Source organism: Daldinia decipiens (genome assembly GCF_022478715.1).
Source record: "Daldinia decipiens strain CBS 113046 unplaced genomic scaffold F4813scaffold_34, whole genome shotgun sequence".
Classification (NCBI taxonomy): domain Eukaryota; kingdom Fungi; phylum Ascomycota; class Sordariomycetes; order Xylariales; family Hypoxylaceae; genus Daldinia; species Daldinia decipiens.
The window spans coordinates 1-206,997 of record NW_026054577.1 but is presented as its reverse complement, the minus strand read 5'-3'; the positions used below and the strand labels follow the sequence as shown (position 1 = coordinate 206,997).

Below are 206,997 nucleotides of genomic sequence, written 5' to 3'. Positions count from 1 at the left end.
GCCCCCCCCCGCCCCCCCCCCCGCCCCCCCGCCCCCCGCCCCCCCCCCCCCCCCCCCCCCCCCCCCCGCCCCCCCCCCCCCCCGCCGCCCCCCCCCCCCCCCCCCCCCCTTTTTTAATAAGAGGAGTTGCGGTTGTAGGCATACTTGTTGATTTTCACCGAGCTGGACCTTGTAGGAATTTTTACCTGGGACGTAGATATGGTATACAAAAGGATTTATCTGTTTAAGAGACGTTGAGCCTCTTTGGCTAGGTACCTTTGATATAATAGGTTCTTCTAATATCCCATTACCTGGTCGGCAACAGTTAGAATGGCTGGTAAATGCGCTTGCTGTTTTTTTTTTTTTTTTCTTTCGTTTGCTGGAGGAGAAATCAGAGAGAAGGGGTGGGGAGGGTTCCTAGATGCGCATGTGCTACCGTCGCACGGCATGAATCACGACGCAGCTGTCACGGGTGATCTCAAGCTCGTTGGTCGCCGGGCGGAATTCGACCCGGGTTGCCTTAGCATGCAACGCGTGGTGCTGGATCTTGGGTGAGTCTTATACATAACTAGGTACCTAGCTGAAGAGAACGTTCTATCTACCTAGGGGAGGTTGGTATACGGGGTTAGCTTTGGAGAATGTCCTGTGATGATAACTGGAAAGAAGGAAATGTAAATATGGGTTTCGGAGAATAGGTACGGATGTCCTGGGTGTTAATAGGGCGGAACGTGCATGTATATGTATATGTATATGATAATATATATGATAATATATTGGACAATTAGGGGGGGGCTGCGCACTGCCTCTGCGTTGTGCGACGGCGAGCAGGCTCTTGTATGTAGCGATACGTAATTCTAAATCATGCGATTGTTACTGGGCGTCCGGAGGAATTTCTCGGGGGGTGGCAAGAGGGAATATCGTATGTATGTATGTATGTAACCCTTTAAATTGAAGGAGATTCGACGGGCTGTGGTTGATCTGTTAAGAAAGGGGGTTGTTTCTTGATGATGACTCTTAAGTATGCGATACTTCTGATAAACGCATAGCATAAAAACATGAAGATTTGAAGATAACTCTACCAGATCGTATTGAACTAACTAGTAATTAATCTCCAAGTCATGATCTCTCTGTCTGTGGTATGATGTTGTTATTCATTCCGTTTATTTCTGCAACGAGGATTTGTATTGACTTGGGTACGTCTCTGTTACATTTAGTCAAACATGATAGCGAATACACACGCATTAACTGACCGACTATCAGCTACTTCAGGCAGGGAGTTGAAAACAAGGTGATATTTTCACGACAATCAAAGCTGCGAACCAGGATTAGGCACCAACCATGGATTTTTCTCTAGTGGTGTCAGACTGAGCCAGGCCTTGGGTCGAGATGGATAGATGATGACGGTATGTAATAGATAGCATGGGCATGGTTTGGGAACTTTAGACTTTGAAGACTCTAAAAGGAGACAACCTAATGATGGCGATTGTTAGCATTGGATTTTCTGCTCGGAACCACGTTAAGCGAAAATGAATTCGAGGTGATGAATTCTCCCGCTCGTTGCGAATTACTTGGGTTCTCGGTTGCTGGCGGTGGATGGCAACTACATATCAATCAGTCTTAGGTGTTAGGGTCAAACGATGGATGGCATGGCATTGTTCACGACTAGCTTCTTGAGGTAAATTGAGATTGTGGGGTAGCATATCTGCTGATTCCCTTACCACGTGGCGCCCGTCTGATCCTCTATCGTTATATTTATTATATATATATATATATATATATATATATATATTTATTATTATTATTATTATTATTATCACCATCATTATTTTGCGCTCAAGGCATTACCTCTTCTCGAGATTGCCTCATACATACCTCCCCAGATTACAGACAGTTGAACAAATTTCCTAATTAGGCAACTCGTAGAAACTTGGGGTTTTTGGTAATGGTAAGCGTAAAGTACAGCCAGTAGCAGCATAGAACTGCATAGCGAATGAAGATGGATTTTTAAGGCAGAAGCAGAATAATTGTGTGCGATGGGTCGCGATAGAATACTAACCCAGTAACAAGAGTTATACTAGCGGTAATTAGATTTACATCTGTGACCTTCGCCGCGGGGGTTTTCAAACAGGTAAGGCCTAGAATCCTCCTCGCGGTGGCATCGAAACTTACAAACGACATATTCAGAGTAGGTACCTTAGGTAGGTATTCAGCAATAATCCGTAGCATGGTTGGTTTGATAGAAAATTAATTTTCTTGTTTTATGATTGGAACACGGAGCGCAATTTGAATTGTATAATAGGCGGGAATCGGTATTAATAGATGAGAGTTATCCGGAGTTGCGGGAACTTAAGAGTCTTGGCATACCTCGGGCTTTCATCGAAGGACTTGGAATTATGTTCCCCCATCTTTCCCGGGCCGTAGCGATGAATCGGATGAATATAGCGCCTGTGTTTCTACTATGTAAGTGACTACGATGGGAATATGACTCTATGAATGGTAGTCTAATAGGACGGATACACAATTCGCCTCGGATGATAGTTACCTACCTTCATAGACGACTAGTGACCGAGGAGACAGGGCAAACATTTAGGTTAACCTAGTACACTATGTACAAGCCTCGACATTGTGGACATTGTGGACATTGTGGACATTGTGGGAAATGTGGGAAATGCGGCAAACAAGCAAGAATTAGGTAGACAGAGTAAAGATAACTAGAGCAAAATAGAGAACAGGATTAAAAATAATTAAAAATAAAAAGAGGGAAAGTATTTTAAAAACCCCCCGTTCTAGACCGGAGTGAGAGATGGCCCCCCCTATCATACTCTTACAATTAATATGGGTGGCACACTGTCCCCTTGTAGCCTATCAGCATCTTCGCTTAGTACTAGACTTTATCATTCTTGAAGTTTCAAACTCATCGGTTTTCATCGTTTTTTCCCTCCTTCTCTTTCTTACGCATGGTGACTATCTCCTTGTCGCATCTTTCCCTAGCTTTTAATTTTCTTTACACGACTTTCTGCTCTTCCCTCACCTTACCTCACCTCACCTCCCCTCCCCTCCCCTACCCAACCTGCATCGATAATTATAAGAGGGAATTAAGTTCCTCAAAACTACTACGTCGATATTTTAACTTGTGCGGGTCTTCTTCTTGTACGGAACAATAAATTTCTTAAATTCGTACCGAGTAGTTAAGGTCCCTTACGAAATTCGGAAATTCCAAGAAGCGCCCAGTCCTTCATGAATCATAGTGGTTGGTACGTTAGGTTAGGTTAGGTACGCTTTTGGTATGTAGGTGGTTTCTTATTTTCTTATTTTCTCATTTTCTTATTTTCTTATTTTCTCATTTTCTTATTTTCTTATTACCTCTACAGCTAACCACTGCTACCTGTTCTAATTCCCCCCCCCCCCCCCCGACCCGAATTCCCAAATTCCCAAATTCCCAAATTCCCAAATTCCCAGATTCTCAAATTCCCAAATAACACCACACAATATACCACAACACATAACACACACAAGACGCGTTGACCATCCCCGGCACCTAGTATCTGGCTAGGATAGGTAGTTTCTCAAACCATATTTCCTCCAGGGTTAAACTTGTCTTGTTTCTTCTTTCTCTTTTACCTCATCCCTTCCCACTAATCATTTTTCTTCTTCTCGTTCCTCTTGTTCCTCTTGTTCTTCCCCCCTCCAAAGACATTTCACGGAACCAATTTACTTCGTCATTCAACCGCGCAAAATTCCTGTTGATTGATTAATTACTAGGCAGTCGATCAATTAGGCCCGCCTAATCTTATTAAACCGACTCATTAGACAGACCCAGATTCCGATTTGCCCATTTGGTCGTCGGTCATCAGTTATCATATGCAATTGACTCTTTCTCGCTATTAGTTGCTATTTGATTTGATTTGATTTTATCTCATCTCATCTCATCTCATCACTCAACGCCCACTTATCCCAACAGCAACTATAACAAACGCGATGAAAGCAAAGCGTCCTGTCGGCCGACCTCGTAAGAATTGGCCCGTGAAGGAGTCGGAACCTCCCAAAGTCCGAGTTGAAGTTGCCGATGACCAAGTCGTCGGCCATCTTAACGTGAGACCGCATGGCCATGCACGCAACGAGCTCGAGGAGCGAATCAACGATCTCAGCGATTCGTGGGAGACCGAGTCGCTTTTTGAAGATGTCATCGAAGACATCTCTGAGGATAGGTTCACTAACGATGGTAATTACATATTTACTTTACTTTCCCCTTTTTACTTTCTCTTATTACTGTCTCTTATTACTTAACTCTCTCGGTTGTTTTACAATTTATTCTAACGTGGCCTTATAGTTGACGCTGTCACGCCAGAACAGGCTGTGCAGTACCGCCAACAGTTACGAGCTGTTGGACCGCAAGAGTTCTGCAAGCGCACAGTTGACTCTGGTACAATTACAGTCAAGAAATTACTGACGGCCTTTGGGATACGGCCGCCTGCATTCCTCGATGGGCTTCCAGATCATGCTTACTTCGGGTTACTTACTTTGGCCATGACGCGCGAGTTGGTTAAGCGTGCCAAGCTTCCCACGTATAACACAATCGACGACGCTGTGGCTCTGCTAAAAGCATCGCGAAACATCGTCGTCTTGACCGGAGCTGGAATTTCTACGTCGCTCGGAATTCCCGATTTTCGCTCAAAAGAAACTGGTCTCTATTCGCAACTCGAGAAGCTCGGTTTAGGGATCAGCGACCCTCAAGAAGTCTTTAACATAGATATCTTCCGCGAAGACCCGACCATCTTTTACTCGGTGGCAAAGGATATTCTTCCCGAGACTAAGGGGTTGTACTCACCAACTCACGCTTTCATCGCTAAGCTCCAGGACGAAGGCAAGCTTCTGACGAATTACTCGCAAAACATTGATAACATCGAAGCAAACGCGGGTATTAGACCAGACAAGCTCGTCCAGTGCCACGGCTCATTCGCAACTGCTACCTGTCAGAAATGTGGCTACAAAGTCCAAGGTGATAGCCTCTTTGCCGACATCAAAGCTGGAAATATACCACGATGCATCAAGTGTATCAATGCGCTCCGGACTAACGGTTCGATGAAGCGCAAACGATCTTACAACAAATCTACCGGCAAGAAGACCCGGCGTAGGAGCACGGACGACGATGACGACGACGACGGCCAATACGATATCCCCGCCGCTGGCGTCATGAAACCAGACATTACTTTCTTTGGCGAGGAGCTGCCGGATGAGTTCAGCCAGCGGTTAGTTAAGCACGACCGTGACCGCGTCGATCTGGTCATCGTAATTGGCACCTCGCTCAAAGTTGCACCTGTCTCTGAAGTTGTGCCTTACCTGCCGCCGCATATCCCGCAAATATATATCTCGCGCACGCCTGTCAGCCACATCAATTTCGATATCGACCTCCTCGGCGACTGCGACGTCATCGTTGCAGAACTATGTCGTCGCGCGGGTTGGAATCTTACCCACCCTATGGTGAATCCTGATCAAAAGATCGACGTCAAGCTAGAAGAGGGCTACAAGAGTCGACACGTTTTTACGGTGGTTAAGCCTGAAGATTCATCAAAACTAGAACCGAAACTGAAACCGAAACCAGAGCCATGACAACATCTCTGAGACTATGAAGCAAATCCACTCGCCTTCACAACCATAATCACGACTAACTACTTGATGTCAACTAATCACACTGATCACATTCGCGGCACAAGGGTGGCATATCCCTGGGGGATGGCATTTAATTCCTTTACAGCAAGGCGTTTCTGGGCTTTTCTCTTTTGACCCTCTTTTTTTTCTCCATTTCCATCTCTTGTCTTTAAAATGGGTTTTATTTCCGGAATTTCCGTCGTCCAACCTACAATACCAATAACACTTCCCGTGCATACCTGGCAGACGATACCGAGTAAAATTTGCGCTTGAATCACCGCCAGATAGAGTAATAGATGCAGGTATACGACGGGGGAAGATCGCATAACGCACTCCGATTTTCGGTCTCACAGCATTATGCAGACGGACCGTCGAGGAGAGGACGTGCCGTCGAGGTATACCTCGGCACGGTCCAGGTTAATTGTGCAATTTCGCTATTGAGAAGATGGCGTTTTTTAATCGACGCTGCAATTTCACGGTACGTTGCCTTTGACAAGGGAGGGGGAGGAAGGAGATGGGAAACTACATGATAGGTCAAGTCTGCAGAGGGGTTTGCCTGTCGACAGCAAGGGGAATTAATCTACTACATAGAAATGAGGTAGACAGGTACCTAGTCGGTCAGTTAGGCACGTCTATAACATCGCGATGACTTCTAATAAAATTTACCATGACACACACACACATATATACAATACAGTATGAACGTAGGTACTGACTGACATACGTACGTACATGTTGGTGCGCGGCGAGATGTGATGGATGGATGGATGTGCTCGTATTATCAAGTAATAAAGTAATATTATTGAGCAATGGCTCAACTATGACAGCCAAATGACTGAACTATTCCTATAGTCTATTCCCACTCGACGCCAATTGTCTCAACGGGGCTTTCAATGGGTCCAGAGACTCTAGACCAAGCCGCCTTTTCTTTTTCTTTTCTTTTTCTTTTTCCTTTTCTGCTCCTAGACATTGGCGCTGCTGCGGTGTAAACCAAGCCAAGCCACGTCACGCCGTCTGCCTGCCTGCCTGCCTGCCAGCACGGCCCGTCTTCTCCAATTTACCAGCTTGCCGTGGGAGTTGCTGAAACATGGCCTGTCGTGGATCTGCGACATCAACCCGCCGTTCTTAGGTTTAGTCGCTGGCCATCGTCCCATTGAGCGTGCTATCTAACGGTGGGTGACTCGGTAGGTCTGACTTGCTCCCTTGCTGTATAGGTAGGTAGGTACCTACTCCTAAAACATCGAATATGTGTCTAGATTAGACCGTTGTTTATTTAGCTAAAGTTGGATAGGATAGGTATGTAGTTCCTGTCTCGTTTGCATGGGCTACCTGCATAGGTAGTTAGTTGTCTTGAACGACCAGATCCTGAGGGGCAAGACTTAGCATTGGAGCTCTTTTGGGAAGCCAAGTTGAGGGGAGGGAATGATATCCATACTGTAAGTAGTATGCAATTAGTACCCGCGTGGAACTTCCATAAGGAAGGGGGATGCATCGTACATAGCGGCGCGTGCTGTAAGCCTTTTATTTTGCTATGCTTAGCCTGTCGCGCTCAACTGATCTATCGTCATAATTAGTCCAACCGGCTCGTATAGCTGGGCATTTCATTTTAAACTAGCTAGGTTCACTTCTCTCCTCCTATTGTCATCGAGTTAACAGCGACCTTGCTAACAAGGCATCTGGTAAATCATAGAAAGACTATTTATTGATGGCTTAGGTACCCAATGAGTTCAAATACTGAATAGGAGCAACGTGGTAACTGGAGAGGTGGGATAAAAAGCGCTTAACTTGACTTATATGCGGGTTTCAGTATAGGCTCAAGAGGCATTCACTGTAGAATTTCTTTTGTCTGTATATAAGTAGATAATGTACGCTATGCAACTCTAAGTCTGGAGTGAATGAAGGGCTACCGAAATGTGCCTAAGTTAATAGTGCATATTATCAAGTTTATCTCTGGAAGAGACTTATAGAACGGGCTGCTTATTGTCTAATATTTCGCTGGTAATTTATATCCGTGACACGGTCATGACTATCATTAGCCGTACCCCTCAAGCATAAACCATTGACTAGACACCATTCTTTCCACAAACACTACTACGAGTAAGACGGCTTAAATAGCTATATCCCAGAACGAAATTACTATGATTCCTGTATCCAGTCTTCGAAAGCCGCCGCCCATCACATTAATATAAGACTGTATTGGATGCCCTTGAAATAGATCAATTATCCGGGTATCCGCGCCGACACATCTAATTACGGGATTTGCATTCTGGTCCGAACGCTACATATATGACCAACCTGACATAAAACGTAGAGCGCTCCTACTGATAGCGCGGATGGTATGAGTTACATTTCCTTCTAGTGTGCCTATATTAAACTCTCGTACTTATCCAAACCCGACCCCTGGGATTGTTGCTGTTGCTGCTGTGGTTGCGAGGTGGACTGGCTTGGTGCCATAGGCTTCATAGTGCCCATCATACTGCTCATGTTGCTCGTACTTCTGTTCATGCCTCCTGATCCCGAGTTCATCATACTGTTCATGCTTCCAGCTGGCTGATGAGATAAGCCCCCGAAACCACCGGACGGTTGGGCAAATGACGATAGTGTCGAACTCTGCCTCTGGGGACCTCCTGGCGGCGGAGGTAGGCTGAACCCCGAGGGCGTACTGCCTCCACTAGACGGTGGTGGAGGAAGAGAGAATGAAGATTGGCTCGTCGTCGGCCTTGGTTGACCAAGGTTCAAATTTGACATCCCTGTGGCCACATTGCCGAAAGATGAAGCAGACGGAGATATGGGATTGGATGAGGCTGAAGCCCAAGGATTAGGTGTCGCTGCTGTCGAGGTGGACCAGTTGACTGTGGTAGAAGGATTCTGGGGTATAGTTGACGTGGTCTTGGTTGCACTACCCATAGACGGTTGTAAAGGCTGAGAATATTGGGTAGATGAAGGTGTTAGAGTGCCAAATGAATTGAGATCTGGCGTAACTGTTCGGAAAGAAGGTTGGGGTTTGGGAGGTCCGAAGTGACTGGACCCATTACCACCACTAGAAGTAGGACTTGGTGTCGACCAAGAAAATTGTGGTGATTTGATCGGTGGTGAGATGACTGTTGCTGCCGCTGGGGTCGCGTCCCAATTTGCATCCATTGTGTCATTCGTACTCGTGCTCGGTCCAGATTTCCCTTTCACCAGCCGCTCGAAATCATCCTCCGTGGCCCCGTTCGTTGAATCAAACGTTGTTCCACTAACGCCCCCAAATCCCATGAAATCGTCAGTAGGAGTCACCGCTCTTCCTCCGTTCACGACGTTAAGCTCCTGTAACTTCTTCATTTGCTCTTCTTCAACCTTCCTTGAAAGCGACTTGATTAAGTCCATGAAAGACCGAAATTGTTTGAGGTCTAACAAGGGTCCTAAACTCATTCCCCACAAGATGGGCAAGATGTCCATGGCTACGAAGTCAGCATCCGCGTTTTCACCCACAACTCGTAGTACGTCTAGCGCGGCCATCATAACTGCGGGTTCTTTGGTTTTGATAGCTTTGATAAGCGGAATGATCTTTTCTTGCATTGTGTACTTGTCTAGAGCGCTGGATGAAGACGCCTTTTTCTTCTCGGGGCTTATCCCGTCAAGCCCGTCGTCCGCTGACGACGATTCGTTCGTGCCGCCGCAAAGAATGACGAAAGCTCGACATCCGCGGACCTTGATGGCTAAGCTGCTGGTTTTGCTGAAGACGGCAGCGACTATAGGGAACAACTCATTCTTAATAGTACTAAAGTCTAAAACTGGTAATATGACTGGCAAACCACGTAGGGCAGCATCGACGAGCGAAGGCGTCGGGGACTCGATAGCTACTAAAACAATCGGTAGGACATCTATGTAACATTGTTAGCTTGACAACAAACGTACGACTCTAATATATACACCTAAATAACATCAATGTTGTCTCAAAACCTCGCTATACTTAATCATGCGAAGGTATTCTATACTCATCACATAACGCGTTGTGGGCATTGAATCGTGGTACGTAACAACATAAGCAGGAATGGTATGGCAAATATAAGGTTATGTCGGCCGACTATGACAATTGATAAAGGAAATACAGGCTTACCGTCTTTAAACTCTTTGCCAGAAGAGTTCCCAGCAATTTGGTTGAGATTTTCCAAAACAACCATCAATCCAGCGTCCCTAGCTGGATCCTTCTCTTGTAATTGCTTAGCATTGACGACGAATATCTCTTTAATCCTTGGCCGTATCTTCTCCGAGAAGGCTCGCCTCGACGATGGCAGCAGATCCATAATCTTGAAGACATTCTGAAGGATGAGAGACAACAAGTCCTTGTCTTTGAGTTCTTCCAATAGTGCTGGTAGTACTTTCTTCTCCATAACCGACTTGGGGAAGGACGGTAGGACTTTATTAAGACCTCTCATGAATTGAGCTTTCTCGTTCGGAGTTTTAGCCGGGAAAGCGTCGAGGAATCGGATCGTGGAAACGAGGATGTTGTCAAAATATTCGCTCTCTTGAAATTCTCGGGCTGTCATGCGCTGCGCGGGACGCCGTGCAATTAATCGGGGTAGTACGTGGGCCGAAAGGTCCCTTGGTAGCGGTCTCTTAGACAAGAAGCCATTCCCAGATGACGGAACCGTCGAAGATGATGTGAACAGTCTCTTATATGCAGATATACTCCCACTACTTTCTATGGGAGATCGATGAGGTGAATTGTATAATGCGACACATAGAAGGCCCAATGAGAACATGTCAGCTGATGTGGTGAGATTATTATCGAGGACAAAATCAGGCGAAGTATAATCAAGATTGATCTGTACGTGTCGTGGTAGCCTGGGATCTAAGTTGAGAGCTTCCGAGAGGCTGATAGGCTGAACTGAAGTAGGCTTTGATGAGCCTTCTGGTGGGCTACAGAAAGCAAGCCCGCTGACTTTCCAATCGGACTATCGTCTCGTTAGCAAGATACACCTTGAATATCGTTTCATGATTCATAAGGAAGCACGACGATAACTTCGGTTAGAGGGACCGAGACAGGGTTTGAAAGACTGTCCAAGGCTGTTCTCAGAGCCAATGAGAAGTGTCCGAACTGACCTTAGAATTGATTAGTACAGCATCCGGGGTGAGATTGGCATGGACGAGTCCGGCATTCTCGTGTAGGAACTCTAAGGCCTTGCTGATTTGGAGCAATCCCTTCTGTATCTCAAGCTCGTCGATTTCTAGATCCCGCCTCCGTCTAGTACCGCCCGAGTCTTCAGTAACATATCGGCTCGACCGGCCCCCTACGCCGCTCACTCTCTCCTGTTCATCCTTCTCTTGTAAGAGGCTTGCTAACGACGTAGTCACCGGCTCGGTAACGAACTGAAGACCTCCCCTAGTTTCCTCCACGGGCTCGACTAGTTCCAGGACGCTCGGGTGGCGCAGTCTAGCAAGCGACGAAGCTTCTTTCTTCAGGCGCTCCACCACCTCGTCTACGGAGCGCTTAAAGGCGGCTGCACCCGACCGGCCGAGCGAGCCCCCGTGCGACTCAAGCGACTTCCTCTCGAAGACAAAGACGGAATACGTCTTGCCTGTCGATTTCTTCTTCGCATCGTATATCTTCCACGGGCCGGCTGTGGAGGTTATGGTTTGCGAAATGGAATAGTTGGAGTTGATATGAGAAGTGAAGCTCTTCAGCGAGGAGAACATGGTTGGCGACGGCGTGCTATGCGACGACTAGCAACCATCATATTGTAGCGCCGCGCATAGAGATAAACATGCGTCTGCGATCCCACGCTCCCCCAATACCTAATCCCTCCAGGATGGCGATCGTGTTCCTCCTCCAGCTAATCGGCAATGGGTTCGACGGGTCGTATGAGATAGAATGGACGAGATGTTCCCCCTTTCCTAAGTTAGTTTGGATGAAAGAACCTCGTTGCTGTCTGTACTTAAAAATGACGTACGTGGGCGGTTGTAAACACGAGGCTGTTTCTTATATTTATTCGATAGAGTTTATCTGCATGTGTAAAATCTACAAATTCAAATGCCAAGCCTACATATGTAAGCTCTTGTCTAACACTACCTAGGTCAGGGGTCCCTTGCTGCCTCAGTGGCGGTGCTAGGTGCGATTATTTCCCATCTAGACCCGACCCTTCCCTTTTACCTTTTACGCCACAAATACATACTATGTACCAAAGAGACAACAGCTGTAAATCGGATTTAAAAACGCGCTTGCCATTGGTCCCGTCTTGTCCGTTAATGCATTATTTATTATTTAGGGCGTACATGTAACTACGCTAGACTCCTCCGAGATCGCTTACATCTCTTACCGTACATTCTTTTTTTCTTCCCATTGAGTCGGGTCATGGTTGTTGTTAGTTTGCAAGGTTATAAAGGGAAACTGGGGTTATTTTAGCTGCTATCGTTCGGGTCCGTCCATAGAGCATTGAGTCAAAGGAAGCAGATTATACAATCGGATCTAACTGATCCCATTTTCAAGATACATAATCTTTCTCTGTTCCTGTCTCTTTTCTGTTTCCTGTTTCCTGTCTCCTGTTTCGTAGCAACACCAGGTCTGATCTAGAAATTCGGCTACAAACCAAGGTCCAAACCTGGATTATCGTATACTAACTAGGTACTCTCTATTCGCCAATGCTTCGACAACTTCTTCCGCGGTGCGGGAGAGCTCTAAGAACTCCCCCCACGCGCTCTTCCTATGCATTGCCCGCATGGCAGCGCCCATCCAGGTGGTACAGCATCCAGCCCGAGGCAGCCTCAGTAGCAAAACCTCTGGATATAGATCCTACAAAGTTATCTATTACTAAGACGCAGTCGCCCAAGACTCCCAAGGACCCCTCAGAACTCGTCTTCGGAAGGGAGTTTACAGGTACGCCTAACTCCTCGTCCTGCTGATCTCTGTATCTCCCTATACTATACTACGACTCAGATGGACAGTATGCTAACTTGTGCCATTGTCAACGCTCGCAGATCATATGTTGACGATAGAATGGGATAAGAATGGCGGCTGGCTTGCGCCCACCATTCAGCCCTACCAAAACCTCTCCCTCGATCCCGCCACTTGCGTCTTCCACTATGCTTTCGAGTGCTTCGAGGGTATGAAGGCGTATCGCGATAATAAGGGCCAGATACGATTGTTCCGCCCCGACAAGAACATGGAGCGCTTCAACAAGTCCGCCGCCCGCATCGCTCTTCCCACCTTCGGCCCTACTGGCCTGATCGATCTGATTGCTAAGTTCGTTAAGCTTGATGAGCGTTTCATTCCCGACGGTCGCGGCTACTCCCTATACCTACGCCCGACGCTCATCGGCACGCAGAAGACCCTGGGCATCGGCGCGCCGGGCTCGGCTCTACTTTTCGTCATAGCGTCGCCCGTGGGTCCCTACTACCCCACCGGCTTCAAGGCCGTGTCGCTCGAGGCCACCGACTACGCCGTACGAGCTTGGCCCGGCGGCGTAGGCGACAAGAAGCTTGGCGCCAACTACGCGCCTTGCATTGTGCCTCAAATGGAAGCTGCTTCCCGCGGATTCCAACAGAACCTATGGCTATTCGGACCCGAGGAATACGTGACCGAAGTTGGTACTATGAACCTATTCGTGGCCATCCGCAATAAGGAGACGGGCCAGAAGGAGCTTATCACCGCGCCCCTAGACGGCACCATCCTAGGCGGCATAACGCGCGACTCCATCCTAAGCCTTGCGCACGAGAAGCTTGCACCTGAAGGGTGGTTGATCTCGGAACGCAAGATCACGATGCCGCAGCTGCACGAGGCGTCGCTAGACGGGCGCTTGATCGAAGTCTTCGGTGCAGGCACGGCAGCCGTCGTTAGCCCCGTGCGAAAGATCAGCTGGAAGGGCAAGATGGTTGACTGCGGCTTAGCTGATAATGAAGAGTCAGGTGAGGTCGCCAATAAGATGAAGAGCTGGATAGAAGCTAGGCAATACGGAGACGAGGAGCATGAGTGGAGTTACATATGTTAGAGAAAAAGCGAGCTTAGGAATTTTTGTCTTGTCACGAACTGTTCTATATCCGCATAGATGGTATAGATCCGGCGCAATGGCGTACTCACTTACCTGGCCTGTTAAAAATAAAAAATATCGTTAAAAATAAAACCGATTTGAACAGGGGTGACCAGACGTTCTAGAGTAGACCGGTATGATGCTAGGTTAGACGAGAATTGCACAGCAGAAGAAATTGAATTGTAGCTTATAGGTAGCTAGCCCCCCTCCCCAGCTCGGGAGGCGATCCGTCTATGATGGGTTTCTCTAATCGAAGCTTCACCGTCGCGAGAAAGGCGAGGCAGCACGAGAGTAAAAAGGAAAGCCGGGTTTCATGTACAAATAGAGCCTCGAACTAGTATCGCAGTTCCATTCCCGTCAATCGCACTCTATATGGTTATGGTTGGGATCCGTCACTTCTTCTCGGGGTCCTCGAGGATGCCCTCGGCTTCTAATCTCCGTCGCGCCTCTTCTAGAGCCCATGTTTGTATTCTAAAAGCAGTTATATTAGCCAATGATATCAGACTGTCGCTGGCAGCCGTATTGGATAGAACAGGATAGAACAGAGCATGGTGAATGCCATATCCCACGAACAGCGGGACAGCATACCAGCCGCCTAGCCCCTTCATCCTCCCTCTTATATTCCATCCAAGACCGAAAGTGTAAAACTCACGAGGTATCAGGCTTGAAGCCGTAGGCGACAGCGGCAAGAGCCAAGCTACCGCAGAATCCGTAGATGAAGGGAGTCTCCCACCCCTCTTTCTGGTACTTCTCGCCGGGCTTGACGCCGAACAACCAACCGGTCGGGGGGTCGTATTGAGGACCGTGGGAGGCCGCGGCGCGCGGAGTGGCCGAGAAGGGTCTGGCTGTGGTCTTTTGATTTTGCTGCAGGGCGCGTGTGGCCCGCACGGCGGCGTTTGGTCGAACGGCGGGCATGATCTTGCTCGTTTTCTTGTTTGATGTGACTTTGAGAGGTCCCCTCTAGTTTGGACCTTGCTCCTTTTCTTCTGTCTCTTTTTTTTCTTCTTTTTTTCTTTCTCCTTTTCCTTATCTGGTGTTCGTAGCACTTCCTCGAGGATAATCGTAGGTGTCTTAGGGTAGGGAATAGGTGAGCGGGTGGTGGCGTATATTAGGATGTCGTGGTAGAGTGGAGATTGGAACTCGTTCTCTGTCGAGATTCGATGGGTGAAGTCAGTTAGCAAGCTGAGCGACTTTAGCAGCCGAGCAGTAGCCAATGGATTAACCACTGATAGTGGGTCACCAAAGCTTTCACGTGAGCTGTAGCCGGACAGCCGGGAAAACCCTTCTAGTCTTTCGGCTCGGTAATTCCGATCTATTTATTCCCACTTGCACCCGAATTCTTTTTTTCGATTCTTTGTTAATAAAGCAACAACGCTTCTTCCCGACACCACGCTGTATGTCGCCGCGCAAGTGTAAGTTTTATTGCTTTTCATTTTCTATTTTCTATTGCTTTCTTTGTGATGATCCAAACTTCTAAGAACAGCCAACTGAATATTCATGTGGATTAAAATTCATCAAGCTCAACAGTCTGACTCATTAAGCATATATGCATTACTTGTTTACCATTTCTAGCTTTGTTCTAGTGTTGCTAACTTGTATTAGGTTGCCGCCTTCGCATTTATCAGGCGTATGGATGTATGGATCGGCAGCTTCTGATGCCATATTTAATTCTTTATCGCCAGCGAGCAGATTTGGTAGGTGGTTTTGGTGTATGAGAAATAGCATAGGGGTCTATCGCCCCGATTGCCCAGCATCGCTTGGTTCTAGGTTATAGATATAGCCGAGTATATAAATGAATAAATTAAACATCGATTTCTTCTCATTATGCTATCTACACCCGAATGTGAATAGTCGTCATGTCATTAATCACACCAATAAGTAGGATCATGAGGCCGCTTCATTATCGAATGTATTTTTCAATATACCATACCATATCGTCTCAAGCTATGTACGATATCTCACGCAACCCTATCAAATACAATAACCCCCTCGCTCCCATCCTCTAAAAACTCCATCTTTAGCTTATCCACAGTCCCCTTAACACCGAGTTCAAACTGAGCCCGAGCCCGCTGCCCGTTGAGCAAGTTGGGCGTGTTAAGCATATCGATGACCACCGCCCAGAACTCGCCCGAGACGTGGTGGAAGTCGAACGTCATCTGCCACTCCATATCATCCCGCAGAGCTCGAAGTTCCCCTTTCGTACTTACCGAGTCCTCATCGGTCAGTTGTAGCGTGATGTTCTGATACGCCGGGTGGGAGTAGACTCCGACGTATTTCTCAAGTGGCAGCGTCCGAGGCAGTGCCAGGTCTGCGCGTTCCGGATATAAGTCATGAACAGCTGTCTCGGCGAGCTTGAGCTGGGTGTTAAGTATTTTCTCTCCTCTGTTTATCCCCATCAGTTCAAAACCCCCTCTTCCTATCCCTCTAAACGACGAGATAGCAAGACAATGTCTGGCTTTCAGAAAACGAGGGACGAAACTCACCGGCTAACCCAGTCAAACCGCTCTTCCTCCGGGACTCCCAACTTATCATCAATCAACTTCCACGCAAGCTCAAAGCCCACGAAATTACTCGTCTGCGCCGTGTTCCCCAGCGTAACTACTCCGTACTCTAGATCCGGCAAGAAGTAAACCTCGGCGCCGTATGCCTCCATGCCCCCGCTATGCGTGAATACCCGCCAGCCTTTATACGTGCTGAGCTCCCAGCCGAGCGCGTACGCCGGCGGGGCATCGAAGTTCATCTGCACCTCGGGCGGCATCGCAATACGGGCTAGTTTAAGCTCGCGATGTGCCTCCTTAGGCAAGACCGGACAACCGTTGTCGTTGTCGTCGCTCCTATCGCCGCGGATCAAGCACCGGATCCATCGCGTATAGTCCAGCACATTGCTCACGATGCCACCAGCGCCGCTCGCGAGATTAAGGCTTCCGTACGGAACTGAGACGAAGCCCTGCCCGTTCCCCTTCCCTTCCCCTTCCCCTTGATAATCCCAATAATACCCACGCGCCACCTCCCTCCCCGCCTCCAGCGCATCCTCCACGCTCAAATACGTAGCCTCCATGCCCAGGGGATCCCAGATCCGCTCGCGCATCACAGCACCCAGCCATGTTCCAGTGAGAGTCTGGATCACGTGCGCGGCCACCATGTACATGAGGTTGCAGTAGCGCCAGGCGACGCGCGGCTCCGAGACCATGGGCAAGTACCTCAGGCTGCGGACGACGTCGCGCACGGTGCCCTGGCCGCGGCCCGGCCCGTACTGTCGCGCGAGCGCCTTGTCGTGCCGCGGGAACCCCGTGCGGTGCGAGAGCGCGTCCTCGAGCGTCAGGTGCGCGGCCGCCCACTCGTATTCTGGGCCCAGGACGAAGTCGTCCCGGATTATGTGCGAGATGGGCGTCTGCCAGCTGAGCGGGGAGGACTGCTCATCGGAGGACGAGAAGTTTCCCGATGCGATGAGGAGGGATAGGATGGCTGCTGTGAATGCTTTGGTCGTGCTGCCGGTGTAGTATAGCGTTGACGGGGTCGCGGGCGTTGAGGGGAAGCTGGCGATACCGTAGCCCTGTGTATATCATCAGCTTGAAGTTTGTATTAATATGGTATTCTAGTATTGTAAATATAAGGGGTAGCCTCCGTGAAGACCTCGGTTTTCAGAAGCAGTATAGGCCATCTATCCGTTTGACATGCTGTCTAATATACCAATAAAAGCTATCCGGTATGGCCTTTGACTATTAATCCCCTCACATTCAGATTCTCTCTCTCCCCCGCTCTCTCAACAATTTTATCTCCTTACCTCACTACATACCGCTCCGACGCAACATCTCAAAGCTCACCACATCCTCCATCGCAAACAAACCACCATTTAAAACCAGCTAGACGAAAAAAAAAAAAGAAACACATATCACAAACCTCAGCCCACGTATCCTCCCCGTCAACAACAGCAACCGACACCCCCGGGACTTTCCAGCGGTCGAGCGCCGCCTTGGCAAAAGCCTCGAAACCGGAATCAAGCGGGCTTTCCCTCATCTCCCCTTCCTTTCCCCCGACAGACAGGACCTTCTGCCCAGTCTGCGGCTGCCCTAGCAGCGCAAGCGCGACAGTCGCCGCCGCTATGCAGAGTCCGGGTCTCATCTCAGGTCTGGGCTGCTGTGGTGCGTTGGTTTACGTCAAGTACTTCTATGCTTACTGCCCAACTACCTATGTAGTAAATGAATATTTCCACATCCGGCTGTTCCGGAAAATATGATCAAACGAGAATCAATTAGTTATATGTACCTAGTTATAGGTTATCTGGGTAAGGTATAGACATGTTCGTCTTATAGGTATTTAACTTCAGGGGTGTTAAGAACCCCGCCTTGCGATTGACGCTTCTCATGCATTCGTACGGCGTTCCGTTTACTCGCTTCCAACGCCGAAAATAATATATGAATGCCGAAAGATGCTTATTGATTAAACTCTTGTATGCAATAACCGGCTCACCATATATACCTAGGTACCTAAAGTATCCAAAGCTGCTTGTACACAAGCGTGTTAGCAAGAAATACGTACTAACTATGCAGAAAACAACTGTTCATCATAAGTTTAGGGCATTATCATGACCAGGCCAGTAATACACATACATAGCCGCGTAACTCATTAACCTAGTCGAATGAAGAAAAGTCCCATGCAACCTTGCAGCTGCTCTCTGAACTCTTTTCTTATTCGGGTATTTTCTCTATAAAAGAACCGCACCTAGAAATAAAGCCACCACTACCGCCAACACGCCATTCCATCCGCCTTGTCATAATCATCTCACATCAAACGCAGTCGTTGCACATGTAGCTAACGAACACGACCTCGTTATGTCCAAGTAAAACTCTCCTGTAGAGAGGATTTGCCATATGCAACTGGAATACCTCGACCTTTGTACACTGGCTAAATATCTAAATAGCTAGCTCCAGCATGTAGTAACGAGTCTCTTCTTAACACGACAGCAAATAAAGTCGACGTGTTCATAGAATAAAGTCTTCGCTACACGAGTCACCGCTATCTAAGTTTCACCCGTTTCTTTCCCCTGTAATAATCATATACTCTCGGTTGTTTGATAGTATAAGATTACCTTTTGCTAAGAGCCCTCGTTACTCGGCTTGTCTCTCGGCTCCGGTAAATATTTAAAGCAGCAAATTAAGTTAACTGGTCTTGCGGCTGGCGAGGTTTAAGTGGTACCTCAAAACAGTCAATAGGGTCGTGAAATTGGTAGCCCTTTCAAAGCTCTTCATCTTCGTCGAACTGGAGTTGAACTTTAACCTGCTCTTCTTTTATCCTCTTCTCCTGATCCGCAGTAGCCCTGCCCAGCACATCACCTAAAGCCGACGGGAAATTAATGGAGCGATCCGGTGTCTCGTCATCTGCACGTTGCTTTTTTAGAGGACTTCCTACGGTTGTTTCGCCATTGAAAGCATTCGCAAGCAGATTCGCAACCGAGTTGGGCATAGGTTGATTGCTTGACGTAGAATCCGTAGGCGTCGATTCTCCGCCGGTGGGACCTGCGCTAGGTGACTTTTGAGAACCCGACGCACCTGCAGCAACTGGCTCTGTAGAGTGCTGTCGCTTAAGCTATCGTATGCTTGTTAATGACACTATACATAAAATTAAAAGGTGGCAACTCACGCGAATGCGGTCAATACCGGCTTGTAGCTCCCCAGTAATCCTGGCATCTTCTGGTGCTAGGTGAGTCTTGACGTCCTTATCGTCAGACTCTGCCATCTTAGCCAGGGGGTCGTCATCGTTATCATCGTCGTCATCACTATCTTCATCCATGAGGTTGCCGTTGGCACCGTTACTCTTCCTGCGAGCCTTTCTCCTCTTTGCAGCTTCAGCCTCCTGGTCTCTGAAGGCCGAAAAGCCTACTGTACCAGTAGTTTTGAGAGGACCAAGCCCTGAAAAGTCGAGTTGGGTAGACCGCCGCTTTGTACCCGGTGCTTTCTGGTCGGCTTTTGAACTAGGGAACAACCCCATCTTGCTGAGTTGACCTGATAACGTGTTAGTGGGGAATAAACGTTAAGCTCGAACAAGAGTTGCTTACGTTGGCCACGATAGAAGAATGTAAATACTGCATAGGGCTTATCCGGACCATCTATGCCAGTCACGGTCTGAGTACTAATTGTCTTAGGATCGAGCGTCTTGGGCTTAGCAAAACTAGTGGTATGCTCAACATCGGCATCGATCGCTCCATTATTACCCCCCTTGGTCCCACTGTCGCTCTCGTCATCATCATCGTGGGCATCAAACTGTGGTGAATATTCCCCCTTCTTAATTTCCCCAGAAGCAATCACACGGAACATAGCCACTTTGATTTGACCAGTAGCCTCGGGGGGTTCGTCGTCGTCAGACATAGAGGAGTCGTCCGAATCATCAGGGGTTGCTAGCGGTGACTGGTCCTCCCCCCCATACGCCAGGGTATCGCGGGGACGAGGGGCCTTCCCCGTTTCTGCGTCACCGCCGTGAGGGGTGGACCTGTGGCGGCGATGACGTCGCTCGAACTTCTGTCTTCGCTTCTCGACCTTCTCTGCGGCATCGTGGCCCTTGAGATCTAGACCATTAAGCCATCGTTCTAAGCCGACCTCTCGGAATAAAAATTCACGTTCGGCAAGGCCACCGCCTTCGCTCTCGGGAACTTGAACCCAACGACTATTTACCCATGTTTCTTCTCCCGGTCGCAATAGAGTGGCGACTTCTTCCTTAGCTCGTCCGTCGAAGTAGATGTATGCAGCAATGGTCTCGTTCTCCGAGTTCGTCATGGGAATATATGGTGTGACCGTGTTGGCATGCTTGGAAGGATCAGAGCTTGTGGACATCAGAGGTCCCGCGTAGAGGGGCTTCGGGTAGGGATTGGCTGCAGTCGGTTTCGGAGCCGTATAGGGGATAGGATGACCGGGTGTTAAGAGCGTTATTGAAATGGCGAACTTGGCTGCCTCATGTTTAGAGGTATCCGGGTTTAGCTGAGGTTGAGGAACAGGTATATATGTGCTGATGCGAGATAGACGAGACTGCTTTTGCATGCCATATTCTGGGAGCGGGGCAGAATTCGCATGGATGCTCACGGCGATGCCCTTGAAGCAGGGCATCGTTACTAGATATAAACCGTAGTATCGGACAAAGTAACAGAGGGGCTTAAGAAGAGACACGAGGGTTATCGCTGTCGTGTCCGAAGGAAGGGTAGTCGAGGGGTGGTGGAGAATATAGAGCCCTGGTCGGAAGAAAAAAGTCTGCGAGCTGTTTGTGGACAAAGACTCGATAAGATACTGTGCGAGCTGGGGGATCGTTGGATCGCCAGTTTGTGTAATTGTCGGTCTAGGTTTTGTAGAGAGCTGTGGTTAAGGAAGTGGGAGGTGGGAAGTGAGAAATGGGAAAATGGTAGGGGTAAGGAAATGGAGGTTAAGAAGTTAAGAGGTTGCTTGTTGAGAGAAGTGCTTGGGTCAGGTAGGAAGAGGAACAGGAACAATTTGCAAGTCCTCCGGCGGTGTGCAAGTTGCAAGCTGCTGTTCACGAAGCTATAAGAGCCAACGTAACCTATTAAACTGCGAGACCGAACCCCGAATATTTCTTTAATTCTTACGGGCAGATGCTTTTTTTAAAAGGGTTGTTTCTTATAATGAAAAAAGAAGAAGAATAATATGCAAATGCTTGGTTTTTGGTTTTTGGTTTGGACGTTTTTATCGAGGTCGAATTAATTTATTTGGTTAGAGGCCAATGAGGACGAGTAAGAGGAAAAGAATTCACTGTGCAAACCAGGGACTCAAGACTATTAATGTAGGTACCATACAGTACCGAGGTCTTGAATAAAAAATAAAAAAAGGTCTTGGGATCGATGAAACTGTGTGCATGTGTATATGTCTTGCAAGTTTTAAAGCTGCAATGTATTTATACGTAGAATTCGTAATGTAGTGTAGAAAGCGTAGAAAGCTATCGTGGGTAAAAAAGAAAAGAAAAAAGGGTAGGGTAAGTTTTGGATTAAGGTCAAAGCAAATGAATGGCCTAGGCCTTAGGTATCTAGTTCGCCCTATTGCTGCGCATCTGGTGGGCAGTAGCAGCAGTAGCAGCAGTAGCAGCAGCAGTAATAGCAGTAAGGTAGTGGCAGAAAAAGCGAAGATTTGTTACATGTTGCAATGAGAAAAAAAGGTTTAGGTCGAGTCCTGGTTCGGCTGTTAAGCCATGGCCCAATGGCGGGGGAGACTAGAAATCAATTGATTGGTTAACCGCGATTCTGGGACCACCCTCGTCACCTGAACACGTCAAAGCTGCTACGAAGCTGCGCTACGCTGTCTTAAGCTGACTTACATGCAACAGATGCAACAGATGCATCCCTTCACCTCCGTCTTGGACTTATATGCAATGTATCGGTCCGCTATAAACCTTACTATGCACCTAACTAAGTAATGTACCTAACTACTGTGACTATGTAATGTACATGTACCCAACTGTACATATAGTCTACGTTGATGTATTCAGCCACCTCCGTATTTAATATATTACTTTTATGTAGGAGTAGTTTATATATCTAGGTACCTAGGTAGGCTACCCAGATATACAGATAGATATCTTGCATCGCCAAATAGATTACTGAGATGCGGGTGTTACGGTTAGGCTAGTATGTATTTGGAGAATGTGGAGAAAACAACAATTAGAAATCGAGTAACTAGTTAACAGGTAATTAATTGTATGTACATAACTTTAGCAACACAGTACATAGTTAGGTACATTACCTAGATTAGGTAGATTATTATCGTTGAAACTACCCAACTTCGACTATCGTGTGGCACCCTTGGACTAGTGAAGCAGCGACTCGGCTTTTCTATAATTTAAACTGGATAACTCGCCATGATACGTGGCGAACATGCTTGTGTTAAGTAGGCTCGAGAGGGGCATCTTAGTCTACACTAACAAATTCTTCCCTTATCAAGATCTACCCCCTCGCGATGATCGTCTGCGTATGCTACCCCCTTTCTCATAACTAGAACTAGTTCCGGCACCCTTCTCCCTCCAAACATCTTCTCCGTCTTCCTCATCGTCCGCTGGTTGATCTGCCAATGTTTCTCGTTCTGGACTCTCCTCCTTGATATCCACATCATCATCGTCGTCGTCCTCTTCTTTCTTAACCATTTCCTCTCCCTCGCTATGAGAGTCTCCCGCTCCATCGTGTAAAAATGCCGTAGGTGCGGGAGGTGGCCCCAGCCAAGGATTACCTCCAGGTCTGGCATTGAGTTTATCTTCTGGGCCTCTAGGCATTTGGTTAGAGATCAAGGAGCTCAGGATAAGCCACGCTAGTCCCGTCGATAGCATCTCGGCTATCCAGAAAACGACTGTGCAGACTACAAACGAGATGATGCGGTGATTATACATGGCCCAGCGGATCCCCGTTAGACGGGCGACAAGCGTGATAGTAGCTGAGTACACCTGGAGCGTCTGTCCGGCTTGAATTTCCACTAGTATGCTCATCGGGAGGATTTGGTTGAACTCGACGAGTTCGCCCATTGGAATGATAAGTGTTGTTGTCTCCGATGCGCTAGGATACAGGATATGGTATGGTAGAAAGAGGACACGCGACACTGTTTTCACGAGGGGGTCTGCATACGGGATCAGGGCCGGCCGGCGGCTCGTGAAGACTACGGTATCTTCCTTCACATGCGAGAAGGGGTCCTCCCCTGAGAAATAGTAAGCGAACGCTGGGTTGCCAGGCTGAGTCTTCATCCCGAACAGAGTGACCATGAAATTTCCCTTGTCAAGATTCGTAGGCGATCGTGGTAATGTTAATTCTACTGATATATCATAGGCCTGCTCGAGCATGAGGTTCGACGAGACTGATGTGACGCCATAAGGGTTCAGGCCGGAGCTATTGGAATAATACCGCATATTAATTTCTGTAGTCGCAATAGAGAGGAAATGCCCTTACTCATATTGCAGGTAGATAGGGAGAGATATAACCTTCTTAGGTACGTAGTTATAGTAGAAAACGGGATAGGCCAAAGCAGCAATAAATAAAAGCGCCAGGGACGCGGAGAAGAATAGTGCAACGCTGAGATATGTCCTCTTGGCAACTGGAGATGTTGCAGCTCTATAAGAGCCTGTTACATATTCCTATGTATATAATCAGCGAAACAAATATTTATTTTATAGCAAGAAGTTACACTCTTCGGTTTGAATGTTTGAAGCCTCTCATATATGTAGGTAGGTAGTATGAGCGTGCAACTAACCATTTTTCTAAATAAGGTAGAAGCGCCATGCGTCGCTGGACCTCGTAATGCTCCTGGATTCGCGTCGTTGAAATAGGCAGCACAAATAATTAAGAGTAGAAAAGTTGCAATAGGATCATATGTAATAGACTAAAATTGAGAGAGTTGAGGCATGTGATGGTGTTTGGGTTTATGTACCGTTATTAGCGGCTTGTGGCACGTTAGGTACGATCGATGTAGAGCTTAACGGAGTTAGGTCTTGGCGGCCGACATGCCTTCTATGTACCTTAGGTACACCTTAGGTTAGGTAGGTTAGGCTACGTACCTCTTTGGTAGAGTTCTAGCTGCCCCTCCGCAACGGGTTATCGACGTCATGCTGATGACTAACCTCATCGTAGATTGCAGAGAGCAACATCACCTATGTATGTACCTAGGTTAGGTACCTTTAAGCTTCAATCATTAGAAGTTTTATGAATTTCTCATTTGGAAATGATGATAATGGTAATTAATCAAAAAAAAAAGTCAAAATGCAATCTCGTCTTAACTCCCCGTTCTTTAACGGCCCTAGATAGCCTAACTGGCAATGAATAACAACTTGCATCGAACGCTCCCCCGAACGCGCGAAAGCCTGCTCTCCCAAGAACAGACGACCGATAATTCAACCCAACCAAATAGTCGCCTGCCTGCTTGCTGCTCAATATGTGCTCATCACACCCCATAACATACGTATTCACATTAAGCAACGTGTAGATACCAACTTTCGTGAGCCTCGTCAGTCTTTATCTCGTCAACCAAGAGCAGAACCAAGAGCCCCTTAAATGCTGGCCTTAACAAGGCTGTAGATAATTACTAGGTACCAGTCCGCCTCTACCAACACCTTGTCCCGAATGAATTTCAGCTTCCCACCATCCATCATCCTGGTGTCGGAGAACGGCTAGGATATCTCCCTTGGCGAATCCAAGCTCCTCGGGGATTGCTGCTTGGTACATATACAACGCTCGAGCTATAAAACCATTAGTATCTGCATAGTAGTTATTGCCGAGAAAAAAGAAAAAAAAGAAAAGAAACATACCGTAGTGTAAAATGGCACGGCCCTCTGGCGTATACTGCCGGCTCGGATCTGCTACGCTCTGGCTTCGCTGTCTCGAATTCTCTACTACGGGATCTCGTCCGTCATAGAAAGTCATGGCCCGTGAGCTCGAACTTGTACCAGGCCTACCATTGCTTCTTCCACGCATTGATCCGTACACGGACCCATCTCCAACTGGAGCAAGTTGCATAGCCATCTCTTCAGCTCTACTAGTTGGGCGGTTGTAATCGCCATTATAGATGGATGGAGACTTCGCCCTCATGGAATTGCTCGGCGACTGATGCCCGAAGTATCCTTGTTCTGACCCGCGCTTCACTGACATACTAGGTTGTGGTGAGTTTCGTTGCTGAGAACCACCAAACGACATTGGTGATGCTGGTTGAGGCGAGTTTCCTCGTCGCTGAGTCGCACTATACGACAACGGCGAAGCCGGTTGTGGTGAATTTCCTCGCCGTTGAGTTGCACTATATGAGATGGGTGACGCCGGTTGTGGCGAGTTGCCTCGCCGTTGGGTTGAACTATATGAAATTGATGATGCTGGTTGCGGCGAATTTCCCTGTCTTTGGGTTGAACTATAAGAGACTGATGGTGCTGGTTGTGGTGAATTTCCCCGTCGCTGAGTTGCGCTATATGAGATCGGGGATGCCGTCTGTGGCGAATTCTGCTGCTGGGTACTGCCATACGTGCTAGGTGAAGCTGCCTGTGGCGAGTTACGGTATTGGCTACTACTGTACGGGTTTGGCGATGCCGACCGTTGGCTTTGGCGTGCCTCTGGCTGACGCGTCTCGGGGTGCATCCCAGGCCGAGGAGAAGCGCCCCGTGGAGGCGCCGGTGATGCTGCACGAGGCATTTCGCTGCCTCTCGTCGTGGGTCGAGTAGGAGTACCGCTGAAAGATTGCGCCCCGCCGTATGCTCCAGACCCAGGACGCTTCGCGCTGAACATATCCCTGGTCTGCTCCACATATTTTCGTGACGCCTCCTGCATTGCTTTAGATGTAACAGCTGGCGGCGGAACTCCAAGTCTTTGTATCTGCATATCGTATGACGGCGGTGGGGTACCTCTCATACCAGAGGCCATATCGCTACTTTCCCTGGATAAGGGTACGGAACGGGACGGCGCTTGGGATCTGTCGGGTACAGGCGTAGCGATACCATGGTAGTGATCGGCTGAGATTCGCCCAGCAGCTTGCTTGTTACTAGCAACACCCTTCAGCTCCGCTAGGGCTTGAGCGATCGGGTCTTGCTCCTCTTGTGGAGTTGTATTATCATCGTTGGTCTGTTTTCTCTTATCAGTATTGGCCACAGGGAATACGTTTTGCCCAATATTCAGGGCTAGGCTTGCATTCGCTTCAATAGGTTCGGGACTCGCTGTCTTTTCGACTCTATCTGCAATAGGGTTCTGAGACACTGGGTTCTGGGGTTCTGGCGGTTTAAAAGCTTGGTTGCGCCGAGAGCTGACCGTACCGTGAGTACTCATCGCGCTCTGAGAAGACACAGGCCCCCAAGTGTTCCTGTTCGACGCCTTCACGTCCTTGATGCTTTTTCTACGGAATGGACTGTGATTCTGAAAGAATCCACTCTTCTTCTTTTGCATTTGCTTTTCTGGCTGTGCCACTACCACGGGCTCTTGCTTCACTGGTGACACTTTACCGCTTTGTGGCTCTTGACTAGAGAAAGATGTTGGGTTCGAGTATTCGCTATTATCATCACCGCTTGATGGCCGTGCTGACAAATTCGAGCTCGTCGCCGAATTCATGCCATCTGTACGACATAACATTGTCATGCCATCCATAGGATACGGATCGTGGGGCACAGGCGCGAATTTGGAAGTATCATATGACTGTACCCCATTGCTTCCTTTCCGACGATCTTGTGGAGCCATAATGGCCACTGAGGTGTTCTGTGGTGATATAACTGACTCCCTATTGGAAGGTGGCGGCGGCTCATTGCGTGGTGGATCTCGTGGAGTAGGAGGATTAGTATCGTGACGTTGGATGTCCCTAGTAAAGGAGGCATTTGGTTCATGACGTTGTATATCCCGAAGAAATGAGGGACTAGGATCGTTACGCTGTACATCTCGAGGAACAGGAGGATTAGGGTCGCGGCGTTGAATCTCTCTTGTGAGAGAAAGATCAGGTTCGAAGCGCTGTACTTCTCGGGGCGCTTCTCGAGGTACCTCTTGGGGAACTTCACGAGGAATTTCTCGCGGCACTTCCCGAGGTATTTCGCGTGGTATTTCTCGAGGCATCTCTCGGGGTATTTCTCGGGGAATGGGAGGATTGGGGTCACGACGTTGGATTTCTCTTGTCATAGAGGGATCAGGTTCACGACGCTGCACTTCCCGAGTATATGAAGGGACAGGGTCGTGGCGTTGAATCTCTCTGGTAAGGGAGATGTCGGGCTCACGACGCTGCGTGTCTCGAGGAAATGAAGGAGGAGGCTCATTCCGCTGTATATCCCGCGTAGTAGGGGGATTTGGGTCTCGGCGTTGGAGATCTCGAGCGAGTGCCGAGTTGGGATCATGATGAGATTCGTACGTGGATGGCTGAGGTGAGGGAGCACGGAAGCCCGGGTTAATGCTTTGAGGATATTGCTGCGGCTGTATGACACTTCCTCGCCGCCTATCCTGCTGAGCCATGGCATAACTCTGGGTTTTTGGCGGAGGCATAATCAAATCCCTACTAGAGGGCGGAGGAGGTTCATGATGTGCCAGATCTCGAGCAAGAGCGGAATTGGGATCATGATGCGATTCGAAGGTAGATGGCTGGGGGGAAGACGTGCGAAACGCAGGATTGATACTCCGCGGAAACTGTGCTACTGAATAGTTCTCGTCTTCGGAGACTTCTGAATGAGCGTCTTCCACGTCCCCACGGCAGAAGTTGATATACTTGGGTGGATCTGGGATTTCTTGGCCGGTACCCCTCTCGGTGATGAAGTGCATGATGTCCTTTTCTACATCCATCTTTTCTAGAGATAAACGAATCTTCTCGCAAGAAGCATCATCGCTAACGCAGACTGTGGAGGCAATGTTGGCGAAAGTCCATAGACTGCTCTTGGTGAAGTCCAATCTCTCCTCCTCGAGGTCCTGGAATTTGTCGGCGGCCGCTTTCCACTCCCTATTCCACCTAGCAGTCGTCTCCTCGAGAACTTTGACTGCGTTCTCATATTCAGTGTTTGTTGTGGCAAGGCTGATCTGTGTCTTCTCTAGCCTGGCCTTGTTTTTCCTTTCTTCCTGACCCATAACCATATGTCCCTGAGCAAGGTAGCCTTTGATTTTCAAACAGTCCTGCTCATAGCGATCACGGGTCTGGGTGGGGTTGTTAGTTATCAGGGGTTATTATTGGAATGCATGGGTGGCACTGACCTTATTCACCATGTTCGTTTGTTGTATCTTGATTTTGAGAAGTTTCTCTACCGTATTTTGGACGATCTTGCGTCTCTCTTTCATTCCTCCAGCAAAGGCGGCCAGCGGTTCCTCCAACTCGGTCTTCATCTGAGCAGCGATGCTAGCATGCTGCTTTGCCATGGATTCAACTTCTCCTCGCATAGTATCAAGTGAAACTTTCAGGCTTCCCATTTCGTGTGTACCCAACGATTTTCGACTTAACGACATAAGCTTGCGTGCGTATTCATCTTCGATAGAGGCCCGGGCTGGCAACACGGACCAATTAGCCTGATGGAGGGGTAAAAATAGGCAGGAAAGACTTACCACTATAGAAAGATCTAAGCTCATCGCTGGTTTGCTTCGCAGAGGCCATGCGATCAAGCAATGGCCCTACACCAGCGTCATCTTTGCCCCAGAAGTTATTGGCAACTATTCATACAATATTAGTATCTTGGGCTTCTAATCCGGCTTCAGGAGTAGATTTCGTACACGACAGGGAAACTGTCGGGCCATCTGTAGCCGTAGGCATCCTCCCCGATTCCCTCACAAAAGGCAATAATGTTCTCTATATTTTCGGTCGAAATGTCGGTGAACCTGACGTGCGCTCGCTTGGAGCGATAAGATGGTTAACCGGTTCAAAATGTCTTGAAATTAGATTATCAGTGATCGGCGAGAACGCGGTTCTGCCACGAAAAAAAAAAAAAGGCAATGGTTAGTATTAAGGTTTTTAGGAATGTGCAGACGTTGAAATTGTAAAATGCATAGCACATGGTTTCAAGATAGAGGTTGCAGACCTGCAGGAGTTGTTTACAAGTGGTAACGTTGTTGCCCTAGGGATGGGATAAAGTACTTAGGTACATGTAGGTAGCGGCCTGAAACTGGGAAATCGTAGGTTAGCTGAACGTATAAATGTGGGGTACATAGGCTATCTACTGACACATCACAGCGCTAAACTTGATAGATTATCTGATTACAAGGGCCAATTACAGGGGTATATTTCTAGACCCTTTCAATATTTCTTGCGATTATTGACAGAATGAATAACATTGAAACATTGCGCTCAAAGAAATGCACACTTTGCTAAATTGTTTCTAAAAATAGTTCATTCCACATTAAAGGTCATTGAATATCGTTGAAAAAAAAAAGCTTCACGATCTGGGAAATTATTACATATTGAAGTCGATATTAGGAGACGCGCACTTCCGTACTCTGATGGCCATGACGAGACGTGTTTGCGCCGTCAAAGAAACTTCTTCACTTAATCCCATTTATCTAACTTGTAAGCTCCTCCTACTCCCTTTTGATGGATCAATTGGTTTATACACTCAACCTTTATTCTCAGTCCTTGAAATCATCTGTTGTTGATCCAAGCCGATCCTCTGCTCCGGATGCGGGGAATACTCTAGCGGGCTCAGCGATGCCGACCCCCATTGCATCACGCAGCGTCGGCACTTGATACCGGAGGGTATCTTGCTGCTGTTGTACTCGTGCGGAACCTATTAGCCCGGCAAGGTAAGTATAGATCCAGCACGACATAAATCTAATAAGTAAGTTGTCTACCCGGAAACTCTCGAAGATTGCTATCTTGAATATTACCAGTGTCGGGGAGTTGGTACGAGTAACTTCTGTTCGCTATAAATATTTCTATATTCCAGTATTATAACATAATATCGAACATGGATAATTTCGAATACAATTCCAGTCCCGCTCGTATCGTCTTCGGGAGTGGCACTATCAAAAAGGTTCCAGAAGAGCTTCGACGAGCAAATGTATCTAAGCCTTTTCTTCTCAGCACGCCTCAGCAGGTGAGCCATATCGACTTACTCAAAGGTGTTCTCGGGGATGTCGTCTCTGGGGTGTTTACTGAAGCAACAATGCATACTCCAGTCGAAGTGACTGAGAGGGCGCTTGAGCAAGTTAAGTCCTCAGGGGCCGACTCTATCATTTCTATCGGAGGTGGTAGTACAGTGGGCTTAGGAAAAGCACTCAGCATCCGGACAGGTATCTTTCACTTAACTATTCCGACAACCTACGCTGGTAGTGAGGTTACGCCAATTTTGGGTGAGACGGATGCTGGAAGGAAGACAGCAAGATCCGATCCGAAGATATTGCCTAGCACAGTCGTCTATGATGTTGATCTCACCATGACCCTTCCGGTTGGTCTTACCGCTACAAGTGGCGTCAACGCCATCGCGCATGCTGTGGAAGCGTTGTATGCTCGCAATACCAATCCGGTCATTAATCTCCTTGCTCAAGAAGGGGTAAAAGCTCTTGCAAGCTCTCTCCCTGTCCTAATCTCCGATCCGTCGTCGCAAGAAGCACGCTCATCTGCTTTATATGGCGCATGGCTTTGCGGTACTTGTCTCGGCAGTGTCGGGATGTCTATCCATCACAAGCTATGCCACACCCTAGGAGGCAGTTTTAACCTTTCGCATTCTGAGACTCATACCATAGTCCTACCACACGCATTATCATATAATGCCCCAAAGATCCCTGGGGCAATGGAAGCGCTGGCTGCTGTATTGCCGGAGAGTGAAGGCGACGCTACAAGGGGACTAAATATTCTGTTACAGAAGTTGAAAGTAGAGAGGGGACTGAAGGCTTTAGGGATGCAAGAGAGCGACATAGATAAGGCAGCAGACATAGCAGTGAGCAACCCTTATTGGAACCCTCGGCCTATCGAAAGGGGGCCGATAAGAGAGCTGATCCGACGAGCTTGGGCTGGAGAAGAGGCAAGAGCTGATTTGTAATACGAAAAATAGGATGGTATTGTGCCACTATTTCGTATAAATATGCTGAATATAGTTATCACTCAGATCTTGCGAGATGTTATCGGGAAATATTAGAGCTATTTAAATTCATCAATTACCCTGACGTTCTACGGGATGTATAGGATTCCTTACGCCGGACCTATTCTTTCCCATCCCGCTCCCTTACAACCTCCGTCCTGAAATCCAGGCCCGCGTCCTCCCCCACGACACCGTGTCCTACGTCCTTAAGCGCGAGATCTAGATCCGACCATGGCGCCTGGTCTTTCTCCGGAATGTATACCCCCGTAGTCATACGCACTGAATCAGAGTGCGCGACGGTGCCAAAGCTGAGCGCTAGGAGACGTTCTAAGGTGGTTGAGCCTGGCCCCGTTTTCTCGGCGAAGACGTGCGCTTCTGCTATGAGTTCCATGGGGCCGGCCATGAGGAAGTTTCTGTTTAGGAAGGAAGGGTTAGTTGAGTTAGCAAGGCCGGTTATTCTGGCTAGGCTGGTAATGTGAAGAGGGAAGGGGCTGACCTTCTCGTAGACAGCTTTTGAACCTCTAAATGCGACAAGCAGTTGTCCAGCTTCAGCCACCGGTGTCGCACCGAACACAGGTGCAGCAACGAACTCAGCACCTTTACCTTTCAACTTCGCGGCCAGCGCCTTGGTGGTATCTGGGTGGATAGTAGTAGTATCAACCACGATCTTGCCCGTTATACCCCCCGAATCTAGGGCCTGTGCTATAATTGACTCTACGACTTTATCCTCACTTATCTACTCAGTCTCCCGCCTCCTGGCTACCTACCGGTTAGTAAACTATACTGAATATGTAGTACTTGGGTGAAATACAGGTAAGACTCGCTGATATGAATATCACATCGCTTTCGCTGGCAACCTGCACTACATCCTGGCACCGAATTCCCCCAAGCGCCGCGAGCGTATCCCCACGGGAAATTGTCCAGTTGAAAAATCGTAACGGCTGACGTCCCTGAGATGAAAGGTATTTGGTATTTATGGATATTCTTTGCCATAGCACACTACTCATGCTGCCAAGGCCGATCCATCCTAAAATTGGATTTAAGTAGTAAAAATTAAATCACACAATAATAGGTATTTCATTGTAATGATCTGATACAGATTACCTACCTAGGTATATAACAGAAGCGGCTAACCTAGTGATATATTAGAGGTGACTATGCATGGCCGAGGCGGAGACTAGTTGACTGCTAGCATTGCCAAATAGGATCGTAGGATTAAACTAGCTCGTAACTAGCAATAACTATTTCGAACTTATTTCTACTTCTCCACTTACATGTAATTGAGCTACTGGTCATAGAGCTTGAAAAAGTTATATTATGCAGGCAAAAATATTTTAGTTCCACCGAGACGAGGTCAAACAAACATAGTGACGCCGATCAATATACAGGGGAGCGATCAAAATAACTCCTTTAACTACTAGTCTTAACTAAAGATGGCCTTCTATACCTATGATTCTATTCATTAATACACGAAGCTCCTAGCTTCTACTATATCGTCGCCTATAATATTCACATACTTAGATGAGGGATCGCAACCGCCTAGCTTTGCGCTCTTCGGCTTACCGTCTAGGATAATTTCACTGACGAGCTTCCCTGTCGCAGGCGCATTCTGTATACCCCAGCACGTATGCCCTGCGGCAACGATGAGCCCCTTGGTGGGGCCCACTTCGCCTATATAAGGACCGCCTTGAGGTAGATAGCACGCCTGCTTCGCAAGGACCTCGCCGTCCTTGCCTAGCTCGTCGCTTATGCCGCCGAGTTGATATATGATGTCCTCGCACCGGGCCACGTCGACTTCGACCTCGGCGGCCGTTAGTGGTAGTTCGACTATATCATCGGTAGGCCCACAGGCATATGCGGTGCCGTCTGGTCGCGCGTATATTTCAGGTTCGACAATTTGTTGCCCCCTCAGTGGCCGCTGCGCACCCGGGGCTCCCCTAGAATCTCTGGGTGTCGGGGTGGGGAACCCGTTTGGGAGCATGATCGAAGTGAAGAGCGCGTATGCGGATACGAGTTTTGGCGTCTTAATAACGACGCTGTGAGCCCGGGCTGCGTTAATGGGGATCTCGGGCAGTAGACGCGGTGTCCACGGGCCAGCAGCTACCACACAATCTGTTGTCGGCAATATCTCTTCCTTTCCGTCTTTCTCGTATGTCACGCTCTCCACGCTTTTATCATCTGGCGTCTTGTTAATGGCCGTGACCCTTGCGCCCGTCACGATCTTGACCCCCTTTTCTTCAGCCAATTGAGCCATGCTTCTGGTGAACAGTTCAGGATGTACCTGGGCTGTATTATCTGGGGTACCCATCCCCTCGTAAGCAGTGAGCGACTCCTCAATATCTAGCCAGTCCAGATCTTCAGGGGCGCCAAGTTTCTCTAACTCCTTGATTCCTTTCTTGTGGTTTTTATGTAATCCCTTTGAAACCCGCTCCGCACCATTGCTGACAGGTTCCGCTTCGCCTATATTCTTCTTATCCGCCATCCTACTACTGAAACCGGGTGGGAGACGCGCCTGGCAATCAATCTGACTTGCATAACATCGTCTATACCCCCACCTCTTATCACCGCCGTATTCTGTCGCAAGCTCATCGTGTAGTTTAAAGCTTAAGGGTACGATGCTTCGAGGGAAAGCCCATAGAGCAAGTAAGCCACCTGCCTTACCGCTTGCGCCTCCGGCAATTCCGTCGTGCGCGGGGTTCCTCTTCGATGCGGTCTCGGGATCAGCTAACGTAGCTGGGTCGGTGATGCTGTCAGGAGTTCGTCCTCCGGCATTACTATTAGAAGCCTCGAGGAGTGTTATGCGATGCGTTTCTGGAGAATAGGAAGGATGTCGGGTGAGGAAGTAGGCGGTACAGCAGCCAATGATGCCGCCTCCTATTATCGTGATTTCTTTTGGTGAGGATGACATCTTGCACCTGGAATGATTGCTAAGGAGATAAATCGGCGCGGGACTAAGCATTCATTCGAGTTGCGTGTATGTCTTAGTCCTTGCACTTATATATAGTATTATAATTTGACGGACTGGAAATTCGAAGGCGGCTTTTAGCGGATTAGAATATAGAATGTGTTTTTGGTTTGTAATATAGATGGAAATATATAATGATGCATGGTAGGTATCTTCTTAAAGTTGCCTAGTCCAGGTACCATGTTATGTAACGGGGGAGCTCCGGTGGGCTACGGTGGGGTCGACGATGTTACGTCATTAACCACTAAGGAGACACTAAATGAGGTTGTTATATGGAGATATGTAAATCTTTGAACTAATAACTTTATTTTTATTCGACTAATAATAACTACGGTACTTAAACATACTTTTAAACATATTAACAGGTGACAATTATAACTTATAAGCATCGAAGCCATCAATGGTCTGAACACCTAACCACTCTGCTTGGGCTTCTTATTATCATGGTTAAAAGGAAAGGTCCACCTCCGTATACCTACTATCTTCCTTGAATCTTTTTTTCCGATTCTAACAGTTAGACCTAGTGTAGAGCCTTCTTGGGTGAGATAGTCTTAAAGCCGCGGGTGAGCTTTTGCTTCACCTTCTGGAACGTTCTGTTCACTCTTGAACTCAAAATGTAAAGGAAATCAAGTCTTGAGGTGCCCCTCATTTCTGTCTCGTCATGATTTCCTTCAATGGTATCATATAACATAGTGATGTCTTCTGTGCTGCTGATTTCCCTGGCCTCTTCGGCACTTATTAGGGATGGAATTTCTGTAATGTCGAAAGGAGTATATGCCGGAAGAATTTCAGGGGAGTATGGAGGAAGGTACTCGCTTTCAAATTCAGGTTCGATTTCGGATTCGATTTCAAAATCCCCTTCGGTGATTCTAATATCGGGTTGCGACATAGATCTAACATGGCTTTCTTGGTTATTGCCCATAATTGACTGCGTATTTTCCACATTCAACTCTTCACTCGTGTTGAGCTCATTCCTAGGAGGCGAGAGCTCAACCAACCCTGACTCCATGGCGTTGAGCTCTTCGTCAGTGTATATATTTATTGCACTAGGAAGCCTTACGTTACTTGTCCTAGACACTGGTTGTCCAAAGTTCGCTTGTATCACTTTAATAATAAATGTCAATGTGTGTTCTTTATAAGAAGATATATATAGGCCAGAAAGGAGAGAGAGAGGGGGGGGGGGTTAATGTTACATACTATAAATACAAAAAGCGTCAACATCGTCCCAATATGGTTTCGTCAAAATCTCCTCGGCTTCTTTAGGGGTCATGACATATTTGTAATTTGAAAAAGCATAGTCAATCATGAGGGCTTTTATATAGACGTCGCTGTTTGCTGGATTATGAGAGGAGATAACCGGTATAGCCATAGTGACAATAATCCTCGACAGGGTTCTTCGTTAATATATGGCTGAGAATAGATCCTAGAGGAGCTGGACAGTAAATACCCCCCTATTCTAGTGATACCTATCCACAAGCACCCAGAACAACTACGACGTGCTTCTGAGATATTGCATCTGAATTCGTAGGGAGTAAACTGGTTAATATGAATTTTCCGTCGCTTTGTCATAGTAGAACATTTGTATCGAAAATACAATGAAATCTTGAGAATAGAATAATAATTGCCAAGACATCTCCCTTTGTTCTCGAGATGAAAGCCTATTTATATATCTTGATACATGTAATGCACCTATATATAGAATACTCGAGGACGAATTATCTCGATGTATCTTTTCATGAACTTCTCTTCTCCCTTGCCGATCACGACTTGACATAGGTACACAGTAGTTAACTTCAAATGATATAATTACGGGGGACTGGACTTGAAATTGTGGCAACGTTTTCATACTGGAATTGGAAGATAAGATTACGGTGCGCTTTTTTAAAATAGATATTTTACGTACGTAATATTTCGAGCAAGGAAGATGAGCCGAGCTCTTAAAGAAAGGAGGTAGCTATGGTGGTAATACCGTATAAGACGTATACTATGACATACATAACACTGCCTCTAACACTAGAAGCTACTAAGTATAAACGCCTGTCATGAATCCTGCCATTTGCCTCTGCTTTTTAGATACACAAAATAACAGAAGCATGGAATATGTAGGATTTTCTTAACACCATCGTTACTCATGAAGCTTTCACTATTGCTCAAAACTATATTCTGGTTCTGGAGAAGGGTTGTAACAGCATATTTGCGGGTGTCATAAATATGAATCATTTGTACTCTATCTCGAAGTACCTAAGAAACATAATGCACTCCTTGAGAATCTCTCCGTACGTAGATATCAATGGCGATAGGCATAAGCTGGGAAGTCGTCTTGTATTCTGAGAACCTGAAAACACCAGGTCTCAAACGCAGTCATAAGAGCCATGTACCCGAACTGTCGACCCAATTCGCCGGTCTTGCCGCTCCCAAGGAGCTCGAACTTGAAGGGACTGCGGCCCATAGGCACTAGAACTCTTTCGGTTGCCCAAACGGCGACTACCTCCTTGCCATCGCTGGTCTCCCCCAGCTGTCTCGATTGTCTTTTCCCGCCTCGTCCGTCACCAGGTCCTTTGGCCCCTACTCGTACCAGCTTAAACCCTTTTGCGTGGTTGAACATGGCTTGAATTTCCTTGCCTTGGGTAGGTCGCCATTCGAATTTCTCGCTGTGTAACTTCTCGCCCTCGCCCACTTTCATTGAGAACTGGTACCAACAACGAGTAAAATCTTGCTCGGGGTTCATAGTTGAAGTGAAAGTGTTAGGGTATTCTCCTACGAGGGAAGGAGGGGTGATATTGTTGACCATCTTATATCCCTGTGGGTCCCAGCCTATCTCTTTCCCAATTGCCGAGACCTGGCCGTCTGTGGTCGATCCTTCGTGAAGAATGAGAGTTGTGTTTGATTCGATAGGCCCCCTCGATACTGTGAAGCGGAGGTCGTGAGCGTGTTGACCGAGTCCGAACTTCATCTGATAAGTATTGGTATATAAAACCTTCAGAGAATGGGGGAATTCCTCAGCCATGTTGGAATTTCTTTATATCGTTGTTAGTTTTGTGACCAATTTCGCTATTTGCGGTAAAAACTTACTGTAACCTCGGGTGACAAGGCGTGTAAACGTAGACAGCAGTGTCGAAAAATAGAAGATTCGAAGATTTGGAATAGGTATGATAAATCTAAGGCCCGAATCCCGACTTAGAGAAGTGTTGAGATGATCACGTCCCTGAAGTAATGCTGGAATGATGGTTCCAGTACCTAGGTATTTATCCGGATGGAAAACACTCAATGTTGAAGTTGGGGAGAACTGAGTTATTGACCTTTTGAATCGTATATTGAAACGAATATCAACTAGACGAACCAATGAAGATGGATTGTGGAAGTAAAGATGAGGCTGAGAATCCTGAGGGGGGATTTTGCCGGATACCTGATTGGTAGAAGGTGTGCAAATTGAATAAAGGTTCGTAAATATTTTGCACATGGGCAACTAAAATAGGACCGTCTAATAACACTAGTATTTGTTTGTATATCTATATGAGCTGTACTGGGTGGGTCGTATGACGAGGTTGACAACTGGTTACCACCTAAGGAATCTACATAATACGAAGGAGCTCCAAGAAAGCATGACTTAAAACCCCCATCATTCTATCTATTATTTTTAGAACCACATATGCTTACGCAGGAGCTAATATTTTACTCAAAGTAAATCTTAACATGAATCATTCTTTACCTAACAGCTGGTAAGTCATAGCCCGATATTAAAGCCACAAGTAGAACTGCCTTCAGGAGCCCCTATCTTATTCCCCAAAGAGTCATAATCTACAAATGAATACTGAAGCCGGATATGCCTTGAGCCTCGTAAGACCAGATCTTCAGTGCGGTAGCTATGGCGAAATAACCAAATTGGCTACCCAATTCCCCAGACTTGCCACTTGCACGTAACTCAAATTTGAATGGTTTGTTAGTTGGTATCAAGGTCAACGGCATCCAGTCCTTCTCAGTGGCCCAAACAGCGACGACCTCTTTCCCATCGCTAGTCTCATCCATATGCCGGTATTCTCTTTTGCCGCCCTTTCCGTTTCCGGGACCGTTACTTTTAAGTCGTACCAACTTGAATCCCTTGGCGTGTCTGAACATATTACACACCTCGTTTCCTTGAGTGGGTCTCCATTCAAATCTCTCGCGGCATGACTCTAGTTGTAAAGAGAATTTATACAGATGACGAATATCAGTCTTGTGGTTAGCTATGATAATGGCAGTATCGTCAACCTGGACTTTGGTGTTGTATGTGCCTTGAACGTCCTTTGGCCTACCGACTGTTGCTAAGACGCTACCATCGTCGGTAGAACCATCATATAGAACCATAAGTGGGCTCTCATTACAGAACGTATTCATGGTAACCGTGAAGCGCAAATCATGAGCGTGTGCGCCGAGGTTGAATATGGGAAAAGTGAATCGGTTCGAAAAGAATGCCTTGAGGTAGCTGGGGAACTCATTATCCGTTGCCGACGACATCGCGAGATACAGTTGGAACTGTCTAGAATTGGTCAATAAATTGATTGCATTTTTTCTCCTGCTAGTATAACTGACGGTGAACTTGAATGCACAAGAGTATTTGCCTTGGGGAGATACTGGGTTGAATTGATGGTTTCCTGACGATCCAATGTCTAACGAAGGCTGAAAAGGTAATCTGGAAAGGAGAGGTATAGAGAGAGGAAGAGCTTTAGGCATGGAGGAAGTATTATTATACGAATCTTTTCTGGAGTTGAATGGGGGTACGTATATATTATTTTCCTCCATGTTGTAAGTCAGAATCATTCGCCTAATCGTACCTTACCTCGTCATTTACGTACCTGCTGTAGTTTCTTGAATACTTTTATCTTAGTCACTAGGTAGCAAGGGGGTTTGGTAACTGGGGGAACTGAGATGGAAGTAGGCCTGAATAATAGATATATATACGTGTAAGACCGGTATCAGGTCTGAATCATGGAATTGACAAGCTCCAGATACCTAAGTGATTTGTAGTGTCAAGTCCTAGGTGAATAAATCACTCGAGTTTATTACAATGATTGCATCGATAAGGTCCACCTTGGCTACAGGTTGCGAGTTAATAGTTCATGAAATATATTCGGGTGGGATACAAATGGCTACAGTCAAGGTCATATGAATTATTCCGCATGGTTGGTACCAGTTGTCAATGCTCATGTGGTAGAGGTTTGCCACGGACCTCATTGTACCTTTGTATATCTTCCTGAATAATATGAGAGCGGGTTTACGAAACTGTCTCCTGACCTCTACTTTATAGCTTTCAACCTCATCGGCCTGCGTTGGTTATTTGCTAGCCTTGAAACACTAGACTTCAAATTACGTGATTGTTTATCTACAGTTTGATTTACCTTACGCTCTAGTATCAAATAAAATAGACCAAGCAATTGCCTTCTGATTGTAAATAAGATAAACATCATCAAAAATATATTAACTAGTTCATCATATATGATAGAGTATACCACTTTATGCTTTTGAAAATTGATCGAAGAAACTGCATTTCTAACAAATAGTAGAAGGATATTTCCGACCACGTAAAAGCTAAGGAAGACCCCAGCGTGGCTATCAAAGATTATGCTTCCTGTAGGGCTACGAGGGCTATAACCTACCTAGGCATACGCAACTAGGACACCTCAAAGGCAATGTGTGATAGAGATTTAGAGGATACTGGATGATACTGAATATATAAGAGGCGGGTTATGAGCCGGCAAACTATCGGGCCTAGGGTAGCTAGTAGCATCCGAGTTGGGAAGGAATCTCAGGTATAATTTGGATAATCAACGAACTTTGAAATGATCAACATGTGGCTTGCCATGCAAGTACCGATGGGTTGTACCATGCCCCGCTGCTGATGATAGGTCTGATTATCATGAATAGGTAGGTAGGGTTGGTACGTTGGAAAAAGAGGAACCCCTTACCCCTCATCTCTCATCCTGAGTTTATAGTTATTAATGTGGCATGATAGACTAGAACTTATGTATAACAACAAATTCCGATTTGGATCACCACCAGAGAGGCTCCAAAATGCTAAATAAGAAAGTTAAAGCAGCTGCTGTACATGCCGCCCCAGTATACATGGATAAGGCTGCCAGCCTACGTAAAGTGATTGACACCATTTCCGATGCATCACACAAGTCCGTCAAGCTTCTTGCTTTCCCCGAAGTTTTCGTACCTGGATTTCCCTACTTCACGAACTGCTATGCGCCCAACGCTTCGACGGTAGCGCTATACGCGGCGCAGAGTGTCGTAGTACCAGATGACCTCGGCGAAGTACAAGCCGTATGTGCGAAACACGAAATGGTGGTCGTCTTGGGTATTTCCGAGCGTATGCGTAATGGATACACGTTATTCAACAGCATCGTGACTATCGACGCAGACGGTACCATCTTAGGAGTCCATCGCAAGGTTCAACCTACATGGGCCGAACGACTTGTATGGGGACAGGGGTCTGGCTATACGCTCAAAAGCTACGAGCCCAAAGGTACTGGTTATAAAATCGGTGCGCTTGCGTGCTGGGAGCATACCATAAATGGGGCTCGGCAAGCCCTTATCGACCAGGGCGAGCACATCCATGTTGGCTGTTGGCCGGCCCTCGATACTCTCGAGGGTTTCGAGGATGTGGCGTGTTTACAAATTGAAGCATTGATGAAGACGCACGCTTTGACTGCGCAAGTGTTCGTACTTTGTCCTAGTAGCTACGTTGACAAGACATGTCTACAGTGGATGGAAAAGAATCTAGGTCCACAGGACAAGGTGAAGGCTGGCGGTGGTTGGACTACTATTATACACCCCTTTTGCTCGATCATCAAAGGCCCCTATACGGGCGGTAAAGATATGATAATCGCTGCAGAGATTGATCTATCTGAGTTAAATCTGGTGAAGGCGTATGTTGATGGAGCAGGCCATTATAAGCGCCCCGAGCTCTTCAGATTGGATGTTAATACGGAACAAATATGGAAAGACGAGCCAGATATTGTCGGTCCTATCCCGTGGAATGCATCATAACTTCTACATGCCACCGATAATGGTTCTACAAGTTTATCTTACTATATCTGTTTGGTGTTAGGTATAGTTCCGGTAGGTATAAGTTGGTGGGTCTTTCGTGAGTCAATTGAGAACTTGATTGTTTTCCGTGATCGGCCGGGTATAGTAGCGAATTGAAGGCTTACGATACGGACTTTCGTGGCATTCCCTTGCGATAGTCTAGTGTGTATTTTTAGTTTAAATATCGTAGAAATTCTGACATATTGACCCCGTTTTCTTTTCTTTTACTGTATTAGACTTCATCCTGTATTCCATCATCATAATGGCGGATAGTAAATCGAAGACAGACTACACTCTTCATGTGTACTTTACCCGATATTCAAGTATGTCAATCACTATGAGGAACTTAACATACTTGACGAACTTGAAAACTGATCACCAATACTAGGTTGGGGATCGCGGGTTGAACTTATCCTTTCATACTTCCACATACCCTGTGATATTAAGCTGTATGGCATGAATAATCCGGCCGCCGCACCGCCGGCACGTTTCGCGAAAGGCCTACTCCCTGCCTTACAGGTTGGTGCGGAAGATGAAGATTTTGTAATCGCCGACTCTCTTGCTATAAGCGAGTTTTTAGCAGAGCAGCACCCAGAGCTTCACTTATGGCCAAAGGACCTTAAGTTAAGGGCATTAGCAAGAACGGCAGTAGCGCAGATGCATTCCGGTTTCAGTGAGATCCGCAATACATATGCGACCAACTTCCTCGGCAAGTATACTGGTAATATTCCCCTCAGCGAATCTGTTACCATGGAGATAAGGGGAATGGTTGAACTTTGGAGCAAGGCGCGAGCAGATACTAAGAAAAGGCTGCAAGAGCTGGGCGAAGAGGATGAAGGATTTTTATTCGGCGGCTTCACTATTGCCGATGCTTTTTTCTGGCCTGTTCTATGGGTGAGTGCCTGGAAGACTTGAATCCCTATATTTACTATTACTCACTATTACTTATGCCCGAATGTAGCGCTTTCGCAGCTACCAACTACCCCTGACTGGGATTAGTGAAGACGGGTTGAAGTGGATGGCGAAGATGTGGAATGACCCAACCATAAAACTCCAGATCCAGGAGTACTTCCGACAAGCAAGAAATCCGTTAAGCAAGATTGAGAAGTATGAGGATATTTTCAGGAGCAACTTTGATATTGAGTATGGCCAATTCACTGAGGACTGGATCTTTGAGTCATAATTCGGAGGTCCAGACCCAATATTTTGACTGTCACCCCGCTGAGTACCTAACCTATGATGTAGGTGTCAGATTGACTACATGGCTCGGTATCGTTAAAGCAGCCGTTAACGATACCGAGCCAATGTGGTCAATCTGACACCTAGAAGTCTTCCTCAGGGGCGGGGTGAAGATTGAAGGGCTACTACTGGCCGGACCTTACCATATACTTGTGTAGTGTGTACGCAAGCTCCCCAACACCCTAGGTTAGGTTAAAGGGTTAGCGGTCGTCGAGTTTACGTAGACAGCACAAGTACAACTATATCTAATAATGATCTGACAATGATCTATCTGGCAATGATCTAATAATAGGGATCTATGTATTTCAAAGCCACACCAGCTGAATAGTACCCAGGCAACAACCCGGGTTCTCGGGAAGATAATCTTTCCCGAAGCTGAGATCAATCTGGATTATACGATATTTTCCATATAAGGCATTATTAGGTACGTATTTTATATTTTATCTCTCGGTAGATATTGCATCACTAAATTCTCGTTGTCAGTATTATTTATAGCCTTAGGTACCTAAAATGCCTTCTTTCAACCCGGAAAAAGATATACCTGATTGATCGGGAAAAGTTGTATTTGTCACAGGAGGCGAGTCTATATACTCAACGTATAGTTAAATGAGTTTTAACTAATTTCCTATGCTCCAGGTACCTCAGGCATCGGGAAAGAAATAGTTCTCTTTCTGGCCTCGCACAATCCCGCTCATATTTACTTCACTGGTCGGAATGAAGAAGCCGGTGCTGCAGTTCTCGCTGCCGCTAAAGCGAAGGGTCCTAGCACTGAGATCACCTTCGTCAAGTGTGATCTCTGCTCACCCCGCGCCAAGATCCGACAAGCTATTGCCGAGAGCTTCAAGTCAGATCGTCTTGATATATTCATTGCTAACGCCGGCATGATGGCTACACCTCCTGGCCTGACGGAAGAGGGATTCGAGCTTCAATGGGGCAGCAACTACTTCGGGCACGCTGTGATGCTACAGCTTTTACGTCCCATCCTGCTGCGCACAGCTGAGAGCGGAGCTGATGTAAGACACGTTGAAGTCACATCGTACGGTCACAACTACGCTCCGCCCGGAGGTATTCAATTCGAGAACTTGAGGGAACCCGGAGCCACCGGCGAATTCGCGCGGTATGGTCAGAGCAAGTTAGCGCAGATCCTGTATTGCAAGGCGATGGCGAAGCGCTATCCGCAAATCACCAGCATCCCCGTGCACCCGGGCGTTGGTAATACGGGCTTGCTAGAGCATACGAAGCAGTCTATAGTAAAGCGACTTATTTCAGCCGCCAGATTTCTGTTGAAGAGCGCAGCCGAATGTGCGTATAACCCGCTATGGGCGGCTACGGCTCCGCTCCAGAAACTAGAGAATGGGCAATACTATGAGCCAGTCGGGAAGAAGGCGGCAGCGTCGAAGCTGGCTGTAGATGAGGCGCTGGCTGATAAACTTTGGGAATGGACTGCTAATGAGCTGAAAGATGTAGAGGCATTATGATTGGGATTGGGATGACTGACGACTTATGAGTGCATAGGTAGCGTTAAAGGGTAATCTGATGTTTATGTAGTAGGAATGTATTTTTAGAGCGCAGCGTGTCGATGGTTTAATTTTTAAAGGGGGTGGGGACCTGAAGATGTCCCTGTAAATGGGTTTACTTTAGGCCGGTCACTACAAGTTATTGCGCTGTATCTCGCTATAATATACTATGTACCTCACAATTGTTAGTACAGTTATTAGTAATATTTTAACTTCACTTATCCAAATAATCTCATCTTATTATAATTTCTTCACCTACTCAGTGCAATTAGGAAATGTCTGGATAGGCTTCTAATTAATCTTAGCTTTTGCCATGTTCTTCACCTTTGCGTCAACACCTTCTAGTAGCCGCTCATCTCGGCGGAATCCCAGACGATCTAAAGTGGCACGAGCATGCAACTATTGCCGTGTACACCGGGTGCGTTGTGACGTTGAATTGCCCTGCTCGCGGTGTCTGGCCAACAATATAGAATGCGTCTCTTCACCTCCCGGTCAACAATCCTCTGAGAATGCCCAAAATCCTCAGGACGAGTTCGTAACCGCCCAGGAGGCGGCCGACCAATGTTCGCAGCCTACTCCATCTAGTCCCATCTTATCAAGGCCTGATGGAATGGATTCAACAGTTGGCTTCATGTCTAAAATCAACGCCTTCTGCTCTACTATTTCCCAATTGTCGTCTGATTCTGTAGGTGACTCGCCACCGCCCCCCTATTCATCTCCGGATGGACAATCGCTACTAAATGATGAGAGTAACGGGCTTAGTACTGTGCTCTCTCGGTCACAGGTAAAACACCTGTTGGATATCTACTGGGCACGATGTCATCCTCTTAAACCTATTGTCAATCGTGCCCACGTTGATACACTTTTTGAAACTTTATGGACTCCTGATGGTTCCGAGTTGAAGACTATCCCTGTGGTAGATGGTATCATTGCTCTCTGCTTGAACTACCTTAACAATTCAGGTTTAAATCATCGTTTGCTAAGTCTACGCTTTGAGAAAGGATGTCCTTCTCTTGCGTACTTCAAGCGTTGCCTGGCCGCCACCAGTCAGTATGCTATTTTTGCAGAGCCATCATTGGAATGTTTACAGTGCTATGTCCTTATGACTTTATATCTGCTTGATGCGGGTGAACACCAGCCTGCGTATAATATGATCGGGTTAGCCTTGCGCATTGCACAGGCGCTTGATTTTCATCATGGGCTACCGGATTCTGACCCGAACGTCTATCTAGCCCGGCGCATCTGGTGGACTATTATTCATATTAATTTCCGGTGTGCACGGTTACTGGGGCGTCCGGTTGGAGTACAACTTGCTGATACACCCTGCCCTTCACCACCTACAGATGAGTTTACCTATCATACCCGGGCGATTACTCTTACTAGGGCTACGCTAGCTGTGACTGAGGCCCTTACTCGGCATCCAGGTATTCCAACTGAGGATCGCCTCGCGCAAGTTGTGTCACGCGCATCCTCCCTCTCCATAGAAGTTTACCGGCTACATGAGTGGAGAGATCAACAGCTACGCCCGGCTCTTGGGCGTCCACTTCATGTGGATAGCAAATGGGATAGCAAGGAAGCTTATAGTTGGATCTCTTCTGTAGCCGACATGAGCCCGTCTCGAGCCTTAGGCGAAGTTTTCCTGGAGCTTCAGTACTATGACGAGATAATTGGGTTGCATCGACCGTTTATTTGTTTCCCTACTGGGCTATTAATTCCAAAAAGCAATCCCCAGAGAGATGCTCATGCGACAACAGCATTACAACATGCTATAGCTACAGTAGACCTCACTCATCGCATCATGTCTACTACCGATGTGCTCTGTGGGCATGGTGAAATATGGCAGTGGCAATGGAATGCCTTACTCACCTTGGTTGGTTTCCTTATGGGATATCCGTTTTGCATATATGCGCCTGCTGCTCGCCACCATGTCCAGCTAGCCTTGGAGATTTTCAGCGCAGCGGACCCGAAGAATTCCATAGCCGTTCGGGCAGCAGCCGTGACCCGCTCACTTTGTGCCAAAGTAGACAATTTGGTGCATATATTGAAATCGAAAGACGGGCGGCCAGCATCCCCCAACACGGAGAGGCAATGCATCATGAGATGGAATAACCCTGACGCCCCTCTCGATCTTTCACGCCCAAGTAGCGACGAATTGTGGTCATGGGTAGATACCACAGACCCTGATGCGTGGTTGACCTACACCGATGGGATCACAGGAGTTCTGGCCGATTTTCCGAATCTTCCGTTTGGCAGTGAAGGTTTCTCTCCTCTCCGTTAAAAGCTATTGATGATTTAGCTGCCTTTACTAGGTTAGGTACCTACTCTGCCTATAGTATATCCAAATTGTATCTCTATTATCAATAGGCCGGTTCGGCTTCACTGATAACTATAAAGACCAAAAGCCGACCCTCGTCATCATATTCTCAGAAGGGTATGCTGTCAATAAAACCTTAAGCTCTAAAAGTCACTTCAATCAATATTAAGTGAATCAATACAATACCCTTATATATTGATATAACACACGGCCCATCCACTGGTAGTATTTTGAGAACCATAGTGGCAGATAACCCGCAAAGGTTATACAATCTACTTTGTGAGCACTTGGAAAAGAGAGATATAAATCACCTACAATTTTGTAAAGTCTTCAGTATATCCATCTGCGATATGTTGACATTAGAATTTATGTCATCGGATTTAGGGGGCGAATAGGGGGTGATATAGCCCATCGTACCCCTAGAAAATAGGCACGATTTATTTCTAAGGCCCCCTTCAAGGAATTTTACAGTCGACCAACTCTTCCTCCAGTTATTACAGGCTGAAAAGGTGGCAATAAGCTCTTAAGAATCTTAAAAAGGCACTACTCCTTCTGATTAGCTTCTGGGATACTATGGATCTACATACTGCCCCGAAATACTAAATTTGGTATAGCCGGAGTTAATTTCGCCTTTTTCAGCAATTATTTTTACACCCCTATCCGGAGAGTATCCCTATGAAGTAACCGCAGGCTCAAGGACGCGAATAAGTCTTGCGGGATAAAACTGGAAGAAGAGAGTTCCGTAAATTTTAATCAGTCTGTGACCCCAGTGAATAGTTGATTCTGCTAACGATGCAATTGTTGATTCCTAATAAGGTACCTAGATATCCCATCAATTAGCTTACCCGAGCATTAGTTACCAAAAAGGGGAATATGAGAGTCAATATATATGAAGTTAGCATTATTAGCTACTTCTATTAATGATAGGTCTTATAAAATGTCGATGAAGCTGTTGATTTTGTCTTAACATCTTTCAATTCAACCAGAAGATTGTTGTGATGGAGTTGGACCCCTTTAACCAAGGCGAGCCCAAGCTTAGCCATGAGGAGGTGGCTAGTAACGAGAACACAACCCCTAGATTAATTCAATTATTTCTACGCAATCGCCCCGGGGGGAACAAAGAGAAGCAAGACGTAGTGTTTCGAAACCTTACGGTCTGAGGAGCTGGAATTGGTCTAAGTCCAATCTATTCCCTGCCCATAGGATGAAGTATTGGAAGAAACCATTTTTCGTGCTTTCAAGATATGAAATTCACTTCCTATAGCACCAAGAAGCTCCAACAATCCCAACAGCTTTGCTTGATTTAGCTGGGAAGGTAAATTCAGCATCATATCTATCGAAAGAACCCAAGCCATCACGCACGCTCCTCCATTCGATGTCTGGTATAATCCGTGGAGGGGAGATGTTGATGGTTATTGGAAAACTAGGGAGTGGTTGTACGACATTCCTTAAGACTCTGGTAAACATGCGGGAAGAATATCAAGCAGTGGGTAGAGAAGTATGGTACAACGGCCGAAGCGCGACGGAAATGAAATCGCACCATCCAGCGGAGATGGTTTATGCTGGTGAGTCTTCCCATATATAAACTAGTAACTCTTCGGTTGTTGTGTTTCAATTATAATAACATTGAATGAATAGAGGAAGACGATATCCATTTCCATGGTCTCTCTGTGGGCACGACACTACGATTTGCATTAAATGCGCGGACCCCGATCGATATCCATAACCGCTCTCGACAGCTAGACGATAATGTACAGATTCTCCTCGACCTTTTCGATATCGCGCACGTCGCGAATGTTTCGGTGGGGAATGGTTATATTCGAGGTGTCAGTGGAGGTCAACGACATCGCGTGACTCTGGCTGAAGCATTCTGTACACAGGCTAGGTGAGAAACTTCATGCCAAAGCGAGCGATATATATGTGCCAACTGACCCCTTTTAGTGTTATGGCGTTTGACAATCCGACCCGCGGCCTTGATTCTTCCACTGCACTTCGGATCGCATTGATTCTTCGGGAGTATACTATTCAGAGTCAATGCTGCGCCATCGTGTCTCTATACTAAGCCAGCGATGTGATAGCTAATTGTTTTGACAAAGTATTGGTACTAAGCGAAGGCCGTGTAGTATACTTTGGACCTACTAGCGAATCGAAGCAGTACTTTCAGGACCTCGGTTTCGAATGCTCAACTCAAACGTCGCTAACAGACTTCCTGACCTCCATGTCAGGAAATCCCAAGTCTCGTCACGTCCACCCCAACCATAGCAGACGACCCGTACCGATTAGTTCACTTGATTTCGAACAAAGATACCGGGAAAGTAAGTACTACACACAGGAAATTTCGGTATTTCTGAATAATACAACGCCATCCCCGGCACGAGAGATATCAAGCTTCCAGTTACCGTTTTACAGACAAATATACGAATGTACTGTTCGTCACTACCGTATCCATTTCACGGATAGAAGTACTTGGGTGGCATAGGCCGCGGGGACCATCGCTAAAGCAATACTGCTGGGTACACTCTTTCGAGAATTAACAAGCGGTTACCCACGGAATTTATACGAGATCATCGGCGTTGTTTTTCTGTGTCCTTATTATGTGCCTTTAAGCTACCGCGGAGTTTGGAGACACTTTTGCGCAAAGACCTATTCTGCTTAAGCAGCGTGCGTTGTGTTTTTATAGGTCTAACATTCCTGCAGTTATCGAACAGCACGACCGACTTGCGGAATCGCATGTTATCCATTTTTGTTGGCATCATCACAGACCCTGTGCTTACTCTACAGATCGAGCCACGTTTCATTGCCTTTCGCGATCAGTTTCTTGCACGCGAAAAGGAGTCTCGTGTTTACCACTGGTCCGTCTTCGTCTTGAGCGCATTTATAGTAGAGATACCATTTACTCTTATAGTCGGACTCGTCTATTGGGTCTCGTGGTATTACATGACCGGGTACTTTTATTCATCTGAGCGCGCCGGCTACACATTCTTGGTGTACGAACTCTTCCACATTTTTACCGCCAGCGTCGCGCGACTGATAGCGTTGATTTTCCCAACCATCGGAGCTGCATAGATAGCAACCGGCTTCATCTAGCTTATGATTAATACCTTTAACGGACCTCTTTCACCGCCCCCGCTTACTCCCAGGGGCTGGCGGTGGTTCTACAATGTGTCGCCGCTCTACTACTTCGTTGAAAGTCTCGCCACAAACGCTATGCATGGACTTGCGATATCTCGTTCTGAGGCATAAGAGACTAACGAATTATTGAACATCACGTAGATAAAGCAATATGACTTCGATTATAGCGGCCGCGCTAATAATGTCGGTATATTCATTGGCTTCATCATTTTCAACTACACAGCACAGTAGCGACTATTGCAACATATCTCACATTTATCCACAAGTGGAAAATACCCCAGGTTCTGTCCCGGAAGCAGTAAATCATTAAAGACACTAGAGGAGCGGCCACTTAGAGAATTATACTTTAAACAAGCGCTAAAGACTAAGGACTAGTAAAGACTGATTGATGTGTTTCCTTTTTAGAAGTTGGAGGATGCAGCGGTAATATAATAGAGCATAAGTCTTATAATAGTATAAGCATGATCTATCAATCGTTGAGATAGTCTATAGTTGGTAGTTGAAATAGGATAAATAGGTAGGTAAGCATTTGCATGCTCGTAAAATAGACCATTGGCAGGCAAAACCACGAGACGGGGAGCAACGGCATTCAGATGTAGCCCAAGTTTACCCCCTTTTCGCCTAGATCTAATGAACTGCATGATAAAGCCTCAATATAAGCTGCCAAGCATGTGATTACTATACTAGTTCTTCGTCCCAACAAATTCGAATTCTAGCAATGATTGGAAAGCTCCGACTTCAGCGCCCGATGTGACGCCCACGAGCCGAAAACTTCCAGGGCTGACTTGATGGAACAGTGCCTCGAATTCAGCGACAGTACGTTCACGCGAATCATGCGCTCCGAGCATAAACGTATCTTCTACCCTGCATATACTCAACTTATTAGTATTTGAAGTAGCAATTGGGAAAGAAAAGCGTTGTTATGACGGAAAAACACAGCAACTCACCGGACCATTTTGCTTGCCAATGTGTTCAGTCTCTTTGCAGGCGGTTCCGGAACAATACCCTCGCTGATCAAAATCCTCGCCCCTGGCTTTAGGGCCGGAAGCAGCGAGGACAGGATTTTAACAGAATCCTCATCCTGCCAATCGTGTAGAATATGTCTGTATATATAGATATCGGCTTGAACTGTTTGTGGGTTGAAGAAATTATACACTTCAAAGCTAACGCGCGACTTCAGAGACGGATCTTCAGCAACGGCGCGTCGTCCCATCTCTAGCGAAGAGAGATTGTTATCCTGGACAACGAATGTTGCGTCAGGCATTAAGGGCGCCAATGCCAGGACTGTATGACCGCTAGAGCCACCAACCTAAATTTTATTAGTTCACGGGAGAATAGGCAAAGGCGAAGAAGGAAAATAGTGCCTTGATGAAAGGAAATGCTTACATCGACTACCTTAACCTTTCCCTTGGATTCCCACGGCCAGGCTGCACGCAGACGATCAACAGACCACATGGGTGTGTTTACTCTTGCCGCTAAATACTCATGGTATTTCTTATTTACGGTTTCATTTCTGTGGAAGTAGCTAAATAATGACTCCTCCGTGCCGTATGCCAAGTTGAATGCAGTGTCGGGGGCGTGCGCCGGATCGTCGCGCTTAAGCACAACTACATCCGGTATTTTTATCACGACTTTCCCAAGTTCTGCCGCTCCGAATCGTACGATATTAGTCAAGTGCGTGTTCCGCACCAGCGCAGCCGACGATGCTGAATGTCGAATGACGTTAGGCGATTCCTCGACAAACACACCGTTGGCAACCCCATATCGTACTATTCGAGCTAGTAACGGTTCAGGGATGCGTATAACAGCGGCGAGTTCCTGGATTGATATAGACGACCCTAGTGGCACATGTTCGGGGATCCTCAGCCGGGTAATCAAATCGATGTTTGCCGTGTCTGCGGTCTATAAGGTGGTCCGAAAGGTATAAGCAATATTCCTACCGAAGGGCAGAGGATAATAGGCAACTAAATGATCGGAATAATACTGACCGCCCAAGTTAAAGTCAGAATATGCTCGGTTGGACCCTGTACCAACCGTATGAGGTCATGGGCTGTGCCAAGTATTTTGTTGCGTGCTTCCCGCAATGCCTTTCCTGTTGGCGTGTCCGTTTCACGTTCGAAATCCCTGAATCCGGACTCTTCAAAGGTTGGAGAAGGCAAGCCCTCTCCTTGAAGCAAGGACGAGAGTCTCGAGACTTGTTCCGTGATGGACGATGCTAAACTTTCAATAGAGGACATACTTGTGGCGAATATCGAGATGGGTCTTTAGAAAGTACCTAAGTAAGCTGATAATAATTATCGAGCCCAGGCGCCCTCGACCTTTTCTATTAGGACCTTTTATACACATGATTTGAAGTGGGTCTTTATCGATCCAATATAAGGGATTGGTTTCCTTTGCTTGGCTATTCTAGGTCAGATAAAAGTAAGCAAGTAGAACGTAATTGGATTACACACTTGGAGTGTTGATTAAGTATGGATTCCGGGATGACATGTATGACGGCCGAGTGCTCCCCAACTACAGGCCGAGATAACATGGATAAAGAGGGTTTCTGATATCTCCTAGGATGGATAGGTGTACTTCCTCTTCTGGATGATCTTCATATTTAATGTCTGGATCTTATTATCATGCATGCATGACATGGATCCTATCTCGCAAGAGCTGGTAAGCGAACGTTAAGACTCTCGGGTTCACCTCTAACACCGAAATATACTAACCTCGTTGGATCAAAATCTTCATATCAACCAATAACCCTTTACCTACCTGCCTACTTAGTACCTACCTAGATATTTTGCCCCTCGTTTAGCCCTGGATCATGCACGTACGGCCTGTCGTGTCCGGCTAGTCGTTTACTATTGCTAATCATTTTACTCGTATGGCTAACAGGATGAGTCTTGGCAGGGTATAGTATTACCTAAGAATTTTTAGGATCACAACCAGAATAAGTATAGTAAACTCCTGTGACTATACGTCCACTTTCAATTATTGGCCTTTTAAAACCCTTGTATATAAATATATACTATTGCCACCGATGTTATAGAAATCAAAAGCAATATAATGTAAAAAAAAAAACGGCGTAATTGCTAACCAGCAACTATACCTTATATGTAAAACAATTGCATTTGCTCTTTTTAAAAATCGATTTTGAGGATATTTTAAGGTGGCTTTTCACAACTACGATATACATAGACCTGACAGAACGAAGCAATGTTATCTTTCATATAACTAGTCAATACTTTAATGTTTAAATATCTATGACAGTTAGTTTTAACAGAAATATTTTAACTACCTAACACTTTTTCCCCTTTCTCCCAATCAAGTAACCTAACCTAGCGATGTATAGAGACACTATTACCTGGTACATAACCGCTAAAAGCCACTCTTTTAGGATGTTAGCCATACGAAATCTCCACTTTTATAAATGGTAAATAGGTATCGTTGATCAGAACAAGCCAAGCCTTTCCGAGCGATATTTCCGATGGTCGCGGATGCAGTTTGTGACTATGTGACGCGAATTGGGCACTGTCAGGGTATGAGTGGGTTAGGGGTAGTTACAGGGGTAGATCTACTATTATATAAAGAGCGCGCAACGCCCTTATAAGAAGGCAGAAAGTAGGCGTTGATAATTCAGTACTATCTATCCTAACATTCACTTTATGTATGACTATAATATCTAACAAACATTTTGAATTAGTATAGAGTATCGTCTAAATGCTATATTGCATGTGCCCAGTCAAATACATAAGTAAAACGGCACGGAGTTAAGGACATAATCGTTGCATAGGCCCTTTAAATCCGACTATTATGATATCATTCGTTAGGCACTTATTTATGACATAACTTGGTGATCTTTGAAATAGTTATACTTAAACCATACAACGGTGCTTAAAGTCTGTTCTTTAGTACACATGCTATTATGGAAGACCCTGAAGGGTCATTATGTGCTACTTGCAAATCTAGTTTCGGTATGTTCAATGAAATGGAACACTGGGGGAAAATCGCGCATCACCAGAAGTACTCTGATTTAGTGACGAGTAAAGATATCGGCTGCTTCGTCTGTACCTGGATCTGGTCAAGGTGCCCGCCCCAAATGCACGAAGAGGGTGTCACAGAGGACCCTAATGAACAGTTTACAATTAACTACTTTCTTTTCGTTGGGATGTATGGGGAGGGCTACGAGTGTCGCGTAACATTTGGTATCTCATGTTCATGGGCTGCCGACTATGAACTTACTGGTACGTAATACCTATTCTACAAATCACGAACTATTTCTGGCTTTAGGCGCTCAGTAACATAGTACGCCTATCTACTAGCGATGAACAGCGAAACGCATATCATGGTATGGTGGCCCGGCCGTGGGAAAAGCTCGACCCTTATATAGGATCTTCTCAGTCCTTGGAAAATGTACAACGCTGGATTTCGTCGTGTGAGGAAAGTCACAAAGACCTTTGCAGATCCCCCACGGAAGCTGGAGCTTTCTTTCCAACTAGAATACTCGATGTCCAAAAGGCGTGCTTTGGTACTGTCTTCTTGAGGAATAGAGACGAAGCGATGGGCCAACGCGATTCTGGAAAGGAAGACTTGTGCTGCCATACGCCAACTTCTACTTCAGTACACGTGTATCCTGTATATTGGACTCTTTCTCATCGTTGGGGAGACCCGAGTAAAATTAACCAGCTCAATAAGGAAACGGAACACCAACTTCGCGCTGGCATACCCCTTGACGAGCTATCACCAACTTTTCGCGATGCGGTCCTTTTTGTCCATCGCTTAGGCTATAGATATCTCTGGATAGACTCGCTATGTATATTCCAAGACTCGGACGCTGATTGGCGAAGAGAAGCAGATACAATGGTTGACGTTTATCGCTACTCATTTTGTAATATATCGGCGATTTCACCATCGGTTGACCCATCACTTGGCGGTCTATTTCGCCAAAGAATGGACAACGTGAGGTTTTTATATCCATTCACAACTAATATTAGCATTCGTATACCTAAGCTATCGAAACTTGACTCCGGCCCATGGATAGGCTGGAATGACTCAATCTGGGCAGACGAGATCGAAGGTGCGGCTCTTCACACTCGAGGATGGGTTGTACAGGAGCGTTTCTTGTCTACTCGTACTATCTACTTCACACGAAATCAACTTTATTGGGAGTGCTTGGGAGGTACCCATTGCGAGGCCGATATTATGATCGGGTTGGTGAATTCCAGAAAGATCAATGATAAAGACTTTACGCAGCGAAAGCTAGGATATGGATATAAGGATTCGAGGAAGGAGATTATCAAAAAGAAAGCAACTATTAAAGCTCGAGGGGGGCGGATGGAGCTGTACTCTGACGGGGGAATAAGCCCTTTCTTTTGGCATACTATTCTCTCGACATACACGGCTTGTAATCTCACAAAAAATTCGGATAAACTCATCGCTCTGTCCGGTATTGCTAAAGAATTCCGAGCCGCCACCGGCGATACATATCTAGCTGGTCTGTGGAAGCAGTCACTACACTATGGTCTTTTGTGGAGAAGTGAGACTAAGGGAGGAACCCGGGTTCAACGAAACGAATCTTATGCTCCGTCCTGGAGTTGGGCTTCGGTGGCGGCCGTAGGGACGGGGAGTGGGGTCAAACTATATGATATTTATAGGAGACAGGTGGACTCGTTAATACAAGTGACTGACGAAAGGATCGTGGCAGAGCCTCCTGGTGGGGATACCACTGGTCTCCTTCGATCCGCAGAGATCGATATTAAATGCAGACTGATCTATTTTCAATACGAAAATAAGCCTATGCTTATGAAATTATACATTGACGAAGGGAAGACACAATGCTACGGCAGATTCACGTGGACGGACATATGTTTCGACATGTCAGATCGAGCAGAAAGATTGGCAGAAGCAGAAGTTATCGAAGGCACTTGTATACCGATATGTAAAGTGGAAGATGAATCTCTTTTTGTGCTCGTGCTAGAGAATGTGGAAGGAAAAAAGTTTCAACGAGTTGGCATCTCACAGTGTGACTGCAGAGGCTATGATATAGGGGGATTTTCGGATGAGTGGAAGGCTTGGTGGATTGATGGCGCTATGAACAATTTGGCTGGACTAATCACTCTTGTATAATACGATTGTCCATTCATTGACCGGGCATAGTCGGTTTGGAATTAAAAGCACGCATATTATGACTGCCCGGCCATTTTGAGCGTATTTGAATTATATGGCAATAATAATGATATATACCTACGACGAGAAGAATATTTATGTACTTAAGCTGTATAAGAAGATAACAAGTCACCAAAATTGGACCGTGCTTTTAATATCAATAATAGAAAGCAACTCGGATTGAAGGTAATCGTACCTAAAGCATCAAGTAAAAAAATGATACTTGCTATTACCGCTTTTTGAGCCTCACCTCGTCACCCTCTTCATCTTTATCTGCTATCGTGTGTTTAGGGCTTTAGTGAATGCTTATACTTGTCTGCGCGTTTCCTTTTCCCCTAAGGGCTTGGTGTTTTGTCGACTGTGAGGTTGTATGAATTGCCCATAATGACCTCCTCAAATATTACCAACGATCACGATGAATCCCGGCATGTGGACGAGTCTTCTCCCCTACTTCGGAGTAGCGTCGAGGTCGTTAGGGATGTACCTGTCCCCTCAGAACTACCGCACGCTGTGCCTATAAGGCATAAGCAGCGCATCATCGTCCTCCTGTGCGCTTTTGCCTTTACCATGATGCTTGGAGATAATTTACAGCCAGCGGCGCTGGTTCAAGTCTTCGAAAATGTCATTTGCGACGACTACTATAAGACAAACTCACTACCTCCGGCCTCTAATGGTACCTTACCCAATCCTTGCAAGGCGCAGCCTATACAGAAGGAACTTGCCCTCGTTCGCGGCTTTCAGCAACTGGTTCCCATCTTCCCGTCGCTGTTGTGCACTGTGCCTTATGGGCTGCTTGCGGAGCGTATTGGCCGTAAGCGCGTGCTCATCATGAGCGGTGCTGGTGTTTTTTCTGCGCTTTCTTGGGTACTCGCTGTGTGCTACTGGCGGTTTGCTTCTATCCGCTGGGCTCTACTGTCGGGTGCCTTTCTGTTCCTCGGCGGTGGAGATGCCGTTATTTCCACCATTTTGCATGTCATGGTTACTGACACTGCCGATGATGCTGAACGCGCCCAGATTTTCTTGTATCTTCACGCTGCCGACGTGATTTCGGGCTTCTTCGGGCCTGCTATCAGTGGCCCGCTGATGGAAAAAGGACATACTTGGATTGTTTTGCTACTAGCTGCGGGAACGCTTTTTTCTGGCGCGTTTTTGCTTACGATATTTATTCCGGAGACGCTGAACTTAAGGAAGGGGTCTACTGAGCACTCTGCACTACTATCTGACTCTACATCGCCGCAAACCACGGACTCGCTGCGTTCTGAATCACCGACACCTACGAAAGTGTCTAATTCTATCGTTGGAGAAGCATCTAACATACTAAGTCCTTTACTTAGTGTGCTAGCATCGAACCGACAAGCTCTGTTACTCCTTCTGATTTTCTCCCCCCAGACTGGAGCTCGGGAGCTTTTTACTCTAATCGGCTTGCAGTATACCAACGCTAAATTCTCACTCTCATACGCTCGTGGCAACGTACTTCTATCACTTTTTCAAGGTGCACAAGGCCTATTCGTTCTCACCATCCTCCCACTGATCACGCGTCTAATCGCTGATAAACGGGGCTGGTCCGCTTGGGCGCGCGACCGCCTATATGCCATCATGTCTATTGCCGCAACGGCATTGGGCTTGATGGTTATAGGTGTTGCGCCGGCTTTGGTTATCGAGGCCCTCGGCCTTCTGTTTGTGGCAGTTGGCAGCTGTTCTACGGGGCTACTGATGAGTTTGCTAGGTGGAGCGGTGCGGCCCAGCCAGGTGAGCGCAGTCTACAGTGCAGCGCATATGTTGAGTATCGTGGTCCGAAGCGTGATAGGACCAGTGCTGAGTGCGTTGTTGGTAACGGGTCTAGAGCTAGGATGGAGTTGGATGGGCCTACCATTTGTGACGATGGCGTTATTGATGGCGGGTGCAGCAGTAGCCAGTAGCTTCATTCGGGCAGAAAGGGTCACTGTTTTCGACGAAGAGTAATGCATACCCCCTCCCGTTCCTTCGACCAACTGTCTACTTGATGTTTTCAGGGGTGATTTATTGCTAGCTTACGCCCCCGGAGGGCCGGAGGGGTAACATTATGTACAGGGGTTGAAGATCAGGGGAACGAATCGGGGCTATTTCCATAATGATCTGCTGACATACGCCGCACTACCAGCCCGTGAGTCCACCTTGAGATACATAGACATTGAATGAGGATGACTGCATTGTAGCACGTTATTCGCCTACTGAATTGGCAAATGCCATCTAAGTTTTCATATCACCACCTCCCATGGACTTAATCTATATCAAGGATGAAGGTAAGACAACTCTGACGGTCCGCAAAAAATACTACCGTAGTATCATACAATATTACCTGAATAATGTGACATGTTATCTTCTTGTACTTTTACGACGAGTATATGCGGCGGCTGGGCCCGTTACGGTTCCCGAGATAGGTAGTGTACGGTCAGAACTGTGGATATTAGTTAGGAATCATCCTAACCATATATGTAAGTGCTTACATGCCTCAGAAGTCTAGGGTTAGCCTTATATGTCCATTCCCCAGAGGTCTACTCATACCGACGGCATTTCGCTATGTAGCGGTGGCGGTTATACTAACTACCTAGACACTCACTGCAGATATCCGTACCTATCTACCTATTATACATCCTACGAAGTACATACAAATTAACAGCAAAGGATTTCGAATCCACCGACCCACCCTCGCTACCCACAGGATCTATGCTTGATTGAAGGCGGTCCTTTATTGCGATTATGGTATGGGGCTGAACGAGCACTGGTCACCTGCCTTGCTTTGGTATGTACCAACATAATGGATTCTGGTGCGACGACGACGACCGATGGTTCTAGCGCGATAGGCAGCCAAAACCCTACGGGGCTAACATACCCTTCTATAGGGCATTTTGAGATATCGCGGGTCCTCGTAAGTTTAGATAGACAGTGAAGATACAATTTTTAGCTGACTTAAATGATCGATCAGCTAGCTTAAACGAATAATACATGTCGCTCAGGCACAGCTCTTCAGGTGTCTATTAAAATCGTGTCAGGGGTTTATGAAATACTCTCCTCGTTGATAAGTTTGGAGTTTTGCTTACGCTTGTCTCAAGTCATTTGGGATTTAGGTACATTTTCTAGTAAGACATATTTAAAATGAAAGTAATTTTCAGAAACCTTTGGTTCATTTAACGTAATTTATTTTTATAAGGTCTTTTACTTGACACTCGACGTTGCTATCTAATATTCTCCAGATCTTAGTTACCAAATGACTGGTTCACTAGATGGGACTATGGGCTTTAAAATTTCCATTGATTATACGTCCCCCTCCGAGTCGTATGAAATCGACCCTTAAACTTATTGGACTTTGATCTGCGTTCGAGCGCTCTAAATCTTGCCCTCTGCCTTGAGCTTATCGAAGAACTGTGCTGGTGGCTTGCCGTCGATCATGAGCGGTAACTCAGAATCGCCCTTCGCCCTAGCCCTCTTATACCCTTCGCGCTCGGTGGCGCGCTTGAGGTAATTCAGAATATTGGGGTACTCTGAGAGGTCGTACGGGAAGAAAGTTCTCATGGTCGTGAGGGGAAAGACGTTCATGATGTCAGCGGCTGTAAATTCAGTGCCAGCTAGCCACTCGTTATCCTTGACGTGGCTGTCAAAGAACTTGAGGAACTTCACTAGTTGCGAAAAATGGCGCTGAGCGTGAGGCTCGCTCTCGTCCACGTGGCAGTGCTTCAATACCATCACACGGCTCATTTGAGGGTGTAGGTTGCCGTTGGCGAAATGGAACCAGTAGAGATACTGCGCCCAGTCCTTGTGGTCAGGGCCTAGGGCCAGTCTACCATTGCCGTACTTTTGTATTATGTACTCTGTAATGGCACCGCTTTCTCCGAGCGTAAGAGATCCATCTTGGATTACTGGCGCCTGCCCGATGGGGTTGAGATCCTTGATAGACTGAGGACTGAGGAACGGATCGCGCTTGTGGATCACCAGTTCGTAGTCGATGCCCAGCTCTTCAGCGAGCCAGACTATCCTCTCAGATTGAGAGACTTGGAGGTGGTGAACTTTTAAAGTCATTGCTATGATGGTGTATGATAATGTAGGGATGTTTTTGAAAAAAAGGAGGAGTCAAGATTATATGGAAATATTATGGTTGAAGATAGATGGGAAGTCATACTTATGGGAATCGTCTCACAAGATATCCTACAAATTCACTCAGCGCTAGTAACGTTACCTTCTACCATTCGCTGGAGGGATTCTGCCATCGGGAATGCCCCTTGACCTCGGCCCTGGCCGAAGACGCTGTGCATAATGTATCCCGTGTGGAGAGGAGGTTCCTACCGGAGACGAGCTGCATGCCTACTGAGACTAGGGCTTATACGATGTATAGCGTGATATTCTACAAGTTTTATATATGCACGCCGGCAGGACTGAGCCAGATATCTCGACTTGAAAAGCTGCGGAAACGATATATGACGGGTGAAGAGTCTGGATATCATCACATCTACCGAAGGCGGAGGCAGCCATGGAACTATGCTTCACCGCGTAGAAGATGACAGAAAAGTAGTCCGTATCTAGTCATATTCGGATATTCTATGTTTCTATATACATAGAGAAAATGACCAGAATTAACTATCTCATTGGACAAATCTCTATGTACTGATTCCTCCGGGGAGCGTAGCCTGTTTTTAACGAATCTAGGGAACCCCGGAGCCCCTATTTTGGAGCGTGTAGCTGTATTTGCCTAGAACGGCATCAACAATAATACGACCCAGTACGGCCTCCTGGGGCAGTTCCTAGCTATATAGGTAAATATCTGAACATGGAATAATTTAAGAGCAATTTAGAAATTGCCATAATACATGTGTGCTATTGCACTTTGCTGGTGCAATGACCACAAATCTGTAGACTCCAGAAGCCTTCACAGGATCTGGCCTGTTCTGACTTGTAGTATCATGCATTCTATCCTCAGAATACATCCGTCAATTCCGAACAAACTCCTTCAATCAACTCGTTTATTACATTTTCCGTATATCCAGATCCTGCGATGAGTCTCACCGTGAGCGTGCCATCGCTGCTCGGGATTGCGAAGACCTCCAAGAAGTTGGCCGCAAACGGAATATGGTACATTTCTGGACTTCTTAATCCGCCCTTCGCTCCGGGAAGATCTAGTTCGGGGTTCTCGTCAATGTTCTGGTACTGCGACCAGCAGCCGAAATCTTTCGTGTCTTGCGGCCAGTCCGTGCAGTGCTTGACGATGTCCAATAGACCGGTAGTTTCGTGTGCAATGCTTTCAACATACTGCTTCTGTAGAGCTGCAAGCTGTTCGTGTTTGGTCTGACCCGGAGTAAACTGTACACGGACAGGTATTCGGTTCAGACAAGGACCAACGACATCCTGAAGGGAAGGAGGAACGGCTGCGCGTCCAGAGACAACACGGCCGAAAACAACGTCTTGGGATCCTGTTAGACGACTAAGTGCAGTGGCACAGGCTAACGTGAATAGGGAGGCTTGTGTAATTCCAGAGGGAGTTTTAGGTGTAGGAATAGAGCGCTTAAGCACAATAGGCGGACCGTCCTGAGCGGGCGACGTCGGGCCGTAAGGTAGTGTGGTAATCGAGGAGTTTTCAAGGGCCTTGCGCCAATAAGAGTAAGTCCGTGCCTTGTTTGATTGGGTATGGTTCACATATTGTCTGAAGTCTTTGATCTCCGGAATCGAGCCATTGTAGATATCGGTCAAAACTTTCAAGGTTTGACCAATGCTGATACCGTCATAAACCGCGTGTGACCTGCCAAAGGCGAGCTTGGATTTTCCAGTTTTCTCTTTGATAAGTGTGAATTGTATCAATGGAGCTCCTAGAGAAACGGGTGAGTTGGTCTCTTCTTCTATGACCTTGTCAAGAGCAATTTCGGCAGAATCCACATCACTGATAACGTTGATGGTAGGCTTCCACGAGTCAAAGACGGCCTGGAAGAAGGAATCCCCAGAGCGAATAAAGGCTGTTCGATAGATGTCACAGTGTTCAACCAGTTTTTCGATGCTCTGGATAAGGCGCTGTTCATCTGCAATTTGGTCAAAGTCAATATAGCTGTAGAACCAAGACCGTCGGGGTGTAACAAGGTTATCTTCGAGGTAGGCAGATTGCATATCTGTTGTTGGAAGAACATCAATAAGTTTTCCACGGCCCGGTAGAATATGTGGTATCACTTCTTCCTCAATGAAAGCTCTAAGATCTGGAACATCTAGCAAGCCAAAAAGCGATTGTTCAGTTTCACTAACAAGGGTGGCCTCGGGAACCGTTACGAGAAGATCAGCGATCCGGTCTTTGGTAAGGATATCTGCGACCGTCAGGGGGATTCCTTCGTCGCGGGCGATTGAGGCCAGTCTCATGGCGCTGATAGAATCGCCACCAAGCTGGATGAAGTTATTATCCATGCCAAAAGATTCTCCACTCCAAGAAAGTACTCGAGCAACGATAGCATGGAGCTTGACTTCATTAGGGGTTTCTGGTGCACGTCTTCCAATGCTGTCTACACGAAGGAGATCCTCCTTTCGCATGGCTAAAGCGGCTTCGCGCAGTTTGCCACGATCAACCTTTCCTGATGCTGTATTCGGAATATTATCCACGATCATATAACCATTCGGAATCATGTAACCTGGTACTGTGGCAGACAGGAGACGATTAGCAGAAGAGGCAAGCTCCTGCGCGTAGACGTACGCTTCCGGTGTGCTAGAAACAATTTCCCCCTGAGAGAGCTTGATGAAGGCAATTAGAGCAGCTTCAGTAGAACCAGATGACCTGATAATGTCCACAATGACTTGAGAAGCAATATCCTTTCCGATAGCATCGTGGACGTGATGCTCGATCTCTTCAAGCTCGACACGCTGTCCACGAATTTTGATCTGGGCATCCTTTCGTCCAATATACTCAACACTACCATCCTCTTCGTATCGAACAAGATCACCTGTACGGTACAGACGTCCACGATGGCCGGGGTATCCAGGGCAACCCTGTACAAGCCATTGCGGATCTTCTACAAATAATGCTTTCGTTTTCTCCGGCTCGTTAAGATAACCTTGGCCGACAGTAGGTCCTTCGATCCAAAGCTCGCCGATATCACCGACAGCTGCCAATGAGTGGCCACGCTCTGGTTCGACGATCCAAATCCGCGTCGCGAGGGCCTTGCCAATAACGATGCGTTCACGTGCGGGATCAAGTGTGGCATGGATCGCAATGGGCGTGCACTCAGATGGACCGTAAGAGTGAAGGAGGATAGCATGATCTTTCCAATAGTCAATCTCGTCACGCCCTAGTTTTTCACCACCGAAGTTGATAACTTTAAAGTCTACTCCGTGCATAAATCGGGAAACCGAGGGGATCATGAGCGCCGAGTTCGCACCCCTGCGAGCAACTGCTTCCTTGGGTTCGTTTTGAATTTCGTAGTTAGATGGGACGCAGAGACATCCACCCCCGCAAAGAGTGTATAGCACATTAAGCCAGGAGGCGTCGAAGGCGTAAGATGAGAAGTCATATGTGCGAGTTTCGGGGCTATATCTGAGCGCCTCTCGACCATATTTAATTGCGCTTGCGAAGTTGGAGTGGCTGACGATCGCACCCTTGGGAACACCCGTTGAACCGGAGGTGAAGACCACGTAGAGCCAGGTTTCCGGGTCTACATTGGGTAGAGATGGATCTTCGGGGACTTCAAAAGCAGGCACGTGGGTATCACTCACTACTATAATATGTGCGGTCGATGGGGCTACTTCTCGTGCTCGAGATTCCTGCTCAGCGGAAGTTATGATGACTTGGGGCGAAGTGAGGTCCATAACAGTCTGCAGACGAGCAACAGGAAGGGAAGCATCAAGCGTAACACAAGTTCCATTAGCTTTCATGACGGCAAGTTGGGAGGCAGATGTCCATTTTGACTTTTCGAAGAATAATGGCACGATACGCTGGCCGGATTGTGGAAGACCAGCCCGGAGTATTTCGTAGGCAATTCGCGTGGATATGCCATCTAGTTCAGCATAAGTGAAATCACCATCCCATGAGCAGACAGCTGGGGCATCAGGTTGTTGCGCGGCGATTTCTCCAAAGATGCCGTGAATCGTTTTCTCGGCTTTCTCTAGAAAAGTGTCGTTCCAGCTCCAGATCTGCTTCAAGTCCTCTAAGCTACTTGTGTCAAGTAGAGAAACAGGCTTGTCCTGGACTTCAGGTAAGGAGATTTGCCTCAAGATGTTCTCAAATCGGTCCGCGAGACGACGGAATTGGGATGGAGACACCACGTTGGAGTCGTAGTCAGCGCGAAGGAAAATGCTTTCTGGCTTAAGAAGGACCTCCAGGAGAATGGCATAGTTTCTGAAGGGGTCAAGGCCTTCAGCTTCGGGTTCTACGAAAGAAGATTCAAATAGAATATCTTCCGCATCCTGGTTGCGTCCGGTTTGGATAACCATAAGTGATTGGAACTGACACGCGAGATCACAGTTTTCGCTGATACGTCGTATTTGCTGAAGCCCGGTTTGTTCAAACGGCATCATATCTGCAGCCTGCAATTGTACTTGTTGAAGTAACTCTTCTACAGTCTTTGAGCGATCGATTGCCACTCTTAGCGGTACTGTGGCAATTGTCGGGCCACTAATATTCTCCATCCCGGGTACATTCGCTTGTCTACCAGATACCGTTGCACCAAACGAAGCATCTGCAGAGTTAGTGACTGTCGATAACAAGATGGCCCAGGCAAGCCTGATCTTCGTGGCTGCTGTGTAGTCGTCATCAGAAATGATGTCCTTGATGTCGATCTCCAAACGCTGGTCACATCTTGGCTTGTAAGTCTTCGAAGGAAGGATGGGGAAATTCTGCGCGTTAAAGTTCTGGAACTGATTTTCCCAGAATTCCTTCGCCCCGGCTCCGTTGGAGTCTTGGATATACTTTATAAAGGCCTGGAAAGGAACAGCATCTTCAATTGGCTCCGACCGGTAACTTCTGATCAAAGAGTCGAAGATGAGGGGCTCAGACCATCCATCATAGAGAGAGTGGTGAATACTCCACGAGAAAGAAGACTCCGATATTCTGTAGTTGACCAGGGGAGTGCCAAGTCCAAATTGCTGCGCTGGTACGCCGTCTTCAATGCCGCTGCTTTCGTGTCGGACAATGACCTGGACGAGGCCTTGTTGAGGAAGCTCGATGATCCTAGTTCTCAGAATAGGGTGTGCTCGAACGACATTTTCCCATGCAGCACGGAAACGACTAACATCGACGTCTTTTCTGAAGTTCCACGTCTCAGTTAGAATGTTATCGCCTGGTCTTCGGACAGTCTCGGCCAGCAATCCTGCTTGCAAGGGTGTGCTAGGGAAGACATCTTCAATATCGACTACCTTAAGACCTGTTAGTCGCGCTGCTTGATTTCTAGCCTCTTCTACTGAGATTTTGCCATCAATGAGCGAGAAAGGCTCAATGACAAACTCAGTTGATTCCAAAGTGGGTTTTTGCGATTCAATCAGCTCTGCCAAAGCGCTGAGCTTGGGCCTCCTGAAGATGTCAGCCACACTGAGAGAAACATTGCGCTTTCGGGCACAGCTAACAAGCCTCATAGCCCCAAGCGAATCTCCTCCAATGCGGAGAAAGCTGTCGTCAGCCGAAATTGTGGCTGGATCGATCTTCAGAATATCCGCCCAGAGACCCTGTAAGAACTTCTCGGATGGGGTTCTCGGAGCCCGATGAGCAGTTACGCGGAACACGTCTTGAGCGACAAGTTGTTCTAACGTCTTTTGCTCATAAGTTGCACGCAGAGCTCGACGGTGGATCTTGCCTGTAGCAGTCATGGGAAATTCCTCTAGGGCGATATAAGCGGTCGGAATCATGTATTGGGGTACCATTTCTGCGAGCCGCTCGTCCACACCGGCAAGCTTGTGCCAGGCGTCTGGTTCCTCGGCCTTTAAGAATGCAACGAGAATGGGATTGTCACCGTTAAGGGGTTTGAAGACGTCAGCAACGACTTGAGCCTTAAGATCACCAGCATGAAGGGCTCTCTTAAGACTATGCTCGACTTCACCAAGCTCTGTCCTTTGGCCGCGAATCTTGACCTGCGAGTCTATACGACTGACGAAAACAAGAGCGCCATCCGCGCCGTAACGAACCAGATCGCCAGTGCGGTAGAAACGACAAGGCGCATTGCTGTCGTCCGTCCACTTCGGTCTCGCCAAGAACGTGGCAGCCGTTCTTGTCTCGTCTCCTATATAACCACGTCCAACTTGGGGTCCTTCGAGCCAAAGCTCACCGATGGAGCCTAATGGAGCAAGCCTCTCTGAGCCATCCGTCCTCACGATCCATGTGTGAAGACCTATTCCAACGCCGATAGTGTTGGGGACCATGCCTCGGAATGCACGAATGAGACAGGACTTGATTGTACATTCGCCTGGGCCATAACTGTTGATCAGTTTCGTATTGTCGATCCAATCAAGGAAGTCTGCCTCGGCCCAGGCTTCTCCACCCATCAAAACCTGCTCAATGGCAGGGAGCTGCTTAGGGTCAAGATGGCGCAGAATGGAGGGAGTCGCGTTTAAAAGTGTAGCTTTGCTATCCCTAATGGATTCCAAAAGTGCGTTACTTCGCTGATGCTCTGATGGGATGCACAAGCAACTACCGGATGTAAGTGAGTGCAGTACGTTTGACCAACTAGCGTCGAAAGCATAAGAGGCAAAATCGTAGACTCTCTGACCAGCTCTAAATCCGAGAGCTTTTTGTTGGTTACGAATAGAGGCTGCAAAATTGGAATGTGTAATCATAGCACCCTTCGGCTTGCCCGTGCTCCCTGACGTGAAAGAAACGTAGAGGAGATCCGAGGCCTGAACTTCTTGAGGTAGAGACTGACCTGCCTCTGGATCTGGTAACGAGTCCATGTGGGCTTTATCGATGACAAGGAGCCGTACTCTTTCAAAGTTCGCAGCTCTCTCCACGTTGTTGGCTGATGTCAAAGCGAGTGTAGCATTTACTTGACTGACGATGCTACTAGCTCGTTCAATAGGCTGTGTGCTGTCAATCATCACACCAGCCCCTCCAGCCTTCATCACAGCTACTACACAAACCGGCACCCACATAGACTTTTCGAAGTAGAAGGGCACGATAACTTCCGGGCCAACGCCAAGCTGAACCAATCGATGAGCCAACCGAGTTGAAAGTCGGTCAAGCTGGCGGTATGTGAGCTGCCCATCCCAAGAGGATATAGCAGGGGCGTCCGGCATTGTCTGAACTGTTCTTGTGATGAGATTGTGGATGAGATCCTGAACTTCTTCATACGGCGTCGCGTTCCAAGCAAATATTGTTTGGAGATCTTTTTCAGTGATAGTATCAATCTCAGATAAAGTTGAGGAGGACTTGACAGTAGAACTAATTTGACGAAGCACTGCCTCAAGCTGCGAAAGGAGCCTGGTTATTTGCTCGGTACTGATAACATTCTCGTCAAATCTGGCATTTAATTTAACACCAGAGACAACAACGGCGAAGTCAATAAACAGCGCCCGGCTCATGTTAGAATCAGCATGTAAGTCTTGCCCTTCGTCTTGAGCTGACGCTCTGCTGAAACTCAACACGGTCTGGAAGTCGCTGGCAAGAGCTGATTCGTCACTTAGCTCACGCAGCCTATGAATTGCAAGTAAAGGCAGCCTTGACCAAGTTACCACAGTTGATTGGACTGAGTCAAGGTAGGATGAGACGCTCTGGTTGAGATCAACCTTCGTCCGAAATGGCGCAGGGATTCTACCACTTGTGGTTCCATATTCGTCGCCTAGCGAGCTAGCACCGACCAACACATCGGTAGAACTTCCATAAGACGCTTGTAGAAGAGCCCACGACGCAAGTACTTGCGCGCTCACATCATAGTCGTTTCTCCATTCCAAGTTCTCAATTACGTGAGAAGCCGCAGCATTGGCAACTGGTTTAAGAGACGTTGGGGGTAGTACTGGGAAATGGCAGCCGGGTTCAAGGCCCTGGAACTGAGCTTTCCACTGTTCGACAGCATATGCTTCGTCCGTACCGGACGTATGATAGAAGTAGGCATCATAGAACGACTCGTTAAACTTAGCGTACGATGCGGCAGCCGGTGTATCTTGCTCCGTTACAGAACCGAGGAAGTTGATGGCATTTTCCAAGGCGACTTGGATTGCCCAAGCGTTTGTCGGGCTTATAAAGTCAGTTCGATATTGAAAGCTGACTTCGGTATCGCCCTTGTCGAGGGTACCAGCCAAGACTAAATCGTACTACGCATCGTCAGGAACAAAAATTTAGCAAGTTAAGATATCGCGAACTTACTTCATGAGGGTCCTCTTCTGAGATTTCCTCAAGCTGAATGCTTCCGTCAGCTGCAGAGGAGACTCCACGAGCTTCACGAACCGTGATATTCGAATTGAAAAGCTGCTTTGCTGAGATCTCGTGTTGAATCTCTGCCAGCGACACATATTGATTCTCCAAATGCTCGATGTTGTACTTGTTGATGGCAGCTATTATATCAGGCAAAGATTGCTCCAAGTCGACGCGTGCGATCAGCATGTTGATCAAGGGACCAACGATATCCTCGATGCCATCAATTGGAGTATCGCGACCAGACGAGATATAGCCAAATAATACCTGTCGCATACCAGTGAAATGCGAAAGCACCAATGACCAGGCAAGGTGAAGAAACGCGGATCGAGTCAGCCCTTTTTCGCGGCATATCCTGGAAATAGGTGCCGTAACAGTATTTGGCAGAGTTATCCACTCATACTTGCCCTTACGCTCTGTCTTTGAGCGATTCAAGGCCTTGTCTCCCGGTAAGTTACAGCTCTTGACGTCAGCGAGATACTGTTTCCAGTATGACAATCGATTCTGAGCCGGGGTGCTTTGGATGTGTTCAACATAGTTCCGGAAGGGCGGGCGTAACGATAGACTCTGTCCCGAGTATGCCTTCTCGAGATCCCCTATTATAACTGGTATGGATAGAGCATCCATAAGGGCGTGTGTCATTTCCAGCCGACACGCGATGTCGCCCTCCTTGCCAGTGCATATTGTGAAGAAACAATGTGGCTGAGAAGGGGAGGTTTTAAAGCCTTCCATGTTGGTCAGATGCTCAACGGCCGTCTCGGAATCCGTAGCCTGTGAGATCATGGCCTCATTGAAATGGTTCAATACAATTTGAACATAGCGGCCAGTATCAGGATTTGTTGAAAACACGGTAGAGAACACAGGATGTGCGCGCGAGACCCTCTCCCATGCTTCCTTAAGACGAGAAGCAGAGACCGGTGATCCTGTAGAGGTCGCTTGCCAAATGTTGACGCTGTGATAAGATGCAGTGCCTATGTTGGAGCTAATAAGGATACCTTCCTGCATAGGAGTACAGGGATATATGTCCCGTACATCGGTCACTTTAATCCCTTCGCCCCCCAGTTGTGCCGTGAGCACCTCTAGTCCAGTATACGAAATTCCAAGGAGTGGGAAGTCGGCGAGAGTGTGGCGAGCTGGCAAGTTGGCAAGCTCATGCGCGACACTTATAAGGGTCTTTGCGTATAAGTCCGCCCAGCGAAGTACCGACTCGTGCTTTCGCATGTGCTTATGAGAACTTGTGAAGATCTGCAACTTACCTTCCTGGACGACGAGATTTATGTCGATGAGAGACGGCCGCTGATAATCGGCGCCATCTCCAGGAATAAACACATTGCGATCCTCCCTGTCTTCAAGCTTGATGATAGATTTGGAGTCTTCGAGCTGCTGGAATGAACCTCGATAGTTGAAAATTAGTTCAACATGCTTGTGAGACTCAAAAGCTTTCCTCCCAGCTTCGCTATAGAAGCGAGAAGCAAAGTAGGGTCTACCTTTACTAGGCACTCTACTGCGGATATCCTTCGCGAACTTGATCATGTCAAGAATGGAGCTTTCCGGTCCACCGCCAAGCTCAATAGGATGGATTGAAGTAAACCAGCCGACAACTTCAGACAAATCAAAGTCATCCATCCCGGCTACGGGCTCACGGCCGTGGCCTTCAAGGAATACAGGGGGCGGACGTCGATCAGGGAAGGTCTGCGCAAAACTGAAGATAAGGGTTCCCACGAGAATGTCTAAAATTTCGGTTCGGAAACTATCATTACTCGCGCCTAGAAGCAGAGAAGTTGCTTCAGCGTCAACGACAGACAGGTTCAACTCAGCGTCCCTAAAGAACACCTCGCCAGGTTTCACGCCCCAATAATCGAAATTCGCAGGGGTAATATCAAATGGCAGAACAGTTGCAGGACTGAGTTTCTCGCCCTCCTCACGCTGCAGTCTACACCATGCTTGGAAGGAGAGCTCAAGCGGTGGTAGATTCGTGGTACCTGATAGGTATTGACTTAGCTCGTGCCAAATAATACGCCAGGATACCAGGTCCATCACGACGTGATGCGCGCTCATGAGAAGTGTTTGTACTCCATCAGGACTATTGAAGACGTCCACAGCAAAGACGGGACCATTAACGAGATCCAAACCTGCTTGTCGCTCTTGGACTACAAGCTCGGTAGTTGAGCGATCTATGAACTCATGCTCTTTGAGCAGGAATGAGTTAGGCCCAGCTGGTGCAATATATTGTTCCCAGGTAAACTCCTCGGTGTGCTTACGGAACCGGGCACGAAGCATGCTATGGCGAGTAGTGAGAGTTAGGAGCGCCTCAAGTAATTCCTGATGAGTGGTCTGTCTAACCAACCTGACAATAAAACTGAGGGTATAATGGTTAACGCCTTGCGGATTATTGTCGAAGAATATTTGCTGGATAGGCGTTAAGGACCAAGATTTGCTCTCATCGGTTTGTGTACTCCCCAGATTCACCTTCTCTTGAACAGGCTTGCTAGACTGGGCTAGAAGCCGGACTGTTTGGAGTTTCAGGATATCTGCAACTTTAATAGAAATGTTTTGCGAGCGCGAACGCGAGACGACCTGCATGGCGGTAATGGAGTCGCCGCCCAGACGCGTGAACGCTGAGTCCAAGCTGATACTTCGGATAGGAAGATTTAAGACCTCGCTCCAAACTTGACGGATCTTGGCCTCTAATTCAGAAGCCGCCTCTTCTTCTTCCGGCATTGATTGGGCATTCAGTTGTTGCCAGTATAGCTTCGCGCCGCTTTCGCGAAGGCGTCGACGATCCACTTTCCCAGTGGGTGTCATCGGTACTTCTTCAACAGGAAAAAAGGCTGAGGGTATCATATAAGGTGGTACAAATTTGGATAGACGGTCTTCAATGCCCACCAGAGCTTCGTGAAGGATTGGCCTCGCATCCTCCTCCGATACTCCTGAACTGATCGCCATGAAAATAAAAGATACAAGCGTTGATACATCGCTGCCATCCGGTTTGGTGACCTCGGCGATAATCTGCACATTCTTAGCCCTAGCCTCGTCCGTTAAGGCGCGCTGAAGATTGTATTCAATCTCTCCCAGTTCAACACGCTGACCGCGAATCTTGACTTGAGAGTCCTTGCGGCCTACGAACTCCAAATTGCCATCCGGCCTATAACGAACAAGATCACCCGTCCGATAAAGACGTCCCCGACGGCCGGTGTGGCCTTTGATACCCGAGAGGCTAGGGCAACCACGTAGAAGCCATTTTGGATTCTCAACAAAAGTCTTAGCTGTCGCCTCAGGGTTGCGCAAATAACCTTGACCGATTATAGGCCCTTCAACCCACAACTCTCCTATCTCTCCGATAGGCACAAGGTCACTCCCATCTAACTTTGTAACCCATGTACAAACGCCAAGACCAGTACCAATTGTTGGGTCGTTGTCATCATTAGGATCCGCCACAATTGCGGTGCTGACGGTTGAGCACTCGGCGGGACCATAGGCGTTGATGACTGTTGACTTGGTAGACAACTCCTTAACAAGAGCCGCTTTGAGTGGTTCTCCACCGAAATGAATGGTACGGAGACTGGCAGGGAGCTCGGAAGCAGGGAACCAAGCCACCGAAGGAGTGAGGACAGCGTAATTGACTTGGTATTTACGAAGAGCTCCTGCAAGATCTCCTTTCCGTTCTTCATCGGAAGGGATACAGAGACAGCCTCCGATCATGATAGAATGTATGAAGTTACACCAGGCAGCGTCAAACGCATATGAGGCAAAGTCAAAGACTCGATCAAATTCTCTGAAATCTAGGCCTTTCTGCTGCGTAGCAACCGCGCTGGCATAGTTCGCGTGGCTAATAATAGCGCCTTTGGGAGTGCCTGTACTTCCTGACGTGAAAACTATGTACAGCCAGGACGAGGAGCTGACTGTTGGAAGGGATGTAAGTTGAGCGGTGGGCCAGTCCTTGCTTGAGGTGTGATCCAGAACGAATTGGGCACAGCTCAGACCCAAAGATTTGGCTTGATCTTCGCATGTTGGCGACGTTAAGATAGCTGAGGGTTGAACTAGCTCGGCAATAGCCTGCTGCCGTTGAAGTGGAAGAGATGCATCTAATACGGTAGAAACACATCCAGATTTCATAATTGCTAATTGGGCAATAGGGACCCATTTTGACTTTTCGATGAAGACGATGATAGTGCTATGGGGTTGGAGTCCGTGGTGGGTGAGAACATGAGCTAGACGAGTTGACAGATCATCTAGCTCACGATATGTCAAGTCGCCATCGTGTGCTGAAACAGCCAACAAATCGGGATGTCGTCTTGCTCTCTCCATGAATGCTTCATGTATACAGACGTCGTCGACTCCCCGCGGGGGCCGGGCATTCCAAGACCAGATATAATCAAGATCTTGAACTGAGATAGCCTTTAAGTCGACAAGCGGCTTCTCATCGCCATCAGGAAGGCAAATCTGGCGGACAATGTACTCATACTGCCGCCTGAAGAGGTGAAGGGATAAAGCCTTGTCAGAGGGGCTACCGTGAGTAACTGCCCTCGTACAAATTTGGTCATCGTGTATGTAGCACTCGAGTAAGATTTCTCTGGAGCCAAGTTGGTCTCGAGTGATAGAGATTAAAAACGTATATTCCCCCTCTCGTTCTTCACTAGATGTACTGGCATCATCTGAAGATGTCGCCTCTACCGTACCAAGGAGAGCATCTTTAAGCTTAGACTTGACCCGGCGTATGAGGTCCCCAACTTGGGAGCTCCATTGGAAAGGTATGTTGAGGGGGCCGGTGAATTCTCCCGATCCAGGGGCGAATATGCTAAGCTCTGCCGTGCATCCGTGGGATGACAGAAGAATAGTCCAAGCCGTAAATGCTTTGACGACCGCTGAAAGTCCAGAGCCGAGTTCTGGGATGAGAAGATCGAAGATAATTTTCCTCTCATGTCTGTTGGACTTCAAAAATGAAGCGTAGTCCGGAGATGGGGGGCTCGATATCGAGCTTACGGACACGTTAATGCCATTCTTGAGAGAGCTATGGCTAGCAAATACGGCGTTGTTCTGTGAGATAATCATGATTACGAACAGCCATACCTTCGTCTAAGCTCCTTACAATAATGACGGCAAACATAAAACGTCTACGACAGAAGGAAGGCTTTATAAGTTTGCCGTATCTTTTAGAGACCCGCCATAGGAATATCTCCCCACTATACTATGACCTGAGTACTTGCCTACCTAGGTACCCAGGTAAGAGACATAAGACTTCAACGAGTATAGCAGCATGCCATTTTACTACGTAATACTTAAAATATACATTTGCTTGAAACTTAAAAATATATAATTACACCTGTATAAACTGGTAAGAAAAGATAAATAAATTCGTAGATATTAATGTTATAATTAAATTTTATAAATGGCTTTGATTAATTAACAGGTATTTTACTAATTTAATTATTTATATATTACTTATTTAAAAGTTTTTACAATTAAGTACTATAATCCGTAACCTTGACTTTTGCCATAATAAGGGCAGCTTCTCAAGTAAGAATTACAAATCCAACCCCGGGGTGTCCTTAACCCAAGCTCAGGAGGTATCGGAAAAGCACATACCAGTTCTCGCGCAGGGTCTATTAAGGATCGGACAAGGATTTGTTCCAATCAGGCTCGAGCTCTTCTACGCATTTTGGATCCCAAATAGCGTGAACTCCATCTAGGACCTAGGTGAGGCTAGCCCGTGCCCTGGAAGCCAAGGTAAGATCGAATGCCGTTCACAAATCGCGGGTTTCCCAAGCCCAAAGTAGCTAGTTGGCATCAAGGCTTCTGCGGCACGGTACGAGACGTTGCAGGAGAGGTTATTCCAGAAAACACAAGGATATCTCAGAAAACACGAGACCGACCTTGAATTGTGTGCTTGGCCTTGGGAGCTCCCGCTTTTAGTGTTCTCCTTTAGTTTGTAGTTTACAGCTAATTTTATCAGGTAATCCTTCGGGTATGTATAAATTTCGCTTTCACTTACACTGTCTCCCTTCCTCCTATTTCTATCCTCCGCCTTTCCGCGTTCTTTTTGCAGCGGCGCAACTTTTACCCAAGGCGCGATGGTGTCCACGCAGCCCAGTACCGGTCGGTCCAGTACCATCGGCGGCAGTATCAGTAGCGAAGATGTCAGTAGAGCCAGTATCAGTAGCGCGCCAACGCCTATGCTGGATAATACTGTGTGTCCTGCAGTAGCGTCAAGTGAGCCCGTGACCGAGTCCACGTCGAAGGGAGAGAAGGTAGTAACGGATGGGTCCCAGACAGAAGCAGTCCCCGCCGCTGCAGATTTGGAAGATTCTGACCCCAGACTGCCCCAAAACTGGTCCCGTACGCGGAGGTGGCTCATCATAATCGTTCTGTCCTTGATGTCCTTGATGGTGTATGTTCCAAGTATCCTTGTGATGGTGATAGCAAGGTGTGCTAATACCAAATACTTAGTTCCATGTCTCTTGTCATCAACGCTCCTGCAAGCACGTCCATCGAGAAGGAGTTCAACAACTACGACAACTTTCTTTCAATCTTCTACATCACCGTTCCTAACTTAGGCCAAGTCGTCTCAGCCTTCTATGTCGGCCCACTGTCCGAGCGTTTCGGGCGTGTGCCTATTTGTCACTTCTTCAATGTCCTGTTTCTCATCTTTACCATGATCGCAGGATTCAGCAACAGCTTTAGCATGATCATTGTCTTCAGGTTTTTAGGTGGCGCCTCCATTGCCTCTATTGGCCTGAACCCCTCCATCACGGGGGATCTGTTCCCTATCCATGAGCGTGGATCCGCCATGTCAATAACAAGTCTAATCCCTATCCTTGGTAGCGCCGTTGGTCCAATTGCCGGGGGATACATCACGCAGTACCTCAACTGGCGCTGGACGTTTTGGATAATGGCAATCCTCACGGCGGCTCTGATGCCTGTGCTGATCATTATTATGAGAGAGTCGTATGTCCCGGTAATACGCCGAAAAGCACTCAAGAAGGCTAGCCTTAACAAGGAAAAAGTCAAGTCGCCACCAAAGTACTTCACAGGGTGGAACATGACAACAGTCAAGACGCTTGCCCTGCTCGTGGTACGCCCCTTCATCATCTTAGGCAGCTCACGCATTGCAGTGCTTATGGCGGTGTATGTCGGAGTCATATTCGGTTACCTCTCCCTTCTAGCTTCTACGAACGCCACCGTCTTTCAGGAAGTCTACGGGTTTTCCGAGAGTGAATCTGGTCTCATCTACATCGCCACAAGTAAGTCTAAAATCCCTATCCCGGCTCTAGCAGTAAGCTAACCTTCACAGCTATCGGCACGATTAGCGGAATGGTCATGTGCCGCTTCACCCTCGACTTTTTCTTACTACGTGGCTTTTCGATGAAGAAGCCAGACGAGGATTCTACGCCGCATCCCGAAAACCGACTAATTCCTACCATTCCTGCCATGGTGGCCTTCCCTGCTGGCCTCCTGATTTATGGATGGTCTCTGGAGAAGCACTTCCACTGGATCGTTCCCGCCCTCGCCACCGTGTTGTACGGGTTTTCTTTATCGAGTAGTGTCACACCCATCATGAATTACCTCGTCGATATCTTCGGCGATCGCTCGGCCTCTGCCGTCGCGGCTTGTCTTCCTCTGCGTTACATAGGCGGAGCCTTCTTGCCTGTCGCCGCTCCATATTTGTACGAGAAGCTTGGCTATGGATGGGCTAACACATTATTGGCGTTTATACTAATTGCCATTGTGCCCGTGATGTTTTTGGCAATTGTAAGACCACAGAGAGTAGGGATCCCGGCGACAGTTGCGCGGTGAGTAAACAGACCTCATACTGAATACTACGGGGTCAACCTTTTTACTAGATCAACGTTCGCGATGATTTTTGAATGGATAATGGGTGATGGGTAAATGCCAAGTTCAGTTGACGTAGGTTGTGCAATACTATAGAGATCTGACCGTACATAGACAAATATTACAAGAGTATCTACATATAGATCTTAATCGTCGATATTTTCTCTTTTAAAAGTACAAGATAAATCAACGGCACATGCTGTTCCGTTGTTGTTACGTCAATATAATGATGCCATTTAGACAGCCAAAGATTAGGAAACCAAGTTTTTGGCTTGGCTGAGCTCAGCTGGGCTGGAGATCCTACATTCTACATATACACTAGTATAGTCTTAGCAGATCCATGCTGATCGGGGCGCTTAGTTATTAAGATCAGATTCAAAGGATACATGCGGGACTGGAACTTCAGGGGTTACACATGTATGTACAACCTGTAAATTTCCAACATTGGCTTTTCCAAATTCATTTATTCAGCTTGGTAGGATTTGCAATAGTATAGCCTTGGCAGTAGAAAACTAAATTAGCCCCGCTTGTGTAACCTGACATATAACTTTCTGTAGCTTGTCCGGGTATTATCTTGTCCAGTTACTATGCGCTTGATATGCAACTGATATAATAAATTTATAATAATCAAGTTATTAATTTGATGACTAGGTCCCTATTTATTACATAACAATATGAACCGGAATAAGCTGATTGTAGAGTTTTCGCCACTGGATGCAGGTTGATTCGATCTCTCTTCCCTTAGGTACGATGGTCTATATACATCACGATCATTTTCCTCCGGAAATAGTGCTAACATCACGAGAGCCTCGTATAACGTGCTCGAGGTCACTGTCCAATCGGCGTCTATGTTTATGTACCTATGTTTATGTGCTTATGTGCTTATGTGGCGCATGATATTAGTCTTAACTCAAACATTACCGCCTTGACTGCATGAGTCTTGACTTCTAGAATAATGGAGCCTTGATCCTTGTCGACCATACGGTATACTAGCCTGACTTAGGTATTGTATGCATCCAACATCAACCAGGTAGGTACCTACCCAGGTGTGAGGTGTGGAATCAGCGACGATAATTGTAACCATCTTCGGTATGTATATCCTGACGATTTGTACTGTACTCGCACTAGTATAGCTCATCAGCAATAATATGGCACGGCGATATCTCCTACCCTGTTTGTTAGTTATTACTTGTTTCAAGATATGATGCAATAATACGCTAGATCAGTTCATATGCGGTACTTAATATTATACCGTGCCGTAGCAGATGTCTAACTCCCTAAGTTCCTAAGGTAACTAATTAATCCTAAAACTTCATTATCAATGCAACCTGCAAAGTGACAAAGCATACATGTTTGCATGTTGGTTAGTTAGGTACCTACTTAATGTATGCAAGCGCTGGTATGATCTGCCTATTGAAATTAGGTTAGGTACCTATTGTACCTTAGGTGGATATAAAAGGAGTCCAAATAATCGCAATTGGTCTAAAAGTAAGGCTTCTTCAGCTGACCTCGGTAGGGTTCCCCATACCTCTAGCCGATTTAAGTTACGTAGCAAGCGGCTAGGAGACCGGCATTAACTTCCGAAGGTCCGCGGATAAGCAGAGGGGACAAAAGAAAGAGCGAAAAGGCAAGAGAAAGAGCGGGACAATGTAAGATCGGCCCGTGCCGGCTCAAGAATGCTGCGCCTCCTGCTTACACTAGGTACATGTGTTGGGTACTAAAAGCTGCTAAGCTTTTAACAATCTCTTAGAGAGGCTTGTTTTAATGCACGCCAAGCTAATTGCCACATGTACGAACAAGGGAGTTATGAATGCCTGCTTACTGGTTACTTGCCGATTCTAACACTAGAGCAATTGAGCAAAAGTAAGCTTTAGGTTTTTAGCCAATAATTTTGAGCACGAGGGTAAAATATATGCTCGTATCCCAGACATTCAGAGACGACCCGAATAAGCCTCGCTCTGATCTTTAACGTCAGCACGCTACGAACCCCGCTTATGAAGACATCGAAGTAGACTCTATGTAAACTACATGCCCCCCTTCAATTTTTTAAACTTTATGGGGTATACCTAGCTTTGTTTCTCGTAAGGCTACATATATGTAGGTAGATATTACAGCATGCTCCTGCATTAGCGTCTACGTAACCGAGAACTTTATACGATCTTACACCAATTAGGATGCTAGAATAGTAGATCACGACCTAGTAAAAACTTCTTACATGCTTTCTGATCGATGGCATTATAGCCTCGGCTAGACGCGTCCACGTGCTTTACGATGTAGATATTAAACTAGGACCCCAGGTAATACATCTGATATACACTGGAGTAACAAGATTTCAACCCCCTGCCCACTAAAGTAAGCAATAAGCCAACATCCTACATCTTAGAAGATTCTAGTTCTACGGTAGGGTATACTTAGCAAAGACACTCCACTTATATATCGTATTAGAGCCAACAAAAGCTACCATAAAGCTAGTTGCCGGAGTTTATAGTTCGGACGAGGTGGTATAGTTAGACTAAGTTGCAAACTGGAGTTCGCATGAGGAGCTCCCCTGTCAAACAAAGACCCTCTCTAACAAGATCAGGGGCTCTGATAACACACCGCTCCTTACTTACGATCTGAATACCCTCAGAATTTGGTAATACTAATGTAATGCAACTACTACATGTCGTACAATGACCTATCCGATTGAAAGCATCCTTCTTTGACCCTGCAATCGTCTACCTTAGCTATCCAACATTACTAGCGTGGAACTTGATGTACTTGATGCACGTACACGTTACAGTAGGAGCCTAGACCCTGCGGTGCTGTCTTACACGAAAGTGATGCTATTCATGTACACGTCTGGGAGAGAAATGGGCTAGAGGAGGAACGCATATCCTCCGTTGTCGGTAGTGGTCAACGACGTTCAATATAGGATCTCAACGGGATCCCTCGTAGCATTCAATGAATCTAGAGGATTATTCACCAAACTCTTCAAATATCGTAGTATTAGCAAGTAAAGCTCGCTACTAGGTCTTAGACTCGCGCCGCATCTCCAAACATGACCTTTCTGCCCCAGTACGTGTCTTTCTATGCAGCGAATGGAAAATCTCTGTTTTGAACCTCCAGGTTGTTAACTTATAGATGGAACAGCGACAAGATTCTTATAGCAAACCGCGGCGAGATAGCTGTCCGCATTGCTCGCGCTGCCCGGGAGCTTTCGCTTCCATCAATTGCTATCTATGCTCACGAAGATCGTTATTCAGATCACTATCGAGGTAATTCCGCATCATACTCGCTTAGGAGCATGAGTTCTAGCTATCTACAAAGCATCGAGCAACACTGACATATCGGGGTATAGCTGCGGACGAGGCCTATCTCCTAGGCGAAGCAGGTGAACTTGGACCACGGTGAATACACTTCTTGTCTATCTGCAAGTTCTTCGACTCGAATTTAGCTAACTACCTGTTGTCACACAACTTTAGGGCCGCATATTTAGATATCGATCGAATTCTACAAATCGCTAAAAAACATGGAGCCACCTTGATGTAATCTAAACCTTCCATGTTGGCAGCAAGTGATGGGCAATGATCGCTGATTTACGTTTTTTAGACATCCTGGTTACGGATTCTTAGCTGAAGACTCGAATTTTGCGCGCGCGATTGAGGAAGCTGGCCTGACATGTAAGTTTCAGTCGCAAATTGTGTTGAGAGTTTTTAGAACAGACCAAAATATCTAACATTTTAACTAACATTTTAACATGTAGTTATCGGACCCCCTGCCGATGTTCTGGACGGATTCGGAAATAAGATATCGGCGCGTAAGCTCGCAACGGAGTGCGATGTCCCCACAATTCCGGGCTTAAACCACGCTGTTTCGGAGCTCTCGGAGATAGAAGACTTTATTTCGAAGTAAGCGAATAATCATTCAAACCACGCAAGCGAAGACATATGCTAACCCTAGCTGTTTTTAGACATGGGTTCCCCGTGATAATCAAAGCATCACATGGCGGTATGTTATTGCACGCTAGGTACTTCTTATCATGTAATTCCCTGCTGATCGTGACTTTGAATAGGTGGTGGCCGCGGGCAGAGAATACTCTACGGAGACCCTTCTGAGGATATAGCCAACATCCTCTCCGAAGCACGTTCGGAAGCTAAAGATTCATTTGGCGTCGACGCAGTATTCGTTGAAAAGTTTCTACCTAGCCCGAAACACATCGAAGTCCAAATTTTGGCCGACAAACATGGCAATGTCGCTCATCTACTCGAGCGGGATTGCACGATCCAGCGAAAGCATCAGAAGATCGTTGAGTTCGCCCCGGCTGTGTCCGTTTCTAAGGAAACCCGACAGAAAATGCATGATGCGGCCGTGAGACTATCAAAATACGTTAAATACGGTGCGTGTTATTGGTCAATTCATTTCTCGATCTCGAATGCTCTCATAAAATTGACGCTAATTAAAACAGAAAATGCCGCGACCGTCGAGTTCCTAGTGCAGGGTGATGAATTCTACTTCATCGAAGTCAATCCGCGAATGTAAGTGATGCTTTATCGGCGTGGGCAGAGACCAATAATATGCTAAACATATTACATTGTGAAGTCAGGTGGAGCATACGGTGACCGAACAGATACTCAATGTTGACCTGGTCCAAGCACAAATACGCATTGCACGGGGCGCATCTCTTACAGATCCCCTCTTGGGTATCGACTTGGCTCCTGAAACTCGCAGCGTTGCGATTCAATGCCGTATTACATCAGAACAACCTTCCTTAGGTAAGTTCTTATTCTAGAAGAAGAAAAAAACAGCATTTAATTAACTATATATGGTACCCATATAGGCTTCGTCCCAAGTTGCGGGACCATTACTCACGCCCAGCTTCCCGGTGGACCGGGTGTGAGGATCGACGGGTACAATTTATTTGCGGGTGCTGAAGTTACACCCCACTATGACCCCTTGTTATTCAAATGCATTGTCCAAGCAAATGACTTGCAGCATGCAAGTGCTAAGATGCTCGGCGCATTGAACGCTACCCAGATCGCCGGTGTAGAGACAAATATAGACCTACTACGACGCATCCTGGAAGATCCACGATTTGTTAAGCAGCAATTTTTCACACGATCTCTGGACAGCGACGTCATTTTGACTAAGCCTTCAGAACAGAACGAAGACCCAAGTGACCAAAAGCTCATCTCATTTTTTGCTGAGAGTCTGATTAACGGGACGCAAATCCAGGGTCAGATTGTAAGTAACTCATAATTAGCCAGCAGCATGTATTCATTAACCTATACTGATCATCCTTAATTTATGCAGGGTAAGCCAGAGTCGCTGAGAGAAATCGAATTGCCTATATTGAAGGAAAGCAACTCGCGAAAGCTTCTTCATAACAACGTACGCCATTCGGACGGTTGGCGCAGCGTTCTTCTAGCAGAAGGCCCAAAAGCTTTTGCCCAGCAAGTTCGGAGACACCCGCGTGTTCTGCTCTCGGATACGACATGGCGAGACGCGCAACAGTCTCTCCTAGCAACACGTATTCGAACAGTTGACTTTGCGAAAATCGCACCGGCTACGAACGTTGCGTATCGGCAAGCGTATAGTCTCGAATGCTGGGGTGGAGCAACATTTGACGTTGCTTTGAGATTCTTGCATGAGGATCCGTGGAAGCGACTGGTGAGAAGCCAAACCCCTGTCCCCTCCTCTTAACTGATTTGGGGAATTTGAGGGAAACTAAAAACTAATAAAATGAATAACTAGGCAACTCTTCGTAAACTTGTCCCAGATGTGCCGTTTCAAATGCTACTGCGAAGCGTTAGCGGCCTTGCATACTCAGCGTAAGCAACTCAAACCTCCTTGCAATGAAGTCAGTAACTTATGTGCATGTATTAGGGTCCCGCACAATTTTCTAGAGTATTTTGCTTCTCAAGCCGTGGAAAATGGAATCGACATCATCCGGGTCTTTGACGGCCTAAACGATGTAGCCAATCTTACGGTCGCCATCGACGCGTGTTTACGCGCTGGCGCAGTAGTTGAAGCCGCGATCCTATATACCGGAGATATGTTGGATCCAGATTGCAAGTATTCGCTCAACTACTATATCGGCCTTATAGATTCCTTAGTGACGACCGGGGCGCATATAATTGCAATCAAATCCATGTCCGGTGTGATGAAACCCGAAGCGGCTAGGCTATTAGTCGGTGCAATTCGATCTCGCCACCCCTTCCTCCCAATCCATGTTCATACGCACGACGCAGCCGGTATGTGCACACTCTGAGTATTACAAGACTTGAATGGATATATTCTAACCGTTAGCAAATAGGAACTGGTGTAGCTACTATGCTTGCATGCGTTGAGGCTGGCGCTGATATAATCGACGGTGCAACGGATAGTATGTCCGGCACAACGGCTCAGCCCGCCATGAGTGCTCTTATTGCTAGCCTTATGGGCAGGAAGGACGAAGGAGAACTAGACCTTGACCATGTCCGTGCTGTTGACAGCTACTGGGCCCAATTGCGTCTTCTGTATGCTGGCTTTGATGCCAAGATCTCTGGGCCAGACCCGGACGTATATCTCCATGAGATTCCAGGTATGACAATAAACAAACAAGCGACTAAATTAAAGCGACTAACATTGTGAATAGGTGGACAGTTGACTAATCTTATGTTCCAAGCCCGCGAGCTTGGATTGAGCAACCAATGGAAAGAGACTAAAGCGGCATTCATGGCCGCGAACCTCCTGCTTGGAGACATCATCAAGGCCACACCTACCTCTAAAGCCGTTGCCGATCTGGCGCAGTTTATGGTCAATTCAAATCTCAGCCAGGAAGATGTTCTCACCCGTGCGGGTTCACTAGACTTCCCAGACTCAGTCCTCGATTACTTTGAGGGTTTGATGGGCCAACCTTTCGATGGCTTCCCGGAACCTTTCCGTACTCAGGTCTTGGCTCGTGCTGGAAGGAAGAAGATTGAAGGTCAAGCATCTGCTCGCCTTCCACCAGTTGACTTGGAGAACGTTAAGCGGAAGCTAACAACAAAATATGGCGACTCAATCACCGAGACTGACGTGTGCAGCTACGTCATGTTTCCTGACGTCTTTACTGAGTACCGCACATACTTGGCGCGATATGGCGACATAAGCTCGCTTCCTTCGCAACAAGTACTTGCCCCGCCTAAGATTGGCGAGGAGTTAGAATGCCCTACCCCTAGTGGTCGGCTCGTACGCGTTAAGGTAGTAGCGGTACAACCACTAGCTGAAAGCGAAGAAGTCTCTCCAGATCGTACTGTTTTCTTCCGGGTTGATGGAAAACACCGACAGGCCATAGTACGCGACTTATCGGGTAAGTCTATATTTTGTCTGTTGTATACTTCCTGATACTATGTCACATTTTCGTGACCTACATTCTTCCAACCTTTAACTTGTTACTAACAACGACATAGTCCAAATTGGATCAAAGCGTCGGCAAGCCGATCCCAGTATATCATCTCAAATGGGCTCTCCGTTTTCTGGAATTGTGTCGACAGTTCTTAAAGAAGAGGGAAGTCAAGTTTCCCAGGGTGATGTGATCTTATCTATTAGCGCCATGAAAATGATTATTAACGTCAGCGCTCCGTCTGACGGTTTCTTGCGTAACTTAGACGTAGAGGCCGGCGCCTCTGTCGAAAAGGGAGACCTACTGTTTGAAATACTTGGTTCGTAGTAGAAAACAATATAGAAAACAATATACCTTTTTGCCTAGCTACCTACGAAGTACGAAGTACACGATAACTTAGTCAAACGGCTGTGTAGTATGATGGCGATCTATGTATTGAGAATAATTGTTGTATTGGGAAATATCTGAATTGTTCTCTAAGGTCTGTAAGATCTAGGTACGTACTTCTGTGGACCTATAAGTGGGTTATATGGTCCTAGTCATGTGACAGGCTTCGCATAGCCGCCAATAGCAGGCCCGGCCCGTACCGGACTACATGCGGGTCACATAATCAAGGGGCTATCGGATAGGCCAATAGGAAACCGAGTTCGAGTAGCCGAAATAACCTAATGAGGCAATGAATTTTATAGCGTAGCCCCGCTATCGTAGGAATCTTCAGGTCCATAGGTACATATTCCGTACGTATTCCGTACGTACGCGCATTTACTAGGTACCAATGCCTTGATAAAGACTCCGCTCTACTAGACTAGGGCTTATGGCATATGTGACTGACGATTTCAATTACCCAACTTAGTAGGGAGCGTAGAACTTTTTTTTTTATTGCCGTATCCACTTAATAATAGCTATAATTGTTTACTTTAAGTAGGTAGTTAATCTAATAACGACTAGTATAGCCATGTACTCTTCACTTATAACTAAGGACTGCTTGGCTTAGGGTAGTTTTCTACGCCTCCCCGTACAAGTCCTCCCGCCTTGACTTGCTGTTAGGGTCAAGGTACGGTACCTCTGCAATACCCACGGCGCGGTGACCGTCTCGCTCGCCTAGCCTATCATAGTCGTGGGTTGCAGTATGGAACGTGCTACGGTTGTCCCAGATAGCTATGACGGTTAGCTGGCTGTCTTCTAAGTCGCAATGCTGATGTGAATGGGAACTTACCAATGTCGTTCTCGTTCTTCCACTTAAAGCGCACCTGGAAGTCATGGTTTTCTATGAGCGTCTGGGTCAACAGCTTGATGGTCGCCTGCGACTCGTTCTCATTCAGCTCGTTGATGTACTTGGGGAACGCTGCCGCCGCGTAGATGCTCTTCCATCCCGTGACGGGGTTGGTGCGTACGACGGGGTGAACGGCTGTGAAAGTCTTCCCGACGTTCTTCGGGTTACCACGCGGTCCCTCGAAAATCTTATCGTTGTGGAATAATAGACCATTGGCGATATAGGTCGCCGTCAGGCCTTCGAGGAACTTCTGGTACGGAGTTGATAGGCGGTCGTAAATGTGATAGCCGCTGACCCAGAGGGTGTCACCGCCATTCTTAGGCAGTAGCGTCAGTCGTAGGGACGAGAAGTCTGGAGGCACATTCTCGAATTGGATATCCGAGTGCCATTGCTGGCTGTGCTTGTTGGCATCCTTGTCTCCGCTGTAAACCTTCTTGCGGTGGACTGAGTTGATTGTGCTGATGTGCCTGTCTCCTACACCAAACTCGGATGTTTCGTTCAGAATAGGGTGGACATGCAGGCTCGACTCAGCAGGCTTTCCAGTAAGCTCGCCTAGTCTCTGGATCAAGAACTTCTGCTGGTCATCTGTTAAGTTGTTTTGTGCGCGGAAGAAGACAACGCCGCGTTGAGCAACTGAGGAAGCGCTAAGTTAGCCCGGTGCCAATCTTGATAGCTCTATTCCCGGTCAACTTACTAGTAATTCCTAGGTCGCGGATCAACTCATCAGCATTCTGGGCGTTAATGATATCATCTACAATGTTCACATTGTTGAATTCTCGACCGATAGTTGGCGTGCTATCATCATATGAGAATTTCTCAAGGACTCCCGAAAGCTTAAGCGGCTTCGGATACTGAGTCACACTCTTCCCCAGCGAGCCCATGATGAATTGATGAAGTTTGAAGAGTATAAAAGAGAAGTGATTATGATTGATACAACTAGACAGATGTCCCTTGTCGGATAGTACAGTAGAAGTGCCTTAATATGGTTGATTGATACCTTATATACACCTCCAACTCTAAGGATTGTCCGAGTTCTCGATGTAGTTGCATAGAAATCGGCCTCCTATCGGCTTCAACAGGCAAAGGAGCATAATCCTTGCGGTCTTAGTCAAAAACCATCGAGGAACAAGGAATTGGAAGAGGGAAACTTCTGCCTCACCGCCAATATGCTGACCTGCATCAAGAAGCAGCTCTTTAACACTTTACCCTATGGTAGATGAGACCCAGTAAACTAGCGCCAAACCTGCGCCGTCGACAACCAGCAAACTATGCCATTGCTTTAGCCGGCTTCTACCGCAGTTAGCCATTCTACCAACTCTTCAATGCTGTTAATCCATGAGTTCATTTTGTTGCCGTGTCATACGACCTTCGTTCGTGTCCGGCCGGACAGGGTATTGCCATTTGCACAAATGATTACGATATAAAAGTTTTATAACAAGTTATTATAAACTTATAATATTTCCTTTAAGTAATAACATATGTTAACCAACATAACTTAAAATATTTATAATAATTATAACATTATTTTTAATTCATTTATTTTTAATTATTTATGTATATAACATATAAATTGATGTTATTATCGATGAAATAATATTAATATAACAAGTACGTAGTAAACACGACATGTTACACCAGCATGTCGAATCTCTCGGACTCGGCCAGGGACCCTAGCCAGTGGATCAGTACCTAATACATCGTATCTCAGCTCACTTGCATGACTAGGTACATGCATGCACATGCATGAGTTAAGCTAGGTAGCCTGAACTACGGGGTATGGGCTGAGGGGGAGGGGTGTAGATATATCATGCATTCCTACGAAACTGCAGGATACAAGCACCAACAGCATAAACGCCAAACCAACTAGGTTAAATATTTAGCTCACATATGCACGGGGTGCATGCCCTATGTGGAACACCATGATCTCAATGAACCAAATGAACACAACGTAGGGTTTAGTCTAATCCTGTGACAGACGAGACATCGGAATGGATAAGCGGGCTTCTACGAATGGCCTGTCTTGATGCGTTCTTTGATGATATGGCGCCATGAATGGCGTCCGGAAATCATACTCAGCTTTCCGAATATCTCAGTCCAGGTTAATCTGGATCTAGTAAAACTTCTTTGCTTAAAGCGGCGACAACTATCCTTGGAGGATCAAGTGAACTTGATTCCGGCCTCGCTCATAATGCTTTGCATATAATGTTTCGTTGTCAACGGCGAGGCTCCCTGTCGTGTCAGATTAGGCAACTGCCTTCCTATTAGGGTCGAGAGGAAAGAATTGTGTAAGATGCTGCTCCTTTGAGGTAGCCTTTTTCTTTCTGCCGAATACCTTAACTCATCCTATAGTGAGAACGGTGGGCGTAATTGTTTCCAACCAGATTTAGAAGAATGTGATGTTGTGAGAAGACTAGGTCATGATGCTATCATAGCTTGGAACCCGGTCCTCCATCTTCCATCGTCCCATAATCTGTAAATGACATAAGACAGGCGTATTATCGGTTTATGGCATCGTGTCTCGACCAATATATCCGCCTAACCTCATGGTATTCTCCCCCCTTCTCTTGTTATATCTCCATAATACTGAGAAGCCCACCCCGGGATCACTGAGATAATACGAATATAATTGTTAAATATAGTTATTAGTAGTCTTGATTCAGTCTTTCTCTTACCACCATATAAACCCCCTTTCATTAGAAGTTATTCCTGCCGCCTTATATATGTACAAACTTTACAACCAAAAATTGTTTTTATGGATGGCGACCTTTTCATTCTTAGCTTACAGAAGTTTTTCAATGATAATTTTAATTATCTTGGAAATTTTAAATATATCATTATTTTCATACTGCCAGGACATAATAATAGCTTATGTTAGCAACGTAGAGCTTAAAGAATACGAATCTATATAAGAAATCAAAACTTCGTCTTCGATCTTTTGTTCACGTTTGCTAGCTGGTAGATATTTTATTTTATGAGGGATCTATTAGGGATAACTTGCATGTTAAATGCGTCACCCGTTGCTACCCAACATGGAAGTGACCGAACTTTAAAAACCACATTACATCTCTTTCATTCTCACTCGCGAATCTGAATAAACGCCGCTAATCAATGCCGCCTTCCAACTCTTAGTTTTGTGTTTTTACATGCTGGCTTTCCCTAAGGTTTTATTTGTACTCGCGAGAAAGCTCGATTTAGCAGGGGATATAGCCCCACATTTTACCTGACAAGACTTTTACCCCCTTTCACGCTAAGTAGTATGCGAATGACATATTTAATCGTTATATTTCCAAGGCATTACCTTTGGAGTTTGTAGTAGAAGATAACTGCCACTGTAATCAATCTTCCCAACCCAATGTGGTATCTTTGTGCTCGCAAAGCGTATTCAAAAAGTTTAATTTGTATACCTAGAAGCTTAAGGCTCAAAAGCCTACCATGCAAGTATGTTGATACTTAGCTGTTTGTCATGAGGTGGAACTCAAAAGCAGGGAAACAACTCCGTTGTTCCACAAGGAGCTCTAATCTATCTACGAGGATCTATGTTTATACATTAGGTGCTAAACATGGTATTTGTCCTAGATGTTTCATTTAGAATCATGACAATGTTATCTCTTGAATCTCATGAACTACTACTTAGATTGAGGACTAAGCCAATCGGAGTTTTTAATACCAATAGATTAGCATGTAACCTTTTAACCTAGGTGTTTAACAATTTGGGCCCTGATTTTCACCGAGATACCGATTGGAACCCGGTAAGCAGTAGCTCATCGGGAACCTTTTAGCAACGGTAGTAATTGTATGTCTCTTCCTTCGCCACGTGGGCTTCCGCTCCTTTACACGCGCAGCTGGAGCTTCTCATGTGAACACTTAGCTCACCCAATCTTTTAGCCCTTGACGTTGGGCGTATTAGTAACATGGTTGGTACTTATTTACTTAAGTACCTATCTATATACTGTATCATAAGTAGCCCTCTGATTATAATTTAATTTAATTACCTTTTATTAATCTCATTTAAAATTTTTTAATTAAAAATGTATTATTTTATTATTTAACTACAAGATAAAAATGGTTTAATACTTAATATTAATTAAATATTTACTTATTTATATTTTAATAATAAATTATAATACCTTTTACCATCATAGAACTTACACTACTTAACGCAATAATCATAGACTTGGAATAAAAGGTTAACTCCAAGCCGTCCTTTCTACGTGTGAATATGGTTATGCGTTGTTTATTTAGGTAATATATCGGCTACCTAAATTGTGATGTGATATGCGTATATCGGTATATCGGGCTACCCCAATTCTCACCTTAAGATGTCCGGTAGGTCTTTATACCCTAGCAAGATTCCCACCCCCTTGCAATATTTCCTTAAGTAACAAAGCTTACCACGATGTTAACCGCAAGGGAAGATATGTCCTCGTCAATGCGGCATTCCCGGACCCCTCACATATGAGGGATAATAATTAGATATTTCCAAAACATGCTATGATCAAACCTGCTTTTAGATTATATGAATTGACTATGAGGAGATAGTATATTTGTCTTGTTGGTATTTCATTAGATAGTCTCTCACACAATGTCCGGCAGAAGAACCCAGAGTAACAAGCCTGTTAGCTTTCAACTCCATCTGGTTGTCGTTGGAGCAGGACTAGCTGGCCTTGCCGCTGCTATTAGCACACGTCTCGAAGGTCACCGAGCTACAGTACTAGAGAAAACTACAAGGTTAGAGGAAGTTGGTGCTGGGCTACAGGTTACCCCTAATGCAAGCCGTTTATTCCATCATTGGGGAGTTTTCGATGAACTCAGCTCCAAGGCTGCCGTTCCGTCGTATCTAGCAGTTCGACGATATGATGGTACGCGTATCCTAGCTCGGGAAGGCCGTTATCAAGAGAAGATACTCGAACGATATGGAGCTCCATTCTGGGACCTCCACCGTGCGGATTTGCAGGAAACGTTAGTGCGTCGCGCTCGCTCACTCGGCGTTGATATTCGGCTGGGTTTTGATGTTCAACACGTTGACTTTCAACACGCCGCCGTGGTTGCACAAGATGGCCAGAAGGTACAAGGCGATCTGATCCTTGGTGCAGATGGTTTATGGTCGCGCACGAGAAGTTTCTTGTTACAACAACAGCTAACACCGACACCAACTGGGGATCTTGCATATCGAATTGTATTAAATTTAGAGGATATAAAAGATCCGGAACTGCAAGACTTAGTGTCCAACCCATCCGTCAATTTCTGGATTGGTCCGGAGTCTCACGTCGTAGGCTATTCACTCCGACAAGGTCGCATGTATAACCTTGTTTTACTCCGACCTGATGACCTCCCAGAACACGTGAGCCGCTCTGCTGCTGATGTGGATGAGATGAGGAAGCTATTCGAGCCGTGGGACCCAATGTGAGTTACATTTGGATTTTAGAATTGGTATGTCTTTTACTCACTAAGGCCTATAACAGCTTGAACAAGTTGCTAGCATGTGTGAGCAAGGTGGATAAATGGCGACTGATGCATAGTAATTATATACCCTTGATATACCGATATGGGATATAAGTCTAACATGAACGGTATCATTTAGTCTCCCCCTTAGATACCTGGGTGAATAATGAGGCATCCTTCCTACTGGCGTGAGTTATGTCATTTTCCCCCTCGTGACTCCTTATTGAACACAACTAACCTTACTGGACTTAGGGGTGATGCATGCCATCCAATGCTCCCATATCTTGCGCAGGGAGCCAACTCCTCCCTCGAAGACGGCGCTGTCCTCGGTCGTCTTCTTAAATATGTAACCAATCGCGATAAGCTATCCCATGCACTTGAGCTATACCAACAGCTACGAAAGAGTCGGGGTGAGGCAATAGCAAAGGAAGCATTAGGCCAGGTTAGTTATAAAATACCTAGAAACAGAAATATTTATACACGATATGCTAACTTGCATATGACTAAAGAGAGATTCATTCCATTTGCCTGATGGTCCCTCCCAGGAGCAACGAGACGCTATCTTCCTCGCAAATCTGGACAAAGAACCGCCACCAAATTTCCCTAGCCGCTGGTATGATCGAATCAGGACTTCATTTGTATGATAAATCTTATAAAACTAACGCGTTACTCACATTTAGGACCTGCCCTACAGTGCAGCCGTGGCTATATAGCTACGACGCCGTAGCAGAAGCTGATAAGGCTTATAAGACGCATCCGTTCTGATTTTCGTAGTTGGGTTATTTATAGATACTGTTTTGTTATTTAGCCTACACAACATCTACTACTATATATATACCGACCATTCTCAGCCAAGACTTTGGGCTATATCAAGTAGTAAAGCCTACTTTGTTCCAGTTAAAGTGATGAAACTATCCTAAATGTAGAACTTTCGGCTATCTAAACGGGGTAACTCCCATTTAAGTCACGCATAGGAGATTTCCCTGGTTTCCGGTTGGGCCAATCGTTTACCTATTATTTAGAATTGAGGCGTATTGTTTCCATAGAAGATTCCAAGGTTTCAATGGTGCTGGACAATACCTATAATTACAATTTGTGCGCATTGTTAAGTACTAGAAGATATAAGGATAAATGAGGAAGAGATACTGGTCCGTACAAGAAGCTTTTCTCACCAAGGCAGCCACGTTAATACATTAACAATACAAGTATACAGATCTATCTAAAGTTGTCTACCTAGTCATATTTTAACGAAATATTACCTATGGCATGATGAAATTCCGCAATGACTGCTCAAGTTCCAACACCGATTCATCCAAGTTATCCAATATCAAAGGGACAAGTCTCTGTAGAGGATACCAGCTACTCCTATTACCACTCTTGTCGTCCGGTCTCTCTATCTTAATTCTATCGCGAATATCCCCCAGCCCTTCTTTGATCCTCGTTAACATCCGGATAATCAGCATTCCTATAATAAACATCTGTTCCTCTTCAGGGACCTGAAACTCGTTTACTGTAATCTTCATTGGAGGGGCTGTTATTAAGGGGCCCTTCGAATCATGTCGCTGTCGCGCGCTGCAGTTCACTCCGCTAGGCTCTTTGGAGGATGTCTTCTCAGTACCGGCCGATGCCATCTTAAGGACTCCCACATTAGAAAATGCCAGCTTGTCGTTAAGCAAGCTTTCAGTAGATTCCTGATCCTGTTTCTGATACGTGAGGAATTTCCATACACGTTTCACCACTGTGCCAATACCAATAAGCAACAATTTCAAGGCGCTATAGTCTTCATCCTCCCAGCATAACTGACAACTCATATGAGATTTCCATAGCCGCAAGCATTGATTAGCCACATCCAGCGTAATAACGATGAAATGAGGACCGTGAGTTCGGTCCAGTTCTTTTACATGACATAAGAACCGGGTATGTTGCTGGAGGCAGCTGCACCGAGTAAGCTCACTTCGATGTCCAAATTCCTGGAAGTCAGGTAATAGGACGTCGTTATTGTACACAATTTGAGGGTCATTTTGAGATGTATTGAGCTGCTGTGCCCTTATTACAGGAGACTGTTGTAATTGGCTCAGAGCCATCCATGACTCTTGGTCATCCTACATGTAATAAAATGAAGTCAGACTTGCATAAATAACTGATAAGCTCGAGAAGGACGACTTACCTTTTCGAAAGAGAGACTAGTTGTTATTTCACTTTCCCCAAGGCTAGCAGAGTCTTGGCCATGAACTGTCTCTGGGCTAGACAACGCATATGATGAATCAGAAAATGCATTTATGGGCATGCCTTTAAGGTTCATCGAGTCGTCTTGGTGTGATTGGCCATTCTCCGGAGACTGTTGAGCTATTGCCGTAGGAGGGCAATTATTATTGGATAATCTTTTCGTCTTGATGGTCGAATGGACTGTTTTGCTCCTAGCTGCACCCTTTGGAGGGCGACCAAGTCGTTTTGAGATACTATAATGACATTGATCCCCCGACCTTACGCAAGATATACACGGATTTCCTCTGGAACATTTTATCTTGGCCTTATAGCAACTGTCGCAGGTAGCGCGCACTTTATCAGCGAGAGGTATCTGCGATCGCATTATGAGGCTGGATTGTATAAGAGGTCAACTTGAATCGTTAACCTCACGAGTTGCCCACTGGCTATGATTATTGTCTATATCGAAAGCTGTGCAAGGTGGTTTCAACTATGTACTATCTAAGCTCAGAATAGTGAGAGCTAAATTCCCATGCCGTTGTTATAGCTCTCCCAGAAAACTGGGTAAACACCCTTGCTAAGGAGTCAAGATATCGAGAGGCTCTCGGGATCCGATTTGAAATATACTATATGTGGTAATATTCCTGAAAAATAGCAGGGGTATCAGCAGTTCCGATTGACTATCATCCTATTTGGGAAAGCTTCCCCACGATTCTCCATAACGCTCCGGAAGCAGCCGGATTAGGACTCTCGTAGAAAAGTCTAGCGAATAACCACCACATGGAAATCATGCGTCATAGTTGAGACGAAGAAATATTGCAGTAAGTTTACTCAGAGTAACGCAGTGGGCTCCAGCCTGGATAAAATCCTGATGAACATACTCCGCAGGGAGAATAAGAACCAGGGCCTAGTGATACACAGTAACCTCAGGAGCTTGTTCTTGACTCACTACCTACTTAATCAATAATGCGTAAGAATAATCCTATGATAGGAAAAGCCTAATATACACTTATAATTATAAGAATCAGACTTCGACACTGAATCGTAGTCATTTCATACCCCAAGGCTAATTCTAGACTTCCTATATCTAAAGGTAGTCCCCCGATCACTCTACCCTAATCCAGCGAGACTGCCAAGCGCTGCAATGCTATTCATTGATCGCATACCCCTATTTGACAGCATTTCCTCAGGTGGCGTCATATTTTCCATTTCTATAATATATTATTTTGCTTTGTTAATTTGTTTATATAAGATAGTATGATGTCTACTCACATTATTTCTCAGCCTGACTACTTTCAGATGTATCATGCCATAGCTTCAAGCACCATGTAGCGCCCAGAGCGTCTCTGATATCTGTTTTCATTGATGCTGTTATGACAAGCCTATGTTGATCATATTTATTATCCTCTTATGTCATCTGTTTACTATTGGAGTTGGCCCATAATATGTAATGAATATTTGCTCATTTCTACTTGACATTAAACAGAAGTTCGGCGTTCTCGTAGAATAACGGATTTTCTGCCCAGCTTCTTCCCGAGCCGCGACTTAGACGTCTTCAAACTGATATTACCCAGCGTATCGCGCGATACGGATGTGAGGTAATAGACAGGTATATCGGTCCGGTACTGCCCGCCCAATGGACGCGCAAGGTAAAAGATGTGTCTATTATGACTCTGAATAGAGGTCAACGAGTCAACTTCCAACGATTCGTTCTTTTCTATATTCTCGAAGGTTATTGATGTGGTTTTCTGCGGGATGGCGGTCACATCCCGGCCTACCTGATAAAGCCAATTTGTAGGTTCAGTCTCGGATATTATGTACTGATCCCTACCTAAGTATCAGCGTTATCGGTTTCAAGACATCTTCTCAAAGTCGTTCGGTCGAAGCCGTATAAGAGAATGGGTCTTCTACGATCATTGAGAAGCTGTTAGGGAAGAGTGTAACTAATGCTAAGGGCCCCCTTTTTGAGTAATACCTAGATCTATTTTACTTAATAGTGCTTACATTGCCTGGGGTTCTACTTATGACATGGAAGTTACATAAATTGTGACGTAGGAGCAAAGCCCACATCAGCACAGCGGTGGCATTGATGACTTCTTGGGCATATTACATATACGGATGAGGGCCAATTAGAAGATCCATAGTGGGTTAGTTAGCAGCATCGTTATCACGCTGAACATCCCTGGGATTTTAATCTTTTCTTGGCGTCTCTACTCACACAAGTATCTGTATCTTACAGAATCCCTCAGATACTTACCCAATACAACAACAATTATGATGAATGCAGATCATACCACAAATATTCTTAGCCTAGCAGCAATCATTGATTGGCGAGCCCTGTTAAGTTGAGGTCGTAGGGCAGTAACCTAGTCATCTTACGCTTTGCTTAGGATCTCTTAAAAGATCTGCAGGACTTCCTCCTGTGTTTATTTCTTGGCTTCTTAACCCCAGCACGAACTTTTAAAGGCCAATAAATTTAACAATTCCATTCTGGACCCTGGTAACCGAGCCATACTTCTTTTTCAGCTCGCATGGGATTGGTTTAGTGGCGCAGCGCATTGCGTCTTAGAGTCTTATAAACTTCATCGGTAATAACACAAAAGCACAGCCGCAATCAGGGGAATTCGTTCCGTCAATTATACATAAAGACCCCATAAACAACCCCAATCAATCTGATGACGTGAACATTAGAGAAGCCCATGCTCATCGCATGATAGCAACCAGCTATATAAGAAATAAAATAAAAATCGAAACCCGATGGTCATGCAGAAGCGAAGATCTCACAAGAAATCCCGCAACGGCTGCCAGAATTGCAAAAAATGGCATACAAAGTGTGATGAGCAAGGTCCACCTTGCAATAACTGCATACTTCGAAAGGCTACTTGTGTCTACAGTCGATCTAAAGCTGAAGCCTTCAATGATGGAAGCTCTCTATCTATGCGTCCTAAATACAGGACCGTGGCAAGATGTCCTACTGGTGTTGAACGACCACGAGGTGACTTAGGGGCATTGTGTGCGGCATACGGGGGGCCTACCAGACTCCTAGAGCTTGAATTAATGAACCAGTGGTCAACGCATACATACAAATCATTCTGTGGCATGCAGGAAGATGTGGAATATTTACAAGCGATATTACCACGGTCAGCCCTCAACTACGACTTCATGCTGAACTGCATATTTGCTATATCATCTTTGGAAATAGCGAGGACTGTTGGGGAAGCTAATTCCAGGAAGTACGTCAATGTGGCGCTTGAATACTATAATCGGGGTAGCACCTCATTTCGAGCCCAGCTGGGGAGTATGAACGCCGAGAACTGTCACGTCTTATATATGTTCTCCGCCATAGCCGTTGCCGTACATCTCTCCACACCACAACGTGCTACCAATATACTCGATCTGACATCAGTGGCTTTCGACCTAGTCAATGGTAGCACCAGTATTGGAATGTTAGGGATGCCATGGCTTCTTAACAGCCCATTCCCGCTACGCACCATGCTAAGCCGCATGGGTGCATCAAAAGATTTAATAGATCCAGATATTAGAGCCGCCTTAGCTAGGTTGCTCGAACTCAACAATAAGCAACACGCAGGTACACCCAAACCGATGGAAAGCATCGAAGAGACGGGAATTATCACCGTAATACACGACTACGAATTATACCAATCAGTAATCCAAGGTCTAGAGATGGCTTACGCTGAGGAAGCAGGAGGACGTTTGGAGGGATTCGGTTCCGGATTTCCAGGACATGCGGGGAAGAAATTCGCATCACTGGTCGGCAGGCGTGATCCGTTCTCATTGCTCATAGTCCTGCATTGGACTATATTATTAAATGAAATCAACAGCAGGTTTTGGTGGGTGAAGTCACTAGCAGCGCCGCTTGGCCAAGAGATTGCAGATTTCTTATGTACCAAGCACCCTGCTTTAGCCATAGAATGGGCCGACGCTATGTCGTGGGCTCTGGGTCGTCTTGGCCTGCCAACATCTCGGTCACGAGAGTTATCATATAACCAAGAGTTGATCGAATGGGAACAAAAGGAAAGAGCCTCCCCTCATCCCATAATGCAATCTAGCCAAATTATTTTTAAATAGAATAGTCACAGAGGGCTTGGAGAAACTAGGTACACTAAACTAACTCCCTTGTCCATTTAAATACGAACCATCTCTTATCCACTTACTTGGCTGTTGATAGTTGAGCTGTATGTCATCTCCACGCAGTTATTTATATTTACCTAGGTACCTTACCTGGGTAGATAGATAGATAAAAAGTTTGAAGCCAGTTAACCATTGTTCCTCGTGGGTAGCGACCGGTCCAGTGGGTTCATTAGGTCCCGGATCACCATTTTTCTCGGGTTGGGGAGACATGTTCTCGCGTTCGCCTTGTTCTAGGGATTGCCACCTGGTAGATGATGATGATGATGATGTTGACGCCATTTTGCGAGGAGACGTTAGGTGATGGCTAAGCGAAGAATCGCAACATAAGCAGCTGCCTTTTGCGAACACGCTTAAGTAGGTAGACACGTTCAAAGAATTTTTATAATAACGAAGTCCATTGCGAGACATGATAGTCGAGACTAACAAGAGGGCATAAGGGGGCTACTCGGATTTCGCCTGCCCAGCATTCAAATTCGAAAATCAAAATCAGATACACCAATCATTTACCTTGCTGCATCAATCTCAATTACTTTTACACTACACGTCCAGATCATTCCAAAGTAACTAAGCGAGAATATATCTTGCGTAACTGGATCTTCATCAGATACATCTTCTTCTAGCGTAGACGGGCTTTTTAATCGTTCCGCTTATACAACACTATTGTAAAAGTTACCCCGAGATTCATAATTCTCGATTGCAAGCCGGGGACAAGACTCCGATTCCTAGTACATGCGATCTTACATCCATTCAACGCAATATAGTGAAAGCCAATGCGCCCCCTTTCTACCTCACAGTAAAAGGTGGAGGTATTAGCCAAAATCTGGACTCGTCGATGTACCAGTCCTTAATATATTAAGGGGTAGCTAGTTCGGGGGACTATAACTACGCGCTGTATAAATGTAAAAGTAGCACCACTACCACAATATAAACTACCACAATAGAAGCAACGGAATCTAGACCGGTTTGTATAGTGGCATACCGTTTCTCTAGGGCTTACATGGGACGCTTTCTTTGATGTCTTACAATTGTGAATGTAAGCTTTCAAGATATGTATATGTATAAGTGGGCTCTCTCACTCCATCATGCGAGGCTTGCTGGTTCGTCTTCTCGATGATCAACTGCACTTGTACTTGTTTTACAAGTATCTCATCATTCGGACATTTGTTCTCGTCGCCTAGTCTTAGGAGGCAGTCATCCATCCATGTGCGGTGGGCAGTTGTAATAGACGGAATGTAAACAAAGGGAAAATATTTTAACTTGTAAGTCATGAAATTCGAAAGATATCCCTCTGCTTCGGCTAAGGAGGGTTCATATGAAGCCGTACAATCAGAATCCGTAGTCTAACTCATTATATTATGCATATGGTCATTTGAGTCAGTGGAAGGTGAACCTTCATTAGATTGATGATGGGAATGTGATGGGAATGAGCATTAAGGTCTGCCTGGATACTGTTATTAGGTAGAGAAGCGCCCATAGAGGCTAAGGGCTGGGGGGATACGACGGCTGAAGCACCCGAAGCACCGATTTTGATAAGTGATATCAATCCATCCAGCTTCTCTTCAAGTCGCGCCGTATTCTTCGTTTTGGTCATGGCAGGCCGTTTGTAGTTGCGTCGCCGAACCGACTCTCCCGGGCGACATTCTCGATTTAGTCGATAGCACCTAATTCTATTAATTGTCTTATTCGAAGGGAGGGAGGTGAGAGTATAACTACCTCTCACAAGGACCTCCAACTGGACGAATAATACACTTGCATTTGGACTGGGCGCAACCCGCACAAGCGTGACCGTAAGGTGCCGGAGTACCAGAAGGGGTTGATGGGTTGATGGGTTCTGATCCATGTTTGGCCATCAGGATATTGATACAAGAAGAAGACACGTTGATCTTACTTTAGGTTACTTACCTAGAGAGAGCTTGTGTGTATGTTCTCTTTGGTGATCATGAATAATTCGACTCTTCGTTAATGTTCAAATACCGGCTTGTCGCTGTAAAATGTACCTAAGGTATTGATAATCTAATATCTGCTTACCTCATATTCTGTTTAATACATACCATGAATATGAGACGGTTTAATGAGCGGGATCGATTGGATTTAATTAGACAATTCAGGTAAGCAGTTATGTATGGCACATCTTTATGAAGCACAATAATTAAGAGATGCAAATATCAGCTAACAGACATGGTTGAGCAAGGCTCAGATGCAAGATGGCCTTACCATGCGTAATTGGATATGTATATGTCTTGTAAGAGTATGAAATATGGTCATTAATAATTCGTCAAGTTATACTTGAAGGATTAGATGAAAGGCTTCTTCGAGGCTCCGATAAGTTGCTTTCATACGATGGAGACTCGACTCGAGTGACGACTCTTACTTAAAGTAATTAGTGTAGATATAAGATATTTCTTACAGTTACTGCGACTTTAGCTACGTAATTCGTGAACACCTTAAGAATGATTCCTATAAAGAGCCAACTCGTCTTGCTCTAGCAATCGACCCATATAGTTTCCTAAACTCATTCGTAATGCTAAGCATAAGATATCGTACAACCTTTTCCTACCTCCTACAATAACCATACATAATTGGATTGCCACCGTCAGGAGAGGGAACATATAGAATCTTAAGGGATCGGCGTTCCTCAGTGGAAATGACGTTTAACCCGCGGGTCGGACCGGATCCGCATGGTCTTTGATATTTTACCCGGCCGAACGGAGCTCTGCCGATTTCCCGGGGAAATCTGGACCACGGTCGAAGACAGGTCTGGCCTTTGTGTATTATGTTATCATCTTCCCGGTTCTTCCCGACGATGCTTTACTACTGCAACAGGACGAATTAGGTCCCCTGGCACTAATCGTTATCCCATGATAGCGCTTGATGACCTCACGAGAAGTAATTGATAACGTCTTGACTCTGATTTGAGGGCACATTATCAGCAAGAAGCCCCAGTTTTTTCTATTATACATAGATGTTGGAAGATGGTAACTACATGATCGCATTGAATATACTAATAGTGCACAAGTTCACGTGGCCGTCCGAGTTTTCTCGTAATCTTAAGATTTAGGTACCTAGGTAGGTATCATCCATTACGTTGTACAATACAAACCAACTAAAGACGATATTTTGATCCCGCCTCTATCCATCGTGGCTCAGACGATTCATGGTTTACGTAACGAAGCCAATCTAAAAGAACCATATGATCTTATCATTCCTTAATCCTAGAGGTTTGGATACGATAGTTATTTGAATAGGACCTACGGATTAGAATACCCAGACCCAGAATACCCCAGAAAGACGGAAGATATCGGAATGTCTCGTATTCCAACTAGCCCAATTACGGGATGAACTTCGGTAAAGTATAATGGACGAAAGGGGAAAGACACTACGTACCCAGGCCTTAGATGAGCCTAGATTTATGAACGGCACGTTAGATGCGGATATGCGACGCAAGGACGATTGCGCAGTGCACGTCGAGTCCCAGTCTGCTAATTGGTCACACCGCCGATCATGGCAGCTCGAAAAAAGACCTTACCCAAGTCCCGAATGATCCCCATGCAGCAGGGTTGAACGGGATGGAAAATATCGGATCTCTATTCGTGTACATATGTACATTTTCATGCAGGGGGCATTATCAACAACTTCCGAACATCAGTCCTTTCAGTTGGTAGAGAACTTTATAAGGTCTGGGTACATAATATCATAGGGTGAAACCTCGGAAAGTTAAGGGTTTAATATCGAAACATAGATTCTCCGATAAGACATGTGAAAGTTCAAATGTTGCACTTCAATCATGTACATGTATGTACCTTAGGTGTGTAAGAAGATAAAGATATATTGATGGTTAGTTTGACTCTCCTAATAGATTTATACCTAACATGCCTAACCTAAATACTTAATAAAGTCGTCTCATGTTTGAATCTACCTAACATAATACAAAAGACCTCGAATATTTCCTTTTTGCCTAGTTACATGTATAGGTAAGTAAGTAATTTTATACCGACGTCATTTCTTTATTAACTAACTGGCATTAGTTCCGACGTAACTTCATTTAAGTCTTGTATAATAAATTCAATGTTCCCGAGGCTCTTAAAGGTACATCCTAATTGTAGCTTACCTTGTCCTGCCTGCACATGTGCTTGTCTCTTGCCCATGTACCCGGGTCTACCCTTCTAGTTAGCCTCCATGTGGGGCTATTGAAAAGACGGGGAAGTACGTACTAGTACCCCGCCATTTGCCGATTTCTCCAACTTTCATTCCTACCGACTTAAAAAAAAAATTCGTGCAGGTGTTTTACAAGTCTGCAGTAACAATAATATGGACAAGATAATTATCTGGAACCATCGGCAAAGTTATAGTTACTCGGGTCAAATAGGTAAACACGCTACATTTCGCGTACTAAGTTATGTAGATCCTGAGATCCTGATGCACAAGCGACGATAACGATGGGTAAACTCAAGGCCGACAGGCTATAATCCTGGTCGGGATATTGATAGGTGCAGTAGGTTACAGGACAATTACAGGACAATTACAGGACATTGCAAGGGTTGGGAGTTGGGGGAGGCTGAGGAAAATAACGGAATAGAACCAAAGTCAATTGCATATGACACCACACACCACCAACTTTCACCTTCTAGATGCCGATCCACCTAGGTTAGACTTGCAGGCTTCTTGGAACAAACCTCTAACCTACCTCGTTCAAGATCTCTTACGGCTTGCTTTACGCGCTACGCAACGCAACGCAACGCCACAACATCCTTGCTAGGGTACCGAGACAAGAAACAAAGAAAAGTCCTGTTCAGCTCTTCTTCCCGATGATGCAGGGTGGCCCGCTCCGGTTTGAATTCGTGCCTTCAATGCCTAATCAATGACAACGAAACTGCTGGCCAGTGGAATGTCTCGCTCAAACTTCGCCATCTCCACATCTTCCTTCTCTCCTATATATCCTCGGGCCCGTGCCATGACTAGTAGACCGAAAAGTTACCTTAAGTCTACTTCCATTGCCGGTGTTTTGTCCACTACCCCAGTTAATCAAATTAGATATCGATATTCCCCGTTTGTCTTCGGCTGCTATTGTTCCTTCAGCTGCTATAATTGTGTCGTACTCCGAAATTCGTCCAGTTTAAGAACCATGAACGACCCAGTTGTCAGAACCGCTTCTCCCTACATCGATCCCGCAGTAAAGGGTCCAAAGTCTCAGCAACTCACCAATGGTCATTCCCATTCTCTTCTTCAGCATAACAAGAGTGAGTTGACCTCGAGAAAACCCAGGAGAACGTGTTATTCCTGAATCCCGTAGTCTTGGAAAGCTAACATTACTATTCTAGTGATTTCCAACAACAAAGTCAACAAGACAGCCCTTCACCCTGGTGGTGTTGAGTGAGTATCCCTTTTCCCAGGTACACAATGAACAGAGAGCTCTTTGCTAATCTACCCTTTGTAGACCCCACCAGGAAAGGGAGCACACGGAGCTAGGTACGAGTCAAGTCGTTTAAACTCAATATTCGGCACTACCCGCCCATCCTTTGTTCATTTTCCCACTAACATTAAGGTTAGAGGAGGAGCTGCACGAGAAGGCACACATCGACTACGATAGAGTTGCCATTGTAAGCCGCCACTATCATGAAGATGTCTATTAGAAATCTAACTAACGAAATAAATAGATTCCTAACCCTTCAGTTGCTGCCTTGTACGAAGATGCTCTTGTAAGATGACCTCCTAGACCAGGTCACGCGACCAACACCTAACACATACTAATGGAGCAATAAAGGTTTATGAGATGGGCTCGGCTATCGCATCGAGCGGTGCGTTGACGGCCTACTCTGGTGCAAAGACCGGCCGGTCACCTTCAGACAAGAGGATTGTAAAAGAACCGTCGTCAGAAAACGATATCTGGTAAGGATTCCCATGTCAATCACATGCATTATAAGATGATAACTAACCTGTTTTCAGGTGGGGACCCGTTAATAAACCAATGGCTCCTGAGGTAAGAGGATATTCGTCGTCATTATACGTTGAACTACCATCAGAAAGCACACATCTATCTCCCATCGTTCCCCTGTCCATTCATGGACCACCCACTCCTCCTAGAAGCAAACCTTACAACGTCGAGGTTGTTGTTCTCAACCTCTGCTTGGTTTGAGCATGACGACCTCTTTGCGTCACAGATCTTCCAAGTTAACCTCAATAACCATTATATTGAGTTTTTGGTTGGTTGTTACCCCAATTGCCTAGATTCAGTTTGAATCACGCCTCTCGAGAAGTCTCGTAGCGCCTAGCCTAGACCTGCTGAGCTGGAAATGACCCCTGTTATTGGCGTCATCTGAGGCTTCATACCCCGGGCAGCTCGGCCCAGATCCGGCAATAACCTGCACCCCGCCTATCCGCACTTCCACAAGGCCGGGGAATTCTCAGCCCCACAAGAATCACACGTGCCAAATTTATCCCCATCATGAACTACATCTAAGACGAATTTGAGATGGCTAACATAAAGATGACTTAGGTATGGAAAATCAACCGCGAACGTGCTGTCGACTACCTGAATACCCGGACGAGAATTTATGTCATCGACGGTTATGCGGGTTGGGATGAGAAGTACCGAATCCGAGTTCGAGTTATCTGTGCCCGTGCCTACCATGCTTTGTTCATGCGCAACATGCTTATCCGCCCTTCGCGAGAGGAGCTGGAGCATTTCCACCCCGACTACACCATCTATAATGCCGGAACTTTCCCGGCTAACAGATATACCGAAGGGATGACCTCGGGAACTTCGGTCGCCATTAACTTTGCCGAGAAGGAGATGGTCATCCTCGGTACTGAGTATGCAGGCGAGATGAAGAAGGGCATCTTCACCGTATTATTCTATGAAATGCCTATTAAACACAATGTACTTACTCTTCATTCCTCTGCAAACGAAGGCAAGAATGGCGATGTCACGCTTTTCTTCGGCCTTTCCGGAACTGGCAAGACAACTCTATCTGCCGATCCTAACCGAGCTTTAATCGGCGACGACGAGCACTGCTGGAGCGAGCGCGGCGTCTTCAACATCGAGGGCGGTTGCTATGCAAAGTGCATCGGCCTCTCGGCAGAGAAGGAGCCAGATATTTTCGGCGCTATCCGCTTCGGCTCTGTTCTCGAGAATGTTGTCTTTGACCAAGAGACCAGAGAGGTCGACTATGACGACGCTACCCTTACCGAAAATACGAGATGGTGAGTTGACTTCCTCATAATGTGTTGTGATCAAGCCGAAACTGACAACTTTTAGTGCCTATCCCATTGAGTATATCAACAACGCCAAGATCCCGTGTCTGTCGGAAAACCATCCCAGCAACATTGTCCTATTAACCTGCGACGCGCGTGGCGTATTACCACCGATATCAAAGCTCAACAGCGCACAGACAATGTTCCATTTCATTTCCGGTTATACCTCCAAGATGGCTGGTACTGAGGATGGTATAACAGAACCTCAAGCCACTTTCTCATCGTGCTTTGCTCAGCCTTTCCTCGCTCTGCACCCTATGAGGTACGCGAAGATGCTAGCGGACAAGATAGAAAAACACTCAGCGAATGCTTGGCTTCTGAATACCGGTTGGGTCGGTGCCGGCTATATCCACGGCGGCAAGCGCTGCCCGCTCAAGTACACTCGCGCAATCTTAGATGCCATTCACTCAGGTGAATTAGCAAAGGCCGAGTATGAGACGTATGAAGTTTTTAACCTCCAGGTTCCCAAGACATGCCCCGGAGTGCCTTCAGAGCTGCTCAACCCCAGGACTGCCTGGACTGCAGGGACAGACAGTTTTAGCGAAGAAGTCAAGAAGCTTGGTGGACTATTCGTCGAGAACTTCAAGAAGTACGATTCAGAAGCTACAGACGACGTCAAGGCGGCTGGACCGGCCGTTTAAAAAAAAATACAAGACGCTCCACGGCATCTTTTCTTATTTATGATGTCTTCTTTTTCATCAGTTTGGAGTTGAGCATCTGGCATGATTTTAGGGAATGACGCATCCGCGGAATGATAACCACGGTCGGTCTGCGCAAATACACCGGATGCGAAACCAGACGAATAAGAGCTGGCTGTATAAATCGAACACGAGGATACCGAGTAATTATACACGGCGTAAGAATGCTTTGGTGAAGCACTATCCATTGTCGGGGTGCAATCGAAATTAGATAGTCTTTTCCTTATGAAACAAAAGTTAGGATATAATAATCCAAAGAAATTCGTTTCACTATTTGATCGTATGATTGTATGAGTGACCTTGTATCCGCTGGTTAGTAGCTTTGAGAGTCAAGAATGTCATTTTTATATGACTATTCTGTACTCAACAACTGAATTCAATACAGAACCCCATAAGGTCTTGAATAGTTGTGACTCTATTTAGATAGGTGAGAGGTTATGAAAAATGGTTTAAGGCTATCATGTTTTCGATTCATTTCATCGATGATATTGATGTTGATGGCAATGAAAGTTGCTATATCTTGAAAAACTTACATGCATAAAAATGAATAGGCAAAGGTGGGCCAGCGCTACACGTTTAGGTGCATACATTCATACATACCTGTTAAGGTATTTCTGTCTATACTGTGCAGATATACGGTCAGATATACGGTTAGACAGTGTTGGTGTCTAACGTAATAAAGATAGATCCTAGGTTAGTCCTTAATCCCAATCCTAATCCCAGTAAATTGAAGTGGGATGGATACCTTAAGGCTTAACACGACCGTCAACTGGTCAACTGGTCAACTGGTCAACTGGTCAACTGGTCAACTTCTTTCTCAAATTTTATCTTATACATACGCGACGCCCCAAGATTTGTCTACGTTGCGGGTGAAATATATCTTCCAATGCGACTAGTTCGATCATGACAAATCCGCCAAAATGGACGGAGATTGGGACGAGGCAAGTATTTCTTATAATCAATTCGAATTGGCTCGAAATCGACAATTACATGCGAGGATACATGCGAGGAGGGGCTAGATTTGATTCAGATACTGTCAAGCTACTCCGTTGGTGCAAGGCTGACTCTATTCTATCTTCATAGGTCCATCGCATACCTTTCCCACCACCCGGTCTCCGGGCCATGCCGACACCTGTCACTGTCTTAGCCTTCGATACTAGCCAGGAGCTCTTATGGACTGGCAACGAATATGTACGAACGATACCCCTCCAATTCTCCGTCCTCTTATAACCAGGCTGATAGCTATCATAGGGCCGAGTATCCTCATTTTACGGTACAAAACTACAGCCATACACATCCTTCAAAACCCATACTTCTCAAGATGGGCCGGTTCGACAGATCCTTTTTAACGACAAGGGCGTTATAGCTCTGGGCTCCCGCGGCGTACATATGGCATTGAGAAGAGGTCCACCCTTGTGGTCGATTAGGTAGGTTCCCTTTCCCCCCATTACTTCCATTCTGGAAGGCTTTCGATCAATGCTCATTGAAGGAAACGCAGGAACGAGGATATGCAGGAACTACGGTGTATGAGCTTCACGTCGAAGGGCACTGCCGAGATACTAGCCGCCGGGGAGCAGGACAAGATGTTTGTAATCGACATAAATAAGGGCGAGATAACTAAACAAGTACAGTTGATTAATCGGTATATATTAAAATCGTGCTGTTTCTAATTGCTTATTAGTTGCCCACCGAGTACAAATACACGATCATGAGAAGAAGTCGGTATATATGCGCCGCAACCTCTACTGGTGCCGTCCACATAATCGACCCTGTTAGCTTTCAGGTCATCAAAATATGGAACGCGCATACGGCCGCAATTAATGACATGGATGCGCAGCACGATTTCATCGTTACCTGTGGATATTCTATGAGACATGGGGGCAATTACATGCCCGACCCGTTCGTCAATGTGTTCGATCTAAAGAACATGATATCTATGTCCCCTATCCCATTCCCGGCCGGTGCTGCTTATGTGCGAATGCATCCTCGAATGTCAACGACCAGTATTGTCATGTCACAGATCGGGCAGATGCATGTGGTTGATCTAATGAACCCTAACACTAGCAATGTGCGTCAAGCAAATAATCTCAGTTACTTCTCAATGATAGAAATCGCTTCTTCTGGGGAGGCGATTGCTCTTGCAGATGCTGACTGTTATATCCACCTCTGGGGCTCGCCGAGCAAGATTCATTTCGCTGAATTCCCTACCCCGATAGAGACGGCGGATTCCGGGACGGGGCCCCGGATCGAGTTTGATTCTCCTGATACGTAAGTGTACTTCAGCCTATATGGGTTCGTTTGCTGACAGAATACCAGGCCATTGAGCGCTGTCGGCATGCCATACTATAGAGAAGTATTGTTGTCGGCATGGCCAAGTAACATGATCACAGAAATCGGTGCCCCTCCTGTTAAGATTGACGCACAATTCTTGGCAACGCTCCAGGAGAGAGACTGGGGTTACTTTGGTAAGAATACTCGACCGCTACGGAGAAATCAAGTCGAAGATACCCGAAACACCGAAAACTCCCAAAGCTCTCTAAAGCCACCAAAGTTCTTAAGCGAGAAGGCCAGAGAAGCGGCAAAGTCTCCGGCCGGGACACCAGCTCCCGAAGAAGTTATACCCGAAATTCCACAGATTTTACAAGATAGCAAGCTCGAAAGCCTAAAGATTGAGGTCCCTGAGTTGTATCAAAATATTGAAATAAAGTATAGTAAATTCGGAATTGACGATTTCGATTTTGGGTAAGTTGGTTTGCTGCCCCTGTGCGGCACATGCTGATAGAAAGACCAGTTATTTCAACAAAACGCAATATTCGGGTTTGCAGAATCATATTGTTAACGCCTATGCCAACCCGCTACTACAGGTGATGCATTATACACCGTTGATCCGAAATATTGCTCTTCAACACGCAGCGACGGCCTGTGTAGATGAGTTATGTCTCCTCTGCGAGTTGGGATTTCTCTTTGACATGCTCTACAAGGCAGAAGGAGAGGCTTGCCAAGCATCTAACTTCACCAAAACCCTTAGTTATCATCCTGAAGGTAAGTAATTGTATTCATATTCCTCTTGACGGCTTACTGATGAACTTGACTAGCAGGCAAGTTGGGTCTGCTCGAGGAAGAACCTCATGCGTCGCGGACTGTCATGCTCCAGCACTTGGCTCGATATCTCCTCAGACAGATGACTCAGAACTATAGCCAAATGATTCAAAACCCTCATTCTCATAGTGCAGAGTCACCGCGCCCTGGGGCACTAGAAGAAGTAAGTCTACTTAACTATGCCTTCTTAAATATAACCTCTGCTAACCATCGGTTCTAGCTCTTTCAAACATCCGCAACTAGCTCTATCAGATGCATGAATTGTCGGAGCGAAACTACGAAAGCTGACCATACGATGGTGAATGAATTAATGTACCCCCAAAATGTAAGTCCAGCTCGCCTCCAGCAATACAAATAACCCAAACTCATTATCACAGAAATCCGGGCACAGGAACCCAAGAACACGAGGAACAACATTTTCGCAAGTGTTGAAGATGAGTGTAGAGAGAGAGACTACCAACAAAGGTTGGTGTAATAATTGTCATAGGTACCAGACATTAGCCACCCGAAAGACGATACACAGGATACCCAGTGTATTGATGCTTACAACCGCAATTAACAATAATGAGCACCGGAGACTCTGGGCCACACCCGGATGGCTGCCAGAAGAGATTGGCGTCATAGTGGACAATGGCCAATTCTTCTGCTTCGAGGGTGAAGACTTGAAATTGCATTTGCAGCGGGGGATCCATAATATCACGGTATATTCTTTGACTGGCCTTGCCGTCAATATTGAGGGCGGTCAGCAGCAGAGATCGCACCTCGTAGCCATGGCAAATAGTAAGTTTCCATATTCTTAGAATCTAGCTATCTGAGAGAATCTAATACGTAAGTCCAGTCGCACATTCTGCACCAACGGCTCCCGGCCAAAGTCAGTGGTACCTTTTCAACGACTTCCATGTCAAGCCCATCCCTCCTCAAGAGGCACTTACGTTCAATACATCATGGAAGACACCTTCTGTCATTACGTATCAAACAAAATCAGCCAACAATCAGCTTGATTCCAGTTGGATGCAGAATCTGGATTCTAGGCTATTATATCTAGATCTCCAGTAAGTCTATAGCCTGCTAAGTCGCAAACTATACTGATAAATATACAGAGCTGATCGAGCTGATAAGACTTATCGGACTTTGGATCGGCAAACTGAGCCGGCTGGACCAGATACGATTGTTGCAATTGACACAGAATTTGTCAAGATTTCACAGCCGGAAGTTGAGATGCATTCAGACGGCGACTCAAAAATCATCCGGCCAACGGTGCACGCTTTAGCCAGGAATTCCATCGTCCGAGGCAGTGGTATGGACGAAGGATTGCCGTTTATCGATGACTATATCACTATCAAGGAGAAGGTCGTCGACTACCTAACATCGTACTCCGGGATTACCCCCGAAGACTTAGATATAACGATGGCGCAGCAGAGAGGGCATAATCTTGTCCCGTTGAAGATTGCGTACAAGAAAATTTGGATTCTCTTGAACCTTGGGTGTAAATTTCTGGGCCACGGGTTGAAGCAAGATTTTCGAGTAATCAACATTCACGTACCGAAAGCGCAAGTCATTGACACGAGCGATCTATTTTTCATCAAGGAGCGCCTTCGGAAACTCAGCTTGCAGTTCCTCGCACATACCCTCCTCAAAGAAGATATTCAGCTGAGCACGCACGACTCCATCGAGGACGCTAGGACTGCCTTGAAGCTATACCGCAAGTATCAGGAGTTTAGCGAGGCGGGCGTTCTGGACACTATGCTCCAGGAGATCTACGCGAAAGGCGTCGCCTCTAACTTTAAGCCCCCAGCTAAAATAAATTCAAGTGGCAATGTACCCAGAACGGATACTCCACCGGTAGACGGGACGATAACAATCGGACCAACGACGCCGTCTAGAAAGCCTAGCACCCTCGTGCCCGGAACACCGGCGTCGACACCAGGAAGGGGGTTGGGCTCGAGATAGCCCTGGGGCTTCGACCCTGAGAAAACATTTGTGCAATTCTTGATAACGCGTATGCAGAAGAAACAAAATAAGTGAAATAATTTGAGCCTCTAGCATTAAGGACTAAGGAAAGAACTGCTTTTCATCATGTTCAATTGTAGACTACAAGTGTTACGAGCCTGTTGTCGTGCTGATTTCGCAGTTGTTTACGAGACTCATGAGTAACAGCAAATATCCTCAATGGCATACGACGAACCTAGATTCTGCTAAATACAAAAAAAACAGTAAGCGGTTGAATAACCACTATGCAGTTAGTAGAGCGGTGAGAAGAAATCAAATCAATATTACATATCCGTCTTCGATAAAACCGACTTGCCCTTAATTTTTACTCTACGGTCAGTCTAATGTTTCCTTCATAGTCTGTTGGGCCTTTATTATTAGTAATATAGCAAGTTAATATGCGCAATTCAAGTCGATAAGTAGCAATAACTTGAGCTGAAATTTACCTGCAACCACCTCACAAGTTTCTATTATATCACATATATGTTAGGTTAGGTACCTACCTAAGTAAAGACAATTTGCCTATTTTAATCGTATGTCTTCCTGGTCTAGTAGATGAACCCTTCCCTCCCGTCAGCTACGTCGCTAGGACAACTATAAGGCTCTGCTAAATACGAAGCTATAACTTGTCCAAACCCTCGATTTTCAGTACCGTAAATATCACCAAGAGAACGTGTGGCAAGGAGTGTGTGTCGTCTTTGTACATGGCTTTTGATTTATATCATACATAGGCAGCCTAGATGTGTACATACATACCTACATAGGTACCTAGGTAAGGTAGACTGCCACAGCCGACCATCTATCTATAGGTACCTTAGGTACATATATCCATAGGTACGATGTCCCACGAGGAACGCTCCGATGCGTGTCGGTCCCCAAGCTGCAATGTTTCCTCCCTCCCACGAGCCAACAATCGTCTCGGCATCTGTACCTAACACGTAGATACCTAACCTAACCTAATCTAACCTAACGTAGCCTATATCTCCAGTCTATAGCGACCACGGCTATGGCTACGGCTACGACTACCTACTTCCGCCGCTGCTTCCCCACGACAGCATGATGGGTCAGATTAGCGCGGGCGGCGGTGCCGAGCTTGTGGATGCTGTTGCGCTTGTCCCAGACGGCGGACTTGCCCTCGACGACGGCGACGAGCTCCTGGGCGAAGCGGGTGGCGAACTGGGCGCGGCCGGAGCCGGCGGAGCGCTTGCGGCGCACGGCGTCGAGGATCCACATGACGGCGATGCGGCGGCGCGCGCGCGCGGCCATGGGCTGCGGCAGGTCGAGCGATTGGCCGCCGCCGGCGGCGCCGCGCAGACTGCGGATGCGGATCAGGGGCGCGACGGAGTCGATGGCGAGGGTTAGGTAGAGGAGCGGGTTGAGGGGGAGCTGGTCGGCGGGGGGGCTGCCGGGGAGGAGGGGCCGGTGGGGGGAGACTTTAGGGGAGGGGGTGGTGCGGAGGTAGTTGAGGATCATGGCCATGTTCTGTTTTTTGGGATGGCGGAGAGGTTAGCTTAGTTCTTGTGCTATATATTCTTCTTCTTCTTCTTTTCATGTTTCTTTCTGGTAGCAAAGAACGGGGGGGGGGGGGGGGGTTGAATAGAGAGAGAGAGAGAGAGAGAGAGAGGGAGAGAGGGAGAGAGAGGGAGAGAGGGAGAGAGGGAGAGAGAGGAGAAAGACGTACCCTCTGCGCTTGGCTTAGCTTCCCGTCTTTCATCAGGAGCTTCGTGACCTGCTCTACGACGGGATGGTACCTGTCCTGCAGCTGCTGGCCCTTGCCGACGCGGTCGGGCATGTTGAACAACAGGCCTTCGTCGCCGTCGTCGAGAGCCTGGTTAGCAGCAACTCTCTCGAGTGCGGCTATGGCCTCGGCGTTGAGGAAGTTTGGCGCAAAGACCTCGGGCGGCTTGTGCACATATTGTGCGGGAGTTGGTGGTGGGGTTTCGGACTGGGGCGGTATTCTTGTGTCGGTGTCGTCTGCAAGCCCTCTCCTCGTTATGAAGAATGGTGTCTGATGATATGCTGGTCGTTGTTCTGGTCGGGATGCTATTCGGAAGGCGGTCGTGGGTGTTCGTCGCGTTCGTATGCTGAGATTCCGGACGGCGGCGGCGGCGGCGGCGCCCCAAGGGGTCAACTTGCAAGACATGATGCCGGTTTTGATTCTACAAGTAATTGCATCGATTGTGAGACCAATTCCTACTTTCAATGCCACTTCCTCGTCCTCGTCGTCCCCAAGTGCGATGTTCGTTAAGTCGATAATAAATGGCTACGGCAAAAAAAAAGTTATCTTAGGTAATAATGCGATTCAGAACCTAAGGTACCTAGGTAGCTGCAACATCCTGGCACACAATTAATCCGAAGCACGGACCATTTTTAATATGTTCTTATCAATTGGATGGAGGGGTTTATCTTATCGTCTTGAAGCAGGACACTGCCACACGTAGCTAATTCAGTCTAAGCCACATTTATTAGGTACATACGAGTATACGAGTACCTATACGAGTCTCAGGGGCTTTTTATGATATCTCACTTTTCGTTTGCAGCATTTTTTCCAATTGGACGATCTTGCATACCCATTCTTTTTTATTATGCTTAATTTCCATCTCGCCTTTAGTTTCCTTTTTCCTTAAAAGGTAGTAATTACAGTAGTTACCTATCTAAACTTCTATATATCATTTTGCTTTTTCTTCGCTTTTTCTTTCTTTTAACAATATTCCTTCCCGTGTTCCAGCAGTTATAATAAATCTAGAACACTTCCACTGGCAACCAACTGGAGTCTTCCCCCCTTTTTACCGTCACACCCACCCACTCCAGATCGTTCCCCCATCCTACCCTACTTCCCCCACGCGGGTGATGGGTACCTACGACCGGATTGTAACAGGGCTACATAGGTATTCCTTGGCTTGACCCCACCATGTCCACGTCGATTATGCGGGTATTTATACATGCAGCAACCTGAGGAAGGATTTCAGCCCGCAACGGCAGAGTTGGTGCATGGGTTTTTGGAAACCCGCTTAACCTAGGAAGAAGCGCCTCTTCTTCATCTCATCTTCATGCTTAATGTTACCAGTTGGTGCCTGTGCGGTGGAGACGTGTCTCTTTATGGGAGGACGCCTTCAAAAGTTCAACTCGCCCGGGTTAGGAGGTACCTACCTAACATAGGACATTACTATGAGACACGAATGTCTTAGATCTTTACTACACCTAAGGCCTTACTTGGGCTGCGCCGCCTCGGCGCCTCTGAGCTCACCATGTCTCAGATTTGCCCGTCCTTCGGATGCCATTTCCGCGACGAGAACCGGTCGTATGACTATAAGGTTGCAGGTGATAGCTATCATATGCGACCTGATAACGCCGTGGAGCTCACCGGTCGAGTTAGGTCGCAGTTCGTGAGGCTACATCTAAAAGCTTACTCGCCGGTTGGGCTTTAAACCAGATCCGCGATGGCGTAATATAATGGAGCACCTGACCTTTGTTTAAAACCGGGAGGTTGTATGCTGTGGTATCTTCTCCGTCGTCATCGTCAGCTTATAGCTTACAATGGATATCTGCAGCCGAAACCCATCGAAAATGGTTATGTTTATGTGAGTGGAACGGCCGTGCTTACACCCTCGTATTCCTCCCCAAGACCGGCACAAACCAACGCTATACTATATATTATACTATAACTATATTATACTATATATGATTACTCTACGAAGCTGGGGATCATGGGGTTCATTAACGTAGCACATTTAGTACCATGTAGCGCAGTGAACCTAGCTTACGCCTTGTCCCTGGCTGGCGTAGCATCGCGCATTTTGTTTTCATCAGACGAATTTCAGGAGTGCATGCATGCGCATACTACAGTAAGCAGGAACATTGACACGCACGACGCCTACATCAGGACATCAGCTAGTATATACAAAATGTTTCGATAAATCTATGTCTATGTGTCATCACGTCATCGTGAAAGCGTTTGGATATGTTGGGTATTTATCCCTCTCGGTTCCATTGAGAAAAGAAGAACGGAAAAGCAACGACAACATGAAAGCTAGGAGATCGACATCATTCATTACTCCTCATCAAGTGATCGCATCCTATCCCATTTCCTCCTCCTCCTCCTCCTCCTCCTCCTCCTCCTCCTCCTCCTACCTCTTTTTTGACGACTCGTTACCGTTACTTTTTTTTTCCCCTTTCCCTTACTCTTTCGCGCATGTCTCAAGCCTATTTCCTAGCTAGATGAGCCCAACAAAATCTCATCCTTGTAATTAGTAGGTGACATAAGTCCATGACTTCTAATAGAAAATCGATCAAGCGATGTGTCTATCGATAGTTGGTTTCATGAGATCAGCTTTTGCTTTTCTCTTCCCGTCTGTTCCGTTGTAATTTTCACAAGGTCGCGTTGGAGTAGTTGAAACGAGCAGAGGTAAGAGAGAAAATCCAACACAATCCCTGGCGATGAACGTTTTCTTCGAGAAACGACAAAATGGGTCCCTCCCCCAAAAAAAACGAAGTCCTGCGCCTGGTCATCCCCGAATAATCCCTGTTTTTGAAACCCTTTCCTGGTGATGATCCCCCGCTGTCGTAGTGTAAAACACGCCCTCGCTACCTGAAAAATGGTCGTGGCGGACAAGCATACTAAAACCTCCAAGTTGTATCCATTGGAAACCAATCAATGATGAGGAACCTGCGCCGAATCCATAGATGCTCGTGTAATTGCTCTCCCCGTCTCTCGTCTTTTTCTTTTCCTTCTTTCTCGTGTCCTTGCCGTGGGGCAGCCAGATCCTTTCCCAAACTCCGATTTGCCAATAATCGTACAGAACAGGAAGTTCAAGTCGTAAAGCGAGGAGACATAAACCCCAAAAATCAAGCGTTGCTGTTGGGGGAAATAGGGCGTGTCGAGGTAAATCAATCGCGCAAATGGGGAAGGCGATCGAAAATAGGAGCCACGCATGTCAGTTGGAGACCCTTAAATGTTGAACATATTCGTAGTCGGTTGATTTCCCGGGAAGCCGTCTACCAGCTGGTTGATAAGTTCGCTTGATTGGAAAGCCAGTTCAAGGCCGCCTCCGCGGCATCTTCCCTAGCATTTGTGATGTTCCTCCCGTCATACCAATATCGCGCTTCGATTCGCTTGCCGTAAACGGTAACTATACTAGACCACGCGGTACGACCACCTAACGATCGAGGAATATCTAGTTAGTTATCACCCATATGCGTCGATGAATATTAAAAAGAGACTCACCGCGCCGGTCAGATACGATTTGAAAATGAGGAGCTTGAATCTGGTATTCGCGGCAGACCTCTGGCCAAGTGTGTTAGTTATACTCTTACAAGTTTCTAGGTGAGATCGGGGTTGCCCACCTGCCAGCCGGTCTTGCCATGGTGTTCCCGAAACTTGTTGCTGTGAAGACGGCATGGTGATTGGATAGACTCGTAGAAAGTAATGGGATAAACTGATACTTTAGGCAGAGGAAACCTTCTACAGTAACAGAGTGTAATAGCCAAAATGTGCTAGATGTGCTTGATGTGCTAGATGTGCTTGTGTGATATAGACCAAGGAAGAAACTAGCGCTTAAGACCATGTAGGAGACAGGCTATGTAAATACCTTTTATATTCGAGCTAGAATCGGTGTCCTCGTGTTTTCTCGATTGGGAAAGGAGAGACACGGCCAGCAGCGTGGACGAAGAATATGAGCTGCGTACGCGCATAGGCATCAAGGAACGGGCAAGTAAAATCAGAATTATGAGTGGTGAAGAGGCAGTGGATGATGTGGCAGGAAAGGATTAGTTAGCGGCCGCCTAGCTGTTTGCGCAACGGTACTGTACGGCTATGAAAGGGAAATTATTCGGCAGAGGAGACGGCATCATGCATCGTGTGTGTGTACGTGGTGGGTGGGTGACAGGTTCAGCTCCAGAGAGGCGTTGATGTGGTGGGAGAGGAGGATGAAGTAGGAGATAAACGACGGCTCTCATCGCCGATATAAGTTACAAGTGAGCATACCAATTCCTTCTCTATTGTTTCCAACTGCTTACTAGGGTCATCATGTCCGGGTGGGAAACCTCGGAAGCAAACACATCTAGGTTAGGTGGGTTGATGAAGGATTGCTTTTTTTTCCTTTTCTTATTCTTCCTTTCTTTGCTCATGTTTCTTTCTCTACATCATTCTCATCAGTGCATCTTCCTCATAATAGAAGGCTTCGGGGTAGATGTAGCCGAGTGCTAGTTTGAGTAACAAGAATACTGTCCTCAAGATTAATACACACCCCATGCTGACCGAGCAAGGTGAGTAGGGCTTGTTACGAATATTGATAAAACAAGACAGGGTGTATATGTATCCAATACGTGAAACGAGTTGATGATACTCTACACGATATATACGAGAAAAATAACACAGATTTTGAAACGATATAGATAAGAAAAGAAATCGTTAGAATACCGTACCACTCACTGTAAGCCAAAGGTTGGGTGGCGGGGCCCTGGGGACCGCAGCTTGTGACAGCTTTCCTGCGATGTCCTCACGAACATGCGAGCAAGAGAGCAAGAAACGCAAAGCAGATGGCCGATGTATTGTTGTCAAACTTGACGCAGCGGACCAATCGTCATACCACCCCTCCCCAGTTCGGAGATATTGTGTTGAACGAGTCTCACTGAGCTGTCGTAGGGAATCGGTACGTGCGAGTATATAATACATACTAGGTTCCATAGGAGGTAGGTAGTATAGTACATAAGATGCATCTTATTACGCGGCTGTATGACAACCAAGTACTGGGTGGCTGATCAGCTTTTGACTTATCTGTTTCAACCCGAGCCCTGAGAGAGCAGATTTAAGACCAATACCTAAGATGACACATAAAGCACCCCTGAAGCGTGTGTTAAGAATAGTACGGCTCGGAGCAGGCTAGACGTAGGAAAGCCTTGGTTATTGCGTGACGATTCAGACCCAACAACGTGGTTGAGCCGCGCCACGACGGACAGCTGCCGCCGCCGTGACATTCTGGCATTTGTGGTCAATAAGAAAATTCCCCGAGTCTTGAGGCGTACCTGTACTATTGGAGCACAGCCCCGACTCGACGTAGAATTCCATCGATATGTATCCGAGGCCGACTACACGTCCATGTTTGCAGGGAAGACGCGTGTTATTATCGGGCATATTATTTTCGGCCTAAAGCAATGCATTGGTTTTCTGACGCAACAATGACAACCTTCAAACGGCATTTACTGTATTTTTTCCCCCTTTGTTTTGCTTGCTGTTATTGTAGATGTTTGCTTTTCCCCCCTTTCTGCCAGGAACCCCGTATCAAGTTTTGACCCAATTGATCGGAACACGCGATTCTAATTGGATGAACTAAACACAAGCGTGCGGAATAATCGAGAAACGGCCGGTGACATAACGACAGCGGCGATATACACGGCATCTCGTCTGAGAAGTCCAACTTGGGTATAGGGTATAGAGAAGTAGCCTGTTGAGGGACCACATTCTTTTCTCGTCGTTCTGTTGGGCCGGGTACTCGGTAACAGGTAGTTAGGCATGAACTAGGCTGGATGATACATCGAGTTATTGGCTCTCGCTTAAAACTTTTACGAAAACCCCTAACTGTATGTTTAGAATATAACCAGGAACAATGCAATGTCAAATGGGTTTTCAGCTTTCCAGATTAATTGTAAAAGCCGATGATCTACAGTTTAGCCTTCTCCTTTTCGGTATAAGGCACATGGCACATGTCATAGTCGGTCAAAGAAAGGCACCTAACATCTTTGGTGAAATCAAATATCGTAAGGGGAACTGCCCAGCTACTAGGTTAGGTCGTTACGGAAAACGGATCGTGGGGAGATCACGAAGCGTTGGGCCGCATTTGCCATTGGGAGTACTTAGACGCAACTTACCTCTTCAGGTTACTCGGCCCTATGCCTTTAAGATGGCTAAGATGGCTAAGATGGCTGCAATGCGGGTATCTACTTAACAAGATACCCTCTAATTCCTTCGCTGAGGCCTCGATATAACATGGACTAGGTGCCGAATCTCAGCAGACGTAATCTAGGGTCTAAGGAAGAGAACGTGAAATGCACCCCAGTAGCATTTTCACGATGTAGGTGTAGACTGACTTAACCACAAGCCATGGTACTCATGTATGTGGTATCAGATAAGGCAAGCGTATGTTCTACTGTATCCTTTTAGTGTGCTAGCCCTCCGCACCTTAGTCCCGCTGCGCGTCTCCGACTTGATAAACAAGTAACCTTGTCCTACTTGTAGTTTGTATGCAGGCCGGAGAGCATAAGACGTGTAACCGTTGATTATCGGACCCGCCAGTATGGATCGTCGGATACAGGGCAACGTGGAAGGGCGTCGTACTAAAACGAATGCAGAAGCCCCGTATCATACGTACCAAATCCAGACTGAAGGCTAAAGCTGTTCGGCCGAGAGACTTGGTACCTACATAAGGGCTGCAACGAGCAGACCCATGCATTCCGTGCTGATGTGGAGGGCCACATCCTTGTGTAGATCCAGCATCAACACTCGCCTTATCCAGGCACAATAGTGCCCGGCTGCAAGGGCGTGCAGAGTAGGCAGAGCGCATACTTCCCGTTGGCTCTAAGGCTATCTAGCAGTGAGGCAAAGTGCTAGAAGAGCTGTTCAGAAACTTGGCAAATGAGACTAGAAACAGTCAGCAGCAAATCGACATGCCATGATAACCGCTACACCGAAAAATAGCTAATGAAACGTCAGTGATTGCTAACGAGAATGACCAATGACTTCCGCATAATCGCGAGGGCTGCAGGGTTGTGTGGCGGTGCACAGGTAACCATCCTGCCTTGCAAGAAAAAAAATGAAGCTGAGCAACAGGTATTGATATGGTGGTTGGGCTGCGCGTTGCTATCCTGATTATTATAGTCGTTAAAGGAATGAATCCAGTGGTCATGCACTATTATCGAACCATACTATCGAAGCCCGAAGGGTACCAGCTCTCGGAAACTAGGTGGCAATATGAAATACATTAAGGAGGCCCAGTTGCGGATTAGAGCATGTCGCTTCCGCAGTCCCGTCGGAGCTCTACGTCAGGCAACTATTGAAACTCGACAACCCGTGTAGGCATCGTTTGTGCAGAGGCGTGACTTTTGGATGCATCCTTGGAGAAATGGCAGGTAACAGGCGTAGTAGTCCCGTCTGAAGCAGAGGTCTTAGAAGGGAAACCTGCCCGCATATTCCAACGCGTTGTATAAGTACGATAAACGGATAGTGACACGGCATTAAGGAGTAGTTCCCGTTGCCACCCGTCGTCCGGCTATTATCCCGCCACCCATCTATTCCATCGTCCTTTAGATTCGTCTGTTAAACTGGTGAACGATAAGTCGAATCTGTGCCTAGATGAGGTGATGGGAATAGCGAGGAATCATCCGGGCCATGTGTGCTTGCATCAGACGACAAGTGATTAATCTAAATATAGAAGTAAGTCGTCAATTGGATAAGTAACGAGATGATATATTACTAAAGGTTGTGAGAGCCGCCCGTACGCGATGGTGATATCAAGATGCACCTGACTTGGAGGTTGCATTTAATAAGGAACATTAACGAGGAACGAATTCCGATGTTAAGAGCTAAGCGTCCCCCACTCTAACATTGAAAACCGTGGTAAGGTTCGGCCACAGATAACCCCGGATTCCGTCTGCCCTGCACGTGGGCGCCAGCACATGCATGGCCGGATTTACCGAGGGGTCTTCCCAGGCTATGTTAGGTTAGGTACCTAGGTACTTAAGTAAGGTACAGACCTTAGGTAATGTTTACCTAGGTAGGTACTAGTCATGGCTTAATATGTGGGTCCGGGGAACAGCCTACCTCGGCATCTTACAACCTCCTTCGCCGTTCCATTCTTATAAGCGTCCGGGGTTCGTCTCGGTCTTTATTATTTATTATAAACATTCAATCAAGATTCTTTAATTCTATGCATTATTGTTAGTTCATCACACCTTCTTTTAGACTCTGCCGTAACAGTAGTACAATTACATTGTGGCTCCCAGGATAAATTACAGTAATTAACACAAGGCGGCCAGTCATAACGCCAAGATGCCTTTCGACACCGAGCTGACGCGCCGCCTGGGCATCAAGATTCCTGTCGTACAAGGTGGCATGCAGCATGTTGGATATGCTGAGTTGGCCGCTGCTGTTTCGAACGCGGGTGGCTTGGGTCTCCTCACAGCTCTCACCCAGCCGACACCCGAGGATCTAAGAAACGAAATTCGGCGGTGTAGAAAGATGACCAAAAACCCCTTTGGCGTCAATATCACACTGCTGCCTGCTCTTGTACCCCCAAACTATGCCGCCTACGCCCAAGTCGTCATCGACGAGGGCGTCAAGGTAGTCGAGACTGCTGGTAACAGCCCTGGTCCTGTTATTTCCCAGCTGAAGAAGGCTGGCATCATTATCCTCCACAAATGCACCACCATCAGGCACGCACAGAGCGCTATCAAGCTCGGTGTTGATTTCCTTTCCATAGATGGATTCGAATGCGCAGGGTAAGTCCACCAATAAGCCCTGTTATCAGGGAATCTACTCGCTTTGATCGTTTGCATAGCTAAAACGCGCGTTGTGATGGGCAGACACGTGGGCGAGTCAGACATCACCAACTTTATCTTGCTCTCCAAGGCGCGTCAGACACTCAAGGTGCCATTCATCGCCTCGGGGGGGTTCGCCGATGGCCAAGGTCTAGCAGCCGCCCTATGTCTTGGTGCCGAAGGTATCAACATGGGCACTCGCTTCATGTGCACTGTCGAGGCGCCCATCCACCAGAAGATCAAAGAGCAGATCGTCGAGGCCCAGGAAACTGACACGGCCTTGGTGATGCGCCGCTGGACCAATACTACCCGCCTGTATCGCAACAAGGTCACCGACCAAGTCATCAAGATCGAAAAGGAGAGTAAGACGGGCGAATTTGCCGAAATCGCTCCCTATGTGAGTGGCAAACGAGGCCGGGAAGTCTTCACAACTGGAGACCCTGAATTTGGCGTAAGTCACACAATACTTCCCCTTCTCCTCGTAATAAGATTATAATAAGATTACTAAGTTGGTTAATAGGTCTGGACTGCTGGGCAGGTCATCGGTCTTATCCATGATATACCGACATGTGCTGCTTTACTGACTAGAATCGAAAAGGAGGCAGAAGAAACTCTTACCTCGAAGCTTGCATTGGCTAAACCCCAAAGCAAGTTGTGAAAGGGTTATATATGTAACGTGTTATCATTGCAATTGCTGTTAAAATGTCCTATTACAATATCTTCCATTATAGGCGAAATAGCATTATTTACTATTAGCGTTATGAGAATTTAGCTTTCATTGATGCTTCATTGAATAGTGATATTAATATTATGAGGTCTCATGATAGGAATCCAAAATCAGCACCCAACCTTCATAGTCCCTTGTTTATATTACTACGAGATACCCCTTAGCATATCCTAAACTACAACCCCTTTTCCCCAACATCTCCCTAAAGAACGTAGCTAAGGCCAAAACTGAAACATGCATGGTATTGACATGACATTAGAACATTTCCATTAGGTATCACTCCTTATTTCCGGACAGGGTGTTGCTCTAGTAACCTACCTGTCATGTCATATCATCACAGATCTCCACATGGTTCTCACGAACCGAGCCGGCAGTCTTCGCCTCCACTTCTGCCGAATGGCACCACAAGCACAGAGCTGTATAACATAAAAGTAGAGCAATGCTTCACAGAGCGCAGACCCTATAGAATCGACCCTTACGCGCCCGTACATGAGGTTACTATGCACAACACATCTCGAGTCCTCAACGGCACGAGAGTGGAGTCACGTTCCCGAGGACCCAGTTTCAAGCAAGTCATCGGGCTCCCTATCCGCTCACCTGCAGCATACTGCGTGGAAGAAGGCGGCAGAAGAAGCCCCCGTTATTAGAACCACGGATCGTACGTCCGGTACCAAGCAAGATCGATAGCCGAATCCCCCCCTCTGCCAGGTCGAAAGCTGGAGCGGGCCTAGGCCGGTGTAAATAAGCGATATACCTACGTGCCCAACGATATCTTGCTGCGGGCAAGACACGCTTCGATCTGTGCTAAGAATGGTCATATAATATTCTAGCTCCCGATGGTGTATACCGTTCGTAAGCGTCGTCCACGTACACGATTAAGTGCTGACCACCCTTTTTCATCACCCTGGAATACCCGCTACTCGTGTCATCAGGTGCGCGTGTTCCCCCGCAGGAGCTGAGGCGACATCATAATAGCCCTATACGTTTGGAATATGTGAGATCCACTTGCCACTTAATTTAAGTAATATCGATGATTATTCGTTTTGCCTACTCCTTTGCAGTCACTGTAATCATTCCGGTATAGTAGTGAACTCTACATACACAAGTGAGCGAGACTAATTCTTGCTAAGCTAGTCTCTTAGAGGGATATATTCATCTGTAGAGACATTCGTAGTTAATAGCAGACCGAATCATCATCACTGCAAATTCTCTCTCTCTTTTTTTGTATAAAAAAAAGGCATACTAAATCCATCATATTTTCTTTTTGCTTCAAAGCTTTTCGTGATAATCTTTCTAGTTAGTAAGGTAACTTAAAGAATAACTGCAACTCATCCTATCTATCCATATCCGTAGATGATAAACCTAGCGTAAATAGGTAGGTACCTAGTCAGCTATTCCCGGACACCATTCGACAGATATACGCTTTGCCACCGCCAAATCTTACATGCATACCTGCCGGATGAACTATCCCGTCTTACATAGAGCTTATGTCAATAACTAGAAGGCTGCGGGGAAAAAAATTAAGACTGTTGTCGCAAGAATATGAGTTCTCCAGAATGGCTAATACATACACCATCATACATTCCGTGTCGGTTAGAAAAGGAACAAGGAAAAGAGACAGTTCTTTGAACAGAAGGGGTATATATAGAATGAGTACGTCTTTACTGGGCATAGAAAGGGGTCATTCTGCGAAAATTCCGGAACACATATTCGGCCCATGAGAAGATATTATGAAATCCCTTACAATTTCCCATCACTTTATTAAACTTGAAGAGATAGCAGTTAATATTTTGCTTCGGAGGAAGTGGCCTTTATTGAGCATGTCTAGGTCTATCTCTGCCGCCTCATGCCCATGCAATGAGTTCTAAACAATTCATCATGAATGGACGGCATTACCCACAAGCCCCGTAGGGTCTTACATCAAATAAAGCCTTCCCTCCCCCCTGTTCGTCTTGAGGCGACTATATCAATCCATAGCTATCATCCTTAGGCTTCATCACTCTGGTATCTCGCCTTCTAAGCGGACTCATCCGTGATGAGCTTAGTGATTTTGCCGATAGCAATAGTTTGACCCTGAGTAAATTAGTTAACATTTGGAAATGAGCAATAGGCGAAAGAATAACGTACCTGGTCTCTCAAGGTGAAGCGACCCATCTGCGGGTAATCTTCAAATCTTTCGACACAAACCGAACCGGCGCCACCTGTAACTTGCATCCTAGCAATTATGCTGTCACCCTTCTTCGCATGCGTCGGCGGTACCTTGCTCTTCCTGCCTGTCCCCTTCTGCAGTTTATGTAATAATGCGGCAAATGTTACTTCTTCGACTGCGGAGTGAACGTGTAGGACACAGTTAAAGCCGGCACTAAGAATATTCTTAAGTTCGAGAATTCTGATCTGGGCCTCAAAAGCCGACACGTTATGAACGAGACGTTTCGGCGAGCAAAGCACGAAACCGGCTGAGATGTCGTCTTCTTCAATACCTCGAAGACGTATTCGCACCTGGTCACCACATTGAGCGACCTGTATCTCATCTTCTGTCTCGCCATAGAGAGCTGCAATTTCGACCTTCTCTTTATTCGGCATCATGACCAAGCCCATACCCTTCTTGCAAACACCGGCTTCAATCTTGCCTTCGATCATGGTTCCCATATCCCTATACTTCCCGCTAATAGCCATCATGAACGGCGCATTGGTCTTTCGTTCGAGGGCCTGCATGTTATCGAGATATTCCAGTAGGGAAGGTCCATCGTACCAGGGGCAAACCCCCGACGGAATGCGGTCTTTGATGCCCATCGTTTGTTGGGCGGCAATAGGCATGAAGAAGACGTCAGTTTTTAGATTGTATCCACTACCCTTAAGGAACTGTGCTAGCTTTGTAGTACATTCCTTGTATCTCTCTTCGGACCAGTTGACGGTAGGGTCGTCCATCTTGTTGATAACGACGACAAGTTTGTTGACACCTTGGGTCTTGGCAAGCATGGCATGCTCGCGGGTCTGTCCACCCTTCTCAAAGCCGGTTTCATACTCTCCCTTACGCGCACTGATAACGAGGATGCCGATATCTGCTTGGGAAGCACCTCCAATCATGCTCGGGACATAGGTCTTGTGGCCAGGGGCATCCAGAATACTATATCGCCGCTTCTCGGTTTCGAAGAACCCTCTACCAACTTCGACTGTCTTTCCCTTCGACCGTTCTTCCTTGGTCAAATCAAGAGCCCAAGATAGGTACCACGTTTCTCGGCCCAAGTCTTTCGCTTCACGTTTGTATTTATCCATTGTACGTTCATCGACCATACCAGTTACGTACAGAATAGAACCACCGAGGGTTGACTTGCCAGCATCGACGTGACCAATAAAGATGATGTTGACATGTTCCTTTCCGTAGATTTCCTTAAGGGTCTCTTCATCGACGTCAGCGACCTGTTCGTTGGCGACGGCATCGGCGTCGCGGGCTGCTTTGCTTCCCCTGGAGGGGCTTGAGCGTCCGGATGAGGGTGTTGGTGATGTCTTGCCACTTGAACTCTTAGTTGACTTGGTAGCCTCGCCAGTCTTCTCAATAGCTTTAGTTGCTGTTACTTTAGAACCGGCGTCGGCAGAGGCTTCCTTGTCGGCTTTGTCGGACTTGGGCTCATCTTTTGGCGGCGCGGGAACACCGATCGATAGGACCTTGGCGGTCTTAGGCTTCGAAGGGTCTCCACCTATGCTCAATACTTTAGTTCCTCCCTCTTGCTTAGCAACCGGTTTGGGCGCATCAGAAGAAGAGGCAACAGGGGCAGGCGTAGCAGCAGCAGCAGATGCGCCCTGGTCGCCTCGCTTAACAATGGTAGGCACGGCTTGGGATTGTTGGGCTTGTTGCTTAGACTTCTGTTGGGATTGGGGCTGCTGATATTGAGCATATTGCTGTTGCTGCTGCTGCTGCTGCTGCTGTTGTTGTTGTTGTTGCTGTTGTTGCCCTTGTTAATGTTAGTAAATAACAATTTCTTCTGAGGTCTAAATAATACCGTATCCCTGGTTATATCCACCTTGTCCGTAGACATTACCATATCCCTGACCGTATTGGCCGTAGCCACCTTGAGGTCCGCCATATTGAGGGTAGTAATTCTGGCCACCACCATAGTAACCTTGCTGGTAGTTAGGGGCATAGCCACCACCATAACCTTGACCTGGTTGGAAAGTCTGGGCAGTGGGTTGAAACGACGCGGCGCCAGGTCGGAATGATGCGGCGGCGGGGTTCTGAGGTTGATTATTGAGGTTCAGCTGCTGAGCCTGCCTTGACAAATTGTCGTCCTGGGCAGCAGGATCATCCTCCCAAGAGTTGAGATCAGCCATGGTGCCAATTACTATATAAGTTCTTATGTATTGTGTATTGTCGATGGTATTTATGGTAAAAGGTCCGAAAGCGACGATTTGTATCAAGGGAGAAAATTTGACGTCAGATGGCAGAAGTTTGAGGGTTAACAATTCGCAGTTGTGCGACCGTGAAATATCGAAATTTCTATGCAATCGTGAATATGAAAGATGGAATGATGAATGAATGGTCTAAGCTTGGGCGTTAGGAGGAGATTAATCATAATGAACAACAAGATAAAAGTCTAGTATTAACTCACGGGTAAGGCCCTGCCTAAAGTTCAATACCTGAACTTTGGTTATTTCGTTGCTTCGTTGCTTCGTTGCTTCCTTGCAGCGTTGCGGTAAAGTCGAAAAAGCGATGCAGCTTTAGCGGGGTGAGAGAGGTTTTTGCCCCGCGAATGACGGAGAAGGAAGCATGTATCAAGTACCTAATGTACCTAAGTTATGTACGTCAAGTTAGGCAACCGCGCTGTTTTCAGTAATAAACTGTGGAATTTTATTAGTTTGTGCGATAGGAATAAAATGTGGATTAGATATAGGTACGGAATACGGTCCGATATGATAAGGATATCAACATAAGTCATGTACTAAACGAATATTAAGTCTCTCGTTTATTACCTACATGGGCTAATCGAGCTTCATAGGTACGCAGCATGTTCACCTTTGAACATAATCAACTTCAACTTTACCACAACGGTTGTGAATTCATGCATATCCATTCAAGCACGGACATCTACCTTTTAAGGCGTTACTTACCGATTGCCCTTCATGGGGCAATCTAACAGTTTTTCTTTTTCATGCATGCATATTATTTCGCGGGTGTGGTTGGAGCAAGACACTGGAGAAAAGACGATAATAACAAACTACCGCCTGATCCTGAGTTATTGATGATACTCTGCCATGGATGCATTCTTAGCCAAGTTATCCTACCACGCCACCAACTATGCTATCAGGTCTTGCTTCGCTCTGACTTCTACCTATGTCATCCAACAAGGTTCAAGACTCCTTAAAGTATGAATTATTTACCGTTTATTTGTTTATTTGTTTATTTATTTATTTATTTATTTATTTATTTATTTATTTATTTATTTATTTATTTATTTATTTATTTATTTATTTATTTATTTATTTATTTATTTATTACTTCAACCTCTTATTTTCAACCTCACTACGCATTGTACTTTATGCCTTATTATGTTAGGTACCCAAGCTAATTTGGGTAATGTTGTCTAGACCGTTGACGACGATCCTCTACGGGCCGAGTTGAGCCATCTACAACGACGGTTGGCTCGCAAGATCGAGGTAAGTCATGTCTAGCCGACTTAGCTGAATGTAGGCTCCTCACCGATACACCCTTGTCGCGTGTTTAATCTCATCAACCGTTGCTGACCTCTCTAACAGCTTATTTCCCCTATACTCGAGTCTATTGAGTTTCGTTTTGCTCGAGGAAACTCGACTTTGGAGGCCGTAGTGCAGACAGCACAAGAACTACGGGCCAATGTTGACTCACTTGGAAAACGCCTCGAAGTCGCTGCCTTAGCAGACCAATCCCACCAAGATGGAAAAGCTAAAGGCCCCGCTGCAACTGCTTCTATGCGTCGTATCGAAGTCAAGAACATCATCACAGACATTAAACAATTAATTGAAGATATTGATGATTCCATACCCCTCATCAACCTTTGGGTTTCTGCTATCGGTGGTATTCAAACCCAACACTCGGCTTTTTCCCCCTCCCGTTTATTACAGGCTAGCATGCTTGTGAATGTCGGCGATACTCAGTACATTCTCAACCCGGGCAGACCTATGCAGATCGGCCCAGACTTTATGCTGTCCATCTACATGTTATTTCGTGCCCATGCCTCTCCCGAAGACGCAGTAGAGCCGTACGGCATAGAAGAGGGTCAGCGTAAGCCGGTGTGGCAGGAAGTGATCCATAAAGCCCGAGTCCGGCTCCGTAGGATACCGCTCGAGGATAATCTCCCTGGAATGAACAACAACATAGAGCATAACACCTCTTATGTAAGTTATGCATACCAACTTCAAATTGTGGAGGACTTAGATGACGGACGTGTCCACACAGTCGAGGACGGCAGCGCCCCGCCAAATTCTTACGAGGGTGTCTCCAGCGCCGGTATACGAGAATTTATTCCGGTCCACCAGATTTCAAAAATGTTCTACGCGGACGTTGGGAGGATTTTAAACATAAATAATGAAGATGGCGCCTCGAGTAGTCCCGTATTATTGCTTAAAAGGGACGTGAAGGCTATACCTCCGAATCAAGCGCGACAAACCGATCTATTTCGGGAGGATCAACGACAGTTAATCGAAGGTCCAGATGAGAGTATCGTATCTGACTGCACTTTAGAGGGCGATTCTCAGGACGAAATAGACCGTCAACTTCGCCAAGAAATTGTGGTCACTAAGGCTGCTATACGGAGATCCACTAATTCCTGGAGGCTTCCACAGGACCTTGACCCTGCATGGATAGCTCTGGAGGTTTTTGAGATGGATGACGACGACGACGACGACGACGACGGTACGACGGAGGATGAGGATGACCATACGCCTGAAGAAGATGAAGAATACAGAACAGAAAAAGACCAACATTCAAACTCCAACATCCCCCGCCGGCTAAAAAACAGCACGCGTCCATCCGCCGATTCAAATCTAGTAACACAGCTCAACCGAATGAGCATAGCCTCCACACCCTCGCGGTCGTCCTCTAGAAACTCAGGCGGCGCACTTATCCCCGACAACGGGAAATTCGACGAAGACCTACTCGAACGATCGCCCTTCGGCGCAATCCACACCTCGCTCTCACTCCTCGAAATGATGCTCCGCCTGACAAGCTTGCAGGAGTTCGAACAGACCACACACCTTGCCATTCCAGACCATGTCCTAAAGTTCTACCTTGACGAGTCCGTCTCGCGAGCTGACGCTGACGCTCCAGTTCATCGCAGCCTTAGCAGGGAGCGGAACTGAAATCGAGATGACGCTTTAGCGCTGGCGGGGGGGTCTTGGATGTGATTAGCTTGGGATAATGCCGATAAATACCTTAGGCACACAACGAGGTTGAATCTATAAAGTTGGTCCTTCGGTTTGCAAGTAGACCGAGTAGATGGAGACTCATGTAAAATGTGTAAAGACCGGGGCTTGGCATAGCGGGCGTCAAGACAACTCACGAGAAGGCTAATCGTAGTACAAAGTTTGAATGCAAATTGACCATATAATGAAGAAACATTTTATTCTCATTTATCGTGAATTTTGTGGGAATCTCGGCGCATATATGCTCTTGTTAGATGACATAGGCGGGATGAAGAATAAGTGTATTCTCGTAGCAACTCTAATCAAAACTGAATAAAACCAGACCATCCGAACCGTCATAATTCGCACATACACTCCATCGTATGAATCCGATACTCGTTATACAATTCATCAAATACAGGCATGGCAAAGAACAGCATCCTAAACTAGCCAGCTAGCCAAGCCGTCCTCTAAACGCCGCGGGAACCTAGCGTACTCGTCACCCGGATATTGCCCTTACCACCGACGTCCGTAAACTGTGCTCTCGTTCCCGCGTGAGGCCTTTGAGCTAGAATTCTTACTTCGCATAGCCGCAAGCGACCTCGTGACGTCCTGGCGCACAACGCTATTTAACCGCTCATCGTCGTCACCGTAGTCGCCTCCTGTGCTTTCGCGGCCGACATGTTTAAACAGGTCCATCATCTCCTTGATGCCGAGCTTGAGACTCTCCTTGCGAGCGCCGCCCTCGATGGTGGCCTCAGCAAGGAGCCGCTTCTTCTGCTGGAGCTCTAGGATACGTTCTTCAACGCTGTTCTCGATCGTTAGTTTGTACACGACTACATCGACGGTCTGCGTCAGCCGGTGCACTCGATCGATAGCCTGCTCCTCGACGAATGGGTTCCAGAAAGGCTCGAGGATGATGACGCGACTGGCCGCAGTGAGGTTAAGACCCAGAGCACCGCACCGCAGAGAGCAAAGGAGGACTCTGGTTCGCGGGTCATTTCGCAAATTGTTGAGCGCCTCTTCTCGCGCGTCGTTCTTCATACTCCCATCGTATCGTGTATACTTGATACCTTCCTTGCGGAAAAAGGGCTCCACTAGGTCCAGCATACTGGTGAACTGCGAGAAGACAATAAATTTGTGCTCGTGTACTTCCTTGTGGAGTAGCGTGATAAGTTGGCGGATTTTGGCTGAGGCGAGCACATGGGGTGTCTTCTCCTTCTCTCGGCCAGAGCGGGAGTAGACGACGTCGTCTTCAGAATCTGAATCGATTTCAGACTCGGATATGCCTGTATCGTCAGCTTCGGAATCGGATTGCGATTCCGAGTCTGCATCTTCCGCTTCATCCTCTTCATCACCTTCCTCGTCCTCATCTTCACTATCTTCGAGCTTTGTTCGGCGCATCTTAGATTGAATCACTGAGATGGATTCGTCCTCTTCAGTATCTGATTCTTCCAAGGCCCGTTGTAGCTCTTCAGGCTTCGTATCATTCCCATCATCCACGATGAAGTCGCTTAGCTGGCTACCATCTTGCGTTTCCTCTTCTTCGGAATCGTCTGAGTTGATAGTCTCACCATCACCCTCGGCATTCTCGTCATCCGTGCCGCCTGCTTTTCCTAAGCGTAGTGGACCCTGTTCGTCGTCAGAGACGATCCAATCAGCCTCTTCGTCCTCCTCGTCGCTATCGATAATCGCGCGGCGATTCCTAGGTTTACGCTTCTTGACAACCTCAGTCTTAATCTTCTCAACTACCACCTTCTTAACCTTGGTCTTAGTCTTCTTTTTTTTTGTTCTCATCTTTGGTGCTTTCAACTCTCCACCATCTTCGTGATGCTTAAAGTACTCTAAGTCTTCGTAGCAAGCTTTGCATTTGTCTGTGCCGGGCTGGCGGTTGTCGCGGTCAAGCTCCCAGCCACATATATCACAGTGTTTTGTCTCGACGTCTAGTCCACCAAGAAGGTCTGCAAGGGCGTCGACGTCCACTTCATTCTTCCTTGGCTTCGTTTCCTCGGATAGGGCGTCCTTGTCCTTTTCGAGCTTGCCCTCAACTAATTTTGGGTGATCGCAAGCCTGTCTTAAACGCAGGAGGAGTACCAAAGCACTAGCATAATTGAGCTTCTTTTTCATCATTTCCTCGATACTCTTATCTGTTCGCTTTTCCAGCCTATCGTAGAACCGCCTCTCTGCTGGGGTGAACTCGGCAGCAACTGTTACGACTTTTCGCTCAGTGACCTTAAAGCTTGATGTTTCCTCCTCGCCTTCTTTAGTTGCCTTTCCACTAGCATTGAGAGCACCAGCCTTCTTTAGGATATCTTTGGTTCTTCGTTTCATGAAACACTGCAGCAGGCCGTGAAGGCGTCGCATTGCGACTTCTCCCTTGCCGCCCTTCATTGGTATTTCAAAATGGTCTTTCCATTCTCGGAGATCGTCGTAAGGTTTGATTCTGAGAAACTTGACTAAGCTTTGCAATTCATCCAAGTTGTTTTGCATTGGCGTGCCTGACAAGCACCAACGATATACGCTTCGGAGTTCGTAGCAGGCCTTTGTAGCCTTGGCGTTTCTATTTTTGATCGTGTGTGCTTCATCCAAGATGACGCGGTACCAATGTAAACCGAAACAACCTGTCTTCAGGGTATCTGTAGTGTGGCCATGCTCGGATACGAGAATCTGGTAGGTGGTGATGACTACATCGTATCGACGGAGATCTTCAAACTTCTTGGTACGTTGCGGGCCGTGATGTACAAGCACCTTCAACTTGTGGGATTCAGTCACCTTCTCCTTCAATTCTGCCTCCCACTGACGGATAAGAGCCAAAGGTGCAACGACTAGTGTTGTCTTTTCAACTCCTGGGTGCTTATCTGCTGGCTTCTTGTTGCCTAGAATGAGTGCTATGGACTGCAATGTCTTTCCTAAGCCCATATCGTCTGCAAGAAGACCACCTTTGGGCACTTTACCCTTTTTGACGGGGCCCAGTTCACGACCTTTCATCCACTCTACTCCCTCGACTTGATGTGGTAGGAGTCGAACACTGAGTCCTTCAACGTGTGACTTATCTTCACCTTCTTCTTTCGCATCCTTTCCTTCCTCGTCTTCTATTGAGCCCTCAAGTAAGGCTTTAATGTCAGCGGCGGCTTTCTTAGGGTCAACATATGTGGAGAAAACTCCGGGTTGACTGTATATCGAAACTGGTGCGCCATCCGGAACCGAGATCGGGTTACTAGCTGATCCTGCCGAGTCAGGCTGCATTGTGTTGAACATGGGGGCTGGTGGCGGCTTCTTATCCTTATAAGAAGGCTGCAATGGACCCGTGATTCGTTGAGGGCGATGGTGCTCTGGACGGTTCTTTGGTTGAATAAAGAGGTTTGCGTATTTGTCTTCCATATTTCCTGACAGGACTCGTGATTTGACGGCAGGCCTCGGGGCTGCGTTTGTAGCCGCAGAGTCGTTAACAGATGTGAAGCCTCCCGCACTCATGCTCCCAAATCCAGGTGCTTTCTGGTCGGACGGACTTAAAGTCTGGTTTTGTGTATTGCCATTTGTTTTGTTAGAACTTAATGGACGCAATGGCGCCTTAGGCGGAGCTTGCTCCTTGACCATGGTTGAATGATTCCACCAAGGAATTGCTATAGGATAAGTATCGGTAGCAATCGAATTTGCTATTCCTTCGTCGTCCGTTCTAATTTGAAAATCGTGTTTCGTGTGTCGATTTCGTGTCTTGGACGGGTTGGGTCGCGATGGTCCGATGCGGCTGGTTGCTATCCAACTCTCTGCCGATATACTATGTCCAGCCTGCTGATTTTCACGCAAAAGAGGCGTCTCAGTCGACTTAAAGTCGTTTCTAGGCCGAACTCCAAAGTTATCACCGGGCTTTCTGCCTTGGCCGTGAGTATTCGGGTTGCGAAATGGGGGGGAACAAGGGTCACGATGGGTAATAAACTGACTTCATGAAAAGTTAACTAACTCCCAGATAGTGTAGCTGTCGAACAACTGTAAGTGCTTCCCAAGAAGAAATCAGTTTAGAAAGTAATGAGTTTATTCATTGCATAAGGTACTGTATGCTTGCCAACATCGAGGGCGTTGTTTATTTTAAAGTGTCAACTTGCTGCCTTACGCTTAAAGAAATCTTGTTTACTCTGCACCACCTAATGACATTTTGCCCGGCCAACCAAAACCTTATCGGCTTATCCCCCCTCCATTGAGCCACAAATTCCAGGCAGCCGTTTCATCAGCCATACTTTGGATCCCGCCTAGCGACACAGCCACCGCTGTTAAGGTGTACCTCTATTAGGTACCTATGTACTTCCGTAACTTACCTAACTTCAAATCGTTACATTTTGTCTTAACAAGGGGTTCCCCCTGATAAAGAAACCTATATTATTCACCTAGTATATTGCTTATAACCCATTGCGAAGTATTATTTCAGTATTGGTCAACTAGTACAACTCCACAAAATCATTCGGTCATAACTGATTATACAAACCGGCTTAAGTTCATACAAGTTACTGGAATACTGAGTTGACTATTGATAAAATCTCATGATTAAAGAGAACGCCAATCACGTACGAGCATGCAGGAAACATCAGTTATAAGCATGACGCAATAGATTCGCATGCTAAACTATCTATAAATCTATATATCTACAGGCGAACGCCAAGGTCTCCTCTCATACTTCATACGCACGTAAGCATCAATATCCTCCAAACATGAGCTCGACGAGTCCCTTTACTGGATGTGGATGGTAGTAGGGGACTGGGTCTGGGAGCAGACTTCGTTGTTTCCACCGCCGGAGCGGCAGTTGGTGGCAATCTTGCCGCTGCCAGAGAAGCCGGTACTGTTTTGATAGTTAGCTTGGCTGCATTTTGGATAATATGAGAGTATGAGGGTAAAAACTTACGCAGTTCCAGTCTCGTGGAAGATCTGGAGGGTGAAGGACGAGGCGTCGGTGTTCTCGGTAACCGCGAAGCGGTACTTGGAGTCGCCGCAAGTAATGACGTTGGTGGGCACACCGCTGGCGATCTGGTTGGCAGCGGCCGAGCAGCTGAGGTCCTTGGCGCCAGTGCCGGTCAGCTTGAAGGAGACACCGTCCACAGCGCCGGCAGCGGTGCCGCTGACACCCGTCTTGTGGGCGCTGAAGTCAGCGATGGAAACGTCCTCGGCGGCCATGGCGGCGTTGGCGCCGAAGAGGAGGGCAGTGACAGCGGTGGCGGTGAAACGCATCTTGATGGTTTAGTTGGGTGGGTTTTGGAGGTTGAGAAGTGGAAGATATAGAAGATGAGTGAGTAGATAGATTGATGACTTGCTTGTGTGGTGAGGAACAAAAACCCAAACTGAAGGGCGGCGGGAGCGTGATTCTTATAGCCCTTCGTGAGCTATGGCCTCCAACGTGGAAGACATCTCCATGAAGACATCTCCACGAAGACAAGCAAGCTAGACCAGCTGCCACGATAGGATCGACGTCATTGCATGAATGCAATATAAGTTCCACAGCCCTATGGAGCCTCAGCTAGCCCGATCATTGCCAATTTGGGTTATTCCCCTTTGCACTTGTAGCTGTCCCAGCATTTCTCTTATGGGGAAAAATACGAGCCGCTTGACCAGGAAGAGTATAGAACGTGGACAATACGGGTCAAAATGTTTTAGGGGATGTTCATAACAAGATCGTTAATGCGATGATTGGCTCGATTCGAGCTGAAATGTTTCCGGCAACGTATGCACTTTATTCTTTTAGTCATTCGTGTTGTCAGCCTTTTGGACCCTGATCATACAACTGCCGGTCTATCGGACTCCACTACTCGTTCCGAGTTGCTCTAATACATACATTAGGTTAGACGGTCAGGTTCTCCCGAGCCATACATCCCACCGCAATAGCCTGATCAAAGATGCTGATCTCATCGGTGTGCCTCCCCCAAGAAAGCCAAGACCTCAACGGAGAAACGCTTGTTGATATCGTGTGGGGACGCAGGCAGGAAAGGTCCCGAGAATGCTTAGCGTCATCTCCTTGAAACTACAAGGCAGGAAAAGGCTAGTAATACGAATATAATGATCATCTACTGTCAAGATGGGAGCTACTATTAAATTCAATTTCAATGAAGCCTTACCTATGTTTACTAGTGTAAATAGAATCCTAGGTTATATAATCCATACTATTGGATATCGCCCTAAGTCTTTGTTTCTAGAAATTATAGCTGGAGACTTCCGTTATTTGCCTTGAAACTTGTGGGTAAGGCTCAATGTTATACGTAACAACGTCGTCTAGCCACATATTCAATAGCCTATTCAAACCTACCCGCCCAGCATTCTGTGTATTTCTGCTCTTGGCGGTATCATAGAGGGTACCGTTAATAACTCATAGTTGGAATAGAAACACTTAATAGTATAACATATTATGACCTATCAACATAAATGAACGAAGCATTAAAACATGACGATGTTTATCTTAGTCATTACCTATTTCAAGTAGTACTAGTTATATTATGAAATACTGTTAAGATTCTAGATGAGGCATCTATAACAAAGGACAGGACACTGTTAGCATGTATAGGTAGGTAGGTAGGTAGGTAGCTGTAGACTCTCGTAGCTAGCTTAGAGTTTTTTCGCGGAACAGCAAAGTTGTTTCCATGCTTCTTGCTCCACCTCGTGACAAGTACGTCCTTCATACCATAGCCTCGAGAAGTATTTCCACATATACAAACCAAATATTCCAATAGTTTACTTGTTAATCGAGTTGTGATGTTACACCAGACGATGATCATCATGATTGAATCCAAGTACCTGAAAACGAACACGAACCGTCAAACCCCACAATGCAGGGAAAGGGGGCCCTAGGCCAGGAGGTTGACACGACTACGATGCAGACGATATGGTCTGCGAGTTCTCAACAAACTTGTTGGCGTCCCGTCTCTGTAGCCCCTTTACGTCTTCCCCTATGGCCAAGTTACTTCCACTCTCTTCTTCCTCGTTCGATGAGCTCCAGTCCTTGAGCTCCATTTCTCGAGCTCCTTCTCCTCGCTCTCGTCCACGTAGTCACTATTGTCTGTTTCGTCGACGACCCCGCCAAGACCCGTCGCGCTGATCGGGACTGAATAGGGCGACTCACATTTACCAGATACATAACATAGCAGCGCGGATGCCGGTATCTGGGTACAGAGCTTTTGTACCGCCAATAGAGTCAAAGAGCAACTCGTCCGGAGTGTGAGCCGTTAACTGCCTACGACGGTTCTCCCATACCTCGTTCCTCCTTCCTCATTCCTCAGGCAGTTGTGTATCGGGAACTCTTCCTGCACCGGGACGCCGCCCTCTTTTACATGTTCTCGAATCGCAAGCTTAATGTGGAAGAAGCCATCTGGTGAGTGTATGCTGCAGTGCCACTCAAACAACACAAGTCAGCAACTTGTCAAAAATGTCATCGAGTTTAGGGGATTTGAGAATGTCTTGGACATAGAAACCTCCTATTATGCTCGACTGCGAGACTCTATCCCCTAATATGGATCTAGATGATAGAGTGGAATAAGCTGCAAAATCACGTACGACTTCTCTACCGCTCAACGTCGAGATGACGGCGAAGAATAAGTAGAAATCTGTCGCCTGTGGTGACTTGAAGCAAATGCGCAGTAACTCCGATCTCAGTGTCACTGTGTGGAACTAAGCAGCAGGGAAACGACCTCGATGTTCCGCAGAGAACTCTGGTCCTAACTACGAGGGTCTGTCTATACATACTGAACATTTCCTTCGTTCTAGACGATACATCTAGAATTCTGACAATCTAGCAATGAACTACCACCTTCGAAAGCCGGTAGCCGTAACAATGCTGTATCCTCGTCAAAGAGGCCTGGAGGATGCGTCTCAATATCGTAACCCACGGCTCCGAGCGGCGAATCCTGCCTCCCCTTCGACAGGGGTGGTTTCGTAATCGGTTCGACGAAGAGCAGGATGCCCTGCCTAAATACAGAAATTCTGCGCGGATGATGGTTATAGAGACTTCCAGGCTGCAGGACGAACCGGGACTTAACAAATAGATTGCACCGCTCCCTAGTATCTGTCGCCTTCTTAGATAGGATGACTGGACTCTCCAGAAACCGGCTTCTATCAAGTATATTGGAGCCGGAGCGTCTCTAGTTTTGTCCTTTGCACTGATGGTAAAGTCGGTTAGTAGGTAACTCCCTCGAGAGGGCGGAAATATCTCAAGACTGAAAACAGCAGCTCAATCCCAAGGCAGCTAAGCCAAAAGAGTAAGAAATGGTCTTCGACGTAACAAACCAGGCCAATCCGGCGGCTCCAGCAGCATATCGTATGGCCGTTAGACATGCGAATGATTTCCTTCCAGAGCCGGTCAAACGCCTTGGCCTCTCCCTGCAACAGTGCCGTCTCGATTCCCGTCGCGGCCGAGATATCGTTCGCGAGCTCGGTGCGATCGCCGATTTTAGTCCAGCACCCCGAGTAGAAAGACGAGGCGGCGCGGGCCAATTAGCTCCAGCCGCGACGGGGCCACTTGCTCCCACGGGGCGCACGATCCTCCTTCTAGGTATGCATGCATTGCATAGGTAAGCACACAGTCGAGTGGCGGTACCAGTTATACACGGAGATAATATGAGGTATGTAGCTTCCGTGAGCCCGGCCGAGCTGGCCTCCTTGTCGATGCAATTGGCGTCGATCCGTATCCACTCAATGCCGTCCTGTCGCGCAATCCTGCATGCGCCCTGAATCTTGAGGAAGCCAGCTTTGGTAGTTGTAGATGGGCTCAGATTTATGAAGTCGTGAAAGCTGATTTCCTCGCCGTCGATTCACAAATGACTTGGTATCGCATATGGGGGGACCGTATCGCCTTCGAACTCGCTGAGCCTTCTTATTCACTTGGTTAGTGAGAAGCAAGATTTACTGTTTCTGTTATCGTTTTGACTGTTGGTAATATACCAGGTTAGCTTATATACATAGGTAAATATCCGACATATTCCTATATAATTGATTTTATAAATAGGAAATTAGCGTGGTTCGATTTTTACTTCAAGCATTCCCAAGCCAAACCGAGGGTATTGGTTATATAAATTACATTGGTCACCTTACGTAGGTTTGGGTCCTCAACACAATCCTATATGCAGAATAAACTAACCCTCAAGCTTCCTTTTATCTCCTAAGCTACGCTTCATTGGAAATACATTCACAGCTACCATCACAATTACCATAAAAGTAACATATAAAATCACTCCTGATATTACATCCATTATCTAATAGTATACTTCCGTAGAATTTATGAAGACTATGGAATGAACAGGGGAATCAACCTCAACTAGTTACTAAAACCTCCCAGAAATGCACCTTATGACAAGAAGACCAAACCAAAGCTCTTAGCACAATATTTAAATCTTGCTGAGCTTCCATCCATGTGTACTACTACTATCATTTCCGCTCAAAGTTAGTACGCCGCGTTTTGCCTATAGAAGTCTTGCGGTGCACTAGACTCGTTCCCCGGGGGTACATAGGCTTTGTATTGTGGCTGTTGCGGTTGGCCCAGTGGAGTCTGGCTTGGGAGCGAGTGCCGGGCGTCGAATACTAGGCCACCCGGTTGGAGAGGCTGAGGTGTCATCACGCTCGACGGTGGCTGGACCCCCTGTGGGATCGGAGGTGCAGACCCGGTCGGTTGAGGGGGGATTTGCGAGGGAGCATCATACGAGTCCTGGCGCTGGACATTAGGGTTATATGCCGAATATTGCGGTTGGGAAGGCGCTGAAGGGTGAGATGCGATAGCTAGAGGGGTTGGAACTCCCTGACTTGGCCCCGGCGGGGCTGAAGGAACAGGAGCTGAAGGTGCAGAAGGTGCGGTAGCTGTTGGGCTTGTGGCATAAGGGTCCTCCTGGGAGTAGACTGATGCGGAATAGGGATCGGGTCGACTAGGATTATGGGTGGCCGCAATCGGGGAGTCGTAGGCCGACGTGGCTAATTCTTGAGGATTGCCGTAAGTACTCTGAGGCCGCTGTTCTGCTTGAGCAGGCTGAGAGTACGCCTGGTAAGCTTGAGGTGGCGGAGAAGATGTTTGCAAAGGAGCAGGCTGTTTCCCTGCAGCTATCCGCGAGGGCTGATCTCTTGGCGGATATTGCTGAGGTGGCTGTTGGTTTGCTTGAGCGGGCACTTCTGCGCCTTGAAGATAGAAGGGAGCAGGTGCTGGCGTTAGCCGCTGGAAATTAGGAGGCGGCGACGTAGCCTGATATCGGTTCTGTTCTAATTACATGTGAGCCGTCTAGACTCGTGCAAAGATGCCTGCATCTCACATACCTTGCGGAGGGGGTCCTTGAGGACCAGGTGTGTAAAATCGTTGGGGCTCCTGCTGGCTAGGCGGCGGTCCCTGAGGAGCGAAGCTCGAACCAGGACCTGGGCCTCCTGGACCTCCCGGACCTCCCGGACCTCCCGGACCTCCCGGAACCCCGTACCCGTGTGGCATGAGCGGTCGCGGTGCGTACTGGTGGTAATTTGGTTGGGGCGGGTGGGACATTGAAGATTCTAAAAGTGACTCGTAATCTCTTCTGGCCTTGATGAATTTTTCATTGAGTTGCGTGAAGTCTTCTTTCTTCTGAGAATACTTCTCAATTAACTTGATTAGTTTAGGTCTAATGGCGAGTGTTTGGTGATATAGTTTCTAGAGTGGTGGTTAGCAAACAACTGTGCCTAAACTCGAACCGCCCAAGACATACCGATATCTCCTCATTGTCCTCTTCCCTCGGCGATGCATTAGAGGTACTCAACAATGTGAGAAGCTTCTCCACGTTCTTGATTTCGGCAAACACCTCGGCCTCCATTTGCGCCTCGCGATGGAGTTCATCAGGGGTCGGGTCGGCAAGCTTTTCGACGTAGTTCAAAGGGAAAATACCGGTCCTGCCTTTTAACGAGCCTCGCCACCAATCTTTATAGACGGACTCCAAAACTGCTATAATATCTCCCTTCTTGAACTCTAGTTCGCCGGGCTCAGATGGCGCAAAATCGTAGAGGGCGCGGACTCGCGATACGGTGGCAGCTGTCGTGCCTGTGGGATGGGAAGGCACTGATTCCACCGGAGCAACCGCTGTACTCGGTCCTGCGCTAGAGCTAGGTCCTGCGACGGAAGATGTAGGTTGCGTGCCCTTTTTCCTCTCTTCTTCTTGTAACGATAGCTTTAGTGCTATCTGTAGCTCTTCCTCCTCCTTCTGACGATCTAAATCGGTAAGACCGGTCTTCTGCGGGGCTGAGGGTGGCTGCAATGTCGGATTACTCTGCTTAAGGCGGTAGTAGGCATCGTACATAATCCCGAGGTCGGCATCCTTGCTAAACATATCGGACCACTCCTTCATCCTTTCGAGGATCTTCACCTTGACTTGTTGGTGGGTATTACGATCGTTGGCAAGCTTAAGTAAGGCATCGGTAAAGGCGCGGCTGGCAAGCTCTCGGTGCATATTCTTGCCGCAGTTCTGGGAGAGCGCATTTGCGAGCTGATAAACCGGATATGGTCAGCCTGAAAGAAACTAAACTCGTTTATTAGAACACCTAAACACCTACCTCGAGGGTGTAGAGCTGGACATTCGCGTTGCGATGCGCCAGACGTTTGATTAAACTCTGAACTGCTTGGTTGGGGCCATTTGGATCGCTCCCTACTTTGTCGCAGACCTCTATAATGGCCCCCCAATCCTCCGATGTGAGATTCTCATCGGTCGCCTTAGCTGAGAGTAATGCTATGTCAGTTTGTAACTACGTTGGTGGCTATATGCGATTACGTTGCATGTAAACATACCGATCACTTCGTCATAAGGTCCGACTGCTGTTCCCCGAAACATGCTGGGCAGCAGGAGGGGTGAAGAAAAAGACAATGCTTATGACTTGGAGATTGTCGCTAATTTAAACGTCGGGTTTCTCGTTCTTATGTATAGGTTTGAGTTGGGTATTTTCTGACAGGCGAACGATTTATTAAACGTATGACGGTGGCGTTGGGTATTTGTGGTTGTAGCTGCAATTGTATTGTAGTTGTAGTTGTAGTTGTAGTTGTTAATGTTAAGATGATGATTATATAGTGGTGGAATAATAAGTAATAAGGTACATGCACTAAAGCTTGCAGCCTGGACAATGTACATATGTACATAACATGCATTGAATTGATGACGTTGGCCTGTGCTCCCAGCTTTCTTACCCCCAAGGCTTGGCGCAATGGGGCAATGCAAGTGCCCGGACAGCCCTGACCATGGATTCTGGAACAATGGATGCCCCATTAAACCTTATTAAACAACGCGCAATCCAGTGACGTTAGAATATTTATAGTGTTATTTCTATCAATACCTACCTATTTTACTGCGCCTCAACTTTCCGAATTTCGGCCCAGGTGGAACAAAGGGCAGAATCCAATATTTTGAAGATCGTTCTATTTCTACTATCAACAACCCAGTAGTAAAGCTCGTAAAGACATGTTTATATTTATAACATCAGGTATTCATATATAGTTATAATCGTAACTAGCATCAGTTCCTTGGTTGTGGTCCAAGCATTAACATAAATCTCTCAGGGCATATTCATATATAGCAAGATAGATCGCGAAATATATATGTACTTCGATTCAGCTCGTAAATACCCATCATCTCATATACATACAATTATGAACCTAATGAAAACAGCTCCAAGAGCCGAAAAGAGTTTCATGTAGTAGCGTTGTACTATATCCTTTCTATTCCATCTACAGGCGATGCGTTCTCAGGGATGGGACTTTGCCCCAGGTTCCCTTTGTAGTCTTATAGCACTCCATCCGCGACCCTAAACTTGAGATCAAACGAGGCCATCCTCATGCAGAAATGCCGGCCCTTCTGCCATGTTCCGGGACCAAAAAACGCCAGACGGTCTTCCTCGAGCGTGATATGATAATGGACCTCACAAACCCCACTCTAGACTCCGGCCGTCATCAAGAATAGTCATGTCCGTCCAAAATGCCATCAAACTCCTATCAAAACAACTTCCGCGCCATCCAGGAAATAACAATGGCAGTCTGTAGGTGCAGTAGATCTCCGAGGACGTATCCATGTCCAGCAGCATAAAGAACCCGCCGCCACCTAACGAATTCCTATTCCATACATATATCATCAATCCGCGACCAAGACAAACATTACACAACAATTTCTTAACAACGAAACGAAATACCCACATAGGGTTGTAGGTAGGTGTAGTAGGATACGAAATTTTTACCAACGGCGGTTCCTATGGCTTGTTTCGTATCCTCCCCTGTCACCTGTAGACCCCACGCTGCCGCCACCCCTGCCTTCCTCGAGACTGCGACGTGATTGTTCGCGGGTGATCTCCGACATGTCGAAAAGAAGCGGCTCATCATCGGTCTCGTCCGCGACAGTACCTGCCACACCTAGCCCGGTAGCACCTCCGCGTGAATAACCTCTGCCGAATCTGCCACTAGATCCTGCTAGACTGCCGCTTCCAGAATGGGGAGGTGTTATTCCCCGGCCAATGCTATTGCCATAACGTCTAGTATAGGGTGAACTAGAAAATCCGGTATAAAGACCACCAGGAGGCCGGACTTCTCGTTCAACGGATTCCGACTCCTGTCCGAGCGTATCCGGCGAATTAGTTGTCCTAATATCGACAGGGGATTGTAACCCAGGTGTATCCACCGCGCTATTAGCTTCGGCAGCACCTAATCTTAGCAAAACGCTCAGACTAGGCGGCTCGCGGTCATCCGCGCCAAGACTGATGCTACGATGCGCGTCAACATCATCATCATCAACCAATGCGCGGTTTTGATGAGCCACGGAGCTTGATCGCCTTCCGTGCGGATAAGGCCGCGGAGAGGTAGGAATATCGATCGCAGTGGTTCCCTCATGAGTAGCTTGTACACTGACTGGCTCTTCCGCAAGGTCTTCGACATTGCGCGACCGCGACGTAACCCTTGCGGTAGGCGCGTAGTCGACACTTGAGTTTTCGCTCAACCGGGATGGAATGGCCGGCGTGTGCGGAGTATGAGGTGATAAGGGTTTCCCCGGGGATGACGATGTCGACATCCCTGGCACGTTGGCTAACTGTCGACTTGAGGAGCTGGACGAACGGTGTAATTGCATAGACGAGTTCATGGATTCAGTGAGCGCATTATTCGACTCGCGCATAAGATGGAATTTAGATAGCTGAGCGGCTGTCCTCTTAGTCGCCGACTCGCCCTTCTTGATAGGTTCAAAACTTTGTAGTGTTCTCTTGCTTTCAATTAGCTTCAAGAAATCCTGAATGTTATCGTCATCGGTCTGGAAGGACCCGGAACTGCCACCCGCCCCGAGTTCATTAAATAAGCCGGAACCAGGTTGTACAATGGAAGATGAGAGACTTTGCTTGCCGCTGCTGTTCTGGTCGTCGTCTCCTCTATTAGCACCGCTAATCGATGGCCGGCTACGACGATGCGTGAAGCTACTACTAAACCGATTAGAGACTGATGGCCGTGGCGAACTTGCAACAGAGTTATCTGCTGCAGTTGAAGGTGGTGCTCCTCGTAAGGAAGCAGCCATTCCAGCTGTTAGTGAGGAACGACTCCTCACGTGTGCGCTTAAACCTGAGGTCCGATTGAGGGAATGCGGTGACGGAGGAACATCTTGGTCCTGCAATCGAGTTACGGGCGAGCTCGAAAGGGAGCCATGCTTGAAGGGAGATGACTGAAAGGAGACAGACGGACGTCTCGGACCGTCTACCCCTCTAAGAGATGGTCGCCGAGCAGGTCCGGTAATAGGGAGAGTGTGGGGAGGAGCTTCCACGCTCGCAGGTCTAGAATCGGTCGGTGAGCTAGTATCCGAGCCTGGGGCTTTGACAGCTTTTAACGCTGAAATCGGGCTTGTGCCAACGGGCCCTTCGCCATGAAACGTAGATAAGCTACCGTATCGTTGCTGGTTCTCTGTGACGTCTTGTGCGTGGCGATGATATGGAAGCGACCCAACTTCGGGGGCGTATGATTCGCGGCGTCCATGGCCACGATGGGGTAGCGACGGCTTAAACATGTCATCAGAGATAGTCATGCCGATACGGGAACTTAGTAAAGATTCTGTCTCGACGACTTGGAAATTGCAGTTGTTGCGGTAAGAGACAGAAACATAGAAACGTCCCACAGGGATTTCCAGGTCGCCAAACACGCAATCCGTAGAAACATCCCCCCTTCCGTTATACAACGGCATCCTCAGGGTGTCGGACCCATACGCTGGGGCCTCACCTGAAAAGACTCGGCAGCGAATTGACAATGCGGGATGGCTGCCTTTAGTCTTGGAGTTCCTGGCGAGTTTCCATGCGGGCAAGATACCTGTAGTCGTATATATGGATCGCATCAAGACAATGGCCTTCTTGTATACTGTTGGAAGCAGCAGACCAAAGTCGTCTGATTTATCAGGATTTGGCCCTTTCAAATCAACACGCCACCGTTCTAATACAAGCCGCGTAATGGGCTCGCCCTGACGACCAGAGCTGCTATCGCTGGATTGATCGGAAGAGTTGAGAGCTTCAACAACGTCCCATCGTTTCCCATTTTCGTCTACAATTACTAGGCTCTGACCGCCCTTCAACCAAGACGCATCAAGATAGGTCTCGATAACTAATGGAGGGGGTCGATTTTCGAATCCACCGCATTGTTTCCATATGCGAAACTCTTCTCGGAAATCATCGATATCGTCCGTATCGAGCTGGAACTATAAGTAGCACATTGTGAGATTCATTGCAAATACCCCTATTTAAGATTTAGACTTACCCATCGACTTGTTCTCTTCTCGTGGGACCTACCCACGAAAATGGGAGTTACCTGTATGCGTGCCTGCAGGATGACGGTACCTGCCTTCGAGTAGATATTCTATATTAATAGATTACCTGTCAGAATTCATGAATGAGGCAAGCCGGGGAACAAGACACCAACCTGAATGATCTGGTCCAATTTCTTGATGGACTCTCGAGTAGGACCGCCTGCATCACCGCGATTACCGCCACCAGCTCCCGTCGTCGTCCCTTCCTGAGCCCTGGAGCCCGGCCTAGACGATGGGCGACTGCTAGAACCTGCCGGATCTCTCTGGTTGTTGGTTCTTGTGGGGTTTGTCTGGGACGATAAGGCGGGCGAGGCTGTGCGAGGCGGGGCGCGGGGGGTCTGATGCATCGTGAAGTTGTCGCGACCCAGGCTACGGTTAGCCTGGTAGTAAATGAGTGAAACCAAGGGAAAAGAGGCGTAATTGATTTGCCGTTCGGGTCGGACGATGCACAATCTCGAAGATATATCGAGTAATCTGTGCCACCGGGCGCAGCAGAGGCGATATAACGGGCGAGCTAGGGCGTATTACGAAGGCCCAAGTACGTTCGTTAGATGGAAACGGAAGTTCTAGCTCGATGCCACCGAACTTTGGCATCCATTGTTCGTAGCCTAGAATATAGGGCAGACAGGTAGGCAGACAGATAGGCAGACTAAAGACTAAAGTATCCACAGAATGTTTATACAAGCTTATACAGAAGTCGAAAGAGACAGCCAGTCGCGGCGTGTATAGGCTGGACGGGCTGGATGTTGAAACACGTAGGCAGACATGCAACGACAGAAGAAGAGGAGGGTCCAGACAAAGCGTCGATTGTGTTGAATTGGATTGTCTAAGTATCGATCTGTGTGTTAATGGTATTAATGGGTGACCGGTAGAGGAACGTGGCGGGCGGCTCTGCTAACTGGATGCGGGTGGCTGCAGGGTTTTGGCTTTTTTGGGGGGGGAGGGAGGGAGGGTTGTTTAAGGAGCTAGGTAAAGCTGGTAAAGCTGGTTAAGCTGGTTAAGCTAGGTTTATTAGGTGGACAGTGCCATTGTCGCTAAATGTGCCTGAAGAGGAGGGGGAGGAGAGAGATGGTTCAAGGTTCAGGGTTGATGGTTAATTGTCGATGGTTGATGGTTGATGAATGATTGCCCAAGTCAAAATCTCGATCCTATCAGAGATGGAGATGGAGATGGAGATGAGAGATGGAAGATGGAAGATGGAAGATGGGAGATGGGAATCAGCGCAATCGAACAGCGGTATAGATGTGAATGGCAGATAGCAAATGACAAATGATGCGAACTGTGCGATTAATCGCGAGAGATATTCAGACTTGGATAAAAGAGACGAAAGAGTCAGACGGGCTTCTCCTCGTGATCTCTTTTTCCCAGGGTTTCCAAGGGGTATCAAGGACCTTGTGGCCATCCGTCATCGGTCCGGACCGTGCTAGTTGAGGATTGGCGGAGAGTTGGGAGAGCCGACCGAAGCAGGCAGTAGTAATAAAAGGCACAGAGGCACAGAGGCACAGAAGCAGAGGAGAAAAAAAAGAGATAGGATGACGAGCCGACCGCCTGATAAGACTTAATGTGAGATAGGGTGAGATAGGGTAAGTACCTAGGTAGGTATCTAAGTAAGTAAGCCAAGACTAAAATATTAATTTGATTGGTCCGCTACGACGATTTCGTTAGCTGTTTTAGTACATAGAACCTTAAGTAGTTACGCATAGATACATTACATGCGTTGCTTATCACGACATAAATTGTACAGTATGTATATCAATGTATAAGACTGTATGTAAGGAACATTTGGACATTTATGTAAGTCAGACTTCAAAGGATAAGACATGCAACTTTTCCCTTTTCTATAAACCTTCGAGAAAGTTACCTAACTACACCTAACTATAGATAGATAGATACATGTAACAATACGATTAAGGGTCCAGCACGCGACATGTAACGAATTGAAAGATGATCAAAGAATAAGAACAAAGATATTAATAAAGCGACGCGTGGACAATAACGAATTTTAGTGGTCGACTTAAAGTAGGTACCTCCTAACCTGATGTACCTGGATATACTACAAATACCAAAGACTCACTTAAAATACCCGTTCCTGACCTCTTATTCCCCAGCTATATGCAGGATTGTGCTGCGACCAGGCGGGCCACAGGCACGGAGCCACGCAGCAACGGCAGGGCTTTGCAGGGGCCATCTCCAATCAGTACGAATAGAGAAACCGGAGACCAGGTTGAAGTTGTACGTATGTGTGTTGTTTAGGTAGGTATCTACGTATCTACGTATGTCTACATGATAGACATCCATCTTGGTGGCAGAACCGACTGGGTCAGGTCAGTAATCATCTCCCCCTTAAAGTAAAAACGTGTCTTGGGTCCCCTATCTATATAAATTAGGGTAAAGGGCTGACCTATTACACCCCTATTACACCTCATATGCCCTTTGCTACATTCACCTTGTTAGATAACGTCGGTAGGTCACTAACACACCGGTTCATCTGACCAACTTGGTTGAACATACCCAGTATGTAACTATACCACGTCTGATAAGATGTCCCCGTGTAGGTGAAAAGAAACATGTTACCCCCTAGCTGTAGATTGTTCCTGCGTTGGGAAGTTCTTGGTTGTATGCATGGCAAATCATGTTGCAATTCTGACGGCTAACTCGGATTAAATATCATTGGACCACTTCACTCTTTATAAAAGCATACGATGCAGCATGTAATAAGCACGGTCTGTTTCCACGATACTTGTTCCCATTTACACCACCCCAAATAACTCCCCCGGCTAACATCAACTGGCAGTATTCAACACCGTGACGTGGCGATTGAATATAAATGATATTTATTTATGTACGACAACTCGCATATTAAACGCCTGAAGCCTACTGGAAGCTCGTCTCGAGTAAATGAGGTTTCCTATCCTTCAGTCCCAGCAGCATCTCTCCAAATAAGCCGTTGGCCCAGGAAAACCACTCCCGTGTCCATACTGACGCATCAAACGTATCTACAGATTCGTGAATCAACCCCAAGCCGTCGGTAGATGACACCAGCTCCTGCAGTCCCGTAAGGATCTCATCGTCGTCGTCGGAAGTCAAGAGTGACGTGATGATCGACATTGGCCAGGCTTTTCCAGGCCCCACGTGAGGACCTCCGGTACTGGCTGCACGTTAGCATCGTTACTTTGAATCGTGTCCTTCATATAGGCAAGCATGGAAAGCCCACGTACCCATTCAGCACAGGCCCGTGCATATAATACGGGTTCCACGTTGAAAGCGCAAATTTGCGGGTTCTCTGATACGTCTCGTCCGATGTATCTAGATAATCTAGAATCGGTGCGCTCAGTAAGCTTGGGACGTTGGCATCGTCCATCAGGTTTCTCGACCCAAACCCATCGACCTCATATGCGTATATCTCTCCCAAAACTTCGTGCTGCACCTTGCCGTATGTTTCAATTCCTTCTCGCACGCTGGATGCGAAATCGCTCATGCGCTTTGCGAGTTCGGGGTCGTGCGCCTCCATAATCTTGGCGGATTTTCCAAGATAGCTCGAGAATTGCATGTTTGCCGGAATGAACAGTTGGTAAATGGTTGAGTCGTCTGAAGGGCGGAACGCACTACGAACCAATCCGGTACCGCTCTTCACGGGGTTTCCTGCTCCTGTATTCGCAAGAGTCTCTGTCGCGCTGGTGCTTTGCCGTTGAAATGTATAAGGTGACTCGTTAACAGATCCGTCATCGTCATACGTTCCAACCAGGAGACCTTCCGTCACGTTGAGAATTGTCTCGACAGCTTCAACCCATCGGAATTTGCCAAAGAAGTCGGAATCCTCAGTCTTGTTGTAATAGTCGTATGATAATTGCAGGAAAGCCGAAATCGAATCAAGCTCGTACTTGCATTCAAAAACAAAGCTGGTGTTGTAAGGGGGCGTCACCTTGTCGGTATCTGCATATCCATTATTCTCTGGTGGTAAACCTGACTCGGCCGGTGCTTGGAACGCATTACAATATGGATTTCGGATAACGTATCGCGCCTGTAAGTTAATCGCACCGCGGTAGAGCGATGCTATTGAGTCGGGAGAATCATCTGCCTTGAGAAGTGACTTATAACTACGCAACTGGTTGGCTGAATCGCGGAGCCACATAGCCACAATATCCCCAGTCGTGACAAAGGTAAGCTTAGACGGTGTTAATATGATAGGTATTAACGAGCATAGAAGCGGATCAGTATACCTCTTCCGTCGAATCATCTTCCGCATAGCCTTTCCATTTCACCGTGGTGTCTAGTGTGTTCGGGAAGGTATTTTCAAATAGTCGGAAGAGATCCGGGTCCTTCACCACCGCTTTCATATCTTGGATGGTCTTTTCGACATCCGAAACGTTGGCTGTCCGACACGCAGCTATTGGCCTCTGGTATGAGAGCTGATACTTCCCCGCCGAGAAGGGCTCGTGGGTGGCCATAGCGTAATCCGAGTAATCAGGACATTGTGCTGAGACCGTAGACAGCCCCCCGAGGAAGAAAGTGGATAACAAGACCAGAATACGCATTGCACCTAACTCTAGAGTCTTGGAGGGATCTCCAAGAATGAGTGATGGATCAGGAATACCTGCAGACGTGAGTATGGGGTTACCCCAAGGGAAAAGGGCGAGGCGTCCAGTGATATATGAATTCATCAGTTTGACCTGTGCTTTGTTTTCCCCAGCTGGACTTTCTGGACCGCAGATCGGCGCCAGGCTAACCTTGCTGTTTTGCTTGCAAAAGATTCCTGACTGGTCATGTTTATCACCCTTGCAGACGCCCTGGCTGCCTCGAATGAGCATATGACGTTAATTTGGGGGAGCTACCATTGTAGTGGACCGTGGAATAGCATGAATAGAGCCGAGATAGGTCGATGAGAATGCGGGGAAAGCCTTGCTGCATTCTCAATGGGAACACCGCAGGGGCGGGAACTCGTGATCATTCAACTGTTTGTCGAATGGTTTTTTGTTCCCCGACCTGGGCACCGCACTTTATTGGTAGACTAGCAAACAGGGAACTGGTTTACTTGCTGTCTTTCCGACAGCCGAGTCCTTCCTTTGTGAGCTTCCTAATGAAGCTTTGCTGATCGGCATCTCCCCCGCTCTTGAGGCTCATGGATAAGTTGGGGTAAAATGTCCCTGAATGATATGTAAACATGGGGCATTTTCAGGATTTTCAGGTCCAACGCGAGAGGAATGGTAAGTTAAAGCACAGACGTTTTACGTATTTCATTATTTGACTGTTGGTCTTTAGAACGGACTAACTCAATTTAGTTCTGTATAATTAGTCGGTTTTTATTACTTCTTCATTCCTAGGATGTTCAGCCAAGTTGTGTTTATGTTCAAGTTGACAAAGTTACCTAACGTACAAATATTTATATCAGATATCCAACACATAACTGCTACGCTTCATCTGAAATCCAGATAGATACCTAGGTACACAGGTAATTTGTCCGAAGATCATTATGACATGAAAAATACATCACCCTCACCTCCATAACCCTAAGTACGCTCATTCTATGACTTCTGCTGAATATCCCTCAACTTATCTAACGCTTCACGCTTGTGAGATTCCATGTCCAACTCGAAAATGAAATTCCATCTTGGCGCGAGTAAACCCCTCAACTCATTCGCGTGGAGATCTACCCGTCCACAGAGTATCTGACCCGTCTCACGACTGGAATCGATGACTCGCTGACACCGAGGACGCCTTAGCAGGTCGTACGCTTCGAATGCAGCATTAATCTCACTTAGTGATGAGATGTTGGCGAAAAGGGTCCCAAGAACAATCGCGTCTTCAATGGCTAATCCTACTCCGGAACCCTGCCACGGCGTGGTTGCATGGGCAGCATCGCCCATAAGGCAAACGCGTCCGCGGACGTGTGTTGAGGTCGATTTATGTTCCCATTGAGAGTACTTGTGAGGTCCTGGTTGGTCGCAGATAAGCTGCGAAAGGGTTAGATTTCTCCTAGACCTAGAAGTAGGGTCAAATATGGTATGGCTTACGCTAATCATCCCGTCTGCAATCGGGCCACCCAACCAGCTACTCAATGAGTCTCTCAGCGTATCTTGTGTGAGCGGGCGCTTTCTGTCTCGACTTGTCGAGGGATCTTCTTCAATACCTGATACCACACACTGAACCATAGTTCCGTTTTCTAGGACGTCATGCATGATGAATGCCCCGTCTCTAACCCAACTGTACTACCGGTCAACGTCGAAGTATTTCTCGCCTAGAATTGACTTTGCTTTCTCAAATGGGACAACGTTCCTGCAGTCCCAAAATCCGGCTGGCGAAGCATAGTGTTGTTCATCTGCTACAATGCCCCGAAGAATATGTTCCCGAACCGTGCTGAATATGCCGTCTGCGCCAACCACTGCATCGAACTAATAGACTATGCCATCTTGAAAATTTATTTCGAAACCGGATTCATTAGGGTTGATGGCTGTGAGTTTCTTATTAGGATGCAGGGCTTCTTTTGGCAACGGGGCGAGAAGTTCACGAAGGAGAGAAGCTCGGTGAACAATCATTTCATGGTCATCCGCGGCAAGGTCGAAGACGATAGTTCCCGCCTCGGGCCCCGAGCCTTAGGAAGCTTGTTAGTGAGGCCTTTGAAATCGAAGACTTACTTGGGTATATGGTATGTTCCTTACCAAAATAACTCGGGAGGAGTTCATGGGCATCCCTCCTGCTTTAGCGACAACATCCGCGCTTGAAGAAAGGATCTGGCTTAGAGCTAGCTGGGCGTTCTTAGTAAGTCCTACTGCCGCGCCACGTTCCGAGAATGTGGGGGCTGATTCGAAGACATAGACATCTACTTGGGGGATATGGGCAAGAGCGTTGGCCAGTGCAGCTCCAGCCAGTCCTCCCCCGATGATGGCCACATGGAACTGGTTTCCCATTATTAGCAACCAATCTTATGTTACTAGTCTCGCCTCAAAGGTCTAGGCCAAGGGAAAGTACTGTCTAAGTCAACAGCCCGTTTGAGAGTTAAGAACATGTGTTAATGTAACTGACTGGTCTTGTATACTGTGGATCGAGTAGACTTTATAGTCAATATTTGCTGTAGGTAGGTAGGTACCTAAGGTAGGTAAGTAGGTAAGGGAGATAAATACCGTAGTATTGATAGTGTGTTGGATGTGACCAGCTCCCAACTGGTGTGAAGAGACCAACTAACCAAGCTAAATATAACAAAGTCATTCGTTACGCACATATTAGCAAGCTGCCATGTTACGTTTGCTGGACAGAGCGACCTTGCTTTGTGCAGCGTCTGTTTTACCAACACAGGGGCTATACATGGTTCAAGGCTATATGTAGGCGATATAAATAGACTACGCGTGGATAGCTAGGGCTGGCTGTCAATTTCACTTAACTTGACTTTTACTAAACCCGCTCTGGTAAGGTATCTGTATATGCAGATATGTACTTGAGTAAACACCGTCTCTCACAACACTGAAGCTAGGGTCTCTGGTTTCGCTATGGTTAGAGCCCTTAAATTACCACATATATGGTACTACTGTCGTAGGTTTCCCTAGATACACTAGATGCTTACACTACTTCTACAGTGTATCCATCGTCTACATTAAAATTTCCTTTACAGTCAAGTTCGAGGTCGGTGTGTGTGGATTGTAGTTTGTTTAAGGACTGGAGTTATTCTAGATAAATCCTAGACAGCGAACAGTTCGTGATGGTTTATTCTGGGATAGAATGACGAAGTAGGCTAAGTTAAATGGGAACCTTATAAGATGAGGTAGATTAGGAGGTACTCATTAACCTGAACCCATTTTACTTTATGCCTCTCAAGGTGTGTGATATGTTTAATTCAAGATTACTATCTAATATGATGAGTCTTTACACACTTTACAAAAGCGTTTCGCGTTACTAGATACCTAGGTAGGCTTTGGAAGAGGTTCATTACCTTAGGTGGTACCTAACCTAATGTATCGTTTTAATTCATGTGGTAAAGAATCATCCTGAAATCTAAAAGAATCTATAGAATTGAAAAACCCACCTACTTAGACCACATAAACCAAATATCTACCTAAGATTGTATCAACTTAATAATAACCACCCTAATGTAAGCTGTCCCCCTACCGTGTAATACCCCCGTTCAAGCATGGATACGCTGGATGAGCTTATCCCCGAGGCCTTGAATGCTTTTCTCGAATTCCTTGTAGTTCTGTGCATTCCACTTAGCCCCGTTCTTGCCAGGAACGGCATCGTTACCAGTGAAAGCAATGTACAACACGTCGTTCTCATCGTGTCCGTTGTTTCCAGTTATCCCCTTTCCGAAGCAAGCGGTAGCCAGAGAAATTGAGGCTTCTCCAACAACGGACTTCTCGCCGTCGGAGCCGTTCTCGTCACCCCAGACTCCATAGATCTTATCTCAGTTAGCTCGCTGTCTTCCTCGTTGGTAGGGATAGATAGGTATTCCTTACCAGCTTATCACCACATACGACAGCCATCACACTTAATGGCTTAATGCCGTGCTCCTGAGGGTCGAATGATGTGAAGCCGGGCTTGTCACCTACGTTTCCGAAAACGACGTAGGGGTGGATCTTAGCATCCAAGTCTCGAACACCCTTTCCATATCCTCTTACGGTATCGGCGAAAGACGTGATTGACTGAGTATCGTCGGAGTTTCCGCAACGGCCATCGTCAGCAGGGCCGCCCTGAGTTCCGTCGCAGTCGATATCCATGTTGGCGAACTGGCTATTGCTACCTTGGATATAGATGACCTTAGAGTCTTCCAAATGGTCCCCACAGTAGCTGAAGGCTGTGCCACGTTAGCCCTGCATAGATAAGTATAAGAAGGGTGGAATTTGTTACAATTGTCGTCATTGTATTCACTGTAAAACCCTGTAGCTAGAGGATAGCTGCATTGGCCACTGTTCTTGATATTGTTGTAGAAGTTCCGAACGTTCGATGGAACGTCTCTAGCAAGAGTTGCACCTACAAGCGCAGAGACACTGATGAAGCTCTTGAGAGACATTTTGTGGTATGAGACGGATAATGATATGCTATCTTGCAATGTTGATGAATGGTGGTGAATGTTTGGTTTACAGAATCTAGCCTATATTGAACGGAACAGTCTGGCCCTATTTGTATGAATTCATTCGTAGGCTGCTTATGGATTAACACATGCCCCTTTCTATAAGGAGTGCCATCGTGCGGTTCTAATAAGCTCACCGTTGCCAAGACGGGGCTGTGGCTATAATTAGATACTAGATATGGATACTGTTTACGGAGTGTTGTAGCGATTCTAGCAGAACTGCGGCTGAGATGAGTGACATTTAATTGAGTATGACATAAATGGCGTGTCTCTGATTAGTTGTAGCTAGATTTTGATGGCACCAACTTATTGAATATTCTGACAGATTTACCAAATATTGTATCAATGATCCCGAGTTTGCTTTAATGTGGTCCAGAAACGATCCACACGCGAAACAGTAATTGACTGTTCCGGAAGCTGAGATTTGGTGACTAAACCCTTTAAATAGGTTTCCTTCTGTGAAGCCTCAATCCATGCTATTCTATTGGCTTACTCGTACAGCAGTCTACGCGATATACTACCCTGTATTCCCCATACTGTAACTTCATATAGCAACTCCTTCCAAACTTGGAGGCGCATTGGTGAAATACAGGCCCGGATTTTACTCAACTTATATTCATAAGACAATTGACTCCTTCCTGTCTGGGGTCTGAAGATATAATACGTACTATTTTTCTAGTGACCTAGAAGTCAAGATTGATATATTCGATACTTTTGGCTGACGCTTGTTGCGTTCGGACAATTTTACTTATCCTTGAAGGTAATAAGCAACGGACTTGGCGGCTTGTAATATTATTAGGACTCCACTAGGGCCTTTTCTTCGGTCTGTACACTTATTTGAGACCATATAAGCTCTTATACCCCATTTCTTTTAGTTATTGTAACTTGAACTTGAAGACACAACATTCAATCTAGGGTACGAAATCCTTTACGAAATCATTCGTCCGTGGTAGGGTATGTCTGTTCTATCTCGCAATGTCTACTAAGTCTACCAAGTTTCTACCGAGCTCATCGAAAACATCCCTAGTTGTCATAACTATTCCGGAAGTATAAGTTGAGATAGAGGGCGTACTTTTGAAGTACCTGAGGTAACCTTTCATTTCATCCATATCATTCTCCGAATTTCCTTGGGTACCTAGGTCATGCAGAATCTTAGTGGATAGATTTGCCTAGAGCTGAGCATGATATTGCTTTTTTGATATGCTATCTACAATTTTGATTGATTAATACATTGTTTTACTATCCTCACTAACATTTCCGCAGTCATGATGTCATCATTCATCATGGATATGACTTAGAAATCGATCACAATGGCTTTGGAAGCCATAGCCCCTTAATAAAAGCTCTTGTCTCTTCGATTACTTTTACGCATTTCTAAATTTAATCTCATCATTTATCTTAAAATATGCCTTCATCAACATCACCGCATCCCGACCAGCGCGGTGTAGAACCCCATCCCGATAAACCTCGAAATGCCAATGGGGTGGTGGACTATACTCCTTATCCGGATAGCTCTCTACAAATTTCAACATCTCGGAGGGGAATACAACAGAAAATAATTAATCTATATTGTGGGAAGGCATCAGAAGAGAACATGCAAGTATATGCTGAGAAGGCTATCTATGACGACCCTTTTAGTTACTGTGATACGAGGTACGTTTACTTGAGAGGCATTTGTAACAGTCAATATAACCTGACTGTTTTTAGATACAAGATAGCAGGCCAGTGGTACGGCCTCCCGAAGCTCTTCTCCAGACTTGAATCGTTGGCAACGGAGGTCACGTCTTCGACGGAGCATGAACTCGTTTGGAAGCAGAGACATAGGTATACATTTGCGGGTATCCACGTATCAAAGACTGTGGATAGCCTAGTATCCTTGAGACTTGAGGGTGAGGTACCTAATGAGAAGGTCGTTTACCATAAAGAAATGTGGAATGAGAAGGATTATTCCCATGAAGGTATAGGGGCTCTAATGAAGAAGTTGAATGGGTAAGTCAGTGATAAATCCGAATGTTGAGATAGGAAGCTTACGAGAGATTCCTTTAGCGATAAGTTAACAAGCGTTACCAAGCCACCTGAGTCTGCCTAGGACATCGACTGGAGAAATAACGCCTAGCCTGAATCAGTATCTCGGTACTGGATAGTTACCAGTTCGAATAAAGACATAAGTCTAAATCATTCATTTAAGGATAGTTAGGATACATAATACAATGTATTTTGCGAATAGCATAAGAAATTGCCTCCAGTTTCCATCGGCCCAATACCATATTTGGAAAAGGAGGCAAAAGAGTGTGACAATATACTGTAATTTCAAGTACGTGTAACTAACGGGTCTCCCCGGTCTTGTTTCTGCCGTCAGGGGCCCGCTATCGATGATCCATCTTAACGAGTTTCTCAAATGCCTCATCAGTCTCGTCATCTAGGTCACCTCCACCATCTGGTAAAGATGCTCGCAGTCGCCTAGCTTCCATTCGTTGTATTTCTGATTCCTCTTGTCTTGAGGGGTCCATTCCCAATGCTTTTGAGTAGGCGTGCACACATCGAGCGAGAATACCCGTTGGTACATTTACGAGTTTCCCGATAGCTGTCGCCTTTGCTGTTTCCTCTCTTTGAATATGGTCAATGTCTGGTTTATCGAAAGGAAAATTGTTGCGATTTGCTTACATGGCATCATCGAGACGACCTTGCTTCATTGCCACTTGGCCTACACGATATGCACAATAGGAGCTAAGCCAACTGAAGCGGGCAGCAGTCCCGGATATTTCTAGCAAGTGCTTAGCTGTCTCAGCATGTTTCTTTGCTTCATCGAGGCTATTCATTCTGATTCGAAGCGAAGTAAAAGTAAGATGGGCACTAGACAAAACGGTGTAAGGAAGGAGGTTTCCTCATGTCGGGGGAGATAACATACTAAACTTGCATATACCAACTCTGTAGTCGATTTGCAACTTCCAATGCATGGCGTAGAATATTACCGGCTTCTTCGTATCTGCCCATACAATAGTAGTTACGCGAAATATTATAACACCATACCAGTTTCCTCGAGGGATTCTCCTCGTTTGGGCCTTCGTAAATCTTTCCGGCTTTTAGTAGCCACTCTAGACCTTCTTCATAACGCCCTTGAGCACCAGTGGCCATTCCAAGGCCGCTATATGCAACAGCTACGAGCAGGTCATTCGGGGGAAGTAACTCCAAACGAATACGAAGACTTTCAGCCATTTCCAATTCCGATTTGATAAATTCAGAAGTACAAAAGTGATGTATGCATTTCAGATATTGTAGCAGTGCCCAAAGTAGCCTATCCTGGTTTACCTCTGTGCATTTGTGAAATGCCGAATCAGCAGTATCAAGTAACTCCGGAACGATGTTAACTGTATCATTGTCGTGTATCGCACTATTAGACGGTTAGTCTGTCTTATAACGAGATGCGGTTAACTTACTAAGAGGAGTTAGTAAGAAGTCTCACAAAATTCTCGTTTGGTTTTAGAGGCTTTGGTTTAGTTTGAGAGTCATTGTAGTTCTTTACAAGTGAAAGAACTTGGGGAATATACTTCTCATACAAGATCCATTCGTCGTTGTCAAATTTGCTCGAGCGTTGAGACGGGATCTTCTCAAGCAATAACTCTACGGCCGCCTCAAATTCTTGTTGGGGGTTATCTAACTTGGCCCGGTATCCTGCTTGTACTAGTCGATGGATACGGTAGCTTCTTTGCTGGATATTCCTTCTAACTAGAGAATGGCGAGTTAGCTCTTCTATGGCGTCGCCTAGGCTGTATTTTATTAACACGTATAAAGCCGTTTAAAACAAGCGCTACATACCATAAATCATCAGTACAGAAAGACAATATTCCCGGCAATTTGTCAGGTTGTGCAGCTGTGAAAATGTCTGCAGGAACATCGTCGGCAGCGAGGAAACTCAAAACGCCAAGACAAGCTCGAGCTTGATTTCCTAGAATTGCGAAGGAAATTTCCCATACAGTATCTAAGGCGTGTGGATAACCCAAATATTTGCAGCCGTTCTTCTTCTGTGTATGCAACTGATAGTCATACTTGATGTACGTTGCATAGAAATCAGAGATTGACAAGCCCCTTGCGTTGATAAAAGCAGCCATTTGGTTGAGAGCAAGTGGTAAGCCACCTAATAGCTCAGTGACACGTCGTGCTGCTTCTAGCTCCCCATCGACGCATTGTCTGCTGAGTGCCACGTGGAGTAAAAACTTAGCCCCTTCTTCATTATTGAATTCATTCACCTCAAGTCCAGTGTCAATAGGAAGAGAAGCAACAAGAACATCTCTGGTAGTCACCAGAACGGCACCATGTTTTGAAGCAGGCCAGCAACTTTCAAGGACGCTATGGTCGTCGACATTATCGAATATGAGAAGCCATTTAGCAGCTACCACATAGTTAACAATAGGTTAACGGGCGATGAGTCATGTCTCTTACATGTGTTTTGCAACCAGTCTAGTACCAGGATCATATTTTGCTGGTTTGCTTGTGGAACGGCCCTCGGAAGTTTAAGAGCGCTGATAGCAATCTGACTGAAGCTTTGTTGGATGGTATATGTGTTTTCGGCAGGTATCCAGAATACTGCATCGAGATCACCCAGTCTTTGATACGCATAAGCAAGTGCAATTTGTGTTTTTCCGATGCCACCAAGACCATACAATGCCATAGAAGAAAGGCGAGTACTTGTGTCTGCTGGCTTTAGATAATCTTCTATCTGGTATAGGATATCCTGACGACCATAGAACAGGCGGTTTTCTGCTATAGGGAGAGTATTGCACGGTATTGATCCACCTTCCTTTTGTTGATTCTTCAACGGAAGTATGCTCTGTAGGATCATTTGATACGCCTGTCTCTCTGCTAGCTTCGCTACTCTTTTAATACGCCTTACGGCTTCGGTGATGTTCTGGTAGGCCGCATTGTAAATGTCCGTCAGATCATCAATTGCGCTTTTGTTGAGAAAACCTGTCAGGTTAGCCTGTTACCTCTCCCCGTTGAAGGAAACGCTCGCAACATATTACGTACTTTCGTGCCCCTGACCCTTATTGCGGAATGTCATGATGATGTTGATCCACAGGATGACAATCTCCCTATTTAGCTCTATCATATCATTCTTGACCCTTTCAGAATCTGTAATTCTCTGGTAACAGTCGTTAGAATCCTGCAGTTTGCGACCAATATTTTCCAACCATCTCGTAATATTGTCGAGTGGATTGATTTCTCCTGTGCTCTCTAGAGCAAGCTGCTTGGTAGAAATCAGTATCACACTCCTAGCTAATCTTAGTTACTCAGATATTTCTCTTGCCTTGAAGACTAAGGACAACAATCCCCACATCATGGATGTGTCGATAGGATGGTACATCATGTCCACGAAAATTCGGGCAAAAGTTTCGTAATGATCCAAGGTAGGATAGAGTAGAGTAATCGCAATCCTTGAAGGTTCGTCGGGATATTCGCTTCGCAGCCTTCGCAATTCATGTCGAAAGTCTTCAAGCGAATTGACCTCCAAAGCACGCTCCCAGTCACGTCGCTCTAATTTCTTTTCGCACTCCTTCACTGTCTCATTCCAGGACTCTATATAGATTTCATCACTAATACACATATAATATGTTAGCTACCATAGCCTATTGATCTATATCTTAGGTACCAATGATGGACTCACTACTCGGCCATACTGTTGGTAGTACAAGAGAGGACAGTAGGGAGTTGCATGGTGTTTATCGTAGGAATGCCCTTGGACAGGGGGTAGTTTGTACAATTATTAGTTTGATTAGGGAAAGTAAGGAGTGATCTCTGGGGATATGAAAATCCCCGAGGAGATGTATAAGAGCCTCATTACGTTTTTTAAGGCTTAATACGGTCGGAATTTCTCGGGTTTACCAATACGACCTAATTTGCAGCCTGCTTCTTGACAATTTCTAAATCTAGAAGATGTACGGCTTAAGATTAAAAACCGGCCTCATATCATTACTATTGCTATAAAATGCAATTTTTATAATGTATGGTTACAATAAGGCAGGCTTTGGGGTTAATTGGCAAAAATTACATATATAAATAAATACCTGCAAATATCTAAATAGGATAGGTGCTCTACGGTGTACCATTAATAATACATAACTGATAAAATAAAAAAAGCGGATGAAAATTTCCATTGTGCACTAATATGCTACCGTAGTACACCCACCCCATTTAAATATCTGCAGGTATTTATTTACATGTATAATTTTTGCCAATTAACCCCAAAGCCTGCCTTATTGTAACCATACATTATAAAAATTGCATTTTATAGCAATTGTTGGATTGACTATGTATTACGTAATAATATGAAAGGAAATGCAAATAACGATTGTGTTCTAATTGGTTGTATTGAAGTAAGAAAAGAGGGGTTCCCCCGAGTGGGGAAAGATATCTATTGTACAGATGCGTGGGCTGTGCGTGGGCGGTGTGTGTGGGCATAACCCTGGTCATGTGACGAGGTCACATGACCGTTATCCCAACAGCAATAATAATGATATTAGGCCAGCTTTTAATCTTAAGCCGTACATCTTCTAAATTCAGAAATTATCTCTAATCTCATATGCATTGTAATACAGTTATCACCCTCCCCTTATCCTCATCCTGGTATCAGCAAGTCAACTATCCGCAAATGAACAACGATTACCTCAGGTACAAATATGGGTTACAACACCCTCCCCAGAAGAAAACGGCGTACACCAAAAAATTGTTCCAATGACATAAAAGCAGCCTTTATCGAAAATTGTTCTGGGAAAGGAGATAGGCTCTGTGCTCTAGAAGGTGGTCTGACGATTTTTATACGTATGTCAGAAACTCGTATGCTGGATTACCAAAGAGCTACAGCCGAATTGTTTAACGTTATCCGGAAACCTCGTGCCGATCAACCTTTCTCAGAACGTCAGTTTGAGGTATCTGATAGGATTATCAGCTTAATCAAATCTTCAACCGCTCAGACGACGATAGACGATATTGTAAAACAGATGTTCGATGATTTCAAAACTCCTACGCAAGATGCTGAAACTTGTAAGAATATGATGCGACATTTCGTATTCGCTGTTATCGGCTGGTCTACTTTACTATACACACCAATATTCACAACAGCAGATGCTGACTTCAAGATTGCGGAAACACAATCAAAAAGAAGTCAAGAAAAGCAGTCCATTATACATATCGAGGACTCATCACGGAGACCCATTGGAGCTATGCTCGGTAGTCATGGCCTTGTCCCAATAACTTGTCCACATAATACAAGGTTACCACAAGACTTACCGAGTCGTCTCCCTGTCACTTGTTTGAATCTTTGCTCCCTGTCTCAATTAGGTGGTGTTACGATTCTTTGGGTTGATGATCTCTCGAAGCACTGCGAATTCAGTCGGTATAGTAGAGAGAAACAGTTGAAACTATTTCGTCTGCCCTCACTCTGTGCTAAAATATGTCTGAGCGACGATAGTGAGACTCTGATTGATCGGTAAGATCGTTGAATCTAGAAAATTTCAATAAAATTGTACTGACAATCTCACGTCACATATAGGTTATTCAAGAGCCACATTTGCCGAAATAACTGCCAATTCAACACTAAATCTGTGGGGAAGTCATACCTGACCGAAGTCTTACTGAGTTATCGTTTATTATTCGGACAACATTCCCGTTCTCGCAGACTATTTCGTGGGCAGGAACTCGAAAGGGCGAAGTGGAATGGGACCCTGGACCCCTTACTTGGCGTACTCTGCGGAAATAAAGATGTAGATGATTCTACCGGAATTGTTGAACTCCTTCATGAACGTAACGTTTACAATGTACAAGACAGTTTTCCTCATTTAGGGTTACGACTCGCCGAGCTGGCGGACTATATTTCTGGTCAAGAGCCAAACGACTTCCTTGAAGTATGGAACGATTCACGAAATCCTGAGAAGCTTCTTACCCTGAAGGCTGCTGTAAAGATAGGTGTGGCTACGGTTATCTTAGGCATTTTTCAAGTCCTGCTGGGCACCGCACAGTTGGTAATATCAATTTATAGATAGTAGTAGATGTAGATAGAATTAGATTGCTCTATTAGCTATAAACAGCAGAACGAGTGACAAATCGGATAGATAATTCCTGAAAATCTTCACATGGTCTTCATTCCTCGTGCTTAAAATAAACTTATATTCCCATAAAGTTATGTGTAACTCGGCGATTTCGTAAGTAGAATAATATAAGCTGCTGAAAGCATCCGCTATGCCCATCATGGGAACTAAAGAATTCAACATAACCAAATAACCAAGAACTTCAATTTTCAACTGCAGTGTTCATTCTATGACGTTAGAATGTATATTGCAGAGACTATATGACAGTGTAGATATACCTAAGATAGAATTGTCAACCTGGTGGAGCTGCACCAGTGCCAGCAAGGTAGATCTTGCCACCACGGACGAGAGTTCTTGCCATCTCAGGCTGTTGATGGCTGTCATTGGGTTGGGGTGGGAAGGCAAGGTGTGACTGTGCACGCCAGGTTTGAGGCTTGTACTGAATCGGAGGATACCCAGAACGGTCCATTACAGTCCTCATGTCAAAGTCGCGGTCGAGGCGGAGCAGGCTAAGGACTTCGGGGTCCTTGATCTGAAGTGGGCTCCCGGACATTTTCAGAGTGGCAAGGTCAGGTTAACAGAGTTAAACGAGTAAAACAATAGTGAATTGGAGTTATGCTGTATGATTCCGAGTGGAAAGTTTGAACATAGGCGGGAGTAGGGCGCTATTTGTGTTCCATCAAAATCTCATATGATTGACTCTGCTAGGGCTATAGAGATTCCTCACACTCGGCTCTGCTAAGATCATATACCTATATGCATGCTTACCATCTCTCACGATCTATCTCTATGATAAAGGATCCCGGTTTCATTTCGTTTCTATGCGTGAAAGGTAAAGTGCATATACGCTAGAACCGATTTTGTCCGAGTGGATATAAGCGGACGTGACTTTCAGAAGATAAAGTTGAGGCTCTGCTTCCTTAGCCTTCAGGCAAGACTACGTAGCCGTGTGTCTATATACGGTAACTAACCAGATACAAGATATTGTAAGCTTAGTGACCGACGTAGGAGTTGCAGCCTAATGCTACCTGATAGTTGGAGTTGGCGCCATGCAATAACAGACTTATACCGGGCTTTGCGATTCAATATTTGCACTTGCTGCCCAATGCTGAGTTGAGAAGTTGCACAACCCCAGCTGCTGACCCTACTGTAGCTTCGTGGCATGATCAATGGAAGAATGATATCAGCAGTATGTAGCAGAATGTCGATGTAAGAAAAAACAGAAGCCCAATAACAAGCCGAGTTTCTTGATTAAGACCTTAAGGCCTTTGATAAATGACTCAAAGATAATCCAAAATTATATGTTGCAGTTCTGAAGCATATTTCATTAGGAATATTAGGAATATGTGATGTACCCATAAACAATAGCACATTTAAACCTACAACGTACCTAAAATTATTTTACCGGCTACTCAAGCACTCATGCAATAATATGCATTTGTGTAACTTATAAGTTGATAAGAAATTATGATGTAGGTACCTGGCTACTTCAATTAAGCATCTTGTTATTTCGTAATATTCCTAACTCGTTTCCTTTTACATTCTGAATGTACCAAGGGCCTTGGAGAGGCTTAGAGGTTCCGGCACTTCGTCCATGGTGTACTTGTTGCGCTGCAGAACAACTCCCTGCGAAACTTCTAGTTGATCTATCATTGAACAAATGACCGAAATTGCAACTTGAACCCCATCTTCAATATCATCCTCTGTAGTTTTCAACCCTGCATGGTGCAAGAACAACGCCCGAGGGGTCTCGCCAGCTTCGTACAGTGTAGCAAGCGAAGTGAAGTATATGAATTCACAATACATCAGACCAGCATCTGTAGAAGTCTCTGTTGGTATGTTCTAGCGCACTTGTCTTAGTAATTTCTTTTCTTTTATACGGAAGCCACTTACTGGAAGATCTCTGTGCAATCGCCTTGCAATATGATCGACATCGAAGATGGGTGTTAGAACTTTAGGTATACCTTCCCATCTTCCTCCTTTTCCACCATTATGCTTGGGCAATGGTACTCCGTCATCACCAACCCAATCATAGCCGTCACGTCGTGCCCTTTTTTCAACCTGCCAGAAGTTGGCAAAATTCATGCCTAGATGAAGCATTGCATCAATGTATATTTTCTGACCCTGTCTAGAGCCTGGTTCATAGACCTTCTTTTTACCGCTCCAAAGATCTGGAATATATCTCATATCTTTGATCACGTTTCTGAAGTCAATAGGATACTTGATAATCTTGATGGGAATTCGCCCCTCACGCTCAATCCGAGACGGCAATTTGAGCTTGAGGTCTTGCGTTGGATTTGTTTCGTTCTCCTTGAACGGCTGGAAAACAGAAATGAGCACATGTAATATTATGGGATACCTTATGAGATTTATTCTAACTTACAGCACAGGCTGTGACAACCACATTGTATTCCTTTTCGCGGATCATGGTTGTATTCAAATTAAAGCATGTATACCATATGAATAGCGGTAATATTTCACATATGACTGAGGTCGAAATGGCTAAACTACATGTATCGTATGCTACTAGTAGCAAGAAGTTTGCAGAAATCTTTCAATGGCTGGAATTTATCTATTAAATATGACCAAAATTATATTTAGATAACACTACCTTCAAAATATGCAAGGTAATTATATAGGTACCTACCCACCTACCTAAGGCGTGAATATATTCAACGGCCCCCATTCCTGAAAAGGTGTATTGAAAATATACTCCATTTACGGAATCTCGGGCTAAATTACCAGAATTGCACATCCATAAGAAATGCTATATTGGGTGTTTAAGATGCAGGCTGTCTTAGGTTACAGTATTAATTATACTTCACGGTCGCCTAAAAAACAATTTAACAACTTCTCGGAGTACCTTAGACAAACTATCAACCCGAATAGGAAGGCAAATATACGATAGGACGCATTAACGTGCGTTGTATCAGTACTTATGAGGCTCAAAATGATATTCAAGATAAGTCAAACCACCCTTACTGGGGCCACCTTAGTGGGGGCCACCCATTTCCCATACAAAATCAACGATTTGTCAGATTAGTCAGCCATGTTAGGTGACCTGAAAATCCCTAGTCTCATGTAAAATAGCGGTGTAACACGCGTTCCCACGATTTTACCTCAATCAATCAGATCATCAGGAATATGATGAATTAGACCTCATATAACGTCTTTCCAGTACGTATTAGTTGTGTGACACTTACGAAATAAGCAAAACAGGTGATGTTAATTAATCACGCGTTTGTAAACCACCCAATCAAACAAGCAAGTACCAATAAAGAAGGTTACCTAACCTAATGGATTAATTCACCCGAAGAAGAGATGACCTATCAAAAGGCTGGGCTTGGATCGTTTCATCAGGATGCTACAGTATTATCAGGTGATCCTAGCTAATAATCCTCACCAACATTGAAACCGGCGAAAAATAGTCTGTTGTGAAGAGGGTTGGAATAAAGTAAATGTATTCACGATTGGTTGGGGGAGGGCTTTCAATATAAGGGCGTATTTCATTGGTTATTTCTTATCTTAGCATAGACTATCAATTCCTACATAGGTAGGAATAAATCATCATTAATGCGGCTCTGCTCCGTTATCTTATCTTCTGATGACGTGCATTTTTTTGTTGTGCATATTCGACATGTCACAAACAGATACGTACTAAATACCGGGGTAGGCAATATATGAGGCCTATTTGGTAATATTCTCGATGATCTAATTGATTGAGGTAAAATCGTGGAAACGCGTATTACACCGCTATTTTATATGAGACTAGGGATTTTGGGTTACCTAACATGGCTGACTAATCTAACACGAGATTAATATTTCTTAAGGTAATAAGACAGAGCGGAATACGCACGACAATCCTTCGAGGCTGTGATCGACTGGGATTCCAATGAGTACCTTAGGTACCTACCTAAGGTGATAATGAGGCTCTGCTTCAAGTAGCTTCAAATTCTATCTAGTATCTGAGTGTTAGTTTTCTTCTAGTTATAACCCCCTTTTTCTTTGAACGTCTCACTGTAAGTAGTAGAATACGCCTTTCCCAACATCCACTCTTCTACTGTTAAAGTAAATCTAATTGTAGAAGCTAACATGCAGACTACTATTGATTTTATCGCTGATATTCCTCTATACAGTGAAGAGAAACCTTTCTTTCTTCATCCTTCGGCGACTTCTAAAGTCGGTGTTGACGCCATTAATACAACCAATGTCGAATGGGAGAATAAACCAGTAACCGTGCGTAGTATGCGCAATGATAACGATATCAGTTTGGAGAGAAACGGATTCTGCTACGTCGAGCATGAGTCTAAATATGTCCCAAGTCTTGGAGTAGACACTGAGCTGATGAAAAAGTACCGTGCTGAGAACGAGGAGTTGCTACGGTCTTTCTTCAAAGCAGATTTTGTTCATTGCTATGATTACAAAGTGAGCATGCCAATACTATATTTTGATCTCCACTAACAAGAGTCTAAGATGCGTAAAAATGCTCCGATGGCTCTCGAAAACTATGACCCAAGTGATCCACTTCTAGTAGAGCAGGTTGCCGTGGGCGCACATGGTAAGACTCCTAGGAAACTCATCATACACTGACCTGATTTCTCATAGTCGGTTCGTAGTTTGGCTTAAATATGGCTGGTATTTTCTCATCGTATTTAGACATATCTCTGGATACTGTACCGCGGCTCCTGAAGAATGTTCTCAACGAGGAGCAGCTCCAAACTTTCTTCCAGCCCGGCTACCGTTTTAGGCTAATCAAGTAAGGGCTCTCTTAGGGCAACTGTCGCAATAGTCACTGATCTCTTCTTGCAGTACGTGGCGTCCTATTCTACCCCAGTGCGAAGATCGCCCTCTTGCATTGTGTGACTACAGCTCAATCGACGTAAATGACCTCGTTGCCACGGACAGAGTGTACCCAGATTGGACTCAAGAGATATACTATTTGAAATATAACAAAGATCAGCAATGGTATTGGTTACCTAACCAAAGGTCTAACGAGCCCTTTCTATTCCTCACCTACGACAGCCATTCAGGTTCAAATGCCAGATGTAAGTACGATTATACTAGTATTTAAAGGCCTGGTTTCCACTAACTCCTAGCCTTAGACTGTCCACATGTATCCGTAGAAAACTCGATGGCAATACCCCAAGCACCGCCGCGTGAGAGCGTTGAGACACGGACTTTAGTCATTACGAAACTATGAACACGGTCTAAATACCCCCGTGTATAGCAGCGATACGTGAATCAAGTCTATAGGAAATTAGAAGCGTAGATTCTCAAAAGAAACTTTAATTCAATGATATAACCATATGGTTGCATGGGTGTCGTACGTTCATCTTTATGGAATGGCTGGATGCTGGGATTATAGTATTGCCAGTTTTCATCACGAGGTTTGCTTGCAGACCGGAAAGTAGCTAGGGTCCCAAAGCCAAGCGAATAGCTGTTTGCCGGACGGAATAGGATTGCCGGCAGTCGGAGGGCACGTGCGGTAAAGGTGGGTATCTGAGTCCGGGGTCAGCCATGAGGAGGAGACGGGAAATATGGTAGGGGATATTTAACCCCTGGCTTCCTAGATTCGGGCTCTCGGAACGGAGGCCCCCGGTAGTGTGTGATTGGGACTCAATCATCTAATTGCCGTTTGCTCTATACGATAATTTTATAAGACTTCGAATAGTTCTCGATGCTTGTCAAATTTCCCAGGGGCGGTATATCCGCTGCCAATGCGGACGAACCATTCATATCAGACGGCTACTTCTACACATCATTTCGGTCTATCTGCCGTCGTAGCCAAGTGATACGAGTGGTACAGGTGAACGGTTCTAGTAATTATAGATATCATTACCTTAATTACATATTTCTGGATGAATGCGAAGTGGACAAGACCAGACCGGATATTCTGCCGGCGACGCGGCATAAGCGAATCGCTACTAAAGCTAGAAGCTAGCGTTCTGTATATATGTTGGTCTAGACGTGATTCCATTCGCCTGCCTTTCGGTATCTCTACCGCCTTCTGGCTGCATCACTGATATTGTCACCGACTTCATTATCGATACGATCAAGATGAAGGGATCTTTTCTTTCTCTTATTCTTGCGCTCGCTGCGCCCTCTCAGGCGTACCTCCGCTTCGGGTGTGCTACTCTCAGCGTCCAGCGTTTAGACCCTCTGGTTCAACCTGGTGTCATCCCTTCGGCACATCTCCACCAGATCGTTGGTGGAAATGGCTTTAACGCAACCATGGACCCTACGAAGGACGTCAGTCAGAGGGCTACCTGCACAACCTGCACATTTTCCGAGGACTTTTCTAACTACTGGACCGCTGTCCTATACTTTAAAGCCCGTAATGGAACATACAAGCGTGTGCCCCAGTATCCAAATGCCCTATTAGGTAATATTAAGGGCGGAATGACCGTCTATTATATCCAGGAGTCGTTCAGCTCGAACGGAAACCAGAAAATCACAGCTTTCAAGCCTGTATGTCTATTTCCCCTCTTGGCATAACGGGCCGCCTAACAACTCTAGGGATTCCGCATGACAGTTGGATCACCAGAGAGCAAGGACGGTACCAACCCAGGCCTACGTTATACCTGTCTGCAAGATGTTATGACGAGGTTTCCCGAAACCGCCGAGTTCCCTAAGCAGCCGTGCAAAGCGGGCATCATGGCTATTCACCACTTCCCAGCGTTAGTAAGCTTACACCTAGTTATAATCCCTATCTACTAATCGCTGTGTAGATGCTGGGACGGCAAGAACCTCGACAGCCCTAACCACCAAGACCACATGTACAATACGAACAAGGGGGCATTCACAACTGCTGGACCCTGCCCGGCGTCGCATCCTGTTCGTGTGCCCCAAGTTGCCTATGAGACCATGTGGGACACGACTCCATTCAACGACAAGTCTCTGTGGCCCGCGGACGGTTCTCAGCCCTTCGTATGGAGTTACGAAGACAGCGTAGGTTACGGTACTCACGGGGACTACCTCTTCGGCTGGAAGGGTGATGCTCTTCAGCGCGCTATGGACTCCAAGCCTCTACTAAGCAACGGAATTACAATTCAGAGCGTAGACCAGGCTAATAAATGCACCATCAAGAGCACTGTCAATGAGGATATCGACGGATGTAAGTAGTTGCGCGACCGATTAATCTACTCTGAACTAATGAATCATCTCGTAGGGGTCACTAGTCTACCTGGCAGACACATGAATATGTAGGAATGTATTTGGGTTTAATTAAGAAGTGGTTTTTATGATAGGGCCTGAAGAACAATACTAGGATTTATATTCTATGATGTTTGATATTAGAGAAGCATCTATTCTTTTCGGAAGATGGATATCATTATAATTTGCTAGTTGTGGTATCAATCTGGAGACTTAATTTCGAATCTTGGACATGATTCAGGCTTTGGGTTCCCATGTGCTGATCTGACACATAACTATTAAGTATCTTGGTGGCGCCGTGACATCTATGTCAATATGGACCTTTCTAGCCATACTCGGAGAAGAATATGTAGTATCCGGTACCTACGTTATAAATACAAGTTAGTAGCATATTATAATCTAATACTGACAAGCATGCCAACCAAATATCAACCGTCGGGCTTCCATAATGATTATGTCCAACATGTCATCTTTGAGCAACAGTCTGGGACGATACTTCTTAAATCATATATAGGTAACTATCCCTATCCCTATCAGCCCCCGGACTGAATCGAACATATATATATATATGACTCCATAAAGAACTGTAAGAATATGTATAGGTGCCTAATGAAAACATAGTAAAAATACGGTGGGAATAAATCAGCCCAAATAAATCAGCGTTTCGGCTACGGAATACGTTTATTTCTGCCACCTAGGTAGTCGTCTAGTTACAGATTAGTTCCTACTAATCCCAACGATGAACAATAATATATTAATAGTTTATAAGTCGACTATGACAATGCTGTTCCCTGTATCTTGTAAAACGTTATGAAATATTTCAGGTACCGAAATATATATAGGAGGGTCACTGTAGATTTTACTTTAAGTTAAATACTTTACGGAGGACTTCATCATTCTGTTATATCTATCTGACCAGCCTCATTACTTTCTCCGTCTGAGCCCGAGATAAGTGTAAGTATGTGAGCAAATGTGAGAAAATAACTCAGTTGTTTAGAAACCCATAACGATGAGCCTATCTGAATTTGAATTACCGACACAGTTTCAAGATTTCATGCCAAAGACTTTTAAAGAGTAGTCTGAGAGCATAATACTAATATCATATCACGATAGCTCCAATAATTAACATGTATAAACAAGATATCCCTGTATAAAAATCGCATATCTCCCTAAGACGTTGGTTTAGCTAATGCTGGAGACTTGTGACACTGTTCTTGCACCCTAATCATTGCTAGGCATCTTATAGCAGGTTATTACCCGTATTATATTTCCCAAAAAATAGTAGCGTCCAGGGATTTCGCTATGGCCAACGATTGGTTTAGCCCAGTTTCACCGAAACGTACTTATTCCAACATACCTAAAACATATTCGTGTATATTTTAGGGGAAAAGCTAGTTATCGAAGATATCGCATATCTATTACTATTAATTACTATGTTGGCCGTCGGGTTCTTTAAGTGTCATATGTGGGCCGAGTGCTAGTCCGGATTACTATGGATCTGGGAACAGCGGATCTGGGTCGTCGTAAGGGATAAGAACAGTACCAGGGTAAACTTGCTTTTATTTCTCAGAATATAATATGTTAAAACATCAATATCACAATACCGAATAACCGAGTTTGATATCTAGGTGGCCGGGACTAAGAACAAAACGTAGACCACCGCGCTCATTTGGAATTGTCTACGTTCTTACATCATTTAAGTCGTAAAGAAAGAACCATTGTCCTAGTCGAAACTAGTACGAAAAAGACTTCAAGGAGTTATAATTCCAATCAGAACTTATTCCTTGAGTACCTAATACAATGTAATACCTACTCGCCGCTACGAGTATTATAATACAAGGCTGTACGGTCGGTGGCCCCGCTAAGTCCGCTCCCGCTAACTTTCGGTGTAATAGGGGTAGTTTAGGGGTAGTTGATGCACCGAACAGAGTTCTCTAATGTGGCTTTACGGGGAAGGTGATTGTAGATACTTGGGTTAGGTATTACAAGCTACACACTTAAGATACATGTAGGTAGTCTTCTCGTATAAAAAGTTCATAATACATAAATGACGATTCAACTTTGACCCTGTTTATTCGCAGGCATTTTTCTACATATCTTCAACATTCTGACTTTGAATAACATTTGAACCCGAAAATGAAATATGCACAGTGCGCTTCTTGCGCTGGCCTATTAGGTACCTACCTACCTACCTACCTACCTACCTACGTATTCTAGTGAAACTGAAGCGGAAGGGCAAGCTCCTTTTATCAATGTCGAGTGTTCTTAGAAGGTCTAAACATTTAACGCCAAAAAAGCCACTTACTCAAATCAGTGCGGTGTAACCTTTCCGCTTTGCAATTGCACCCAATGGTGACAACCTAATGACAACCGTGCTCCTATGGATCCCACTTAAAGCTAAAGTGCCGATGTAACCCCTCAAAGGAAACCTAGCCAAACGCGATTCAGCCAAATTCTCCTAATTGCCAAGATTGCGAACCAAGACCTCCAATCCGAAGTTCTAGACGGTTGGTTACAAAGTCGCAGACGGGGTCTATGCGAGGCAAGCCCGTTATGAATATCTGGCTGGGACTGATGAATTTGCGTTCGAGTTCCGATGGATGCATCTTCACCCCAGAGTGATCCAAGGTAAGAAAGACGAAAAAGAACAAACAATAAATTTAGCCTTGCGCCCGCTAACACGCGCATCAACTTGTTTGGAGATTAAGGTCTAAGACTTGGTATCAATGGCTCTTGCATCCGCGTCGTCATATAGAATCGACACGTGAATTAGACCCCGCGAGCGAAGCTCCGGCGGGTGATTCTCGATTCGCTATGACGCCGTTTCTCAAGGGCCTCCCGCGGCGGCGGCGATTCCTTATCGTCATACCCGTGCTGGCGTTATTAGTCTGGGCCTTGCTCCCCACCAGGTTGAATTCTCCGAATACATTCTTGCACACTTTCAGGGGCTCATTAGGGAAATCTAGCGATGACGTTTTACGATACATAGACCCCCTCATCGGCACCGTGAATGGAGGTAGGTAGCGCGCATCAGTTAAATCTATCGCCGAAGAGCTTCGACTAAGTTCACTTTTTTAGGTCACGTCTTCCCTGGCGCAACTCTGCCGTATGGTATGTCGCTTAAGATACTACGCGCTTAAAAACTTCCTAGGTACTTACTGGCTATATAGGTATGGCAAAGGCCGTAGCGGACTCGAGTGATCGTGGAGAAATCGCCGCAGGATTTGTCTCGGACGACTCTGACATCCAGGGCTTTTCTCACTTACACGATTCGGGTACTGGAGGGGTGAGTTGATGGATGCTACCCCCCGAACGAATCTAACTTGCTATAGAGCCCTTCATTGGGAAACTTTCCTCTTTTCGTACATCCGGGATGTCCCGAGGATGACTTCGCGCAGTGCAAATATACATATATCGGTAGAAGTGTTCCGAGAATTGACGGGTCCGCTACGGCACGCCCAGGATACTTCGCTATTGGCCTCAATAATTCGGTCCACGCGGAGATGACGGCGACCCAACACGCCACGCTCTACAGATTTAGCCTCCCTAAAGATTCAGAGGTAGTGTCACATAAGGTCATGGTACCTACTAATCCTCTGGTTTTGCTGGATTTAATGGATCTTAGTAACTCTCGAACCGGAGGTGACATTCAAGTAAACCCGGAAACGGGAAGAATAACAGGAAATGGGTCGTTTAGCCCGTCATTTGGCAGCGGAGCGTACACTGCACATGTCTGCGCCGATTTCCGAGGCGCCGATATCCGGAAGACGGGGATTTTCCTACAAACCAATGTGACCGATGAGGTTCAGGCCATGGGACATCTAGGAAGTAATTTTTACATTCCTTCTGGCTCGGCGGGGGCTTGGATACACTTCGCGCACTCGGATCAGATCATGGTTCGGGTGGGACTGTCGTTCATATCGGTCGAGCAAGCTTGCCACAACGCGGAGATCGAAATCCCAGACTTCGGCTTCGAGGACGTGGTAAAGGCTGCTAAGAATGCCTGGAAAGAAAAGTTGTCCGTGATCAAACCCGACTCCTCGGGTATGAGCCACGAATTCCTGACCACATTTTGGTCGGGGCTCTACCGCGCACTGATCTCGCCTCAAGATTACACAGGTGAAAACCAGCTCTGGAAATCCGACGAGCCGTATTATGACTCTTTTTATTGCATATGGGACTCGTTCCGTGCACAGCACCCCCTCCTTACCATTATCGACCCCTCGATCCAAACGAAGATGGTGAGGTCGCTAATCGACACGTACAAACACGAAGGGAAGTTACCAGATTGCCGCATGAGTTTTAGCAAAGGTTATACCCAGGGAGGTTCGAATGCCGATGTGGTTCTCGCAGATGCCTTTATTAAAAACCTCACGGAGGGTATCGACTGGAATCTCGGCTACGAGGCAGTCGTCTCCGATGCGGAGGTAGAGCCGAAAGATTGGTCTACGACTGGCCGCGGTAGTCTCGTGAGCTGGCACACGCTGGGTTACGTACCATACGACGACAACGACAAAAATGGGACGGGACCTATGAGTCGAGGCATTTCACGGACGGTAGAATACGCGTACGATGACTTCGTGATTGCGTTGATGGCACGGGGGCTTGGCCACAAGAATGACGAGACTAAGTACCTGCAGCGCAGTCGGAACTGGAAGAATCTTTTCAACCCGGAGCAGGAGGACCGGCATCGCGACGAAGCCGGTAATGTGCAAATGTCAGCGTTCAAGGGCTTTCTACAACCACGGTTCCGAAATGGTACCTGGCGATATCAAGTTAGTATCTGAGATTTCCCCTCCTGATACCCATCCTTAAGTGAAATTCTGAATCACCACTCCCGACCGTTTCCTATCTACTTAGAATAGAACATTGCTGACTCTAACCCTCTCATTAGAACACACGGCTTTGCAGCCCCATATACCAACAACATAGTTGCTATTTTGACACGCAGTACGAGACATACGAGGGGAGTCCGTGGCTGTACACATTTTATGTACCACAAGACATGGCCGCGCTTATAGAAGCGTTAGGAGGACATGAGACTTTCATCGAGCGGCTTGACTACTTCCACTCGTCAGGTATTAACTACATGGGCAACGAACCCAACTTCCTAACGACGTTTCAATTTCATTATGGTGGACGGCCCGGCCGCAGCAATTACTGGCTGCACCAATATATCCCAGGGCAGTTCAACAATAGTATCAACGGGATCCCTGGTAACGACGACTGCGCCATGGGAGCCTTTACAGCATTCGCATTTATGGGCTTTTACCCAGTTGCCGGCCAGAATGTGTACCTGCTTACGGCACCCATGTTCCGGCAGCTCAGTATCCAAACACCATCGGGGAAGCCGGCGATATTGCGAAACGTTGGTGGATTTGACGCGCCACAGTATCGCAATATCTACATTCAAAGTGCTAGCTTAGACGGGAAGCCATATACGCGAAATTGGATCACGCATGACTTCTTCACGAATGGAGGCACGCTAGAATTTGTATTAGGATCCTCGGAGAGCGATTGGGGAACGAGAGACGAGGATCTGCCACCTAGTTTATCGACGGGGATGTTGGATTGATTTAATAAATAAAGCTGGTTGATGATTACTGTCGAGGTTGAGGAATATAGATGGAAAGGATTTTAATTAAAAGGGATACAACTTCAAATCGTAAGACGTACTTAAAAGGTATGGTTACCCGCAGCACCTCAGCTGTCAGTTCTTATTTGCAGGCAATGGATACCAGGTATATACCAATCACCGGGACAGAGCTTCAATTGGAATTACACAGATAGGATGACGAAGGAAAAGACAAAAAAAAGAACTCTCAGTCGGGGAATTGAACCCCGGTCACAGGCGTGACAAGCCCGTATCCTAACCACTAGACGAACTGAGACTTAGCTGTGAATAATACTCGATTCACATGATTGATGTTTCGAAGGTACAATGCGACCTTAAGTAGACTGTTTTGAGGCAGGCACCTACTGGTCGTTTAACTGGTTGTTTAAAACTAGAAGTCTCGGGATGCTTTGCGTGTAGGGTAAGGGCTAGGTAGTTACGCCGTGGGTCTAGAGTAAAGGGCAAGTAGACTTTCACGCGCTTATGAAGTTGCAACTACCCGGCCAAGTGGCTTCCATAGGTACTTTAACTAAGGGGTTTCTTCAGGAAGCTCATTATCACAAGTAAGATATATCATACGGGTACCCGAAATTCGACGGGAGCATGCAGCATCCTCCGGCTATATGGCATATGATACCCACACCCGACCTGATCAAGCTGATGGCAGTTCTAACATGCAGGCACTGTAAAGAGGATAAGATACGGGACGCGGGAAAATATAAGACAAATATTATTAACACCTTATCATTTACATCCAGGTCAGCGCCCACTATATCTAAGGAAAATAAAGAACTATTCCTCGTCATCATCTTCACCCTCTTGCTCTTCAGTCCCGCCGTCGGCCTCATCGGAATCGCTCTCGGCGTTAGGGTCCGGCCTAACGACGCTGTTGAGAAACGTGACCTGTGTTGGTATCCCAGTTAATCCGTATGATCCGTATGATCCGTATAAACAAGTCAAAAGAAATGGACACGACTCACAAATTCGACCATAGCGGAAATAACACTCATTACTTTATCCTGCGCGTCATCGGCGAGAAGGTCCGAGTCGTCGATCTGCGTGCTAACAGTGTAGTTCCGCAGTTTGAGAAGCTCTATATATTTATGATCCGGATGGAAGCCCTGCTTTAGTGAGCATACTGTACTAGAAACGGCCTCAGAACTAGAAGAGTGGTTGGTACCTTTGGTTTCGTCTTGAGCGCATTTTCCTGGTTCTTCGCCGCGAACGCCGCCATCACAGACTTTTCGTTGCCGGACTTTGCGTCGGGTAGAAATGTCTTCCGAAATGTAGGATTCATTAGGACTCGACTTATACGATGGGGGCGCTCGTCGACGCTCGCGCGCAATCGGGCTAACGCGTCGGCCTCTGGATGCCATACGCCTCCACCTATCATACACCGACCGGGCTCGACATGCACGTAATAGCAAGCGTACGGGCCTTTTCGACCAGTTCGTGACCATGCTGCAGAATAGTGAGGCTATTTATACGGAATTTTCCTTGTTAGAATAGAATTCTGTTTTGGGTGAAGAGATAGAAAAATGAAAGGGGCAGACACACCTTATACGGAGTCTGATCTTTACTGAATCTGACGTCTCGGTATATCCGGAAGATAACATCTTTCACTGGCAACCATGGAATAGTCTCATCCGCCTCGATGATCTTCTCTGTAAGGGTCTCTACGAATGATTCCCAGTCTTTGAGTGACCTTCTATATTCCTCATCGTGTGCTACAAGCGGTTACACCCTGTTAGATAAAGAAAGGGTAGATGCGAGCAACGGGGACTGCGGAAAAGTCCTTGATTGTGAAAAATGTACATACATTTAAGCCAACTGCGTTGGTTGTTAGCTTTGAGGTCTTCTAGAAACAAGAAAGTGTTTTTATGGAGTCGGGTATCCTCATATTCGACGCCGTCGGTATCTCTTAATTGTATTGCTACAATCCTTTAATCAGAATCAACGCTACATATTGTCATTTCGATGCGTTGAAGCACCGAAACGTAGAACAAGTTCTTACCTGGAATGAAGGTAATGCGGTTTTCGTCATCATCATCATCATCGTCGTCGTCGCTATCTTCCTCGACTACTGACTTCTCGGAGTCAACCTCCTTTTCCCTCTTGGCCTTATTCCGAGTCTTTGCTATGGCCTTTGTCCTTTCTAGATTTTGGGGGTTTTTATTAGACTTCTTTGTAGTCTCGGTCCGGGTTTTCGAAGGTCTCCCACGACCTCGCTTCTGTATCACGGGTCGTTCTGCTTCACTTTCAGGGTTGTCCTCAGCAAACGCGGCATCCCGGTCATCATCCTCGGATGTATCTTTAACATTTTCATACTGTAATTCGTCATCCGATTCTTCCACTCGAGCTTTTCTTCGTCCAGAAGGTTTCCCCCCAGCCCCGGTTTTTACAATCTTACGAGGTGGTAGCTCTTCATCTGAGTTGTCATTGTCCTCGAAGTATGTACTCTTCTTACTGCTGAGGCTAATGCGGTGAGATCTGCGACGGGATTTGCCCGTAGCCTCCAAAGTAGAACGTTTAGCTACGGTACCTTTTTTGGCGGGCATAACTTAATTGTATGAATTTGCTTTTGTCTTCGGAATGTTAGTTGGTTTCTTAAGGTCAAGATATAGATATAATGAAATTCGGAGACAGTTGGTGACGCGTTGAGGAGAATCGCGGGGTGGCAATGGGGGACACGCTATCACGTGATTACTTCACTGCTAGACGCAGTATCACATGCACTTTGTACGGATTACATAAGTCGGTCTCTTATCACTTAAAAATAGAAATGTCAATCGCCGCTAATCTTAGATTCAATTATATAGCCGCAACCTTCAACTACGAATGTATTCCGTACCTAAATAGTTCATGTTGGTTTAAATGGGAAATGTTAATAGGGTAGGTGCTCATTGTTTAGCTGCGATCACTATATTTCTTTGCTATTTTGGGGCGAACCTGTGCCGCTCCCACCCGATCCGCATTCCCATGCATAGATTAACTTCCTGGGGTGTTATTAATAGTCGGAACGTATTGCTCCTTCCAAGCACCACCGCCGTGATAGGCCCTTGTTTGAGATCCTCATAATACCTCGACCTGACAGCGGCACATACGTTTATCGTCCTTTTCGGATCCGCGACGTCCGGCACGGTTGTTCATTGTGGCTGGTACTCGACAATGCTTAGCATATAATCGTTCCCAAACTTCTAAGGACCTCGGTTAGATGGTCAGGATCAAAGCGAGCATTTAGTCCCGAATCTATACTCGGCTAGAATGACCCGCACTAGTCATCAAACGCCCCCAACTATCACCAAGCCGCTTCGTTAGTAACTCCCGTTGCAGTCTGGTCAGCCAAGCCCCGAATTGGGTCCCATCCGACCTAGTGGTGTTCTATCCCGCGGCTTCTCTATCAAGTCCGCGTATCCCTCCAACCCGGCGCCGATCACTTTTACAATATCAAAGATATGTGATCCCTTAAACGTCTCAGCCCAGAGCCGAATTACGGCTACGGCAAGCTGACGTAACTTCGTACCGTCGTTCGCAGCCATATCCATGTTTGGTGGACCATGCCCCGGGCCGCCTCCTGAGAGCGAAGGGTCAATCGGCACCGCAAACTCTGTTTCATCCAGCATGTGACGGAGCATTTCGAGAAGGTTTCGTTCATCGGGCTCAGGAGGCGCACCTGTCGGGCCGGTCGAAGCAAGAGTCATTAGCCATTTCGAAAGGAGTATAGCGCATTCCAAATTGCATACTGCGCCGACGTTAGCCACCGTATTCTTTTACCATACTCTCGAACTTTTCCGTAAATACTTACACGAATGCTGCATGCTCCATTCCGATGACTTCCTTCTTGCTACATAATTGACACCTACTTTAACAAGCATAGACAATGCATGTATGGCTTGAAAGACGGCTCGGTTGAGGCGCACACTGCGAACGAGATACGGCGCGTCATGGAAAGATTGTGCGATCTGACTCGCTTCTCTTGTTTCGAGGGTTCTGCTAGGACTCAAATCTGTATACAACCGGATAGAAGCCAACCGCCAAAGTGCGGTTGAATTATAAGTAACAGAGCCACCGGGAAATGAATCTGGGCCGTTCTGGTGGCTGCCTTCTGTTATGCGCGCCTGGTGCTGTTCGAAACTCATCTGCCAGATCCGTAGGGCCTGAAAACAATCTTCGACATCGTCATGACGAAGTCCCCCAAAAAGTGACACGGAATTAAAAGATGTCTGCTTCAGGAGAAATATATGTTGTAATATGGCGTGGATGAGGATGTAATTACCGAGAGAGGACATGTAAGCTGGAGGTCCTTGTGGTGGTCTGCTGAATAATCTCGCAAACGCATCCTGGAGCGATATATCCATACTAGGGAATGATTGACGAGCTTCTTGCCACTGCCAAGCTGTTTCCGCCCTCCAGAGTTTTGATGAGTGCGGGAGAATAAGGTTAAGTTCCGACGTCAATAGTAGAGGTGGCATATTATACGCAATACTACACAGATTGAAGAAACTGTACGCGATGAGCTTTGTGCGATTAGATCCTTCTATCCGGACCCATGCCTCCCAATCGGCCGTCTGCGTGGACTCTGACAGAAATCCTTCCTCGCGCACTAGGAGAGCTAGAAGACTTTGTAATGACAAAGCTTCTCGAAGAATAGCTTTGGCGCCCCAGAGCCCAACAGCAAACAATAGAAGAAGAGCCTGGATAGTTTCCATGCGAGATTGAGGAGTATTGGGAGAACTTAAAGAAATTAGTCACGTATTGAAAAGATGCATGTAGCTGGGTTTTCTTACTAAGGCTCTCGGTGCGTATCTTGAGTCATCGAACGTTCCTGTTGAACAGAACTAAAGGAATGGCGGAATCCATGGCTTGGAGATGGCCGCGTAGAATGAGGACTATACGCCGCTGGAGTTGGTAACAAACCGTGCACTTCGTGACTATGGCGACGCCGTATTTGTTCAAGCGCTACTGCTTTAGCCGCGTACCATAAAGCATTTGATCGATGACTCTCAAATCTATATTGTGCACCTACTGCTAATATCGCCAGTAGGAGTTCCGGGGCGAGATCGGCGGCTGTTATCGTTGGCAGATGCAGTATCGGCAAGTGTTCATGAAAACCGCTTACATACCCTTCTAGAAACCTAGTGAGTGTATGCCGAGAAGGAAACACGAAATCATTCGGCAAAACGGATGAGAATTCGTCCAGTCGATTTTTTATGACGGTATGGTCCATTGCAGAAACCCTCATGGGCTGTGATCTTGTTGATTCGTCATGTGTTCTGGGGCCACCTTCCGTTGGATCTCTCGGGTCAGGGGCTAATGATGGGAACCGAGAGGGGAATTGGGAGGATGGCTTGGAAAGCCCACCCCGTTGAATATCGGAAAGATGTCGCGGCCACATACCCATACTCTGATCCGCGTCGAAGGCTTGTGGGAGGAAGTGAGACGACGTCGCAAACTCGTCCAAGAAGAGATTATAATCGTCAAAAGCGGACGGCCCGGCTGGATTGGGTAGTCCGTGTGACATAGCCACAGCTTCAGGCTCACGTCCACGGTCGGTATATGGTATTCCTTCGTCGTATGACTTAATGCGTGTCAAGCCGGCCACTGGTTGTCCAATGTCTGTCATCATCGGTTGCATCGAGTTAACCTCGTTCGCAGAAGCAATTTGGGTGGCCGCATCAGACAAAAGGTCCAGATTACAAGCTGTAGCCCTGGAGGAGTGACGAGGATCAGGAGCAAGTGGAGGTACTGTCACAGAAGAGGACATGGAGTCTGAATGATAGTGTGCCGGGTGAGCCCGAGGCATTCCCATCATTTCGGAGTCGACATGGCTCTCAGCTGATAGAGGCGGTTGGGCAGCGCTGGCCGTCGACGGTTTCCGGGGCCGGTTGCCATCCTTATTAGACCCTTCGTTGAGATGAACGAGTTTCTCGTGGCGGACGAGGAGATCCCTGATGTCCATATAAGCATATTCACAAGAGGATGAGAGAAGGTGGAGGTTAAGAGGCCACCAGTAGGGAATTATAGAGGGGAATAGGAGGTTTCAGGGCTGTAAGACATGTGTGGTGTGTATGTGTGTATCCTATTTGCAAAAGACCTGGAGGACCTAAGGAATCTGAGGAGGGGGGATGGGGGTAGTTTAGCGCCTACAAAAAACGATAAATGGTTGGACGGCGGTAGGCAAGGCGAAGTCCACCACCACAAATGGGAAATTGGTAACTTAGGTAGTCAAGGTCAGAATAAATAAAGGAACAAATTAACTAACCGACGTCCAAACGTCTTCCCGCAGCGAGCCCACCCGCACGAGAATGGTTTCTCTTTAGTATGAGTTCTCTCATGACGTTGAACATGCTCTACACGCCTAATTAGGGGATCGCCGTGTAAGTAAATTGCCAACGAATATAGATATAGTGCAAGACGATAAATAGGTCTAGGGACCCTTACCTAAAGCGTTTGTCGCAGAACTTGCATGGTAGGGTTTTGGGCTTCTGCTGCCGGCCTTCCACGCTGTCCTCGGCCGTACCAGTGATGCCAGAGCCTTCTATGGACGGCATGGTTCTCATTTGGGGTCAGGATAAGTTAACAATAATTAGTATAAGGTAAGTCCCTGTACAAAATATGGGTGTAATGCAGATGAAGTCACGCAACACCCGGAAGTGGGGGGTAAGTCGGAAGGGTATAAATTCCAGGGCCAGGAAGTTATGCCGGAAAGAGGAATGAATGTCTTGCGGGGTGGACAGTGGATGGATGAATTCATAGGCGTGATAGATGTATGTAGTATCAATCGATTCTAAGTATACTCGGAACGTAACGCGAGATTCCACCACATTTGTCCTCACTGCCTCCCCCAAGTGATCGGCCGCTCGCCGAGCTGGCGGCCAAAGTGGTGATCAACAGAGCTCGGAGATCCTGAAGGGTTTGGCTGACCGTACGAAACTAGTAGGGCTGAGGTAACCAACCTGTCAACGCCTGGTAACAAACAAGGCTGCGATTCGATACGTTTTTCACGGAGAACCAGGACTAACGAGCCTGGGCTAATTCACCGACCAGGAGGAGAACCGCTAATGGTAGGCTTATTGGTCGATGATGGTCGCGCGGAGAAGGTGATAGTATTAAGTATGTGATGTATTTTGAAATTCTACGGCCGAGATTGAATTGGAGATTATAATGCTCAAGCGACAGGAAGATACATTTGTAATAAGACTAATGGATTAAGAGAAAAAACGAATGAGATGGGCGAACGGTATGGTAAACTTAGATGAGATGGACAAGGTGACAGGATTGACGATGGTTGAATTCGGGGTCATGCTAAATTGTTATGTGCAAGATGAGGAGTGAGGAGGAGGATTGTGAGGAGGAGAATTGTAAGGAGGGGGACGGAGAGGAGGATGCGGAGATGGGGGAAATCATTAGGTTGTAACTTAATTTTTTAGTGAAGGAAACGCCTGTAGTAACGGGGTAGCCACCGCCGGCCTCCCTGCGAGTGAAACCCGAACCTGCCATGAGAAGCAATAGAGAAAAGTGGCGCCGGGTCAGAAACGATAGACTTTACTTACACCGACTCCAACTTACATATATGTGACATATGTGACATAGGTGACTTTCTTCCTTTATGTTCTTATATTATTTACCTGGTAGATGTACATTTGTGTCTGTGTTAAGCCCCTATTCCACCTAGGTACATAATCTATCTTAGGTACTTAGAACCGTACTAGGAGTTGGCAAGCTGATGGTAAAGGACTCTGTTACGGCGAGGAGAATTCGTATTACCGACATGTACTTACTCCTCATTCATTGATGATGCAAGACACCTCATGTAGGTACGCATATTACGTCTACAAAAAGCGAGATGCAGCCTTTGGTAAGGTACATGTAAGAAGAGCAATAAACGTACGCAATGTTTATGATTTGGTTTATGATTTGGTAGATCGAAGCAGCGTCAGAATTTTTGAGATGCATTCCCCGCCCCCAGACATAAACAAGCCTTGCTAACAGCCAGTGGAGACTGGGGACAGGGTGCCCTGTCAGTTAACCCCATATTCGTCCACAGCACCCCTCCGTACAGTCTCCGCATTGGAGAAACTAGCTTCTACATGCTAGTAGGTATGCGTGGGAAAGTGTGGGGGGCGGGGGTAGCCAATCAGCTGAACATAACATATATGAGGTAACTCACCTGCTGCTTATAGGTTACAATATTGCTACTTTTAAGGATATTGTCTACCAATTCGTATCATACATGTATCTAATCCCGAAGCTAGGGGTATCAATCGTTGCTATTGGAGCTTCAAAAGATACATAACTAGTTAGCTTCAAGCATAGTTAGGTACATATTAGAGGATGCAAATGAAATCTTACGTTAGCAATAAACAAGATCGTGGGAAACAATACTAAGGCTTTTAGCGGAGTCGTGATTGGTGGGATTGAAGTAAAGTGTTCAAGATGAGAGGAGGGGCTAGAAACGAAAGGGAAAAGAGAAGGACAGGGGGGGAGTTTGTTCCTATCAGGCTCCGTATTATTGCAACGGGTGTTCGTTATTCGTAGCCCTGGTAGAGGGGTAAAATCTTTGTAGTAGTATGTAGTAACCTAGATAAATATAAGATAGTACGTAGGTAACACGGCTGCACGAATAACGCCTTTTTCAAACCCAAGCCGCGCCACTTGGAGCTTAAATCAAGACAAATGGCCTCTTGAATTCGGATAGTGTTGATCTTCTCCTCAACCAGGACTGTTTATGGTAGTGATCAGCGAGGCCTGACCTTGCCATATAGTCTGGTGTTCTGATATAGTAGATACCTCACGTAAGAAAAAAAAATCAGTAAACTCAGAAGCGTCGAGGTCTTATTTCTATCCAACAAATTAAACATGATACCTACAAATTTCACATGCCATGCTCCTCAAACATAGTCCTTGTGATCTGTAAATGGAAGACAGCGGGTTTTTTGTAAAGATTTTGAATTGCTTTCGCCCGTAACTCGGTATGATCGTAATTAAAGAATTGCAAATTACGCGAATATGTGGAGTTAAGTTGAAAGTTGGGGAACTGGGGAGTGACAGTGGGCAGTGGGAATACGGAATATCGAATGCGGAGTACGTATAATGGAAGCTAGGTACAATCTAATATGCATTGTAGGTACCTATGCACTAAGATATGTATGTATACCTATAAGGTAAGTTACCTAATGTACCTAAACCCTGGGTTGTAAGGTAACGAGATATGACCTCGCTACAAGTAAACTTACTAACACGACGACTTACCTTATCCGACTAGGTATAAGAATTTACTACAGGTGCTTAATATCAGATTACATCTAATAATGCCCCGACTAACTTATTCTCGCGACTAGCCTAGTTCGCAAATACAACCGCTTTTCTGGTGGTGGACTGATTAGTTCCGGAGACCCCATACGATACCATTCTCAGATACCGCGACACCCACCAGTTAGCAAACCCCGGATTTCATCAAAACCTGCAGACTACGAACCATAGCGCCAAGGTTCCACCGCAGCAGTAATCATCAGCGGGATCAGAGATGGTGGGCCTCAAAGCGCTGTCCTTGGACGGATAATCACAAATTGAGATCCGGGATTGAAGTTAAAAATGTTGGGGAACCCGAGCTATGACCCGGCAAAGCTCCATAGCTGATGCCATCGCCGCCGTCAATGGTTGAGATATTCCTAACCACTACTAACTTCTTGGCAGATCCGGACGGGGTGCACCAAAAGCCCTCATGACAAGATCCCATGATAACATTCCAACGACTCTATAGGCAGGCTAAAAGGGAACAGAGGTTGCGAAGTTCGATGCAATAGCTTAGGGTCCCAATATTGAAGAATTATCTTCTCCTTGATCACTAGGTTAGAGGTTAGGTACCTAACCTAGGTAGGTAGATACATCGAAGCGGAGCAGGAAAGTGAGCGCAAGGAGACTTCGGCAGATCATCTTGGAGGGACGGATAATTCAAGCCTTATCGCCAAGACTCTCGATGAAAATGAAGATGAAGCTTAATTCCAGCTCTTAGATGAGGGGAAAACTTCATTTGCAGTAACTCGAGTCTAAGGGAGAGGGGCGTGCGGGTGTTCGGGTGTTCAGCCATCATGGGTTAGGGTAGAAGAGAGAGGTCCAAAGGGCAGCGACTATTTAATACGAATATACTCTTTACTTAAGTTTGCGTATTGGTAATGTCATGTTCGTGAATTCCCTTTAAATACATGTTGGGGAATGGTTTAACGGTAATACCGAGGTACCTAGGTATGTAAGGAGGTAAGTGCAAGTGTAAGTGTAAGTGTAATTGAAGTAAACTTTCAGCCATAAATCCAATGAAATTAAGCTCACGTAAGTAACGGCCGCGTGGCATTCTTTATAATTGAGCAAACATAGGTACCTAAGGTAGGTAGGTAAGCAACTCTTTAGAGATATTGGAAATGGAACACTCCATATATCTACATTGCCTACATTACCTACTGCCTACATGATAATTTACCACTAGACGAATCAAAATGGGCAACGGTGTGTTAACGAGGAAATGATAAACAAGCTTAGATCGGATGAAGAGAAAGATACACAGTGCATTTAGCACAGTATCCTTAACGATCGATTACTGTATCCTATCAGGCAACGCGTCCTGCCTTCCTAAGTCATGTTTTGAAACATTCCAAGGATATTTTAAGCATACAACCTTGGAAAAACCCCGGCCTCCCCCAGGTTTGGCCGATTCACCACCTTCCATTACTTAGCATTTTTTTTAGATTGATCGAAACCCAGTCGGGCCGTCCCCTGGATTTCAAGCTAGAACCCAACCATCTCCAACTATCCATTTCCTTTCTATTTTCTCCTAACAGCTCTTTGTTGTCACTGAAATTAGATGAGAAAGTTTAGCGCCAGGGGCACCGCTCTGTCATCAGGGAATGCAACGCAACGCAACGCAACGCAGCAGTAACTAGCTAGCAGTAACCTAAGCTTTTACTATGCATGGACAAGAAATCGTTTAACTAGATGTTGAGTCTAGATGGTTAGACTTCTTGTGGACTGGGCTCAAATTTTGAGTGTTTGGACCTATCTCCAAGTGTTACGACAAGACAATCAAGGGGGAAAAAAAAACACTATCATCCGATAGTGGCTAGTTATTCCTAAAATTCCAGGGCTGTGGATTCGTACCGCGAAGCCGTGTCAGATGGCCCCCAGATAGGCCCCAGTCTAAGTCGATGACTTACATGTGGCCTCGAATGTCTCGCGGCTCCAACGTCACATGCTTGAAACAACCACCTTAATATGGAACACTCCAAGTAATTTAGGATGGCCACCGGCATCCAATCTCCTACCGGCTCCTTCATCCTACCTATCACATCTTGCATGGTACCTGAATGGACGATTCCGTTTATAGTAGGAGGCTTCCAAGCCGCGGTAATGCCTGACCCTGAACATGTTCTAGCTCTGCTAGTCTTGGGAGCTGCCGCAATGAAAGGATGACCTTTGGTGCATACGACTCCACTACCTTATACTTTGGCAGAGGTCCGTATGCTGGTCGAAGCCTACCTCCGTACCTAGTTTTAGATCTTTGTGGCCTTCGTCTCCACAATGCTACTTCGCTGGATTGTTTCCTCTAGGAATGTTGTGTCTTGGTAGAGTTTAACAAGTAGGTGCTCAATATACTCTATTCGAGTAGTCGAGTGGTCAAACCCCTTTCGCTAGTCTGCAACCTTGCGCGTGGCTGTTGCGCTCGGTCGAACCAACCCAAGTTCGCTTGTTCAACATGGGGTTGGCAAAAGGTCAGGGGTCTTCGCTCTAGCCTTCGATTCTCTCATGTCTTTGGTTTCTCTCCATCCTGCGTAAGATCTTCAGTCACTTGGTAGTTCACGTTACCCTGAGGCTCCAACCCTGCTATTTATCATCGGTGCATGACCCAGCCAGCTGTGATATTTCAACAACTTGTGACGACACTCGACCTTACCTTTCTTTTCTTTTCTCTTATAAGTTCTCTTCCTATCCGTCCCATCTTGGGACTTGTATGCATCTTGCTGTCCGTGTCTTCATCACTCAGCTTGCAATATGCGGTTTCAAACATTCTTTTCGGCTGCAATCGGCCTCGCCGCTACTGTAAATGCTTTCTGGCTTGAGGATATACCTCGTAAGAGTGCCCTTGACGTCTCTCAACTGCCTTCATTAACATTCGAACAGACCAGGGCGTTGCACCTTTTGGAGGTGATGGCTATACGGTGTTCCGTAACGTAAAAGACTTCGGCGCCAAAGGTGATGGAACGACAGATGATACCGCTGCCATCACAGCAGCCATGAACACGCCTGACAACAGGTGCTTACAAGGATGTGTAAGTGATACTCGGCAGGACGGTACACATCTGCTGAATATGTCGAGAGTACTAACATTTTCATACCCCTAGGCTTCTACCACCACGACTCCGGCAGTCGTTTACTTTCCATCAGGAACCTATATAATCTCCAAGTCCATTGTTCCCCCGTACTTTACTCAGATGGTTGGTGACCCGACCAATCGACCCGTGATCAAAGGTAGTGCCAACTTCCAAGGCTTTGGTCTGATCGATGGCAACCCTTACTATACCGAGAACTTGAACTGGGTTTCGACGAACGTCTTTTACCGCCAAATCCGTAATTTTGTTTTTGATACCACCGGTATTGCGCCGGCAACCGCAGCGACTGGTATCCATTGGCCAACTTCGCAAGCGACTAGTCTTATTAATGTCGAGTTCAACATGCCTACGGACCCTAGTGTCGTTCACGTCGGACTCTTCATTGAGAGCGGTAGGCTTTGCATACTCTATTTTCCCTTACATTAGACTGACTTTCGCAGGCTCCGGAGGTTTCATGAGTGACTTGACGTTCAATGGAGGCGCAACGGGAGCATCCATGGGCAACCAGCAATACACGATGAGGAACCTGGTATTTAACAACTGCCAAACAGGTATGTTATCACATTTCATATAAGAGATATGAAAGATTCATGTAGGTATTGACTATGGGCCTATAGCTATCATCCAACTATGGAACTGGGGCTGGACCTATATTGGACTGCAGATCAACAACTGCCAAAAGGGTATTGATATCACAGCTGGTGGATCTGATGCGATTGCGACTGGCTCCATTACAGTCATCGATAGTACTTTCAAGGACACTCCGGTCGGCATCACGACGGCATTCCAATCTGGCTCTAAGCCGGACACAGCCGGAAGTATTATCTTAGAGAATCTTAACCTCCAGAATGTCCCCGTCGCGGTTCAGGGCCCGAGTGGCACTTTACTTGAAGGAGGTTCCACGACGATTCAAGCATGGGGCCAGGGACACCAATACACGCCTGACGGACCCAACGCATTCCAAGCAACCATCACTCCCAACAATAGACCGGCTTCCCTCGTGGTTGACAATGCTTACTACTCCCGATCAAAGCCTCAGTATGAGAAGCTTGCTGCATCCGATATCGTGAGCGCCCGGAGCTCCGGAGCTAAGGGTGATTCTACGACTGATGATGTAAGTTTACCCTTTTGCCCTTGGTCTCGATAATATTGGTGGTTTATTAACAAAGTAAAAGACCGCAGCGCTACAGTCCGCCATTAACAGCGCAGCCTCCGGCGGAAAGGTTCTCTTCCTTGACCATGGTATTTACAAGGTTACTTCAACCCTGAGCATCCCGGCTGGCTCAAAGATTGTCGGAGAAGGCTACCCTATCATCGTAGCTAGCGGCGCAACCTTCGGTGATATGAACAACCCGAAGCCTCTGCTACAAGTCGGTGCCAACTCAGGCGATGCTGGACAAGTAGAGTTCTCGGACTTTGTTGTAGGAAACCAAGGACCTGCTCCCGGAGCTATTCTTATCGAGTGGAACCTGGCTTCGACGGATACTCCGAGTGGTATGTGGGATGTCCACGCCAGAGTCGGTGGATTTACAGGCTCGGACTTCCAAGTCGCACAGTGCCTTAAGCAGCCCGGCTCCAGCACCATCGACGAGAAATGTATCGGCGCGTACATGTTGATGCACGTTACATCAAAGGCTTCCAACCTATACATGGAGAATACATGGCTATGGACAGCTGACCACGACATTGAAGATGCCACTAACACACAAATTACTATCTACTCCGGCAGGGGTCTCCGTAAGAATTATCTACTCTTTCTGGCTCCCATAGATCACTAACGGATTATAGTCATCGAATCGACCGTCGGAAACTTCTGGCTCGTCGGTACCGCTGTTGAGCATAACAACCTTTACAATTACCAATTTGTTGGGACGAAGAACATCTTCGCCAGCATGCTCCAGACCGAGACCCCGTAAGTCGAGTCCCAGCCTTTTTGAATTACCAACGCTTACACCTGTTTAAGATACTACCAGCCCACACCGGATGCTACCAAGCCTTTCCCCGTGGTCGAAGCTCTTAAGGACCCCGACTTTGCGGCAACATGCAATGGTGTTGAAGGAAACTGCGCCAATGCATGGGGTCTGCGAATCGTCGACTCGTCAGATATTTTCATCTACGGTGCCGGCCACTATTCGTTCTTCAACAACTATAGCACTGGTATGTCAAAACGCAACCTTTCTATTCTCCTTAACCGTGAGAAGGATCCATATGCTAACTTCGTGCTACTATAGATTGCTCTACCGTAGATGCAGGTGAAAACTGCCAGTCGCGAATCGTCTCGCTCGAAGGCTCGATTAGCAACGTTAACATCTACGCCCTCAACACAATCGGCTCTCTTAGCATGATTGATCGTGATGGCAAGAGCTTAGCCAAGTGGCAAGACAACGTGAATGTGTTCCCGGCTAATATCATGCTGTTCAGGACCGGTTAGGAGCCGAGTCTGTGTGAACAACCATCTCGCGCTAGAAGCGCTTCGCCAGGGAGCGAAAGGGTTCTATTCCTACATGGGCACCCAGGATATGCCAGATGGAAATTGATATCTGCGGGATATATCATAGGTTTTGTGGGCTGGTTTGCATATGTTTCGCTGTATATCCTTTGAATTATTGAAATTAAGTATCTTCATGTATATAGTAGGTGAATTAAGCTGGATTTACATTAGCATTTGGGAAGCTTGCTGGAAATAAACACCTGAGCTATCATCATCCATCTAGGGAATATCCAACATCGCCGCTTTCGCTTCCTAACTTGACTAGTCGTGCCCGCATCCCCTCCGCCCTCGTCCTTTGCTTCTCGTCTAGATTGCTAAAGTCACATTTATCTACCCACTGCAGCATCTACGGTTAGTATTACTCTTCACTAAATTGAAATCCGTATGGACGGGGAATGGGGACGTGGGCTCGACCTTTCCGGCTCCATGGGCTACTTTTGGACAAGAAAGAAAAAAGAACAATGATCACTCACGCTACCGACAGCATGCTGCAACACATTTCTAGCCCTCAATTTACCGCCAGCGACATGTCCAACAGACCCATGCAGACTCAAGCGCTCGCGACTGCCATCATAGCGGCCTCGATGCAGTATATTGTTATTATAAAACACGACATCACCAGCATCAAGCTTCACGACTAACTGATCCGGCATATCCGGCTCAAAAGGCCCTGCAGCACGCTCTTGCTCGGTCCTAGGCCGCGCGTGCGATCCGGGCACCACGACCAAGCTCTCGTCGCCATCGCACAGCGCCAGATTCCACTGCGCATGCCAAGCGGGCTCCGTCAGGCGATTGGTTTCCTCCTGGGCGCTAGCTCCGGCGGGGATGTCGTCGCGGTGCCAGCGCAGCTCGTAGTCCGTGCCGTCCGAGGGTCGTACGAGCAGGTTGTACAGCTCCATGACTAGCTCGTCGTCTGAGCATGGGCCAAGAAGCTCCTTGGCCACGCCTAGGACCTCGTCGCCAAAGTAGCTCGCGGCGAAAGTCGGGGCGTCGGGCAGTGCTGGGTTCAGCAGGTGCTGGACCCCCCAGATCCCAACCCCGGGGCTCCACGTCCACGGCGGGAACTGTTTCCCGACCGTGCGCACATGTGGCCAGGACCCCTGGAGCGCAAGCTCCCTTGTGCGTTCTGCCGCAGCGCGCTGCTGCGAGACCTGTTTCGCGCTAAGGATCGACCTCAGGACTACGAATCCGTCCTTGTCCAGCTGCGAGCGTAGCGTCGAGGTGGGCATCGTGGACGTCTGTGAATGTGTGGGGTGTACGGACCGAGGCTCTCGTGCTCTTGGATAGTTACTTGGCCTTGCGCAGCGCACTGGCAGCTCCAAGTGTGACCTTCTGAATATACTTGCGTAACGTCGCCTTGAGTAACAGTCCCCTATGCTGAGCCTTGTATGGACGACTGTGTGTTCTCGTGGCAGCAGCTCGGAGACTTGGCTGCTGCTGCTTTGGGTAGGTTAATGGTTCGACCCGCGATAGAACCGAGTAAAAATGCCCCCTTATAGTCAACTGCTGGAATGAGGCTACGTGATCGATGAGTTGGAGTAAAAACGCTGATCTTTCCCCGGAAGAATCAATGGTCTGGTGATAAGTAAGCCGGTAAGGTAGGGTTGGGATAGCGATAGTGGAGATGATCTCATTGTATTGCGGGGTTGAATCGTCAAAGATCCCTTCGCCTCCACTATGATACAACGTTGCGCTCCGTCGGTATGATTCCGAGCTTCCCTGACTTGGGGTAGCTAAGTGGGGAATAGAACGAACGTGAACAGCGGGTGTATGTTGACTACCTAAAGTCTATTATTCTAGAGTGAAGACATCAAGTCATACAATATTAGAATGGACACCTACCTAACCTAGGTATCTACTATATTTTCTTGGGGTATTTGTTGGATTAGCCGTGTTAGATGGAAGTCGAACCTAGTATATTTACTATATCAAGACAGAAACTTTTCGTTAAATCGAGAATAGACCGAGCCTCCTGCGCCGTCGCTCATGGAATAGAAAAGAATAGGCCGCCATCCGTCAACATATTCCATATACCGCCATATATAAAGCGTACATACTAAGGCATGTCCCTACATACCTGATCCAGAGTCCTTCATGTTTTGCGCCCGCGTTTCGCCCTTGACGTAGCCACTCAAACGCATCTCGTTTGACTCATCGCCATGCCCATCCATAAACTGTCCCCTTGACTGACTTGTGGAATAGGCAGGCAGTGTCGAGATTCCTGGTTGAACTCTATACCGATACCCGTCTGTTACCATGGCCTCGGCTGCGAGATCCGAACTGCCTATGGACGTGTCCGGCACGTCCTGAGATACCGTGTGGAATATTCCATGCTGGTGTATAACTGGCGAAATGGGAGACACCTGAGATATTCGGGAAGCGACGGAAACGGGCGAGACAGGAAGTGGTAGTGTCCTCCTTTGCTCGTTGAATACGTGATCCTCATGTAGTTCACCTGAAGATCCGAAGTCGTGGGTTTGTATTGTCGGGTTAGCCCTTGCGGCCGGCGTACAGATCCCTTCGCTAGATGGCTCCACACGATCTAGGCCTCTCTCGGGATTGGGACTTTGAATATTGGATCTTATGTGATCAAGTTGATACGTATCATCTACCGGCGTAAATAAGTGATCTTTTTGGCCGTGGTTCCAACGTTGCTCGAAGATTCGTAAGGCCCCCAATGTTGTCGTCAACATGTAAGTAAATCTGTCCTTATTAGTAGATGGATGAATACACGAGGGGACCGTGAGTCTCGTACATTAGTGCTGCGGCGATAAAATAGAAACTTTGTTCTAGGGAACAGTATCTATCAAGTAGTCCTTTTATATCACCTCCGTTACCAAATCTTATCGTATCGTATCCTGGAGGCGGGTTGTTAGGAGCGTCGTTCTTTTCGTTATCGTCTCGAGTTAACCCATGACAATCCGTTGGAAGTCCTGTGCGAGAGAGCAGTGTTATGATGGCGATCATCATTCCATTGAATACCACGTCGCCAACGATGAAGATGGTGGACAATATCGTGCTATATCTCCTATGTCGGTTACCGGAGTGCTGCATCAAGAGTACAATGCCAGAATAGATGAGTGCGACACAACTCTAATCACGGGTAAGTTCCTCGATGTGTGAAAGCAGATGGCTAAGGAGGCGATACGAACCATCATCTCTAGACAGTACATACTTGTCGCAAGGCCGAGTCGATTACCGTTGATGTATACAAGAAGAAACCCGTTCATTACAGCAGTTACGAGAGTACCCGACACCTGTAACAGCCTGGCAAAGAGTAGCCATTTCGATACAGTCCATCTCGGTGCCCACTTTGGCGACAGCCATTCCATAGTAGTATACGATAGGGGCTATTGTCGTCAAGTTTTCAATCGGCACGGATCCGACAAGGTCAGTGCTCCTCCGTAGGAGCGGAAGATAGGAATATAAATTTCCAAGTTATGTTTTAAGACGTGGGAAGATGTATCCAGAACCCAGATATGGAGGACTGATATTTTGGTTCGATTCTTGTCGGTAATCGGAATGAGGCTATGCCTTACTGTAACTGTAACCCGCACAGTATGCCGCCCAGCCGATATTTCCATACTTAGCTGATCATCACTGGACATTAGTTATTTTCGGAATAGCTTGGTTGTTATTAACTTTACTCCTCCGGAATGTATCTGTATCTCAATAACCCTTTTGAGGCTACTCGACGCAATACTTGGTGATATCGCAACTGCAAGTAGTAGTCATGTCGGAATCTCGCAGATTTTTGACACCATATTTACCCAGGTACCTATATCACAGTGAAGTACGCAGCTAACAAGAGCGATACGAAAAACCTGGGGCCAGTATGAAAGCTAACTGAAAACCGATACCAGAATAACTAAATGTGGTTGGCCTGCAGCCAAAACAGTCAACACTTGCATGCACCGCCCTGTTGATCCACCCAGCGCTACCCAAAGGAGGCGGAAGAAGAACAAGGCATATAGACAGACACTAATATGTATGAATGAAGAGCGCCGAGATAAGACGTGCTTGTTAGACGCCATTGGCGTTAAAGCGGCTTCGCAGTCTCTTTTATCCAATTGAAGTAAGCAGCATCACTGCCCTAATATAAGTTCTACGCCCACCACAGCAGGCTCTGCAATACTGCGTGTTCTTTCGCTTCGGGTCACACGTTTTTGGAGTATAGATCGTGAAGTTTGCCTCATTATCTCTTAATTGCTTTCGTGAGATTTGTATGGACGATGAGTGTCAATCGGATGAGTAGAGGTAGCACACAACTGCGTGTCAGACGAGATGCAGCCCACACCTCTCGCCATTTGAATACGATCCGGAGAGATATCGGAAGGTCTCGATGAAAAAATAGCATCAGACGGACTGCGCCCGATGTACCCTATATGCACTTTTCGTCCGGCCAGCGTAACGTGAAGCCTGTGACTGTCTTCCGAACGTCCTCGTCGCCTGGATCATTTTCAAACATAGCCTTGTCCATTTTCTCCTCGAGAAATTTCTCAACAATGAAACCTCTCTCCCGCGCAAGGTCAAAGAATGCGAGATCCTTGTGTTGTAGCCAGGGCCGGTAACTTGTGAAGCAGACGAAGGCAGTGCTGGTTTTCTTCCGGCTCATGGTTGCCTCGATCGACGAAATCATGTTCCCGTGTTCAGAGTGTCTGAATAGCAGGTCGGCTAAGATAAGTATATCAAATTTGTCCCTCTTGACTGACTCCAGGTGCGATAGTAGATGAGTTGCATCAGCTCCCCAGACATAGCCATCTGCAACTATTGGGGCGTTATCGGCATGGCCGTTTACTGTAGGTATAAGTTCACAACCTAGGATATTTTTCTTCATATTGACTATCACATCCGGATCGGGGTAATCGGTGACCACGACCTTTTCGGCCCCCAGGATGGCGCTCACTATGCTAGGTAGCCCGGCTCCGGCCCCGAGCTCGAGCACAGTCCGGCCCCGGACCTCCGATACATGGGACTCGAAATATTTAGATATAATGCGACTGCCATTCCACAGATGGTGGGCTTCCAAGGGGCTATGGCCTACAAGATGAAGTGTGATGGTCTCCCCCGACTGTAGTGTATAAACCTGAAAGGTTGGGGGCGGTGATGGGGGATAATAGTCGTCTGGTTCTTCAAAGAACCCCGCGGTATCTGGTTCCATAGGATTTGGTTGGTCTAATGATAATGATATGAAAATTTGACGGGTTGAAATTAAAATTTTCTTTCTTTTTCCCATTAAAGGCTTTAGCTCCATTCATGTGCCGTTAGAGTACGAAGTACATGTCTACCTAGGTACATACCTAGGTACGAAGGTGTGGGCCAAAAGTCTTGTACCACTATCCCGACCTAAATTTAGCCTTAGGTAACTTAACATGTAGCTGATACAGTGTCAATCTGAGGATGTGCAAGAGTTCCAATTAAAGCTTCGCCCACATTGTAACCCCACACAGTTAATTTCACAGTAAACCTACATCCTGATACCATGTATATTTTGTAGTAGTTCCATAATTAGAATTCTTAGGAATACCGTATATAGCCGTTGTAGTCTACAATAAAAGTAGTAAATATATAGGCTTCGCCACATGCTGTGCAAATATTCTGGTTTGGACAAGGCGTTTGAGTTGAACGTCGGCAGAACTAATGAAACCGGGCTGAAGTGAATGTGCATGATAGTGTCGTACTGGACGAGGCAGAAAGAATATATTTAGGCCAACTAAGGCGATATAATAACTAAAAAGATACCAAGGCTGTAGGTAATCTATTTAGCATAGTCAAAGAGATAGCTCATACCAAGCCTCAATTAGAAAGTGATTCGATTTTACTAATGGCAACATTTCTCAATATCTTATATAAGATTTTATAGCTGTGTACATAGGTGATGCGATCGTGGCGGTTAATAGCATCTAACATCAAAGGAAAGTGAAGTCTTTCTATGATAACTCGGCAAAGTCTTCCGGATCAAGTACCGCGAGATACAAATATACTGTCAGCACTCTCAATAAATAGGTAACTTACAACTACATAATCTAGTGACGAATGAAGACCCCGGGATTTTTATGAGCGTTTCGGGGTTGGTGTCAGCCCCCTCTCCCCTCCCCACAATGTAAGCAGTCTGCATGCTATCTACCTACTACTGCTGATGGCATGATCTTAACCTAGAACATTCTCAGCATACTCGGGCTGACACTTATATCCGTAATCCCGACTCCTGATTAAAGATAGAAGTAAGAGCACGTTGGTTGCCAAATCTCTTAGTGTTGTATTTTTTAGATGATTCAACTTTGAATCAGAAAAGTATCACAACTTCCTAGTTTTGATTTTGCATTAACACTACTACAGACTTCATATTCCGACCTGATGCGTCCATCACAGATACTTCGAAGTGACGAGCTCCCTATCGGAAAATATGGCCAGTGAGTCGGGGAAAATACCAACCTAGTTTTTACCATTGGTTATCCTACAATTTGTCAACGGAAATTAGCCTTGCTAACCATAGTTCACTTTATATAGCTATCTAAATAAAGACACGTGGGGGCATCTTGGTACAGTTAAGCCCGTATAATTAACCCAACTTGTCTAAAGCTCCAGTTAACCTGACCTAGGCTGCGTCCAACCACAGAAGGGCATAATTACATACGGTCTTAGTTCAAACCGCCAGAACGTCCTTGCTGGTGCTGCCCACGACGCTGTGTTTAACACCTGGCGTCGATTTAGTAAGCAGGTTCTATACTGGGCACCGCCGCTACTCGCTGCCTATTATGCCATGGACTGGGCTATCAAGAGGTATGTCCCTAACGAAGACAGCCCGTTTCAAATACATGGAGTAACATGGGCTGTAGAAACGAGTACCTCAATGGCAAAGCCGGAAGGGCCGAGTCTACCGACTAGGTTAAAGAAGATACCACTCTCTCAGTTGCAACTATCTTTTGCCTATAACTATAGGGTGAATACTGTGTGATAACTAGTTCTCAACTTTCCTATCTATTATATACCTACGCCCCATATATATTTGGCAGCCTCTTTTAAAGGGCATAAGAAGGTAAAATATAGGGCTCTATGTCGTATATTCATGGCTATCTGTTGAGACATTCAAGGTTACTGTCCTAGAGGAATCTTTCCTTGATATCATTATGAGAAAGGGTTCTATTCTATCAAAGGAATTTCTGAGGTTTACAGATAAATAGCGCTTTGAAATGGTGACAATATCGTCTTCAAAAAAGAAAGATAGGAACTACAAATACTGATGACTATTAAGCCAAGTCTTATCCTTTTCTCATGTCGTTTCTCCTTGCACTTACTTCATATTTACCTACACCTATTAGTAAAGGGTTTGGCAAACAAGTTGCAAGTTTTAATACTATTACATTGGCTTTGATTAGTGACTCGAAAAGGTGCAATAGGAAACCATTTCAATTATTGGTTTTATTATTTAACATGTGTATCATGTACAACCTCAAAAGCGTTGTATATTGTGATTTCTCTTGGAATCGAAATGTGTGCTTACTAAGTATCTACCCAAGATACCTCAGGTAAGCGTAAAAACCATCACTCGGTTATTATTACATGTAATACAGGTAGCCCTAATGCAGTAACTTTAAACGTACAGTAAAAATCCACTAAACGTATAACACATCCACTTTCACATAAGATAGCCTAATATGCCATTATCTATTTAATTTATATTAGGATTAGCATTGTTTTTTAATAAATTTATAGTTTTACTTAATTATATTATAATATTTATATTTAATTAAATATAAAATTTAAATAAATAAAAATTAATATATTTATAATTAAATTTAATATGTATATATAAGCTATAAGTTTATATATTTAATTAAGGTAATAATATAAAGGTTAAAGTTATTAATTTAATTGGTTATATTAATTTAGCCACTAATTTTATTGTTTTATAAGTTGTTGAGAAAGGATAATAAGCGTTTATTACTGTTAAATTATAAGCTGTTAAAGCTGTTAAGGTTGTTGGGAAGGTTTTAAAGATTATTATTAATAGTTTTATAAACCTTATAACTTGTAGAGGCTAAATGTAATATTAGGTCTTGCTAGCGTTAGCGTTGGAAATAAAGGGATTGTATATTATTATATATATTATTATTAAGGCAGTTATGTTAAGGCTGTTATTAAGGCTATTATTTGTTAACTTATCGAAAAGGTAATAATAACTTCAATTTAAATTTTATATTTAATTAAATATAAATATTATAATATAATTAGGTAAAATTATAAATTTGTTAAGGAGCGATGTTAATCTTAATATAAATTAGGTAGGTGGTGGCATATTGGGCTATCTTACGTGAAAGTGGATGTGCTGTATATTTAGTGGATTTTTACTGTACGTTTAAAGTTACTGGCCCTAATGGGTGCATAAGGCTGGTGACGATCAAGCACCATCTAAAACTTTTCATAATTCAAATTGCCAATATCAAGAGATATTCATTGGATCAGATTGTGGCGTGTTCTACTCAATAGTACTGTGTTTCTAACTCGTATATCAAAGTCTAAAAAGCGACATAAATGTTATTTCTTTGGTTGTAATTCTTCGGCCATCTTTACGTGACTAGTACATTGAAGTTAAAATACTATTAATATATACGTTTGGCGAATGCAAGGGTTTCGAAGCTTAGTAACACCGAATCAAGTCGTTCTATTTAGTTAGATTAAGTGATTTCTCTTTAAGTGCCCTTTTAGATGATTCTTTACCTGTGTAAGCCTTTCAGGAGTAGATATGAGATAATTGTCGTTCCTAAGCTTGTCACTCAGTTAGTACCGGTACTAAGGGTTGTAAGGGTTGATACTTTTGGAAAGTTACCTTAACTTTGTAATTGTTGTTGAATTTCTCTCGTAATAGTTCAACGAGATGCTTTGGATTCACCAGATATCCAGGAATTCTGTATTCCTCCGGGCATGACTTATGGTTTGGTACTTTGAATGCGCATTTGCGGAGTTCTCGAGTATTCCCCGATTTCGGAACAATATGCGACGGAGATGAGAGAGATGCCATTTCTAGACGAATTAAGTGGCTATGAAGGATGAATAAAACCGGGTCCTTGTTTGTCGAGTAAATGGAGATTATTAGTAGTTATGATTTTGAACATCGACTGACCCTACAGTTCAATATATATAGTGAAGCCACGAGGGTTATGTACCCTCGCAGAAGTATGGAGATCGAAAGCTGGTACTTGAATGGCTTGTGTAACTCTAGAGTGGAGCCGTAGGTATCATGATGATCCTTATTGATGTCCTACCCTAGGAGATTAAAATGTAATAAACCTGACCTATTCTACAAGCTAAGGCTGCTTGTCAATAATTACTACGTGTCATATTTAGCAGTGATCGAGAGATGGACATATGTATTATGCCAGCTTTCAATGTTACATTGCATCATGCTGTGTAACACACCTTCAAGCCTCGATAGATTGTAGGCAATTTAATAAGTTCAACGTGGGCTAATATCCTTTTAAAACGTGTAATGTGTAGAGGTATCTACCTATATGGTATTATACTAGTATTATTTAGGTATTGGGTCTTGTATTGGGTAATTCAGGAGTTTCATTTAGACCGCGGCCCCGGCATATCATATAAGACTACTGGACTATGTTAGGCTGACCTCACATGTTTCTCACCTTAGCATTATAATAGAAATAATTTTTTAACTTCGCAGAAGTGAGAGTGTCTTTAAGGCATGGCATAGGATCGGATACTTCGGCCAAAGTGTGCCTTACCACGTAAAGTGTCTTTGGTGTGTAGGACAAATCAATATTCCCTCATTCTGCATTTCCGTAATTTACCCCCTAACTTAGATAGGTTTTACGTAGGAAGTGGCTGTGCAAATAAGATAATACCGTGAGTAGATAATTATAATCTAAGTTGTTATCGCTTTACGGAGAAGGTAAAGGATTTTATAGGCGGCTATCTTTACTTTGCGCCTCTAAGGGTAGGTTAATCATTTTCTTTAGGGCGAAGAGAGGCTCATTTAGAGTCGTAACTTCAAGCTACTCTAGCCCACCGAAAGAAACGTAGCAAGGGTCACCGTAGATAAGACCCAGGACGACATAAGGCTACGAAGAATATGAAATTTTTGAGGCTCAGGACTTTGAGATGCATAAGGCGAACCACAAAGACGCTGCTGCCTATCTTTTTGTTGCCTGAATTATATATGTTTTTAACTTTGTTCAGTTGCCTCGTTTGACCCTCTCTATATTCACAAATATTATAAATATCTCGTTGGGTCAGCGGTAGAGTACATCTAATATTCATGCTAATGAATCACCCTGACCCCTCATTATCAATCTCAGATAACTAGGTACTGTTATAATACTAGAAATAATTGATAGATCATTTCCTTTCATCCTTTCATACTGCGTACCTTGAATCAGTCCTAGCTACTGTTCAGGGGAAGAGCGAGCACTTCTATGCTCAATGTAAGCTAGTCATTTCACGAGATCCAGCTTTTTTCTAGGCTATCGAATTCTAACACTACATTAAAATGTAGATGACTCAATATCGGGGTGGCCAATCCCCAAAAGATAACGCAAATGCACATGTACAATACCGCGACCGCGGCGACAAGTTTCGGCGGGAGTATCAAAAACCCAATGCAAGTGCGGGCGTGTTAAACGGATTGAGTACGTATAGGGATGGGAAGCTATATAAAATCTTGCGAGAAAGCAGAATATCTCATACCAACAATAAAGATACTTACTTTATCCCTTTCGACAAGCTTGAATTGGCCAGGAATCCTGGGCTTGTTGAACAAGCTCTTCGAGAAGGTGAAGCTTCTCGAGACGAAATCTCAAAATGGGTGGCTAAAATTTGTACGAATCAACCCGAAGGAAGTGAAAGTTTCTTCTTTCGGACCTTTGCCATCCTGGTACTATGCGAGAACGCTAGGTGCATCGGTAGGTTTATTGACCGGAATATCGACGACTCTTATCTCCCTTTACCAACGGTAGAGCGAAATGAAAACGGGATAGCAATTTTACGAAAAAACAATGGCCGTGAAATTAGTGAAGAGACCTTGAAATACCTCTTCCAAGACCGGAGAGAGTGGAAGCAAGGAAACTTGGACAATTTCGCTACCTACCAATGGTGGGCTATTGCCCCCTTCTTTTACCGGCCGGACAATATTATTCCTCACTATGTCCTAGAAGCCTCAGACGTCTTGCCATTTACGGAGAAAAAGAATCATCTTGAGGTTGAGGTGGAGTCACTGGACGCGGAAGTTAAACAGGCCGTTTTACAAGGGGGATTCGGCGATGTTTTCATAGTGAAAGTACATCCGTCGCATTACTACTTTCGCAACCAGCCCGTAGGTTTTCTACGAAAAAAGATTGGTGCGATTTATAAACTAAACTACTGAAAGTATAGCGATAATTCACACTCATTCGCTCTTAAGCGCCTGAAATCGTTAAATGATAAAGATTTTCAATTGGAGGTCGATGCTCTAAGCAAATACAACTACGGCATTGACAAACACCTGATCCCACTACTGGCTACGATCGAGAAAGAGAGTGAAGCGGGAAAATACTACTTACTATTCCCAAAGGCAAATGGTGATCTTAGGTTTTTCTGGAAAACCCAGTTCAACAAGAATCCAAATAGAGTATCTACAGAGGTACGCTGGATGGCTGAACAGTGCCTTGGAATTGCGAATGCACTTTCGACGCTACATAAAGACCAAGACGCAGGTAATGGGGACGACTATCCCATATATGGACGCCATGGTGATATAAAAGCTGGCAATATTCTTTGGTTTTCCAAGCCGGGTACCTCAGATCCTTCAGGATGGTGTTTAGTTCTCTCCGACTTTGGATTGATGAGATTTCACCGCGCTATATCGATCTCAGCGCAGACCGCCAATAAGCTTAAAAAAACCTTAACATATCAGGCCCCCGAGTTCGATATTGCAGGCGCAAAGATATCCAGGAAATCGGATATATGGGCTCTGGGATGTACATATTTGGAATTTATCACATGCTACCTTTCGGGATATGAGGCGGTGGAAGAGGAATTCCCGAGTTGCCGAGGAGAAGAGGATAGAAATCTTCCAGGAGTCAGTGAAGACAAATTTTACCGAACAACCGCCGATGGAAAGTCGGCTGAGCTGAAGCCTGGTGTTCAGAATTGGATCTCCGACCTTCGCAGTAACCCAAAGTGCACCCAGTACTTTCAGGAGTTTCTTGACTTGATTGAGAAAGGCATGCTACGTATCGAGCGAGAAAGGCGCCTGCCAGCAGCTGATGTTGCCAAGAACCTAGAGAGTCTCCTCAAGAAGTGTCAGAGGGAGAGTTATATCATCGAGAAGCATGCCCCGCGAGTGACGAGGAGACAGTGAGAACGTCTCGCCATCTATAATGGTGGCCGTGGTCCCTATATATATTATTTGTTCTCACAAAATACAACTATTAGAAGGTAGCTAGCAGATGGGCTATATAACTATACAATCGGTTACTATTGTTAATAAATTAGCATGTTAGCATTGGCAATTAAAAGGAGGGGCTCGAACATAGTGTACAGTTATCTTGGCGATGATGAGTTGTGGTGGTTATGGTACGGTGGCACATTAGTGCACAACCGACAAAACAAAAAAACGGATGAAAATTTGTCCGATTGGCTGGCGTAAGCGCTATAATTATAGCGCACGCACCCATTAAAGGCCTTATAACTACAGGGGATTATAATAAATAATATGTTATAATTATAAAGCTTGTAAATATAAGGTTTTAATTGGCTGACATTTTGCCAGTTATAAATAACTGTTATAAAAACTTTAATTTAATTTTTAAAAATATTATTAAGTTTATTATAATTATAATAAATTTAACGCATGCAGTTATTATAATTATAATAAACTTAATAAATTTAATAAATTTTATTTTAACTTTAAAGACTTTTTTTTTTTAAAACGTTATAATTTTAACGCATATAAACGCTGTAAATATAACATATATGTTAAGTCGGACGAATTTTCATCCGTTTTTTTTTGTTTTATCGGTTATGTATTAATGGTGTACCGTAGTCATAAGGTTTTAATACATAAGTTTTATCGCTTACACCTTTATTAAACAGAATTGTCAGATTAGTCAGCCATATCAAGTGACCTGAAAATCCTTAGCCTCATATAAAATAACGGTGTAACACGCGTTTTTACAATTTTACCTTAATTAATTAAATCATTAAAAATATAATAAATTAAACCTTATATAACGTTTATTTAATATATATTAATTATATGACAATTAAAAGTTTTATATGTTTAAACCGTATAAATTTTAAAGATAAAATCTTAAATAATACCATATAATACGATATATATACGTTAAAATAAATTTTAAATAAATTATTATTTATTTATTCATTTTATTATAAATTTTATTATATTATTATTAAATTTTAAATTTAAACATTTTAATAATTAAAACGTATAAAATAAAACGTTTATATCATTTATTTAAAATTATTAGCTTTAAAAATAAATAAACTTTAATAATGTTAATATATATAAAAAACTTAAAATTTAATTCGAACTTTTTTTTTAAATATTTCGAATTTAAAATTATAAAAAATTACCTAATTTACTTAAATTTTAATTAAAAATAATAATAAAAGTAAAAATTTTATTAAAGAATTAACCGTTAATAATATTAACTTTAAATAATTAACTTTTTCTTTTTTAAATAATATAAAAAATAATTAAAATTTTATAAAAGCTTTATTTAAAAAAATTAAATATATATATATGCATTAAAAACAAATATAATTAATAAAAAGAAAAAATTATTAAATTAAAATAATTAATTATTTAAATCATATTAAATGTTAAGGATTATAATGAATAGAAAATTAAAGTTATATTAATAAAAAAGATGAAATTTTCTTAATTTATATAAGTAAGAAATAAGTTAAATTATCTTATTTATATTATCGTTATTATAATTTTATTATATAATTTTATTATTATTTCTTTTTTATAAAAGAATTATAATATTTTTATTATTTATTTATAATATTATTATTAATTAAAGTTATATTATAATTAAAATTTAAATTTTTTTAAGTTTATATATTTATATTTTAGCTTTTTTTAAAATTGGGGTTAATAATATAACTTATTTTATTTAAGTTTTTAATTAAGCTTTTTTAATAATAATATTATTTTTTTTTTCCTTATCAATTGTTATGTAGTTGTAAATTTTCTTAATAAGTTTATAAGATTTTTTTAATAGGTTAATTAAATTTGTAATAAAGGTTTTTTTATATTTTATTAAGTTTAAGGTTTAAATTGCGTTTTTAAATTAATTATATTTTTAGGTTTTAATGGGGGTTTTTATTATGTTTATTATTGTTATTAATTATTGGATATTTTTTTTTATTTAATTATATTATATTTTTTTTTATTTAAATTATGGTATAAGTTATTAAATATTTTTTTTATTTTAGTAAGTTTATTATTTTATTACTTTTATTATTTTATTATAAACTTTTAATTAGTTAAGATTTTTTTAAAATTTTATTAATAGATCTTTTTATTATTTTAATATTTAATTTAATTTTTTTACCATTATTATCATTACTTTCTTAAATAATTATATATTTAAGTTTGTTATTATTTACGTTATTTAAACTTAATAGTATATTTTCGGGATTATATTATTAGTTTTCTTCTATTTTTTTGTTATTGTTAGTTGTAATTTCTAATATTATTTTACCGCTATACTATTAATATTATGGGATTTTTAATACCTTAATAAGTTTTAATACTTTTTACTAAAAGGTTGGAATTTACTAATATTCCGGTAATTATACCACCTAAATTAATCCTAACGCCGTTAATATTTCCGTAATATTAGTTAAAAGTTTTCTAAAATTAATAGTTAAATCTTTATTGATTTTAATAGTTTTAAAATACTTTTTCGCGGGGATATATGCGAGGATTTTATAGCATTTTTTAAGGTTTTATTACGTTTGCGTAGTAATGGTATAAATTTAATATAATTGGTTTATTATGTTTTTATATAAGATATTATTATTAAATTATTTATAAGGATTTATTTTTATTAATATATTAATTATTATTTTGATTTAATATAATATATGGCGTTATTTTAATATTAAAAAAGGTTTTTTTCCTATTTATTATTATTAAAAAAATCTTTTTAAATTTTTATAAAATATTGGTTATGATTAAATAATATTTATTTAAAAGATATAATTATTTATATTTAATAAAATATTTTCTTTAAAATGTTGTTGTATTGATTTAAAAGGTTTTAGTTTTTAAAATTATTTTTATTTTATAAAGGTATTAAATTGGTTTAATATAAGCTTTAAACAAATCTTTTAAATTATACCTAATAAAATATTTTATTTTTAAATAATATAGTAATTATATAATAATTTTATTATTATTATTTAATAGAATAATTAAAAATTAAAGGAATATTATTTTATTGTTTAATTAATATGGTTAAGTTTGGTTTTAAAAGATGATATTTAAAGAAGGAAAAACTTTTTTTTTTTTTTGCAAAGTTAAATTGGTATAGTCCCTTTTATATTTTTTATAAATCTTAAATTTTTTCTAATTAACCTTACTAATCTTGCAATTAATTACATCAATCCCAATTTAAATAAATATTTTTATAATTATTTAATTAATTAAAATTAAAATTATTAATTATATTAATTTTAATTTATATAAATATTTTTATATTTTTAAAATTAATTAATAATTTTTAATTAATAAAATTATTTAATTACATTTATTATTATTAATATATTTATATTTTTAAATTTAAATTATTTTAATCTTTTATAATTAAAAATTATATTTTTTTAAATATTTATATTAATTATATTAATAGTAAAATTATATATAATATTATTATTAAGATTATTAATATATATAATAATATAATAAATAATATTATAAATAAAAATATAATTAATTTAAATTTTAATTTAATTTTAATATTAATTTTAAATATTTCTTTAATAATATTTTAATTTTTATTATTATTTATATTATTAATAATTTTTAATTTTTTTATTATAAATTTATTATTTTTATTAAATTTATTTACTAATTTTGTTGTATTTTGTATAAATAGTTTTTTTATATATTATTAATCGTACATAAAAATGTATTCCTTCTATCGTATTAAATATTTAATTATTAATATCTTTTATTTATTAACTCATTTTTTTAATAATTTCTTAATTTTATATAATATTTATTTATTATTATTTTTTTTAACAATAATTTATTTAGGTTAAAATTTTTATTTATTATATAAATCTATTTTTTATAATATTTTATAAAGGTATATTATTAATATTATTTTATATATCTTTTAATAATTTAATATATTTAATTTATAAGTTAAATTTTTAATTTATTTAATTATTATAAATAAACTAATTTTTTAAATAAATTATTTCTTTAACAATTTTTTTAATAAATTATAACTTTTATATAATTTTAAATATATAATATCTTTTATTTTCTAATTTATTAATTTATAAATTTTATTATATTATATTTTAATATTTATTATAATAAAATTTATTATAATTTTTACTTCTTTTTAATAAAGGTTTTATAAAATATTATAATTAATTAAATTATTTAATATTTTTATAATAAAAATTATAATTTTTAATTTAAAATTATATATAATTTTATTAAGGTTTTTTTATAATATTAATAATTTTATATTATTTATATTATATTATAATGTTGGAATAATATTTATTTATAAATTTTATAATATTATATAATAATATTATATAACGGTTTTAATATTTTAATTTTTTTTTCTATTTAATTATTAATTTATAAGTGGTAATTTATTAATATTATTAATTTAATATTTAATTTAATAAATAATATTTATTAATATTTTAATATAAATTTAAAATTTTAATTTAATATTATTTTTATAAATAATCTTTAATTATATAATAATAATAATTTTAATATTAATAATATTTAATAATTTATTTTATATATAATATATTTTAATATTAATATAATTTTTTTATTAAATTTATAAGTAATAATTATTATAGTGTTATAATAATTAAAACCTTTAATATACTATATTATTATTTTAAAAAGAACCTTTAATAAATTTATAATAAAATCTTATATAATAATATAATAAGATATTATTATTAAATTAATTAATATAAATTTTTTATTAGATTTAAACTTATTATTCCAATTTTTTTAATATTTAAGGTAATATTATATATATTCTTTTACTTTTTTAAATAAATTTTAAATATAAACGCTTTATAGGTTATATATTATACGTTTAAGTTTAAAATAATATTATTAATTATATACCATTTCTAATATATCTTAAACGTAAGATGATAAGATTATTAGGCGTTATTGTCTTATATCGGACACGTAGTATATAAGTTTATTTTTTAATTTATATTTATACCATTTAACAATATCTTTTTTAATTATTTTAACTAATTTAAATATAATTTACAATTAATATAATTGTTTATTTTTTTTATAATTTTTAATAATATAAAATTTAAAGATTTTATTAATAATTAATTTTATAATTATATATTTAAAATCTTTCACAACGTTTTCAAATATAATTTTTATTTCGTTTTTTTTATTATTATTTTTGAAATTACTCGTTATTAATAATTTTAATAAAGCGTTAGATATTAAATTTAATTATTTTAATATATAATATATTTTTAAATAAAATTATAATAAATAAATAAATACTACCATAAATTTATTATTTATTTTATTTACGTTTAATATTTATAATATTATTTATTTAATAATATTTCGGATTATTTTATAATTGGTTAATATAATAATTAATTTTTTATATAATTAAAATTATATTTAATATTATTAATATATTTAAACTAGATATATTATTTCTAATTTTATAGCTTAATATTAAATAAAAATATTACAAAATTAATATTTTAAATTAATATATTTTTTTTATTCTATTTACGTTTTAAATGGAATATAAATATACCAAAATCTTATTATTTAAATATGTTAATTTTAAAAAATATTATTTATAATATATCCTAATAATATAATAAAATTAAATTAATAAATTTTTTTTAAAAAATTTTAAACACTTCAATTTTATTAAATATAAAAATAAACAATATTTTTACAATATATTTTCTTTATACGTTTAAAATTATAAGAATTTTCTTATTTTTATAACTTTATTTTAATAATATAATTTTTTATTATTAAAATAATTAAATCTTTTATAAATATTAAAGAATATATTTTTATAAAAATTTTATTATCCTTATATATATCTCCAAATTTACCAATATAATAAATATTTTAATTTTTTTAATTATTTTAATATAATTTTCTAATATAATAATTTCTAATTTATTAATTATAAATCTTAATAATTTTATAAATAAATATTTTAAAAATAATTTTTTAAAATTAAATATAAATTTAATATTTTTAAATAATTAAAATATCTTTTTTAAATACTTTTTATATTATTTTATTATATAATTATAAATTATTATATTATTAATATAAATATTAATAAAATTTTTATATAATTATAATTTTTAATTTATAAATCTTTATATATATAATTTGAAATTATAAAATCTTATTAATATTACGTTAAATATTTCAAATTTTTTAAATAATATAATTATTATTTG

At 45.1% G+C, this 206,997-nt stretch overlaps 63 protein-coding genes and 1 non-coding gene across 64 annotated transcripts; 26 read left to right on the top strand and 38 right to left on the bottom strand.

The window, feature by feature from the left end:
- The first annotated feature begins 3,594 nt into the window (after positions 1–3,594).
- Positions 3,595–5,632, top strand: F4813DRAFT_196113 (SIR2-domain-containing protein). Its single transcript, XM_049239500.1, has 2 exons — positions 3,595–4,201; positions 4,310–5,632. The coding sequence occupies exons 1-2, from the start codon at positions 3,958–3,960 to the stop codon at positions 5,587–5,589; spliced, it is 1,524 nt and encodes a 507-aa protein (XP_049096767.1). The 5' UTR covers positions 3,595–3,957; the 3' UTR covers positions 5,590–5,632.
- Positions 5,633–6,117, bottom strand: F4813DRAFT_196063 (uncharacterized protein). Its single transcript, XM_049239499.1, has one exon. It carries the CDS (start codon positions 5,952–5,954, stop codon positions 5,676–5,678), a length of 279 nt encoding a protein of 92 aa, XP_049096766.1. The 5' UTR covers positions 5,955–6,117; the 3' UTR covers positions 5,633–5,675.
- Positions 6,118–7,567: 1,450 nt separating this feature from the next.
- On the bottom strand, positions 7,568–11,429 carry F4813DRAFT_196042 (ARM repeat-containing protein). The gene is made up of 3 exons (XM_049239498.1): positions 10,717–11,429; positions 9,731–10,568; positions 7,568–9,494 (listed from the first exon to the last, which is right to left on the bottom strand). The coding sequence occupies exons 1-3, from the start codon at positions 11,308–11,310 to the stop codon at positions 7,993–7,995; spliced, it is 2,934 nt and encodes a 977-aa protein (XP_049096765.1). The 5' UTR covers positions 11,311–11,429; the 3' UTR covers positions 7,568–7,992.
- A 458-nt stretch (positions 11,430–11,887) lies between these two features.
- Positions 11,888–14,312, top strand: F4813DRAFT_369389 (branched-chain-amino-acid aminotransferase). Its single transcript, XM_049244423.1, has 2 exons — positions 11,888–12,487; positions 12,589–14,312. Exons 1-2 carry the CDS (start codon positions 12,253–12,255, stop codon positions 13,596–13,598), a joined length of 1,245 nt encoding a protein of 414 aa, XP_049096764.1. The 5' UTR covers positions 11,888–12,252; the 3' UTR covers positions 13,599–14,312.
- F4813DRAFT_195937 (ESSS subunit of NADH:ubiquinone oxidoreductase-domain-containing protein) lies at positions 13,814–14,968 on the bottom strand. Its single transcript, XM_049239497.1, has 2 exons — positions 14,290–14,968; positions 13,814–14,108 (listed from the first exon to the last, which is right to left on the bottom strand). Exons 1-2 carry the CDS (start codon positions 14,550–14,552, stop codon positions 14,030–14,032), a joined length of 342 nt encoding a protein of 113 aa, XP_049096763.1. The 5' UTR covers positions 14,553–14,968; the 3' UTR covers positions 13,814–14,029.
- Positions 14,969–15,478: 510 nt separating this feature from the next.
- Positions 15,479–17,978, bottom strand: F4813DRAFT_195935 (beta-lactamase/transpeptidase-like protein). Its single transcript, XM_049239496.1, has 3 exons — positions 17,538–17,978; positions 16,121–17,190; positions 15,479–16,019 (listed from the first exon to the last, which is right to left on the bottom strand). Exons 1-3 carry the CDS (start codon positions 17,757–17,759, stop codon positions 15,596–15,598), a joined length of 1,716 nt encoding a protein of 571 aa, XP_049096762.1. The 5' UTR covers positions 17,760–17,978; the 3' UTR covers positions 15,479–15,595.
- An 894-nt stretch (positions 17,979–18,872) lies between these two features.
- Positions 18,873–20,734, bottom strand: F4813DRAFT_392308 (uncharacterized protein; the record flags this gene model as incomplete). The annotated part of the gene is made up of 3 exons (XM_049247260.1): positions 18,873–19,223; positions 19,278–19,639; positions 19,693–20,734. The coding sequence occupies 3 exons, from the start codon at positions 20,732–20,734 to the stop codon at positions 18,873–18,875; spliced, it is 1,755 nt and encodes a 584-aa protein (XP_049096761.1).
- A 1,568-nt stretch (positions 20,735–22,302) lies between these two features.
- On the bottom strand, positions 22,303–24,019 carry F4813DRAFT_369376 (putative adipose-regulatory protein-domain-containing protein). Its single transcript, XM_049244422.1, has 3 exons — positions 23,861–24,019; positions 23,560–23,744; positions 22,303–23,499 (listed from the first exon to the last, which is right to left on the bottom strand). Exons 1-3 carry the CDS (start codon positions 23,861–23,863, stop codon positions 22,566–22,568), a joined length of 1,122 nt encoding a protein of 373 aa, XP_049096760.1. The 5' UTR covers positions 23,864–24,019; the 3' UTR covers positions 22,303–22,565.
- Positions 24,020–24,266: 247 nt separating this feature from the next.
- On the bottom strand, positions 24,267–29,304 carry F4813DRAFT_369375 (uncharacterized protein). Its single transcript, XM_049244421.1, has 5 exons — positions 28,804–29,304; positions 28,639–28,743; positions 28,294–28,580; positions 24,912–28,236; positions 24,267–24,842 (listed from the first exon to the last, which is right to left on the bottom strand). The coding sequence occupies exons 1-5, from the start codon at positions 28,841–28,843 to the stop codon at positions 24,667–24,669; spliced, it is 3,933 nt and encodes a 1,310-aa protein (XP_049096759.1). The 5' UTR covers positions 28,844–29,304; the 3' UTR covers positions 24,267–24,666.
- A 12-nt stretch (positions 29,305–29,316) lies between these two features.
- F4813DRAFT_195880 (putative maleylacetate reductase) lies at positions 29,317–31,144 on the top strand. Its single transcript, XM_049239494.1, has one exon. It carries the CDS (start codon positions 29,991–29,993, stop codon positions 31,062–31,064), a length of 1,074 nt encoding a protein of 357 aa, XP_049096758.1. The 5' UTR covers positions 29,317–29,990; the 3' UTR covers positions 31,065–31,144.
- On the bottom strand, positions 31,117–31,714 carry F4813DRAFT_195905 (uncharacterized protein). The gene is made up of 3 exons (XM_049239495.1): positions 31,600–31,714; positions 31,218–31,516; positions 31,117–31,162 (listed from the first exon to the last, which is right to left on the bottom strand). The coding sequence occupies exon 2, from the start codon at positions 31,504–31,506 to the stop codon at positions 31,225–31,227; it is 282 nt and encodes a 93-aa protein (XP_049096757.1). The 5' UTR covers positions 31,507–31,516; positions 31,600–31,714; the 3' UTR covers positions 31,117–31,162; positions 31,218–31,224.
- A 671-nt stretch (positions 31,715–32,385) lies between these two features.
- On the bottom strand, positions 32,386–34,218 carry F4813DRAFT_369362 (FAD dependent oxidoreductase). The gene has a single exon (XM_049244420.1). It carries the CDS (start codon positions 34,060–34,062, stop codon positions 32,566–32,568), a length of 1,497 nt encoding a protein of 498 aa, XP_049096756.1. The 5' UTR covers positions 34,063–34,218; the 3' UTR covers positions 32,386–32,565.
- Positions 34,219–34,384: 166 nt separating this feature from the next.
- F4813DRAFT_369361 (uncharacterized protein) lies at positions 34,385–35,620 on the bottom strand. The gene is made up of 2 exons (XM_049244419.1): positions 35,266–35,620; positions 34,385–35,172 (listed from the first exon to the last, which is right to left on the bottom strand). The coding sequence occupies exons 1-2, from the start codon at positions 35,435–35,437 to the stop codon at positions 34,589–34,591; spliced, it is 756 nt and encodes a 251-aa protein (XP_049096755.1). The 5' UTR covers positions 35,438–35,620; the 3' UTR covers positions 34,385–34,588.
- A 735-nt stretch (positions 35,621–36,355) lies between these two features.
- Positions 36,356–37,083, bottom strand: F4813DRAFT_398750 (uncharacterized protein; the record flags this gene model as incomplete). The annotated part of the gene is made up of 1 exon (XM_049248093.1): positions 36,356–37,083. Exon 1 carries the CDS (start codon positions 37,073–37,075, stop codon positions 36,356–36,358), a length of 720 nt encoding a protein of 239 aa, XP_049096754.1. The 5' UTR covers positions 37,076–37,083.
- Positions 37,084–37,866: 783 nt separating this feature from the next.
- Positions 37,867–38,562, bottom strand: F4813DRAFT_398749 (uncharacterized protein; the record flags this gene model as incomplete). The annotated part of the gene is made up of 1 exon (XM_049248092.1): positions 37,867–38,562. One exon carries the CDS (start codon positions 38,560–38,562, stop codon positions 37,867–37,869), a length of 696 nt encoding a protein of 231 aa, XP_049096753.1.
- Positions 38,563–40,010: 1,448 nt separating this feature from the next.
- Positions 40,011–41,344, top strand: F4813DRAFT_195846 (carbon-nitrogen hydrolase). Its single transcript, XM_049239492.1, has one exon. It carries the CDS (start codon positions 40,117–40,119, stop codon positions 41,095–41,097), a length of 981 nt encoding a protein of 326 aa, XP_049096752.1. The 5' UTR covers positions 40,011–40,116; the 3' UTR covers positions 41,098–41,344.
- F4813DRAFT_195839 (uncharacterized protein) lies at positions 41,249–42,775 on the top strand. The gene is made up of 3 exons (XM_049239491.1): positions 41,249–41,459; positions 41,525–42,030; positions 42,098–42,775. Exons 1-3 carry the CDS (start codon positions 41,399–41,401, stop codon positions 42,317–42,319), a joined length of 789 nt encoding a protein of 262 aa, XP_049096751.1. The 5' UTR covers positions 41,249–41,398; the 3' UTR covers positions 42,320–42,775.
- F4813DRAFT_195850 (uncharacterized protein) lies at positions 42,683–43,939 on the top strand. The gene is made up of 2 exons (XM_049239493.1): positions 42,683–42,799; positions 43,012–43,939. The coding sequence occupies exon 2, from the start codon at positions 43,257–43,259 to the stop codon at positions 43,851–43,853; it is 597 nt and encodes a 198-aa protein (XP_049096750.1). The 5' UTR covers positions 42,683–42,799; positions 43,012–43,256; the 3' UTR covers positions 43,854–43,939.
- Positions 43,940–44,149: 210 nt separating this feature from the next.
- On the top strand, positions 44,150–46,297 carry F4813DRAFT_369354 (uncharacterized protein). Its single transcript, XM_049244418.1, has one exon. It carries the CDS (start codon positions 44,206–44,208, stop codon positions 46,168–46,170), a length of 1,965 nt encoding a protein of 654 aa, XP_049096749.1. The 5' UTR covers positions 44,150–44,205; the 3' UTR covers positions 46,171–46,297.
- Positions 46,298–47,364: 1,067 nt separating this feature from the next.
- Positions 47,365–49,272, top strand: F4813DRAFT_398747 (P-loop containing nucleoside triphosphate hydrolase protein; the record flags this gene model as incomplete). Its single annotated transcript, XM_049248091.1, has 5 exons — positions 47,365–47,771; positions 47,845–48,091; positions 48,148–48,236; positions 48,303–48,521; positions 48,887–49,272. The coding sequence occupies exons 1-5, from the start codon at positions 47,582–47,584 to the stop codon at positions 49,270–49,272; spliced, it is 1,131 nt and encodes a 376-aa protein (XP_049096748.1). The 5' UTR covers positions 47,365–47,581.
- A 446-nt stretch (positions 49,273–49,718) lies between these two features.
- On the bottom strand, positions 49,719–51,982 carry F4813DRAFT_369352 (putative O-methyltransferase). Its single transcript, XM_049244417.1, has 5 exons — positions 51,792–51,982; positions 51,327–51,739; positions 50,725–51,240; positions 50,286–50,647; positions 49,719–50,202 (listed from the first exon to the last, which is right to left on the bottom strand). The coding sequence occupies exons 2-5, from the start codon at positions 51,573–51,575 to the stop codon at positions 50,022–50,024; spliced, it is 1,308 nt and encodes a 435-aa protein (XP_049096747.1). The 5' UTR covers positions 51,576–51,739; positions 51,792–51,982; the 3' UTR covers positions 49,719–50,021.
- A 1,202-nt stretch (positions 51,983–53,184) lies between these two features.
- Positions 53,185–55,663, top strand: F4813DRAFT_369351 (HET-domain-containing protein). Its single transcript, XM_049244416.1, has 2 exons — positions 53,185–53,570; positions 53,633–55,663. The coding sequence occupies exons 1-2, from the start codon at positions 53,252–53,254 to the stop codon at positions 55,450–55,452; spliced, it is 2,139 nt and encodes a 712-aa protein (XP_049096746.1). The 5' UTR covers positions 53,185–53,251; the 3' UTR covers positions 55,453–55,663.
- Positions 55,664–55,693: 30 nt separating this feature from the next.
- On the top strand, positions 55,694–57,928 carry F4813DRAFT_369348 (MFS general substrate transporter). Its single transcript, XM_049244415.1, has one exon. It carries the CDS (start codon positions 55,876–55,878, stop codon positions 57,451–57,453), a length of 1,578 nt encoding a protein of 525 aa, XP_049096745.1. The 5' UTR covers positions 55,694–55,875; the 3' UTR covers positions 57,454–57,928.
- Positions 57,929–58,696: 768 nt separating this feature from the next.
- F4813DRAFT_195759 (putative glutathione S-transferase) lies at positions 58,697–59,674 on the bottom strand. Its single transcript, XM_049239490.1, has one exon. The coding sequence runs from the start codon at positions 59,545–59,547 to the stop codon at positions 58,858–58,860; it is 690 nt and encodes a 229-aa protein (XP_049096744.1). The 5' UTR covers positions 59,548–59,674; the 3' UTR covers positions 58,697–58,857.
- Positions 59,675–60,007: 333 nt separating this feature from the next.
- F4813DRAFT_398744 (acetyl-CoA synthetase-like protein) lies at positions 60,008–72,874 on the bottom strand (the record flags this gene model as incomplete). The annotated part of the gene is made up of 2 exons (XM_049248090.1): positions 60,008–67,722; positions 67,775–72,874. 2 exons carry the CDS (start codon positions 72,872–72,874, stop codon positions 60,439–60,441), a joined length of 12,384 nt encoding a protein of 4,127 aa, XP_049096743.1. The 3' UTR covers positions 60,008–60,438.
- A 1,121-nt stretch (positions 72,875–73,995) lies between these two features.
- On the top strand, positions 73,996–75,616 carry F4813DRAFT_382429 (MFS general substrate transporter; the record flags this gene model as incomplete). Its single annotated transcript, XM_049245802.1, has 3 exons — positions 73,996–74,210; positions 74,270–75,063; positions 75,114–75,616. The coding sequence occupies 3 exons, from the start codon at positions 73,996–73,998 to the stop codon at positions 75,614–75,616; spliced, it is 1,512 nt and encodes a 503-aa protein (XP_049096742.1).
- A 3,076-nt stretch (positions 75,617–78,692) lies between these two features.
- F4813DRAFT_398738 (pyruvate carboxylase) lies at positions 78,693–83,324 on the top strand (the record flags this gene model as incomplete). The annotated part of the gene is made up of 17 exons (XM_049248089.1): positions 78,693–78,709; positions 78,785–78,909; positions 78,993–79,041; positions 79,117–79,179; positions 79,244–79,314; positions 79,398–79,542; positions 79,605–79,642; positions 79,707–80,030; positions 80,100–80,169; positions 80,234–80,406; positions 80,472–80,875; positions 80,945–81,301; positions 81,386–81,462; positions 81,518–81,885; positions 81,948–82,214; positions 82,269–82,964; positions 83,065–83,324. 17 exons carry the CDS (start codon positions 78,693–78,695, stop codon positions 83,322–83,324), a joined length of 3,504 nt encoding a protein of 1,167 aa, XP_049096741.1.
- A 676-nt stretch (positions 83,325–84,000) lies between these two features.
- On the bottom strand, positions 84,001–85,151 carry F4813DRAFT_382427 (taurine catabolism dioxygenase; the record flags this gene model as incomplete). The annotated part of the gene is made up of 3 exons (XM_049245801.1): positions 84,001–84,155; positions 84,214–84,903; positions 84,965–85,151. 3 exons carry the CDS (start codon positions 85,149–85,151, stop codon positions 84,001–84,003), a joined length of 1,032 nt encoding a protein of 343 aa, XP_049096740.1.
- A 3,511-nt stretch (positions 85,152–88,662) lies between these two features.
- F4813DRAFT_195671 (putative monooxygenase) lies at positions 88,663–90,581 on the top strand. The gene is made up of 6 exons (XM_049239489.1): positions 88,663–89,673; positions 89,733–89,788; positions 89,852–89,900; positions 89,965–90,154; positions 90,222–90,325; positions 90,393–90,581. The coding sequence occupies exons 1-6, from the start codon at positions 88,853–88,855 to the stop codon at positions 90,475–90,477; spliced, it is 1,305 nt and encodes a 434-aa protein (XP_049096739.1). The 5' UTR covers positions 88,663–88,852; the 3' UTR covers positions 90,478–90,581.
- Positions 90,582–90,929: 348 nt separating this feature from the next.
- On the bottom strand, positions 90,930–92,173 carry F4813DRAFT_369333 (uncharacterized protein). The gene is made up of 2 exons (XM_049244414.1): positions 91,880–92,173; positions 90,930–91,814 (listed from the first exon to the last, which is right to left on the bottom strand). Exons 1-2 carry the CDS (start codon positions 92,012–92,014, stop codon positions 90,972–90,974), a joined length of 978 nt encoding a protein of 325 aa, XP_049096738.1. The 5' UTR covers positions 92,015–92,173; the 3' UTR covers positions 90,930–90,971.
- Positions 92,174–94,498: 2,325 nt separating this feature from the next.
- Positions 94,499–96,069, top strand: F4813DRAFT_195658 (uncharacterized protein). Its single transcript, XM_049239487.1, has one exon. The coding sequence runs from the start codon at positions 94,675–94,677 to the stop codon at positions 96,004–96,006; it is 1,332 nt and encodes a 443-aa protein (XP_049096737.1). The 5' UTR covers positions 94,499–94,674; the 3' UTR covers positions 96,007–96,069.
- Positions 96,070–96,565, bottom strand: F4813DRAFT_195659 (uncharacterized protein). The gene has a single exon (XM_049239488.1). The coding sequence runs from the start codon at positions 96,475–96,477 to the stop codon at positions 96,133–96,135; it is 345 nt and encodes a 114-aa protein (XP_049096736.1). The 5' UTR covers positions 96,478–96,565; the 3' UTR covers positions 96,070–96,132.
- Positions 96,566–100,195: 3,630 nt separating this feature from the next.
- Positions 100,196–104,288, top strand: F4813DRAFT_369328 (phosphoenolpyruvate carboxykinase-domain-containing protein). Its single transcript, XM_049244413.1, has 10 exons — positions 100,196–100,224; positions 100,281–101,306; positions 101,388–101,439; positions 101,504–101,535; positions 101,617–101,666; positions 101,724–101,765; positions 101,831–101,955; positions 102,013–102,046; positions 102,563–103,269; positions 103,325–104,288. The coding sequence occupies exons 2-10, from the start codon at positions 100,928–100,930 to the stop codon at positions 103,959–103,961; spliced, it is 2,058 nt and encodes a 685-aa protein (XP_049096735.1). The 5' UTR covers positions 100,196–100,224; positions 100,281–100,927; the 3' UTR covers positions 103,962–104,288.
- A 494-nt stretch (positions 104,289–104,782) lies between these two features.
- On the top strand, positions 104,783–109,519 carry F4813DRAFT_369325 (PAB-dependent poly(A)-specific ribonuclease subunit PAN2). The gene is made up of 12 exons (XM_049244412.1): positions 104,783–104,959; positions 105,102–105,209; positions 105,270–105,445; positions 105,517–105,643; positions 105,700–106,286; positions 106,335–106,760; positions 106,810–107,060; positions 107,114–107,280; positions 107,338–107,442; positions 107,495–107,897; positions 107,956–108,169; positions 108,218–109,519. Exons 1-12 carry the CDS (start codon positions 104,939–104,941, stop codon positions 109,065–109,067), a joined length of 3,435 nt encoding a protein of 1,144 aa, XP_049096734.1. The 5' UTR covers positions 104,783–104,938; the 3' UTR covers positions 109,068–109,519.
- A 9-nt stretch (positions 109,520–109,528) lies between these two features.
- On the bottom strand, positions 109,529–111,406 carry F4813DRAFT_195512 (ribosomal protein S7). Its single transcript, XM_049239486.1, has 2 exons — positions 110,788–111,406; positions 109,529–110,588 (listed from the first exon to the last, which is right to left on the bottom strand). The coding sequence occupies exons 1-2, from the start codon at positions 111,247–111,249 to the stop codon at positions 110,133–110,135; spliced, it is 918 nt and encodes a 305-aa protein (XP_049096733.1). The 5' UTR covers positions 111,250–111,406; the 3' UTR covers positions 109,529–110,132.
- A 2,695-nt stretch (positions 111,407–114,101) lies between these two features.
- F4813DRAFT_392282 (uncharacterized protein) lies at positions 114,102–114,504 on the bottom strand (the record flags this gene model as incomplete). Its single annotated transcript, XM_049247259.1, has 3 exons — positions 114,102–114,262; positions 114,331–114,390; positions 114,450–114,504. 3 exons carry the CDS (start codon positions 114,502–114,504, stop codon positions 114,102–114,104), a joined length of 276 nt encoding a protein of 91 aa, XP_049096732.1.
- A 2,662-nt stretch (positions 114,505–117,166) lies between these two features.
- On the bottom strand, positions 117,167–117,900 carry F4813DRAFT_195379 (uncharacterized protein). The gene has a single exon (XM_049239485.1). It carries the CDS (start codon positions 117,662–117,664, stop codon positions 117,284–117,286), a length of 381 nt encoding a protein of 126 aa, XP_049096731.1. The 5' UTR covers positions 117,665–117,900; the 3' UTR covers positions 117,167–117,283.
- A 769-nt stretch (positions 117,901–118,669) lies between these two features.
- F4813DRAFT_369315 (uncharacterized protein) lies at positions 118,670–120,555 on the top strand. The gene is made up of 3 exons (XM_049244411.1): positions 118,670–119,597; positions 119,682–120,087; positions 120,157–120,555. Exons 1-3 carry the CDS (start codon positions 119,149–119,151, stop codon positions 120,292–120,294), a joined length of 993 nt encoding a protein of 330 aa, XP_049096730.1. The 5' UTR covers positions 118,670–119,148; the 3' UTR covers positions 120,295–120,555.
- Positions 120,556–121,718: 1,163 nt separating this feature from the next.
- On the bottom strand, positions 121,719–125,048 carry F4813DRAFT_369313 (P-loop containing nucleoside triphosphate hydrolase protein). Its single transcript, XM_049244410.1, has 4 exons — positions 124,971–125,048; positions 124,365–124,902; positions 122,491–124,316; positions 121,719–122,436 (listed from the first exon to the last, which is right to left on the bottom strand). The coding sequence occupies exons 2-4, from the start codon at positions 124,690–124,692 to the stop codon at positions 122,380–122,382; spliced, it is 2,211 nt and encodes a 736-aa protein (XP_049096729.1). The 5' UTR covers positions 124,693–124,902; positions 124,971–125,048; the 3' UTR covers positions 121,719–122,379.
- A 337-nt stretch (positions 125,049–125,385) lies between these two features.
- F4813DRAFT_369309 (Ran-binding-domain-containing protein) lies at positions 125,386–127,951 on the top strand. Its single transcript, XM_049244409.1, has 3 exons — positions 125,386–125,724; positions 125,947–126,015; positions 126,115–127,951. Exons 1-3 carry the CDS (start codon positions 125,614–125,616, stop codon positions 127,693–127,695), a joined length of 1,761 nt encoding a protein of 586 aa, XP_049096728.1. The 5' UTR covers positions 125,386–125,613; the 3' UTR covers positions 127,696–127,951.
- F4813DRAFT_369304 (SNF2 family N-terminal domain-containing protein) lies at positions 127,941–131,869 on the bottom strand. Its single transcript, XM_049244408.1, has 2 exons — positions 131,679–131,869; positions 127,941–131,608 (listed from the first exon to the last, which is right to left on the bottom strand). Exons 1-2 carry the CDS (start codon positions 131,681–131,683, stop codon positions 128,254–128,256), a joined length of 3,360 nt encoding a protein of 1,119 aa, XP_049096727.1. The 5' UTR covers positions 131,684–131,869; the 3' UTR covers positions 127,941–128,253.
- Positions 131,870–132,459: 590 nt separating this feature from the next.
- F4813DRAFT_392277 (uncharacterized protein) lies at positions 132,460–132,954 on the bottom strand (the record flags this gene model as incomplete). The annotated part of the gene is made up of 2 exons (XM_049247258.1): positions 132,460–132,568; positions 132,632–132,954. The coding sequence occupies 2 exons, from the start codon at positions 132,952–132,954 to the stop codon at positions 132,460–132,462; spliced, it is 432 nt and encodes a 143-aa protein (XP_049096726.1).
- A 3,677-nt stretch (positions 132,955–136,631) lies between these two features.
- On the bottom strand, positions 136,632–139,741 carry F4813DRAFT_369295 (uncharacterized protein). Its single transcript, XM_049244407.1, has 6 exons — positions 139,490–139,741; positions 139,258–139,418; positions 138,420–139,190; positions 138,004–138,364; positions 136,713–137,949; positions 136,632–136,651 (listed from the first exon to the last, which is right to left on the bottom strand). The coding sequence occupies exons 1-5, from the start codon at positions 139,530–139,532 to the stop codon at positions 137,147–137,149; spliced, it is 2,139 nt and encodes a 712-aa protein (XP_049096725.1). The 5' UTR covers positions 139,533–139,741; the 3' UTR covers positions 136,632–136,651; positions 136,713–137,146.
- Positions 139,742–140,543: 802 nt separating this feature from the next.
- On the bottom strand, positions 140,544–144,227 carry F4813DRAFT_195176 (autophagy-related protein 13-domain-containing protein). Its single transcript, XM_049239484.1, has 3 exons — positions 143,621–144,227; positions 143,459–143,557; positions 140,544–143,399 (listed from the first exon to the last, which is right to left on the bottom strand). The coding sequence occupies exons 1-3, from the start codon at positions 143,852–143,854 to the stop codon at positions 140,919–140,921; spliced, it is 2,814 nt and encodes a 937-aa protein (XP_049096724.1). The 5' UTR covers positions 143,855–144,227; the 3' UTR covers positions 140,544–140,918.
- Positions 144,228–146,381: 2,154 nt separating this feature from the next.
- On the bottom strand, positions 146,382–148,168 carry F4813DRAFT_382416 (glycoside hydrolase family 125 protein; the record flags this gene model as incomplete). The annotated part of the gene is made up of 3 exons (XM_049245800.1): positions 146,382–146,655; positions 146,726–147,672; positions 147,728–148,168. 3 exons carry the CDS (start codon positions 148,166–148,168, stop codon positions 146,382–146,384), a joined length of 1,662 nt encoding a protein of 553 aa, XP_049096723.1.
- An 861-nt stretch (positions 148,169–149,029) lies between these two features.
- On the bottom strand, positions 149,030–150,412 carry F4813DRAFT_382415 (salicylate hydroxylase; the record flags this gene model as incomplete). The annotated part of the gene is made up of 5 exons (XM_049245799.1): positions 149,030–149,458; positions 149,519–149,647; positions 149,726–149,861; positions 149,898–150,096; positions 150,136–150,412. 5 exons carry the CDS (start codon positions 150,410–150,412, stop codon positions 149,030–149,032), a joined length of 1,170 nt encoding a protein of 389 aa, XP_049096722.1.
- Positions 150,413–151,315: 903 nt separating this feature from the next.
- F4813DRAFT_369265 (glycoside hydrolase family 75 protein) lies at positions 151,316–152,882 on the bottom strand. Its single transcript, XM_049244406.1, has 3 exons — positions 152,340–152,882; positions 151,949–152,286; positions 151,316–151,890 (listed from the first exon to the last, which is right to left on the bottom strand). The coding sequence occupies exons 1-3, from the start codon at positions 152,500–152,502 to the stop codon at positions 151,621–151,623; spliced, it is 771 nt and encodes a 256-aa protein (XP_049096721.1). The 5' UTR covers positions 152,503–152,882; the 3' UTR covers positions 151,316–151,620.
- A 1,085-nt stretch (positions 152,883–153,967) lies between these two features.
- On the top strand, positions 153,968–154,651 carry F4813DRAFT_392269 (uncharacterized protein; the record flags this gene model as incomplete). Its single annotated transcript, XM_049247257.1, has 3 exons — positions 153,968–154,215; positions 154,270–154,551; positions 154,609–154,651. 3 exons carry the CDS (start codon positions 153,968–153,970, stop codon positions 154,649–154,651), a joined length of 573 nt encoding a protein of 190 aa, XP_049096720.1.
- Positions 154,652–154,741: 90 nt separating this feature from the next.
- On the bottom strand, positions 154,742–158,602 carry F4813DRAFT_194925 (uncharacterized protein). Its single transcript, XM_049239483.1, has 9 exons — positions 158,225–158,602; positions 157,868–158,153; positions 157,588–157,807; positions 157,003–157,527; positions 156,379–156,952; positions 156,000–156,329; positions 155,471–155,953; positions 155,227–155,415; positions 154,742–155,169 (listed from the first exon to the last, which is right to left on the bottom strand). The coding sequence occupies exons 1-9, from the start codon at positions 158,272–158,274 to the stop codon at positions 154,929–154,931; spliced, it is 2,898 nt and encodes a 965-aa protein (XP_049096719.1). The 5' UTR covers positions 158,275–158,602; the 3' UTR covers positions 154,742–154,928.
- Positions 158,603–159,101: 499 nt separating this feature from the next.
- On the top strand, positions 159,102–160,856 carry F4813DRAFT_194892 (uncharacterized protein). Its single transcript, XM_049239482.1, has 2 exons — positions 159,102–160,045; positions 160,109–160,856. Exons 1-2 carry the CDS (start codon positions 159,237–159,239, stop codon positions 160,596–160,598), a joined length of 1,299 nt encoding a protein of 432 aa, XP_049096718.1. The 5' UTR covers positions 159,102–159,236; the 3' UTR covers positions 160,599–160,856.
- A 1,224-nt stretch (positions 160,857–162,080) lies between these two features.
- On the bottom strand, positions 162,081–163,252 carry F4813DRAFT_369245 (uncharacterized protein). The gene is made up of 3 exons (XM_049244405.1): positions 163,027–163,252; positions 162,537–162,962; positions 162,081–162,485 (listed from the first exon to the last, which is right to left on the bottom strand). The coding sequence occupies exons 1-3, from the start codon at positions 163,069–163,071 to the stop codon at positions 162,180–162,182; spliced, it is 777 nt and encodes a 258-aa protein (XP_049096717.1). The 5' UTR covers positions 163,072–163,252; the 3' UTR covers positions 162,081–162,179.
- Positions 163,253–164,425: 1,173 nt separating this feature from the next.
- Positions 164,426–165,950, top strand: F4813DRAFT_369244 (uncharacterized protein). The gene is made up of 6 exons (XM_049244404.1): positions 164,426–164,662; positions 164,731–165,068; positions 165,117–165,201; positions 165,300–165,399; positions 165,453–165,688; positions 165,746–165,950. The coding sequence occupies exons 2-6, from the start codon at positions 164,736–164,738 to the stop codon at positions 165,841–165,843; spliced, it is 852 nt and encodes a 283-aa protein (XP_049096716.1). The 5' UTR covers positions 164,426–164,662; positions 164,731–164,735; the 3' UTR covers positions 165,844–165,950.
- A 409-nt stretch (positions 165,951–166,359) lies between these two features.
- F4813DRAFT_194845 (uncharacterized protein) lies at positions 166,360–168,094 on the top strand. The gene is made up of 4 exons (XM_049239481.1): positions 166,360–167,111; positions 167,160–167,320; positions 167,372–167,757; positions 167,812–168,094. Exons 1-4 carry the CDS (start codon positions 166,701–166,703, stop codon positions 167,847–167,849), a joined length of 996 nt encoding a protein of 331 aa, XP_049096715.1. The 5' UTR covers positions 166,360–166,700; the 3' UTR covers positions 167,850–168,094.
- Positions 168,095–170,228: 2,134 nt separating this feature from the next.
- F4813DRAFT_369234 (glycoside hydrolase family 92 protein) lies at positions 170,229–173,717 on the top strand. Its single transcript, XM_049244403.1, has 6 exons — positions 170,229–170,423; positions 170,504–170,811; positions 170,874–170,906; positions 170,966–171,081; positions 171,128–172,570; positions 172,690–173,717. The coding sequence occupies exons 1-6, from the start codon at positions 170,392–170,394 to the stop codon at positions 173,368–173,370; spliced, it is 2,613 nt and encodes an 870-aa protein (XP_049096714.1). The 5' UTR covers positions 170,229–170,391; the 3' UTR covers positions 173,371–173,717.
- F4813DRAFT_t114 lies at positions 173,615–173,686 on the bottom strand. Its single transcript has one exon. It is a non-coding gene; the product is annotated as a tRNA-Asp (tRNA).
- A 417-nt stretch (positions 173,718–174,134) lies between the features above and the next one.
- On the bottom strand, positions 174,135–176,097 carry F4813DRAFT_369233 (uncharacterized protein). Its single transcript, XM_049244402.1, has 6 exons — positions 175,424–176,097; positions 175,229–175,342; positions 174,967–175,136; positions 174,590–174,886; positions 174,390–174,530; positions 174,135–174,312 (listed from the first exon to the last, which is right to left on the bottom strand). Exons 1-6 carry the CDS (start codon positions 175,965–175,967, stop codon positions 174,202–174,204), a joined length of 1,377 nt encoding a protein of 458 aa, XP_049096713.1. The 5' UTR covers positions 175,968–176,097; the 3' UTR covers positions 174,135–174,201.
- A 520-nt stretch (positions 176,098–176,617) lies between these two features.
- On the bottom strand, positions 176,618–180,314 carry F4813DRAFT_194780 (uncharacterized protein). The gene is made up of 5 exons (XM_049239480.1): positions 179,851–180,314; positions 179,672–179,767; positions 178,197–179,357; positions 177,215–178,143; positions 176,618–177,151 (listed from the first exon to the last, which is right to left on the bottom strand). Exons 1-5 carry the CDS (start codon positions 179,967–179,969, stop codon positions 176,748–176,750), a joined length of 2,709 nt encoding a protein of 902 aa, XP_049096712.1. The 5' UTR covers positions 179,970–180,314; the 3' UTR covers positions 176,618–176,747.
- Positions 180,315–185,104: 4,790 nt separating this feature from the next.
- On the top strand, positions 185,105–188,466 carry F4813DRAFT_194616 (glycoside hydrolase family 55 protein). The gene is made up of 9 exons (XM_049239478.1): positions 185,105–185,530; positions 185,581–185,729; positions 185,802–186,180; positions 186,230–186,340; positions 186,407–186,903; positions 186,965–187,526; positions 187,578–187,701; positions 187,753–187,946; positions 188,021–188,466. Exons 1-9 carry the CDS (start codon positions 185,452–185,454, stop codon positions 188,218–188,220), a joined length of 2,295 nt encoding a protein of 764 aa, XP_049096711.1. The 5' UTR covers positions 185,105–185,451; the 3' UTR covers positions 188,221–188,466.
- On the bottom strand, positions 188,238–189,929 carry F4813DRAFT_194751 (uncharacterized protein). The gene is made up of 3 exons (XM_049239479.1): positions 188,754–189,929; positions 188,447–188,617; positions 188,238–188,385 (listed from the first exon to the last, which is right to left on the bottom strand). Exons 1-2 carry the CDS (start codon positions 189,507–189,509, stop codon positions 188,492–188,494), a joined length of 882 nt encoding a protein of 293 aa, XP_049096710.1. The 5' UTR covers positions 189,510–189,929; the 3' UTR covers positions 188,238–188,385; positions 188,447–188,491.
- A 420-nt stretch (positions 189,930–190,349) lies between these two features.
- On the bottom strand, positions 190,350–192,005 carry F4813DRAFT_398722 (uncharacterized protein; the record flags this gene model as incomplete). Its single annotated transcript, XM_049248088.1, has 3 exons — positions 191,433–192,005; positions 191,036–191,373; positions 190,350–190,983 (listed from the first exon to the last, which is right to left on the bottom strand). The coding sequence occupies exons 1-3, from the start codon at positions 191,610–191,612 to the stop codon at positions 190,350–190,352; spliced, it is 1,152 nt and encodes a 383-aa protein (XP_049096709.1). The 5' UTR covers positions 191,613–192,005.
- Positions 192,006–192,661: 656 nt separating this feature from the next.
- On the bottom strand, positions 192,662–193,441 carry F4813DRAFT_382408 (uncharacterized protein; the record flags this gene model as incomplete). Its single annotated transcript, XM_049245798.1, has 1 exon — positions 192,662–193,441. The coding sequence occupies one exon, from the start codon at positions 193,439–193,441 to the stop codon at positions 192,662–192,664; it is 780 nt and encodes a 259-aa protein (XP_049096708.1).
- A 608-nt stretch (positions 193,442–194,049) lies between these two features.
- Positions 194,050–195,725, top strand: F4813DRAFT_369205 (cytochrome b-c1 complex subunit 8). The gene is made up of 5 exons (XM_049244401.1): positions 194,050–194,514; positions 194,620–194,693; positions 194,791–194,822; positions 194,883–195,063; positions 195,120–195,725. Exons 2-5 carry the CDS (start codon positions 194,638–194,640, stop codon positions 195,166–195,168), a joined length of 318 nt encoding a protein of 105 aa, XP_049096707.1. The 5' UTR covers positions 194,050–194,514; positions 194,620–194,637; the 3' UTR covers positions 195,169–195,725.
- A 932-nt stretch (positions 195,726–196,657) lies between these two features.
- On the bottom strand, positions 196,658–197,574 carry F4813DRAFT_369198 (uncharacterized protein). Its single transcript, XM_049244400.1, has 3 exons — positions 197,111–197,574; positions 197,002–197,049; positions 196,658–196,945 (listed from the first exon to the last, which is right to left on the bottom strand). Exons 1-3 carry the CDS (start codon positions 197,300–197,302, stop codon positions 196,922–196,924), a joined length of 264 nt encoding a protein of 87 aa, XP_049096706.1. The 5' UTR covers positions 197,303–197,574; the 3' UTR covers positions 196,658–196,921.
- A 1,102-nt stretch (positions 197,575–198,676) lies between these two features.
- Positions 198,677–200,711, top strand: F4813DRAFT_194455 (kinase-like protein). Its single transcript, XM_049239477.1, has 2 exons — positions 198,677–199,609; positions 199,664–200,711. Exons 1-2 carry the CDS (start codon positions 198,794–198,796, stop codon positions 200,633–200,635), a joined length of 1,788 nt encoding a protein of 595 aa, XP_049096705.1. The 5' UTR covers positions 198,677–198,793; the 3' UTR covers positions 200,636–200,711.
- The last annotated feature ends 6,286 nt before the right edge of the window (positions 200,712–206,997 follow it).

What these genes read in the sequence shown, in the direction of transcription:
- F4813DRAFT_196113 (XM_049239500.1), top strand. Translation starts at nt 3,958, where the DNA reads ATGAAAGCAAAGCGTCCTGTCGGCCGACCTCGTAAGAATTGGCCCGTG. An exon ending in GGATAGGTTCACTAACGATG is followed by an intron (nt 4,202 to 4,309) that starts GTAATTACATAT and finishes GTGGCCTTATAG; the next exon opens with TTGACGCTGTCACGCCAGAA.
- F4813DRAFT_196063 (XM_049239499.1), bottom strand. Translation starts at nt 5,954, where the DNA reads ATGCGATCTTCCCCCGTCGTATACCTGCATCTATTACTCTATCTGGCG.
- F4813DRAFT_196042 (XM_049239498.1), bottom strand. Translation starts at nt 11,310, where the DNA reads ATGTTCTCCTCGCTGAAGAGCTTCACTTCTCATATCAACTCCAACTAT. An exon ending in CTGTACTAATCAATTCTAAG is followed by an intron (nt 10,569 to 10,716) that starts GTCAGTTCGGAC and finishes ACGAGACGATAG; the next exon opens with TCCGATTGGAAAGTCAGCGG. An exon ending in TGGCAAAGAGTTTAAAGACG is followed by an intron (nt 9,495 to 9,730) that starts GTAAGCCTGTAT and finishes AATGTTACATAG; the next exon opens with ATGTCCTACCGATTGTTTTA.
- F4813DRAFT_369389 (XM_049244423.1), top strand. Translation starts at nt 12,253, where the DNA reads ATGCTTCGACAACTTCTTCCGCGGTGCGGGAGAGCTCTAAGAACTCCC. An exon ending in CTTCGGAAGGGAGTTTACAG is followed by an intron (nt 12,488 to 12,588) that starts GTACGCCTAACT and finishes CAACGCTCGCAG; the next exon opens with ATCATATGTTGACGATAGAA.
- F4813DRAFT_195937 (XM_049239497.1), bottom strand. Translation starts at nt 14,552, where the DNA reads ATGCCCGCCGTTCGACCAAACGCCGCCGTGCGGGCCACACGCGCCCTG. An exon ending in GGCTTCAAGCCTGATACCTC is followed by an intron (nt 14,109 to 14,289) that starts GTGAGTTTTACA and finishes AACTGCTTTTAG; the next exon opens with AATACAAACATGGGCTCTAG.
- F4813DRAFT_195935 (XM_049239496.1), bottom strand. Translation starts at nt 17,759, where the DNA reads ATGAGACCCGGACTCTGCATAGCGGCGGCGACTGTCGCGCTTGCGCTG. An exon ending in GGGAGGATACGTGGGCTGAG is followed by an intron (nt 17,191 to 17,537) that starts GTTTGTGATATG and finishes TGATATACACAG; the next exon opens with GGCTACGGTATCGCCAGCTT. An exon ending in CGGTTTGACTGGGTTAGCCG is followed by an intron (nt 16,020 to 16,120) that starts GTGAGTTTCGTC and finishes GGGGATAAACAG; the next exon opens with AGGAGAGAAAATACTTAACA.
- F4813DRAFT_369376 (XM_049244422.1), bottom strand. An exon ending in CCTATCTACCTGCAATATGA is followed by an intron (nt 23,500 to 23,559) that starts GTAAGGGCATTT and finishes TTATTCCAATAG; the next exon opens with CTCCGGCCTGAACCCTTATG.
- F4813DRAFT_369375 (XM_049244421.1), bottom strand. Translation starts at nt 28,843, where the DNA reads ATGCCTACGGCTACAGATGGCCCGACAGTTTCCCTGTCGT. An exon ending in GCTTAGATCTTTCTATAGTG is followed by an intron (nt 28,581 to 28,638) that starts GTAAGTCTTTCC and finishes CCGTGTTGCCAG; the next exon opens with CCCGGGCCTCTATCGAAGAT. An exon ending in AAACGAACATGGTGAATAAG is followed by an intron (nt 28,237 to 28,293) that starts GTCAGTGCCACC and finishes AACCCCACCCAG; the next exon opens with ACCCGTGATCGCTATGAGCA.
- F4813DRAFT_195880 (XM_049239494.1), top strand. Translation starts at nt 29,991, where the DNA reads ATGGATAATTTCGAATACAATTCCAGTCCCGCTCGTATCGTCTTCGGG.
- F4813DRAFT_195905 (XM_049239495.1), bottom strand. Translation starts at nt 31,506, where the DNA reads ATGGCCGGCCCCATGGAACTCATAGCAGAAGCGCACGTCTTCGCCGAG.
- F4813DRAFT_369362 (XM_049244420.1), bottom strand. Translation starts at nt 34,062, where the DNA reads ATGCTTAGTCCCGCGCCGATTTATCTCCTTAGCAATCATTCCAGGTGC.
- F4813DRAFT_369361 (XM_049244419.1), bottom strand. Translation starts at nt 35,437, where the DNA reads ATGGCTATACCGGTTATCTCCTCTCATAATCCAGCAAACAGCGACGTC. An exon ending in TGACGCTTTTTGTATTTATA is followed by an intron (nt 35,173 to 35,265) that starts GTATGTAACATT and finishes TTATTATTAAAG; the next exon opens with TGATACAAGCGAACTTTGGA.
- F4813DRAFT_195846 (XM_049239492.1), top strand. Translation starts at nt 40,117, where the DNA reads ATGCTAAATAAGAAAGTTAAAGCAGCTGCTGTACATGCCGCCCCAGTA.
- F4813DRAFT_195839 (XM_049239491.1), top strand. Translation starts at nt 41,399, where the DNA reads ATGGCGGATAGTAAATCGAAGACAGACTACACTCTTCATGTGTACTTT. An exon ending in GTACTTTACCCGATATTCAA is followed by an intron (nt 41,460 to 41,524) that starts GTATGTCAATCA and finishes CACCAATACTAG; the next exon opens with GTTGGGGATCGCGGGTTGAA. An exon ending in TTTTCTGGCCTGTTCTATGG is followed by an intron (nt 42,031 to 42,097) that starts GTGAGTGCCTGG and finishes GCCCGAATGTAG; the next exon opens with CGCTTTCGCAGCTACCAACT.
- F4813DRAFT_195850 (XM_049239493.1), top strand. Translation starts at nt 43,257, where the DNA reads ATGATGGCTACACCTCCTGGCCTGACGGAAGAGGGATTCGAGCTTCAA.
- F4813DRAFT_369354 (XM_049244418.1), top strand. Translation starts at nt 44,206, where the DNA reads ATGTTCTTCACCTTTGCGTCAACACCTTCTAGTAGCCGCTCATCTCGG.
- F4813DRAFT_369352 (XM_049244417.1), bottom strand. Translation starts at nt 51,575, where the DNA reads ATGTCCTCTATTGAAAGTTTAGCATCGTCCATCACGGAACAAGTCTCG. An exon ending in TTCTGACTTTAACTTGGGCG is followed by an intron (nt 51,241 to 51,326) that starts GTCAGTATTATT and finishes ACCACCTTATAG; the next exon opens with ACCGCAGACACGGCAAACAT. An exon ending in TTGGCAAGCAAAATGGTCCG is followed by an intron (nt 50,203 to 50,285) that starts GTGAGTTGCTGT and finishes GAGTATATGCAG; the next exon opens with GGTAGAAGATACGTTTATGC.
- F4813DRAFT_369351 (XM_049244416.1), top strand. Translation starts at nt 53,252, where the DNA reads ATGGAAGACCCTGAAGGGTCATTATGTGCTACTTGCAAATCTAGTTTC. An exon ending in TGCCGACTATGAACTTACTG is followed by an intron (nt 53,571 to 53,632) that starts GTACGTAATACC and finishes TCAGTAACATAG; the next exon opens with TACGCCTATCTACTAGCGAT.
- F4813DRAFT_369348 (XM_049244415.1), top strand. Translation starts at nt 55,876, where the DNA reads ATGACCTCCTCAAATATTACCAACGATCACGATGAATCCCGGCATGTG.
- F4813DRAFT_195759 (XM_049239490.1), bottom strand. Translation starts at nt 59,547, where the DNA reads ATGACTTTAAAAGTTCACCACCTCCAAGTCTCTCAATCTGAGAGGATA.
- F4813DRAFT_195671 (XM_049239489.1), top strand. Translation starts at nt 88,853, where the DNA reads ATGTCCGGCAGAAGAACCCAGAGTAACAAGCCTGTTAGCTTTCAACTC. An exon ending in CAAAGGAAGCATTAGGCCAG is followed by an intron (nt 90,155 to 90,221) that starts GTTAGTTATAAA and finishes ATATGACTAAAG; the next exon opens with AGAGATTCATTCCATTTGCC. An exon ending in CCAAATTTCCCTAGCCGCTG is followed by an intron (nt 90,326 to 90,392) that starts GTATGATCGAAT and finishes ACTCACATTTAG; the next exon opens with GACCTGCCCTACAGTGCAGC.
- F4813DRAFT_369333 (XM_049244414.1), bottom strand. Translation starts at nt 92,014, where the DNA reads ATGAACCTTAAAGGCATGCCCATAAATGCATTTTCTGATTCATCATAT. An exon ending in CTAGTCTCTCTTTCGAAAAG is followed by an intron (nt 91,815 to 91,879) that starts GTAAGTCGTCCT and finishes TATTACATGTAG; the next exon opens with GATGACCAAGAGTCATGGAT.
- F4813DRAFT_195658 (XM_049239487.1), top strand. Translation starts at nt 94,675, where the DNA reads ATGGTCATGCAGAAGCGAAGATCTCACAAGAAATCCCGCAACGGCTGC.
- F4813DRAFT_195659 (XM_049239488.1), bottom strand. Translation starts at nt 96,477, where the DNA reads ATGTCTCGCAATGGACTTCGTTATTATAAAAATTCTTTGAACGTGTCT.
- F4813DRAFT_369328 (XM_049244413.1), top strand. Translation starts at nt 100,928, where the DNA reads ATGACAACGAAACTGCTGGCCAGTGGAATGTCTCGCTCAAACTTCGCC. An exon ending in AAGGGAGCACACGGAGCTAG is followed by an intron (nt 101,536 to 101,616) that starts GTACGAGTCAAG and finishes CATTAAGGTTAG; the next exon opens with AGGAGGAGCTGCACGAGAAG. An exon ending in CTTACCGAAAATACGAGATG is followed by an intron (nt 103,270 to 103,324) that starts GTGAGTTGACTT and finishes GACAACTTTTAG; the next exon opens with TGCCTATCCCATTGAGTATA.
- F4813DRAFT_369325 (XM_049244412.1), top strand. Translation starts at nt 104,939, where the DNA reads ATGGACGGAGATTGGGACGAG. An exon ending in TGGACGGAGATTGGGACGAG is followed by an intron (nt 104,960 to 105,101) that starts GCAAGTATTTCT and finishes CTATCTTCATAG; the next exon opens with GTCCATCGCATACCTTTCCC. An exon ending in ATTGACGATTTCGATTTTGG is followed by an intron (nt 106,761 to 106,809) that starts GTAAGTTGGTTT and finishes TAGAAAGACCAG; the next exon opens with TTATTTCAACAAAACGCAAT.
- F4813DRAFT_195512 (XM_049239486.1), bottom strand. Translation starts at nt 111,249, where the DNA reads ATGTCTTGCAAGTTGACCCCTTGGGGCGCCGCCGCCGCCGCCGCCGTC. An exon ending in AGCTAAGCCAAGCGCAGAGG is followed by an intron (nt 110,589 to 110,787) that starts GTACGTCTTTCT and finishes CCCAAAAAACAG; the next exon opens with AACATGGCCATGATCCTCAA.
- F4813DRAFT_195379 (XM_049239485.1), bottom strand. Translation starts at nt 117,664, where the DNA reads ATGCGCTCTGCCTACTCTGCACGCCCTTGCAGCCGGGCACTATTGTGC.
- F4813DRAFT_369315 (XM_049244411.1), top strand. Translation starts at nt 119,149, where the DNA reads ATGCCTTTCGACACCGAGCTGACGCGCCGCCTGGGCATCAAGATTCCT. An exon ending in GATGGATTCGAATGCGCAGG is followed by an intron (nt 119,598 to 119,681) that starts GTAAGTCCACCA and finishes TGTGATGGGCAG; the next exon opens with ACACGTGGGCGAGTCAGACA. An exon ending in CTGGAGACCCTGAATTTGGC is followed by an intron (nt 120,088 to 120,156) that starts GTAAGTCACACA and finishes GTTGGTTAATAG; the next exon opens with GTCTGGACTGCTGGGCAGGT.
- F4813DRAFT_369313 (XM_049244410.1), bottom strand. Translation starts at nt 124,692, where the DNA reads ATGGCTGATCTCAACTCTTGGGAGGATGATCCTGCTGCCCAGGACGAC. An exon ending in TGGATATAACCAGGGATACG is followed by an intron (nt 124,317 to 124,364) that starts GTATTATTTAGA and finishes AACATTAACAAG; the next exon opens with GGCAACAACAGCAACAACAA. An exon ending in GCTTCACCTTGAGAGACCAG is followed by an intron (nt 122,437 to 122,490) that starts GTACGTTATTCT and finishes TAATTTACTCAG; the next exon opens with GGTCAAACTATTGCTATCGG.
- F4813DRAFT_369309 (XM_049244409.1), top strand. Translation starts at nt 125,614, where the DNA reads ATGGATGCATTCTTAGCCAAGTTATCCTACCACGCCACCAACTATGCT. An exon ending in AAGGTTCAAGACTCCTTAAA is followed by an intron (nt 125,725 to 125,946) that starts GTATGAATTATT and finishes AATGTTGTCTAG; the next exon opens with ACCGTTGACGACGATCCTCT. An exon ending in GGTTGGCTCGCAAGATCGAG is followed by an intron (nt 126,016 to 126,114) that starts GTAAGTCATGTC and finishes CCTCTCTAACAG; the next exon opens with CTTATTTCCCCTATACTCGA.
- F4813DRAFT_369295 (XM_049244407.1), bottom strand. Translation starts at nt 139,532, where the DNA reads ATGTTTCGGGGAACAGCAGTCGGACCTTATGACGAAGTGATCG. An exon ending in TCCAGCTCTACACCCTCGAG is followed by an intron (nt 139,191 to 139,257) that starts GTAGGTGTTTAG and finishes CCGGTTTATCAG; the next exon opens with CTCGCAAATGCGCTCTCCCA. An exon ending in AGGACAATGAGGAGATATCG is followed by an intron (nt 138,365 to 138,419) that starts GTATGTCTTGGG and finishes CCACCACTCTAG; the next exon opens with AAACTATATCACCAAACACT.
- F4813DRAFT_195176 (XM_049239484.1), bottom strand. Translation starts at nt 143,854, where the DNA reads ATGCATCAGACCCCCCGCGCCCCGCCTCGCACAGCCTCGCCCGCCTTA. An exon ending in AATTGGACCAGATCATTCAG is followed by an intron (nt 143,558 to 143,620) that starts GTTGGTGTCTTG and finishes CTATTAATATAG; the next exon opens with AATATCTACTCGAAGGCAGG. An exon ending in AGAAGAGAACAAGTCGATGG is followed by an intron (nt 143,400 to 143,458) that starts GTAAGTCTAAAT and finishes TGCTACTTATAG; the next exon opens with TTCCAGCTCGATACGGACGA.
- F4813DRAFT_369265 (XM_049244406.1), bottom strand. Translation starts at nt 152,502, where the DNA reads ATGTCTCTCAAGAGCTTCATCAGTGTCTCTGCGCTTGTAGGTGCAACT. An exon ending in TGAATACAATGACGACAATT is followed by an intron (nt 152,287 to 152,339) that starts GTAACAAATTCC and finishes AACGTGGCACAG; the next exon opens with CCTTCAGCTACTGTGGGGAC. An exon ending in TCGTATGTGGTGATAAGCTG is followed by an intron (nt 151,891 to 151,948) that starts GTAAGGAATACC and finishes AACTGAGATAAG; the next exon opens with ATCTATGGAGTCTGGGGTGA.
- F4813DRAFT_194925 (XM_049239483.1), bottom strand. Translation starts at nt 158,274, where the DNA reads ATGCAACTCCCTACTGTCCTCTCTTGTACTACCAACAGTATGGCCGAG. An exon ending in TAAGGGTCAGGGGCACGAAA is followed by an intron (nt 157,528 to 157,587) that starts GTACGTAATATG and finishes CTAACCTGACAG; the next exon opens with GTTTTCTCAACAAAAGCGCA. An exon ending in CTTCTTACTAACTCCTCTTA is followed by an intron (nt 155,954 to 155,999) that starts GTAAGTTAACCG and finishes ACCGTCTAATAG; the next exon opens with TGCGATACACGACAATGATA.
- F4813DRAFT_194892 (XM_049239482.1), top strand. Translation starts at nt 159,237, where the DNA reads ATGGGTTACAACACCCTCCCCAGAAGAAAACGGCGTACACCAAAAAAT. An exon ending in AGTGAGACTCTGATTGATCG is followed by an intron (nt 160,046 to 160,108) that starts GTAAGATCGTTG and finishes CGTCACATATAG; the next exon opens with GTTATTCAAGAGCCACATTT.
- F4813DRAFT_369245 (XM_049244405.1), bottom strand. Translation starts at nt 163,071, where the DNA reads ATGATCCGCGAAAAGGAATACAATGTGGTTGTCACAGCCTGTGCT. An exon ending in TGGTTGTCACAGCCTGTGCT is followed by an intron (nt 162,963 to 163,026) that starts GTAAGTTAGAAT and finishes TCTGTTTTCCAG; the next exon opens with CCGTTCAAGGAGAACGAAAC. An exon ending in GATTGCACAGAGATCTTCCA is followed by an intron (nt 162,486 to 162,536) that starts GTAAGTGGCTTC and finishes CAAGTGCGCTAG; the next exon opens with AACATACCAACAGAGACTTC.
- F4813DRAFT_369244 (XM_049244404.1), top strand. Translation starts at nt 164,736, where the DNA reads ATGCAGACTACTATTGATTTTATCGCTGATATTCCTCTATACAGTGAA. An exon ending in TTCATTGCTATGATTACAAA is followed by an intron (nt 165,069 to 165,116) that starts GTGAGCATGCCA and finishes CAAGAGTCTAAG; the next exon opens with ATGCGTAAAAATGCTCCGAT. An exon ending in TTCAGGTTCAAATGCCAGAT is followed by an intron (nt 165,689 to 165,745) that starts GTAAGTACGATT and finishes TCCTAGCCTTAG; the next exon opens with ACTGTCCACATGTATCCGTA.
- F4813DRAFT_194845 (XM_049239481.1), top strand. Translation starts at nt 166,701, where the DNA reads ATGAAGGGATCTTTTCTTTCTCTTATTCTTGCGCTCGCTGCGCCCTCT. An exon ending in AAATCACAGCTTTCAAGCCT is followed by an intron (nt 167,112 to 167,159) that starts GTATGTCTATTT and finishes TAACAACTCTAG; the next exon opens with GGATTCCGCATGACAGTTGG. An exon ending in GCTATTCACCACTTCCCAGC is followed by an intron (nt 167,321 to 167,371) that starts GTTAGTAAGCTT and finishes ATCGCTGTGTAG; the next exon opens with ATGCTGGGACGGCAAGAACC.
- F4813DRAFT_369234 (XM_049244403.1), top strand. Translation starts at nt 170,392, where the DNA reads ATGGATGCATCTTCACCCCAGAGTGATCCAAG. An exon ending in CATCGGCACCGTGAATGGAG is followed by an intron (nt 170,812 to 170,873) that starts GTAGGTAGCGCG and finishes TCACTTTTTTAG; the next exon opens with GTCACGTCTTCCCTGGCGCA. An exon ending in ACGATTCGGGTACTGGAGGG is followed by an intron (nt 171,082 to 171,127) that starts GTGAGTTGATGG and finishes AACTTGCTATAG; the next exon opens with AGCCCTTCATTGGGAAACTT.
- F4813DRAFT_369233 (XM_049244402.1), bottom strand. Translation starts at nt 175,967, where the DNA reads ATGCCCGCCAAAAAAGGTACCGTAGCTAAACGTTCTACTTTGGAGGCT. An exon ending in AAGATCAGACTCCGTATAAG is followed by an intron (nt 174,887 to 174,966) that starts GTGTGTCTGCCC and finishes CCGTATAAATAG; the next exon opens with CCTCACTATTCTGCAGCATG. An exon ending in TTTCCGCTATGGTCGAATTT is followed by an intron (nt 174,313 to 174,389) that starts GTGAGTCGTGTC and finishes ATACCAACACAG; the next exon opens with GTCACGTTTCTCAACAGCGT.
- F4813DRAFT_194780 (XM_049239480.1), bottom strand. Translation starts at nt 179,969, where the DNA reads ATGAGAACCATGCCGTCCATAGAAGGCTCTGGCATCACTGGTACGGCC. An exon ending in GATACGCACCGAGAGCCTTA is followed by an intron (nt 178,144 to 178,196) that starts GTAAGAAAACCC and finishes AATTTCTTTAAG; the next exon opens with TTCTCCCAATACTCCTCAAT. An exon ending in ATGGAGCATGCAGCATTCGT is followed by an intron (nt 177,152 to 177,214) that starts GTAAGTATTTAC and finishes ACGTCGGCGCAG; the next exon opens with TATGCAATTTGGAATGCGCT.
- F4813DRAFT_194616 (XM_049239478.1), top strand. Translation starts at nt 185,452, where the DNA reads ATGCGGTTTCAAACATTCTTTTCGGCTGCAATCGGCCTCGCCGCTACT. An exon ending in ACAGGTGCTTACAAGGATGT is followed by an intron (nt 185,730 to 185,801) that starts GTAAGTGATACT and finishes TCATACCCCTAG; the next exon opens with GCTTCTACCACCACGACTCC. An exon ending in ATTTAACAACTGCCAAACAG is followed by an intron (nt 186,341 to 186,406) that starts GTATGTTATCAC and finishes ATGGGCCTATAG; the next exon opens with CTATCATCCAACTATGGAAC.
- F4813DRAFT_194751 (XM_049239479.1), bottom strand. Translation starts at nt 189,509, where the DNA reads ATGCCCACCTCGACGCTACGCTCGCAGCTGGACAAGGACGGATTCGTA. An exon ending in TGCAGCATGCTGTCGGTAGC is followed by an intron (nt 188,618 to 188,753) that starts GTGAGTGATCAT and finishes TAGATGCTGCAG; the next exon opens with TGGGTAGATAAATGTGACTT.
- F4813DRAFT_369205 (XM_049244401.1), top strand. Translation starts at nt 194,638, where the DNA reads ATGCGTCCATCACAGATACTTCGAAGTGACGAGCTCCCTATCGGAAAA. An exon ending in AGACACGTGGGGGCATCTTG is followed by an intron (nt 194,823 to 194,882) that starts GTACAGTTAAGC and finishes AACCTGACCTAG; the next exon opens with GCTGCGTCCAACCACAGAAG. An exon ending in ATGGACTGGGCTATCAAGAG is followed by an intron (nt 195,064 to 195,119) that starts GTATGTCCCTAA and finishes CATGGGCTGTAG; the next exon opens with AAACGAGTACCTCAATGGCA.
- F4813DRAFT_369198 (XM_049244400.1), bottom strand. Translation starts at nt 197,302, where the DNA reads ATGGCATCTCTCTCATCTCCGTCGCATATTGTTCCGAAATCGGGGAAT. An exon ending in ACAACAATTACAAAGTTAAG is followed by an intron (nt 197,050 to 197,110) that starts GTAACTTTCCAA and finishes CTGAGTGACAAG; the next exon opens with CTTAGGAACGACAATTATCT. An exon ending in CTCCTGAAAGGCTTACACAG is followed by an intron (nt 196,946 to 197,001) that starts GTAAAGAATCAT and finishes CTAACTAAATAG; the next exon opens with AACGACTTGATTCGGTGTTA.
- F4813DRAFT_194455 (XM_049239477.1), top strand. Translation starts at nt 198,794, where the DNA reads ATGACTCAATATCGGGGTGGCCAATCCCCAAAAGATAACGCAAATGCA. An exon ending in ACTACTTTCGCAACCAGCCC is followed by an intron (nt 199,610 to 199,663) that starts GTAGGTTTTCTA and finishes AACTACTGAAAG; the next exon opens with TATAGCGATAATTCACACTC.